The 255,122-nt window shown below is 37.4% G+C and overlaps 7 protein-coding genes and 1 long non-coding RNA gene across 17 annotated transcripts; 1 reads left to right on the plus strand and 7 right to left on the minus strand.

The window, feature by feature from the left end:
* Positions 1–205: 205 nt before the first annotated feature.
* On the minus strand, positions 206–56,349 carry TRIM33 (tripartite motif containing 33). 4 transcript variants are annotated; one of them, XM_032217958.1, is made up of 20 exons: positions 55,397–56,349; positions 38,701–38,819; positions 38,424–38,571; positions 36,196–36,328; positions 33,744–33,860; positions 31,061–31,175; positions 23,189–23,335; positions 21,213–21,330; positions 18,307–18,554; positions 17,914–18,075; positions 17,251–17,451; positions 15,779–15,911; positions 15,272–15,335; positions 13,276–13,435; positions 12,416–12,762; positions 11,151–11,274; positions 7,947–8,021; positions 7,428–7,580; positions 5,515–5,565; positions 206–5,432 (listed from the first exon to the last, which is right to left on the minus strand). In XM_032217958.1, exons 1-20 carry the CDS (start codon positions 55,914–55,916, stop codon positions 5,220–5,222), a joined length of 3,348 nt encoding a protein of 1,115 aa, XP_032073849.1. In that variant the 5' UTR covers positions 55,917–56,349; the 3' UTR covers positions 206–5,219. The 4 variants fall into 4 exon arrangements, with proteins under 4 accessions (XP_032073849.1, XP_032073848.1, XP_032073851.1 ...); XM_032217957.1 differs by having other exon boundaries at positions 17,905–18,075; XM_032217960.1 differs by lacking the exon at positions 5,515–5,565 and having other exon boundaries at positions 55,397–56,348.
* Positions 56,350–65,289: 8,940 nt separating this feature from the next.
* BCAS2 (BCAS2 pre-mRNA processing factor) lies at positions 65,290–74,432 on the minus strand. Its single transcript, XM_032218958.1, has 7 exons — positions 74,194–74,432; positions 74,006–74,098; positions 72,381–72,451; positions 71,720–71,881; positions 70,298–70,348; positions 66,739–66,819; positions 65,290–66,027 (listed from the first exon to the last, which is right to left on the minus strand). The coding sequence occupies exons 1-7, from the start codon at positions 74,284–74,286 to the stop codon at positions 65,901–65,903; spliced, it is 678 nt and encodes a 225-aa protein (XP_032074849.1). The 5' UTR covers positions 74,287–74,432; the 3' UTR covers positions 65,290–65,900.
* A 3,945-nt stretch (positions 74,433–78,377) lies between these two features.
* DENND2C (DENN domain containing 2C) lies at positions 78,378–138,500 on the minus strand. Its single transcript, XM_032218777.1, is given in 30 exon segments — positions 78,378–80,338; positions 82,015–82,101; positions 83,788–84,027; positions 84,296–84,405; positions 85,802–85,839; positions 86,340–86,398; positions 86,401–86,514; positions 87,180–87,302; positions 87,305–87,329; positions 87,593–87,676; positions 87,679–87,735; positions 88,445–88,506; positions 88,509–88,521; positions 90,957–91,026; positions 92,074–92,125; positions 92,128–92,188; positions 94,711–94,898; positions 97,592–97,636; positions 98,812–98,829; positions 98,832–98,907; positions 103,002–103,099; positions 103,102–103,150; positions 103,152–103,172; positions 110,352–110,452; positions 110,455–110,457; positions 110,781–110,929; positions 113,599–114,011; positions 114,013–114,278; positions 114,281–114,558; positions 138,374–138,500. Coding segments are annotated over 29 exon segments (2,772 nt in total). The 5' UTR covers positions 114,399–114,558; positions 138,374–138,500; the 3' UTR covers positions 78,378–80,306.
* A 5,561-nt stretch (positions 138,501–144,061) lies between these two features.
* AMPD1 (adenosine monophosphate deaminase 1) lies at positions 144,062–173,584 on the minus strand. The gene is given in 23 exon segments (XM_032218585.1): positions 144,062–144,367; positions 144,370–144,391; positions 144,729–144,839; positions 144,955–145,128; positions 145,487–145,607; positions 146,067–146,112; positions 146,115–146,229; positions 146,508–146,624; positions 147,747–147,801; positions 148,336–148,495; positions 148,594–148,631; positions 148,633–148,658; positions 148,660–148,731; positions 148,845–148,948; positions 148,951–149,038; positions 149,675–149,804; positions 150,575–150,666; positions 150,669–150,760; positions 152,101–152,160; positions 152,163–152,265; positions 153,678–153,832; positions 156,163–156,363; positions 173,496–173,584. Coding segments are annotated over 22 exon segments (2,202 nt in total). The 5' UTR covers positions 156,350–156,363; positions 173,496–173,584; the 3' UTR covers positions 144,062–144,233.
* Positions 171,171–180,623, minus strand: NRAS (NRAS proto-oncogene, GTPase). Of its 2 annotated transcripts, none has more exons than XM_032218224.1 (6): positions 179,302–180,623; positions 176,730–176,856; positions 176,088–176,266; positions 174,988–175,147; positions 174,383–174,506; positions 171,171–173,721 (listed from the first exon to the last, which is right to left on the minus strand). In XM_032218224.1, the coding sequence occupies exons 1-5, from the start codon at positions 179,361–179,363 to the stop codon at positions 174,387–174,389; spliced, it is 648 nt and encodes a 215-aa protein (XP_032074115.1). In that variant the 5' UTR covers positions 179,364–180,623; the 3' UTR covers positions 171,171–173,721; positions 174,383–174,386. The 2 variants fall into 2 exon arrangements, with proteins under 2 accessions (XP_032074115.1, XP_032074116.1); XM_032218225.1 differs by lacking the exon at positions 179,302–180,623 and adding an exon at positions 179,111–179,285.
* Positions 180,624–180,835: 212 nt separating this feature from the next.
* On the plus strand, positions 180,836–181,500 carry LOC116509758. Its single transcript, XR_004255531.1, has 2 exons — positions 180,836–180,966; positions 181,071–181,500. It is a non-coding gene; the product is annotated as an uncharacterized LOC116509758 (long non-coding RNA).
* A 3,265-nt stretch (positions 181,501–184,765) lies between these two features.
* Positions 184,766–221,642, minus strand: CSDE1 (cold shock domain containing E1). 3 transcript variants are annotated; one of them, XM_032217352.1, is made up of 21 exons: positions 221,535–221,642; positions 216,150–216,538; positions 215,357–215,516; positions 211,246–211,444; positions 210,228–210,337; positions 209,772–209,864; positions 209,282–209,379; positions 205,844–205,925; positions 205,322–205,450; positions 204,764–204,889; positions 204,351–204,563; positions 201,976–202,116; positions 201,719–201,877; positions 199,589–199,696; positions 198,877–199,052; positions 196,143–196,255; positions 192,251–192,370; positions 191,499–191,677; positions 188,379–188,542; positions 186,571–186,703; positions 184,766–185,627 (listed from the first exon to the last, which is right to left on the minus strand). In XM_032217352.1, the coding sequence occupies exons 3-21, from the start codon at positions 215,480–215,482 to the stop codon at positions 185,580–185,582; spliced, it is 2,517 nt and encodes an 838-aa protein (XP_032073243.1). In that variant the 5' UTR covers positions 215,483–215,516; positions 216,150–216,538; positions 221,535–221,642; the 3' UTR covers positions 184,766–185,579. The 3 variants fall into 3 exon arrangements, with proteins under 3 accessions (XP_032073243.1, XP_032073245.1, XP_032073244.1); XM_032217354.1 differs by lacking the exon at positions 215,357–215,516; XM_032217353.1 differs by lacking the exon at positions 209,772–209,864.
* A 6,998-nt stretch (positions 221,643–228,640) lies between these two features.
* SIKE1 (suppressor of IKBKE 1) lies at positions 228,641–238,650 on the minus strand. Of its 4 annotated transcripts, none has more exons than XM_032218488.1 (6): positions 238,545–238,650; positions 235,288–235,452; positions 235,064–235,169; positions 233,305–233,447; positions 231,611–231,724; positions 228,641–229,282 (listed from the first exon to the last, which is right to left on the minus strand). In XM_032218488.1, the coding sequence occupies exons 1-6, from the start codon at positions 238,623–238,625 to the stop codon at positions 229,166–229,168; spliced, it is 726 nt and encodes a 241-aa protein (XP_032074379.1). In that variant the 5' UTR covers positions 238,626–238,650; the 3' UTR covers positions 228,641–229,165. The 4 variants fall into 4 exon arrangements, with proteins under 4 accessions (XP_032074379.1, XP_032074382.1, XP_032074380.1 ...); XM_032218491.1 differs by lacking the exon at positions 238,545–238,650 and adding an exon at positions 235,838–237,050; XM_032218489.1 differs by lacking the exon at positions 238,545–238,650 and adding an exon at positions 235,757–237,050.
* Between the last annotated feature and the right edge of the window lie 16,472 nt (positions 238,651–255,122).

The following is a 255,122-nucleotide window of genomic DNA, read 5'->3' on the forward strand; positions in this document are numbered from 1 at the left end:
AGAGTTAACTATGCAAAAACAATATTGTTTGCACTTCACAGTGGCTAAGCATATATTCATTTGTGAAAACAGACCTTCCAAACACACACAGGCAAAAGTCTGCTATGGAAACAATCACAAGGTAACATAGCAAGGAACAAAGCTAATTTGCAAGTCAAGATCTTCAATTTCATTAAGCAGTGTGGCAACATTCTTATTTTCTGTAAATGTTTCCATTTTTATCATTCATAGTCTCTATATCAATCATAATTAAATGAAATCCACAAATAACTTTCGACATCAGTTCATCTATTTACACTCAGGTACAAAACTGGTGAATAAAACACAGGACAGTTAATATTGTAGAATACAATATTTAAAGTGAAAGGGCACCCTGAATAGAAAGTTGGAAAATGTGTCTTTATAACTGAGAAAACGTTCTCTCTTCAATCTCATTCCTTTTCAGAATAAAACATCATAGTATGTACATTGAGGATTTATTTCTGTATGCATGTTTAAATTGATGTTTAGATGAATTATAACCAACATATAGAGATATTGTAAAAGGCTTGTGTATGTAATATGCTAAATGATAACCCTTATTCTTAAGACACTGTGTAAATATTAGCCAAATTTTCATAATTTTCCCATGCTAACGATTTATCAAATAAAACAGTATCAGTAGGTCAATGGAGTCCTTGAATTTACAAAACAATACTCATTTGAAAAGCTCTTCCTTTTCTAATTTAATAGAAATAACCAAAACAAAGTGGTTTTCAAAACAATGCTTTTTAAAACTGTTCTAATACAATTGCTACACCACATTCCAGAGCACTTAACAAGAAATATTTACAGGTTGCTAAATGTATTAAATAATCATGTAAAGAAAAATGCTTTTATTACACATCAGCCAAAAAACACAGGAACTGAACAATTAGAAACGTTAACTTGTTAAAAAAATTAAATATTATTCAGAGAATACAATACCACAGAAACAGCACTTTTTAAAAAGAATCAGTAAAGTTAACTATGTGCAAAAAGTACCAGTTTTAATTACCAGAAAGAAGGAATACTGGGAATTGAACCCTTTGATTTGTATGTTTACATATAAAATTAAAACAGGCTTTCAATTGCACAAATCTTTATCGACCTCATATATACATGTTTAATGGCATTTTGAATTAACAAACGCCTACATTGGCAGGCCTTTAACATGCATCATTTTCCATTTCAAAATTTATGTTCACACTACGGGAATGCTGAAACGTGTGAGAGATCTATAAAATTCTTTGAATTTGTTTATACAAAGTCACAGATCATTTTAAAAGAAAAGAGCAGCTCCCTACTTGAAAAGAATTGAATAGAAAAGAGAAAGTTGTGTGTTATCATTGTCAAATCAGCTACTAAATTAAGAAATCAAAATAACTTCAATTTTTCAAAACAATTTTGATTAGGATGCATTTTAAAAGTAGATTAGCAGATAGGCGGACACAAAAAGCAACAAATGAGTGGAGTTACTGCACATGCATCACTGAAGCAAAGAGGTGGTGGCCATATCCAAAATCACAATCTTATGAATTACTTTGAAATAGGTCTATGTAAATTGTGGCATATAAAGTTTTTAAAAAAGTACCTCCATTATTTACTGAAACACCTACTTCTTAAAAAAATATGTTAACTTTCCCCAATTTTTAAAATAAAATGCCACACTATAACTGCACACTTTATTTGTTAAAAGCTAGACTTGGGTGATACACATACAAAAACTTTCCTATAAAACCACTCCCAAAGGAAATGGACTCCTGCCATGCTAAACAGGCAACAGACAAAGCAGTTTTATTGCTTTTTTGCTAAGGAGAAGTGGAAAGAGAGAAAGCCTACATCCAGCACGTAACATTTTCAACTTCAAGATAGTGTTGCCATAACTTTCACGTAAATGGGACTGGCTAATAAAACTACATTATACAACAGAATGGCAAATTGGGATGATTCGTTAAAAAATACTACTTTGATGCAGTGGCTTGCAGAAATGTTTATAAAACATTCTGCTCTTCTATCCAGTGTTGAGTACGCTGACAGTCAATGCCACCTCAAATATTATTAATGGGAATTTTTCTCATGAAAAAGGCTATCTACATTTTACAGCATACAGTATCTACTTTAAAAGCTAGGGGCAAAGCCACCCTTTTTGGATAGTAAATCAGCCTTAATAATATATGATAGGACACTTAATTGCCGGCCACAGTTAAGTAAGACCTGAACATACTTAGCTGGTTAAACTAACACTAATCACTAGTAAGTACAAGGCAGGGGACCTGCTGAGGTAATTGAGAAGTCCACAATCAGCACGCTGTACATTTGTTATCCTTCCTGTTTCAAAGTAAGCTGCCTTTTTCTTCTTTGGATTAACTTAAATGTTTGGAATCTATACAACCAGGGAAAGAGTTTTTTGTTTTGTTTTTTAGCAAGAATATTTGAAGTCATAGTTTAAAAAGTCAAATTATACGACAAAATACTTTGGGACTATATCAGATATAAGTTACATTGTAATTTATGAAGCCCAGGTAAATCCAGTTCACATGCAAGGAAAGCCCCATTATTCACTAGAAAGTAGATATATGAGGAACATACTCCAAAATAAACTATGTTTTCAAACCCAATGTAGCTCAATAATTGCACAGATGCCTGTGATATGCCAATCATAGGCTTCTTTTCAGCTGTAAAAGTGACAGAAGTTCTATTGTGATATACTTCTTACCATCACTGGGAAAAGCTCATCAAGACTGCACATCATTTCCAGCTATGAATATATTCTTCAAGAAATGATTCTAGCAATTTATATAGACTTATAGAGTCTATGCAGAATGTTATTATCTACTATGTTTCAGGTAGCAGATAATCAATTTAATTTCTCAAATTATGTTTTTGCAAAAAAGTAAAAAAGGTATTCATATAATTTAATATACTTAAATCTATTACTTTTCCATTGCAGTTTCAGAATGGGAAAGAAACTAAATTAGCTCAATACCAGTTCTCTTTTGCAGAATCTGCATATATTCAATTTAATTAAGAAATAGCTTCATTCATTTTAAATTGAGATATGAAGAACTTCAGTATACACAAGAAGCACTATTTCATCCAACGGTGATTTATCATTTTGTTCTTGCATTTGATGCTTGCAATCACTGCGTAGGTGGACATTTTTTCAGAACTTGTCGGAGAGTAAACACACTGAGAGGGAACATCCTCCCATTCACCCTCATATTTTTAATTGCAAATAAAAAGTGACACTCAAACTAGGCTATGCTGATTACCTGTATGTTAGATCTCTCAAGCTAAGTAATGTCATCTCTACATTTGGAAAAAAAAGGATAATAACACTATATATAGAAAACATTACATAGTCCAGTTAGAATGTTGCCTTTTATATGTGGAAACGACAGCTATGATCATGAAATTTGCTTCCAATCTCTCTGAACTGACTTCTCTAAATTTAATTTGGTCACAATGTAGACTAATATATATTCATAAAACATACAATTTAGAATTGATTTTTTAAATAAAACCTTTTGTGAAAATAAATTCCTGGACTCCTTTCATTTTTAATATACTGTTTATCTAAGAAAGTGAATTAAAGTCATAAATATCTTTAATTACTTTCATGTTAGAGAACCATCCTGTCTGCCTCTTTCAGGGAAAATTGAAGTCAGGCATTGGAATCACTGGGAATACATTGGAAAATAGAAACTATTCAACTCTACTGTATAGATCAATTCTTCATATACTGTGAACTATTGGCCATAATCAATACACTTAATGTCACAGTAAAGCTTATGTTTTGGTTACCTCATTATAGTTTGCCTTTTTGAAACAGGCATAAAAATATTCTATATAAGGGTTTGAAATAGTTTAATACAGACCTACACCAAGCATATAAGGATTTTTACCTGTTTGACATTGAATTACAATAATGCAGATTTTTCTTGTCTTCGAAGAGCTTTGTTATGCACGGATAACTGCATATTATTATTCAACTAGTTACTTGTCTGATATGCTGGTCCATTTTCTAGATTTAAGAATAGACAAGTAACTTAGCCTGAAAGGGCACATTATTTTCTTCAATTTAAGCTGCTTCTGAAGAAAACTGAATAGATCTAACAAAATAATACAGAACTTCAAATTATGAACTGCTTAAGAAACAAAGAGCATATTAAAATCTGTTCTTGATTAGGAACATTAGTAAGAATACATATTAGCTTAAAAACAGTCCAGCAAATGTTGCTGCCTGAAAGAATTTACAGTACCATTATTTACAAATAAGACAGAGTGAATACAGGAAAGTTTACACATTTGGTAGTTGACAAAGGTACTAGTTTGCTGATAGTAGTCTATCAGAAACTGTTAGTAGGGAAGACTGGACAGTCACCAGTTATTAACATCATAGGCTAGTTCTGAAAGTACTAAAATCTATATTTTAGTTGGTTTTGTAGCCAACATCCTGCCTTAAAAGGGAAGAGAAATAGACAAAATACCCCCAAAAAATGTTGCTGAGGTGTATTGTGCATGGGACTTCCATTTAATACCATGAATCCTACTTAAAAACATGAATTGCAACCAAAGTCAATAAAGCACATATGAAGAACTCGCACTCCTGCATTCTCAAATTCAAGATGATTTAATGATGTTATGATACTTCTATACATAATAAAAGACTGCAGAGCCTGGCTATTTGACCCAATGAAGTATGATACTTGCAATATCACTTGGATAAGATGTTGAATATCAAAAAGAAAATCACACAACCAGCAGATCTGGTTACATGAAGAGAAAGGTTGCTTAGAATTTAAACCACAACCCGGTATGAATGTGAAATATGATCTGTCTTGGTCCAATCCTACAGAAATAGTTATTATTAGGTAGTGACAAAAATGCATTGTTCATACAAATGTCATCATATAAAAACTTGTTCCTGAATGAATGTTAATAATCTCAAACGACTGTAAATGAAGGAGTGAAAAAGTAAAATAAAAATCCAGCACAAAAAAAATCCACAAAACACAAGAGCAGTAACAGAGGTTGAAAGCTTTCCCCCCTTAGACAAGAATGTTTCTGTACAAATGTTTTTTGTAATCTAATACTGTCTGAACACTATCAATAAAATGGCCACTAAAGCCACGATAATATCCCAGGAACATTTAAATATGTTTTTCTTTACAATAGTTTGGGTCCATTTAATCAGTTTACTTTATATGCACCGGCCTTTCATCTGATTTTAGACGTTTTCTACGTGGTTGTATAAAATCTTCATCTGAATCATCAGTTATTTCAGCATCATCTTCTTCTTGCTCGAATTCAGGTAAAGGCTGGAAGATCCTGCCTGGGTATATCTCTGTAAGTTTATCTTCAAAGTATAATGCAACTGCTTTCCCTGCCTGTGCTACTTCTGAATCAACCTGCAAAGTAAAAAAGATAGTAACATTCACCAATTGGTAATAAACATCTCTTCAGCAAGTGTGCATGGTCTGAAAAGCTTACCTTCAAATTAATCTCTTGTGTTTCTGCATAAACTTGAACAACTTTCATCATCTAAAAAGGATACCAGAGTCAAAACAAAGGAAATTATAATCCCTTCTAAAGTTATGAGACTGTACAGGAATGGATGATGAAACTCAGCCATGATGGCAATTTATTTCTAAAAACTGTGACACAGAAGTGACACTTCATAAGGTCCCATTGCTAAATTTGGGTATGTGATCTGTTAACAAATGATCAGTTTTGCCAAACTGATACTAAGCACAGAAATCCAAAATTGAGCTGTACAGTAAATAGAATAATTGTGTTATAAATGCTTGGCAGTAATTTCTTCCATCAGGATTCCTTTGTCATTTCTTATCAAGAAAGTGCTATCCCACTACCTTCCAGTTAAGTTCTTCTTGTCATGATCTAAATGTGATAACTGCAGTAAGAAAAAAGGGCAAGTTTCTTTTTTAGTGTGTTCTAACTGCATTTATCTGTCCATGAAAATTTCCTTTCACTGTGAGTGCGTTCATTTTTCTTAAAATTAATTTTATTTTGAAAAATACTTCAGCCTCATCTATTACAATCCAAGTTTAAATTAAAGTTACAACTTCTTAGCGTAATTCAATACTTTAAAAACTTACATTTCTGAGATTTACTATAAGTATTGGAATTTTATATGCAGGTATTAATATTAAACCAGGACAAAGATTATAACCCACTTTAAATGAAACTGAGGTTTTCACATTCTGTCCTATAGAAAATTCAGTATTCTTTTTCAAGAGTCTCTGAGCATACTTAAATAAAACCTCCTAATAATGGAAGATATAATAATGGTTTTAGATAACATAGATAATAAAGACTGGATCCAAATGCTTTATATAGATGTTCTAATTTAAATATGATTAAATGTGGCCAATTTTCGCGGAGTCAAAAAATATCTTAGGTGCCTACTGATTATTTCTTTTCCCATAAACATTGTGTATTAGGTTCACATGCCATATTTTTTATGTTTCAAAAACACCATATTATTTCAGCATTTTTCTATATAGTTGAAATTACCATTAATTATTTGTTTTATTTTAAGAAGGCTTTGTTATCTGAATTGCCTAAACTAGCAAGATAATTTTCAATTAATAAGGAATCTAAGCAGAATGGTTTCCAAACTTTTAAAAGATGCTATTTAAGCAGCCAGAGGGTCGACTTGCTTCAGTGTCCATTTTTAAACAACAGCTATTCAGTTTTCATCAGGCCACGTATTCTACAGCTATTTCCATCACAAAACCTGTTCTATTATAAGTCCTTTAGCGACTGATGGCTCATGCCTCCCTGCCTTTGTTTAAATCCTGCTTTACTGTTTATTTTATTACATGAAAATCTTCATGTAATCTTGATTTAAAATTACTTTTCAAAACTATTTATCATTCACAAAATGCTCTAAATTTAAAGATAATCTATGAGTACATCATGTATTTAATTGTAAAATTATTTATTAATGGCCTATCTTGTTTTCTATTGCTTTCAGTGCTTTTACATATCTACTAAATCATTCACACAAAGAGGATTTCTGCTTTTTTGCTGCTTGGGCTAGGTAACAATGTGCTATTGAAAAGACAATGTCTCCACAAAAAGGAGGCATGAAACAGCTTGTGCAACCTAGCATTTAACTGATTCACTATTAAAATCAGTAAAGAAACCAGAAGACCAAGAATGTCCTCAGGATTCAATTTACATTATCATATCTGTATATAATAAGTGACTGTCTGAGGCTCAATCTGTGCCCAGCCATATCTTTGTACAGGTACATATGGGACACTATTTCCATCCCACACGCAGAATTTGGAAATACTTGTAATTAAAGTCTGTATAAAGACACAGAAGATATTTTTTTAATCCGTCAAAACAGTTCTACATGTTGGAAGTTAACATACTTCATTAAACCTTTCACAGTTCTTGAAGATCAGCCGAACATCTGCCACAAAATCTTCAGGTGTCTGATAATGTTGTGAATGTTTCTTCTGCAGTTTTTTCTTTACTGTAGATAGATCCATTGGTTTCTTTATTATTTTATAGTAGTTTGGTATCTGTTCAGAAAAAAATGCAGTCACATTAGAAGAGAGAAAATTTTAAAAACATACTTTTACAGTAGAATATTTTTCTGTGTGAAGCATTTTCATTTTTAAAATCAGACCCAAACATTTTGAAAGCACATACTAAAAATGCAAAATTGTTATATTATTTTTAAATGTGGAAATTCTCCTTCATAGCTCCATCAACATTGCTGATCCAACAATTTTGTAAATAGATACTTTTTTAAAGTACATAATGTAAAATACCATTCATAACATAATAGCAACTATGACTGTCAAATGTTGATCACCAATTTTAGACTCTTAAAAATAAATATTTACATTCTATCATCTCTAGGTAATGTATATAACATCACTCACCGAGGCTGGAACTGGCTCTTGGAATTCAATACTCAGCTCATGGCAATATAGATAAAGTAGGAGGCGCTCACATTTCTTGTAGAGGAAAAACAAACTCAATTAAAATTATTTCATTCTTAAAAGACTGAATTTTTGTTAATTACTTATGTGCTTATCCTTCAATTTTCAGAAGAATAAAGTTCTCAAAACCTAATTCAGTTTGCAAACAAACTACCAGTATCTAGATTACCTGGAATCAACAGAGATTAGTTCTATATATTTTCATATCCATGCAACTAATTCCTTTTGCCTTCAAAGCTTTGGATCTAAACAAAGTCACAAGGAAGTAACTTTCAGAATTGTAAAGTATTTCAAAAGCTATTTATGATCTGGCATGTCTGTAAATATTATGTGTTACTTCTAAATGTCAAGGCATCATTTCAAGGTAAGAGTCATTGACAAACCTAATTCATGTTTTAAAAAACACTGTGCATATTATCACAATACTGAGCACAACATATTCCATGCATCAATAATAACCTATTTTTCCATTAACCGCTGTTCAATAGCAATAAAACAAATATAAACTAAAATACCAAAATGATAAGGAAAATCCAAATTAAAAGTAATCTTATGAGCGTAATCTGACAAAATAGTCTTTGCTCCCAGTGGAAAGCAGATAAAGCATATCAGCTTTCCTTGCAAAGAATCCTATAACCTCCTTAGAGTCATTCAAAAGGTCAGTACCTCCAATTTCTGCTAAATATACTTCAAAGTCAAATATCTCCCCAAAACTTCATATTGGGAACATTGCCTTCCAATTACCAGAGATACTTATAGTTTTATGGTTCCTAGGAGACAATTCATCCTACACCACACATATCTTGCTACTTTATAACCAGCCCAATTAATTACGCTTAGAAACAGCAGTTTCGATTAAGTATTGAAATAATGGAATAATTTATTTCCTACAATTGGCCATGGTCATTATCACAGTTAAAACCTTCTAAGCACAGCTCAGAATCGCATATAGTCCATGCAAGTTATTAGCCCAAAATATTACAACAACAATAAAGCAATATGTTCAGGCTTGTGGGGGTGGAAAATAATAACTGATTTAAAAGACATGTACGATAACTTTCTTGATCACGCTCTATGCCATTATTTCAAAGCAAATCAAATCATATGCTTATTGCAGTCTGTGGGATTCCTTCTAAGCGTTATCATATCATATTATATGCTTATCATACTGTAACAGAAAAGTAAAAGCACTAGGACATTAAATGACCAAATTTGGCTCAGTTATGATATAGGATAATTCAATGGATAGAACATACAGAAAGAGTTGGAAAAAAAACTATAAGCATAGGTAAAATTTTCCACGAGAATAAGTAAAGGAAGGAGAAAATTCAATGATTAAGAGCAGGGCTGTCAAACTCATGGCCCATGGGCCAGATGCATCGCAAGCTGGCCACATCCACACCCGATTTAGTGAAGGGGAAAAAGTCCTGATACGTCATGTGACGCTGATGTGACAACGTGAGTTTGACACCCCTGAGTAAGAGTAATTAAATGCCAAAGACAAGATTCAGAAGATATTCTGCATAAATGGAATTAAGAAATGGCCTCAAATCTCTAGGAAGATAGAATTATAGTTCTTTTTTAATAATAGTTTTTTAAATGTAAAAAAGCAAAAATGCTATACTACTATACATATCACAGAAAAATGAAAATTCACTGATTTAGATTATTTTAAAATTGTGATTCATTCTTGCTGTAAACAAAGGGATCTCTTGACAGCACTACACATTGGTCAAAGCGGTGAAATTATTGGCTCTCCACTGATTGAAGACTTGTAAAGCTATATCCCAATAGATCCGCTTTGTTATATTGTGAGCCACCCAGTTTGGAGTTAGAGAACACCTAAATCAAATTAATTACATAAATAATCCATATTATCACTAGTCAACAGACACAGAAAACTTCAACTCTCTGTTTCCATTTAGTGGATATCTGAATTCTACAGTCCAGATGCTGTAGCCAAGTGAGAAACAACTAAAATTTCATGGAAAAACAAAAAATAATATGACATTCATCTCTGTTTATGTACAAAATTTTGTTGAATTGCTGAATGCAAACTAAATGGTACAATTTAATAAAAACAGTTTCAAATACACTGAGAATTTGCAAACAGCCAGCTATTTTTTTTAAAAAAATGATATGAATGGAAACTTTAGGATAAATGGCTTGATGTAGTGAGTTCCCATCTCAAATACATATTCCATTATCATTGTAGGGAATTGAGGAAAACAGGGAAACTTGATTGAGAAAAGAACAGTAGACCTTTATTATGTTTCGAAGCTGGGTGTGCATGAAATGCAACATGTCTTACAGTTACAGTGTATGTAGAAAGTCTAAATGTCCTTTCTATTAATATGCCAGGTTTTTTTAATGTAGAAAAAAATCAGACCAAGATAAATCACTTCAAGGTATAAATTTGACAGATTTGGAGCACTTTTGCAAGGAAGAGTGACTTGCAAGATTCCCAAAGCAAGATGTGCCTGATTACTTTTGGTCTTTTACCCCAAAAGTCTAAATGCTGTCATTAAACCAAAAGGCGCTTCAACAAAGCATTAGTTTTTATTGTTTTTTTCCCCCTGCTAAAAGATTTCCATTTGCTTCTCAATATAATTGCACAGCTTGAATCTTATGTTAAAGATGGAAAGAATTCTGAAGTATTTTATCTTAGTCTGGATTTTTTTTACATTCAAAAGCCTGGCATTTTAACAAAGGTGTGTAGACTTTCTATATCCACTGAAGTCTAAAACAAGAAGAAAGTAGATGAAAAGACTTAGGCAGAAACCTCCCTAATTTACATGAGAATTTGAAGGGAAAGGAATGGAGTGGAGTGGAGAGGAGAGGGAGGGGAGGGGAAGAAAAGAGAAGAGAGAGGAACAGAAAGGGAGAGGGAGAGAAGCAGGAAAGCAGGCAGACAGACAGAGAAGCAAGCACAAAAGAATTGCGAGATTATGTTATTATAGACAATATTAATAAAGGTAGTTTTAACTCATAAAGTTGGTTTCTTGATTTGGTTTACATAGTTAGATGACAGTTGCTGACTATGTAAAATAAAATGTAAACTAAATAAAGGAACATATACCACAAGAAAGCCAAGATAATTGGATTAAATTTGAGAACAAGATACCTAAAGCATGAGACACCTACCCTTTGGTCCACAGGACTCAATCCTTGTGCAGTTTTCCCCTTCTTGGTGTGCTGCAAATTATCACAATCATATTCTACCTCAGGTTTGAGAAGATCTCGACAAAAGGTACATATCCATTCTCCACTAGAAAAAAAATCATACAGAAATCTACATAAAATATTATAAATCTTCTAAATATATAAATCCAAATCTCCCATTAATCAAATCATGCATATAATACATGAATGTGTGTGTGTGCATGCTGGTCAGTCTATTCCTGTCACAACCAACAGATCAACATTTGGTTGATCTGAACATAGTGGACACTGCACTTGCAGAAAAAGTGCTATTCAAACAGTTGGAAAAGTAACTTTACAAATAATTCTTACATTTACAACTATCATAGCATCCTTGCAATCGTATGGCCAACATTCAGGCACTTCACAACGAGTGGGTGTTTGCTACTGTCACAGCATCCCATAGTCATAATTGTCATTTAAGCATTTCATAACTGGCTTCCAACAAACAAAAGCTGACAGTACAATTGCAAGTTGATGTCCTATAATGTCTGGCTTAATGACCCATAGTGACTCAACGTGGAAAGTGATGTCATGTGTCCGTCAAGAGTTACATGACGTTTTGCTTATCTTCAGAGTTAATGGTCCCAGTTGTATTTGCCAAGCAAGGACTAGCTGTATTAAAATCAGTTAATGGCCTCGTAAAAAATTTAAAAAAATATAGAAATAAAATGCAAAATGCGTTTAATATTTTTCACTAGAATAACACAAATTCACCTTTCACAGGGTTTTTAGTTAATGTAATGATAAAGAATTACCCTAACGTACTGCAACCTACAATGTTTTAACCAAGTGCCTTGCATATGTATAATTATGAGGACCAACTCTTCCCAAAGCATTTAAGACGGGATGGAATACTTTCTCTTGTGCGCTGTTTAGTATGAAACAAAGCATAATTGCTTCACAGAGATCATAGCTGTAGCAATATCTCATGTTAAATAAGTAACTGCTATATAAGTATAAGTGACTGTATTTATGTATTTAGTATTTATTACACATTTTAGGCCACTTTAAAATAATATTAAAAACCTACCAATACTAATAATCAAAACTCCTAATGCTCCAAGAGCACCTCATTCCAATATAGTAACAACCTGCAGAGGGAACATCACCACCTCAATATTATATTTTTAATATTCAATATTATATCTTAGTACAAATGATCACACCAAACTCTTACAGGATGTAACATAATAATATTTTCATACCTTGGAAAGCTGAGGAGAGTAGGTACATGACATGTCAGATGGAAAACTTTAGGACACTTTTCACAACATAAAAGGTCTCCCCCATTTTGGCACACAGCACACCAGTCTTCATTTGGATCATCATCTTTATTGTTGCCTTCTCCTCCAGCCCTGGCAGACCGGTGCATGAGGCTACGTACTGGAGATTTGCCATTTACAAGACCATGTCCAGACTGTTTACAGCTTTCATTCAATTCTGTTGGTTCAGTTTTTACATGGTTGTCTATACTTCCCAGTGCTTCTAACTCACTTTCCAGATGTAAGCTTGTAGAAAGTGGTGGCGTCAAACTGCTTTCAGGACTGCTAAGCTAAAATAAAGGCACAAGTGTAAAGACTAAGAAACTTTCCCTTGGGTGTGCCCTTCCCCCACCTCATTTATTTTAATAAGCTATTCTAAACATGAGTACCAATAAAGGAGAATATTTATAGCTCAGGGTTGAAATGAGAGGTCCTTAGTGCTCTCTGAGCTTGATTGAATAAATGAATAAGATATAGATCCAGTTCAATATTCTAAGATATGCATCATGCTGCCAAGGTTTAACCATGGTTTATTAAATTAACAATAGTTGGCTAATACTGAGCCAAGCACCTGAGCTTGCTCTTTTCTCTTAGTTTGATTTATGAACCAAAGCAACTTGGTCAAGGACAGGCTCAAGGAAAACAAAACATGGTACTAAAATAGAATTGTTAAATATTTCTAGCACTATAGTAACCTCTATGGAAATAACAGCTACTCTGTAGAAAATAATTAATGTCTTCAATTCTCCTCACTGCTTAGAAATCCTGTGTCAAAATAGTGTAACACAGAAATAGAATCTTACCATGCAGGCACTTCTCCTGCCATCTTCTGTTTTTTCTTGCTTCACAGGTCCTGAAAAACCACACACCTCTTCCTCTGTGCCAGGTTCTTGTTTAACTTTTACATGGTCAGATTTAAAGCTAATATTGTTCTTCTCAACGGTTCTGCCTGATGAGCCACAACTGAAAAGTATACAAGTTATGCAAATTAAACATCCCTCTGATAAAAATTCTGAGAAATAAACATCCCCAAACCTATTAAAATCCTTCCTCCAAAAAGTATGTAAGGAACATAATTATTCAATAATAAGATCAACAGAAGTAACTCTGCAATTAATATTTTTATTTGTTAAATTCTTCATTTTTAATATACTTGTATATATTTTCATTTTTTTAATGTATGAAAGCATGGTGTCTACTTAATATGAAATCAGGCTTGTAGAATCCTAAAAATGACATCTAAAACAACTATTGAGAAAAAAACTCCCCACTTAAACATTCTGCCTGGAATAGTAAAGTTTATTTTCATTTTTTTTTCTGCAAATAACTTTAAATGTTTATTTTAGCAACATAAATGTTCAAAAATAAATTATATCACTGAATCATTCTTTCCATTTGTTTTGTGTTTTAAAGTCAGATTTATTTCAAAAAGTTGTTTAGCTCTTCTTTATGAAGGCATCAAAACCCTGAGGGACCCTAAGCATTTTTTCCACAGTACAAATACAATATAATGTCACGTACAGTATTGTGCTAGTTTCCAATTTAGAAACTGTATATATCTTATTTTATCTTGCTCTTTTAGTTCTTGATAAATCAGGTCTCTCTCTCTCTCTCTCTCTTCCTCCCTCCCTCTCCCCCTCTATCTACCTACCTACTCTCTCTCTCTCCCTACCTACTGTATTTCTCTCCCTCTATCTACCTACTTACCCCCTCTCTCTCTCCCTACTCACCTACTGTATTTCTCTCTCTCTATCCCTCTACCTACCTACTTTTTAAAAAATATTGCCTCTTCAAAACCTTGGTGCGTCTTATACTCCAGTGCATCTTATACTCCAAAAAATATGGTAATTATTTCTGTGACATCTAAATAGAGCATATATTTTCTCTCCTTTCCTTCCTGTCTCTATTCAATTACCTGTTCCCTTCACCTCAACTCTATCCACTTTTTCCCCTTCTTCCATTTCTTATTTCCTTTCCTATTCAATTCCTCGTAACTCATCTCCATCTCTTTACCCGATTCCTTTTTGTGTTTCTGTTGGGAGAGGGAGGTGTTTATACATTTATGCAAGGGGAAGAGACACAGCTGGCACATGAAGTTAAGTGGAAATGTAAATGAAAGGGAAGAGACCTCTTCTCATTCAAAGAACTGTGGCAAACCTTTTTATTTTAGTTCTGCATGCTAGAGAAAAGGCAACAACCCTATTTTCAGGATTCTCTCTTCCATTATGAGTATATATTCAATTTGCAAATGAGCACAGTAAAAACATTAGAGAATGATGTTACTTCTTATACAAGGCAGAAATTAAAAATAATGTATAGTTATGTCTTCTATGTCTTTTAATTCATAGATAAATTGTACAGTCCCACTCTGCCAACGAAAGTGTGTATAGTGAAGGCTATGATTTTCCCAGTTCCTGCTCTTTAGAAGATCAGATCCTGAAGATGAAATTCAAATACTTTGGCCACCTAATGAGAAGGAAGGACTCACTGGAGAAGAGCCTAATGCTGGGAAGCATTGAAGGCAAAAGAAGGAGGGGACGATGGAGAATGAGGTGGCTGGATGGAGTCACTGAAGTAGTTAGTGTGAGCTTAAATGGACTCCAGAGGATGGTAGAGGACAGGAAGGCCTGGAGGAACATTTACTATGGGGTCGCGATGGGTCAGACATGACTTTGCAATTAATAACAGCAAACCTTTGTCTTAAACTGGAATTTATGTTCCTAGTTACGTACTCAATTCTCTGGAAACTTCAACATACATTTAAAATGGAGGTCCTGTTTTTGAAGTCAATTAACTCACCTGCCTCTACTCCCTGTGCTGGATGTACTGGGTGGCCTCACAGGAGTATGAGAATTGGATAAACCTAAGGAAGGAAGGATGAGTTTATTATAATAGCATATCACAGGGAACATTTCTGGCAATGCACAGTTTCAACAGTTCATACTAAACAGTGTTTACATTTTTAAATCCCAGCTATTATGAAGCTTTCCAGCATTCAAACCCTATAGCCTTCTAAATCTAATTCAGCTTCATTCTCTTGAAAACGAAGTTACAAAATTACTTTTGTCTTTTCATATATGTGATATTAGATGAAGGGGGGGGGACTGCCTACTCATGGAAAAAACCTACTTTGATTACATTTAACTAAACAGTCGTAATATAAAAAGTCCATACATTGAAGCAAAAAACATTCAGCCTCTTTGCTGTGCAAGTTACTAGAAAAAGCTGAGTAAAATTTCAAAATAACTATTGGTTGTTTTATATACAAAAATTAAAATGTCTATTGTGATGTCTTTCTCAGCTTACCTGATGAGCCCGGAGATAGTGCTGAGGGTCCAGGAGAGGGATTCATACTGCTTATGGGTTGAGGGGGTAGATGGCTACCTGCGATATATCTACTTAGTAAATTATCTAAGTTACTGGAACCAGCATCTTCTAGCTGAAATTAAAAAAAAAAACACTCTTACAGTGAATTTGCCAAGTCTAAATGTAGTAAGCTAGAAATGACCTCTTGAAACTATCTATATTTTTTTCTGAAGGATATTAAAAAAAATCTAAAGCCAACAATATCCTAGGACAATGATCTGGAAACAAGCAGTAGAACATAGGGTGACTTCATATAGCCACTTTCCACTATTCTTAAAACCATTGGGTTATAATTAACTATTAAAAAATAAGAGATGCCAAGTTCCAGATTTAAGTTAACAGGCTTTTTTACAACACGCCAGAATTTGAATTATATGGCAACCAGCAATTTATTTGTTAAATCTATTTTCCCCTAAGCTGAGAATCATTCTTTTTTCACATTCTTTAAAGCTAGATTTAACATTCTTCCATCTGCACTTCAAGGCAGATATAAAAAAATTTCTATAGCTGAGTGTATTTATCCATGTAAGGACAAGAAAATTGAAACAATCTCACACCCATTAGTAGGTTGTAAATTTTACAGAGACATTCGGTCAATCTGTACCTTTAAATGATAATTACACGGGGAGGCCAGATAAATGTTATAGCAGACAAAAGAACCATATTATTTCCAAGCTGTTAAAAAAGAAATTATAATGTTTCCCCTCCTCCCAGAACAAATTAGCACAATTGACAAATAGAAATAATTTACAAATATGTATTTTCCAATCAAGTCTCTCTTTTAAAATATTCAGGAAACAGCACAGTAGTCACTTTCAATCCAAAATTAATGGAGCAACTAAGAGTGCTGTGCAAGCAGATGTGCATTCATATTCTGGAGGCATCTTTAAGGCTGTGCCTTAGGAGGTTATGGGGGGGGGATGTAAATCAGTGGCAAAAGACTGGGTACATTTTAAAATCATTTATACCAAAGTGATCAAAAAGCCAAATCATCAAAATATAGAGAATACATAGCTTATTTTATTTATTTGTTTATTAAATTTGTATGCCAACCATTTCCCTACAAGGTGACTCTGAGCAGCATTTGCATTTGCCATTTTGACTTTTTTTTACGCGCGCACACACACATACACACACACAAAATCTTCTGTACACATCTTTGATCACGAGAAATATTAACCTTGGACTGTTTAATTTGTGCAATAAATTTCAAGATTGAGTGAAGACTTAAACAAAAATCTTGCCATTCTTACAGTCTCCAGTGCAAAAAGAGACATTCTAATAAAGACATCCTACAGATTGGATTTTATTTTTCTTATACAAATTGTAAACCATTTTACTCCAATGTAAGCTGTTAAATGTTAATTTCAGTAACAATTAACTTTCATTCTTTTTTGATATAATATTATTACCTGTATGGGAGGAATATCTGGCAAGGAAGGTAGATTTTCTGGGTTAGTTACAGATGGAATAAGCTCTATTGCTGCTACAGATGGGCTTGTTGGACCACGATTAGCATTTGCCATGGTGGCTGTTGTAGGACTTGTTGGATTGATAGTATTGTTATGTACTGAAACAACTGGGAAGGGACCTGCATGTCCTGGATTTGAATGCTAAAAAGAGGGGAGAGAAAAAAAAATAGAAATTATTATTAAGTTAGTTACCCAGAAGGGCAATATTCATTTTTCACCTGTTACTTTTAATAAGTCAAAATAATAACAACATTTTCTCATTCATAACTTAATGCTGATGTTTATAGACACAAATTTTCCTTGATCAGAGAACAAGCTCTGATCAATAAATCTGTAAGAGTCAACAATCAAAGCAATAAAAAATGGTGGCAAACTAATAACCGTGAATATTTCATGCCTTATGTTTGAAAACTATGTTTGGGTCTAATTTCAGATTTCTTATAATAAAACTTGAATCTGTTTCCTTAAATAGCAAGAACAGAAATGATCTGTTTAATTTTGAAAGCATTTCCATAACTAAATTATACTGATACTTAAAAAAAAAAAACTGATTCACTTTTCTAAAATGAAAGGCGGGAAACAAAATGTGCACACAGCATATACTTGTCTCTGTAAGTGTGGCTGCATCATAGAATACTGGGGCCCGTTGTGGCGTGGTATCCCTGGGTGACGAGCTGCATTCTGAGCCATTCTCATTTGATGAGCTTGGAAAGCACCGCAATTCATACTCCTCTGCATGGTCTGCATACTTATCAACCGTGGAGGCTACAAAATATAATGAATTTTATAAAACTCTCGCTCTGTAAATGAGGAAAAACACTAGCCACTTTTCCCATGTTTTTCCTCTTCTTCATAAGGGAACAAACTTCATTGCACTGATATTAGAATTAACAAAATGCAGCCCTATATATACTTTAAATGTATGTAAATTCTATGCCTGAAAATGATCTTTTGAGTTTATATGAGTATCTTAATTTAAAGAGTCTGAAGACTTGCCTGCTGCTGAAGCATCTGTGGACCTGCCTGGCGTGCGATTTGCCCTGCAGGCTGCCCCATCCTCATCTGCTGTAACTGCTGGTGTTTTTGTTGCGCAAACACCTGCTGCTGCATGTGCTGGAGCCGAAGCTGTGCAAGATTAATTTGCCCTGGAGGTTTGTTGATATGATTTGTTCCTGGAGGAACTTGTCCCACTACTACATTAGGAGTGTAACCTTGTGTTGGCTTATTTTCAATAACAAGATTACCTAGACAATGGGAGAAAACATGATTAACTACAACGCTTGTACTTTAACTAAGTTTAATAGTGAAATGTTTGTGATTAGTATACATTAGCTTCACATTAAGGGATGAAGCTTTAAAAATACAAAACTAGTGCATTTTTTCAATAGAATATAATACATGTAGCTTGGAGTTGAACTATGCTTTCTGAACCTGGCTATTTGCTTTCAGGTATTTCATTACCCAACTAAGTAACATTATCAAGGTTGATTAATGAAATGTCTGCAAGCAAACAACCAAGCTCAGAGAGCAAAAAGGACTCTGTATTTTTTATTTTAAAGGATTCAAAGTCATATTTTTAATTAATGAATGTATAAGATGTGGATTTTAATGTATCTGCATTATTTACTTTGCTCAAACTAGGGTTAATGGAACAATTTCCTTAAAAAATTAGTGCCTAGTTTCAATATACATGTGATTTTCCATAAACTTTGATGCATAGCTGAGGAAAATGTTTTAACTCTTGTACAACATGTACATTAGATTTTTTTTCACTTAAGTCCTTAAAGATATTTATTATTGGAAAAATTAAAAAGAAAAATATGAATATAATTTTAATTACAATTTCATTAATGCTTGTAGTCACTGTCATAACGTATGGTCTCTGAGTTATCCTCAGGATTATTCAATATTTAAAACCCCTATTTTGAATATAGTTCGATGAACTACTTTCTCTTATTCTTGTTGTTCTGATACATTTTAATTTATGGCTCAATATTTCAATTTGATTACAAATATATCCTTCCTTGCATGTCTTTACAGCAGCTGCATCTTTCCCAGGATTGCCTAGCTGTTCCTTACAGTAGAAGCTAAATCTGATGCATTACACAGCCCTAATAAGTACTAGCTTGTTCTTGTATAAAATAAGAAATATTATTTTCTCTAGAACAGTGGCCATAATTCTTTTTTTTAAATACTCTATTCTTGGTCTGTACTACCAATTAACAGAATGGAAGATTCTGTTCCTTCTGTAAAAATATATTGTTTAAAAATCTGACAATGGTATACAATGTCAGCTCCGTTTTAAAATAACCCAGGCATTGTATTGTTGTCACATGTATTTATCAAAAATTAATATTTATGTCAATAAATATTAAATATTTATGTCAATAAAATAAAATACAGTTTAAACATTTCTGCACCTCTAGGATCTTTTCAAACAGTTTTATATATTTCATTTCCAATACCTTTTCAGTTCCCAATGTATTTTCCCATTCCAAAGGACCATATGATGAACTCTGCACATGTTACAGGGAGTTTGGGTATCTCCCCCTTTCCAGAAGCATCCTCTCACACTACCCTGAAGTTTGGGAACCTCAAAAGTGGCCTCCAACAGAGTAAGAGGTGCTGCTGGTGGAGAAGAACATGGGAAAAACCTGGTGTGGACATGTAAGCCTTTGTACATACCCACAAGGCTGTTTGTAATTTAGAAGTTGACTGTTAGTTCTTGCTTATTAAATCTAAATGTGATCTCAATGGGATGCAAGGGCTATAATAGAAGGCATGTCTGATTTCGCCTGGACTTTTCTTTTCACTAGAAACTACAATGTCTTTATGCCAACAGCCTCATACTTTCGGCTCAATCAACAATTTGTTGAAAGAATTTTACCTTTAAGAGTCTCCACCCCATTACTTCAGAGTTTATATTGCAAAAACAAAGGTTGCAAAGAAAGGAACAATTAAAAAAAATCTTTTTGAAAGAGAGAGCATCTGCTCCTGTAAACCTTGCATTTTATATCTTGTTTGGTGGAAGGGGAGACAAAAAGAAAAATGAAGTTTTTGCCTGTGCCAAGGAAAATAGTTTGGAGTTATTTTGAATCTGATTTTTGATTATTTTTTAGAAAATGAAGATTTTTTTCATTCAAGAACCAATTTTGTTGTATTTAAGTACAATGACAATAAAGATTATTCTTATACTTATTTTTGATACATTTGTATGTGGCCGCATCTGTTAACGTGTCTGTTTCCCAACAATAATTGATATGCTAGAAATTAAAATGAATTGAATCCAAATTACTTTCCTATAATTAAAGACTTGTGTTTTAAATATTTTTAGAAGTAGAAGACAGTGACCATATAATTATGTAATACCCCATACCTCCGTAATTATTTTTTTCAAATAACACTCTCTTCCTCTACGATTGTCATGACCCTTGATACTACTATATATCTCACTTCACAGTGCCTTTCTGTGAAAAACATTGCTACCTATTATTAAGATGGTCAATTACCATATGAACTAATATTTATTCTAAAGGAAAGTATTCTTGTGACAAGAAATGCATGAAAAAAGGCAAGTAAACAGGGTAGGGAAAAAAAATGTGATTGCATTTGTATCGCTAGTTTAAATCCATGCCTACAGTGTAATCCAGTTACACTTCATCATGTGTACATCAACATGATGCACAAAACTTCTGAACATTCTCCTGGAGGAGAGCTTCAATCTCCTGGAGGAGAGCTTCAATCTCAAAGGAGGCCTATTGGTCCCCATACAAACAGCTCCAGTAACAAACCTTATTTTACTGGAAGTCTCTTACACCTATAAGGAACACTATAAAGAACACGCCATTTATACTTAACAGATTTTTACACATTAAATCTGTCAGAAATATAAAATGCTCTACCTAGGTTGACTACGTTCTTTGCCCAAAATGTAGGATCACAATGGAAGCGAATTGCTCCATTAGCAGCTGGAACAGGATCACATCGTGCTTTTAAAATATGTCGCAGCTGGAAAGTGATCTGCAAAGCAAATAATCTCACATTACTGTTATGCAAAGCATAAAAAAGAAATTAAAAGTAAGTTATTTGCAAACAAGTGACATTGAAAAAAATCAGTTTTCGTATCTATATTGTAAGTTAAACTAAATTTATCTATTCTACATGCAACATTTCTTAACAATACCAGTCACATGGGCTCATTTTGGCTAGGGAGCCACAAGCTTAATCAAGATTCAATTTTACTCCAATTATTTTAACATACACTCTGCAAACTAGGATCTCTAAGAATACCTTGTAAACCATCATCCTGCACATATCATTGAGCAGAATCTTCAATCAAAATACCAACACATTCTAGATTAATAAAGGAGAATATCTGTAGTTCAGGGTTGACATGAGGGGTCCTTGGTGATTTCTGAGCTTGGTTATTTTCTTGCGAACGGTTCATTACCCAGACTAGGTAACATCATCAGGGCTAGCGCTCATAATAATGTTGCCTAATTTCGATAATGAAACTCTGCAAGACAACTGTTCTGACCTCGACTTCCCGAGAAAGCATAAATCACAATCTTAGTCCCAAAAACCCTCTTTTATTTATACGGCTATGAATTATGGTCATTCACAGTCCACACGGCTTCACAAACAGTCTGTGAAGATTCTGACCTATGTCTGCTTGAGTTGCCACAGTCTTTCAGGGGAATGTTGATAAGCACCCACCTTATCTCCCTTGGAGTGTTGCCAGAGACCTAATTGCCAAATGCAGAGCAAGGCCTAATTTAGCACAGAGTCAAACAAAACCTTTCAAAGCTTGAACCGACCAAATGAACTAATTGCTCCTGCAAAAGCTCACGTCCCATTCACTCTTCTTTTATGTCTTATGGGAGGGGCCAATTATCTCCAAGTCTTACTCCTGAGTCAACCCTTTTTTTTCTTAATTGTTCTTGCCTTCTGGCAGCTCTGCGCATGCACACACTGGGAACAGGCTGCTGCTTCTGCCTCGCTGCCTCATTACTCCCCAACCTCCTCACTGTCCAACTCTGCTGCCAGCTTTGCTGGCCGCTGGTGGGCCACAACAAGTTTAGAGAGCACCAAGAACCCCTCCCATTCTAGATTCACAGATATATCTTTCTAGCAGGAGATACTGATAAACTTCTCTCCGTTCTGTTGCTCTCTATGCACCTTCAAATCTAATTCAGATAGTGAAGAGAAAGAAAATTGATTGTGCGAGTGTGTATAATTGAATATAATGAACTAACAAGATTTTTTCCTCTGTTCTGAAAACAACTGATACTGACATTTTATGTATATTAGTTTTTATCAGTTTCTTTACTAAAAGTTCCACTACAAAATAAATATTAAAATAAAATATATCATCTGACCAATATACAGTATAGCTACCCTGTATTAATAATCCGGCGTATTAGCACTTAGACTTATACACCATTTCACAGTGCTTTACAGCCTTCTCTAAGCGGTTTAGAGTCAGCATATTGTCCCCAACAATTTCGGTCTTCATTTTACCGATCACAGAAGGATGGAAGGCTAAGTCAACCTTTGAGGCTGGTGATATTAATATTTGAATTGCTTTGGAAATAGGTTACAGATAGAAAACATAATTGCTAGAAAGAGAATATCATCCCATTTCAGCATTTAAAACCTCTAACATCCTGGATGATTTTACAGCTTGGCTTTGATGAACCAAATATATCAACAATTGAAATACAAAGTGTTGTTTTTTTAAAAAAAAATTCATTAGAGGTACTTACCTTCAGGACTTATAGAATAAGAAGAACACAGATTTCCATAATAAAGATTGTTGTTTTATTGCAAGAATATAATTTATAGCCAAACAGCAACTATAAAATCTGATTTTTCTTACCAGTCGCTTGCTATAAAGCAATGCAGTGCTGCTGCCACTTGCAATGGCCCAATTAGTGAAGTTCATCACATGCTTCACTTGCCTTGATAAACCACTGATATCATTCTGTTGTTGTAGTAACTTCATCTGTCTCTCCTTTGTCACAGTCTGAACAGAGAGAATACATACATGTTAAATCAATAAAAAAATACATAAAGACTTTTATCACAATGTTGAGATGTAGCAGGTACTGAGAGATTGTAACTGTTCTAATAATAATACAAAGTTTTTTTAAAAAAGTTGCAACATGGAAATCTATTTATATCACATGCAGTTTAACAATGATGCTTTGCTAAGGCAATATTCCTAAATCAGATTCACCTGCAAGACCAGGTTGCAATTGTAATTCAATAAAAATTGTTGTTTTGTATGCCTTGATGTTATTTATTGTATTTACATCCACTTTCTTTTAAAACCAACCTCAAACTAAACCACTTTCCATAGAAACACTAGCCAAATTTAGATATGCTCAACTCCATCTGTCTTCTGATCATGCAGTTTTCAGTGTTGTCTTTTAATATTTCTATTTCAAAATGATACCTCTTATTATCAAAAATAATGTTATTCAAACATTATTGTGGGTCTCAGAGATTTTAACTTTCTTTAAACAGCAAATCCCACTGTAATGTAACTTCAAAATGATATTTTGTAGAGATCACTAACAAATCAAGTCCATCAGGTAAACTCCCACAGATATAGTGACGTGAGTGAAACAATTAAGCCCCAACTCTAAAATCTGAAAATAATAATATTAAACTTTTATGCAATAAAAGACAGTTGTCAGTTTAATTTTAGTTACAAATACCCAATCTTTCTGATCGCTCATTATCTAATAACTTACAACTTTGCTGTTTTATATTTAAAATGTATATAGTTCTGCCACCTAATAAATGCTCAAAGTATATTGAAGATCAGTACTAAAACATATCATCATTATACCATGAATTTCATTATTGTTTTAGAAAAATGCTTTTTCAGTGCTAAAACTAGCACCACCTGTATTTTGACAGAATACGAATAAATTCTGTATGTGTCAGTTGCTAAGCAATGAATAAAATAAGCATCCTCAAGTGGTTGCAAAATCTTGTTTAAAAATAAGTACAGTAACTGTTTTATAGAATAGGCCCGGGATGGCGAACCTATGGCACGCGTGCCACAGGTGCCACGCGGAGCCATTTGTCAGGGTACGCAAGGCGCTGCCCTGTTAGCTGGCCAGCGCGCATGTGCGCGCTGGCCAGCTGAGTTTACCCTTTTTAAAAGCCATTTTTCACCCTCCCCAGGCTCCAGAGGCTTTATAGGAGCCTGGGGAGGGCAAAAACAGCCTATCCCGCCCCCCCAAGGCCCTCCGGAGGCTTCATGAGCTTCTCTGAAGCCTCCGGAGCGAAAAAAAAAAAAAACGGCCCTATGGGCAAACCGGAAGTTCGGGAACGGACCTCAAGTTTCCTCGGAGGGTCATTTTGAGTGCTCTGAAGGATTTAAGGAAGCCTTCTGAAGGTCCCGGAAGCCTTTGGAGCACTCAAAACGACCCTCCGAGCAAACCGGAAGTGAAGGATTTAGGGACCCTCCAAGCAAACCGGAAGTGACTTGCTCGGAGGGTCATTTTGATTGCTCCGGAGGCTTCAGGAAAGCCTCTTGAAGGTCCCTGAAGCCTCTGGAGGGCCTCCAGGGAGGGGGAGGCTGTTTTTGCCCTCCCCAGGCTCCTATAAAGCCTCTGGAGCCTGGGGAGGGCGAAAAAAGCATGCAAAAAATGGGGGATTACACCTGTAGTGCGCGCATGCACACTGGGGATGTCATGCATTGCATTATGGATGTGGCACAGCTGCACACGACCCCCCTGCGCTCCCCCCACTTTATGGCACGCGAGCCAAAAAAGGTTCGCCATCACTGAAATAGGTTTTATAATGATGTTTCTTAATTAAAACAGAAACTCATGTTAAAATTAAAGGAAGAGTGAGGTACACCACATTTCTGAGAAATGCAATGGTAAGTTACCATGGAACAGAATTATGATTTCTCGTGGAAAGGCTAAGTTATTTTTGTAACATCAAAATCCTACAGTATTTCAAGTCATTCTTCAGAAGCTGGAAGTTTACAATACAGGATAAGTAACATTTTCCACTGTCAGGTCTAAACTAAACAAATCTCATTTTCTGATGAAACTCAAACCCAATGACACTATGTTAAGTACAACAAATCATGACTGTGACGGTTACTCTATCTCTGTCACTAAAAGTATTTATCATTCAGCATAATATTAATCATGCTTTCTTTCTCACCTTATGCTCAATATTTGTTTTCTACAATTATTTTGCTAACAATGTATTCTGATCAATGTATTAAAAGATAATTTATTCAAAATGATCTAGTCTAGCTTCTGATCTTCTCCAAGTATTATGGTTTTGTAATACCTGTAATCCAACACATTATGGTATTAAAGTGAGGGGGGGAATCTAGTACAAAGTAGAAAAATTAATACAATGATTGATGGCCTTCTAGCTTCAACTTTAAAAATTTCTACCGAAATTTTTAGAATAAATTACTGTAGCACTTAACACATTTCTAATATCTAGCTATTCAATATTGTAGATGTTTCAACTAGATGTTTTTTTTGGGGGGGGGGCATGGAATAAGCAGCTTTATTAATATGCTTCTAACTCCCATCAGGCAGTCTGTCCTACACTTAAAACTAAGAGAAGATATGATCAGAAAACATAATCCAAAAAAGGAAAATATTGCCAGTAAGAGAAATGAAATGAATCATATTTCATTCAACACAGGCAAGGATTTTAATATGACTTCGCAAGAAAGAAGCATACCTATTTATAGTCAAGTGGTTTCTGCAACTAGTTCCTTTACTTTGTTTTAGAATAAATGTTTACAATTATATAAACAGTTTTATATAGAAAAAATCAGGTTGCTTACCTGTAACTACGGGTTTTTGAATGCACATTTGTTTATTCAGTTAGGGTTCTATATAAAACTCAAGAAGAAACATTGTATAGTTGTGTATATTTGGCAGGCCCTCATTGAGAAAAGTTAGAAACTGCCAACTGACACTGCCAACATGAAAAGAACAGATTACTACAACTGCAGCTGCATGTAAGCAACCTGATCTTTCCAATGATTTCTGTGTTACATACATGAATGGTCAGCAAGCTGATTTACTAATAGTACAGAGATGGAACATTTTTAAAAGCATTTTTCGTAAGATTAAATCAGGTCAAAGAACTGTTCTGTGGAATTTTATATATAATCAATACACAAGATATAAAGTTTGTCAAGACTGTTATACTGATGTGATTGTCACTAAGAAAGATAGTTTAAAAATCAGCAATGAGAAGTCATTTGAAAGTTCAAGTAGTAATGAAAATTTTGCAAGAATCATTGATAAATTTCAACTACCATATTTTTTGGAGTATAAGACACACCTCTTTCCCACAAAAAAGAGGATGAAAATCTGAGAGAGTCTTATACACTGAATACAGCATTTTTTTGCATCCCGAAACCCTGCCACCTTCACCAAAATGCCCATGCATAGCTTTTAGGAGGCTTTCAAAGTGCTTCTGAGGGTTGGGAAGGGCAGAAATGATTTTAAAAAACGGCCATTTTTTGCTCAATCCCCCCCCCCCCAGCTCCCAGTAGCACTGTATAAGCCTCCTAAAGGCTATTCATGCCTTTTTTGGAAAAAAAAAGTGCCCACTATCATGAAAAACAGACCGTTTTTGGGAGGTTTGCAGAGTGCAAAAACTTTTTTTTTAATTTGCCTCTTCAAAACCTTGATGCGTCTTATACTCCAGTGCGTCTTATACTCTGAAAAATACAGTAAGTCTCAGAACCTGAATTGATGAGGAAAAGTTTCCGAAGTATTTTCATTTAGCTTTTAGGTTAACATGCATAAGAATGTAAAAATCCTACCAATGAGAAGTGTGGTTTGGGTATGATTGCTATTTAACTGAAGACAAACAATTTTTAAAATATGTTATAATAAATATCTTAGCAGGTGGCAACACTTGGCCGATTTTGACTTGAAACCTAAATAGGTCTGGGCTCAGTTAGTTCCTAGATGGAACACTGCCAAGAATTTCAATGCTACATACCAGACTAGGAAGCTAAAAAAATATTCCGGAAACAGGCAGCGGCAAAGCATCTTATTGCCAAGAGAACTGAATGAAATGAATATATCCCTGAAGTCACCAGGAACTGGAACTGACTTAAAGATAACTTTATTTCTAATAAGTAAACAGGACTTCAGCCTTCATAATGAGAGAACATTTGCTTTATAGATTCTTTCAATGTAATAAAAATTATGACATCCTGAAGACTTGACACGATACTTCACTTTTTGGAGAAGAGTGAAATATTGTTAAAGAACTGAACTAGTCAATCATAATAACCCTCTTCTATCACTCCTTTGCACAGTAGATATCTTCCAAAGGAGGAAGAAAGGTACAATTGTCTAAGAAAGGTTTCCAGACAACTTCAAAAATCCAAGAATCAGCAGAAGTATTTGAATGAATCACCGAAAGTGTAAAGCAGACTAAAGACACTATAAGAGGAGGGAAAAAGACATGAAGCCCCTTTGAATTCCAAATGTTTCTATTAAATTGTAGTATATAAAGTGGAAGAATAGAAAATTTTTTAAACACATAGTAAGAAATTTTAAATTTAAATCAATAAACATTTAAATTAAATCAGCTAAATCCAATTGAGTAATTGTTCTTGTTTTGCCTCCCCTCCCCCCAAATGTTGTTTCTGATATGCCTTTCAAAGACCAAATTCAGTCCTAGTCCACAAAATGCCTTGAAGTTCAAAAAGAGATGTCAGAAGAAACAGTAACAACAAGTTAGCATACGATAGCAGTATCTGGCCATAACCCACATTATTATTTATTTATTAAATTTATATGTTGCTGGCTCTGCATTAATTTGTAGCTTAACAGACGTCATGGCCTTACTGTACAAACACCTTAACATAGCACTTTGCTTTCTGGGAATGCTCATTCCCGATTTATTTTCTCTAATAGGAAATGCTGATAGTAGAAAAATAAATGAATCATTAGGGATGTAGTAATTGACATCTCTTCAATTTAATTCCTGCCTTTTTTCAGTCTTTTTTTTAAACTGAGCAAATTCAATAATGAAGGAGTTGAGATCAAATGTTGTAACTATTTCTGTGAATTCAGAAATGGTTTCCCATGTCTTGGAAATCAAAGATATGGATAATAGTGTTTTCCACAACATTTTATGATAGTAGCAGTCTGGAGTCTTTTCTTATATTAGGATCAGCAGCACCCTTAATCTCGATTCATTTATCAATATCATGTTTCCCCCAAAATAAAACATTCCCTGATAATAAGCCCAATCGGGTTTTTCAGCGCATGGGCTAAAATAAGCCTTCCTCTGAAAATAAGACCTAGTGAAGGAGTGGGCGTGCCCAGCCCAGGAGGCAGCCCTTCCTGTCCCTTGTCACCTCATGGAAGCTCGGCATCTTAATTACGGCTGCGGATCAGTTGAGCCAGCAAAGGCCCGGAGCTGCCTCTCATTCTGTCTGCGGAGGCTTCCCAGTGCAATGCTCTGCCACAGCTTCGGAGCAAACCTCTGCCTTCCCTGCTCAGGATTGCAAGGTTGAAGACTTTGGAGGGAGCCTTTTTGGAATGTGTGTCTGTGCAGAGCTCCCCAGGGATAGAATGATTGGCAGGGAAATGAGGGAGGGGAATTTTCCTGCTGATCGAAGCAAGGCCAAGCCTCCAACCTTGCAATCCTCTGCAGGGAAGGCAAAGGCATGCTCTAAAGCTGCAGCAAAGTGTTGCATCAGGAGATCTCTGCAGGTAACATTTCTGAAATGTTACATCTACGCTCATCCCAACAGCAGCCCCAAAGGCAGCAGCCAGCGAGGCAACACAGCTCTGCCTGCGACACCAATAGCATGGGGCGTGCCACAGCCGAGAAGTGTCCCAGCAGCAGCTGGGCCAGCAGGCAGGGTGGGTGAGAAGCTTCCCACCAGCCAGGCACTGAAGCTCCACCACTGCCGCTGGGGTGTGGAGGAGAGAGAGATTGCTGCTTCCATTGCTGCTTCTGGGATCGCTTCTCTCCCTCCTCCCCCTCCATCTCTTTTCCCTCCATTGCTGCCGCCTCCAGTATTTGTGTTGCACCTAGGAAGCCAAGGCATGCTGAGAACTTGGCTCGTTGCAGTCACGGGCAAGCAGACAACATGACGGAGAAAGCGGGGCCAGCAGTAGCACTTTAAAAAAGTAAGACCTCCCCGAAAATAAGCCCAAGTGCTTCTTTTGAAGCCCAAAAGAAAATAAGACCCTGTCTTATTTTCAGGAAAACCCGGTAGACCAGACCAGACTAGACCAGTCCTGTATAAGTTTATTTATTTAATATTTCATAAAAGATAGTAAAGGTATAAATGCCTACACTGACAACCATCACATTCATATCTTAAAGTATTCTCAAACATATGAAGTCTAGATGATTTATTATGATAAACCTATTCAAAAAAACCTCACAAAACAAAGGAATCACCTTTATAACAATCTTTGCCTTGTAAGGGCAATGTATTCTTACAACAGCAGATTTTCTAAGCGTGCCCCTTGAAGTCACAGTCAACACTAAGGATATACATAGAAGATTTTTAAAAATGTAGCATAAATACATGAACCATAATGAAGAAATAAAACTTTATGTTAAGTCTGAGTAAAAACTGAATGAAAAAGAGCTCAGCTCAACTACACTCAAAAAGAGAAAGTAAGAATATGGCAACTGCTGTAGTGGATAGAGCAAAACTACTGCAGTGGATTGAGTGAAGGCATTGGTGGTGTAACTCTTCAGCACTTGCATCAGTGTAGAGTGGCAACCAATAGTTTTAGCTAGCCTGCTCCTGAATAAGGCTCTGCAGACATAGAAACAGGATAGCTAATGAATGAAGACCATTTCCATATTGAGAAAGGGAAACGTCCAAACAACACTAAATAAGAGATTAATATTATGTTTTATTTTATATATCATACTACTGCATTTAATTATGTTTTTTTCTTAAAAAAATAAGTTACAACTGGATAGGTTCATATAATGTTCTTGTCAGATTCCCACAAAGACTATGAGAATCACAACCAACAGAAATTTCTGAGTATGTTGGAACCATAGTTTAGAATTTTTATCTGGGTAGATCTCAAACCTTTTACAATGTCTTCCAACCCCTCCCTCTTTAAAAAAGGGAATTGGGTTTCCTCTTGTCTCTAGCCCTTTTAATGTTTTACTGACAATAGATGCATGTTTATATTCTTTGCATTCCTACTCTCATATTTAGTTTAGTTCACCAAGTTAGCCTGGACTTTTCTGGCTGCTAACTGTGCCCTAACGGTGCTAAGCCAAAACCAATGAAATCAAGCTACCATTTAGATCAAGAGTGATCATTTGCCAGAACACCTTTTGTGGATTTCAGAGCACCTATTCCATTAGATAGGCTAACATTTTCAATCTTGGAGTGGAGACTGAATCTTAAGGGGAAAAACAAATATCTTAAACCTGGTATAGATTGAATTAAACTACTGCATGTTTATACACTACACTAATAAACTAATCCAATTCTAAACTTCTTTGGAGAAACCATAGACTAAATTAAATCAATAAAATTCTCCAGAATTTTGATGAAAATGGATGCTTCTAATCTTCTTCCTATGACCAGATTAAAGTGGAAAGAAATATAAACTGAGTTTGTTGCCACTGACAACAGGGTATATCACGAAAAGAGCTATTAAAAGATTATTTAAATCAAAATAATAATACACATGGATACCCACATTATGTTCACTGTTAAATTTAATTGTACCTCAAGCTGTTGTAAGAGAGATTTTCCCTTTTTATTGATTTCATTAATGAGGGTAAAAATAGCCACTTTGATTTCCTGTTCTACTCGTTTGTTAGTTTCATTTACTTCTTTTACCCTGAAAAGAGAGAAATCTGTCATCAGGCACTTACATTACAATATCTTCAACATCCCCCCGCCCCACGCAAATGAAAATTCAACATAGAAACTGATGCAGATTCATACAAAATATCATTATCTTAAGTAAAGATGGCATTAAAAATTACAACTATTATTTATAATTTTAAGGATCTTTTTACTACACTGTAAAGCATTTTTATGCATTTAAATCTTCTCCTGGGTTTAAAAAAAGGATTTTACATGCTGTCAGTTTTCTGTTGATTTTCTACATTATTAAAAAAACAGTAAAACTTAACTAAAAATCATTTACCACAACTAAAAAATCTCCACATATTTCACCTAGTGACGTGTTCTTACTTTCCTTTCATAAAAATAACTATCCAATTATTGCCATAGCAATCTGATAGAAATTACAATATAGAGTACTGTGGTGATTGCCCTCCTTACTTTACAATGACTGTAAAGTACAAAAAGTACAGTCATAAAAATGTAGTAGTATAATCAGAACAGAGCATCTATTCTATTTAGCCATGCACTGATATTACCTAGTTTGATATCTGCAAGCAAACCATCAAGCTCAGAGATCACGAAGGACCCCATAATCTATTCCCAAACAATATGTACAAAGAGAACAGATCAAAAGGGAAAATTCATACTATCTATTAAAAATATTTCCAAACTTCTTTCAAATTGCTTTTTACTCCATTCTTTGTTTCACAAGATCATGATAATAGATTGCCATAATCTACCTCCCTCAATCCTGGCCAGCATTTCATTCTCTGCTGTTGTTGGAACTGATTCTCTCATGCTTAACTTCAGGACCCTAAGTGTGCATTTAGTCATAAATAATTGTTGCATGTGCATAGGAATTGTTAAAGAGTACTGGGAAGCAACATAAAGATTTGATTTGAAAGAATACAAATCCCTTGGAGGGGATACTTTCCTGAGATATAATCCAATGTAGGAATAGCATCTATCTGCTGATGGTCTCATGTTTGGTTTACTTTGGGAAAAATATATTAAAATAAAGGAAATAGTAAAAAATCTAAAGGTCTACATCAAAAAACAGAAGCCAAGAATGAGAATTGATATGACTAAGTTTTATTAAAAGTAATGCACAAGTTAAATAAACTGCAAACATAGGATTGGATTCTAGAAGAAGAAATGTCATAAAAAACAAAATGTTCTTATTTGGTAAACAAAATTCTGATCTGTAAGTACAAGTTTCTAGCACTCAGAGGATTCAAACCATATGAATCTCAAGTGCATAAATCAATAACAAAAATGTCAGTACTATAACAGAGAGTTCTGTGTTATAGTTTCCCTAAACTGTAGTAACTTAAAATGTGAATTATACATATCCATAAAATTAGAACATCAGAAAATAAAGCTGCTATTATGTGATTGGTTTGCTTCCCCAATCTTCATCTTGCAATAAATACCAGCTAGCTGATTTTGACACTCTGATAAAATTTAAAAAAAAAACAATTCTGAATTCCATTATCTTAATATTCCTTTCTCTGTTTATTCCTTCCCACCATTTGGAGCAGAAGGAAGGTAGTTCTATCAAAACAGAATAGTATGTCAATCATATATGGATATTAATTGATGTGTATCAGTGAGGTAAAATTAGATTACTGAATCACATTGTGTAAAATAGGAATCAAATACAAACAATGGTGCACAATGACTATCTATGGAGATTCTCAATCATTTAAATCATAGTTGCCCCAAAGGTATTTTTTCCAAAAGACAATTGGACTTTCTTGCTTTTTTCTTTGAAAACATTTTGAAGAACTGAAGAATCTTCTTGGATGAGAAATGAAATGTTTTCAAAGAAAAAAACCAAGAAAGTCTAGTTGCTTTTTGAAAAAAGCACACGGTGCTTGTGCAAATTGCAAATAGCCTCACCCTGGCAGAGTATCTCAAAATCATTGCTATAGGAATCTCATGGACCACAATGCTTACACATTGGTTTGTTCTTTCCCACAGGCTGAAGAAAATCTAGATGGATTTTCTATGGCAGACTTTGATCATAAGAAGGTCACTGACAGCCAATTATAACAAACTACAGGAAAGGATAAAGATCAAACAATGTAGGAGGATTTGTATTTAGTATACTATATTTACCAGATGTGTTAAGTATAATACATTTTTAATATTCTTTAATGGCATTTATGGATCTCCTATATACAGATCACTACAAGCTGATGCACCATATTTTCTTTGAGTCAAGAAGCTCTGACAAGTGAGCCAACATTTCTTGACTTCTCTTTTCAATGCCTTACAATGACTTTTAAAATGAGAAAAAACAGTACTAAATTATTTCACCTGAGACTGAAACATCAAAGTAGTTAAATATCCCTAAAAATAAACATTTGTACAATGTTTCTATATGGCCATCTGTGCTTTTTCATGCAGCTGGTATATATATAGAAGTTTCTTTTCCTAGAAACTTGGTTATCACTGTTACCAACTGTTTAAGGAAAACCATCTAATACTGAAATTTTAACAATTCACCCAATTTAAATAAAATATCAGCTCTTTTAATGAAACTGTTACTTACCTATTTTGTACTTGAGTAGCTGCAAAGTTAACATAATTCTTCTTTTCAAGGAGTTTCGCTAAGAGATTCTCGATAGCACCTTTTTGATTCTGAAATGCCTCTTCCAAAAACTGATACCTTCCAAACCAGAAAACACAACACACATACTATGAAAATTCAGAGTATGATTACTTTTTATTAATAAGATGGTAAGTTATCACATATTGTAGATGTATTAAAATAAACCCAGGTTCTTCTGAATTTAGACATTACCAATAAATTTTTATTGTGTATGAACAGATGCATATCTATGTCATCAGAATTATACCCTAGCTCAGGGCTGTCAAACTTGTGCCCCGCAGGCCGGATGAATTACATACTTGCCACACCCATGCCTAGTTTAGCAAGGGGGGGGGGGGATTCCGATACGTTACATGATGACGACATGATGATGCGAATTTGACATCCCTGCCCTAGCTTGTCTCGTGTCTCAAAATAATTATCACCAAGAGACTCTAAATAATGTGAGAACTTTATTGTATTATGGCATTTTGTCAAAACAGCTACTCATATATGAAATCCAGAGGCAGACCTATGAAAATAGTTGTTTTTGCAAACTGATGGTAATCTTGCTTGCTTCCAATGCACATTTAATTGGGAAAGATAGGTAAGAACTCTGAAGGAGACATTGTTTCCTTTTGTCACCAGAACACACACCATACAAATCTGTCTATTGTGCTCATCCAGATTACAATTGGTATACGATAAGCATCAGAACTATTGCCAATAGTCCATCAAAAACATTTTCTCTATTGCTACTTCAAATGTACTATTCTTACTTATTCTAGATAAACTAAATTAAAAACAAATAGTAAAATAGATTACATAATACGATACATATCTATTATTTATACTATGCTAAACCCAGATTGCCAAAGTATCTTAATACATACATTAATACAATATATTATTTTAAAAACAGATGGGAACTAAAGTAATTTAATGTCTTTAACCTTGTTAAATAATAAAGGGGAAAAATAGGAAGATATAACATGGATGTAAACCATTAAAATATTTTCATATACAAACATATAAGAACATATTGTTTTTTATATCTTTAATGCTAGTAACTACCTAACAAAAAATGAGATTCCTAATGATAATTAAGAAAGAAGGAGAGGGAATCATGCTTCCCATATTTTTATGCCTTCTGTTTATTTATACAGACATCAGAGATATAAATGACATAAACTAAGTAAACTGATAAAACTGATACAGATTTCCAAATCTGTAATTCCAACAGAACAGAATTTGCCTTGGTTTTGCACAAGATATTGACACCGTTTCTATTCAAAAATTATACTCTGTCCATTCAACAAAACTGAATTTGCTAGAATTACTACGATATCTGTCTTAAAAACTGTTTTAAAAACAATTATGCTATAATCTAAGTAATGAATTCAAAGAGAAGTTCAACTGTTGTTAAAATATCAACAGTAACTTTGCTGATTCCAATAGCATCTTAGCAAGTAATAATTCAGCATTTATGAAATGTAACTTCTTCCAATTTTCTTAATCAGTTCAAGGATCATACTGGAGCTGCATTTCTGTTATGAATGAGGAAGGTGCCTCAGATGATATGGAAGTGCTCACAAAGCATCTGTCAGCAACAATTAAAACATCTGTGTCTATTCCTGGCATAGTGCTGCTAAACTCCAAAGTTCAGAGTGAATCCGGGAAAATACTATATTTGATTTTAAAAGTTACCACAGATGCATACCTAAATATACTCCAAAATAACATTTCCCCTCAGGATCCAATGTGCTCCATAGACCTAAATCATATAATGAAAATTTTGTAGCTAAACTACTATTAAAATTTGTTGCTATCCTTCTTTTACTCAAATTATTAATGCTGATCTAAAAGAACAACAAAGCAAAAGAAAACTACAAACATCTCTGAATTTCAGTGGTGTAACTTTAAACTATTTATGAAATCCTGATATGTTAAAAATACTTCTGGTTAATTAGGCAATATAGTTTACAAAAAAATATTTTTAGACAAGTGTACTTACAAGAACCAAAAGCACTGGTACTAACTTAGAAGAGACATTTCCTTCCTTCCTCCCACCCACCACCACCATACTGGAGGGAATGTTTCTTTCTAAAATGGCACCTGCTTCAGGTATCATCTAAAATCAAAGAACATTGCTTTACTAATGTACAAACATATATAAAGTTAACAATTAAAAGTCATGACTACCTTGGCAAAGATTTTTTTTATTTAGATGTCTACTTATTTTTAATTGTCACATGACCTAACTATATCAGGATTAGAAACAAAAGGCTGAATTACTACAGGCCTATTTGGCGCAAAAGGAAAGAAGACTTTAAATATAGTAATTATTTGAGGAATATTTTTCAAAATTATCTATATAAGAAAATGTGTATTATAAAGACTCAGATAACTATACCTATGTTCTTTGTGTTCCAGTAACTGACAATCTCTGCACGTCAGCCTGTCACAGGTTTCACAGAAAAGTTTTAACTGTTCTTGTTTGTGCACAGGACAAAAAACAGGACGTTGACCAGATGCTCCAACAGCTTCTGTATTGAAAGAGACAGACTGTCCAAGTCACAAACCAAAATTCCACGGAATCCAATATAACTGGTAATGCAGACCATGAAAGCTAGTTGAAGACTATTGTTTTATTATTATTTCTGTTTATCCTCACTGAAATGCTTCACTGATCGTCAATAAATATTACACAAACCATCTTGTTAAGCTGTTTGCTTCTCTCAAAAAATATACTATCTCTAATTAATATATCTTCAGCAAATCGTACCTAGATTAAGGGGCAGATTAATTGTAATAACCCATGGCTAGCTATTTAATTACTTAGCCAGCCAAAGAAACAAAGGGAGTCTTCACATTTATTTGTATATCCAAGAAAAAGATACGGTGATATTTTTTTGCTGTAAATTGGCCAGCATTATTCACATTTATAAAACTAAACGACCTTGTCTCATCTTATCACTACAACTTTTTTCTTTTCGAGATAGTCCTCAACTTATGACAACTTTGATCACTAAGCAATGCAGTAATTAAAGTATCATCACATGACCCAATTTTATGACCATTTTTACTGTGATTGTTAAGTGAATCATTGTGGTCATTAAGTGAAATACATGATTGTTAAACAAAGTCCAATTCGTCAGAACCCAGCTGGGAAGGTTGCAAATTATGATCACATGACTGCAAGGCACACTGCAACCATCATAAATACAAAGTGGCTACCAAGAGCCCAAATTGTGATCACATGATTACAAGGATGGATAGCAAGTGACTGTTTCCAAGGCCATTATAACTTCAAACTAACATTAAACAGTCATAAACTGAGGAGTACCTGTACCTGTAATTCTTTATCTCTTAAGATCACGGCTTAATCTCAATTGCCATTTCTCAACTCCTGCAGAATGTAAATACAATACCACCCTTTATGTTAAAAGCTCTTTTATACTATTTGTTCACGCTCAAATCATTTTAAAAGTAAATCCTGCATGTTTGAAGTCTGTACATATCTATTTTAAAACATGATGTACCTTGCTAAATATACGTCATTTGTAAGAAAACTACCTTTCATCACCTTATCTTAGAGAAGGAGAGAGAAAGGGAGAGAGGGGGGGGGGAGACAAGAGAGAGAGAGAATTTCATGTAGTTTGTGCTTTATCTCTTGGATTTCAGTGCTGAAGTAGAAGCTAAATAGATTTTTTTTCACAAAGTCTGTTAGGTCAGTAGGTTTTGACACATAAGTGATAACACACTTTTAATCTATCTCATGAATATGTACAACTACTCGGTCTTCTGCTCCCTTTTTTATTCACCTCATCCTGATTTAAATCCTCCATCAGTCAAGGGGTTCCATGCATCTGATAAAGGGAGATGCAGTTCACAAAAGCTTATATCTTTAATAACATTTTTGAGTCAGAAAAAGTGACTGCACTTATCAATCAAGCAGCCCACCATCATGTGATTGCCATTTGCAATGTTTCCTGTGAGCTTCTTCAAAAAGTCAAACTGCTGCCATCTTTTCAGAGGTCCATACCAAATTCCCAGCAGGATTTTCAGCCATAGAGCAGCGAGACCACACTGAGGCTGAAAAAGGCTGAAGAAATTGTCTCTGGGATTGAAAACCCTGCTTGTATTCGGTGTGCTTCTTTTTCAGCCCAAAGCAGGAGGAGTTTCAGCACTTTTCTGAATGAACACTTATGTTGGCCTTAAACGTTAATCTGTTTTAAATTGTTTTAGCTAGCATTACTAGTTTTACCTTTATTTGTCGGGCTATTTCTGACATAGGATTTTGAAATATTTTGTAGATATTGCAAAATGGGGTATTTAAATATAAGAGATAAATATTATTTACTATTTAAAATATTTCTCAAGCACAGCATTGAAAAATTGGCATAAAATATTGATATAAATGAAATTACATATAATGTAAAATGGCAATTTGCACTAGTCTCTCTAAATATTCCAGCTGAATAAAATCATCTACAATATAAACATTCAATAATATTTTTCAGTTGATTACATGCAGGTTCCTCAACCTTTTTACGAAAACGACATCCTGGATTTTCATTATTTTAGGGAAATAACATGCCTCAAAGTATTTCATCATAACTTCTCAATCAATATTTTCACCTGAAGATACATCTTCTTTTTTTCTGATCATATGGTCCTTTGTAAATTTTACACGTTGATGAGCTTCTATACAGGTTTTGCAAAGCCATTCTCCACATTCCACACAGAACCCAACAGCACTAGAATTGTCATCACAACTGGTGCATACCTAGAATCAAGAAAAATGTGATCTTCAAATGTTTACATATTCTGGAAATTACCAAATGCACAGCATATTACCCTACACAGAATGTAAATCAAACTATGTTGCGAAGAGGAAAAGGTGGAAGTGACATACCTGTTCAGTTTTCTCATCAGAGCTGCTTGGTACTTCAGATGTATCTTTGACAAAATAATTATCCACCAAATCTATTTGTCTGCATTCTTGGCGACAAATTGGGCATCTGATCACACCAACTGCAACCAAAAGAGGATATTTCTTATACTTTTCTAGTTTTTATTAAACTGAAGATTGATCATATTTTTCTTTAATATTTTTTCTAAATCTATTAGCAAAGATTGTCCAATGATAAAAATGTCAAAATACTTTCTGATTCAATAGTCTTATATGTTAATAAAGGCCAAATAAAAAATATTTCAATTCCCTGACAAGAACATCTTTTAAAGTACATGTGTAACAAGGCAACTAAATTTTTGGAGTACATCAAGTATTCTCTAATTAGCTCATAATCATTTTCATAAGGTAACCCATATTATAAGACATGGATAGGTAATCTGCAACTTCTGAACTTTATGGGGTTTTGGTTCTCAACATTTCTAGGCTCTGACCATGCGAACTTAGATCTGAACAGCATCAAGTAACTCATCCTTATTGTACAAAAGGAATAACCATTTCTGTTGTAGGGTCACCTTCTGGCAGAGATGGGGGGGGCATAAAGGTTTAATAAATAAATAAAATAAAATAATTAAATTTATTTTTCCCAAAATAACTTTTCAAGCAATACTGCTTGGGTCACTTGCATATTATATACTAGTTGGATACCGTGCTTCGCTACGATCGTGCTTGATAAACTGACACTTAAAGCTTGAAAATGTATGAGTAGTTAAAAAAGGCACTGTATTATTTTGTTAGAGACCGTAAGTTTCTGTTACTGATACAGTTACAACAAATATACTTCTTGTGTTCACGCAACAACTTCTGCAGTTGGGTAACCAGTTCTAGATTAACATCCGGGTAGATTCCACAGCAGATGTCCCTCTCATTATCATCATCACCAACAAAGTATATCTGGAGAAATGAAGGCTGCTGCTGAGGTCCCGCCATGATACTCCATATCCTGTGGTAGACCTGCCCCTGCACTTCAAAAGTTGGCATAAAATTTCCCTCCTTCACCTCTCTGGCTCCAAAAGATGTCATTTGGAAACATCCATTGTACCTCTGGGCAGCAGAAAGTGCTGTGCCATTGGATGCTGATGGGTGATAAGGCTGTGTAAGGGTTCAGGGTAGGGCTCAACCACTGCAGCACAACCCGGGAGTCCCATCCTGCCACTTCAGAACACGACACCAGGCACAGGGTAGTCAAGATCCGAGATCAAACAACCTTCCCTGGAGTAATCAATCTGAGGTTCATATTTAAAACTAGACAAATACTTATTAGTCCAAGGCATTGGATCTGATTTGTGATATCTTTTTACTGTATTTAGCTGCAGTTGCCTGATTAATATAGGGGTTAATAGATGCATACTTTTTTACAGCCTCTCTATTGACTTTGGGATGACTTTGACAATACTTTTTTACTTGTGTTTTTCTAATTGCAAAAAATCTTTTCCTGCATTTTTCCCTCTTTTCTCTTTAACTGGAGTTACAGTAGAAAGAAGAGATTCGTCTGAACTGAGAGGAGGTCAGTGTAAGAAGTGAGTTGGGGCTGGGACACTATGCAGGAGAAGTTCGGTTCACAATCAGTTGACTCAATGGTGTCGGTGAGTGAAACTCATAAAGGAATATCTCTCCTGCCGCCTTGAGTTTGGAAGCAGTTCCATAAGTTGAAGGCACCGACGTTTAGTACTGTAAGGAGCCCCAAACCACTCCTGAGTGAAGGAATGGAACATCTGCCAGTTTGAACTGAGATAACGGAATGTGAGGCAACTGGCAGTTGGAACAGAATGCTTTTCAGGTGGGAAGGGGGAGTAGAATGTCTAACTCCTTAGCATCAGAGTGTGTTAATTACTGTATAAGAAATACTAATGATCTGATAGTCATTTTGAAAAATCCTTTCTTAGCAAGCACCTAGAAGCCAAGAGGAACATTTGCAAAAGCTTGATGGTTTCCAAAGAGTCCATTAACCAGATGTGAGGTTGTCTGTCTGAGGCTGCAGTCTAGACAGAGTTATGTTGTTACTCTACAAGCCACCTTGCTGGGCAGTTACATCTCTGCCAGAAATGTTGCCTTTGTATTGGATCAATAGTGGAATCAGCAAGGCTGATGGTTCTTGGGAATTTCAATTTCACTGCCCTTGGGTGATGTGAGGCATGGTGTTCAGAATTTCATCCACTATGATATGATCCAATAACTGGATCATGTCACAGTGACATGATCCAGCCATGTCACTAATGCCTTGTCTGCGATTCAGGGCAACTGCAACTTGATTTGATACATAATATTACCATCACTTCGCCTCATCAGCATACTAAACTTATAAATTATTCTCACAGTGGCTTCATACAAATGTTAAACAGCAGAAGGGAAATAATAAAACTGAAGGACTGTATTAGTTTCTTTTTGATAAACAAGATCAACATAGAATTCTGCGAGAATTAAAAGCTTTCCCAGCAGGATATAGAATTTGGAACTTTTCTAAAATGATAGAATTGAGGAAAGAGTTTGATCCAGAAGATCAATGAACTAAATATCTTATAACTATATAAGAATGAAAGATGAGATAGTATGTTACTGCATGATCTTGAGGACACAGCTTCTGTAATTTCAAATTAAAATTTTTAAGGAACTGGGTCTCTTTTAAAAACAATTAAGGCTGAAATACATTGACTGTCACCTTACACTTCACACTATACACCTTACAGTACCCACATAATTAACCCCAGTGGAAGTTCATACAAAGTTGAGAAAAGGTTGAGGACAATTAAAAATATTTTATAATAAATCTTCTAATTAAATTCAATGCTAGAAAGAAAACATTGTTCGCATTATAAAACTGCCTGTGGATTAGAAAATAAAATTATACAAAGAGCAATCACGTTAACTATTTTGAAATAGGAAAAAAACAATCATTTTATTGGTAGAGTCAAAAAATAAAAATAAAAATTTCTGAGAATACACAAATTTAATAAACTTGTTTTCAAATATTAAACACCGGAGGACAAGCCAAGGGGATCCTCCCCTGGGGGAAGGAGTTCTCAGGTTGTGGGGGGGAGCGTTCTTCCTGCAAGCCTTGTGGCAGCTGCCTCTGTGATCCATCTAGGAGGTAGGGTTGGGGGGGGATAGATCCACCGCCTGCCTCTTTAACCTCCTTGATAAGCCTCCTTTTGGCCCTTTGCTGCCTCCCCCACCCTTGGCTAATGCCTCTGCAATGGTTTCTCACCTTTATAAGGGCTCCTCAGAGCCTCCGGTGGTGGTGTTGCTGGAGGGCTGAGAGCTGGGCTCCTGCCGGCCTCCTCTGAGCTGCTGGGGGCCGCCATCTTGGACCACGTGGTTTCAAGATGGCCCCCGCTCCAAATTCAAAAGGCTCCTCTTTGCTGGAGCACATGGAAATGGCTTTTGCCTTTTCAGGCTTGCCATGCGGCTGCCGCTGCCACTCTCACCTCCCCCTGCCTCCCGCAGCTCTTTCTGAGCCTTTCCAGCTCTCACCTTGTCCACTGGTGATAGCTGCCAGGACAGGCTTTCCAGGGCGTTGTAACAACCCTCGTGGCTCAACCCCTGAGGGGAGCAGAGGAGCGCTTCTGCTCCTGAGAAGCCTCTGCAGCAAGGGCTGCCTCTAGGAAGCATATGCCCTGTCCTCCTGCTTGCCTGGCAAAGGTCCTCACTGAGTGACTCCGTCTCACTCAGTGGCCAGGGCAGCGTGCCGCCCCAGGGGGCTTGTGGCAGTCTAGTCCTTGCAGGAGGAGGCTGTGTGCGATGTAGGGAGGCAGGATTCGCCGGGTCCAAATTTGTTTTCCTGAATCCTTTGTAAATTACTGGAGGTCCAGAGTGGTGCAATCTTTCCAGTGAGGATGAGTCAAAATATGGGGAAGTCCTGCTGGCCAGGGGGCGTTGCCCAAAGAGCTTATCTGACTCATCCAATCATTAGAGGACAAGGTCAACCCACTCTGGATACTCCTCCCCCCTCACAATGGAGAATTCTTCCTATTAAAAAGGGGAAAAGGAGATGATGGAAAAGTTCCCAAACTGGAAACATTTAAAAAGACTGTGGATCAGCATAGGTTAGATCAGAATTCTGCTTTTTAAAAGAATATCAAAGTGCTTTCATAAAGCTTCACAAAAGTATAAAAAAGAAACCAGACTCTCGTCTGTTTGCTCTGCAACAAGTGATATTCTTAAAAATCATACTGTATGAATTTGAAGAGACTTTAGGTCACCTTCTGTAAACACCTGCAAAACAGGATTTACCATATATACTCGAGTATAAGCCGAGTTTTTCAGCCCACTTTTTGGGCTGAAAAAAGCCGGCTCGGCTTATACTCGAGTCTACAACTGGATCCGGCAGTGCTGTTGCCTGTTGGAGGAGGAGGGGATTCCTTCCTGCGAGACCCCGTCCAGAAAAATGCGGGGAGCGGCATTTGTGGGAACTCCGGCCGCTGCCCACCCGTGGGGAGAGAGGGAAGAGCCCCGAGCGAGCCGCCTCGGTTTGGCAACCAAACCCATCCAGCCTTTTACCTCCCGTCCCCCCGCCCACCCGCTCGCAGCCCCCTCCCCGGGCTGGCGCCAACTCCTCCCCGTGCCCGGCCTCCAGCCGAGGCAAGTCGGTGTCTCTTTAAGCTAGAGAGAGGAGGGGAGGGAAGGCAGGGACCAGCCGGCTGACAATGGGCCGGAGCGGCTGAGTTGGAGCAAATTCCGCGGTGGAGGCGGCGTCCCAGCTCCAGCGGCTCCGAGGCGAGCGGCTTGGCCCTTCCGCTGGGCGCTCGGAGATGAAGGCGCGCTGGCGCTGAGTTGAGCGGCGAGCTTGCCGAGCGCGCGGCTCCGGGAAGCCCCCCTTCTCCTCCCTGCTGGAAGCCGAGCGAGCCCCGCCGCCCACGGACTCCCGCGGCCGCCCCAGGGCTCCGGGAGGCAGGACCCGGAGGCAGCCCAGCCCTGCCGCCGCCCCGCGCCCTCCACCCGCTGCGCGAGAGGGGACCCCGCTTTCCCCTTGCCGGATGCGTCCCTGGCGGAGCTGAGCCATGCGGCGGAGGCTCCCGCTCTGGTTCCGGAGCTTGCTGTGCCTCTGGCCGGTCCTGGTGGGACCCGCGGCAGGTAAGAGGCGCCGTTGAGCGCCTCGTACAATGATTTATGTATGAGGTTTAAGTGACTGAGACACACTCCTGGCTACGCAGCAATGTTATTTCTGACTTAGTATACTATGAAATCCCCCAAATCCTCCCCACTCCAGGGGTAGGATACTATGAAATCCCCCAAATCCTCCCCACTCCAGGGGTAGGATACTATGAAATCCCCCAAATCCTCCCCACTCCAGGGGTAGGATACTATGAAATCCCCCAAATCCTCCCCACTCCAGGGGTAGGATACTATGAAATCCCCCAAATCCTCCCCACTCCAGGGGAAGGATACTATGAAATCCACATTTCCTCCCCACTCCAGGGGAAGGATACTATGAAATCCCCCAAATCCTCCCCACTCCAGGGATAGGATACTATGAAAGCCACATTCCCTCCCCACTACAGGGGTAGGATACTGCAAAATCCCCAATTCCTCCCCACTCCAGGGGAAGGATACTATGAAAGCCACATTCCCTCCCCACTCCAGGGGAGGAAATAAATATTCAAAAACATTATTGGTATCTATTTTTATTTTTGAAATTTACCGGTAGCTGCTGCATTTCCCACCCTAGGCTTATACTCGAGTCAATAACTTTTCCAGCTTTTTGGGGTAAAATTGGGTGCCTCGGCTTATATTCGGGTCGGCTTATACTCGAGTATATACGGTACATTGCAATTCAATATGAAAATTTCACATATTAATTGCCTGATCTTTTCATGGATTTGGCTGCATAAATCCAAGATAGGAGACATTATCATATCTTGCAGCAGCAAATATTAAATGCTAATTTCATAGTGTGAAATGTTCATCTTTTAATGAGGTGCTAATACTGAGAGCTTAAATATTTTATTCACACCATGCCTAACTACACAAATTGCTAACAAGAAACAAAACAAAAAAAATCAGAAAGGTTGAAACAAACAGAAGCAGAAGGGCTAGAAAACAGAGTACTCTCTGAAAATGTTTGCCAAGCTCCTGTGGATTTAATTAACCAATGTATATGTTATTTTTCAGAAATATTTTCAGAGTTGTAATTGTAAATACTACAAATGGGTTGCAACTGACAAATATAGTTATCTTTCACTACAGCAAATGATAACAACTCAATATTATCATCACTAGTTGATCTAATGTAAAAATCTTAGCATCTACCCAGATCTTCCGTAAAAATCTATTACCGCATACCACTAATTAGAGAAAATTGCAGAAAAGGGATCAAAAATCATTTCTCTATAAAATATATCCCACAGTTTTGATTTAGCTTAGTTACAGAAGACACAGTAAAATTACTTACTATGTACTCAAAATAGTACAGTTAACAAATGGTTATATGGGTATATTTCAAAAAGGTCTAGGGAGAAAAATTTATAGCAATTGAAGATGTTAAAATTGAATTCAGTTCAGTCATTGAAAATATTTCAGAAGCTATCTCCTGCAGAATGTAATACATAAAATTCTTACTTCTTCAAGGATGCAGGTTTGAAATTTTGCACCAGGTTAATTAAGATTAGCTTCACAGCTGAAAAGTTTTCTGCTATACAACTAGTGGGATTTTTTTTTTTTTTAAGTTTCCAGTCTGATTTTCTTAGTGGCCAACATCAATATGTAGATATTTTAAAACAAATTTACAAAGTAAATACAAATTATTTTTAAATTATAGCTCACTAGAGCTGGTTATATTTTAAATTAATGTATATTAAACATAGCAAATTAACCAATATGAAGAGTCTAAATTCTACTTCCTATCAATCTATATCTAGTGAACTAAAGCAATAAATAAAGTAATTTATTATTGGAAGCAAGAATAAATTGCTCCCAAGTCACAAGAAATCCAAAATTGTCCTGTCTCAGAAGACAATCCTTTATCAAAAAAAATCCTTGGCATATATAAATCCATCATATATGCTTGAATTATTAAAATGCCCTGGACTGGATTAAGGTTATTCAGGTTCACCGTATTGAAAAGAATTGGTTCCAATAAAACTGACTCACATTAGGTAACAAATATGACATGGACAAAAAGTACATCCAGAAGTACTAGCTGTAATCTTATTGTAAGGTTACATTGGTGGTGAATATCTGTAGCTCGGATGTAGGATGAGGGTGGTAGTTAGTTCTCAAAGCTTGTGGTTTAGTTTCTGAACATTTCGTTACCAGGCTTGGTAACATCTTCAGCGGAATTTAGGGGATGTCAGTATCAGTGTTCAGGTCACATGTTCAGGTCACATGAGGTAAGGGTTTCATGTGGTCAGGAGTGACTTCACCATCACAAGACCTACTGACCAGAAAGCCCTTATAAGCAGAAGAACACCAACACTGACATCCCCTAAATTCCACCTAGCCTGATAACAAAATGTTCGGAAGCCAATCCACATGCTCAGAGAACAAACCTCCACCTTCAAGGTTAATTAACCGACTCTTGCAAGTCTGAAAATACAACCCCCCCTCCACTTTTCCTTTACAATCCAAGAAACTAGGGAGAATCCTTCAGTAGTATTTGCCATGCCTTCATTCCTGTTGCAGACTCAGCTGCCACTTAGTTGAGTGTTATCTGGTCTCAACTCCTTCTGTCTTCCAGGATCATTCCATATAGGATTACATCCTTGTATTTTGTTAAATTTACTTCCTGTTACTATAGTTTTAAGAATAAAACCCTTTTTTATTTTCCCTTGTTTTACTTTTTCCTTTCCTTCCACTTCTATTTATAATGTATCTACTCACAGTATTATTGGGTTTCAGAAAAGGACAAATAATATACTTTCTTTCTTTTTGTTCCTATATATTAGAATTTTCTTCTCTGGTTTTCCATTGTTATTCTAATAAATTATCAATGCTGCTGGACCATTCCTGCATCACTTAAGATACTTAACTGATTAAGTCTCTCAAATGAGCTCAATTAAGATCCACTTTTACTTGATTAGAAACATATATTGTTGAATTTCTTATTCACCTTCACTGTCCTTAAGGCCTGCTAAATGCCTATATCTCAAATATTTTAAATAATTATATCAACCAGTCCTTAATTGCTGGTGATAGCTCAAGCTCTTGATTATTAAAGTCCATGCAGATGTTCCCACTGCCACTATTTCTATAATTTCCTCTCCTTGTTTGCATGTTCCTACTGACTTTTTAAAGCTGAAGAATGTACAAGAAATTTATTAAAACTGCCATCAAAATACTATGAAGAGGAAGGGAGTTGCAAAAAGCAAGAAAGATTTTCTTGAATTGTGCATCTCCCAATTCTGGAATTTAAAATAAAAGCAATGATGCCTTTTGCTCTGCCTGCATGTACTAATTTTTAAAGAATTCTCTGAAATTCATGAATGTTTATCAGCATATTTTCTTTGGTTCTTTGAATTCATTATTAATATTAGTTTTTTGGGGGAGGTAACATTTAAATAATGTAAGGCAGGGATGTCCAAACATGGGAACTTTAAGACGTGTGGACTTCAACTCCCAGAATTCCCCAGCCAGCCTGGAATTCTGGGAGTTGAAGTCCACACATCTTAAAGTTCTCAAGTTTGGACACCTCTGATGTAAGGCAATTTATTACCTTTAAACCTTCTAATTAAAAAAAATCTAGGTAAAATTATATCAAATATACCTTAGTTTTTTTCAGTGAAAATCCTGAAATATTCTGTGTCAAATACTTGTCAGGCTGGGGTTAAAACTAATGTATGATTCTCTTTTCAATTTTGTTCACTTAATATAAGTAAAATCAATATTTAAAATCATATCCTGTGCCCAGTAACTCAGGTCCTGGTCATCTCACACTTGGGATTATTCTGCAGTGTGTTCTACATGAGGCTACTCTTGAAGACCATTCAGAAGTGACGAATGGCACAAGTGTGGCACACCGTCAGATCTTGCATCTCCTAGAATGACCCATGTTACACCAATGTTCAACGAGCTGAACTGGCTCAGTTTTGCTTCCAGGTGCAATTCAAGGTGTTGACTATCACCTTTAAAACCCTACATGGCATGGGTCCATGCCATGCATTGGTCTCGAGGAAACATTTCATTCCAAAGGAAACAGGCCTATCCCACACTTGCCAGCAGAAGGGGCATGCTGTGTGCCGTGCGCTTTGAAACATCTTGCCCCCTCCCCAGTGGAGATCTGCTCACATCCTTCTGATCTTCCATAAGAGCCTGAAGATCTGGCTCTGCCAGTTGGATTTGGGCACCAAAGGGGGACTGTCACTGGAGACCAGTTGATAGTTTACGAAGAGATCCCACCTACCCACCTGCACATCCTGTTTCCTCCATCCCCGTCTTTTAATTGTAATATTTATTGTTATCAGAAGTATTTATTTTTTACGGTTTTATTGTTATAAGCTGTCTAAAGTCACCTTCAGGTAAGAGAGTTGGCAAATAAATCTAACAAAAAAATAAACATCCTCTAAAACATCAGATTTTCCAATTTTATCATACATACATTATTTAATCAACAGTCCAAAACATCTTCCATGCTAGCCTGTTTCCCTTACCATACTACAAATTATTTATTCATTCATATAGCTGCTCATGTCATATACAGGACTCATAGCAGCTTACAATAGAAAGATTAACAGGTAAATTGCATAATATAAAATACAATAATATAAAAATAAAAGCAGCAGAACATCAAGGCTTTCAGGGCAATGCAAAAAACCAGCAGGATGAGGGCTAAACTAATCTTAGGGGGAATAATGTTTCCATAGTAGTGGTGGCCCATATTCCTGCTGGCCAACATTCCTTTGCCAATAGCACTCGGACCATGCCCTCCCTGCCAGACCAGGTAGGTTGAGCAGAAAAAATTGGGAGAGACAGTCCTGTAAGTAGTGCAGTACCAAGTCATTAAGGCCTTCAAAGTGAATATCAACACCTTGAATTTCACCCAGAAGCACACTGAAAGCCAATGCAATTCAAAAAACAATGGTATTATATGTGTCAAATAACCAACACATTAACTGCCATCACATTCTGCACCAGTTAAAGCTTCCAAATGCTTTTCAAGATCACCTTCATTAAGAACATGTTGCAATATAACACACGAGTGACCATGAACAGGGTCCCAGTGAATGAATACCATATTTTTCAGAGTATAACACACACCTTTTTCCCTCAAAAAAGAGGCTGAAAATCTGGGTGCATCTTATACACTGAATACAGCATTTTGGGGTCTCCCAAAACCCCACCCCCTTTGCAAAAATGGCTGTGCATAGCCTTTAGGGGGCTTCCAGAGTACTCCTGGGGCCTGGGGAGGGCAAAAATGAGCAAAAACCAGGCTTTTTGCCCCTCCCCCGCAACCCCCAGGAGCACTCTATAAGCCTCCTAAAGGTATGCATGCCCTTATTTTGACAAAAAATGGGCCCGTTTTTGCAAAAAATTGGCTGTTTTTTGCTTGTTTTTGCTTTCCCCCCCCCCCAGCCCGCAGGAGCACTCTACAAGTCTCCACAAGTCTTTCATGAAAAACAGGCCTTTTGTGGGAGATTTGCAGAGTGCAAAAACTGTTTTGCCTCTTCAAAATCTTGGTGCATCTTATACTCTGGTGCGTCTTATACTCCGAAAAATATGGTAGGTACAAGTCCCTGAAACTCCCCACCACACCACACCCCAATAGTGCAGTATCTAGGGTAGTGCTATCTACCCAGAACCAAAGATATAAGATCTACAGACCCAGGAGGCCCAAATACACAGAACCACCCAGTCTTGCTCAGATTGAGCTGAAATTTATGGCATCCCTTCCACGGCCCAAGACAGAACCTCTGTGGCATCATTTGGGCATCAGGGACGGAAATATAAAGCTGACTATTATCAGCATATAGATAATATTTAACCCCAATCTCTGGACAGCTTTACCCAATGGCTTTATGTAGATGTTAAACAGGAAAGGAGAACGTACCAGGCCCTAAGGCACCTTACAAAGGACTACAGGCTAGACCTCTCTCCCCCATCAATATCTATTGGAAACAACCCTGGAGAAGGAACCCACCACAACTCCCAGAGCTAGCCCAGAAGAATTTCCTGATTTATAGATTGATTTTTCAATACTGTGGTGGTATGAATATTACAGGTTGATGTGCCTAAATACGGGTATTATAGAACATAGAACCAAATCCTTTAGGAGCAATTGGCTATATCAACATTCTTGATATTTTGTACGCAACCTCCTTGTCCTATTTCACATAACCATTTTGCTGATCTTAAATAAATCACTGTATTTTTATTGCTCACTATTTCAATCAAGTAATTTACATTCCAAATGAGATTTAAACTAGTTGTTGATGCTGCCAATTTAGTCTTAATGCCTAATGGGAATACAATTCTTAAACCAATTGACTTTACAAAATTATGAGTTATAATTTTAAAAAACTTTAATGAGTAATGTCTACAAATACCTCAAATATATGGTCTATTTGAATAAATCGTAAAATCCGCTTTACTAGTTATAAGAATGAACAACAGGAATGTATTTGTTTTGATTCATAAATAGTCTGTCTTAAACTAATCTGCAATTTTATATAGCAATAGCAATAGCAGTAGACTTATATACCGCTTCATAGGCCTTTCAGGCCTCTCTAAGCGGTTTACAGAGAGTCAGCATATTGCCCCCAACAATCTGGGTCCTCATTTTACCCACCTCGGAAGGATGGAAGGCTGAGTCAACCCTGAGCCGGTGAGATTTGAACCGCTGACCTGCTGATCTAGCAGTAGCCTGCAGTGCTGCATTTAACCACTGCGCCACCTTGGCTCTATATTACATTATTTTAGTTATAGAATAACCTAAACCAGTGATGGCGAACCTATGACACGCGTGTCAGTGCTGACATGTGTAGCCATTTGGGGTGACACGCACAGGATTTCATGCGATTCATCCTCGGCTCCTGCACGGCCGCCGAGGATGAAAGAATCTGTGCTGGAGGAACGGGGGGGGCGGGACGTGTGATCTCCCCCGCCCACACTCACTTACTGTATCGCCGCCGCCCCTTTCTGAGCGCAGGGGCTGCTGGTAAGGCGTGCGTGCCGTGCGCACACACGTCATCAGCGCGGCGAGGGAGGACCCGCAGGAGAGGAGCGCGGGAACAGTGCGCGCCTCTCTCCAGTCAGGCCGGCACAGAGAGTCTACTCCTGGGACTGTCGGTTACAACCGCACCACACTTATCTCAGTTCACGGCAGGGCTGTGGAGTCTGCTGCTTCCAGCTCCACGTCCTCATCAACATGCCGCTCCGGCCCGCCCCCGCTATGAATATTCATATTCTTCGCCCTCGCGTCACTAGGAATATTCATAGCAGGGGCGGGCTGGAGCGGCATGTTGATGAGGACGTGGAGCTGGAAGCAGCCGACTCCACAGCCCTGGTTCACGGCACCCCAAACAAGTTCAATAATATCAAGGGCAACATACGAAATCGACTGAACAAAGAAGTTACTAAGCAGGTACGTTAAATAATTTGTTTTTGGTTTATTAAATACAATTATATATTGCAATTATACATTTTTGTAGTTTAAACTATAAATTGCGCAAAATTATGTTTTTGTCGAAGTGACACACAACGCGAGTTATGCTCGATTTTTTGCCGATTTTTGACACACCACGCCAAAAAGGTTGCCCATCACTGACCTAAACTATACTTTCATTTTTAAATTTTTTACTTCAAAGAAAAATCTTCTATAACTTTTTCATAGGAAGAACCTGGCATTTTTATTAGTCTTGATATTTCCACAGGAGATCAATATATATAATTCATCCTGCATTCTTCCCAAGAACAACATTATATGCTGGATTGAGAAATAATGGCTGGCCAATTATCATTCAGTGGATTTTAATAGAAGAAAATGAATTTCAGAACCCTAGATAAATTGGTAGACATTCTCATCCTTGAAATATTACTGATTTCAAGATTGAAGATAAAAATTGTCATCTATTATTAAACAATTTATAAACTCGCTCAGCAAACAAGCCTAACCATTAAAACATTAAGCATATAGAAACAGATATGGGAAAAACTAAAACTTATATAGCCTAAAGCAGCCTTTCTCAACTGTAGGTTGCCTGATGTATTGGACTAATTTCAGGTCATTACAGCCTTTGATTATGGTGGCTCAAAATAAAAATAATAGAAATCCAACATAACTGGAGGTCATCAAATTGAAAATGGCTAGCCCTGACAATACAAAGTTATATGGGCCAATGGTTTGATTAAAAATCAAATACATATATAATTATTAGAGTTTATTAGAGTTCTTTTTTTAGACCCAAAGTCAGCCCCTTTCTCTCTAATTGCTTATAAATTAGTCTGTAAGTTATGAGCACGGAAGATTTTTATATTTCCAACTATTATCATTTTTTCTTTTAAAAAAAGGCTCCATTGAGGCAGAAACCATGATAAACATTCAATCTGTTTGACATTTACAAATAATACAAATATTTTGTCAGGAAGTTGAAAAATAGATTAAAACTCACTTTTCAGTATTGTATATTATAACAATTTTCAAAGAGCAGTTTTTCCCCTGTATTTACTCTTGTGACTAACTGCAATATTATACAACTTTCTCATAATGAAAAACATAATTACATTTGAACATAATGACAAATAAAAGACAATATTCATAGTTCAAACAGTGTAGAGAGAAACTGGATTACATACAAAATAATTATGTATTATAACCTATATTCTAATACTATGTCCAAAACAGCTTATTAAATCTCAATATTTTCAGCATGTAAGCAAAACACACCCAAATGCTTCATGTAAAGAAGATTAGCTATATATATTCTTCACAAAGCATGCAAACATGGTCATCAATCTAAAGTGCAATGAATCCTAATCTTACTATTGAAATCTGTCTAAATAGTTCTAGGAATTTCCATCAATTTTCAAGAGTACATGAATTCATAGAAAAATAAAAACATTAAAAATGTCATCAAGTTAACAAAAACAATTTTCAAGACATTATTAAGGCACCCAATTAAGTCTATTTGAGGCAGAATGTAAAATTATATTAAATGAAAAGGACTAGATAAGAAAATGAGGCTACAGTCCCAAGGCCACAAGATTGGATGACTCCCCCCAAAAGTCAGCAACAAGTTTCTGATCTTGGAGAAGGGAACTGAACATCAGAATTAGCCTCCATTGTTACCCTTTCTGAAATCAAACTTGGAAGCCTCTAACACTGAAGCTTGATTGAAGGCAGGTTTCAGAAAATTAATTTGGCAGATGCAAATAAGCTGCTTTCTTTTGTGTATTGATTTATCACATTTGTCTAGCCTCTCATTCACCAAAGGTGATTCTGATTGGAGAACAACAATCAGATAACAAAAAGGAAAAAAGCAAATAAGGCAAAATATAAGGATAGTGATCACTTCCCCTTTCCAGCTTGGATCATTGGAAAGCTCTGAGTTGCCACTAAGACTGCCATTTCCATCCCTCAAAAGTCCAGTCCAGTTTACATACTACCTCTCATTAGGACAGGTAACAGCCTTATTACGTCACTCTATCTTCCAGCTACAATGTAGAGATAATACAGATTATTTAATTTATATGAGTATTTGTAAATTAATATTATATATTATATAATTAGTTGATAATTATTTTGTTAAGAACTTGTACCAGTATCATTTTGACAGAGAATAACATCAGAGATTTTGAATCATCTCAGAAAGCTCTAAATTCATTTTTGTAAATTCCTTTTATTTTCTGGGGGAAAATTGTAAATATGAAATTAGAAAAACCAGAGGTATAGCATTAAAAGTATGGATTATCTAAGCATCATAGGCAGTTCATGGATGCCAGTGCAATGAGGTTTTTTCCTCAGGTAGAATTTTTTAAAAAATTATAGCAATTCATGGAAACTATATATTTATTAAATTTATGTATGTGTACACATCATCACAAGTGATGTTCATTTATTTGTTCATTTTTTGTGGCTGACCATCTCAATCAATGACTTAGCTGAAAGAAAATAATACTAAATTCCAGTCACAAAAAATTCAGAGAGTACAATAATTTCTTTTGACCTACATTATAATTTAATATATTTCCCAAATGATACTGCTTTCATAAAGAAGATTTGAAAAAAAATTCATGGGGGGAGAGGTGTCACCACTTTTAATGTGGTGTCTGATACTTGATATCCACCCAATTTAAGAATATTATGCATAATTCTCTGAAAATCTATTTAATGTATATCTTCCAAAGTTTTAAAAAAAATGTTCATGTCAAACACACTTCAGAGAATCTGGATTGAGGAAAAAGTATCTTAGAGTGAAATTCCCAAAGAGAAAAAGCCAGCAATATTAGAGAAAGTCTAGAAGCATTTGACATGCATTTCATTTATTCTCAATAATACCGACAAGAACAAAACACTATCCACTATTATTTTCAGGGCAAGGTGAGCATCATTGATTTGCTAAAGCTTCCAGTATCTGTAATATAGATATTAACTACTAAAAGGCAGACAAAAAGTGCTGGACAATCCTTAAAATGTATTTTGTTTTTCTTAAATACTGCTAGCCAGGGAAATGCAAAGATCTGAAGAGGGAGGGAGGGAGGGAGGGAATATTTGAATTTGATCTCCAAAAGGTACTATGAGTGTCTATGGAACACTTTAGAGAAAAGAGGGAGGGAGGAGTCTGTTAGAGTGGAATGCTGGAAACAGTTATAATTTGTCAGTTAGGATTAGACATGATAGGATTCTTAAATTAAGAAGAAAACACCCTCAATTGATACCTAAATGTTTACTCTTATCATACAAAATATTATCGCACTCTCAACAATACAGTATTACTCATACAAAGTACTAGACAAATTTGGGTAGAAGTGCTCAAATAAACATACATTTCTGAGTTCAGAATGATTTAATTCTAAGTGTAACTTCTTTTGCAACAGGTGCAAATTAACAAACTCCACATTATTAATATAACTAAATGCAAATGAACTAATAAAAACAAGTTCTTCAAAGCCCAGTGTCTACTGATACACTATATTGTGTTCTGAAGGTGACTGAAGATAAGGAAATAAGACTTAACAGATTTGTAGTTTGTAGTTTGGGTCTTTGTTTTATATTCACCAATTAGTAAAATTACCGACATTTATCTGTAGAAAGCCACATGGTTTAAATACCCACCTGGAAGCAATGTAATCTAATATGGTCTCGCTGCAATTGACCACTTAGACACAGAAGAGATTCTCCCAAGGTCAGGCTTGATGCTGTATATAGCAACAAATGCACCAAATTCTACACAAAAGATCTGCTCCGGACCAATTCCATTTTAACAGCATCACCACTGTTCAACCTTAATGTACGCACCTATATTGCCCTTGACACAAGCCTCCGATCAGGCAAGTCAGTCCTGGGATTTCTTTTCTAACCCATCCTATATCGCTGCATCATACGGGGTTATTGATCTGGCCAAAATGGTGCCAGTTTAAGTCACAAGCCCATTAATATCCCACTCCCCTCCATTCATTCCCCTTGCTCGGCAGCCCCTTCTTCCCTTAGGCAGGCGCACACCTTTAGCAGGGCTGCTTCGCTAGTCAAGACTTCTGTCACCGGCACACTCACCCTGCTGGATATCCCCGTTGGCACCGCCGGGCACCGGCACCGTGAGTTGGCGCTCGGGCTCCGGCAAGCAGCGGCGGCAAAAGGAATGAAGGCAAGGCAACAGCTTCGGTTCGGCCTCCCGGCTTTGCAGGCTCTGCGCGCACACTGCGCAGGTGTCTAGAAGCGACAGCGGGCCCGGCGCAGCGCTGGACAGAGCGGGGGGAGCGGGGCTGGGGCCCAGAGGCGCCGGGATAGAAGTGGAGCTCGGGCCTACGCTTACCACAACCGGCGCCGCGGCCTCCGCCTCCCCTGGGCCCTTGTCCGCCGCCGCAGCCAGGATCGCCGCGGCAGGGCTTTCCCTTTCTTCGAGCTGGATAGGGGCCGGAGAAGACGGGGATGCGATTGCCGCCGCGGAGGTGACAACAACAGCCGACGCCGCAGCGGCAGGTTCGGGACCACCCCCCGTCGGCCCGGCCTCTCCAGCCCCCTCCCCGCCGCCACCGCCGCCGCCTCCTCCTCCTCCTCCTTTGTTTTCCGCCATATTTCCTCCTTTGAACCCGACTCCCCGCTTTGCTCACGCATCGGATGGCGCATGCGTCCGCACGCACGCCATCAGGTTGCGCGCGCGCCTCCGACCCTCTTCTGGAGCTGGGACTGCAGAGATTGAGGGGGCGGGGGAGGGGGCGAGGGGAGAGCGAGCGTGCGCGTTCTAAGAGTGGGAGGGAAAGGTGGAGGTGGTTAGCAACCTTTACAATGTAATAAAGCGAACGGAATGAATGCAGAAGGGAGCGCAGGCGCGCAATGCTTGGGGGGGGACCTGTAAAGCAACAGCGCATGCGCATCAGTGTCTTATACGTGGATGTCTAAGATAATTTTTGGCGGCTGGAAACTGGAAGGAAATTAGAGTCATGTGATATTGTTTAAAGTATCCAAGTTGAACGTCTGTGTGGATTCTCAATCGTCCAAGTGATAGTTGTCCCAAATATGCTTTTCCAAAAGGCAACCTACTGTAGGGAGTTAAAACCCACTCCTCTCCTAGAAAAAAATGAAATATCTTGGGAATTATTGAAAAGGCAGAATATTATATTTCCCTGAATAAAAAAATGGAGAAACGTGTTTTTAGACAGGAAACAGACTTACTCTTAATAGCCCCCACCTTTGACAATTGGCCATTAAAGGCCTGAGCCAGTTTATGCTACATAACAAAGATCTTCAGCTTCAGGGTGATGGGATTAAGGCATGATAGTATTAGCCCTTTAGGCATCTCACCATAGGGCACCTAGTAAAAAGCAATGCTCAAAGAAATTTGGACTCAAAGCACAGCCTACAGAGTTGATCCTCCATGGCCCCATGGGAGTCTGACAATCAATCAGAATACAAGCTCAAGTTCAAAGCCCAGAGAGGGCATAAAACCAACGACTTTTTTTCTTCACTCAACATCTTGAAGCATGTGATCACCTTTTCTGCTCAGGAACTCAAGCCATGTGATCCTGTTCACCATTAAATCATCTTTCCAAGCAGCCTCCATGTTTCCAGTGTCTTTTTCCACACACGAAACTGAACCCAGAAGGACATTTCTTGCAACACTACGATGAAAAAACAATAATTTGCTTCTAAAGGACTTGATTTTCACACATGTCTGATGCCAGACTAGGTGCAATGACAGCGATGCTGCACTTTTAATAATTGTTAATACATTATTAATGTTAATTCTTTAATAATTTGAGCAGGTGTATTTGCATGACAACTTCTGTGCATCTGAATTTGTGTGCACAAGTTTCAAAAGGAATTTGCTGCTACAGCATCCTGTTGGGCCAGGTTTGGTGTATTGCACATTCGAGCTGGCATAATTTATTCTGAAATAAGGCTGGAGTTTTAGTATCAGATTGGGGAACATTCTCTGAGCAACAAAGAGCTTGTTTTAAAAAGAAGCTTCGGATATCATGATAGTGTGAATCAAGCCCTTTTGTGAACCATTAAAAGAGCAATATATTGTAGAAAGTTAGCACACACCCTCTCCTAGGAAAATGAGATGTTTTAGGAAATAGTAAAAGGACAGACTATTTCCCCTAAAAGGGAAGCAGAAACTCACCCCCCACCTTTGTCAATGGGCCATTAAGGCCTGAGCCAGTCTATTCTACATAACAAAGATCTACCTCCTTCATGGAGAGCCATAGTAGGAATTGCCCAAAGCCCTTTCATTACATCATTTTCCACGCTTGGGACTCGGGACAGTTTACAGAGTTGCCCCTATATGGGGCCATGGGAGTCTGACAACCAATCAGAATACAAGCTCAAATTCAAAAGCCCAGAAAGGGTGTAAAACCAGGCCACTCTCAGCATATCTTCCCTTTTTTTCCCCCAGGACCTCAAACCATGTGGTCCTGTCCACCATCAATAAACCTTCTTTCCAAACAACTTCCATGAATGCAGTGTCTTTTTCCCCACTTGGAACTCAACCAGAGGTGGGTTGCTCCCAATTCGGCCCAGATCGGGCGAACCAGTAGTGCGGCAGCAGGAGGCTCTGCCCAATCACCTGGATGCTTCTGTGCTTGTAGATTATGACAGATATGATCAAGAAGGCCTTTGCATCAGCTCTCTTGGGTATAAGTTGCACTGCTTGATTTGGGAGACCCTCCAGTCACTCATGTCCTCAGATACTCAATCTCTACATAGTGCTGCCTTTGAAAATTGACTCAAAAGTTTCAGTGCAGCAGTATAGGCAATAATAGGCATGCATCTAGTGTGATCATAAGGAAAAAATTTTTAATATCTGAGGCTTGGAGTGTAGGCAAATGACATTTCTTATTTGTGGCAACTTTTACTTTATTGAATTGTCTTCCTGCAAAAGTATGTGTATCTTGTTAATATTCCATAAGCAAATCAAGGGTGTGTTTTTTTCAGCAAGTTTTTATAATGATAAGCTATTTGAGGAATAGGGGATCAAAGATTAGAAATTTCTTCTCTCATTTAGACTGTTGTAACATGTTGTGCATGAGGCTGTTCTTGAAGACCACCTAGAAATTACAGCTGATCTAAAATACATCAGCTCAATCAGTGATGAACAATAGTTTGCCAAGGTACTAATATTACTTCAAAAGTTGCACTTATTACAGATTGACCTCTGATTGCAATTCAAATCTGATTGTCACCTTTAATTCCCTATATAGCTTATCACCTGGTTATCTGTAAGGTTTTCTCCATACAGTGGATTCTGCCTTTTTATAACAACTGGAAGGGAAACACTTTACAAGTCCCTGCTCTTCCCTTGCCTCCTTTTTTTCCTGCAACATCTCTTCAGATCAAATATTCTGATATGATGTACTGATCCCACCTACAGGAAAATGTCATTACTTGGTTATTGCTTGTTCTTGGTTGAAAAGTAATCAATTATACTTTCTTGTGGTTTAGTCTTTTAATTCTACTACTGCATTTAAGAATACTGTATATATCATGTGGTTGTATTTGCAGTTGAAGTGGCATCTAAGCCAAGTAAAATGAATAAATTAATCTAAGCCACCATCTCCTGATGAATGCAGTATTGCAGGCTAATTCTGCTGACTACCAGGAGTTCAAGCCTTACCGGCTCAAGGTTGACTAAGCCTTCCATCCTATTGTGTTAGGTAAAATGAGGACCCAGATTGTTGGGGGCAATATGCTGACTCTTTAAATTTCTGTACTTAGAGAAGGTTGTAAAGCACTGTGAACCTGTATATAAGTCTAAGTGCTATTGCTATGTCAAGTATCTAGAGACATGATCCTATTATTTCCCTCGTAATACTGCCTGAAAATACCAGGTAAGTTCACAGTGAAACAGTATATATGTAGACAGATTGCTAAATGAGGTATTTCATATATGATACACCTTTGTTGAATGAAATGCACTGGTTGTCAATTAGTTACCAAACCAGATTCAAAGTTTTGGTTTCGACACAAAAGTCTGTAAACAGCCTGAGAACTGGATATTATCAGATCACTTTTGCCATTATAGATCTGGTCCATCACTGATATCATCAGGGCAGGTTGTGCTGCACATACTATACTGATGATTGCTGAATGCCACCTGGCAAATGTTCATAGAGAGATAATTCTTTTTGGTGGCATCCACACCTTAGAATGCTCTGTCCCTGAAATCCAGTGCCTGATGTCTTTGGTCAGTTTTTCATAATATGACTATTAGAAGAATGTACATCCTTTAAATGAGTTTATTTTATTGAATATTATTTTTATGTTTCCGTATAAGAAGCAATATGAAAGTATATAAATATATTTCTAAATTAATAAATAAATTCTAAATTAAATAAATAAATTAAATAAATATATTTCTAAATTAAAGTATATAAATATATTTCTAAATATATTTATATTGCTATAAGTGGGACCTCTTTAAGTACTAAAAATTATACACATATACTGTTTTCTGGAACCATGTGTGATAAAGTTAAGCATGCAGATGTCAGCTATTTCATTAATATAATCTATTCATATAATATCTTGGAACCGAACAGAAGATTCACAAACAGCTTTCAAGATTAAAACATCAATCCAATTGAACGCAAGAAGTAGCATAATGAAATAATAAACTTCCATAGCTATTTATAGCATCCACTATCATGAAAAGCGCAAGCAAAAACATGATGATTGAGTCAACATGTTTTCTGCCTGTTTCCAGAAATTTTCAAAATCAGTTGTAGAACACAGTGGAATTAATGTGGGTGTTAGAAAGAAAACAGTAATTGGAGAGAGGCTGCTTAAAATGGTGATATTGTGCAGTTGTACATCTGTCTAAGAGAATATGTAGATTCTTAATATGAAAATTAGTTAGGAGAGAACAAGCTGGAGAAATTTAGTTTTTATCTAAGCTACATAGTTAAATTGTTGGGATTATTTTTATACTCATAAAGATGTTATTTCCAATATTACCTCATCCAATCCTCATAATTGTTTGATAATGCATTTAAACTGAGATTGAAAATGATACTTCCCCTGTTAGAGGTACAAGATACCAGGTACAATTCAAATCTATGATGAATTTATAACAATCTAGTATCAAATTTTCTTTATATTCTTACATAGAAATGATGTGAAGGTTTTGGATAAAGGTATAAACTAATTCTGAAAATCAAAAATAACTTCAGTAGTTTTGGAAAAATTAAAGTATCTTGGATTCTGATTTCTCAGTCTCAGATTATTGCTTTTGTAGGTTCCAGCAACAACAGTTTGTGTCTTAGATTATTTTGTACACTCAGCAATAGCAATAGCAATAGCAGTAGACTTATATACCGCTTCATAGGCCTTTCAGGCCTCTCTAAGCGGTTTACAGAGAGTCAGCATATTGCCCCCAACAATCTGGGTCCTCATTTTACCCACCTCGGAAGGATGGAAGGCTGAGTCAACCCTGAGCCGGTGAGATTTGAACCGCTGACCTGCTGATCTAGCAGTAGCCTTAGCAAACTAAGACTTGTTCTTTTGTACATTGTATGAAACCAATTTTTGGCTAAGTTCAAATTTTATTTTTTTTATTTTTAAATTTTATTTATCAATTTTATATGCCACTCATTTTGTAGTTCAAGGCAACTCAGAGCGGCATACAGCATAATAGCAATAGCAGTTGGATTTATATACCGCGTCATAGGGCTTTCAGCCCTCTCTAAGTGGTTTACAGAGTCAGCATATCACCCACACAGTCTGGGTCCTCATTTCACCCACCTCGGAAGGATGGAAGGCTGAGTCAACCTTGAGCCGGTAAGATTAGAACCGCTGAACTGCAGATAACAGTCAGCTGAAGTGGCCTGCAGTACTGCACCCTAACCACTGCGCCACCTTGGCTCTAATAAAGCATATGGATCAGTGGTCATTTTTTTTTACTACTGGCTTAGTGGGTATGGTGTGGCTTGGTGGGCGTGGCTTGGTAGGCATGGCAGGGGAAGGATACTGTAAAATTTCCATTCCCTCCCCACTCCAGTGGAAGGTTACTGCAAAATCCCCATTTTGTCCCTATCAGCTGGGAGGCAGAGAATAGATGACGGTGGGGCCAGTCTGAAGTGGTATTTACCGATTCTCCAAACTAAAAATTTCCGCTACCAGTTCTCCAGAAAAGGTCAGAACCTGCTGAATGCCACCTCTGCTGTAATTATAATTATAAACTTAAAAACAGATTAAAATTACAAAAAATTAAAAGAAACTTTAAAACCACATGACATGCTATGGGAATGGGAATGTGAAAAATGGGAATGTGGAAAGAGCAAAGTGAATGCCATGCTTACTTTCTCTCTAAACAAAATTCCTTTTATAAAGTCTCAAAGTTTTAAAACTCACTTGAGGCTTCTTTTTGTTTGAAAATGACTCCAGAAACACAATGGTTACTCTGGTTTGTAAATTCTAGCCATCAGAGTAAGGTTGGCATAATTAGAGACAGATTTTAAGAGGTCTAAAATTTATTAGTAACAAAATAATGCAATGAAAATATGTTGTTTGTTGAGTAATAAACTCTGTATAATCTGGTGAGGTAAGTGAGAAAAAAGAAAAATTGCTTAGAAGTGTTAATGATCCTTACTTAAAATTCAAATCAGATTTCTGTCCCTAATAGTACTAAGCAGAATTAGTTTCCCATGATTAATACTCCATCTTCTTTGTTTATTTCCCAAAGTTCAGCTATTTCCTTCTCATTGACTCTGCTTATATTCACAAACTGACTGAAGGGTGGATTCTTATGCAATTGACCAAAAAAGTTGACTTCAGCAAAGGACTATTACTACAGTTTAGATTTTTTCCTTGCCACATAACCATTATAGTAGGTACTGATGAATCAATATGAAATGCTTGCATATACCTCTGTTCGTCTTTTGGGTATTGTTTAAATCAGTATAGTAGAAATTATTTTGCACTATCCTCTCTTACCTACCTCCTCACTGTAGTAAAGATAGTCCTCAACTTACAATCACAGTTGGGATCAGAATTCCTGTTTCTAAGCAAGATGGTCGTTAAGTGTTTCACGCCTGATTTTACAATGTTTTCGCCATGGTGGTTAATCGCACAGTTGTTAAATAAATCATATAGTCGTTAAGCAAATCCTGCTTCCCACATTGATTTCGCTTGTTGGAAGCTGGGTAGAAAGGTTGCAGATGACATTCACATGAGCCAGGATGTTGCAACCATTGTAAATATGTCAGTTGTCGAGCACTTGAATTTTGATCATGTGATTCTGGGAATGCAGCAACAGTACAAAGACCAGTTGCAAGTAACTTTTTTTAGTGCCATTGTAACATCAAACTGCCACTAAACAAATGCTTGTAAGCATTCTAGAACGTCACTTGTCCTCAATGTATACCTTTTCTCACTATGCCTCCCAATACAGATGTGATTCTCAAATGTTTTGTAGACCTCTGATGGTCTCTGTAGATCGACAAAGTGGTGTACTCAACCTTCCGGCAGTCAGTTGGCCAGTTCATAACCCTCTGCACCACTTCCTCCCTCCGCTCTAATAAAAAACAGATATTCTTTTCCCCCCCTAAAAAGATAAATAATGAACATCTTTCCTCTTCAATAGCTAATAAATGCTGGTTCAGATTTACAGCTCCCCATGATGTCTTACCTAGAAATAAAATGTTACATTGATCAAAAGCTTATTTCTGACATTATCAATTGTGGACCAGGCTTAAGATACATTTCTTTACTATTTATATTAAGACATTTAAAAACTGTCCTGCAGGTTGAGGCATCAGCCACTTTGTTCATAATAGTTTCCAGCCAAGACAAATGGACAGGGTTGGAAAATTAGAGGGAACTTTGAAAATGACCAAAAATACTACTATTTTATTGTTGATAAAAGGAAAGCAGTCATTCATTATTGATTCTATATCAACTTCTGGGCAATTTTTAAAAATAATGTCAGTAAATGAAATATAGTCTTTTCTGACTTTACAATCTGAAATTCAACTTTCTATAATCTTGCAATATATTGTCTGCCAGGTGGGATTGTCTGAGATTGCTGCAGAAGGGAATTCCAAAAGCTTTTCCAGAAATATTTCAACAAAAGGTGGAAGGCGGCAACAAAAACAGCTAACATCCCCCACCTCAACCTTTACTGATGATAAGGCAAGGCATTTAGTCTAACGGTGCAAAGGAACTCCCTTGAATGAGAAACAGACAGGGCCTCTTGACCACTGTAGCAACCATGGACTTGATCCAAATTATTTATGGTGCAACTCACATAAGATTGGATAATGGTGTCCCCAATGTTCCTCCTGGTTGTTAAAAACCTCCTGGAAGTGCCTTGAGTGATTGGGTCCAAGTAACCCGTCTGTGGAAGGGATGATACTTGCATTGAAGAAGGCAGTGGGGCACTCCCTTTTCAAGAAGGGATAGGGAGAATTGGCATGGGATGAACCAGAAGTTTTTGGAAGTTTCATTGAAAACTTTACCTGTGATGCTTTTTCCTAATTATACTGCATTTATTCACCATTCATATTTTCTAACAAAGCTTAAGACACATTTGGAATCCAGGGACGTAATTGGTAATAAACCAATATTGTCACACCTCACTATGCAGTATGGTAGCATTTATTTCCGGACTTAATCCTGATTTTCCAATTTTGTGCTAAATGGCACGTGCACAAACATCTGCAACTTATGCCCTGCTTGCAGAAGCATGGCTGAGGTTTGGATTGTGGAAGCATTAGCCTTAAGAAAGTGAAATCCAGATCCCCTGCTGACGCAGGCAGTGCTGATGGAGAATTAAAATTCCTCAAGCTCTTAAGAAAGCCCTGGAAAAGGAACTGTGAAAAGATGGCTTGTCACTAGTTAGGTGATTAAGCTACTAATGTAGCTAAGTGGATTTTAATAGATGAAAAAAATACAGCATCAGCAAGATCCTAGAAGCAAGGACAAAAATGAACTAGAATGAACATTTTCCCAGGTACCATTTTTTTTATTTTCCCATTTTGCTTTCTCCATCTCTCAAGATTTTCCTACTTTTTAATTGACCACTATAATTGGGAATATTTTTCATCAATCAATACGTCTTCTTTTATTCCACTTATCTTTTCTTCTTGCCTAAATTCTGATTGCTTCTTATGTAAGAGCGCTGAAGAAATAATTCCTTCTGTAGTACCCTGTGCTCCATCTCTTAGTCAGAAGAATGAAGGGGATAAAGAAAATTCATAAAGATAAACTGCCATAAGAGAAATAAGTGCTTTGACATAGGCGTTTGTTCCACTTCCAGTTTGAAAACAATATTACTACTCATATTTAGTAAACAAACAGGCACTGTACTGCTGCAGAAGCTGCAAATGAATCCCAACTGACCATAGCTCTAAAAAGAAAACTACAAAGAATGACTGGGGACAATATATTATGGCAGTATATTATGACTCTAAAGCAAGAAATTACCACACGCATATGTAGTTATCTTGGATACTTTTTCCTACAGATAACTATAATGTTATGAGTGAAATCTTGATTTGCCACAAGATTCACCTGCATTCATTAAGCACAACATAATTGCACACAATCTTCTGAAAAATTCACCTTCTGGCACCATTTCTATATTTTTCAGTCCTAAAATTACCTGGAAGCATGTTACCATTATCAATAATTCACCATTAATATTACTATGCTAGGAAATGTCTCAATTTTTAAGTCTGTGGGGAATATTTACTAAATCGAAATTTGTTATGTCAATTTGCATCATTTCCATAACTATATAAATAACATGAAGTTATTTGCAAAATGTTAATTTAAAAGACCACTTGCTATCTGATAAGTCTATTTTAATGTATATCAGTTATGTAAATATATAACCGATATGAATAATATCATTTGTAGTGAAACCCAAACTTTGATTTTCATTAGTCCATTAAATAGAGTCCAAACACAAAATGCGTTCATTGCATCTGAAGTCTGCAAAACCAAGCTCTATTAAACCAATAGTTTTATTTATATTTCAAATATGAAACTGTATTTCAAATTAAATAACCAATGTCCCACATCTCCTAAGCGTACATAAAAAACCCATTACACCATTTTCACTAATCCAATATATTGTCTTGACACATAGAACAAAGGTATTTGCTGCCACCATGCATATTTGTATTTAATACAGACATAATCTATTTTTTGCCTAAGAGCAAATATAAGTATATTATTCCATCTTTTAGATCTTGCTAACCACTTTGTGGCATTTGAAAGTATTTTGACATTCACTGAAAACATAAATTTTGCCACAGGATTTTTCAACTAAAATGCTTTGTTCTTGGTAGACAATTTACATTGGTATTTTTTATTTTTGTATTCCTTAAAAAAATAGAATCCTTCATAAAAATAAATCCCTCAATGCTAAAAATCTGAACAATTAATAAACCTTCTGAAGAGGTTTGCACTTTGCAATCAGTTTATTAAGCTAAAGTTCATGAATCTATTAACACAGGTGATGGCTTCTATATCATTATATACATAGAGAAATCATCTTCACTAATGCACAAGCTTCAGGCAATGTTGTATTAGCAACAATAGACTAAAGTAAGCCTCAGAAGTCTTGCTGGATGTTTTCTTTATTTGCCTCTCCATGTTGCTGCTTAATTTGAGAAATTTCATTTTCCAACTGCACAATAGTTCGTTCAATCTCATAATTTTTACTGACAAGGGACACCCATCTAGAAAAATAGAAAGAAAGAAAAATTGTTTTTCCCGTTTTATTGCTAAAAGAAAGAATATTCATTTTGGGGCGTGCAATACTATATTGTCAATAAAATAGAAAGATAGCAAAGAAGTGCAAAATAACATATTAGTTAGTAGAATGTGCTTAACACAAACAGAACTTCACCTGAGATGACAGAAATAACATGGCTGCTGACGGGAGGAAAATATAGATAATAAGGGACAATGTGAAAAGGCAACAGCCTTAACACTACACAGAATTGTTAATACATAGAAACAGGGATTTACGATCTGGTTCTTACAATAACTTATGTTTGCTTAACTACGTTGACTAATTGTTGACCTAGTCCTAATTGCCAAGATTTACAAGTGATGCTAAACCATAAGCTATGTTTAACAAATTACAATGGCTGGATAATCAATGGAACCAAATAAACTACGCAATTTCATGGCATGCCACACATCAAGTTATTTTGTTACATTTAAGCTCCAATAATCTGCTCCATATTGAATTTAAAAAAAAAATTATTCCTCCCCCCCCCCCCAATATGAGGAAATGAATATTGAGAGAAAAAATCTTGCAATTGCTGACTTCTATTTCTACATATGGAAATATTTTATAAAACCCAGTTACATTTTAAAAGATTAATTCAGTAGTTCTGAAGAAATTAAAAGTAGGTGAAATAATAGTGAGAAAAACTACTCACGTGGATTCCATTTCACGAAGTTTAGCACCAGCTGTGAGTTGCATGTTCTTCCGCTGCCAATTAAGGTCTTGGATGTGTTTTCTGGAAGAAAGAAAATGGCATAATGAATTATACAGTAATTTATTCTGCAGCCCAATACCTTGAGATAATAATCCTTAGAGTTATAAACACTTATAACACAGGTCTTTAAAATGACATCATAAAAATGAAACAGCTCACTGGATACACTTGGAGCATCTCACAATGCTCACAGTGAGAAAAGCAGGATAGTTTTAGATTCTAGATGTATTAACCAGAATGGCATGTCAATCATTCTTGACTATCATTGTGTAGATATGCCTCTGAATTGCAACATAATGAAGAACCCAATGCAGAAAACCTAAGATTTATTTTAATTTTATATAAATTATTTTAAATATTTATAAATTCTATTTATTATTTATATCCTAATAAATGAAAGTATTTCCCATCAACTTTAAATACATTGCAAACAAACTGCTTTTTTACCATCACAGCAGAGTCATATTTTTGGACTGAATGAGTGCTGTTAGTAGGTGACATTTAGTATATTGTAATGGTTGGAGGTTTGCTGGTTTTGGTTGAGTTGTGGTGGAGCCTTTTGAGATCGTCACCAAAGCAGAGAGAACAGGATTGATTTGCTGTCTGACCTGTAAGACTTATATCTTATGCGGCCTGAAACAGAGTTGTTTGGAGGGACAGACCGCCATTTGCTTTGTTTGGAGTTGGAAAGCTAGTCATAGGGGATTGGAGCCAGCAGCAATGGTGGCTGAATCGAAGTCGTTGCTGGCAACTGGATTGCCCACTGCCAAGTCTACAGATTGATTGCTTTGTGAGGTACTTGGCAGAGGCTGTTCACACCTGTGGCACATGTGCCATAGGTTTGCCATCACAGATCTAGGGTCTAACTCTAGCCATTTCTGAGGGCATGCAAGGCGTTGCCGTCAGCTCCAGCATGCATTGGCCAGCTGATTTTCGGCCTTGATTTTCTGCCATTTTTCTTGGAATGGACTTCCGGTTTGCGCGTTGGGCTGTTTTTCGCCCTCCGGAGGCTTTAGGGAAGCATCCTAAAGTCTCCAGAGGGCGAAAAACAACCCAATAGGCAACCCGGAAGACTGTTCCCAAACTTCCAGTTTGCGTGTTAGGCCGTTTTTCGCCCTCTCCAGACTTCTAGAAAGCCATGCTCGCATGTGCGGGGCAGCGGGGTATGTGTGTGTGTCACACACGCATAGGCAGGGGGCAAAGCACGGGGGATTAAATTATGGGGGTGGGCGGGCAAGCACGCGCAATAACATGCGCACATACTTTTGGCACCCAAGGCAAAAAATGTTCGCCATCACTGGTCTAACTCATAATAGTGATAATACACCTGACCTGGTTTTTCTGTCAGATCAGTGACAGTGTTATGCATAGGCAGAATTTGTGGTTGAAGGGGGTGGGTTTTGTGTGCTTATAAGTGGGGGACTTTAAGCCAGTTGAACCTTGGAGATCCTAGTTCACTCACTTCAGTGTTAGATCCCTCTCTCCTGGATTGCTAAGACTGTGCATGACAGGACACGATTGGATTGTGATTAATTAGAAAGCCAGTGGTTCTACTGCTTTTTAAGTATGTAGTGGTGTGTCCATTGTTCGCGCACGTGGCAAGAAAATACCGCGCAGCCGTTTCTAACTGCCGCGCAGTGATTTCTGTCATTTCTATCAGTCACCCCGTGTTCAGCAAAGCAAACGCGGGGAAGTCCTTTGCAGGCGGCTAGAACTGGTCGCCCGCAAAGGACCTCCCCAGACTTTTTTTGATGAGCACGGAGCGAGTGACAGTGGTTTGCGCCGGCCAAAGCTCCTGTCAGCACCCCCGCCCTTGGCAGTGGTGCCTCTCCCTCCACGCAGAGCATCTGAGCTGGGCCCCGCGTTATCCCTCCCCCTTCCTCCTCCGCCGTGCTTTTGAGGAGCCATGAGGCCGCGGGAACTAGTAGGAAGGCGGCAGAGGGGGCGGGAGCAGGAAAAAAAGACCTCATGGCTTCTCAAAAGCACAGTGGAGGCAGCGGCAGGGGTAACCCAAAGCTCAGCTGAGGTGCTCCGAGGGGAGGCACCGCCACCGCTGCCATGGGTGGGGGCACCTGCGGGAGCTTTGGCTGCTTCACCTTGGCTGGAGCGCTGGGCAGAAAATGTGTTGGTGATGTTGGAGGAGGCGGTGGCGGCGGCAGCAGCAGTTATTCTAGTGGCGGCGGGGGCTCGTTGGCATCTTCAGCGGCAGCCCTGCCCCCTGTGAAAAAAACCGAAAATGGAGCAGATCCACGCAGATGACATCGCCGCAATATGACTGGAAGAGGAATTCTGGGAGTTGAAGTCCACAAATCTTAAAGCTGTCAGGTTTGAAGACCCCTGAGATTTTTTTCCCTAAAGGGTTAGGGGTGCAAGGATCTTGTAACAACAGCTTTAAGACTTGCATGCTTCAAATGCCAGACTTTCTGAGCCAACATTTTGTTTGCTAAGCAGGAGAGTTGTTAAGTGATACTGATATTATATAACACTTTTAATTAAGTGGGTACCTTGAATAAACATAACTTTTGAGTTTCAAATAATACTGATTTCGTTGTTGTCTTAGGTGACATCTGTGAAAAAAATTCAGGTGCTCAGGCACAAAAATATGCCGCTCAAACACTATACTTTTCTGCTCACACTGAAAAAAAATTAGAGGGAACATTGGGTGTGTCCCCTCAAGAGGCCTTCACTGAATCCAACTAATATGGACGTATTTCATCCAGTTTCCAATCTTCCCTTTTTATGGAAGGTTGTGGAGAGTGGTCGCATGACAACTTCAAGGGACTATGGATGAAGATGATTATCTGGACCTTTTTCAGTCAGGATTCAGGATAGGGTTTAGGACTGACACTTTATTGATAGTGTTCATGGATGATCTCTGGTGGAACAAAATGGATAGTGCATCCATGGGTAGTGCATCCGAAGGAGAAATCAGCCAAGGAAAAAAAGTGAATCGTGATCAAAGGTTCTACTGTAGTTTCTATCCATCCATCCAGCAGGTTAGGCAATGCTATGAATCCTACCAGCCAGGAAATGATGGCTGGCAGGGACCAGAAGACATGCTTTGTCTGCTCTGGTTCCTGTCCTTTGGAAGATCCTTCCTTCAAAGCCAGAATGGCCCTGAATCAGTTTGTTTTTAAAAAAACCCTACTACGTGCCCACCCCAGGACTCATAATGTGTTAAGGGTGCTGTTTCTTGATTATACTGATAACTACTATGACAATTTTGTCAGATGTTGTGTACATTTTTGTATTTTTAATTGTTTTACTGCCCAAAGTCACTAGGGTAATATGGGCAAAATCCCTCCACGCAGCTATAGAAAATAAGTAAATAAATTGTTTTCATATAAATATGTATTCCTTATATAAATGAAAGTCTGGTGGAATCTGTAGCCAAGAAAAATTTCGCTCAACTTAAACTAATTTACCAATAAGGATAAAAATGATGCAAACAAACTCCACAACCTTATTTCTTCTGACTGAAAGCAAAAGCAGCTCTTACCTTAAACTTTGCAGCTCTTTCTGTGCCTGTTCAATCATGTGGACTAAATGCCTAATTAGCAGACAAAAATACAAGTTCATTATATCATTCAAATATAAAAAGGGAAAATAACGAATTATTATTTCACAATAATTCAAACTACCAGATTTGGTCATCTGAAGATGGCACCAAAAGGAAAGCGATCTACTATGGAAATAGTAGTATTATGGTAAGGTCCCTGCTATATGGAACAGCACAGGCCCTTTTGCAAATACAAACGTATGTTGTTTAAGTAAAGTAGTAGGTTTTGCTACACTGGACACACTGGATATATTTACCACTGCAATGGTAAAAATGCTTATCAAGAAGTTCGCAGTTCCAACAAAGGTGTCTATGGGTACATTGGAAGTCTTAGTGTCATACTGGGGACTCATTTTTATTAAAACTGAACATTCAGTATTTATAATTTAAACTATATTACCTGGATAAAATAAACAAACAGAGCTTATGTTAATTTAGTTCCCAAATCTCTTTTATATTTACTGCTGTTAATCTTGCCATCTTTTAAACCCGATACTAAAAATTTTATTAACGTGGTAAAACACCTGACCTAGAAAAGGAAATTAGAAAACATATTTTGCATATTATGCCTGCTGTATGGTACAAAGAAATGCGTACAGTCAGTCATAGACCTACAGCAGTCCATTTAGTCACTATTGGAAATTATAATGGCACTGGAAAAATGACTTACGACTGTTTTTCACACTTATGAACATTGCAGCATCTCCATGGCAACTGACTCATGTTTATGGTGGTTGCAATATCCTGGGATCATGTGTTCCCCTTCTGCAACCTTCTGGCAAGCAAAATCAATGGGGAAGCCAGTTTCAATCATGTTACTAATTTAACAACTGCAGTGCTTCCCTTAACAAGTGTGCAAGAAAATGGGGCAAAACTCACTTATCAAATGTCTCCCTTAGCCACATAAATTCTGGGCTAAATTAAGATCATAAGTCAAGGATAACTTGTATTAGGTTTCACCCACAACAGAAAATTTGTGTTTCCCTTTCCATCAGTAAGCAAATAGCAGAATAGATAATCCTCATTTGGTGATCAAAATTTGGACGAAACAATACAACCTTATTTCATTTTACCTTTACTTTACTGTTCTGAAAAGATCATAAATTTGAGATTTTACTTAAAAGATACATAAAGTCATTGCCCCTGTTAACTGCACAAGGTCACTAAAAGAGGCAGTCACTAAACAAGAACTACCTGTAGCTAAGTGGTGGCTGCATATCAGTCTTAATTTACCAATTAAGTCTCTTGACAGCATTCTTTTATTACCCAAAAAAATGAAGGTCTCCAAAATGGAAACAAAATACCAAGTCTTGCAGATAACCCCTTTCAAAGAATGACTAAGGTGTATAACAAACAGCTTACTCATTATATACTTTCCAGCCATTGCAGCCATACTGAGACATCAGCTCCAAATTTTCAATTCGAACTGCTTGATGTTCCAGTTGAGCCATTGAGTTATTAACACATTCCTGCCATGCTGTAATATCATTCTTCTGCCCAGAGGAGGGTGCAGGTAACTCATATCTATAAGGAAAATGAGAGGAAAAAGCATTGCATCTCATTAGAGTATGTGATATATAACCCATTATTTTTAAGATTTAAACTTATAAATGTATCAATTTTGTAAGAGTAGAGTAGAATTGAATTGAATAACAGAGTTGGAAGGGATCTAATCTAACCCTCTGCTCAGGCAGGAAATCCTAGTTAAATATAATTTAAATACCTGAAGATTCCAGGGCTTATACCAGCAAAAGTAATGACCCACTGTCTGTTTTTTCCCCCAAGGTCAATATTTGTAAAATACATGTCCATTTCCTCTCATATATTGATGATTTGTAACTCCCAAAGCAATTATCTTAATTAGATGAAAATATTATTGACTACTGCCTAGTTCTTGCATGTCATAATGAGGCAGGAAGTAACATATTAGCTTTTAATAATTCAAAACATACCCTAAAATTTTAGTTCTACACTATGCCCTAGCATAGATGCAGACCTTGTATGTACATATAGCTAGCCTTACCTTTTCATGCTCAGTAATTCTATGGGCTGTCGAGCTGCTAGGCGTTCAAACTCATTTCTCATTATTTCAGTCTATGAATCAAATTAAAGACAAATTAGTTATATCCCAAAAAGCAGGTGGTGAAAGATTATAATTAATGAATCATGCAACAGCTATACATGTATACTAGTCTTACCCCATCTGATTATCTTTTAGAGGTTTTGGATTATAAAATTTACCACCTCTTGGGCAGTAAGTACATTGATCATCATATTCAGAAATAGAGATTTGTGGAATTATTTTTCCTGAATTAGAGCTGGAGGAGGATGTCATTTATACACTTATCTCTGCAACCAAAGTTTTACATTTAATGCTGAGTGAATTATCCATTCATAGCTAACCAGATGAATATAAACCAAACAGCAATACTACTAGAATACTAATACTACTAGAAATATCCTAAAATTAAGAACCCTTTATTTCTTTCCTGTGAAAGAAATGTTAATTTGCCAATGTGCACGTCACAAATTATTGGCCTAAAGTGTATTATTTGAACTGGAAAATATAATTTTTAGCAAGAGACAAAACTTCTGATGAATAAATGCAGATTATAATCCGCTGCAATTTGCCAGAGAGTAAATTTTATGGGAGAAAGTAGAATTTACACCATTACTATCAGTTTTTTGAGCCAAAAGTCCATTTCAGATATATGAAACATACTTTTGGTTATTCTAGAATCTAGTCTATGAAAGTGATACTGCAATTGTGAATAAATGTGGCAGTTCCAAAGCTTTTTTAAAAAAAAAATCTGAAATGGCTAAAGTGATTCAGACTCCCTGCACATATTCTAGGCTACAGTTTAACATTGCATATGGATCTCTTATGGGGATTTTTTGTAAGATGTTTAGAAATTAGAAGCATGAAATTTCTGCAGCACAATCTTGATGATGTCAGGATCATTCCACCCCATTCCATCTGGTCCATTCTATTGCTAAAGGATTTTTTCTTTTTAAAGCACTACAGACGTTGCACACAGAACACACCCACACAAATAAGGAGAAACTTTGAAAACTGCCCTTTGTATTTGCAACAGATGAAAGGTAATATTACATTTCTTCTACTCGTAACCATTTCTACAGAGTATATTATGTTTGCAGAAAGTACTATTGTCCCTTTCTTACCCAAACTTTTTTGATCATCATGCCTACAAAATCGGTTTTTATCAGAAATTCTTGCAAAGAAAGAAAGAAAGAAAGAAAGAAAGAAAGAATGAAAGAATGAAAGAAAGAATGCATGAATGAATGGTGGGCAAGGTCAGAACTACTCCTATTTCTAAACAGCAAACCTGCATCAGGGAAAGTGTCAATAAGCACAAGTCAACCAAACAGATTTCACTCCCCTCCAGTATCTTCTGTGCGCTCGTGTTCGGGAACGTTTAAAATTTAGGCTCTTAAATGGTTTCAAGAAGAGGCCTTTCCTCAATTTAACGTCCCGTGATGGGCTGGACTCCCACTCCCATAATCCATGCGTAACTCTGCTGGGCCCTCATTACAATTCCTGAACGACGGGAGCGGCGGGGTCTACAGAAAGGGCGGACCGGCTTCAATCGGCGGCCTGATCCCAGGCGAAAGACGGGTGGCGCTCACCTCGAAAGTGCTGTAGTCCGGCGTAGGCAGGTAGCTCAGATAGTTCTTGGTGGGTCTATAGCGCCGCGTCTCCTCCTCCACCAGCGCCGCGGCCTAAGAGAAAAGCGGACAGCGACTCGCTTAGCTCCTCCCACAGGCGCAACGGATCCCCAGCCCGCCTCTCGCCTTTCCCGAAACGCCACTCTTACCGCTTCCCGGACGCCCGGCGCTTCGTAGCCTTGGTCGAAGTAGGGCAGCGCATCGACAGCCACTTCGCCCGCCACTAAGCCCGGGCCGGCCATACCGGACCTCGCGCGAGCCCTTTCCGCTTCTCAGTTGCCCCGCGACAAAGCTCCACCTAGGCCTCTCCTCCTCTTACAGCGCCTGCGCGGATGTAACACTTCAGCCACCTAAATTTTACTCTCAGCATGGCTGGCTGAAGAATTCTGGGAGTTGAAGTCTTAGAGTTACCAAGACGCTAAAAATCCTCCGGCCAATCGGTACCTTCGCATCGCTACGGATAGCACGGAGCTGCTCGATCGCCCCTCCCTACCTCATGCTGTTCAGATGATTGGATTTCAGGTCCTGCAGTTGCGCACTACTGTAGTTTGGCAAAAGTGTATTCGGGGAGTTACTGTACAACGCGTCTGAAAAACATAACACTGAATAAGGAGCTTGAAGAAGCACGTATCTTACTTTGCACACTTCCAGGATGGGCTATAGATCTTGGATTCGTCCCAAATGTAGACGAAATGTACATTACGTACTCTATTGCCAAAAAAAAAGACATTCCTTAATGAGCTAATGTCAAAATTATCGTGTCCCTTGTCATTTATAGCAATGTTTTTCAAACTTGGCAACTTTAAGATATATGGACCAACTCCCAGGATTCATCAGCCAGCTTGAAAAAGAAAACGGAAAAGGTGGGGGAGCAAGGGTATTAGGAATTAAATTGGCTTAACATGTTTTGCATTCAATTTATGGCTTGCCCTGTACTTAAATAAGAATGTTTTGATCTATGTCTTAAGCCATTAAAGTGCCAAAAGCCTCCGAGCTGCCCCCCTGGTTGTTGTTTTACAAATCAAAAGGCTGCCTCCTATTTAGAAACTTGCCATCATAGTATTATTCTATATACGTACTATAATTACTACTGTAGAATAATATAAACAATGTTACTATTAATGTAAAATAATACTATGGGTCCTAAGTAACACTATGGTATGAACCCTTGTATGATCTTGCCTTTTCAATATTGAGAATGTAAAATATTAATTTTACAATCGCCTGAATTATCCCTCCCCAATCTTGTTGCACTGCCTCATCATATGAAGGAAATGTTCCTCACAGAAATGAGTAATATAGAAAGTAAGTCAGGGGTATATGCCAAGAGTGTGTCTCAGCATGGTCACCCAAGATATGAAGGTGCCCATCTAAAGCAAGCGGGTACCTATATAGAACAGCAGTGGCATAGGAAAATGCTGGAGGCAGATGATCATTTTAGTGACAACAGCAAAGTCAGCAATACCTACTGTGCAGGAGAAGGCAATGGTAAACTATTCATGTATTTTTTTAATCAAGAAAACCACATGGATAGAAAATATAAAATGATTGTGCCAGATGATGGTCCCTTCAGGTCAGATGACACTCAGCATGCCTCTAAGGAAATGCTGAGGAATAAGAAAAAAGAGCATGTTTCATTCATTATATTTATTTGTATTCCATCTTTATTATTTTTATAAATAACTTAAGAAGGTAAACATACCTAATACTCCTTCCTTCTATTTTACCCACAACAACAAGGTATTTGAGTTGATCATATCAAGTTGTGGAATGCACCTAGAAAAATGGGAATCCCAGAATATCACACTGTTCTTTTGTAAAACTACATGCAGATCAGGAAGCCATAGTATGGACAGAACATGGTGAAGCAGATTGATTCCAGGTTGGCAAGGAAGTGAGATAAGGTTGTATACTCTCTCATTATTTATTTGACTGTATGCTGAATATAACGGGAAACAGGATTGGAAAAGGACGAACGTGGCTTTAAAACTGGAGGAAACATCAATAATCTGTACAGCACTACTCTAATTGGCAAAAAGTCAGAGCCCCATGAGAAAAATGGAACTAAAATTACGGTAAATAAAGAAATCATGACAATAGGTACAGCAACCAGACTTACAATACACAGTAAAGATATTGAAGTAAATAGTTAAGGTAGAAAGTACAAATAGTAAAGAAACATTCAATCAATAAGTATACCATAGACTAGCACTTGGTAGAGTAGTCGTGAAGTAAGTCTTGGAAAGGTTATTCAAGATCTGATTGTCATGTCTATATAAAAAAGAGCAGTAGCAAAGTGGATGTACAGTAACTATGGATACACCACTGAAAGGCTCAAATGACCAAACTGAAGACAAATCCTCCTGGAGAAGATGTATAAAGAGTCAATTCTGACTTGATGGCATGTCATTTATCTTCAATCACTGGCAGCAATACTATACAGACTAGTCCATGAAATAAACTCCCAGCCAAGGCGGCTAAAATTACTTTTACTGAGATTGGCTATAACAGCATTATCTTGCAAGTCTAATTACACTGTACGCCCACTTCTTATAATTCAGTAAACGGGAGAAGTAACAGCCTGTGCCACTTCTGAATGTTATCTGGATATTCTAGACTTAAAAAGAAAATGCCCTAGCTCCTTTTGTCTAGGCAATAGCATCTGAACATCTCCATCAAAATCATCTTCCTTGCTCTCTACAATTATCTTGAATTATGTCCATAAATTTACAGCAAGTTTTAACTACCAATATGTTGGTTTAATGCATTTCTGTCAAGTAATAGTACTGATGATAGGTCACATTCTGCAATCTGTAGCTATCAAAGATCATTAAAAAAAACTTTAAAATACATACATTCAACTTATAGTGAAGCCATTGTCTTACAGCTTGGTTTTATGGGTTGAGCAAGAAGTGAAGAAAAACTATACTATACAGTGGCCACACAACTCCAACAGCTAAAAAAAACCCCAAGGATTCATCAAAACACAAAAATAGTTCATTTTATTCCCAAAAGGTTTTGATTTCTTATAGTTTCATCTTTGTATATACAGTTTTGGTTTCTTCTATACAGCATAAATTAAGGCTTTATAAAGAATGAGCAAAACAAACATGTGACAAGGAAGAAGAATGACTGCTGAGAAGTACCCAGAGTCTCAAAGAACATCTCTGCGGCTAGATTAACCCAATCATTTCTCAAAAGTGGGCATGTTTTCTTCCTGTTCTTCTGAATACTGTAAAAGCGTAGTTTAAGTGCTGAAGTATATTCCAAAAAGCAATGTTTAACTTCTGCTATTCAAATAACAGGGAGGGTGCTACATATTCCGAAACCAGATTCTGAAATCTCCAAAGCAAAGCAACTAATTCAGATTCTGTTCTTTGTGCTTGGGATTTGCTTGTGTCACTGTTATATGTATATTGTGCTTCTGATATATTCCAATATAATTTCCCGCAACTGTTGCCTTCCATATAAATAGGACTGCAAGATTGATCATAGTGACTGAATTCTGAATCCCAACATATGTAGGCAATGCTGTGGAGGAGGAAAGTTGATCCCATCCAGGGACTGATCCACTTTTCTTCCCTGTCCAGTACAAAGATGGGCTGCGTATAATTTTTTTTCTGTATGTCTGTGGAGGAATGGAAAACATCATCCTCAGTTCACATTTAGGCTTCTGGGAAGGCAACCATCATCTGATGTAAAAAGTGGCATTTCACCCTCTCTTCTGGCACAAGCAAGACAATTGCATTTCATTCCATCTTACACGCCTTTCTGTTCCAGTTGCTGTGACAGATATGCCATCCCCCACCCTCCCCTTAGAGGTTGTTTTATATTGGCATGTATGCAATGACAGGATGTAGCTTGATCTTTTTATACAGCAGCCCAATAGTGCAATAGTAAATGCTGGACATTTTTCTCTTTTTATTTTAACAGATTCAGCAGTTTTTCCTTGTAGCCCAAAAGACAGGAATTGTGGTGATGCATGTTCAGCCATCGGATGGTGAAATGCTTGACACTTCTTGGTTTCCTTTTGTTTTAACTGGGTGAAACTGACAAAAGTTCTGCCAAGTTTTCCTTTTTAGTTCTAGTGACAGGAAGAAATCCAATCTTTTTTGACTTTTTTTTCCAGTCCTCAAAATAGAATGGAAAGCAACTAGCACCCATTATCATGGCATAGGCAGATAGTAATTATCAATTACTCAGAAGAGGAATTATCAATCATAGATCATGTTAATCACAGCCCAAGTAGAATACCTGATAATCAATATGACCATAATAAAGAAACAGATTGAAATCCAGAAACAGATTTTTTAAACGGCTTCATTTTCAGGCTGTTTATTTTGGGAGACAAGCAGCTGAAGACTGCAGAAAAGCCCTCAGTAAGAACCACATGAGTATCAACCTGCAATCTCACCAGATTCCAAAAAAAATTGTTCTGAATTTACTTACATTGGGTGGGTTATTGACTTTGGCCAAATGAAAATAAAAAGGACATTTCCTAGGCTTTTCAATAAATTGTCTAATTCCTCATGGAGAATCAGCAAGTCAAACTTTTGCCTATTCTTTCAAAGTTGGACAGTGATCATATTCTCTAAGTAGAACTCGAGTTCATGATAAAAGTTCACCAGTTTTTTCATATTATCTTTCTGTGTATTTACTGAACTTCCTTCTTAGACAGATCTACTTTACATGCTGCAAGGGAATAAAAGACTCAGTAACTGTTTGCCATTAAAAGCAGCATTATTTTTTTTATAAGAGGCAAGCCACACATTTGTTTTATCCAAAGGTCAATTTAACCACACAGCAAAGAAACAGCCCAGTACTTCAGCATTCTGCACTTCAAAGAAAAATCCCCTTTCACTTGGGATATTTTTGCTCACAGGCAACATAACATAGTCTAAAACTTTTCGTTATTGTAAACATGTGGCAACATTTTACTGGACAGGAGCCATTAGCTACAATATACTTTGCAAGGGATCTGCAGATGAATGTAACTAATCACGAGACAGCTGTAAGTCTGTATCATAGTAAATCATGATTTAACCATTGCTTATTATATAAATGATAGTTGGATGAGTATTCATTAAGCCAATAACCATGATCTAAAGCCACAGTAACTGGATTCACCCAACACAAACTGCATTTTGGAATAGATCAATGGGTGAATCTAGACTTTCTGTCATATTTGATTAATGTTATGTAAATCCAATATTTAGGTAATAAATCCTAAAAAGATTATATCAAATGCTAGGCATCTCCAGGAATGGCTAATAAGAAAATTCAATATTTATTGAAAGCAGTTGACAAATTCAACATTAAATGAAGAAGCATATTGTTGATGAAATTTAGCCATGGGAAAAGAGTAGAATGATGCTTCAAGGGAAGAATAATTTGTTATTCCAGTTTTTATTGCAAAATAGAGTGCATGAAAGGAATCGTCTGTCCCTTTACATCAGTTCTGCAGCAAATTAGTCTATTTCAATGTCAGTATCTTGACTTTGAAAAATATTCATACTCCTATTGGGAAAACATTCTTCTCCTGACAAGAAAACAATACTTTAGCATGAGGTATTTCCTCTGTCATATATGAGATGGACTTGTAATTAGACAGTGTGTACATTCACAACAATCAAGACGAACATAGAAAACAGTCTTCTTGTTTTGCTTCCAAAAGTGAGGAAAAAAGCTTTACACTGCAATAATCTATCCAAACAATAGTTAACATGATTGATCAAGCCAATAGAATATCTGATGTGATGGTGTTAGAGTCAAGGAGAGATTATAACCTCCAACCAGCTTTAGGAAAGGCTTTCTTGTGCAAAGAATTTATTCAAGGAAATATTGCATAGCCATTTTGTTGGATTCCTGGTTCTTTCCTAGTTTCTTCTTCTTTTTAAAAAATACCAGCTGAATCCTTGAGATTGCTTTGAGCTGAAGCATTGGATTGCTTTGAGCATATTTTTAATAACATAAGGAAAAAGGAACAATCTTTTTTGGCCATGCAGTATAAATAAGGATATTGTTTCTGCTGTTATTTTTTCTGTATAAATCATCTGTAAACAGAAGTTCATTTTTTGCTCCAACCAGACCAAGAAGAACAGAGATTGAGCATGCTGTTCATATTTGGTGCTCATTTTTCCAGTCATCTGAAGTTCTTCATGTGGAACCTGAAGAATCTAATAGAATACCACATCGACACAGCCATCTCATTATGGCTTGCCCGGATCATAAAATAAAGCTTAGCAATTCTACATTTGTCTTTTCACTTCTTTTGTAGAAACTTCATTTTATTACCTAAAATAAAACAGGAGATTAAAAGAAAGGTTGATATATTACCATGTCGAAGACAATTACAAATAAAATAAATAGAACAGGTTTGTCTCTCTGAATCAAAATTCACAGTGGCTAATTTTGACTTGTGGAATTTTAAGATTGGATTTTTCACAACAGAAGAATTTGTCTCAGGGAATGATAAAGGGAATACAATATTTTAAAAGTATCTCCCAACACACTCAAAATTGAAATACATTTTTGAGGCTCTCCAGATCCCCCTATAAATGAGATGCAGAAAGTACTAAGTAGGTTTTTAGTAGTAACACCTCAATTATACCGTGTTTCTCAATAGAAGAGAAGAGAATATATGAAGTTTTCTACAAAAAAATTGCCTGATTGAATGCAAATGTTTTCAGCTCTTGAAATCTTAAGCTTCTTGAGCACATAACTGCAGTGTTCTGTTTTGAGTGATAGTGAGGAAGGGATGATGATTGCAATTTACAATTTACATTTCAATATACCAAAAACAGCCCTTTCAGCCTTGGTCTTAGCATTCTAAATACTGTGCATTCATGCATGTAATTTTTAGAATTAATTGGAGCAAGTTCAGACAAATTACCTACTATACTTAACAACAAACACTGCTGCCTAGATTACAGTCAAATGTGTGTGTGGGGGGGGGGGGGACCCAAGACAGAGATAGAAGGATGGTTGAAGAAATACCAAAGACTTGCAGAAGTACAAGAACAACAGGAAGGAGGGAGTGAAGCTATCCTGATTGAGCCTTCTCAACACTTGTGGTGCTTAGAGAGGAATATGACTGCCTCCGACTTTGACCAGGAGGACTGCTATTAGAAGCTGCTTTAAATACCGTTTGTTTAGGTCCCAGTATTAATTTCTAATGCAATGCTCTACATTTTCACTAGGCAAAAATAGCCATCTACCAGTTCAGGTAACTGACTATGTAACTGTTAACTGAATAACTGTTAACGGAAGCAGTTAACACGATGGTTCACTGACTTCATATTGCAAAATCAATTTCTTAATTAAGTGCCAAAAAGGGCATTGGGGACCCTAAGATTTTAAAATCAAAGATGAGGTTAATATATTGTGCTAAACCACAACTAAGATTACAAATGTTGACTTAAAAAGATTTTGGAAACTGAGCAACATGAGTGGTTTATAGACTATCTTGCCACATGAGGCCAATTAAGTGTAATAATCAAGAGAGTAGTGTGGCTTAAAGGTTAAGGTATTGGACTGACATCAGGAAGATCCAGGTTCAAGTCCACCTTCAGCCACAGAAACTCACTGGATGACTTGGGTCACCTCTCTCAACTCAATCTACAACAGAACTTTTGCAAACACAATAGGTGGGCATGCCATGCACTGCCTTGGCCTCCTGAGAAAAAGTAGATTATCAGGGTAAATAATAAATAACATAGCTCAGCATACATGTAAGCTTCAATTAAAATGTAAGAAGCAAAAGTTAAATCGTAAGAGACTCCTCAACTACATCACTAAATTTCTGTTTGGATATTAAGATAAAGATTTTTATGTTAAACAAAGTTAGAAAGTCACACCATAAAAATCATTCTAGCTGTCAGTACCATTTTAGAAATCAAAGTAATATTATCAAGGTCAGAGTGGATCACAAACAACTAGATTAGCCAAGAACAAATCTGAGGATGACTCACCCAGACTACGAAGGATTTTGTTCATTCCACTTGGCTCAGACTCTGGAATGGTCTCCAAGTATTCCAAGGCACGAACTTCAAACAAGCCTTGAAAAAGAGAGCAACATTTCAATAGATGCTTTTGCTATAGAAAGCACCCTTATTTTTTATTTCTATATTTTAAAAGTTGAGCTCTGAAGAAGCAAAAATATATTTAGAAAATCAGAAGGTTATGTAGAGGATGCATGAAACTCACGAGTAGAAAATCAATTCTCCAGCATCAAAATTAAGTGAAATATGCAATGTATAACTCATTACAGAAATTCGCATATGTGCTGGCACACACACACACACACACACACACAAGTTATACATTTTGCATGGATTAATGGAGAGATGTACACCACTCCATGTTTGGAGGTGGAGTTTTACAATTATTTCTCAAAGAAAAACAAGGTTGATTTTTTTTCTTCTTTTGCTCAACTATGAAAGCAAATGTTGAAGTCAGGAAAGACCTCACGAAAGACACAATTTCTTAAGGGTTCTTTCTCTCAGATTCTGAAATAGCTGTAAGTCAAGGATAGCAACTTGAAACCTTCCAGATGTTAATCTGTAACTCCCATGCAACAGGGCCAAAAGCTGCTTATTCAGCACCATCTGGAAAGAATTTTAGTTCAGCAATATCTGGATGATCATAGTTCCCACACCTTTCAAAAATGAAGGGAAAGAGTTCCATCTGTTCATTGAACTTGCAATTCTTTTTTCTTGTTCATTAATAAACTAATGGATATATTTAAAGATATATAGATTTAATTTGGAATATGTTTAAATTTTACTCCTTTTCAATGTAACAAAAAGCATATGGCAACACCTGACTAATTTAAAAAAAACTACATAGAGCCAAAGCTAGGTAGCAGTAGGATGGGATAACCCTAGGAAATCCCAGAGTTGTCATCTAGACTAGAAAATGAGGGGGGGGGACCCAGAAGGCAATGGCAATCCACTTCCCTCCTATTAGCACAAAAACTGTCAGGCTTGGAAGTCATCTTTATATTGGGCCTCAAACCTGCCACTTATTCAAACACATTATTCTGTTGGAAATTGGGAGGGGAGATTGTATGGAGCATGTGAGATATATAGCCAAAATAACAAGGTCATTTTGTTCCTGCACCTGGACTAATGTGGATGGGAGGGAATCTTCCTTCGTGACAGTGGCTGATTGGGCCATGTAATGGACATGTGGGTGCTGGGGCAGGGTCTTGAACTTTCAACTGGATGGGGAAAACCTGGAAGCTTTCAGATTCGGGTTTTCCCAGATGTGCCAACATGGCTTCTTTGAATTTTGAGGAATCGCTAGCCTCGGATTCTTATTTGATGGAGGATGTTATTTGGAAGCCTGACAAAAACAACATGAATGTGTTGATGTAATCACCAAGAGTGAAGCTCAAGTTAAGTATGACTTTACCTTCTAGATATTTTTTAAGTTGTGGCAAAGGCTGGAACTTTGAAAACAGACATTTCTAGTGCAACTAGCAGAATCTTTTAAAAGCAAGAGGTATTTGTCCTTATTAAACTATTAAATTATTCTGGTCTTCTATGTCTAATTATAAAAATGCTTTGGTTTATGGGAGCAATAAACATTCAGTTTCCAGGCTAAAAATTTACTAAAATTCAAAACAACGAATGGTTTGAGGACATCAATATCTTCAACTTCCCAGCAGAAAAGTAGTAGATACCTGTAGAGACAATGTCATCCTGAATTGGTACTATTTTTGTTCTACACCAACAACTCACCTTTTACCCCACTTTTCCGTAGCTCTCGGTCCTGGATGAAACCAGCAAACATTTGTGTCTCCATGAAGATATCTAGGAAATTACGCACACTACGGGACGTATGGGACTTCCGGAAGGGCTCCCGCTGGAATACTCTTTCTCCTTTCTCGGTGACATGCATGTGCAAAGAATAGTGCCCCACGATTTCCACAAAAAAGCGCACAAAAGCCTCTGATAATAGAGAATCCAGTGTCACATCACCTACAGAAAGAAATGCCACATTACACAGCTAATCCAGGAATTAATGTAATGAAGAAGCAGCTATTGGTGTGCAAGGTCATTTATTTTTTTAAATTGAAGATGTAAGTATATGTTTAAAAGTTACAGTGCTTGGGGGGGTGGGGGGACAAACATTATCTGGACTTCATTCTTGTTATTTTTCCACCCCAATATGGATTCACTCAGAGCAGAAACACATCTATTCGTCTAAGCAAGGTTAGAGGCAGAATTATTTTTCAATCAATGTCACCTTGTGTGTAGCAGCGTTCCTGAAACAAGATTTCATTCCTTTCTTCTAAGATCTGTACAAGTGCAGCCTGAAGTTTGTGAGGTAGAATTTCATCCTCATCTGAAATCTTTGAAATAAAATAGTGGAGGAGACAGAGCAAAGATAATGGGGTGAACATGGTGTCCTCAGAACTAAACAAAATGCTGTATTAAGCATCAGTACCTACAACTCTATGAAATGTCTTCAGTGTCAGTGTAGATGCATGATTAGGCCACATATTATAAAGTGCAAACAAAATTAGCCACATATAAATTGATTTGCAACAGGGTCTATAATATAAATTGCCAGTATAAAAATGTGGAAGTTGACAACATAATACTTTCTGTATTAGAAATTGCAAGCACCGATGCTAAAATTAACAAAGGGTTCAGACCATCAGCTAAAACAACGCAACTCAACATCTTTTTAACTTCTGCTTTGCAGAATAAGACAATGAGCAATTAGTCAGTACTTGCTTGTCTTGCAAAAGCAGCACTTTGGTCAACAGCAGACAATGGTCACCCGCAAGTACATCATCATGACAGATTATTTTAAAGAACAAAAAACTGAAAGGAAACAAAAAAACCACATGTGTCTAGACAATGAAGGGAAGTAGAGGAGAAGAAGTCTATTAGAGGTTCTCCTAAGTGCCATCCTCTATGATATACAGCATGTTGGATTGGCCTTCGTATGATATGATTATTGGATTCTGATTATAAGGATGAACCTTCCTTTCTGTGCCCAAAGTCCAGTTGCCTTTTGAAAAGGCACCTTTGGGATGAACCTTGTTATTTATTGGTGGCACATTGCAGCATAGGGTTGGAGTTGATAACAGTATAATGTGAGTGGAAAAGCTTACATAAATTTACACTTGTGTTATGATTTAATTTAGCTCTTCTATTGCTATATAAGTTAAATAAAATATTAAAACTAAGCCTGGCATTTATCATAATGACATGTTCACACAGTTAAACTGTTGTGGGAATGAGTTTATACACTGCCACCCATCCCTACCACCAGTAGCAGAAACCTAGAAGATCTGCATGGTGGTTTTACATCAATCAAAACAAGATGTACTGTATTGTTCTCAACTGTATTCTAAACTATCCATATTTAAAAATAAACCACAGTTCAGGACATAACCTAGCCAGTTTGCTTTAGTTAAACTTTTCTTGTAATTCAAACTGCAATGTAGAAATAGTGATAAAATGTAAAGACTTCTTTGGAGCTGAGCTCCCGACGACTATCGGGGCACATCTATACAGTTTTTCTTGACAACAGATTTGTCATTTCCTTCTTCTGGGATTCCCTTCCCCCCCCTAATTTTCCAGTCTAACTTAACAGCTCTAGCAGTTTTCTCACCAAATATTAACCAGGACAAATCATTCTTAGCTTTTTGGGGTTGAGCCAAATACTGTCAATGCAGCTTGATACTGTTATTTCCCTTGGCAAAGCAAAGACTAGTAGGACCTATTATTTATTCACCTTTGCAGAAATTTATCGGCACACAGATCAACGATCAGTACCTAAGAAAAGGAAGAGTCTACAATTAATGCAAATCTTTAGTTGCTTCAAGCATCCCCTTGCTCCCTTTTCAATTGCATGAAATGTTCAGAGCTGACCACAGGGCTTCTCTTTTGTATTACATTTCTGCAGTTCTCATTAACTATTAACAATTTGGAATGCAACAAGTTTACTATTTCATAGCATTAATTTAAATTCAGTCCCTCTGAAGAAATAAGGGAAAGCTCTTACAGCCTTATAACTGGCCATATAAAGCTACCTGAACCCTCAACAGAGGAAAGCAAGTGTTTCAAAATTCTGCTTTAATTAGTTATGGGGATAGCCTTTAGACAATTACCAGCCTCACATTTAAAAAGGCAAAACAGCACATTATCAATGTGTGTCTTTGGCCTCAAAGATGAATTACTATGTTTTTAAAAGAAGTTATACAGTCATTACCATAGCCTTTAGCAGCTGTACAGCATAGTAAGAATGCTCTGCATTCTGATTTCACTGATCTCACCTCTTCTATAGGCAGGTCCTGGAGATGTGTTAAGGAGCAGGAGAGGATGCCAATGAGGAAGGAGTAGGTGAACAAACAATATCTATCATGGAGGCTGGCAGGACAGGGATGTAAGTGTGTTGCCAGGTAAATGGGTAGAGGGTTGCAACCACAGCATGGCCACATTTGGACAATGGTACTAGATGGAAAGAACATGAAATGAAAATTGTATCAGTAAACAAAATATCAGTGTCTGAACCCTCAAGAGATGGTTATATGAAGAAGCTAAAAAGTAATGTATGAAGTGGTTTCTACATAAGAAAAAGGAACAGAAATGGCTCATTTAAAACAAGAGAAGTGCAAAATTGAATGCTGTCCCCACATAAAGATGTTTTTTTTTAAAAAGTTTATTTATATGCTGCCCTTTTCCCTGGGGGGACTGTTTTGAATGATACAAGGCAGCATACCCCAGAGAAGGCCTAGAATTCTCCTAATCCTGCTAGTGCGCCGAAGGCAAACTATTTTAAACAGAAGAGCAGTCACATAGGTGTCACCAACATTAGGAAATATAAAGTTCCTGGAAGGCAGTTCTATGTATTTCTTCCAAAGGTGAAGTCTATACCAGATTTCCAGACAGCATTTAATTCTGGTTCCATGTGCATTAAATATTCTATCCAAATACATGTTAGGGTAGATTGACATATTTTTTCCTCTTGAAAAAAATATTCTTTGTACACTCTCCCCACTCAAATGAAATGTGTTACCCTGTTTTTGGGCTAAGATGTTTTCCTGTCCATTTTTGTCCAGCCTACATACCATTGCATAACAAAAAACACAAGTTTATAGTAGCATGAAGGAGTCACCTTAGATTGTCAGCAACAAAGATCACCCTTCTTTCTAGCAGAAGAGAAGCACAAACTTGGATCAAATTAGAGACACTGAGGCACTTTAAGAGACATTCAAAATCTATGTGTTCTAATCGGAATCCTGTGGGCGGCAAAGCTCAATCACCTAAAAGCAAAGAAATGAAAAGAACCATGGATGAGAAATTGCATTATTTTATTGTACTTGCTTTGGTGGATGGCTAGAAGAGATACACAAACCAGACAATAGAACCCACTGTAAAGATTGAAAGCCTTCAGATTGCTTCATTCCCTTCTATGGGAAACAGAAGTAATGGAATTAATTACTTCTACTGGATGATGAAATAAGCCTATCAGATCGCCACAACTACAGGGGCCTTCATTGGATGAAAATTATGTCTCATCTTTTACCTCATTGCCAGCTCCAGGCAGGAAGCTCTTCACAGTGATGGTACGCCCAGGAGCAGGGAATGGTGCTTCCATAACACTGCGCAATGAATGGTGTGAACTAGGGCAGGGGACATCTCACGCCTCTTCTCCACTTCATCTAATATCTGCATAAAAAGAAATTTCTGTTACCTGTCTGATTCCTTTTAAGACACTGGAAAGAGGACTGAATAATATTTTATATCTTTCATGTATATCAGGTTATGTGCACGCAAATGTGCATGTGCGCCTTCAAGTCAGTGCAGGTTGAACTTTTTTTGAAAATGGTCTCGCCCAGTGATGGCTAATCTTTTTGTCGTCACATGCTGAAAACACACCGTACGCGTGCCGCACTGCACCATAATGCAATGTGCATGTGACCACCTCCCTGTGCCCCACCCCCCTGCGCATGCATAAGTGATCCTCCCCTACTTCCCCCCGCTTCTGCGCAATGTACACATGACCCCCCTGCTCTCCCCCCCTTCCCCCATGCATGCATGCACGACCCCCCCCCTGCACCGGTTTGGGCCTAGTAGGCCTCCCTCCAGCCTCCTGCAGCAAAAACGGGTTCTGGATGCATGCATGCATGACCCCTGCCCAGCATGTGTGTGACCCCCCTCCTTCCCCGGCATGCATGTGTACACACACACACATCCTGCACATGGACTCTGTTCCCATCCTGCTCCCGGGGCAAATTACTTGCAAGAACATTGGATCCTCTAGAGAATGGTTGCCATGCCTTTTCAATGCAACCAGTTTTGTACTAAAAAGAAGTGTAATTCCCATAGATATTTGCTATTGCAAAGCAAGCAGCAATTTGAATGCAAAGTTCCTCACCTTAGAAAAAAGGTTGAAGCAGCCTAGACGGCTAACCATGCAGTAGACCTCAGGTAGCCGCTTCCTTTTCCTTCTGGCTAAAAAGCAATAGAAAGAAAGAGGTTACTCAAGTCTCCCAGTGTGACTTTCCTATTTTCTTTTTTCTACTTGACACACTAGTCTCATTAACTGCTTGAGTGACCCTTTGCTATTTTTGTCTTTTCATCTAAATTGGCTCATTTATCTATGGCACCAGAGCACATTGCAAATTATCTATTAATAAGATGGCTAACAAATGATTACTGTTTACCAGCTCCTGCACAACGGAGATAAATACAAATTGCTGAACATTTCTATTTGTTTTATTATCATCCATAGCAAGAAAGCATCTGGATCCAGATTCCTTCAGGTACAACTCCCAACAGATAGTAAAGACTGCAGAAAGAATAATTACAACCAGCCTGCCTTCCATAGAAGACCTGTCTATTGTGTGGGATCAGAAGGAGGGCTGAGAAGATATTTGCAAGACCCCTCACATCCTGGACTTAAACTGTTTCAACTCTTCCTCTTAGGATGGCACTACATTGCGGGTCAAAACAACTAGACTCAAGGACAGTGTTAACCCTCACGACAGCAAACTGCTGAACTTCTAATTCTCACTATTCTATCTAATGTATATGTATATTTACCCATGTAGTACGGCTGTAGTATTATCACTTATCCTTCTTATTAGTTTCTTTACTCCACCCTTTCATTAGTATTGTTACTGTGATGATTATTAGTCTGTTGTTTGCATGTACACCGAGAGCTTCTGCACCAGAGACAAATTACTTGCGTGTCTAATCACTCTTGAACAATAACATTTTCTGCTCTGTTCTCTTTTTAAAAAATAATAATACGAAAGTCCCAATATCAACTAAGCATACGGAGGCTTTATAATGTATGTTTCACTAATATAATCAGTCCTTAGACTAGCACCTTCCATAGATGCTTGACTTTCTCTGATATGTAAGCTTCTGCATTACAGGTTTTCAAAGTGCATTTTCCTTAAATAAGCTCTTCTTTAAATAAAAGCTATCACCGGTTGCATTCAGTTTCCATTAGAGTGTTTTTGTCTTCTGATTCCTTTTAGAAATTTTTGACTGTGGAAAAGACAAATGTTGGCAGATTTTGATGTTGCTCCACTGCAAAATGTTGGGACAGCGGGATACCTACATTCATTCCCAAGGCAAGACTTGACATGTTTATCTACCGAGCAAGTCAAATATTGATGTTTGATTGGGTTAAAGGTATCATACCAGTTGTTTTGAGAAAAACTCCTTTTGTAATTTTATTAATGGTGGGTTTTTTTTATTGCGGATGGTGTTCAAGGGATGCTCCAGTAGTTTTGGGATTATACCCAAGGCACCTACCTATTACTATTGATACTACCTTTGCTTGCTTTTGCCATCGTCATTCTATTTCTATTTGCAGGTCTTTGTATCTTGTTATCTTTTCCAGTTCTTTCTCTTCTATTCTGCTATCTCCAGGTATGGTCACATCCACCATCCAGACTTCTTGTCTTTCTAGGACAATGTATGGGCAGGTGCCTGTCTGTTTAATTCTTAAGTCCCAAAGCACTTTAGCTTCCTCATGTTCTATTATTCTATTCTTGTCTATTTTATGGTCCCACCAATTGCTTCTGTGAATACTTTATTTTGTATTATAAATCTGCTAGCCTCTGTTTTGTATTTCTGATTCTGGATGTTTTTCAGAACTGGTGCATTAGCTATTCTTATTGGACTTGATGTGTAATAACAGATCATTATTTTCTTATATTCTACAAATATATCTCTGTATATTTGCAATGGGGTAAACACCTTTTCTTCCAGTAGGTCTGCAACCGATGGCCCTGATTACTCAGCCAACAGTCCTGAGTCCTATTTTTCACCTGATGTCCAGCAGTGGTGGGATTCCAGTGGTGGTTTTGTGGGCATGGCTTGGTGGGCATGGCAGAGGAAGGATACTGTAAAACCTCCATTCCCTCCCCACTCCAGGGGAAGGATACTGCAAAATCCCCATTTCCTCCCGATCAGCTGGGACTCCAGAGGCAGAGAATAGATGGGGGCAGGGCCAGTCAGAGGTGGTATTTACCAGTTCTCCGAACTACTCAAAATTTCCGCTACCGGTTCTCCAGAATTGGTCAAAACCTGCTGAATACCACCTCTGCTGTGTATCTATGTATGTCTCTGCTAAATGTGTTGAATGTGTTCCCCTCAGCTGAGTTTGCTATTCTACTAAAATAATGTTGAATGCTATTATTAGTGAAATAATATTGTGTTTTCTGTAATTTACATTCTCACAATATTATGGCAGAGACATTCTTCATCCGGCTCTCCTGATGAGGACATATCCAGTATGGTTGAACCTCTGGCATAGCTCTCATAATCCTCAGAGCACACAAACCACACAAACTGTCATGTCAAGGTAGTGCCTCACTGGGAAGGGATGTGTGTCAATATTAGTATTCTTATTAATATAGGGGATTACTCACCAAGAGCCTTTTGCAATATCCAAACCAACGGCTGCCATCCTCACCAGTTAGCACAAAGGAAAAGGTTTCACTGAACAACACACATATAACTGCTTGTTAGTTTTATTAAGGAAACACTTGCAAAAGCTATTATATCACAAAACGTATTTCTCCAATCAACCTCTATATAGTTTTTTTTTTCAGAGCTCCAGAAAGTTTACAAGAGATATGTTATCCCAAGTTCTCCACCCTGCCACAAATAACCATAATTGGCAGCTTAGAAATGTTCACTTCACCACAGTGTAAGTATGATGAGAATGCTAGGATCAGCAACATCTAGGCCATTGTGGCACTGTATTAGAAGGCAGAAAATAACAAGCACACAAGAAGATGGATTTTATTTATTTTAAATGGCATAATATCTTATGTTGTTTAGCTACCCTACAACTGAATAAGAGAGAAGGTAATATCCTTATGAAAGAGAGAGAGTGGGGCAGATTCAGTACCAATTTCTTTACCATGTCTCATGTTTGACTTTGCTTTTATTGAAACAATAAATACATTTCAATAAAACAATTGTAATTCAAACAAAACAAAATAAAGCAAATTGGGACAATCATAGTATCAAGGAGAAAGAGAAGAGAAAGAAAGAGGAGGAAGGAAGGAAGGAAGGAAGGAGGGAAGGAAGGAAGGGAGGAAAGAAAGAAAAATAAAGAGACAGAGAGAAAGAAAAAAGAAAGAGAAAGAAAAAAGAAAGAAAAGAAAAGAAAGAGAAAGGGAAAGAAAAAGAAAGAAAAGAAAAAAAAAAAAGAAAGAAGAAAGAAAGAAAGAAGAAAAAAAAGAAAGAAAGAAAGAAAGAAAGAAAGAGGGAGAAAAGGAAGAAACTCAGACATTTTGGAAATTCATATTTAAGGCTGTGGTTTAAACATTTTGATGAAAACATCAGGAAAGTTTTTGTTAATGTAGCGAAGTAATGGAGACCAGATTAAAATTAAATTGTGCTTATACTGCAATAGTTTCTAAATTTTGTAAAGTATGGTCACTAAACCAACAATATGATTAATCACCAAAAAATGGTAAGTGATTCTCCTATATGCCTCAAAACTCTGACCAAAGTGAGTAAGGCATTAGGCATCACCACTTACCTCTTGTTTCTAAGGTTGGACACCAATCTTTAGGATCAGGGAAAAAAATCTGGGAATGACCTTTAGTCTTTCTTCAGTGTCCTTAGATTGACGAAAAGGATGGTCAGACTGCAAATAGAAAAAAAATTGCCAGGCTGTCAAACAAATAAAAACCAGGCTAATATTTTCCTCTGTGCAGATTGACCTAAATTAGATGCAGAGACAGTGACTGTGTTTCAACGGTATCTGGAAGCTGAGGGAAGCAATTTATCCAAGACACCCACCAAGTTTTTAAATTAAACATATGATTTAGATAATAAAAATGGAATGCTGCCATCTGCTAGACAAACCATCTGCCTGTAGAATTATTTTGAAAAAGGTTTCTGTGCATCACACAGGCCCTACATGCATTTGGGGGGGGGGGGGGATAGCAGCTGTTACAATTCAGTTGGAAATTTGTCTGATGTGCCAGATCTACTGGACTATCATTTTATGAATGGGCAACCCACCTGAAGCAATCATTTTGTGAATCTATTCCAAATATAACTATCAATACATTCTGATTCTTGAATGATATAAAGCCTCGACTTTTTTTTTTTTTTTTGCCTCCTGACTATTCATTCTAGTTCAATGATTCTCAGTCAGTCATCCAGGTCATGGTTGTCTCAAATATTTTTTTTTCATCTGTCCTTGGCTGGGATGGTGGGGGTAGGGGAATGGAAGATCTCCTGTTAGAACTAATCCTTTCATTTCTTCCACCAGCATAATCACCACCCTTCAGACAGAACTAATGAAGCTTTTGAATGAGAAGAGAAATGATTTTTTCTTCCCCAAGGGTTGAAAAAACCCTTTTGAAAAAAGCACCTTTGACACTACTTTTCAATATGTGTGTGTGTTTTTTAAAGCAGACCTTTCTAAAAGATACAAGTTTCAGATAGTTCTTAGTTTTACAGCATTATTCCTTTGGACGTTTTCCTTCACTACATGGTCTTTCAAGCAAGTGATTGGCAGACTATTTGGAACATAATTATTTTGGGAGCTGGTTGAAGTCTGTAATAATGGTGCTCATGTTATATAATCACTGCCCCATAATTACTAGAGTAAAGTTTCTTGCTAGATCCCGGTCTGAAAGACCCTTCTGTGAAAATCTTGTTAACAAACTACAAAGCATTTCCTAGGCAGAAGACAAATGGGCTGGCAAAACACCATCCTGCATTTTGTCAACAGTGGACATAAAGAGTACAGCAACCATGTGATCTTGTGAATCATTGCTCACTACATTTCTGAGCCAGTTCTGTTTTGGTATCAATAGCCATTTGTATTAAATCAGCATACATTTTGGAATTACTCTTGTTCATTTGTTTTTCATTCCTCATCTGAGTTCTACTACTAGCCACACCAGCACAAGAAACAAGTGTATGTCCCCCCCCCCAAAAAAAACCAAGGTGCAAACCATTTGCAGTCTACCAGATCTGCAGAGGGAATGAGCCCTTCCCCCTCCCACACTAACCACATTGGTGTCACATGTATATTGATGGCTGCGTTTTTTTTCAAAAGAAATGATGGTTGGAGAAGAGGAACAGATACAGGAAATTCTACCCTCGACCATTGTTCCTTTTTCCCAAATAATTCCTTCCTCAAACTTCTTCCCCCAATTCACTGGATTCCAAATATATATCCAAGGATGCAAATGTGCATGTAGAAGGTTTAATCTAAAGACCTTGGATTGTTATCAGATTTTAGAATGATGCCTTCAGAAATTGTTACCAAATGTAATTCAGAAAGTAATAGAAGACAGAGATAATGACTTGTATCATCAGAGAATTATCAAGTTAACTCTATGGGTTCAGATAATTTTAAATGTAAATGAAGGGTTCTGTCTTGTTTCCCTCCTCTTCCACACCTCCCACACCCCCACTAACCATTACTCTTTGGAACCTAGCTGCTAGCATCCTATTCAAAGGACAAATTCACCACTTAGGCTCAAAAAAAACTGTGCACCTCCGCAGTTCACTGTAAGCCCCATAAAATTATTCTATGAAATCATACTCTTTTGCATGAGGCTGAGATCATACAGAGCAGATGGTGAAAACATGCAATGAAATATGGTTAATGCATAAGACAGTATGTCACTTTTCTGGTGATTGTAGCAGAGATAATACTGCTGTGGACAAAAACCCAACCACTCTATAAACATTCTACCTCACCTAAACCTGTGTTTCCCAGCTTCCAGATGTGCAGATTTCACTTCCCACAGTTCCCAGCAAGTCATGGTAATTGAAATCTACAGATCTGGAAGTTGGGCAGGTTGGGAAACACTGATCTATACTTATACACAGTCAAGGCAGACAGAGCACTAATTTACTTATTTCTTAAGAGTCTGAATTGAGAAAGACTGAGGGACCTCTCATTGGGAATCCATGAGCAGCTAAATCCATAACATATTCTGCAACGTGGCATTTTGAGCATCCAGAAACAGAGTCTGAATCAGTGAAAGTACAGCTCAGCAAAGGCACAGTGCTCATCTTGGGTTTGCTTTGTCAGTACTTGGGTTCAATGTTAACAGGAGTGAAGGTTCCATTCCACTTAGCCAACCAAAAGCACCTGCATTTAATTTTGTGGAGCATGGATAGAAGTAAACAGACACCAACCTTACATGGAAACTGTTGTATAACCTGTGGGGTATATGTTGCCTCTGATGGCTTCTTCTGCAGAGATACCACAACGAACAACTCAAAGAGCTGCTGCTCCTGGAACTCAATGAGATCTCGTTCCAATGTTTGGTAGTGTGGGTTTCGTTTGGACTGAGCCTGGACCTGCAGAAGGCGCTTATGGCGACCTAGAGGGGGAGAAAAGCAGTTCTTCAATTGTCCAATCTTGCATCTTGGAATGGGGAAATAGTTTCCATTCATTGTAGGGGGGAGGAGGCTGCAAAAATGGCTCTGCAGTTTCCCTATGGCTCAACAGCCAGTCAGTTTTTAGAGCTGCGTCCACAGCATAACTAAAAGTAATAGCTATGTTGCTGGAATAACAGTATTCCCATAAGCAAAATAAAATGTGGGTAGCAATAACACCCTAACCGTCCAATAAAAAACATACAAATAAACTCCTATCTAAATTAACAAGCCATAAAACCTAACTTCCAAATGGGCCTCTTGATGTCTATCATGGTAAACTAACAGAAAGCCATTCATTCTAAATGCACATAATGCTTTAAGAAGCACTGCGAAAGTTATGAAAATTGCAGTGGTGCAAACTACGTGAACACCAAATAAATAGCCACATGTCAATTGTCTCCCTCTCTCTAGAGAAAATGCTGATCTGACCACCTTCATGAAACTCTTGAAGGAAGGAAGTGACGGTTTTGCTTGGCACTATGCCTTTATTATTACCAGGGAATTGCTGTGTTAAGCTATATGCAAAGCTTAATTCTGACAATTTCCAGGCATGGTGAACAGGAAATGCTGGTGTGTCCAGGGCCATTGGTGCCAATTAGGACAGATGAGTCACGATGCAGAGCCAGTTTGGAGCCTGCTGCTCTAGTTGTTCTTCCTCCAGTGTTTACATGCAAGGGCCGAGCGTTATATTAATTTCACTCCAGTTACTCCTTTTTCCCAGCGAAGGGCGTTTCATAATATTGAAGAGACAGACAGAGACATGACTGGCTTCTTTAGCTTCAGTGAAAGAAAAAAAAAAGTTCTCAAGAGGCAACCCTGGAAAGGATCAAAAGGGAAAACGCTTGACCCGGAAGCAGATGATTATTATGTGCCAGGTTGTTTTCAATTCATTATTATTATGTTTATGCCATTATAAAATAAAGAGGGCCTCTAATTACAGCCCAATGAAACAGCATGGTTCTTGCCAGGTAATCCTTTCCTTCCTGGCAGTTTATTTTCGTTTACCTTAACAAAAGACACAACTATCCTAAGAACTTGTTGCCTATCCATTTTTTACATGCTTTCTCTTTACATGCTAGGTCCAAATCTGCACTCGAGAATCTCTTCTCTTAGGGAACTGAAGAATGGCTTTAAAATGTTTCCCATCAAATTTCCTTGGTTATCTCATAAATCTTTGTATCTTACAATTTTATCTAAACCTAATACATTAGGGTATATTAGTGCCTCCATGGTTGACAGCCAGACTGGTATTTTACTGTAATGATTCTTCTTCTCTAATTTGGTGTCTCTGAAAATAGGCATGTATTTTATTTTTTTCCCCTCCCAAACAAATGTGTGCCATCCTAATTGTAAATCATACCCCTCTATTATCAACATCCTTTTATTTGTTAGGTTTATCCAATCTTTTATCCATGTTGATGCTGCCGCTTAATAATATAACTCCCGGTCTGGCAGTCCAAAACCACCTTTGGTTCTACTATCTTGTAATAATTTTAGTTTTATTTGTTATTTTTTTCCCTAGCCAAATAAATTTTGTTACTTTGTTTAATTCTTCAAAAAAATTCTTTCCTAATTTTAAAAACTTTCCCATCAAAGAAGATCTCTTAGCATTTTATTGTTTTTTTAGTATAGTTTAATTATTTATTTAATAGATTTATACTCTGCCAATGTTGTACATAATCTTAAGGCAGTCTATTTAATACTCCTTCATCCTATTTTTCCACAACGATGTTGTGAGGTAAATTGGGTTGAAAGATAGTGACTGGCCCAAGGCCACCAGGAAGTTTGCAGAACCAGGATCCACTGCTCCTAGTCCAAATCCTTCATTATTACACTTCATATGCCCTTCAGGGGTTAAAATGTGTTCTAAATGAAAATACTACTAAATTACTACAATTACTACTACTGCTATTAGATATATGCAAAGCAACCATAATCCTTTGCTATTGACATACATAAATAATAATTTGCTGTTACATTACAGCTAAAAATTAAGAATGATAAACAGGCTATCTTTCAAGAAAGCCTTTCTCCTGACTGATTTCCTTCTCAAAGCAACTGTCATTAAATTCCTGAGGGACCCCAGAAGATCATAGCTTTAAAGTGATTAAAAGTGCCGTGGTGGCACAGTGGTTAGAATGCAGTACTGCAAGCTACTTCTGCTGACTGCCAGCTGCTTGCAATTTGGCAGTTCGAAACACCAGTCTCAAGGTTTACTCAGCCTTCCATACTTCCTTCCATCCTTCTGAGGTGGGTAAAATGAGGACCCAGATTGTTGGGGGCAATATGCTGACTCTGTAAACTGCTCAGAGAGGGCTGTAAAGCACTGTGAAGTGGTTATAAGTCTAAGTGATATTGCTATTATCCTGAGTTCTAAACCCATCTATTCCTCCTCTAAATCATCCCAGTTCTTAATGGATTTCTAAAATGGAGGCTTACATGCCTTTAAATGATCATAATGCATCCATTCTGTCCAGCAAATAGTAACCATTACAATTCTTCAAATAGATCTCTGTCCCAAAGTACTTCATTGACTTGGTAGAATTTGCATAGAACATAGACATTCTCAACAGTTATCTGCAAGGTATAATTATGTCACTTGACCTGTCTTAGGCCCAGTGATTCACTCACTCACTTTTTGGCAGATTCTCTGGTTCACTCTCATATCCACTGGTTTCACCTGAAATGACAAAAAGTTTCCCTCATATTTTGCCAACTGGGTAGAACTGGAAATGTTGGAAGCAATCTGACAGAGCAACAATCAATTACGTTCCTATGCCTCTGAAATTTGGGAACAACTGTACGAAATAGTAAAGCCATCTATTCAAAAGCATACCTACATAGGTGTCAGGTGTTAAATAAAGCAAGTCAAGCTCATTATACAATTCTGTGCGTCAACTTCTCATTATGCAATGCAAAGGACTGAGGGAAGATGCATCACCATCAATTGTTTAACATTACTAGGCAAGTAGGCATCATTGATTTGCAAAATGTAGATTACACAAACAGCCGTTGGCTCTAGTTTATATTTCAGCACATGTGAAAGAAGAAAGTCATCTAAAACAGGAAGGACTATTGATAAGATATATACACCCACACAAAATACTACAATCTTGCTCTTCTCGTTTTAGCAACAAAAATTCTATACCGTCCTAAAGGGGGCAACAGGATAAAAAAGAGAAATCACAGATCACAATATTTTCTCAAGGAATTCTCAGAATTAACATAATTAAATCCAGGTTACTGAAAGGTTTTTCCAATAGGACTGGTCCGCCCCCCACCCATGCCAGCAAAGGAGGAATGCTGAGGCCAGGGTTTTTCAGCTGGCAGGATCTAAAAAGAAATTTATCTGCTGTCACTCTTGCCCTTTGGAACCTCTTTTTCCCCTGTAGTGAGGTTGGCTCCAACCCTCCTGACCTTCTGCAAAAATTTAAGACCTGGCTCTGCCAGTTGGCTTGGGGCTCCAGTGGGAGAACATCATAGTGGAGGTGGTTGATTGATTAACATGAATTCCACTTCCCCCCCACCCTCAGCCCTTCCCATCTTTCAGTTAGGGTAGAATTTTTATATTTTCATAGTATTTTATTTTGTATAGGTTTTATATAGTTTTATTTTTTTAATATTGTTAAGACACCCAGAGTTTCCTGTGTAGAGATGGATGGCCAAAAAATAAATAACAAAATGGTAAATAAAATAATAAAATTAAATAAAATAATAAAATTAAATAAATATAAAATTAAATAAAATAATAAAATTAAATAAAATAATAAAATTAAGTAAAATAACTTAATAAAATAAAAATAAACAAATAAATAAATAATGACCAGCAAAACTGCATTAGTCCAGAATTTATACCTCTAGCTGGAGAAAGTCTTTTCCAGTTTGTACCACCAACTTCACACGTTTCTTTCCTCGTCTGGAATCAAAGATCTCTTGTATCTTCAACACAAGCTGAAACCCAATAAGAAAGAAATCATCAAGAGGAATGATAAATTTCAGAAAAGAAACAACTGCATTTTATACACGGGATAGTATTAGAAATCGCACTCAAACTTATATACTGCTTGACAGTGCTTTATAGTCCTTTCTAAGCAGTTACAGAGTCAGTTTTATTGCCCCCAACAATTTGGGTCCTCATTTTACCCACCTCGGAAGGATGGAAGGCTGAGTCAACCTTGAGCCTGGTGGGATTGAACTGCCAAATTGCAGGCAGCTGGCAGGCAGCAGAAGTAGCCTGCAGTACTGCACTCTAACCACTGTGCTACCATGGTTACAACTACAGAATTAGCAGAGCTATATAAAACTGACGGAAACACAAATGCTCGAACAGAAAAGATTACTGTCATCTGCATAGTGCTAGTAATGTAGAATGATCTTTATTCTGAATACAAAAATATTCTAATCCATGATGAAAGCTAAATTGAACAAAACATGGATGCAAATAGGTTTACTGTGGTGAATACAGTGTCTCCAAGCATTACAGGGTTTTGGTTTGGTTTTTTTTGGGGGGGGGTGGGTGCTTTTTTGAACTAAAGATGCCATTGTGCTCTTCATCATTTTCTTGCAAACATTATGAAAGTTATTTTCCACTAGATTTTCTCCCAAGATTTTTATTGTGTGTTAATATATTTTTATTGTTTTATATCACAAATTCCTTTCTATATTGAACTGTGTGTTTTTCTTTAACATGTTAAATATAAACATCATCATGATCATTATAATCTGTACATATAGACATATATGCAATAATATCAATCATTATTGAAAAGTATACTACCTTCAAATTATAGTATCAATTATATAACCATCAAATATTTACTAATCATTTTTTTCTCATGTAGTCCATATTTCACATAAATCCACTCATCTACTCTCTGTGATTTTTTGTTAACTTCTTATCTAGATAAGAGGCTAGAACTGCCGGGCATTCTCCCATTTCCCAACCAGGACCAATCCTGCTAGCTTCTGTGATCAGCCAAAATTAGCTAGGTACTGCCATTTGCCCAGAGAAAAGGTAAAAAAACAAACTGTTAAACCATAATTGTATAATTCTTAAGTCCACATTTTCTTGGATAGTTGGTTTCTACCATTTCCAGAGAAACAGCCACATATTCAACTGTGGTAGTGGTAGCTGCCCAACCCATCAAGTATCATGTGGTGTCAAGTGTCTCAGGCCATAGGCAGAAGAAAGAAAGATCTTCGCCACAGCATGTCTAGTGCGAACTTGCTGACGATCTCAGCTCCTGCTCAACTACTTGCTATTTTAGACAATGCATGCAGGCCAAGTTCACTCTTGCCCGGCTTCAAGAATGTATTCAGCATTCCAAAGCAAAGGCAACAGGGTGGGGTCCAGTTATTCCCTTCACCGCAAGTCATATAGAAAGACAGAAGACATTTAGCAGGTAAACTGATCTTAATTCCAACTCTTTTCTTAACTATAGCAACCTAAGTAGAGTAAAAAGGAAAAAGAAGATTTCAGAGATCTAGTCTGCTGCTCAGGGCAAAGGCAATACAAGGAAAAGTCTGCACCAGAGGTGGTATTCAGCAGGTTCTGACCAGTTCTGGAGAACAGGCAGCGGAAATTTTGAGTAGTTTGGAAAACTGGTAAATACTACCTCTGATTGCCCCACCCCCATCAGTCCCAGCTCATCAGGAGGAAATGGGGATTTTGGAATAACCTTCCCCAGGAATGGGGAGGGAATGGAGATTTTACAGTATCCTTCCCATGCCACGCCCACCAAGCCACGCCCACCAAGCCATGTCACACCCACAGAACCAATAGGAAAAAATCTTGAATCCCACCACTGGTCTGCACCTACGCAAGAAATTCTGCAGGTCTTAGACTCTTTCCTTCAGCTTTTTTTTCCATTCCTCCCAAATTTTCCCAGTCTAGGTTTAAATGATTGGCTTAAGCACTTCTTCACATTTTGGATATCAACGTGAAAAAATGAAATGGACTGAAAAAGTATGGTACCATGTAAAAGAATATCAGGGAGCTGCAACTCATGCTTTCAGGAATACATGTACGTGACAGAGACTTTGGAAATGTGCTTCCCAAGCACAGTTTTAAGCTGACTCTTGGAAAGTCTGGTGCCTGTAATATTTGTAATGGCTTCAAGAATGACTAGAAAATGCTGAGAGCTGAAAGCATGATATCAAGGTGCTGGAGGAATACATTATTTTCCATGCTGGAATTGCTAAGAATGTTTGGATTACTTGGGCATTCTTCCAGCAATCATGGCCAAGTCCTATGAGTTCAGGATGAGAGAATAACATGCACTTCCTCTCTCAGTAAATTACTCTCACATTTCTGAATGTGGTGGGAATATCATTTGTTTGAGGAATACTGCTCACATGGGACTTTTTAATCACCCTGTGTGTCTCAATTAATCATATTTGTATGCTCCACACAATATTGATATGCAATACTTAGAAAGAGAGCAAATTTGACCTGCGTATGTGCTGGCTTTCCTTCTATCCACCTATTCTCTCTATCATAATGGAAATAAATTCTAACTAACAATGTGACTCTTTTTGCCTTCTGGCTTTGAGTAAACATGATGTCTGATCTGCAGTTCTTTTCCTTTGCAATATTTCATGGATTGTGAGATTCCTTAGGAGACAATGCAGATGTAGATCATTAAAATTACTAAGATTGATTTTAAAAACTATTGTAAAGGATTCCAATTTCTTCAATGAACAGGCAGTATTTATTATTTATTATTATTTACAGTAGTTATAGACTGACCCAAATCTATACAACTCTAAATGATAACTGATGCTTTTCAGTTTTTGTATATTCACTTTACTTGCACATCTCTGCTAATCATTCATCCAGAAGCACATCAGGAAATTACACTGAAATTTTATATAGCAGCCTTATCTTTAAGGAGCTGTTCAACAGCTTTGAAGTACAGAACAATTGAAAGTTAAATCCTGAATCAGGAGTAAGCAACCCCAGGGAAGAAGTCCAGGCAAAATAAAATGAACTCAAGGTCACTTTAAGGCTAAGCAGTCTAAGTCAGGAACTCATCCTCCTGTTTTTAATAGGAGGGTGTGTTCCTGAGTTACTCCTGGTGTAAGTGGGAACTTAACTGTGCATTAACTACATATTGCCCAATATTGCCAGTGACATCTTCTTGGCAAACCTGCATGGTGATCTAAATATAGCGGGACAGGATGTCAAGATAGCTTTTTAAAGATATAATTTCAGTTATTTTCCTATTCAGGTTTTTTATGTAATATTGTATACCAAATATTTATTTTATTAGGATTATTTGATTTCGGATTGAAACATTTGAAATAACAATCCACTATTTGCAAGACCTTCTGGATATAGTGTGACAGCAGTTCCCAAGCTCCCATGTAGTGTGATGGCAACTACCAAAATTCAGCTAGCTGAACGATGGCCAGACAGAGAATTCTAAGAATTGCCAACTCACACAACTGGGAGCACCCAATCAAAAAGATCAGGTGTAGTTATGTCTCTATTAAATTTATACATCCACCCTTCTCACGCTTGTGACTCTGGCTGTCAAGTACGATTAATATAGTTAAGAACTATAATAACACTGATCATCTGATATTACCAACTCTCACATTTAAATGATGTAATACAGACAATCATTTTTCATTAAAAATGATAGGAATGATCCAGTGGTGGGATTCATTTTTTTTATACCAATTATGTGGCGTGGCTTGGTGGGCATCGGCACATGGCAGGGAAGGATACTGTAAAATCTCCATTACCTCCCCCCTCCAGGGAAAGGTTTACTGCAAAACCCGCATTTCTTCCCGATCATCTGGGACTTGGGAGGCAGAGAATAGATAGGGGGTGGGGCCAGTCAGACGTGGTATTACTGGTTCTTCCGAACTACTCAAATTTCCGCTACGAGTTCTCCATAAACTGGTCAGAACCTGCTGAGTACCATCTCTGGAATGACCCAACCAAAGGCTGTGGTACAGAGGAGATAGGGAGATGAAATGGCAACAGAAACTGGTATTTTCCCAGCAACTAATTATATAATATTTTGGCTCAGTCCTACCCGGGGAAGATTTTTTCTCTTCCTGCTTCCAGCATCTCCTGCTTTGAAGAATTTCCATTCGGTCAACGTAACAGGTAGTGTTGAATCTTTCGGCAACTTCCACGCAAACAGATCCGTGTGTTCTTTATCTCCAACGTTTTACGGTGGAAAGAAGTGCGGCTTGTGGAGAAGCTAAAGAAATGTGAAAGAAGGATAAAAGAATGCTAATGTTTTACAAAGAAAGCAATTCCCACTGAACTTGATACAAACAGATGTAAACTCAAAAACAATACACCCTACCACGCGAAAGGGTGTCTTGGTTTTTAGAAGAGTGAAATCAGCAAGGTCTAAAAGTTTGGTGGCCCAAGCGCTCTGCCAGCGAAAATGGGCTCCCCAGCTCCTTTACCGGCTGCGATGGCCTTCTACAACTCTCTGCCAGTGAAAACCGAGCCCCAGGAGGGCCACATGCATCCCTCACAAACTCAGTTTTCAGCTGCGATGGCTTCCTGCACCCCTCTGCCAGGGAAAACGACACTCGGGAGGGTAACACGTAGCCCTCCAGAGCTCTGTTTTCACTGGCAGAAGCACTGCAGGCCGCTCCTTCTTTGTTTCCAGGGCAGACCCGCAGGCCATATCTAAGCACCCCGTGGGCCAGATCCAGCCCCTGGCCTTGAGTTTGACACCCCTGCTGTAGGGAATCAATGTATAGTAACAATGAGACTAATAGATATGAGAGCTCTTCGTTTGAACTGTGCAGTGCGGGAAAAAGTGAATCCTCCTCTCGTCCCTGCCCTTGTAAACAGTCCCACTCTTCCCTTTCCCCATGAATTCTAATTAGAATTAAAAGAGAGAAAGAAAAGAAATGTAGCTTTCAGGAATGAATTAATCATTTCCATCATGGCCATCACCACTGGACCAGATTATAAATCACAGAGTAATTTAGGATTGTTCAAAATAAGAATCCCATAGAGGTAACAATTCCTTGCAGTTTTTTCTTTCTAGCTTTTTCATGTAAAAAGAGATATTACTGTGGAACATACAGTAGACAACTAGAGTCAAATGTATCAGTTCAACCTCAGAAGATAGAGGTATGTAGTGACGTCAGCATGACGAGGCCTGATTAATATTTGGATGGGAAATTATCAGAATTCCAGTTTCTGTTGACTAGATTAAAAAGTTTAACAAAACTTGCACAGATACAATCTTTCAAGAGGTGGACCTGAAGATTGCATCTGTGCAAAAAAAAAATTAACTTTTTATATAGGCTAAACATAAAAATTAAATTAAAAAGAGCAAATGAGGAATACACAATCAGATTTTAATATAAGCAACATATAAAGTATGTCTATAGGAAGACATAATCTCTACAGTACTGCACAGGAAGATCTATTCTATAGGAAGATATAAGAGACTAAAGAAAAATTAAACTGGAAAAAAAATCCAAACTTTCACAGGAAAAACCCCCAAAATTTCAACAGAGGAAAAATACAGGCTGATTTTAGCACAAGCAATCATCAAAAGAAGGTGGACCATATTGCCTTAAACAACAAGGAGGCCTTATGTCACCAAATTTCAACATCAGGCAAGAAAGGGCCGAAACAATATATTAATCAAAAATGTCAACAAAGAATACAAGAATAACCAGAAAAGGAAATGAGGAATCTATTTATGAGGAACCAAAACATCATCAGAAAATTTATAGTTAATGTTGGGCCATTCAAGAATAATAAAAAAAGAGATTTCATAGATTTTCACTTCAAAACAAAGTAGTACAGAAATATTTTAAGTGCATAAATATCAAAATCTTTTACAAGTAATATTACAGATTGACAGGAATATCTCAGGGCTGGGTTCTGGCAGTCACTACTGCAGTTTGCTCATGGCTGTGCTGCGTGCACACACACATGCTTGCTGTACGCTGTGTGAGCATGCTCAGTGCAATAAAAATTGCTCTGCGCATGCACAAAAGCAAAAAACAAGATGGTGGCGCCCATAGCGATGTCGGGAGAACCGATTCGGGGGTGTGGAAGGCCTGGGTCACTGCCGTTCCAGCAACGCAGACCGCAAACACTACTGGTTTGGCTGAATCGGTCCGAACTGGTAGGAACCCACCTCTGGAATATCTGTAAAACAAAATACTGTATATTCAGGAACTAATTCTACAAGAGAATGAGACACGACAGGCAACAGATCTGATGTTAATAAGAAAGTACCAGATACAGATGAAATATCTACTGAACCATTTAAAGCTAAAGACAAAGCGACAGTTGAAGTTCAAATAAATCCATGTCAACAAATATGGAAACAACACAAGTGCAGATTAGAAAGCAGCACTAATAGTAACAAATTATTGAGCCAACTTCATCAAGTCTTGCTTAAGAGTTCACCATTAAAATACATGGAGAGAGATTTACATTGGCTTACCTGAAGGGTTCTTTTCTGTGCAGTACGGGAGAGTCCAAGCAATGGGTTAAATTAGTCTGGTTGCCCTGGGACTGAGGAATCTTTTTTCCTTGACCACGCTTCCTGGTGCCTCGTGACACCAAATCTTTGACGATCTTTGGATCCAGTGAAGGTAGTAAATTTGTTGATGAATAGCGAAGAGTTCAATGGTAATTGATGGTACCGAATCCCTGGGCACAATAACCCAGGGTGGGTTGGACTCCCTGTAGTGCACAGAAAAGGACCCTTCAGGTAAGCCAATGGTCATTTTCCTGTGCACTGCTTTGAGAGTCCAAGCAATGCGACATACCCAAGTTACATGTCACTAGGGCAGGAAGAAGATCTGTCGTGGAAACAACCCCTTGGAAAACCCGCCTGCTGAACGATGCTTCGGCTGATGCAAACATGTCCAGTTTATAGGGTCTGACAAAAGGGATAGAGAGGACCACATAGCTCTGCAGCTGTCATCTATGGTAGCCTGGGTTGCCCAGACCACAGTGATGGCGGTGCTACTGATAGAATGAGCAGTGAAGTTCCGAGGAACAGTCCTGGACTGATGTTCACAAGCAGCTGAAATGCATGCTCTCAGCCACCCTGCCAATGGTGGCAAGAGGTCACCTCTTACCCATGGACCCCGGCTAGAATGACAGGAATAGGGCCTCCGATCTGCGGAATTCTGCTGTTCATTATATGTATTTTCACAGAGCCCGTCTCACATCTAGCATGTGCCAGGACACGTCCCTTGAATGCCTGGGATGCGGGCAAAAGTTCAGTAATATGATCTCTTGCATCCTATGGAACCAGGTGTTGATCTTTGGGATGAATGCAGGGTCCAGGCGTAGACCCTATCAGGATGAACGATACAAAGGTCCTCGCGGACCGATAGGGCTGCCAGCTCGGAAATGCGCCTTGCAGATGTTATTGCGACAAGGAAAACTGTTTTGAGAGTTAGGTGTCGGAGGGAAACAGTGCTCAGCGGCTCGAAGGGAGCTGAAGTGAGAACTTGGAGGACCACGGATAGTTGCCAAGTTGGGTATCGGTGGACCACTGGAGGGCGTAAATTGGAAGCACCCTTGAGGAAGCACCTAACCCTCGGGATCCTGCTGAGGGTCTGGGCTGAGCCCATCAACCAAATGGTGGATAAGGCAGCTACCTGGCGATGGAGGGTGTTAGGAGTGAGTCCCTTGTGAGGCCCCCCTGAAGAAAGTTCAATACACGGGAAACCAGTGCTGTGACTGGATCAATTTGGAGGTTGTTGCACCACTTGCAAAGCTGGACCCGTGGAATTGTAAATCCTGGTCGTTGAAGGACATCTGGACTCCCAGATGGTACAATCACCTCCTCCGACAGGCCGTCCCTCCTCAGGAGGTCCCCCTCAAGTGACAGATGGCCAACTGAAGCCACTGGGGGTCCGGATGTACAATGGCCCCCTGGCTGAGGAAGACCTTGCCCTGGGGAATTCGCCACAGGCTGGACACCAACAAGCTGACAAGATTGGCGTACCAGGACCTCCGAGACCCGTGAGGTGCAACCAACAGTACCTCCGCCCTCTCCGCGATGATTTTACGGATCACTTGTGGTAGCAGGGGTAGTGGCGGGAAGGCATATAATAGCTCCTAGGGCCACCAGCAGTGGAGAGCATCCGTCCTCTCCACCTCCGGCGAGTGAAAGCAAGAGAAGAACTGCTAGAGTTGCATGTTCTCAAGGGTGGCAAATAGGTCAACCGTTCGGAGTGCCGAATCTGCAAGACATCTGGCGAAAGAGGACCGGGTGTAATCGTCACTCTGCATTGTCTATGATGGTCCTGCTCAACCAGTCTGCCTGGGTGTGTCCACCCCGAGATGTGATTGGAGTGGAGGGACTCGAGGTGATGCTCTGCCTATCTGCCCAGGGTCTCTGCCTCCGCCATGAGCTTTCTGTATCTTGGGCCCCCCTTGGCGGTTTATGTGGCTTTGGCAGCCACATTGTCCATCATCAAGAATACGTGTTGGTGTAGAATGTCCTGTTGGAAATGACGTAGAGCGAGTCTTGCTACCCGCAGCTCTAGGAAGTTGCTCTAGGAAGTTGATGTTGCAAGCCGCTTCGGCTGGTGACCACTTGTCCTGAGTTTAACCTATTGCTTGGATTCTCCAAGCAGTGCACAGGAAACTTATGGAGATAATGCCAGAATGTAGAATATGTTAACATTAATAGACAAGCATTTAAATAGAGAAATAATTATTTTACGTCACTTTTTGTAACATAACTCTGAGCAGTGAACAATAAAACTGTCCACAAAATACAGATGACACAGGTGGAAACTGCAAAGTCGGGGGGGGGGGGAACCTTCCTAGCCAAAAACAAAAAAGACCCACCCCTCATTCACCCCAAGGGCAGGGGGAAGACTAAGTTTTAAACACAGACAAGTTGGGAGGTCAAATGCATCTTGAGATGGCTGAGGTGATTCCAAACAGGTGCTGTTACAGACAGGGCACACTTCCTTGGTCCCACCAGATGGCACTGCTTAATAGGGGGAACCTGGGGGATGCCCACTCTGCCCAATCATACCAGTTTTTGTTTCAGAAAAATAACAGAAGAATTAACAGAAATAATAAACAAAAGGAACTTCCTGATGAGCAAGAAGCTGCTCTAGAATGTAATAGAGGAAAACACAGTAGTTCAGAATAAGTAAAACTTATGTAAACAATAAGTTTACATATTTTCCCCATATCTGTATAATTTACAAAGTAACATACATTAGGAATAGCTGGGTGAAACATGCATGTATGTATGTATATATGTATGTTTGCATGTACAATAGCTCTACCCATTGAGGAGCACAACCAGTTAATCTTTATATAGGTTTATGCTCCAGAGTTTAAATTCAAGGCTTTTTTCCTTCTGCAGCAGTTTTTCCATTGCTAATCTGTCCTGTAAAAATAGGACAATTGTATTATATTGTATATTAAAAGTACCATAGACTGTAGTCAATCAGTCTTAGATTAAATAAAGGCTGATTGCTCTCTTTAGGGCAGGAAGCAAAAGCGAGAGAACATTGGACATGTGAGGCAAGTGAATGATGGATTTAAAAAGTTTTTATGCTTGGCAGGTTGAAAGAAGAAGACACAGGTTAGATTGAGGGACAAGATCAAACAAGCTACAGAAATGTTCCAGGGAGAATTACACGTTATTATTCCACATAGGGCAGGATGGTTCATGTCACTCCGAAGTAAAACCAACTTGATTACGCCTAAAAAGTAACTAAATCACACAAAGAAACAAAAACAACAATCAGCTTGGGGTTAACCTTGTAAGCTGCCTGGAGTTCCCAAGAGTGAGTTAGGCCATGTAATTTTTAAATAAATAAATAATCCAAAAAAATTGATTTAAATTATGTACATGAAAAAAATGGATTAGTATTGGCGTTAGGGTAGGCAGTTGCATAAGAACAATTTATACTCCCATGTCTGCCTTCTTTGAGCAAAATAGTTTTTGCCTTAAAAACTATTGCCTTAGTTCTTTCTTTTAAATGGTAGCTGTCAGTACTTCATTAAATACCTATAAATTAACACATGGCTCATTCCTTTTTCAGAACAGTATAGAACAAGTGTGTCAAACTCAATCGCGTCACATGATGTATCGTGACATATCACAACTTTTTTGCATTTGCAGACCCAGGGTGGGCGTGGCCTGCGTGTGACGCATCGAGCCCAGTTTGACAGGCCTGGTATAGAAAAATAGACACTAACAATAGTATCTGTTATAATTTCATCTGCCAGGGAAACATCTCCTTTTCCCCCAAACCATCAGGGATAGGCAATCTACTCCCATCCTCCAGTTCACTACAGGTAGTCCTCGACTTATGACCACAATTGAGCCCAGAATTTATGTTGCTAAGTGAGACATTTGTTAGGTGAGTTTTGCCCCATTTTACGACTTTCTTGCCACAATTGTTAAGTGAGTTATTGCAGTTGTTAAGTTAGTAACACGGTTGTTAAGTGAATCTAGTTTATCCATTGTCTTTGCTTGTCAGGTCACAAAAGGTGATCACATGATCTCGGACATTGCAACTGTCATAAACGTGAGACAGTTACCAACAGTTTGAATTATAATCACGTGACCATGGGGAGGCTAAAATGGCCGTAAGGGTGAGAAATAGTCATGTCACTTTTGTCAATAATCTTGTAATTTTGAACGGTCACTAAATGAATTATTGTAAGTCGAGGACTACCTGTACTAAGTACAAAAGTTAATTGGGATGGAAGATTTTGGAGCTATTATTATAAGTATCTTTGGTAAGTAGGTAGGTAAGCGATATTCTGATTTTGGCAGCCATCTAAAAAAGCACATAACAGCTAATTCTTTAAAGGTTACTAAACTACAAAACTTATCACCCAGTCAGTATGGCTAATAGTAAGAAATATTTGAAGATTTAATTAAGCAACAGGAGCTACATAAGCATTGGTAGGGAAGAAAAAAGAAACGGTTGGTCAGTTAAACAAATGGCATGCTACACTAACATCCACATGAATCCATTCCTAAAAGGAAAACCTATGCCCAAACACAACTGTACAAATACTATACAATTTTCTCTTTTTATTCCTTTTTTTTTGTTTGGTTTGGTTTGGTTCTGCGCATGGGAGGGCAAAGTATCCTCTTCAGATTAAATAGAGACCAAGCAAAGTTCAATCAGCTTCATGGGCATCCATTCTCTAAAAGTGAGTTTACATACCTCTATGTTCTTCAAGGAACAACTGCAATGTGATGATTCACATGGGAATAAAGACGAGGCAAAACAAAGAGGCACCTACTTATTTATAATCACAGAGCAATGTAGACAAATAACTTCATTTTGTTCAGATTTCTGCACGATAATGCCTAATCCCTGTGTAGCACAGGCACGAAGTCCAATATTTAACTAGAGAGGACAATTGCTAAGTGTGAATTCACCTTGGGTGGCTTGAAGGTATTTCGGGGAGGAGGCAGCTTCCAATTAGATGGGATCCTCCACAAAGGCTTCACTTTAATGTCCTCATAGGGATTCTCTTTGCAGGATCTAGAAAAAAGAATTATTTTGAAGCAGGGCATGGGTAGACAAACCAACCACATCCATTTCCCAATTACTATTTTTTCATAGGCACAAACTGGCATCAAGTTATTACCCAGCGAGTAACAAATAGAGGAATCAAAGGAAATCCCCAAATGACTGTCTTTAATTTCTAGCTTCCCAGTGGAGGAACTATGTGTATCAGATATCCATGAATATATCAGCACAGGAGATCAAATATGTATTCCAGAATTCTCTAGAACTGAACTGTAGCAGCAACTTTTCTTTCAAAGGCTGTTTCTTGTTTCTTTTAGATAGATCTGAAATCTTACCAATAATATCCTCATAGAGGTTGTCCTCTGACTGCGTGCAATAGAGACAGACACGTGTAGTGCCATTTAGTTCTTCGTGAAGCTTTTGGTACTCGATGGCTGCTAGTCTGTTTCGATAACTTTGGATGTCCTCAAATTCAAAGGACTTTCTATAAATAAGAAAAGGATAGGTTATCACACATCTTAGATGCAGAACCAAGCATAGCTTACCTCCTAGCTTTTTTTAAAGTGAGCTACCTAGGAATGGATGCATTTTAAAAATACTGTATACATACATACATGTATGTATGTATGTATGTATGTATGTATGTATGTATGTTTGTTTGTTCTTGGATTGTTTTAGAAAATAAAATTATGTGCACAATTTTGGAAAACCTGTCTTTCTCAATCTTCCATCAGCAATGTAGAGTGAAAGGGGTGAAAGAGCCATTAATGATAATTTGACTTGATACTAAAGCACAGTTTATTTAACCAACCCACACCTGAAAGTGTTTCAGTTACATACTGTAAACCATGTAGTTTGCAAACCACAAAATTTGGAGAGTCACAATACTTTAACATACATTGAATTTTAATTGGTTTTATATTTATCCTTCATAGGAAAAAGAAGAGAACTTAGATACTACAGTAGCTCTCTTGAATCTGATGTCCCCTAGATTTTGTTAGACAATCAAATAATAGTACCACCAGCAATATTATAAGTGTGTTAGGTCTATATTCCATATCATTTGAATGCAGGACTGAAACAGCAAAACTGAAATGATAGGACCAAACCCATAGTACCTTCTCTCCAAGACAACACATGAGGGAATCTGAAAACCAGAATTTGTTTCCTGTAAATAATAATGAATGGGAGATCTATTCTATGTACAACCACTGGTTATACTCAGCTACTTTATGTCTCCATGAGTCTACAGGGTAGTTCTCAACTGGTTGTTTTACAACAGTTTAGAGTTATGATGATCTTGAAACCTGTGCTTTATGGCCTGTAAAGTACTTCTGGCTATTGTAAAATGGTGCTCCCCATAATAAAGTGACTACATTTTGGGTGCTTGGTAAATGAATTGCCACTATGACGGTTGCAGCACCCTGCAGACACATGACTGCAATTTGTAACACTTTTTGCCAGTTTGTGGCGGGTTTTGTTAGTTTCTGGCAAAAAAGGTCCGTTCAGAAGAATGGTTTCACTTAACGAATGTGATGTTCATTTCACAGCCATATGATTGTCTGACAATGTGAAAAATGTCAAAAACCTGTGGTTAGTCATATGTGCACCTGGACTTATAACCAAAATGATTTATGACCAGATTTCCAGTCTTAATTTGATTGTAAACTGAGAGCTATCTGTTTTTATATTTAATATAATGTAATTCAATTGATTTAATTTCATTATATTATGACAGATTAAGGTAAAGCAGAAGGACGATAGAGATAAGCCTAGAGTTATTCTCATTGCTATACTTGTAACTGGGTGGTTTGTCTTTTTTTTGGTGGTTGATGACTTGCAAAAAAGGAAAGGTGGAATCAGTCAATCTCTTTGCGTATTACACACTGTATATGCATAACCAAGACAGCAATGAGGGCAACAGATACAGGATATTCCACTTTAAAAGAAATTTCTGCACCAGGATAATCCACATCATGTATTAATGCTGAATCAGACATATGTAAATGTGTTTATCTTTCAAACACAGTCATATCAGGGATGGCCTAGCCATTTTTAGTCTAGGTTTATGATCACATAGCTTCTTCTTACAGAGCAACAAATGCAATGTTTTCATTTTCAAGGCTGAAATTCTATTTTAATGTAACACTTTGCATGCCAAAGATCAAAAAATAAAGGCACATCCTATAAAGCACCTACCAGGATGAATGTTAGGGCACAGTTTTGCAACTACTGAAAAAAATTAACATTTTATTCATTCATGTGCTTCACTCCAATGAACAAAATTATGTAATTAAAAGGAAGCAATTTTCTAAAAGGAAAAATGTTTTGTTTTCTCAAGAATTATGCAAGCTTCCTCATTAATGTTTATATGAGGAAAAAATGACCCAAAGTAGATGTTGTACTGATTTACTGATTATGTGCGCTATCAAGTCAGCGTTGATTCTTAGCAATAAAATAATGATGATGATAATTCAGTGACACAGGACAGTTTGCAAACTGCTAAAATCATTTAAGAACAAGTAAAAATATAAGAAACACAAAACAAATAATTAAACATGGCAGAGAAAACAAACCCAAAAGGGAACAAGGCAAAGGAAGAAAAATGCCAAAAATCACTATGCCAAAGTGCTGGGCAAAGAGCCACTTCTCCAGGGTCCTTCAAAATGGCAATAGAGTGGGGGGGAGTCAAAAACTCTTTGGGGAGGGCTCATTCCAGAGGGTGGGCACTGCAATAGAGAAGGCAGACTTCTGGGGTCCAGAAAGATGACATTGTTTAATCAATAAGACCAGCAACATCCCAACGCAGCCAGATCAAACCAACTGGACAGATACAATGGGTGGTTCCTCAAGTAACCAGAATTTTTGCCATGTAGCCCTTATAGGTAGTGACCAACACCTTCAATCGTACCTGGAAGCAAATTGGCAACCAGTGTAGCTCGTGAAGCAGAAGTGTTCCACTTCCACATGGGCATTCCAAGGGTGTTCACACTGCTATATTCTGGTTACTTCAAGGGCAACCCCATATAGAGCACTACATACATAGATTTTCTCCAGAAATGACTTACTGCTCCAGAACATAGCAGTCTTCGTAACTGCTTGTGACAAACAGAGCAAATTAGATTCATTAGAAGAGGTCAAGCTGCAACCCACCTCTTAGATCTGCCTCGGATTCCTCTGCTGCCTGTTCTGTGGTCAGACTCATGGGAGGCAGTTGCAGGATAGCTCCCATTGCACAGCTGTTCCAGTGGCTTCTTATTGCTGTGGTATCCATTGGTCAAGTTTACCTGGTCCTTCTCAGAATGGTAACGGAAAGTCCTCTGTGGTTTGGGCACTGGGTTGATGGCTGGCTGACTTTCCTGACCTTCCACATCAAAATATATTGTCTCCAGGTTCTTTGCTAGAGCTATGTTCAGCTCCTTCTCTGTTGAACCACAGCTTTCCCGTTTCCTTTTTAAGTCCAGTGCAACAGAAGCTTCTACATCACAAGGAAGAGTTTCCATTTGTTTCCATAGGCCCCGTGAAGTGTAGAAATTCCCAGGAGGCAGTCTCTCCCGTGGCCATTCCTGTAGCATCTGCTGCTTCAGGTAAACTGTCACTAGAAAGTTGCTCCACTGAATGGTTTCTGGAAATCTCTTGGAAGTGATGGTCGTCATTGTCCTCCTCTTCCTCCTCAGTTACAGAGCCAAGATTAGAGTTTTCCCAGAAATCTAAACCTAAACGCTGAACATTGGCTTCTATACTCTTGTCAGTAGGAGCTGATGGCTTTTCCTTGCTGTTGAGGCCATATCTGACCCCAAAATCCTTCAGTTTTTGCCTTTCTTCTAGGCAGACCCCTTTGTCCGACCTTCCCACTGAGAAATCTTTTGCTTTATGTTCCGGCAGTGGCTACGGGACAATGTTTGCACAGCCGTACGGGAAAAACTGGTATCTACACTCCCTGTGGGGTGCATGGCAGGCAAGCTAAACTCACAAGAGCCCCATCACAGCATGCTGCCTTTTGATATATTAGGTTAGAGAATTTCCAAAACTCAAACTCTTTTTCGCTAATTATATCCAGTTTGTGGAATGATCCAACTTTTGCAGAAAGAAGAAGGGTATCCTCATGCTATACTGTAGAAAAAGAGACAACAACATTTATCTAAAGGACTAGAAGACCCAATTAGATAATTTCACAATAAATTATTTTCCATAAGACTCACTTATTAAAAACAAACTAAAAATTATTCTGATCTTCTCTCCTTATACTGCAGAGCAGCAAACTTAGATTTGCAACTTATTCACTGATAAAAAATGTGTGACCTTTTCCTTACTTTTTACTACTCTTAGTGAGAGCTAGTTTGGTGTAGTGGTTAGAGCATCAGACCATTATCTAGGAGATCCTACCTTAGGCACAAAGCCAGCTGAGTGACCTTGGGAGATTGACTCTTTCTCAGCCCTAGAAAAGAGGCAATGGCAAATTGCTTCTTAAGAACCTTGCCAAGAAAACTGCAGGGACTTGTCCAGGTAGACTCTGAGAATTGAACACAATGGAATGGATACACACACAGACACACACACACACACACACACACACACACGACAGAAGTTGCAAGTAATAAAAGCATTTTAGCAACTGAATTTGTATGATGTACACTCATCTGATTCACAAAGATACATTTCATTAGATATTCTTAACCTGTTCTATATTTATGACACCATTAAAACAGTGCTAAAAGCAAAAGAAGCCCAATGCTGTCATGTCTGTGTGAGAATTGGCTTTATATCAACCTACAAACTCGCTCCCAAATCTAGAAATTTTGCACCTGGATGAAGTCAAGAATATAGGTAAGAAAATCTGATCTAGAGAAGTGAGCTCAGCCACAACTGAATGGCTCATTTGGCCCATACACTGAAAGTTCCTTGCCTGTAGAGCTGAATATCAAATTGCAGCAAATTTGAGAACAAAGTAAAAGGTAGAACCTCTGCTGCTGCTGCTGCTGCTGCTGCTGCTGCTGCTGCTACTACTACTACTACTACTACTACTGTCTTGGACATTCAAACAGTAGTTGCAGAAAGATTACTCAAAACGCTCCAACAGCACAAGTCATAGGATTGGAAGCTTATAGCTATTAGATTTGAAGTTGATAGAGATCTGCATTAATCTCAGGGTGATGTCTAGTTCTTGCAAACTGGGCTCTTCCCAGTATCAGCCAGATCTCCAAACTAATTTATGGCCTCGAGGTATGGCTCTGAATAAAGAATGAGACAAGTACCAGTGGAAAAGCTTTACTGTTTCACTGTGCAATTTCTCCCACCTATGCTGATCAGCTGTTAGTCTGGCTCTCTTTGAATTCACCCACACAAAACTTTGTGCAAAGTGAGGAGTGAGACTGACAGACGGCTAAACCCATCAACCTACCTAACTTGTCTCCTGCCCTGCTCCAGCCCTATTTTACATAAAGGAAAATGATTGATGGATTCTCTTCCAGCAGTCAGTAATGCTTTGCGGCAGGAAAGCAGATGTTAGGCTGATATTGTTTTCTACTGCTTATCAAAGGCTGTTTGATAATATTTTATGCAGCAAAAGTTTTTTGTTACACAAAACCAATATGAGATATTGGCACAAATAACTACAATCACATAGTGCCCTTGCACTCTGACACATTCCAAAGCGCCATTTGGAACTAAATCCGAAGCACTAGTTGGTTCCAGAATTTACCCATTTTATGGTTTGCTACATGACTGTCAAAAGTCATTGCCACCACTCTTTCTACTTGCTGAGATCCCAAGCTGCTATAACCGAAGAGGGAAATGCAGGAGAATTGTACTAAAATTAAGAAAACCCTTCACTTTTGGAGTTTTCAGAAGATAAAAGATAGCCAGAGTTTTCTTTGACAAAGTCCAGCTCTGTGAAAGCTTCAATCCCAAATTACGCTTATTTTTTCCCTTTTATTTATTTTAATCCCTGCAAATCTTAACATACCCATATTTTTCAAAATATAAAACGTATTTTTTTCCCTCAAAAAAGAGGCTGAAAATCTGGGTGTGTCTTATACACTGAATACAGCATTTTTTTGCCTCCCGAAACCCCACCCCCTTCACCAAAATGGCCATGCAGAGCCTGTAGAAGGCTTTCAGAGAGCTCCTGGGGGCAGGGAAGGCAGAAATGAGTGAAAAATGGGCTGGTGTTTTGCTCAATTTTGCCCCCCCCCCCAGCCCCCAGGAGTACTCTATACACCTCCTAAAGGCTATACATGCGATTTTTTTTTTTGACAAAAAAACGGGCCTGTTTTTGTGAAAAACGGGCCAGTTTTGGGAGATTTGCAGAGTGCAAAACCTTTTTTTTTAATTTGCCTCTTCAAAATCTTGGTGCATCTTATACTCCGTTGAGTCTTATACTCCGAAAAATACGGTACTTATTTTGTTCCTTGATGCTCTCCTTCAAATAGATAAAAGTGCCCTACTTGTTTTGGCTCTTGGTGACATCACTGCATACATCCTCTGCAGTCTTTAGAGGACCAAAAATGGTGCTGAAGGTAGCCCTTGCATGCAAAAATTTGCCAACACCAGATATAGATGGATACTGAGATGAGGCTTCCAAATGGAAAAACCTGTATAGATGGCATTAATCTAACTCTTATTTGACATATATGATCCTCAGTGATAGAAAATAATGTCAAATTAGTAAAGAATTATTCGACCTCTAGCCCACAAAGACACCCCAGGTCTGCCCTAAATATTACTGCCATAATCCATAGAGACCCTTCACAATTTCAGAATGCTCATCCTGGCACCACAAGGCATTTCTCATTCTCTAAGACAGTTCTTTTCCAATGAACAGTTCAGACTCTCTTCTCTAGCATTAAGAATTAGAATAAGAATTAAGTATAATTAAACCGGTCTGGAAACAACATGGATAGGAATCTAATCTACCCTGTTCTACATTCCTTTTTTCTATATTCCTCCTGTCTTGATATAGAGCAGCAACAAGGCCGTTCTTCAGAATAGGAGACTGGTATCAAGGGCTAATGATTTTCAAAAGATCCATGGCAATTTTGGAAATCAAAGAAGGATACAGTAGTGTAATGTCCAGGGGTAGAAATCACCTCACAAAATGTGAACAATTTCTAACTCACAATGCAGGATTCTCACACAAAGAGGAAAAGAAAGTATTGTTGCTTGTATGATTCAGATCTTTATGGTGATTCTTTCCCTCAGTGCTTCCCTGTCATTTCTCTTTTCAACGCCAGACTAACTCCTACTTCAACCCACATATTTAGCTAATCCTGGGAATCTTTTTGAGGCTTTTTTGATGAACCTTGCAGAGCAGGTGTCATATGATTGTTACATCCACTAAGAGACTGATTCCGCTCACATAACTTCGTTAACTGAACTATGGTTTAAACAACTCTGTTTCTAAGCTAGTACAACATACTGAACTACAAATTAATCACACAAAGATTGCTCATAAGACACTATAGACTAAACATGTGGCTCTGTTTGTTGTAAAATCCATCCATATGTACCATATTTTTCAGACTATAAGATGCACAGGTGTATAAGACGCACCAGGATTTCGAAGAGGTAAGTAAGAAAAAATATGTTTGTCCTCCCCAACCCACAGGAGCACTCTGCAGGCTTCAGCACAGCTGGGGGAAGGCAAAAATGCTCCCATTTTTGAGAAAAATGGGCGGAAAATGGGCCATTTTTTGCAAAAATGGGATGTAGGGGCAGGGCTTCGGGAGGTCAAAAATGGCTGCATTAGGTGTATAAGACGCACCAACATTTCCATGCCCTTTTAGGGGGGAAAGGTGCATCTTATACTCTGAAAAATATGGTAAATGTAAACCCAGGCAATCGGGTTAACTCAATATCCTATTGCAGTGATGGCGAACCTATGGCACGTGTGCCACAGGTGGCACATGGAGCCATTTGTCAGGGCACGTGAGGCGCTGCCCTGCCAGGTGGCCAGCATGCATGCGCGCACTGACCAGCTGAGTGCTCCATTTTTAAAAGCCATTTTTCGCCCTCCCCAGGCTCCAGAAGCTTTATAGGAGCCTGGGGAGGCGAAAAGAGCCTCCCCCATCCCCGCGGAGGCCCTCCAGAGGCTTCATGAGGTTCCCTGAAGCCTCTGGAGCGCAAAAAAAACGGTCCTACGGGCAAACCGGAAGTTTGGGAACGGTCTTCCGGTTTGCTTGGAGGGTCATTTTGACTGCTCCGGAGGCTTCAGGGAACCCTCCTGAAGGTCCCGAAGCCTCCGGAGGGCTTCCAGGGGGGACAGAGGAGGCTGTTTTCACCCTCCCCTGGCTCCTATAAAGCCTCTGGAGCCAGGGAAGGGCGAAAAAAAACATGCAAAAAGGGGGGGAGAGCTTGTAGTGTGCACATGCACACTGGTGGGGTTGCGCATTGCATTATGGGTGTGGCATATCCACACACAACCCCCCTGTGCTCCCCCCACTTATGGCACGTGAGCCAAAAAAGGTTTGCCATCGCTGCCCTATTGGTTAAGATGTAGTAGGAATAGATCATGAAATAACCACATGAAGTAGAAGGTGATGGCAAACCACTGCTGAAAAACCTTGCCAAGAAAACTGGTGCAGGTGGTCTCTGAGAATCTTCCAGTCAATATTTTTTTTAAAAAAATGATGTGAGCAGGACATGCTTACAAAATCATGGAAGGGTGGACTTTTGAACACTGGTATTTAAAAAAAGAACTATTGTAGAATCTTCTACTTTGGAAAAAATATACTACTGCTGAAGTTTTTGTTTAAACATGAGGAAATAGCATGCACCCAAATGTAAGACAGTCTAAACAAAAATAAAGCTTTATTATATACTTCTGTAAAATGCCGGAGGTCAACTTTTGGTTCTTATTCCCTTTTCAAGTGGATCCCTTCTACATTTTCTCCTGACCGAATGACATTCTTTGAATATTGGGTGCAGGCAATATTAACCCAAATCAATCTAAAGGCATATCTTGTTTTTAAAGGAAGACCAAATGTACAATTTTCACTACAGCGGGGTAGCAGAGACTCTGCCTGGATATTCACTTCCTCCCAAAAAGATATTTCTCTATTTTTCAAAGCAAAATTCTCTACATATCTTTAGTATGTTGCTCTTGAAATCTGATAAAGTTTTCAAATATGATCATATCCTAATCTATCTCAGGAGAAATACTGGCTATTCTCGTTCAAGGCACAACCCTTCATGAGCCTCCACACCCAATAGAAAGAATAGAATACTACTATTTTAACTTGTACAGGCTTGCAAACCAGGTATCTGTATCTGTCATTAAAATAGGTGACTTTTGTCCTGATAAGATCTACTATCTGTTCTGGTAAGGCACCTAGTGGACAGAAAATCTGCCAGTCTTCAGTGGAGAGTTGTGACTATGACTAGCAAGCTGTGTCTGCCCAAAACCCTGACAGAAAAGCCCCATGGAATGACAGTTATCATAGACCCCTGTTTAATTTCCTCATCCCCAACTTCTTTATATATCAAAAATAGAATCAAAAGCCATCCTCCTGTAACCTAGATGCTGTAACTGGAATCTGGATTAAAGAGTTACAGGATACCAGCCAGGGGTGGGATTCAAAAATTTTAGCAACTGGTTCTCTGCTCGGATGCTGGGTGGACGTGGCCATGGCGGACGTGGCCTACTCAGGCTTCTGCACCATGGCAGGGGGAGGCTTTTCGCCCTCCCCAAGCTCTGGAGGCTTTCTTTGAGCATCCAGGAGGGCGAAAACGGCCTCCCACTGGGCTCCAGAGGCCAGAAACGGTCCATTTCCAGACTTCCATAAGGCCTGTTTTTCACCCTCCTAGAGCCTCCATGCGGGCCCTGCACTTACCTGGCATCCAAAACAAGCCACATGGAGACTCCTGGGAGGGGAAGAGCTGAGGTCGCAGCCAGTCCTTGCAACTACTGGTTTGGGAAACCAGATGTAAAATTAGCATCCGGTTTACCTGAACCAGTCCGAACCGGCTGAATCCCACCCTGATACCAGCTGGCCACATTCAAACTGCCAGAATAACTGCTTCTCTAACAGCATTTAAATTCTCCAATTAGAGAGGCAGAAGGTCTAACTGAAATCACCCTCAACAGAACTGACTTAACCATTACAAACAGAAGCAGTCTTATAAAAGTTTTAGGAAACCTTTAACATTCAGTGACCTTATAAAGTAGGATGAACAATCCACAAACGTCACAAACCTAAGTGTGACTGTCTCAAAACAAGCAGGGCAAAAGTGATTTCAATCGGTTTTTGTAAGCACGAAAAAGTTTAAGGGGAAAAACTGGCACTTATTTCTTTCATTAATCTGTCAGAATCATTTTTCTTTAAAGCTTTTCATGGGCAACAGGCAAACTTCCAAAATCAGACAAAACAATCTGATTTGATTTGATTCCCAGTGATAGTATGATGACCTACACTTTCCTAGGCTCCTTGGAACTGAGTTACCCCACAATTATTTACTCTTCAGAATTTGGATCATCAAATCAAAACACTATCAATAGTCACCTTATTCCTTAATATATATATATATATATATATATATATATATATATATATATATATATATATATATATATATATATATATATATATATATATATAAGATTTTTACAACCCCTGGTAAGCCCCAATTATGGGAGGAAGCTAACTGCTTCCATCATCTGTCAATCAGCTCGTCACAAGAGTCCATCATGACAGAAACCCAACATTTTTACTGTTGCCTTTGTTATATTTGTATAAATAAAAAAACCACATATATATATATATTATATATCCCTCCCTCCTTCCCTCCCCTCTCTCTCCCCCCCTCCCCTCCCTCTCTCTTTACATACATACATACATACATACATACATACATACATATCTCTGAAGAAAGCAAAATGGAACAAATGAAGACAGATATTGAACCTCTCTTTGGCTACCAGCAAGTGGCTCAGCGGCTAAGACACTGAGCTTGTCGATCAGAAAGTTTGACAGTTCGAATCCCTAGTGCCATGTAACGGAGTGAGCTCCTGTTATTTGTTCCAACTTCTGCCAACCTAGCAGTTCAAAAGCAAGTAAAAATACAAGTAGAAAAATAGGAACCACCTTTGGTGGGAAGGTAACAGCATTCAATGCACCTTTAGCGCTTACTCATGCCGGCCACATGACCATGGAGACGTCTTCGGACAGCGTTGGCTCTTCTGCTTTGAAATGGAGATGAGTACCACCCCCTAGAATCGGGAATTACTAGCATGTATGTGTGAGGAGAACCTTTACCTTTAAGTAGCATTTTTGCAAGAACAGCTAGATCACAATGTGCATTAAATCTCAGACTTTAGAAATAATTTATTGTATTTCACCTATTTACAATTTCTTAAATTGTCTTTATGCCCTCCCAATTTCATTTTTAAAAATTAATCAATAGTTGCTACTAAAGAATACAGGTAGTCCTCAACTTATGACCACAACTTGAGTCCAAAATTTACAACTCCGTTACATGGCACTAGGGATTGTAACAACTTTTGTTCAGTGAGTTTTGCCTCATTTTACAACCTTTCTTGCCACTGTTGTTAAGGAATCACTGCAGTTGTAAAATTAGTAACTCGGTTGTTAAGTGAATCTACTGCCCCCACTGACTTATCAGAAGGTCACAAAGGGTGATCATGTGACACTGCAACTGTCATAAATATGAGTCAGTTGCCAAGCATTTTAATTTGGATCACATGACCATTGAGATGCTGCAACTGTCATAAATGTGAAAAGGGGTCATAAGTCACTTTTTTCACTGCTGTTGTAACTTTGAATGGTCACTAAATGAACTGTTGTAAGTTGAGGACTACCTGTAATATGGTAATAATTTGTTAACTGAACTCATTTAGTTTACATGAATTTATATAATACACTAAACAGTAAACTGCAATTGCTGAAATTGCTCAACATGCTGAACTACAAGTAAGCCAGTCACATTTGTCCCTAACATATTATTATGCACAAAGGCTCCCCATCACATTATCTGATGATTAAAATTGTCCCAACCACATTCATTATAAACTTTCTCACCTGTTCTTGCTCTGCTCCCATAACATCCTTAATTAAGCCTTGTTTAACTATGGTTTACCAAATTAAAAAAACAGCTGGCTGGTTTCTTCCCACACATTAACAAATAAATCACATTGGGCTGGATGCACATAAGATATTATAACAAAGTGTTGATTTCTAAGCATGTGTGTGAGCCCCGTCTCTCCATTCTTCCCTCCCTCTGGATTTTTTTTGAAAAGACCATTGGCTTCCAGTCTTGAGATATCTTAATACAGTGTTTCTCAACCTGGGAAACACGAAGATGTGTGGACATCAACTCCCAGAATTCCAAGCAAAGCTGCCCAGGGAATTCTGGGAATTGAAGTCCGCACATCTTTAAGCTGCCAAGGTTGAGAAATACTCTCTAAATACATTAAACACACATTTATTCTATGGTGCTGCAACAAGCAAATTTCCTACTTTTTGAAATTTGGTTGGCTATTGGGCATCAGTAATAAGAAAAAAGACATGTTAAAAAAAATATCCGGAGACTGTTCCAGAGATGGATTTCTATTTATTTTTAAAATTCCCCTTGCAGCATTGCCAGGATTGGAAAGAGAGCACCTTCCCTGATCTCTTTTGCCGAAGAGAAGGCTATTGGAAAGTGTTAATACCACGTGACGGGCATTTTTTTCCAATCTCTTTCCAACACTGCAAGCCAAACACATTTTAAATGTTTTCCATTCCAAATTCCCAATGGGGATTAATTTAATTTCCTGAAGCCAGGAGTTCCAAAACTATAGAATTGCCAGATGATTGAATATCACTGCTCCCCTCATTGCTGAGGTCAAGCCCACCCAGAGAAAGTATTTTTGCCTGCATAAACGAGGGCTGCTGCAATACAAAAGTATCGACCATCACAGTACATACAAATTGCCTCATGGGATTTGATTGTATCTGAAGAAGCCTGCTGAGTTAATAGATTGCTTGCTTGTGACCAGGTGAGATTCCTAAGTCCCTGTTGATATTCCCCATCCAAATACAGCCGGGGTCTTCTTAAATATTTGAGATAAGAAACGTTTTCCTACCATTTGAGATACATCAATGAAAACAAAGTTACATGTTTCGATACTCCCTTCACAAATTCAATTCCACAGGGAGATCCTATGTATCAAATTCAAAATATTTATATCAACCTGTCAGAATGGCTGGTTGGGGAATTCTGGGAATTGTAGTCCACACCTCTTAAAGTTGCTAAGGTTGAAAAACAGTTTTATTTAAAGCAACTCTGAATTTGAAGGGCCCTCCAAAGGCATTTGTTGTCCTTGTATAAAGATCAACAGATTGCATTAAAATCTAATCCCCTGCATCCTTTAGCATCCTCAATCTCCAGCCTCCTGCACCAGTGGAAGAGTCAAGGTACGAAAAAAAGGGAATTAAAGGTGATATCACACCTCTGGGAGTTGCCTGATGCTTCTTGAACAATTAAATATAGAGTATAAAATGAAGACAACTCATCTATCTTACCAGGCCGCTTGCCATAGAAATGTATCCTTTCAGTATTAGTCAGCAAGGAATTGAAAGAGGTCACCAACAGCATTAAGATCAATTACTTTTTAGAAATATATTCAGGAAGGTTTTATACCATCAAATTATTTATATGATCAAGGGAAGCAACTGCTTTTAAAACTTGTGTCTATTTCCCTAAAGGATTTTGCCCCTACATTTTAATTAGTCCAGAACTGACGTTAAGCAGGAATTGAGTAATGCATGGATATGGATTGACAAGAATTTGCACAATAGTAGTAGACTCCTTTCAACCAATGCAATAAAAACCATTTGAAAGTTATTTGTACCTTCTTCCCAATGTATGGTTAGATTACACAGCTTGCCTTCAGAAGTTGTGGTGCTTCATCACTGGAGGATTTTAAGACAAGACTGGATAACCATCTGTCTGAAATGGTATAGGGTCTCCTGCTTGAGCAGAGGATGGACTAAAAGATCTCCAAGGTCTCTTCTAGCTCTATTCTGATTGATATTTGCTCTGAGGCCATTCATTGGAGAGCATTCAAGAAACAAGTCTTCCAGCAAAGCAATAGCTTTCCTGTTTAGAGATGGTTGATGCCAAGTCTTATCAGCTTTTCAGTTTAATTTAAGATCCCCCTATCTACTCAGGCTTTGTATTAAATGCTGCTATTTAGTGTGTTTTCCCTTATTGGTCTAGGGTTTTTAAAAATAATTTTACATGGTTTTATTAGTTTGTATAGCCGCACATAACTTCAGAATTATTTGTATAATTTATAAATAAATAAATACTCAATTCTAGTGTGACTTAGTGAAAAATTCTCAAAGTGGGAGGTGGTATCAATCTAGAAGAGCATTCTGCTGAAACATATGCTGCCAATGTGGAATCCTATCCAAAAGATGGATGAGTCAAAAAGCAAAAATGCTGGCTCCAGCTGTTTCCAAATCATGAAACACTTCTGCCAGCACAGGCAAGAATGAGAATCATCAAAAAGATTTTCTGAGACGATTCTTTAAAAGCTGCAAGTGACAAGAACTGCTAAACAAATAAATAGCCTAAATTGCAAGTGAGATTAAACACTCATTCTTTAAAACCGTGCATCAATTCATCCTGGGCTATGATACCCCTTCAATTAATGGGATAGGGAATAGGAATAGATTTCTTCTTGTTGTCATCTATTTTTCTGCAGAAGGTTCCTCTCAGACACAGGAAGAAGCATATCTGCTTATAGTAAAAAGACAATGAAACTAGTTCAAACAGAATTCATCTTTTGGAAACCTCAGCTATTAATCCAGCTGATGTTTTAGTTTTCCGTTTGAATCCCCTAAAACCAAATCTATACACACAAAGGTCATGCTGTGCACAGAAGATCACCTGACCAAGTTACCTTTTAAAATAGAACTGTGCAAATGCTTTAAGAGGCACTTCAGAGTGCACAGAAATGGGTAAAAGCATATCTTTCTGAATTGTTAAATTAACCACATTTTTTTCCAGACTTGTGAAGCTGCTTCAGATGTTGTTCCTAACTATCTCTGCATGCACATTCTTTTCAGTCTGCTGAAAGGACGTAAAGTAATGGTGTACACACACGTGCATGCAGAAATAGTTGGGTGCATCAGTTTAAAAAATGCTTTTCACAGGCCCCTACATGTTCTGAAATATTTCTTCCGAAGGATTATCCAGCCGAAGTTATATGCTGACATGGAACTAATATTGTTTCAGAACAAGGAACTGGCTGGATGAAGACTGTGTTGTGCTAAGGAAACCAAAGAAGCAATCAGGTATAAAACTTAGCGTTGTAGCAATGCAAGCAAAAACACATCCATGTTTCTATTTCTTAAGCTTTTTAACACCAGAAAAAACTGATGGGGAAACACAGCAACCATTTCCTCTACTCTCAATAAAGAGAACTGGTCTTAAAAAAACCAAACCAAACCAAAATAACAACCCAACCTAGTACAACTGTGTACAAAAATGTGGGATATCTTTATTTTGGCTGATTTACATTTATTCTAACTTGAACTGGTGCTTTCAGTCTCTGAATCTATTGTATTTGTGTTACAAAGCATTCCACTTAATAATAGTTCAGGAGTATTTTCCTAGGGTTACCAAGTGTCAAAGAAAATATTCTAGACAGTATGTTCTTTGGGACTTAGAAAGCCAACTCAAACTTCTTGGGCAATTAGATTAGGTGGAGCTTCTTCACAGCAGAGAAGAAACTTGAGAGTAGGGCAGGAGATCCATCCAGCATTGAGGCCCACAGTATGCCTAGAGAAAATTCAGTGACATAGATTTTCAGCCAACAGTAAGCGCCCCAATAGGATGTCCTAGCTTGAGGCAGAACTAAACCCTTGGATCCAATGTCTTCCTGCTTTCCCATGAGCCTCTAGGATTGGTTTTGTGCCTTAACCTCCCTCAGATTAGGGTAAGCATATTTTTCCCTCTGGTGATAGGAATAGGAAAGGATTTGAAGAAAAATCTGTGAGGGAGAAAGTGAAATTGTTCCTTATTGTCAACTCTGGCTAACATTAGAGTTGACAATGGTGTAGTTAATGTACTTTTGAACAAAATGGATTATTTGCCATTTCTCTTTGCCCCGCCCTCTATAAATGCTGGTTAATTTGGGGTTTCTCTATGTAGTACTCATATCTTAAGAAAAGACTGGTCTGTTTTTCTATTATTCCAGACTACAAGGTACAAAATGAGAGATTTAAGTTGCAAGAAGGCATATTCCAATTAAATGATAGCAGAAACGTCCTAATTCTAACAGTAGCTTAACAGTGCCAATGACTTTAAGGCTGGTTTTTCTTCGCTGGTTGACTTGAAGAAGTGACTGGATACACATTTCTTAAAGGTAAAGTAAAGGTTTTCCTCGCACATATGTGCTAGTCATTCCCGACTCTAGGGGACAGTGCTCATCTTCCTTTCAAAGCCGAAGAACCAGCACTATCTGAAGACATCTGGATTCCTGCACCAAGCTGGGAGTTAGACTTAATAATCACTTTTAACTCTGATTCGGTTATGTCCTCCCTGGTTACATGTATGCTTTCTGCACAGTATCAAAAAGGAATAGTCAAGGCAACAGTTACTTGCATAATTTGGGAATAAAAAAAATACACAGCAAGGAAATCAGATGATGAAATGAAGATCTATTATTAGAATTCAAATCTCTAGATATACTTTTCGAAACTATCTGACATGAAGAGGCAACAGGTATCAGATCATGGCAATTGATAACCTTCTCTTCACATGCCATTTTTTAAGTGTAAATCTACCCCACCAGTTATTTGGCCCAATGGCAGATATGTAGGTCCTCAAAATAGCAAGGAGAAAGGAAGGTGATACTTTTAATAAAACAAGTTTCTAATAAAAGATGCAAGAATTCCACACCAACTACTTCCCATAAGATCTGAAATGCCCCTCCCAAAATAGGAAAGTACATGAAAGCTTGGATTTCCACAACTGTGAGACTAAAATGAAGCTGGCTAAATGAAGCTTGTTCAAACTGTTGTAAAAATTCAGTGATTTATAAACAACAGTTGTAGTAATTATGCAAATTCAAAAAAATGAGATAACCAAGTAAAAAACATGGCTGAAATAAGAACACATCCAAATTTTTCTTCTCTCCCTAATTCACTCAGAAAATTCTCAGTGGTGGATACTACCAATCTGTTGATATACTGTATTGAAAGGGTGGATATACTATAACTATATTTTCAGCATATTGACTGTGGGAAAGAAGGTAGAACATGTCAAGGGTTCTCTAATCTATACTATCTTGAGAATTAAAGCAAAGAAATCTAGGAGACATTTCAATAGCAACTTCATCGTAATGTCAAATTAGCTATGGGCATGCAGAGAATTTTCAGTGATGACTCCTTCATGTAGATAATATGCCAGAGGGAATAAGAAGTTTATCTAAAATATCATTTACTATAAGTAAATACACAGTCCCTTAGAAACACCCTGTTTCACTCATCTCCAGAAAAGGTGTGGAGCAGGAAGAGTGATTCATCTAGGACATAACATTAGGCAGGAGCTAGTTTCGGCTCCAATCCCACTGTTCCTCCCCCAGAATTCATCACCCTTCAAACCCCTATTCTGTCATGTAGCTGACATCAACTACTATCGACCCATAACCAAGGATTTGCCTGCTTCGGAGGCACAAAATTGTCCCAGTAACACCATTTCCCCTGAAATACTGCAACATTTTCCCTGAAGAAAATGGACAGCACATCTCACATTTATTTTCCTCCCATGTTTTCCTCCTTGCTCAGAACAAGTTGAAAGAAGAAAAATCAATTGTACCAGCATCCTGAGAAAATCAATGAAATAAGTACTTAACTTTGTTCTCCAGTGTAATAGTTTCATAACAAGGCTCTTACTGTTTTTCCTATTGGCTACTCTCCATTCTTCACCAACCTATTGCCCTATGGAAAGGATTCCAACATGCTACAATGCCCTTTCTAATGCCCTTTTTTTAAAAAAAAAAAAATCAGCACAACTTCTTAGCAGCATTCCTAATGCAATGGCTGCACAGGGTTTCTTTGGTAGCAGCCAAAAGGAAATGAAAGAAAAGAACTATGGAGTTTCAACGGCATTCAAAGAGACATTGCATAGTTAATTCATTGACCCTGAAAACAAGTCTAACAAGGTATAGACTGTATTCATACAACACAGAGAAATGAATATTAGCTAATTATTTTTAATCTATTGTGTTATATCAATCTGCAATGATTCTCATGCATCATGTGAATCCAAAAACTGAACTAAATAGACCATGGGTAAGTATGCTTTACAGCTGAATACTGTACAGTACTGGATTTCAGCAAATGCTTTGAGTCATACCATGGTGTAGTGATTATGTTCAGGCAATACAGTAACCCATGATCACGGAATTAACTACTGTAGTTGCCTGAGTCAGCACCTGGACCTCAAAAACTAACTACATTTTTTGCATATTAAACTGAGCTGCAACTAGTCAACCACATTTCAACCCTACATATTGTACAAATTCAGCCACAGAATCAGTCATAATAAAACTATACTCTTCAAAACTCTTTTGCACAATTATCAGGTACAGGAGTCGTTCAATTCATTCATTCATTCATTCATTCATTCATTCATTCATTCATTCTCTGACCATATAATTTTATGCAACAGAGAACAAAACAATTATGATTATGTAAAATAATTTGCTGTTCATGGTGATTATCTAGGACAGGGGTATCAAACTCAATTTCATTGAGAGCCGCATCAGGGTTGTGTTTGACCTTGGGGGCTGGGGTGGGTGTGATCACGTTGGTGTGCCAGCTCGACATCACTCATGTCGGGGTGCCTTTGGTGGCCTGAACGCTCTGCCAGTGAAAACGGGCTCCCAAACTTCATTTCTGGCTGCAACGGCCTCCTGCAACCCTCTGCCAGCGAAAATGGAGCCCAGGAGTGCTGTACGCAGCTCTTGCAAGGTCTGTTTTCAGCTGTGATGGCTTCCTGCAACTCCTCTGCCAGGGAAACGAAGCTCGGGAGGCTGCATGTGGCCCTTCCAAGGTCTGTTTTCCCTGGCAGAGACACTGCAGACCAATCTTTTGCTGTTTCCAGGGCGGCCCCATGGACCAGATCTAAGCACCACACAGGCCAGATCCAACCCCCGGGCCTTAAGTTTGATATCTCTGATCTAGAAACTGTGGCAAGCAAGGAAAAAGGAGGAGGAGATTTGAGTTAGCAAAATCTTCCAAAAGCTTGATCCATGTGCTTCAGACTGCATTATCATCTTTTGCTTCTTTCTCCCCAAAATATGGTACCTTCAACATTTGAATGATGTCAGCAAATGCTTAAGGTTTTCTTAGGATGTAGTAATAAGAAAAACCTGACTGTTAGGAAAAGAGTAGCAAATTCAAGGCCACTGTGAGAGAGAGAGACACTCCTAGGTGAGAAAATTGCAACCAGCTGTGACCAAAACAAAATTAATTTCCCTTCAGAGTTCACAGAACAACTGCACCAGTAGCAGCACACCAAATCTGATCAGGATTCTATTACAAAACCTTGGGCAAGAAGCACTCCCGCTGAAAAAAACAACAGCTTAGATACCATTAATTTGTGATCAGCAGTAAAGTCTATGTGGTTACCGGCTCACATCTCTCTGCTACAGGAACTAAAAACTTAAAAGTAGATCACTAGCTTAGAAGCAGGAGTCTCTGGCTAAGCCTAGGACAGGATGGACACTTGCCTGCAACTTCTAGGGGACCGGAAAAAAGACCTAAGTGCCCTTAGCACTGGCTCACTGGGGGCATTCTAACATTTCCTCAATTGCAGGACAAAGCCAAGGGCTTTTTGTTAGAAACAGTGTGCCTCATGGGTAACCATGGCACCAATTGTGAAATAGCCCACAGAGTTTCCCTGCAGCAGTTGGCTCTATCACAGAGCCGGCAACAAAAATAAACTGAGCAATGGGTACTATCTCTGTAATATAAGGCTTCCTGGAAAATGCGCTCCATCATATAGCAAGCAGAGAAATAGCAAATCAGGCACACACACAAAAAAGTGGGATGCAGAAAAGGCTAATTTAGGAAGCAACCCAAAAGTACTGCAGAAAAGCAAAGCCCTGAAAAATCAGTCCATGGTTATGTTTACACAGCAGAGTGCATCACAAACTAGCCAACTGCAGTTCAGCTTAGACTGCTCTAAGAACCCACCCATGTCATCAGCTGAAGGGTCAGGCTCCATGCAAACACAGACTGACTGCATTGACACACTGCATAGAACCATATTTTATTGAACAAACCACAATGCCTGAGGATGCACCGCATGTGAGGAATAACTCACCACTGACACACAACAATCCCTGGGTCCACAACAAATGAAACAAACAACATAACTAAACACAATGTGTAAACCAAATTACAACAGCGCTAGTCTCCCCCACAGCTATTCAAATAAATACCTACAGAAAACCTTGTTTCTGACCAGCAGTCAAAGATGTAACAGAGTGCCACTGCGTTTTTCCTTGGGCATTCTGCAATGAGAGAGGACGACCATGTCAGGCAACTTCCCTGCTTCTCTGCACTGTGATGTGAACATGACTATCCAGCAACCCTGGTAGCCAACACCCTTTGCCTCCTATTTGGAGGCCAGGGCAAATGCAGGCTAAAATTCTGGCAAAGAGCCCAGAGATTCACAGCTGACACAAAGCAGCAGAGGAAACAATTTCTTGCATTCTACATAAATATAGACTGGTAGGGCTGGGTTTCCTGGGGAGCATACAGCACAATAGATTTGGGGTAGACAACCGGTGCCCTCTAAATACTTTGATCCTCACAACTCCTGACACAAGACCTTCTGATTAGAGCCTTTCATGGACCAAAATAACTGGAAGGCATCAGGTTGCAAAGCCCTGTACAACGGAAGCAGTTTACACATCTTGCATCTTACGCAGCTTTGGGTGTCAATTGTACATGCTCTGGCTTGTCATTTGTCTAAGCACTAGAATGTAGGGCTACCACAGTCTCCCACAAAACTGAAAAGGGCCTTTCTTAAAATTATTTTACACATCATACACAAGTCACGTGTATCCTTTCCAATGTAAATAATTACAGGTAGTCTTCAAATTATGGGATCAGATTTCCACTGCTAAGCAAGGTGGTTGTTAAGTATTTTATGACCCTTTTTTGCCATGGTTGTTAAGCAAATCATTGCACTCAAGTGAATCATGCAGCTGTTAAGCGAATCTTTCCCCCACTGTCTTGTCAGAAGCTGGCTAGGAAGGTCACAATAGCAATTACATGGCTGTTGGATACGGCAACTGTCATAAATACATCTTGTTTGCCAAGTGCCTGAATTTTAATCAGGTGACTGTGGTTATACTGTGATGGTGATAAGTGTGAGGACAGTTGTTTTCCAATGACATAACTGTGAATGGTTGCTATACAAATGGTTATATGTCGATGTCTATTTGTAAATAAATCAGATTGTAATTGAATATCATCTTGATTTTACCTAATAATTCAATCCAAACTTTTTCATACAATCTGCAAGTACTGTACACAATGCAATAATGTTTATTCATAAAATAAAAACTAGGGGTTTTGCTTATTTCTTTGTCTGCACACAAAGGTGAAAGGCAAACATTAGCTTCCATTAATGCGGAGGGCCATCTGATAAATTACACTTTTAAGCAATATCAGCTGTTTGGCCAGAAAGGGAGAATGCAAGTCAACCATCAACAGGTAGTCCTTGCTTAATAACAATTTGTTCAGCTACTGTTCAAAATTGCATTGCTGAATGAAGAGACTTAAACCTATACCCAAAGTTATGGCCATTGCGGTGCCCACACAGTCACGTGATGAAAATTTGGGCACTTGGCAGTCTTCTCCCCCCATTATAACTGACCACAACTATTCACAATCTTTCTTTCTCTCTTCACTAGACAACTACTCCCTCCTCCAAACTTGGAAGGCCTCAACCGGTTACAGGGCCCAGCAGTGCAAGTAAATTGCTCCACCTACCTTTACGTTTTTCTGCAGCTGATGATGGGCACATCCACTCAATGTGAAGCATGCCTTTCCTATAAAGGTTGAATCACGCCTTTCTGCAGGCTAGTACCATTTGCACAATTTTAAGAAGGAGCCCCCCAAGAATAGCACCAGGTCTCATGATTATTTGGAAGGCTATAAAGAACCTCTTTCTAGCTTTCTGAATGATTGTGTTCACTAGCTTTCTAGAACAAATGAAAACAAATGAAATTGTTCAGGAGACTAGCTGGCACCAAAGCACTCGTGTGCTCTGCTTAATGAACTATGCAATCATTTAATGACCACAATTGGGAGAGCTGGAATTGCAGTTGTAGAACAAAACAGTTACTTACTGATCGCTTTATCCATGACCTGGTCAATTGCAGTCATAATTCAAGGGCTACCTGGAGGTGGTGATAGATTAATATGTTCTAGAAGAAGGATATATGGACAAGCTCTCATGGTTCAGAATTTTCTGGAGGTAAGGCTTTGCATTTACTGCATTCCCCCATGGATGTACATATTAATTGTAACGGAAAATATATACGGTACTTATTTATTTTACTTTTACCACACTCTAACAACTCTTAATACCTTAAAGGTAAAAGTAAAGGTTCCCCTCGCACATATGTACTAGTTGTTCCCAACTCTAGGGGCAGTGCTCATCTCTGTTTCAAAGCCGAAGATGTCTCTGTGGTCATGTGGCCAGCATGACTAAATGCCAAAGGCACACGGAACGCTGTTATCTTCCCACCAAAGGTGATCCCGTTTTTCTACTTGCATTTTTACATGCTTTCGAACTGCTAGGTTGGCAGAAGCTGAGACAAGTAATGGGACCTCACTCCATTATGCAGCACTAGGGATTCAAACTGCTGAACTGCTGACCTTTCTGATCTAAAACTCAGTGCCTTAGCCACTGAGGCCCTTAACACCTTACAAGCTATCTAAACAAAAATTAAAATATATACAATACAGTTAAAACCAATCAATCTAATTGTAACAATTGTGTGGATAACCACTAAGAACCCCACATAACAACATAATGATACAAAAACAACAGCAAGAACAAAAAACAGAAAGCAATAAGGTATCAGGCATAAACTGAAGGAAAGGCCCTCAAAATCAACTCAGCTTCTAAACGTTTTCAGAACTTCAAAAAGAGGAGCCAGCCTGATCTCCATCATCAGGAAGATGTTCCCAAGAACTGGTGCTTCTAGAAAGGAGTGCCATCAAACCTCAGACAGCCCTTCCACATTGTTCAGAAATGTGGGATTACAAAAAGTTGATGCGTACGAATTCTACTTATTACCCAGTTAAGATTTTGTCATCAATTGCTCTATATGTGTTGTATTACTTTACAGGAAGACCATCAAAGCCAAAATACCAATTTAGCTCTGTGAGGTAGACTAACTACAACATAACTATGAATATTCTATCTTATTGTATGGTTACATTAACAGAATCTTGCAAAACAAGATTTTCCCATTGTCTTCCTTTTACTTTCCGGAAAACTAGGGAAGGTCCCTTCCTAAATGTTTCTCATGCCTCCTCTTCTGTGAGCTGAGACATCTTTACATGCCCGTTATCCAGTTTGTGGCTCTTCCTCCTGCCTCCCAAGATCATTCTCACACACACCATTTCAACCACTGCAGCCCTATTGAAAAAGTTTCCGGAGTTCTCCATGTAAATCTTCAAATTGGTATACAGGATACAGTGCAGGAAACAGGACTGAAAAGGCCACACTTCTCAGAAAGATTTGCCAAAGTGGAAAAAAATAGAGAAAATGCAAGATTACAAGTCCTTTCATTGCAGTATCACAGATAGTCAAGAAGTGAAGCACAGTTAATGGGAGCAACTGGTAAACCCGATATACCGCACTGTGAAAACATACATAAAGAATGTCGAGGATAAATCTTTTCACACACATATCAAATAGATAACTTATCTTAAATATTCTTTTAACAAACCAAATAAATGCTTGCACAATTTTTTCTTCTATTCAATCATGTCCAATTTTTGGAGATTGCCTGTACAATAAATACCCTGCAGTTTTCTTGGCAATGTTTTTCAGAAGTGGTTTGCCATTGCCTCCTTCCTAGGGCTGAGTGAGAGGGACTAACCAAAGGTCACCAGGTTGGTTTTGTGCCTAAGGCAGCACTAACACTCACAGATTCCAAGTTTCTAGTGGATGCTTTAACCACTACACCAAACTGGCCCTCTAGATTCTACATTTAATTATAATTCATGATAACTAGAAGGTCACTGAATATTAATGCAGAAAACTAATCAACAACAACTCATAAGTCATCACTGTCTGGGCTCATACAATAATTGTAATCAGCAAACAAGATTATGACTTCATACAATGTGGGAATCTGGTCCTTATACATACATTAGAATACTTAACTTTGTTCTCCAGTTGTAATAGTTTCACAACAAGGCTCTTACTGTTTTTCCTCTTGGCTACTTTCCATTCATCACCAACCTATTGCCCTATGGAAAGGATTCCAACATGCTACAATGCATTTCTAATTTTTGATTTTTTTAAAAATCAGCACAACGTCTTAGGAAGATTCCTAAGATATGAATCTGGTCCATATACAATACATACATTAGAGGGATTAATCTTAAAAATCTATTATGTAGCATATTATTATATAATATCTCTGAAATATCAAATTCTGTGGAATTCAGAATTCAGTAATATTCACTAAGTATGACTTACACTTTGTCAATGATTGAAGAGTTTCCGTAGAAAACTCTTTTATTTTTTTTTTTAGCACTGATGATGTTACCTACTTGGTAATGAAACAACCAAGCTCAGAGAGCACCAAGGACCACTCTTATTCTTCCATTCTTAAAACTCCTCTACTTAAGAACTATAACCTTTCTCTCTTCTTAAGGAACTTTAAAAAGGAGAAATTATAGCCACACAACTGGAAAATGCAGTTAATTGTAAAAGTGAAACCAAGTGGCTGTTCAGGCACGTTTTTATAGAAAAAAAACAGCTTGAGATTCATCTCCTTGGATGATAAAAAATTATAACTCAGTGAGAGTAGCAAACCAGCTATACAGGTATCACCCACCACACAAACACATATTGCTAAAGTGAAGGATGTTTCAAAGGCAATTTCAGAAGCATGCAGAGACACAAAGATTTCACACATACTATCAAATCATCAGGTTAGAATGGCAATATGTATTAGTTTCAGGCATCCACAGAGAACTGTTTCACTATCCACTGACTCCCTCAAAGAGGGACAGAATCTCACTATTCTTAATGATTCCCCCAAACAATTAAAGTTTAACCCCAAATTTGTCTTAGTTTGATTCTCATGCAAATAATGGACACAATAGGTGGAAGTAAGGATAAAATCTGTGTTGGCTTAGAGCTCCTGATTGTTACAACATGGTTAGATGTTATACACTGAACTTAATTAAAAATATTTTTCTGAAAAAAAAATGCACCAATCCAAACCATTTCAATGCCAACAAAGATGAAGAAATTTTCTCCCCAATCCAAATTTTATTATTACTTTAATAGCCAGATATAGCAGAAAAATCTTTATTTTTTTATTTAAAAAAATCAAGAAACAACATTCTTGTAACAAACAGAGATCAAGTCCAAGAAAGTGCTTCTTCTGTTATTTGAGCTTCCCTTTTTAACAGGACAATACAGAAAGGAATAATTCCTTGTATTTATCTTTCTTTTAAACTGCAGAACAAAAGATAGATTGGGATCTACTCATAATTTTTTGAGCAATTTGCAGTAGATGAGCAATGATTTGTGGCTCTTGTTTACTAAGCAAAGAAACGATACATTATTACTTATCCCCATAAATTTTACATCAACTAATCAAATTTTATGTTATAGGAAAAAATTGAGAAGTCTGTCCAGTGCTGACAATTAAAACAAAATGTGTAGTCATATAAATTTATAACAGGTTCTAATGGGTGAATATTAGTGTTATATGAAATATAGCATAAGTTATATTTCGTAAACTTTTAAGTCTGCTAATGCTTGCATTAGGATACAAAGCCAAAATTAGGTTCTTAACTTTCTTGTCAGCAACTTCAGGAACCTGACAATTCAATACAATTACAGTCCCTTTTGATCCCACATAGGCTGTTATGGCATTATTCAAAATTCCTTAGCCAACATTTTCCCTTGTTTCTCTACTAGGAAAAGCAGCATTGTCCTTCTCTCCTAAATATAATAAAAGGTCACAGAACACATTACACCATTTCCTGGTAGTGCTGTGAAACTGCTTCAAAACATTGTAGGGGGAAAATTCAACTAAGCAGACCCTTTGACTCTTCTCCAACACAAACCTTTGGAGTTTGCAAACACAGTTCTTAAAGCATACAGTGTTGTCCTTACCTTTCTCCAGAAAGTTGTCACTCACCTTCTGTTAATTCAGAGTGGCATATATTTCCCAAAAGTTATCAACACATTTATTTCAGGCAATATTTTTGCAACCTGAATACTTCTATTCTGAGTTTTAGCTTTGTGCACTAGATTTCCTACTTACCATTTAAATCCAGATATGTGTTTGAAATCCTAACCTTCGAGATTCAAATATCCGTACAGACCCAATGATAGATTTTTAAAAAGTGCAATATTTTGGTAAACTCAGGAACAGGTTTGAAGAACAGACTGCTTTGACAGCAACAAGATGTTGTGGCCACTGAATCTTATTTCATTGACAGCATGTGTGAGCAGCTGCCTTCCTAGTTCAGGACTGTATCAGAAGTAAGAAGGCACACATGATGAATTCAAGTACTTCTTGAATTCATACCCGTGTACAGTCTACAATCACCTCCAGTCCACCACCATCACCCCACCAAATTATTCTTTACATAAATAAAGATTGTTAGGGTCAGCAAGCTTCCCATACAATACTCAACACAAAACAAATAAGCACAAAACTCCAAAATTGCTCCTGGCTGTGATGGACAGTCAAATCAATCATTCAACATCATTTTCTTATTTGACAGAGAACAGGTAATACTTGAAGCCTGAGCCAATGCTATTAACTGTCACTACAACAGGATAAAAAGAGTCCTACTGAATCAAAACCAAGCCTATGGGACCAAAAACCCATTCATTCTAGTAGCAACTAGAAGCCAGTTGGAAATCAACAAGCAGAATCCTGAGATTAGCTGCCCACTGCTTTCCTTGAGAAATTGGCATTGCCATTGCCACCTCATGGAGGATAAATGTAGTTACCACAACTATTGGTGAGTAGAAGCTTTCTTTTGGGTGAATTATCTTAACCTTTTCATTTGACATTTCCATGAGTGGCCATCACCCCCATCTTGTGGATGGAATTCATTCATTTAACTATGAGTTCTGGGAAGAATTACTTTCTCAGGTGGACTAATTAGCAACTGTCTCATTATAAAGCATCAACCAAGGCATCCTATCACGCAGGTTATTATTTAAGAGGAACTACAGGAAAAACAAACTGCCTCAACCTTCAACAATATTCCACCCATCCACCAGCTATTCTATGGGCACCAGTTTACCATTCTCTTTTTCTCGTTTTGGAAGTTACGCGTGCTCAAGCGGGGATCTGCCATTCCCGGCCTTCTTCAGGACTGAGGTTCGAAGAAGTTTCTCCTCGTTTCTCCTAATGAGAGATCCCAACGGGAAAAGGACGGGATCAAATAAACTCTCTCTCCGCAAACAACTGAGGGTCACTCGGGCTTGAGCGTCGCAGGAGCGAGCGCAGCACCGTCGTCCAAAGCAGAGCCTGGATCTCAAGCCACGAGAAGCATCGGTCAAATGCCCCGCCAGCCTCTGAAGAAGGCAGAAAGTCCTCCCTCCGAGTCAGGCAAACAACCCCTCAAGTTAAACAGGAAACTCAATGGCAGGAGAATCCCCATGTTTCCCCACTCACCGGCTTTCATTGTATTCTTCCTGCTGCTCCCACTGAAATCCCTTTCGGGCTCCTGCAACCCGCCGCCGCCGCCGCCAGTGACAACTTCGCAAGAACCTAGCAGAGCCGCTCTCCGAAGTTGACACATTTGGGCAGGGCCCTATTGGCTTGCTGCCTCCGTCGCTCCGACGCCAAGCCCCGCCCTTCTTCGCCTGCTCTCCCCCACCCCCTCTTCTCTACTTTTTTTCCCCTCCGCTTCAAATACACGTGGGTGCTACTTTGGATGGTTGCGGCTGGTTTTGCCGGGCGCTTCTGACCATGTGCTACACCCAGCCCTTCACCCACGGGCGGCCGGGAAGGAAGAATGTCTGGCAACAGATGGCTGAGCTGTGCCGTCAGAGCTCCCTTCGGCAAATAGCAAATGAACCAACGAAACTCGAGGCGCCTTCCCAAGCAAAATAAATTAGACTTGTTGTCGTGCCGCGACTTTGACTGGTCTTCAGATTCCGCCTGTAACTTCTACAACTACAGAACCCGTTTATATGCTGGCCGTCTTGGATGTGCGCGGGTCGCGTCACGTGGATAACACAAACGTTCAGACCGTTGCACCCTCGCGTGTGCAGATGCTGCCGTTTTTTCTTTATGGATAACTGAGCAACCCCTAGTTTGCAGCAGCGGGCCCAAGCCGATTACTTTGAAATGAATACCTTGGGCTCGTCCAGACCTGCGTTCACTGATGAGTGTAAAAACTCTATCAAAAAAGGATACTAAGGTGTGAAGCAATATGAAGTTGTATTTGGTGGAGCTGCTTTTTTTAACTCCTGGAGGATCCTATTTGAATGCCACTAGCTAACTTTACAGAATTCCTGAATAGTTTTGATTCTGTAGATTCCCTAACAGCCAAACTGTGTCACAACTTTCAATTGTGAGGTCAGTGTGTTGTATATGACTAGAACAAACATAAAGTCAAGAATTGGGTCAATTCTTGGAGGGAGAAGCTGTATTGTTTCTAGGATCAATCGCCTGGGAATACTAGTTGCTGGATCACCAGCAAGAGAGTCTTTCTGCCTCCATGTCAGGCTTGTGTAGCTCTCAGTGATTGCCCACTATGGGGATCAAAGTCTTTTAGAGAGACCTTTGGCCTAATCCAGCCTAAATATTTTCCTTTCCTCCTGTTTTCAGGAGATACTCAAATTGCCCTTCTTACTGATATATCTCTCTGTCTGATGACACCTTTCACAGCTGGAGAGGATCCCTGAAGGCTTGACACTGGTGAGATGGTAGATAAATGCAATGAAGAAAGAACCTGTAACATCCCAAGTCTTCTTTTAAAAAGGAACAAAACTGCGTGTTTTTTTTTTCAAAGTCATGATTATCTCAGAGGAAGAAGACAACAATACTAAGCTCTTTATGGTTCTTCAAAATATTACTTTATCCCAAACCGGATGGAACTCGTAAGGCAGAAGACAAAATGAATGTTTGCATTTGTTACCAAAGCTGAATTTCTCTATGTAATGCTGCCACTGGAGTTTTTTTCCTTATACCCACAGAAGACACACCCTGCAGAATCACCAACTGAGCACTTATCCTCAGATGCTGTAATGGCACAGTGCCCACCCACCCACTGCAACTTAGGAGAAGCAAGCACTTTACCATTGCAGCTGCAAAGCTGTGAGAGACTTGGGTCTGGCAAATCCTTTCACACCTTCTCACATTCACACCTTAGAACTATAGCGATGTAGTGTCATTTCTTTCAGATCAGCACACGGAGAAACAGTTAAAACAAATGGCTGCAAGCTGTTGTTTACACTTGAACATTAAGAAAGGAGAATGGTTATTTAGAGCAAGGATGTGAGATGTTGCGGCATAGTGCAAAACACCCACTAATTTACGAGATCTTCCTGAGCTATCACTAAATTTCAATAGAATTCTGCAAAAATGAAAAATTACAAAGTTCTGGGGACAGAAACGGAAACTTCAGGTCAGGGGTCAGTTGGTACGGCTATTCTGTTCAATAACCAGGGTAAATCTGAGAGAGAAGTGATGTACTCAGTATACTGGGCTCTGTTGAAAGGGATAGAACATATACAAATTGGTTATACTGATAATGATGATATTTATTAGAAAATATCCTGTATCTCTATCATCATAGAAATACATTTCAAATGAATAAGTGCTGATTCCCCCTCCCCCAGGTATACAAACTAGTAAAAGTTTCTGAATAGTCCCAATGTTTTTAGTATTTTCCCCCAATAATTGAATACAATTGTTGTGCCAGTTTTGTTTTAGCTTGAGGCTAACTCTTATCATTATCCAGATAGTAAATTATGAATAGAATATGCAGATAGAGTGGACTTGATTGGTGATGATCATGCTAGCAGGACTTTGCTGCCTTCCTAGATTCCTGAATTGCATGTCTCATGAACTTGAAAACCGATCTGTGTAATATGGACACAATTTAAGGAATAGTCAAGTGTTCACTGCAATACAATATATATAGATAAGGGTCTAGATTCAGTATTGTGATCATGAGCTATGCAGGATTAGTATACAACTAATGTTCAATTGTTTTGTCCTTGGACTCTATATTAAAATTAAACTTGCTTTATTATATACTAGGAGCTCAAGTCGTTTTTCCAAACTTAATAAAATGACACTAATTACAACCAAACTTTGAAATCATAACAGTAATGATGAAAACATAAAAATCTCTTCCTTGACATCCAGGGAATTAAAAGTTTCCTTCCCTGAAGTTGTCTTGTTTTACACTTATCAGTACTGTATGGGTTTTTAAAATCTATCAATATTATTGGGGTTTATGTGTATATGTGTAAAGATTATAATTTGTATTTTATTTATTTAAATTTAGTTGCCACTCAATTGGAGTGGCATATCTCCAAAGTCCAGATATCATCCAACATCAACAAGTGTTTTGAATCTTTGTAACAGGATTCTGTTGAGAGCTAGTTTGGTATAGTGGTTAAGGCATCAGTCTAGAAACTGGAAAATTGTGAATTTGAGTCCCACCTTAGGCACAAAACTATCTTGAGCTAGTCAGTCTTTCAATCCTAGAAAAACAATGGCAAACCATTCTAAAAAACCTTGCTTGGAAAACTACAGGAACTTGTCCGAGTTGGCGCAGTGGTTAGGGTGCAGTACTGCAGGCCACTTCAGCTGACTGTTATCTGCAGTTCAGCGGTTCTAATCTCACCGGCTCAAGGTTGACTCAGCCTTCCATCCTTCTGAGGTGGGTGAAATGAGGACCCAGACTGTGGGGGTGATATGCTGACTCTGTAAACCGCTTAGAGAGGGCTGAAAGCCCTATGAAGCGGTATATAAGTCTAACTGCTATTGCTATTGCTATTGTCCAGACACTCACTGAGAATTGTACACAGTTGAACAGAAGAAGAAAAAATAGTAGATGGCGACAGACCTACTGTAGTATAATGGGATAACTATGAAGTGATATTAATGATAAAAGGAACTGGTGGTGAAAAGCATTCAAGACTTTCGTTATCGTAATGCCTAACATAGCAATTGCTGTATTAAGCAGCTCCATACGCATGACACTGTATGCTAATCCTTTATGAATGATTATCCAAATCAGGTACACTTTTCTGTCTTGTTAAATTAGTTGATCTTCATAATGCCAGATGTCTTCCGTGTTTATGAAATATCAGCAGTTATATTGATGTGGTCCAAGTTGCCTCAGTTTCAACTCAATTAAGTATTCAGAATTTTGAAACAAAACGGAAAATGCCTGCATATCTGAGGTTGTGGTACTTGACTGATTTTATTTTTGCCTAATCACATAGAATTGAACCTTGCAGATTAGAATATAATTTGAAAGAGGCTGGCTGTCGGAAAATTAAAACCGGAAATTTAAATGAATCGATATGAAAGAACAGACTGTGGATACCTGCTTCAAAATTGCTATTTCCCAACAGGGTAAATATCTTACTTATATAGCTGCTCTTACACCTGCATATTCTCTCTTGGCCCTAGGAAGGCGGCAAGCTACACCTGCAAAAGGTTGCCAGAAAATACATGGATTTGCTGCCAGAAATTAAGTCTGAGTTTAAAATGAAAGACCTCCAGCTCTTCGTTGCTGACATCTCTTGGTCATCCAGATTTTACTGCCCGGCAGGTAGCCTTGCAAACGATGCCAGGTGTATCACGATTAATAGATCTAAGTGGACAGATTCATGATCTGGAAGGGGAAAAGACCTGTGGGAGAACCTATTGGGGGGAGAAATCTCTCATAAGGATATCTGGTTAAGAATAGATTTGGATGAATTAAAATGACTTTAATACTAAATCTTCTCAGCAGCATGAAGAGGCTATGTTGGAGGGCCAGAACAACTCAGAGACCAAAGGTTTCTTGTTCTTTTTTAGAGCCAAGATTGTACTTTGTGTCTACTGTATATTTACACATTTTCTTATGTCAGTTCTAAACTAAAAGGCCTCTAGCATGGTTTCAAGTAACTACTATATTCTTCTTTAACCCTTCTATCCAAAGAACAACTTTCTATTAGGAGAGCTGTGAATATAGACCCAGGAATCCAAGGCAGTTTGCCTGCTGGTGTTGATGACAAGTATGCAGAAGGCAGCTGAACAAAAGAAAGATCTAACTGTCTGATTAGAGCTGGAAGTTGCATGATCTTCCTTCTCCAGACAGAGTTTTACTACTGCAATAAAATAATCTTTGTTGAATGTTTTCACTCAAGATTGTATTCTGCTTGGTAATGGCCAGTTTTTACAAAAGAGAGCAAAATTACATCACTGAATATATAACACAAAGTATGTTGAGACTTGTGCAAATTTCAGGGGGGGGGGGGAATCTTGCCAAGAAAACTGCAGGAACTAATCCAGGCAGTTGTCAAGAGTCAAAAAATATTGAAAGGTGCAAAAAACAAAAAGATCTGAGAGGAGGGAAGGAATGAAAATTGATTGTGGGGAGAGATTGAAGTGCTTGAGTCCATTGTAATCTGCACAAGGGTATAGCAGGCTGGAATCCTGGACAGGAGCAATCCTGGGGGAGACAGAAGCTCTTGTTCAAATTTTTGCACCAAATCTTGAAGGAGTGTCACTTTTTGTGCAAGAGCGTATCCCTATTTGTTCTAACATTTGTGGGATTGGTGACCTTGAGATTTTAATGATTGAAATGAAATGTTAGTTCAATTTGGGATTCATTCTGGTAGGGTAATGAGCACAATGTACCATCAGATACTCTGTGACTTTCATGGTGCTCAAATCTTCCAAAAACAAGATAGTGATCTGTTCTGTCCCCCCATTTAAAAGAAAGGCATGGGGATACCTAGGCCCAGACACTGTGTGTCAATTGTGTGTGAATTCAACAAAGTATACTTAATTCACCTTGATGGTGTTTTGGAAGGCCTTAAAGACCTGCCTAATTTCCCCAAGTCTTGGGCTAAGATGATTTGGAGCCCTTTGCCTTGCTGTATATTAAGTATGTCTTCTGTTTGTTCTACCATATTCACCATCTTGTTTTCCCTCTTTCTAGTGTGCTTCTTGTTATATACAGTATGTTATTGTTCTTGTTATATTGTTTTTATTCTTTACGTTAGTATATATGGCAGTATAATGGCTTAACAAAATGTTTGTACTCAGAGGTAATAGGATTTTTCATCCGGATGTTAGAAAAAACTGACATTTGTAGAACAAAGAAGTGCAACAGTACAAAAAGGCTTAGGAAACATGCTGTATTTCTTTTCTTGTTTTGAAACTATAATGTAAGCTGAAATAATATGGTCAGAGCTATCTCTCCTGCCCATAACTGACTAATGTTAAATAGCAATGTTATTTTTCTGGCTCCAGCCGGCTCCATGGTTCCAACAGTTGATATACCAGATGCTCCAACTTAGTCAGGTGATTTCAGCCCCTCAGCCATAAGATCAAGCTCATAGCACAATGTTTCATAGCGGTAGGCCATCCGGATCTGCGCCACATTGGTCTTGGAGATGTTATTACCCTGTGGCCCATCTTCATGATAGTCTTGCCCAAAATATGAAGCTTTTCCTGTCAAAGGGATGCACTGGGTTACACATGTATTCCAATCACTTTTTCCCTAATTCCTCTAATTAAAAAAAGGAGCTTTTTTTTCTCCCTTTGATCAACCTTGTCATATTCTCAGGTATACAGCAATCTTATATACTCCTTTGAGATTTTCTAGTAAGCCTCATGGAAAGCCAGCTTGGTCCCAAAGGCAGCTGGATAACCTTGGACCAGTCACTTTCTCTCAACTCTAGGAAAGAGGCAATATCAAACCACTTCTGAAAACCTTGCCAAGAAAACAGCAGGACCTTCCCAGGCACTCTCCAAGAATCAGATACAATTGAATGAAGAAGTATCATACCTCATGAGATAGGCCACACTGCAGGACACTGTTGCGTGCAATCTCACACATATCACAGGTGCTCAGCTTGAAGACTTGAGCAGCAATTGCATATTCTTCCATCAGAGGCTCCTGAGGAATAAAAAAAGTGCTGAAAGGACAAATGCCAAACATGCAGCTATCCCTCTTGCCCACTTCCCATCTATTTTTATAAACAAATATCCATGGAAAGGAATTGGCTTCCTACCTTGGTGTAGTGGAATTGCATGGGGTCATCAGTGGAGAGAGATACCATCAGTCCCTTCTGATGGAAATCAAGAAGTGGGTTTTTGGCATACTCTAGGAAGAGACTGTTGTTGCTGAGTGGGGACATGGCAATTGGGATTTGGGTTAAGAAGTAGAGATACTGCAGCACAGGACTCTGGGGAAAAATACAGTAGAACTGAATTAGTACAGTCGAATTGATTTCTAATTTCTTGTCTGAGAGGATATGGGTTTCAGGTTTGTTCTAAGAGAATAATGTTTCTATCCTTACTTTATTCATTACTTGTCGTTCAGCACTTGGAAACATAAATTTTCCAATCATTTCAGTTATATTCCCTCTTAGAAATATATGATGGGATCTGAATACTAGAAACATCTAAACATTTAAGGAAGTCAGCTAGACCATGTTTTTAAACCAAAGATGCAATTTTGGTGTATTACTATGCAGGAAAATCATATAAGCATCTAAAAGGATGGCTTATATCTGCTTTCCTCTTCTGAATGCTACAACTCACCTTCATCAGGTTCAAGCCATGAGAAATATTATCTGCAGTCATGAAGGCAGCCAGGAGGTGGGTAAGAGAACCAGCTTCTCCACAGTGGGGACGGAATAGGAAGGTATTCATACCACGCTTCCTGGAAATAATAAGACAGCCTTTATGCATACTGTACATCTTAGGTTAATTAGGATAGATAGGAGGATCCAGCTAAGACTTTATTGGATACTAACACACACACACACACACACACTGATGTCCTTCCATTTCAAAGCTTAGTGACAGGGCAGCAGAATGCAATTGGACATCTAAATTTCAGAATAATTCAACAGTCTTGACGTTATCTACATTTGTTTGTTCTTTCTTCTGTAGTGGATTTGGAATGAAGACTCTTAAGAACTGGATTTGATGAAGGGATCTGATCGATTCAAATGCATTCTTGAAAGACACTAAACAATAATACATTTAACAGAATTAGTGGAAGATTATCAGAATTATCAACTTAAGGACATTGCTTGACTAAAGAATTAGTAAAGGGAATTTGAGTATCAAAACATAAATCAAAGGCTGATCCTTTGCAAGTTAAGCCAGAACTCACCGTCGAAGATGATTCAGCACCAGAATGTTGGCATACATATAATACAATAATATGTATAGGATGGATTCTTTTCATGGTTCCACTCCTCAGGCTTGGGACTCTTGGTAGAAAACATGTGCCCACTATGTTTGGACTCATCATCTACACTATCAAAACCTGTAACCTGCAAATAATAAGAAAACATTGTACAAGATGGCCATTTTCATCCAGGATGCTAAAATCTCATAGTGGTGTAATATTGTTATTCTTAGGGCCAAGACCCCCAATTTGATGAGTTGTGAACTTGCTTTAGTTAAGGATGTGCTGCCTGAGATTCAAACTTTTGATATAACACTATTCCTGGGCTCAGGCATGCAGTTTCAAAAAAGCATGCCCAGTTTCCAACCATGGAATTAGGACCCTGTTCTTTGTTCTGGGCTTTCCATAGCAGGAAGTACTCACATAACGTAGGAAAACGCTCAGTTCCTTATTGTCTTGGGGATTGATTGTTGCTTGAAACACAGGCAGGAAAATGTTCTCCAGCATCTTCCCAAAGTTTTGGTAGAAAGTTCTTTGCCCCTAAAACCATCACTGAGGGAAGAGATAGAAAAGAGAATCAATTCAGCACAGCAGAAGCAAATGGGCTGAAAGACAATGTATAGTGAGGAGCAAAAACCTGCTGCCTCACGAAAGTCTGGATGTATCCCTGCCCCCACAAGCTTTCTCCAAAAGGCATTGTTTTTATTACAGATTGTGTTAGATGCCACCAGATTCAACAGAAAATTATACTCTGCAGTTACAATAAAAACATAAAAACAATAAACACAAGCATATAAAAATGGTAAACACTGTATATCACAGTGACCATTAATTCCTTAATGGCTTCCCCAGAAGGGACTAGGGCTGTGATGGCAATCTATAATCCACCGAGTGCCCAATCTGCATGTGCGCATGCCCAAACTAAAAGGTACACATGCACAAATGTGCATGCATGCATAGACATGGCGCATCTGCAGCAGAGCCCAAAGACCTGCTGGGCGGCAGGAGGCAGGGCATCCTAACACTGGCAGCGTGACAGAGGTAGGCTCTTTTTCTTTTGTGAGCGTCTGTTTCCATCGTTTGCAGGGAAACAGAAACTCAGGAAGAACGACACGGAGATCTGACCTGGGGAATGGCGCGCATGCCATCAAAGAGGGCTCTGTGTGCACTCTGGCACGCTTGCCATAGGTTCGCTATCACGGACTAGTGTGACTAGGTTAGGGCGTGAGATTTGTATTATGGGGGTTTAGACTTAGTTTTTTGGAGGGAGCTTGGGTTAGGGGTATGGTTGTCTGAACACTTCAATTATCGCTCTATTTTTTTTCTTTTTTAAAACTGCAAAGCTGCCAGAGTCATTCTGAGTAAAGCAACCTCTAAATGTAATCCTCTTCCTCCTTCTCCCATGTTGTCATAATCGTCACCATAATTGCCATCTACTTTGAAGATGGAGAGGTGCTTACAACATGGTTGCAACATAACAAATATTGCTTGCAAGTCCCAGCCTCTTTTACTTCTCCTAAGTGACTATTAGAAGGTGACTATTAAAGATATTGGTAATAGCCTAGAAAACTAAAAAAAAAAATGAATTAGATTCAAGGCTACAGCCTTGGAGTAACAGTCAAGATTTTCCATCTCATACTTTCCCTTAGTTATGAGAAATACATTGGGATCTAGAGTTTCCTTGGCATCCTGAGAATTGGCAATAACCAGCAAGCAGCTGTCAGGTTTCGCATACAGCTGAGCAGTAAATCTTTGCTCTCCAGACACTGAAGTCCTTATTCAGAATTGATTACTTGGTACAAGTCTTTCAGATCTGATCCTTCTTGATCTAGTCTCATTATTTCAAACAAGATGAAGCCATACATACCCACGATTTCTCCTGGTATAATGGAAACCAAAAGCCTTATATACATGTGCCAGAATTCAAATTTATTTTCACCTCCAGATCTTCTAAGTCCAACAGATACTTGACTGACCTATTAAGGGTCATGAAAAATTCCTGATATATAATAGTTCTATCATTCTAGCTGGGAATGTTGTCCCACCAGTTCTTTCTTGTACGGGAAGAAGCAAGGGCATGAAAAAGCCCTCAGAAAGGGTGAGGAAAAAAGATAGCAGAATTAAACCCAGGAAAATCAGATAATGTGTACTGTATGTGCGTGTATTACATTTTAACTTTATTTTCTGTTTCTTCTTCTAAGCTGCTTTGGAATTGGCTTAAAATTCATTCAGGAACTCAATAGTGACTTACTAAATTCTGGGTACCTGGATCATCCATCTCATATTGGGCGAATATACACGATGTTTGGTGAACCATTTAGGCTAATTTGGGCCATTCTTTGGTGAGCATCCATAGATGGAAAGTCGTGGTTCTGCATATTGGTAGTTGGCATCCTCTAGATCAGAGCCAACTTCCTGATAAATCAGAATTAACAGATAAATCAATCTGCTTCCAGTAGAGTTCTTCATGCTCAAATCAGACTCAAAAATATATGTATATATATCATACTATCTAACCTAATGATGGTAGCAAAATACTCGCCACGATGACTTTTCAGTCTTCAGGTAGAGATCAACGCAATTCACTAGCCCCTACGGGGTTATACTGGCATTGAACTTATCAAAGCGTGTGGAAGGTCTGGCGGCCCTGCAGCAATAAAGGAATAGTCGGGCACAAAGCCAAAAATGCTGAATTAACATAAGATTTGCACCAGTTGTATGATTTGCCCTTAGCAAGTAATAGAAATAGAGAGAACTTACTGCATGCACATCAAGTGAATCACCAGTCAGATCAGAGGGGTGAAGATTGAGCTTCTCAAAGAGCTGCCTCAGTGTCAGTGTTTCATCCTTGGATTTGTATACCACCTTTCAGCATCTATCCGGTATGACTTCTTAATAAATCGTAATAGATGCTTTTGATTCATGCAAGCTGCAGCATGGATATGTGTATCTACCTGTTAGAGAAGCCAAAGGTCAGTTGGAAGAATATGGTGGTTACTGTTGGGAATCCCTCCCCCAGCACCCATCATAAAAAAGATATATGATTAGATCAGCCTACTCTTTTCTGGTGCATCTCAGTTATAAAACTACAACCACCCAGAATTCTTAGTAAATGATAATAAGGGAGCCCTTCAATTCTGTGCAATTAAAATCACACCAATTCCATTTAGAAAATTGATGTGTAAAAAATAGACTATGTGCAACAAATGAAATAATTTGACACTTAGTTTAGCACATCCTACCTTCCTTATTTTTGAAAGAGGATTTTGAAAGAATGGAAGAGGAAGAGGTAGACTTTTAGAAGCAGGAAAGAAATGAATCTCGGGGATCAGAGCTTTTGATCTGTGTTTTTGCAAGCAGGAATAAGCAATACTGTCTTTGATGGGTAACCATTTTGCTCATTTGTTCACCCATGTATGTTTCCAAAAATCGTGCAAAAATGAGATGATTGATATGTCTGAAATAATTTCTGTAACTTCCATATTTAAGTGCAAATGTAACAATGTAAAAGTCATTGTGAGGAATCTCTCCAACTCTTTATTTTACATTATGCTTTCTGATAAGGAGATAATGTATAGCCAATCTCTCACCTTCCGACAATTATAGAAGTCCCGATGGGGATTGTTTTTCAGCTCCTTCAATTCTTCCATCTCATTTAACATCTCATGTACATTGACTTGGAGGGAGAGGAAACGAAGTCTTCGGTGGGTATAGGTTTTACTGCAACAGTCATAAAAGAGACCACATATTTGCTCATAAGTGTCCCATAGAGTTAGGAAAAAACCATAGATGTAAGAGTAAGAAAGCGTTTACCAGCATCACCACCATCTGCCAGGCAGGATGGTTCCCACTATTATAAGCTTAATAAAAGACAGCTTAATGAAGCTCACATTTAAAATTGAACAGAGATAGTCGGCTCATACTTGTTATCAAGTAGGACAACTTGGCTCTTGTTTCCTGTGTCTACAGGAAGACACTTCTATTATACAATGCTGCATCAGCTATAGATCCAAATAGGGCATTGACTGTGAAATTCTGGGAATTGGAGGTTACACGTCTTAAACTTCCAGGGCTGAAAAAACACTAAACACTGATATAGGAAATTGGTGGTGGTGGTTAACCATTACTTCTTTATTGTATAAACTCCACTTTTGGGAGATTTTGCACTTAGCATTCCTTAAGATGGGCTCAGTTTCTATGTCAATGATCCATACCACAAGTAGCATTGTGGGAAAGACTATTTTTGGTGGAGCTTTCAGAGCTCCCTGATCATGACTGTGAAATTAACAGCACAGCTTCCTAGTCTTTTCAGAAGGGAAATACAAGGAAACCAAGCAATTCTATTGAAAACTCTTTAAACCTACGAAGTTATCTTTTCTCTCTGATATGTATTATGGCTCCATCTACTTGCAATACTCAGTACCCCCCAAGAAGGTTAAAGCTGCTTTTCTCCACCTCAATGTCAACAGTTCCTGCTTCAAGACACTTACACAGGCCCCTTTGCTATAAGGGCAAGTAGGAAGTTCATGTCATCAACAAAGACCTCCAGGTAGGAAGGACAGGTCCATGGCTCACCCCTGGCCAGCAGCATTTTTTGTCAGCATAGACATATACCACCCCTTCCTCATTTCTGTATGGTAGTCAGTTCTCGGGAAGATTATCAGATCGCCAAAGAGCTTCAATCCTTCACTGGTGAAGTGAACATCTAAAATCAAGCAAAGAAACACTCACGTGAGGCATGCAAATAAATTCTACAAATCTGTGGAATCATTAGAAAATAACTTGATATTGGGGGGGGGGAGTTCCTCCCCACACACCCCGAGTGATGCTTCCTTGGTTGCCACAGGTAAGAACTTTTGCTGTGGTTCTTCTTTTTACCTTCTTTAATTTTGGTTATCTGACCAAAAGACTTCTCCTACATTGCTCCTGTTTTCTCTTTATGTTTCTTGCAGAACTATTCATATTACATGCTCGCAGTTGTTCCTATTAAATTATATTACCGCAAAAAAAATCTACCACATACTAACAACGCCCGTATTTGTTCTAACCTCCCCCTTCTCCCTCCCTCCCTCCCTCCCTCCCCTCTCTCTCTCTCTCTCTCTCTCTCTCACACCACACACACAGACACACACACACACACACACACACACACACCACGTAAACAATGAGGTTGGAATAGGTTTGCTGAGTGTTTGCATTTAATTCTGGGCCTGAGTTTGTCAATACCTGTATTGTGACTATTCGAAAAGTAAAGGGAGAAGGAGATTAAACTCCGTTATCATTCAGGAAACTTTTGTATGTTTTTCTAGTGCTGTGGACATTCAAAGTTTTGTCAGTTTGCTTACACAAGAAACTTGTAAGAGAAATTCTGTCCAAACAATTAAAGTTGAATTACATGCAATTGGTAGGGAACATTTCAGTTCAGGGTATACCACTTCTTTTCATGTACTATAGAAGGATATAGCTTCAATCCTCAATATCATCAGTATATAGAATAATGAGATATCAGCATTTCCCCTTTGCATTAACAATAAACCCAGGGCTGCCTTAGCAGGTCTCTGACCATCTGCCTACCTAAGATAGCAAAGTTAGGCATGCTTTACAGAAGATATTTGCTCAGTCAAAGATGACATGAGAATCAGACTTTGGTAATTCCCTCAGGAAAATTCCTCTCTTCCACTTTTGTAATTGATAGACTGGTCACACAGGGCCTGGCAGAAAGCACATCTCACTAAGACAGTGACACAAGACACAAATATCTGCATCTTTAGTGCTCAATCTTTGCAGTAATAGATTTTTTGTTAGTATTGAGGATCAGATTCCATAATCACTTGGTATTTCTGCTTTGGAAACACTTGTAGGGGAAACTGACTGGGCTCCCTCAAGAATTGTTCATCCTAATGGCAACTCAGTTTATCGTGCATGAACAGCCCAAGTAGCCTTCTTTTCAAGCATAGCTATATTTTCTATGTACTCTCAGCAAAGCTTGCCAATAAGAAGTTTATTCATAAGTTACCTGGCCACATCTCTTCATTGGGCTTCCATACTTCATTTTCAATTGTGCGTAAGAACTGGAAGGAGTCTTAGGGAATCGCTGATAAGATTTCATCATATTCTTTTCTCGGATGCATACGGCACGATACAGACCCTGGCAGACTAATTCAAAGTCCTCCACAGATACCTACAATGTAACATATCTTAAGATTCCTAATTCCCGATAGTTCATAATCATAAGAGCATAAAACACAAGAATGGCTGAAAACTACATAGTCTTTTATGGGATCTATATGCATTGTGCTATTGAAGTAATAACTGTAAGGATGGAGTAGATCCAATAAGATCATTTGGTAAGTCTTATCATGGAAAAAGAGAGAGAGAGAGAGGGAGGGAGGGAGGGAGGGAGGGGAGAGAGAGAAAGAGAGAAAGTTGGAGAGAGAGATTGTGTGTGTCTCCCATTACTTAGCAACCTGTAAGTCCTTACAAACCTTAATAGGGACAACCACTCTGCCAAATTTGGAGTCACCCAGTGGGTGGAACACAGAAAATATGAGGTATTAAAGAGAAGGAGAGATTCTAACAAAGTTTTAAGGAGGTGAATTGTTTTGCTTTTAATCTTGAAGCCTGGCTTTGAGATTATTATATTCATAATGAAAAGGAGGCAATATGTCTTGCAAATAAATATTATAGCAGCAGCCATCTTCTGCAATGAACCATCATCTGAGACAGCAATCAAAGGAAATCAAAAGATGTGATAAGATGCCAAAAGAAGCACTTCTAAGCATCTAAATGATTTTTCATTTTTATTTCTTTTGATTCACTAAATCTCTTTTATGACAAATTTGTCTTGGATTCAGATTATGTCATTCATAATACAGTTGTTGCTGATAATTAAAGTAAATAGAATTTATCATTAAAAAAGTCTTAGCATTTTTTCTCCCCACTCCATTTCTGGATTATATCCTTTGAGACTCAGAATATAGAATAAGGATTGGCAACAAGCAACAGTAAGATACTCAGGATTTTGTTATGTTATTGTAGACTGCAGTCTCTCCATTAGTCAGAGATGGTATAGTTTCAATTATACTTTCAAATATTTTATAGTTATATTATATGCTTGGGACAAAACTTTATCTCAGGATATACATTGGCCTCATACAGTCGTTCCTATGTCACAGGTTCCTATTCTGTCCATACCATTCTGCAGCTCTATTGCTAGTGTACCGGTATTGACATAAGACAAAGTGTTTGATGCATATTTGAAAATATGTATTTCCCCATATGTACTTTGTGTAAATCAATAATAAGCAAGATTTCTTATTTGCAAGATCTATTTTGCAATAGGGGCGTATAACACTTAACTTTTCCTTTGTTTGTCATTTTTGCTAGACAGTAATAGTCCTCTTATTATACTCTATGATTCTGCTTGCTGTATAAGATAGTACAGTAAAATGTTACCAATAGAAATAGGTTTTACACAATTCCAGTTGAAAAGTCATCAATGATACAGTCACATCTGTAACCATCTGAATGGTGGAAAGAAGTGACCAAAAGATGGCTAAGACAGGACAAAGCTCAGGATCTTTAGCTACTGACCCCTGCAGCATAATCCCCTGTGATCTGCACACGCTGAAATTTGGGTACATCTTCATACATAGCAGTAGTAGAGATGACCTCATCTAAAGTGGACAGTTTGTTGAAGAGGTGCAGCATAGGAACAACCAATGCAATGGTTTTCAGCCGCAAAAGCTCTTATTCCTGGAGGACAGTAAAAGGAATGGAACACAAGCTCAACTCTGTTCATATTTTGGCAACAGTTTAGTTCAGCTCATGATATATTTACCATATACTGTATATCATCCCTTGTTCTGTACATTTGCAGTATGTTCAATTGTGTAGAGTAGAGGAATATGAATTGATCAGTATGCATAGCCTTTAAATGGATCTAGGATGTTTTGGATTTTGTTTGCATCTTCAGTCATTCTTCCTATCCATTCATTCATTCATTAGATTTTTTTCACTGCCTCAATCTAGCAGGGCTCTAAACAATTCAAATATTAACACTATAACAACAATATCTAGTTAATAACTGTATTTTTAGATCCTCAGACCTACAGGCCAATGTTAAAGAACCAGGTCTTCCAGAAAGCTGGATCTTAACAAATCTCAGAAAGGCCATGGGAATACAAACTAACCTTACCTCTGAAGACAGGCTGTTCCAGAGAATGTAGTGGAAATACATACAGGACTATCTAAACATTTTGATAATATCTAACCCTGATGTCTCTCTAGCACCGTGATGGTGAACCTATGGCACATGTGCCACAGATGACACATGGAGCCATTTGTTAGGTCACATGAGGTGTTGCCCTGTCAGCTCCAGCACGCATGTGAGATGCTGGCCGGCTGAATTTGGCCTTCTTTTAAGGCTGTTTTTTGCCCTCCGGAGGCTTCCTCGGGAAAGGACTTCCCATTTGCTCGAAGAGCCAAGTCCAAATCCCTCCAGAAATCCTTAATAAAAGTAACAAATATAGTTTCCCATCCTATATCCAGACCTGAATCCTGATATCATGGATACAAATAATCCATTTCTTCCACAATATGTTAATGGCTGCCACACTACTATTTCAAATATCTTTCCACATAATATATTTATTTATTTATTTATTAGGCAAAGGTAAAGGCTCCCCTTGCACATATGTGCTAGTCATTCCCGACTAAAGGGGGCGATGCTTTGGCGTTTCAAAGCCAAAGAGCAAGCACTATCCGAAGATGTCTCGTGGTCATGTGGCTGGCATGACTAAACACTGAAGGTATACAGAGTACTGTTACCTTCCCACTAAGGTGGTTCCTATTTTTCTGCTTGCATTTTTTATGTGCTTTCGAACTGCTAGATTGGCAGAAGCTGGGACAAGTAATGGGAGCTCACTCTGTTACGTGGAGCTAGGGATTCGAACTGCTGAACTGCCAACCTTCTGATTGATAAGCTCAACATCTGAGCCACTGAGTCACCGCGTCCTTACTTTATTATAAATTTTTATTATAAATAATATAAAAAATATTTATTACATTTAAAATAAAGATATAGGATTGTCTTTCAATTTTAGTTTTAAGGCCCTTTCTCCCTTGAGAAAGGCAAATGAGTATCTCTTCCCAGGCTATTGGCACTTCCCAATTGATCATAGTCATGATCCTCTCTCTTATTACTTTAAGAGAAGGAGGTCAAGTCCACATGTGGCAGAGTTAACTCACAAAAAATCCAAGTCCAATTATTTGAGGTCTACAGCTCAAAAACTGCATTTTTCATTCATTATAAAATATAAGGCAAATCTATCATTCCTGTAATTCCAGCTAACTATCTATCTTATTTTGAAAGCCTTTACTTTTCAAAGTCAACCAGACAGAAATATCCTGCAGTTAGTATATTAGGCTACACATTTTGAACGAAGACTTCTCTGTCACATTTGCATTAGTGACAGCCTTATATAGTGACCATAATGTAAACCCTCATAGTCTTGAAAGTCTTTTCCAAGCAGGAATCCACTTTGCTTATCCGACGAGTATGTAAGTGTATCTATATAACATGCATTTATTAATAAGGGTAACATAAAACCCACATAATTCTTCTTCAGTCATCTTTTATGATTGGTGATTTCCAAGCTTTCCTGGCTGGTGAAATATTGGAATGGTGAGTATAGTGTTGCTGAACTTCCCTATTGATACAGGACAGGAAGAGATAGATGAAATGTTATTTACCCATTTGCTTAGCAGCCCACTCTAGTCTTCTTGGTAGGATGCTCCCTAATAGATCTTTGCTTCCCTTTGTTCCTCTCTTATTTAGATGTTAAATGTCCACCCTTTCAAACAAAACTCTGCCTTTATTTTTCTTTTGTAAAAAACATACATGGATTTTACATGGATTTTATGGAGTTAGATATAAAGTTGCTACAGTTTCGTGTCCGTTTCTCTCTTAACTAATTAGGTAGGGTTCAAAAACATGATAGGTATGGAGAAAGATGGCTATAGGCTGGCACTGGCACCGTAGTAGAGGCCTTAGCCTTATAATGTCACTTATCCAAACTTTCAGAAGAGATGGCCAATACTCACTCTTTATCAGAAACACTTGTGTTCTCCTGCTTGATCATGTGGTCTTGCATTTCGTGATGTGAGATGGGACAGATATCTGCCACATCAAAAGGAGAGATTTCATGGCGTTCTCCTTCATCCTTCACCTCTGAGGCAAAGACCATCTCTGCAAAGGAGCGCATGGCATCGTCTGTTTCTGTGGGAGAAAGGCACAGATCCACTAGATCCAACAGAAAGGTCCGTATTAACTTTGTATACATCCTGAGAAGAGATCAACCTCTCAAGTTGTAGTACTAAGAAAAAAGTATGGAAGTAGTGACCCATCTGGAAAAAATGTATTGGTTATAAGGAGAACACGGCAAAAGAAGGCTGCCATAATCTGTGGGATATAATGTTGCTAGTGTTACAGAGTCCATGTTTGCTTGGCCCTCACACTAAGAAATGGAGGTATGGGAAGCATTTCAAATGGGACCCTTCTTAGTTCCTTGGAAAGTAAAGACAAGGAGGGAGAGATTTATTTTCAGACTTGCAAGATTCTGTTAATATAACCGTTATAGTAGATTTTGAACAGTCACTAAATGTCGCAGTCGTTACCTGTACATAAAGCATTACAAAGAAAAGTTGCATTTCTCTTTTATTGATTATAGTTGATGAGATGGAGTGATATGGGAGCAGGTGGGGAGAAAACTGCTGAAACAGACAGTGATTAAGAAATAAAAACAAGAGGGAATTAAAAGATCAAATGCAAAAAATTGAAATAATTCCAACAATGCCATCTCCTGGCTATGTAGGGTAGATTCATGGTGAAAAAAAACACTCTTAGAAGAGATGAATCAATCTTATTTAAAAAAATATAATGTACTGTAACTCTTCCTTTTTTAGCTTTAAGATTAAAATGCAATATTCAGCATAGAAGATAAATTATAGAATTTCCTGTATTATTTATTTATATTTATTTATTTATATCCTGCCTTTATTATTTTACAAATAACTCACGATGGCAAACACACCTTCCTCCTATTTTCCCCATGACAACAATCCTCTCTCAGATGGGCTGAGAGAGGGTGACTGGCCCAAAGTTACCCAGCTGGCTTTCCTGGGTAAGCAAGTCTCCCGGTTTTTTAGCCTGGTACCACTTATGTCAGTAATGGCAAACCTTTTCGGCACCGAGTGCTGAAAAGGTCATGCGAAATGTTGCACATGCACACTCGTCAGGGCTCAGAAAAGCCAAACTTCCAGGTTCTAGAGCATATGCGTGCCCGAAAATCAGGTGGCTGGTGCGCATGCACAAGTGGGTTTTGGCACTGCTGCAAAGGGATCATGCTCTGGAAAAGCCAAACTTCCTGGTTCTGGCATGCATACACATCCGAAAATCAGCTGGCTGACATGCATGCACACACTGATTTTTGGGCCTCCCACATATGCAAAGGACAGCTTCTTGTCATGAGTGCCAGAAACCCAGAAGCCAAATAGGCAAAGGCTGCGCGTGCCGAGCAACAAGGCTTCATGTGTCACTTTGGGCACACGTGCCATAGGTTTGCCATCACGGACTTATGTCATTTGAGAAATTAGCCAAAAAAGAAACATCTAAAAGAAAATATAATATAAAGTTTCTCAATCTTGGCAATTTAAGATGTATGAATTCAACTCTCATAAGTTCCCAGTCAGCATACTTGGGAACAAATTATTATACAGTAAGACTTCAATTTTCAACCTGTATTGAATGACCATTTGTAGTAATGATAGCCTCAAAAAAGGTGTTTAATTGCCCATAATGCACTTCAGGTTCATACCACCACTACCCCCTGGTCACATTACTGCATTTTAGGCCCTTGGCAGCCTGTTCATACTTATGCCTACTTGTCAAGCACCCCATGATCATGCGATTGCCATTTGCAATCTTTATTGTCTACTTTCTAGAATGAAAGGTTGTAAGCTGAGAGGACAGAGGGAAAGTCTGTCCAGCCACCCAGGGGCTCTCAGGTAGCTCCAGAGGATACCATGCCTAAAGCTGTCATGGCCCTGGGAGTTTTTCAGCGTATTCCCCACCTACCCATGCATGGGAGCCTGTACATGGTTCCAGGACCTACCAGCAACACACAAAGCAGCCAGGCTTTGGTTATCTTTGGCCATGACCTTAGCCAGGAGACCTTAGCCAGTTCCAGAATCCAGCAGCATACAATTTCCTTTCTGTTTTTCTGCAGCTTCTGAGAGGCATGAATAGGCAATACAAGGGTGGCCTTCCTGCAAGACTATTCTGCAAGTGGGTACTATTCTTCCATATTAAAACAAAGCCTCCTAAAGGGCTGAGACTGAAGCCTCCAGGTCCCCAGCAACTTCATGCATGCTGGTAGAGCCTGGAGTGGGCTGAGAACTCCCATTTGTGACTGGGTGGGAAACAGGCTGATCCCTTCTGGCCTGCATCATGTTTCCATGTGTCAGTGAGCCCTGGACCTCCCCCTGAGACTTCGCTTAACAACTGCAATTGGTTTGAGCCAGGACTCATAGATTGCAGTCATTGAGCTAAGTGGTTGTATGATCTTCACTTAATTACTGAGATTGTGGAACCAACTGCCTGTGTTCTAAAAAAAACTGTATCTTCATAAACATAGCTGGAGATCTGACTGAAGGCTGACATAAAATAATTCCATATATTGCACAAATACATTAAAAATGACTTTTAGCACAGCATATCACATCAAACGGAAATAAAGTACTTAATGCAACTTCCTGATTGTACATTTTTTCCTATGACTATGAAAATAGACATCCCTGAAACAATTGTTCTTTTCCAGTTACCTGGATTTCTCCAGTTTTTTGAAAACTGCAATTCATTCTTCAGAAGTTGATGCGATAGGGAAGGGGGGGGGGGGAACAACAGGTGTTTTTTACAGGCCTGTCTCCGTGAGCTTCTGCCAAATTCTACCAGCACAGGGAAGGGCCTGAACTGTGTACATTCATAAAGCCATATCTCAAACACAGGGAGATGTACAGTATTATAGCCTGTGGTCTGCATTCACAACACATACAAATCAGGGGTGGGTTCTAGCCGGCATTACTGCCGGTTCACTTGCAGTTCAATGGAAATTGTTCTGTGCATGCAAGAACTCAAACAAAAGATGGTGGCGGGACAGTGGTGACCGGGGAAATGGTTCAGGGGCATAGCCAGCCTGGGTTGCTGACGGTTCTGCAACCCAGGCCGGCATACACTATTGGTTCGGCCGAACTGGGCCAAACTGGTAGGAACCCACCTCTGATACAAATGATTGCCAATGTATTGCACAACAATAAACTACGACTAATATTACCATTTTACAGTAGAGGTCAAGTAATAATCAGATGGGTACCTGATCTGTTGATAGGAATTGGAAGAAGTAAGGATGTGATAATGCTTTGGAAAGAGATGGGCAGATGAAATAAGCAAGATAAGCATAAAATGTCATGATGATTAAGAGGTATGCTGTGGATGAGGTTAGTGACAGCTGTGTGCAATGCCAGTGACACTGTATATTGGAAATGGGCTAGAAAGAATGAAGCCCTCTCAACTTGAGGACACAGACTAGAAGATGGTAAGAGGAACAGTCCTGTTCTGGATTCTTACCTCTGCTTAGAGCTTTCTTTCCATGTAGAGTTACCAGCTGATGATACAGACAGTTGAAAAGAGAACAAATGTATGGGTATCAGGGAAGTCTCACTAACTTTTTAGCTTCCTTGGCATCCATGTTAAAAATTACAGCAAAAATGCAAAAAGAAAAGTACCTAAGTCTACATGTGTATGAAATTAGTTTTTCCAGCATCAAAAGACTGATTTTTTCAATTGCATTTCCCCCAACCAATCGTTATTTTCAATACCATATGATGGCAAAAACATAACATTGTCCACCATGCAGTTTTCAAATTTCACAATAGAAACATATGATGAATCATGTGATCAACGGACTGCATGGTCATGGATTTAAAGGGGCTGAACTGAAGGTAATTGCTGGAATCAGGAAATAAATTAAAGAATGTAAATGAAAGCTGATGACGCTATTAACAGATGAGAAAAGGAAAGTAGTATTTTGAATGGCTACTGTTGTGAAAAATGTCCCTAAACCCCACAAATAAGACAATGAAAAAGCCGAGCAAGATTTATTTTAAGCTTTTGCCTGCCAAGCAGAAGACATGAAGACAAAAAGGGCCTTCCTTTGCCCGGACATCTGGTAACCCAATTTTGTTGTTGCCACAGCCACATTCTACAAAGACAGAGAAGCCCTCTTCTCCTTGCAGCACCAAATCCTTGCATATAGTGATGCTGAACAGAGTGACTTATATTTAGCTCTGTACCCAGCAGTAGCCAGCTATCTAGACAGTTTTCTCACCAGGACAAATTGTGCCAGTGATGCAATTGAAAAAAGAGATTATGACCAAACGTCAAACTTTTGGTGTGTATTTACAAGCGTTGCAGCATCCTGGAGTCATGTGATTGCCATTTACAACCTTCTCTGATGGTTCTGACAAGCAAAGTAATGGGGGAAGCTGGAATAGCTTAATAAAAATGTGATTCACTTAACAACCATGGCTAAAAGATTGTAAAATTGGATTTGATTCACTTAACAACCTCATTGCTTAGCGATGGAAGTTCCAGACTCTATTGTGGTTATATGTCAAGGACTACCTGTATTTCAAATATTGACTCCTTGACAATACTCATGTTTCTTCAATACATTTCAGAATGAACATTTGAGAGATGTCTCATTCTGCATGTACAGTTGTAATTTTCAGTAGACAAATATCCGAAAAGCTGTGGCTTAAGCTTTCTGCATATTTTTTATGAACTGTTCAACAGGGAGAAAGAAAGAATATTAAGTGAATGAAGGCAAATAAATGTGTCCCATGATAATGTTGCAGATTCTAATCTGGGTTGGTGACCAGGACCAATGGTTTAGTCTTCGGCTCCGGCACATTCTGGTGAGATGGAATGTCAGTTCCCTGAGGATGGGCTCCAGCATGAGTCTGAAGCTTGGAAGACTAAACTCTGGTCCTGGTCACTGACCCAGAGTGGATCCTGCATTAACAAAGTGTCGAGGGACATTGACTCCACAAGGGACATTGACTCCACAAGAAAAATTTAAATGTTTCTCAAAGATTCAGTCTGGGCATGCATAAATCTGAGAGTCACATCACCAACAGTACTTTCCAACATTCTTCCAATATATATCAAAGGTGTGGCTTAATCTTTACATATTCATAAATATGCACAGACCCTAAGACATCAATCCAAAGCTCTTACACCGAGCTGAATCTCTGCCTTCAAAGATAAGGTGCAGAGAAAACCAATGAAGTGGATATGAATATTTTCTTAGTAAAATTAGAAATGTGCACAGTTCACATATACTGTATTTCCATATACTACATGCTCTGTAAACAAGTTAGTAAATTTGCAATGTCTATTAATTCTTTGAGAGAATGTTAATATTTAATAATCGCCTCTAAACAAAACAGTTATTCTTAACAAATAGTGGTATATTTATTATCTCTCTCTCTGTTCCCCCGCCATTCTTTTTCTCAGCTTCCTAACCAGAGGTGGGTTGCCAATTTTTCTATTATTGGTTTGGGCGCGCTCATGCACGCTTGTCACACTTCTGTGCATGCGCAGAAGCTTCTGGGCGGGGTGGGCAGAGCCTCCTGCCACTGCTATTACTGGTTCGCCAATCCGGGCCGAACCAGGAGCAACCCACCTCTGTTCCTAGCTGCACTGAGTTCCAGGTTCATAATAGCTTTCTGAGTAAACTCCTGTAATTCTAGTTGGCATCGGTTGACACATTTAATTTGCCCTCAGTTTACCACCTTATCCACTACCTTACCAGTTTCTGCTCAGGAATGGAGTGGAGTAGGTTTTGCTGAACTGAGTTTACAGTATCTTCCACCTGTTTCACACCTTAGGTATAACAACTACTTGCTTTCTATTCTACCAAAGAACTCATTTGGAGGAAAAATTAAAAGGCTTACCAACTCCTCATTCAAATTCTTTTTACCCCAGTACGATACTTAGTTTAAAAAAAAAATAGAAAATAGCTTTTATAGATACAAGGTAATGTAAATAAATTGAAATCAAGTCTACCTATCAACCTACTGAGTATAGACCTACCTGGAACTTTCACGTGCGGCATTTTCCTACTACCTCAGTAAAGTTTTTCAGGAACTTTGGTTTTCAGGAGTTTTGGAATAGGCAAGTGGAAGAGTGAAGGTTCGCAGCCAGCCAGCATTCATTTTATTATTTATCTGTGCTCTGTAACCCAACTCCTCTCTCTAAAGGAATGAACAAGTAAGCAATGGACTATTTAAAGCTGCAGTCAAACTAACTTTTCACTGCAACCAATGATGCTGTGGACTTATAAATCATCACAAATAAAATACTATGGATGGCATCCTATGTAGGGCTCTGGCTGGTATCAATGGGTCCTCATTTTTCTCCTTAACATTAGCTCTCTCTCTTTTTAGAGGAGTGCACTAATCTGAATGTGTGCCTGACTATCTTGGCTATGTACCCCCATTTAGCAATTTTTGAACCAAACAATAAGATATATTATAAAACCCACACACATACATATATTATACATATATATATATATAATTATGAAAGCATTTTTGCATATACGTAATGTGTTTTATTTTATTATGCGTTTGACAGATTCACAAAGTATGCTTGCTCAAATGTTCAGTATGAACCAATGGTGGGATTCAGCCAGTTCACACCTATTCGGGAGAACCAGTTGTTAACTTTCTAAGCAGTTCAGAGAAACGATTGTTGGAAGAATCTACTTTTGTTTTTCTCCACTTTACAGGGCTAATCCTGTAAGGAAGGCAGGAAGGAAACATTCTGGTGTTGTTTCTAGCCTCATCTTTATTGCCCTGCTTACAGAAACTGCCTCTCCGGTTAACCCTTATTACCTTGTAACAGCTAAGGCGAAGTGCCCATCAACCTGAGTGATGTTGAGTTAGCCACATTCACCCGGTCACATGACTACTGAGCCATGCCTACCCAGCTGGTCATTAGGGCAGAGAACTGGCTGTTAAATTACTTGAATCCCACCACTGGTATGAACTACAGTATTAAAAACCATAATTAATAACCTCAGCCTTCTTTCCTCATAAACAAACAAAAAATAATAATCAGGAAGAAGAATTGATGCTCAACAGCTAGACATTGCATTAAAAAAGGTTCTGCTTCCAGCCACAGTCACCCCATATGAAAGAAAATCTAAGCTATAAAAAAGGCTGGGTTCATGCATTAGTCTAAGCTGTAATGATGTCTGGTGGGTTTTGATTTAAGATATTTTGTGAACCAATTCAACTGTAGTTTATTCAACAGACCATGGCTCAGCTGCCAGTACACATATCTTGAAGGTTTGTGTTCCAAAGGTCTTGTGCCATATAATGAGACCTGCACAATTTGATGTCTACTTTAGCTGACAAATAGCTAAATGTTATGTTTATCTGCTATTGCTACTTTTTGTTTCTTTCTTTTTTTGCAGTAAGAACAGAAGTATTATTAGCCCCTGATGGAAGAGCATAGACCTAGCCGGTCACTGCCCACAATTCAGAGAGTGTTTCTGACTCTTGACAACTTAACAGGTCTGGACACTGACTCCCAGAATTCCTCAGGCAGCACTTTTTCAAGGGACTGAAAAAAATTAAAAGCATTATCTAAATTCTAAATCTGTCACCTAAAAAGGATACTTTTTTCCCTCTGAAAGGATATCCTGTCAGAATATGTGTAGGAGACTCCCCCCTCCCCAATAGTTTATTTTATTGCTTGTCTTGAAGGAGAAGATAAAGATCCTATCATAGGATGTCTGTTTCTTGTTAACCAAATTTTACCTTAGCATTGATTACAGATCAGCATTCTCTATTGTACAATAATAATAATAATGGCCAATTAATTAAATGCAAAGAAAATGAAGCCTACGAATACTTAGGCATTCTGCAGTTGGATAACATCAAGCATGAAGAAGTAAAAACTATTGTCAGGCGAGAGTACACCAACAGAGTTAGGAAAATTTTGAAATCTAAATTGAATGGTGGAAATACAATCAAGGCCATAAATACCTGGGCAGTACCAGTTATAAGATACACAGCTGGTATAGTTAATTGGACACAAGCTGATTTGGACCTTTTGGACCGAAAAACCAGGAAACTAATGATAATGCACTACAGTTTACATCCACGTGGTGATACTGATAGACTATATCTGACCCGAAAATCAGGTGGCAGAGGATTATTACAAGTGAAGCAAACAGTTGAAGAAGAAAAACATGCATTGGCTGATTATTTAAAAGAAAGTCAAGAACATCTATTAATCGAAGTAAAGAACAAAAATCTACTGAAGGCCCAACAGACACAACAAGAATACAGAAAACATGTGATAAAATCAAGAATGGAGAGTTGGCAGAACAAAGCACTGCATGGCCAGTTCTGAAAAAAATAAAAGATAAAGTGGACAGTGAACAAACTTGGTTATGGTTAACAACAGGTACATTAAAGAAAGAAACAGAGTCACTAATCCTGGCTGCGCAAGAACAAGCTATCCGCACAAATGCCATTAAGGCCAAAATCGAAAAATCCTCTGATGATGCCAAATGCAGACTTTGCAAAGAAGCTGATGAAACTGTTGATCACATACTCAGCTGCTGTAAAAAAATCGTGCAGACTGATTATAAATTGCGGCACAATTCAGTAGCACAATGATCCATTGGAATTTGTGCAAAATTATAATATTAAAACAGCACCAAACTGGTGGGAACATCAGCCTGAAAAGTCACCGAAAATCAGATGGTCAAGATCTTGTGGATTTCCGTATACAAACCGACAAAATACTGGCGCATAATACACCAGACATCACACTGGTTGAGAAAAATAAGGTCACAATCATAGACATCGCAATACCAGGTGATAGCAGGGTCGCCGAGAAGGAACATGAAAAAAATCGCAAGATACCAGGACTTAAAAATCGAAATTCAACGACTATGGCACAAACCAGCAGTGATAATTCCAGTGGTAATTGGCACACTGGGTGCTATTCCAAAAGCACTGGAATTACATTTAAAACAGTTAAAATTGACAAAATCACCATCAGTCAAATGCAAAAGCCGCAATGCTTGGATCTGCACGCATATACGAAAATACGTTACGACGTCCTAGGCCCTGGGTGGGGCCCGACTAGTAACCAATGCCAAATCCGGCGAAACAACTGGCCGCTGTGATACAATTGTATAATAATAATAATAATAATAATAATAATAATAATAATAATAATAGTACAATTGTATAATAATAAACAACATTCTGATTCTACAAAAAAACACCCTACTTGGAACAGCTTATATCCTCCGACATTACCTTAACAGTTCCTAGGTTCTTGGTTAGAACTCGAGCTGTTGAGCTACCAACCAGCCCCAAAGGCTGTGAATCTCACCAAAGATTAACCACATAATAATAATAATAATAATAATAATAATAATAATAATGTTAATTTAAAGGCTGTAGGTCAGGTCAGATAGGAAACATTGCTCTCCTTATCAAGATCTTCTCAATCTGTGCTCTCCCAGCATGTCCTACCTGAGAATATTGCCTCAGGGGTCTCACCACAATATATGCAGATAAGATTTAGGGTTTAGATGATCCGCAGAAATACTTTTTACTCCATAAAATCTCTTTCACATCAGCTACAATTGAATATAGAAATCACAAGTTACTGTTCTCTCAAAGACACTAATTATTTGTTGGAATATTTCCTCAAATATTCTTCCATTTTGAAATGCAATTGGAACACTACATCCTAGTGTTCAGGACAAGCTCAATATGTTAATTTACTGAATCCCTGCAGTCCAGTCCCACATATCATCCTTGGGAAGACCTCCCCAGCTTTCTCAATCCGTTTTCAGAAAACTATCTGCCCTCTATAGCTGGCGGTAAAACTACATTTGCTTCTAATATTTCTGCAGTTAATGTCAAAGGTATTAAAACTACATCTGAAACCAAGAATGACCTTCAGGCTTTACAGTAACACTAATTCCCTTTTGAGCTCTTGTGACCTCTTTTATTCAAGTAGAGTAGGGTCATCAGAAAAAGAACAGAAAATATGTGGAGAAATATTTTGGAAGTTGTGGCCTTGTGATAGAGAACTACAAAGATACAATATTCCCCTTGTTATTTATACAGCCCTAGCCTTATTGTCATTTTAAGAAAGCATGTGGCTTTTCCAACAAGCTTTGAATGATTTAGGACTTTGCACTGACACTGATTTTTTATTCTTGATTGTATTCTGTATTTCCCTCCAACATGTAATATATATTGCTTAGTATCTTTGCTGGGTTTTTTGTCACTGCTTTAATATTCGTTGCTTAATCTCATTTGAATGATTGAGACAACTTATAAATTGAATTTATTAGATAGCAGCAATTCCTCAATCTACATCTCTGTGGCCTAGAACACACATGTAATCCACATATGTTCTGCGAATTCAGTTACTGTGATTTACAAATCATATTAAACTTTTGTTAATTGATCAACCACAGTGGAGGTGGTTGATCGATTAATAACTGATCCCACCTCTCCCCATCCTGCTCCTGCCCTCCCCATCTTTTAATTGCGTCAGTGTTTGATTTTTTGTACTTTTTTTAAATTTAGATTTTACCTTTTATGATTATAAGATGACCAGAGCTACCTTAATTTTACAAATAAAGAAATATTTGCAAATCCATTCCTACTCCCACATCATTCAAAGGATGTTCATCCCAAATTGTCAGTCATCCAGGACATGGTTGTGTTTTTTCTGCAGGCAACTGGACTTTTTTCTTTGAAGATGTTTCATTTCTTTTCACAATTTGGGATGAATATTCTTTGAATGTTGTGGGAGTAGGAATGGATTTCCAGAGAAAAAAATTGCAGACTACAGGAACCAGGAGTACTACTCAGGTAACCCTGAGGACATGGATTACTTCCAAGTGCTTCAAGAATATGTGTATGTGTGTGCATATGTACATGTACATAGATGTCTTTAAAGAAAAAACAAGAAAGTCCAGTTGCCTACAGAAAATAAATACTGTATTTTTCAGACTATAAAATACTCCAGATTATAAGATGCCTCTGCCTCCCAGCAATTTGCCCCCTTGCAGCAAACAGTCTGATCAGCCTGATTTAGCACAAGCAGCTGATTAGTAGTTGGATCTGCGTCCCGGAATACCACCTATCAGTTGTTCCAGGTGCAGGGATCGCTGCCACCCATCGCCGGTCGCCCTTTACCACTATCGCCACCCTCCGTGCCCCTTTTTCGGCCTCCGCATGTCCCGTTTTTGGCCTCCACGTACCCCATTTTCGACCAGTTCCAGGTTCCCTGGAACAGTGATTGGTGGTATTCCAGAGGCAGATCCAACAGCCAATCAGCTGCTCTTGCTAAATCAGACTGTGTTGAAGCTCACCAGGCTGTTCACTGCAAGGAGGCAACATTTGATCTATAAGACACACAGACATTTCCACCCACTTTTTTGGGTGGGGGAAGTGCATCTTATAGATTGAAAAATACAGTAAATACTAGGCCTTTTTTGATAAAGTTGTATAAGTATCCATTTTGTTGGAAGATGCATAGCAGTCAGATTTCTTTGTCTGTTCTTGGTTACTACAGTTGTTTCCGTTCATCTGAATACTATTCTTACACAGCTCCTTTTGTGGGAGTTTGGGTTGTTACTTTAATAGTGGAACACTCAGTGTTACTATTCACTTAGTGTGAGTAGTTTTTTAGTTAGTAAGCAGTTTTTTGATATTAGTGCTTCCAATGGTACACTCATTTCCATTGTAACTGAAGCCCTTTGTCTTGCTGCTGGCTGTCATCTTATACCTTCCACTTTTTTCAACATGAAAGCTGGATGGATAACCTGGGTCAATCGCTCTCTCTCAGCCCAAATCATTTCACAGGATGTTTTTTGTGGGAGGAGGAAGGAGTATTAAATAGCCACACTTGGAATACTACATCCAGTTTTGGTCGCCACGGTGTAGAAAAGATGTGGAGACTCTAGAAAGAGTGCAGAGAAGAGCAACAAAGATGATTAGGGGACTGGAGGCTAAAACATATGAAGAACGGTTGCAGGAACTTGGTATGTCTAGTTTAATGAAAAGAAGGACTAGGGGAGACATGATAGCAGTGTTCCAGTATCTCAGGGGCTGCCACAAAGAAGAGGGAGTCAAACTATTTTCTAAGGCACCTGAGGGCAGAACAAGAAGCAATAGGTGAAAACTAATCAAGGACAGAAGCAACTTAGAACTAAGGAAAAGTTTCCTGACAGTTAGTACAATTAAGCAGTGGAACAACTTGCCTCCAGAAGTTGTGAATGCCCAAACACTGGAAGTTTTTAAGATGTTGGATATCCATTTGTCTGAAGTGCTGTAGGGTTTCTTGCCTAAGCAGGGGGTTGGACTAGAAGACCTTCAAGGTCCCTTCCAACTCTGTTATTCTAGCATACTGTGGTTCTTGACCTGCATATAACTTTCTCATGTGGTCAATGAGTTGTTCTGAAATTTCCATTAATTTTTTAAGGAAGAAGAATCTGAAATTCACCTATACTACAAAATGTAATTTAGAAAAGGAAAAAAAATAGAATAAGTGGAACATGTTTTTTCTTTTTTGACAAAAATGTAGATTTCTGACATTCTACAATACCAACAAAATATTTTTTAAGTTTCTAAACATTTAGCTAAAGGTCTGTGACTGACCACAAGACTTGGGATGCTTTATGGAACAATTTAAGGATCTGACCAGGCTAAAATGTACTGTAATTATTCAATGATCTCCAGGTGTTTTGAAGGTGGATCAGCCATTTGAGAAGGATTCACCTTGTAATAGTTACAGGTTCTGGTAATTATGAATTATCCATATTTCACGATAAAAAGTAGGGGATGTTGTTTCTGACCCAATTACTGAACAAACACGCTAAAGAAATATTTATATATATTTAGGGGGAAAAACAGTGTTTGCTTAAACACATTCAAAATGATTACATTACAATGGAATTAGACTTAGTGCTTTGACAATATGTCAACCTTTAACATTTAGTGGTCTGGAAATCCAGAGAGTAAGTTCATGAAATACCATACAATGGAAGCATGGCCCTTTTTTAAAAATCCACACAGCATCTATTGTCCCATATTAACTGTGGTATTCAGCTATATGAGACCTAAAAATAAGCGTAATTAAAAGTGAAATCAGGTGTTACAGAAAATATTACAGCATTCTTAAAATAAGTCACTTTGTTATCCAAATAAATATAAATTGAGAGAATATCAGCTCCAGAAGTTAAGAATTATTTTTAGCTGCCTCTGAATTATCAGAATTTTGACTTCAATGTTTTATCAATGATGATCTTCAGTAATATAAACAGCATCCTGCCATTCATTCTTGTTTTGTCCATGGAAAATAAAGCCTAACTATGTCTAGGTGCTATCATATATTATGATAGATGAGTAAGGTAGTAGCAATACACAATGATATTTTATGCACACATAAAAAAGATTGAATTTTTAAAGTCTCTCTAGTGAAGTTTGACTCCTGATGGCTATATGGCAATAGTATGAAAGTGGGTGAAAGGGGAATGGTTGGTTAGATTTTTTGTCTAAATAGTCTTGTGATACTAATTCCATTCAACCCTGCTTAAGCTTTTCTAAAATCAGCCAAAATTGGCAAATTGCTGTCACTTGCTGTGGTTGGGAATTTCTAATTGTACATATATTTCCAGGAATTCAAATTTATTAGGCAACAAAGGCACTTTTGTTTTCAAACAGTCCAAATGTATCTTACCAAAGTTTAGAGATCAATATAGGTTTTTTTTAAAAAAATCACAGACAGCAGGTAACACAAGAAATTGACCATAAGATTCAGTGGATCAATTACATTTTCATATCGGCCCAAATATTTCTGAAACACTGAAACATTAAACAAGACAATCCATACATGGCACAGCAGGCAACTTACAGATATCATTTATCCTGTGAAGGAAACAGTTTCCTTTAAAAAGGACCAATATTTTGTCTAGGTTTGCATATTATTTATCCTGCTATATCCTTTTAGTAATGGAAAATGTTTAAAAATATTAAGCAGATTAAACACTGTAATCTGGTTTTCTGTTCAACAGTCCAGTAAAACTAATATGTATGGCACCTACAACAAATTATTAGTGTAATTTTAACATCATTATTACAGTTAGAAGAAAACAAGGACCTTTCACTGGAAGCCCAGCTTGCAATATTTTTTTTCATATCTAAGTTTTAATGTTATGAGCAGAGCAAACAAAAAAACTAACTTGTTTTGGAAAAGGCTTCTGCAGATTTACATGAATCAGTGAGATTATTTTCTAAAATAACAACAAAGATATTCCTGATCAGCTGAGGAACATGGTTGTAAAAGTTATTTTAAAACACTACTTTTTAAATCTGCAACCAACAGACACTATCAGCATGTACCATACTCTTATTCAAGACTATGCATTTATTTTAGTTATACATCTGTTCATGATAATTTGTGAGCAACAATTCTATATAAATAATCTGTGTGCTTGCTTTCTTAAATTTCATAATATAGATAGTCCTCAATTTACAACCATTCATTTAGTGACTGGTTGTAAGTGACTGTTCAAAGTTACACTGGAACTGAAAAAAGTGACTTTATGACTCTCTTAACTGCCTTGCTTAGCAATAGAAATTTTGGGCTCAATTGTGGCTATAAGTCAAGGACTATGCGTACATGAGATTTAGGCTTCATATTTGTCACTGCTGTGTTTTTTCAAATGTTCTCCACTGAATTCATTTTTTACTTAGCACTAAAGAAAAAGACAAACAGTGATCTGGAGAAGATAGACGACCACTCATGAATAATGTATTGTTGTGGCCCAGGTTAGCCACTACAACATCATCTGCCTATAATACAAATGTATGGTAAGTGGAGGAAATTTCAAGAATTAAAGAAGACAAGAATTACAAATGTTACCAACTTTTAATTAAATGTTTTTTTACACACTGAAGCAAACTGGTGCTTGTAAATTGCTTCCGTCACCCAAATTAGCTGATTTTACCTACTTCATTCTACAAACTGCTTCTTAATTAACCTATGTCTCACTCGTGATGAAACATCATTTAATACAAGTGAACCTCAGATGGAAAAATTACCAATATATTACTATGTGCTTCTCAGATTCATTGACAAACATGCAGAACACTGAGCCAAAAATGACATTTTATATTCAGGCTCCTGTAATTACAATTTCCAAACTGCAAATGCTAATCAAGAAGTGTGATTTCTCAATAATTCTTTTAAGCCCAACAATTTGTTGTACTTCTACTTAGGCAGTCCCATGTTCTGCAGTAGTACTCCTGTAATTTACACGACTTACAGAAATTAAGCAAAACTCCTATCTTCACCAGTAAATATGTCATATATCTACCACAGAACAAAGGAATAACACTAAAAAAAAACCTGAATGCTATGTAGCATTGAGCAACATGCAAAGGGACTTTAAACAGTATCAATTTATTGCTAAGATGGCATGAGTTTCTCCAGAAAATGAGCTCTGTTTTGCTTAGCAATAGCAATAGCAGTTAGACTTATATACCGCTTCATAGGGCTTTCAGCCCTCTCTAAGCCGTTTACAGAGTCAGCATATTGCCCCCACAGTCTGGGTCCTCATTGGGTCCTTATGCTTGGTTTAATATTAACACATTAGCCAGCAGTAAAGCATATCAACACGTTATTGTTTGGTTCTATGTAATGCTGTATGAAATTAGCTTCAGATCAAGTATACCTGAAATGATCCATTAAGTTATATATTTAGGAAATAATATGCCAACTTTCTTACTTGGTGATTAGACAGTTTGGATTAAGTTGGATAGTGGTTTTCTATCCAACTTAGAATTTATGCAGTAAAATGGCAATATTGTAAACCAGTAAACCACTTAATGACCACAAACTCATTTCTGTGCTTCAATAAACATAACCACATCAATCAGATATGTAAAACAATCACACAGACAGCTTTTATATCACCTAACACCATTTTAAGCATCTACTTTCAGTGAAGGCAGTTCACTTGAAAGTGAGATGATACATATACAAGGGATTCAGGACCAGATTTTGGATACGTCATATAAATAGCAATCCAAATCAACTACTGTTCAGCATTAGAGAGAGGAAAACTCACAACTCCTTTTCTTTCATGATAGAGGCATGGAGGCTATTGAGGAATCCAGCTCCATATTTTGTAAGAATAAATGTACAGTATTGGTTTAATCCTACTATTAAGCAGCAGGAAAATTAAATTCACCCTCTACTCCTCTAGTTCCATTTTGCCCTAGCTCTTCACCTCTAGTTTCACTGCACAGCAGTAGCCTGGAGAGAGCTTTCAAAACAAATAATGCCAATGAAGTTGATTCCCTAAATACATTTCTTCACTAGTAAGCCTAAGGACACTGTGCTTTGCAAAGGTATCAAAGGAGTAAATAAGTTTAACTAAAAATAGAAGTGCAGAAATAGCTGGGATAAAACAGATTTTTTTTTCTACACAAACTTCACACAGCCATGTATTATGACTGATAATGGAGTAACAGCTGTTGACAGTATCCACAGCTAATAAGTGGTCCTGATGAAAACACCAGTACCTTCAAGCACAAGATAAATGGAATGTATTATATTTAAAACCGGAAAATAGCAATTGACTGCTGTTTCCTCTGGAGAATCTTAATCTCAAAGTGCTTTTCAACCAATGATGTGAGGAACTCTGACAACAAAGCGCAAGGCTAGTAATTATCTTCTGTTCCATATACAGTTCATTGGACAGCCCAACTAAAAGGATAAGACAATAAAGTCAAGCATAGATAACACTGGGTTAACACAGACCAATGAACTGAGTCAGCTTTAAACATTCAGGATGGGTCAGCTAGGAACCAGAGTTGCAACCAGCATGATAAGGCTTAAGGTCTAGCTTGCCTTTGTAAAGAGGCACTTGATAATCCAATAATTTTACTTTTGTTATAAAAAGGCCAGAATTAAAGAGGTTAGACTACATGTGATTAACCTAATGTACAATAGGAATATTTAAGTACATAGTATAGGAAATATTATCCTGGTTTAAAATGGTGTACAGGAAATCAAACATAATGTTACCATACAATGCTATGCAATGGCTTTTTCGGAACAGCATGATCACAATTCATTCCAGCCTTCTTTCCAGAAAATGAGATGTTATTTCTTTCAAGGCACTTGGCCTTTATAGTTCCTATATAATAAGTTTCTCTGTTTGAACCTACCCAGAAAAGAAAATGAAATATCCCACACAAAACATATGAGATTTTCTTTGCATGCTCAACTGAGCAAAGAGGTAGATGTTCAGAAACAGTATCTTCTGGTGCTGATAGAATGTTTTAGCATTGATCAATTGGAAACTTGCATGATACTGGCCAAGGCATCGTCATGAAATGCAACACAGTGGAATTAAGATTCAACTTTGAACTTGGATGGATGATTCAAAGGCAGCTGAAATAGATAAATGTCTTTGGTTAGTTCTGTTCTATTAGAAATAAAATATTATTAGCACAGATTTGTCTCAGAATGTCGCTCCAAAATACAAGAAGACCTACACATTTAATTGATTTCCAGACACTGAATTGGTGCAAGACAATATAAAGTACAGGCAACTGAATTTCCAGAGGCCAGTAGGTTTACAAGCACACATGTCTTATCATCAGGAGTATTCTATCCAAACTGCTAGAACTTTCGTGTTTATAAAATATAATGCAGAGACTTGGTACCAATTGCATCAACTTCACTTGATCTGCAACATAATAAAGCAACATTCTCTACCAGTAATGATGAAAGTACCAAGTACTTTTTGCTAAATCCTTTAATGTAAATGAGCTTTGTAGAGGCATATCCAGGGTCTTATCAGTTTGACAACAGAAAAAGATATACAATACATTTCAAATTGTCTTCAAAATATCTAATAGTTCAAAAATGTTATATCATACCTCAGTGTTTCTCAATGTTGGTGACTTTAAGATTTGCAGACTTCAACTCCCAGAATCTGCTGGTTGTGGAATTCTGAAGCTGAAGTCCACAGATCTTAAAGTTACCACAGTTGAGAAATACTGCTGTACCATATTTGTCAAACATAAGCCATCAACTAATCTAATCCTACCTCATCACATCACAAGACATGACAACCCCATGCAGCCTTGATTCCCATCTTCATTACTGTTGAGCCTTTTCATTCGATACTGACGGATTTCTCTAACCAATGTATAAAAAGCATCTTCAACACCCTGAAAAGTTGAGAAACATATGGTAGTAAGCAAGTAAATTATTTCCTATACTTTATTTTCTCATATTCATCCTGAAAAACTCTGTGCTGAATTTAAAGTTCTTAATTAAAGAATCTGCCTTTATTTTTAAAGAACTAGGATTTTGCATCCCAAACATAAACTGTTTCTTACACAGCTATTCACAATTAAAAGTAAAGAAAACCTAAATGCATAAGAACTTATTAAGTAAAATAAAATATTTAGGGAAATGGACTGCACTTCTTCAAAATTCAGCTACTATATTAGTAATTAACATAAATATGCAAACAGGACTAGACAGTGTGGCTCTTAGAAATTAAAAACTGAAATAGCCTACAAGATGGCTACTCCTACCCATAGCTTTTAATGTTATGTCTTCCTTTTCAATCAGATTTATCCATATACCTAACAACTCCTCTAGCTATTTTCTTAAGATACGAGCAGAAATACAAGAATTCATTACCTGTCTTGTTTTGGCAGATGTCTCAATGAATGGAATGCCATAGCTCTTTGCTACTTCGTGAGCCTGTTTGGTGTCTACTGTTCTTGTTGGTAAATCACATTTGTTTCCCACTAATACCATTGGTACATCTTCTGAATCTTTCACTCTTTTAATTTGCTCTCTAGGGAAAGATACAATAGGAAAAAAGAAAATGAATCTTTCTTGGGAAAGATATGATGGGATATGTTGATGTGAGAGTGAACAAATACTTTATGTGCTTTTTTCTGACACTGTTTCTGCTGTCACTGATGAACAGCCCAATCAAGATTAAATTGATACCTGCCTCTGACTAATGAAAAGACTTGCAATCCTGAGGGAATTATTCTGCCAAATGAATACCCTCTGTTGAGGGAATTAAATCTAATATTATATTGCATTATTTTTTCAATAAAAGGGGATAGAAATAAAATCAAATGTACTTGCTACTATGCTAGTAAAACACTGAGGTTGAAAAGATATCCTTATGATTAACTTCATATATAAATATTTTCTAATCCAACCCCTATTCTAAACCGGGCTGCACAAACAATGGGCAAGTGCATGCACGAAGCTCCACTTGCACAAGTGGCGGGAAAGCGCACGTGCATGCTCCACTCAGGGTGAAATAGAGCTTTGAATGTGAGCACTCTCTGCTCAAGCGCCTTCCACTTACATGAGTGGAACTTTGTGCATGAACACAAGTGGCTACCGCTTACAAGTGGAGTTTCATGCGTGCAGCTTGCACACAAAGCTCCATTAGCACCAGCGGAGCATGTACAGGCCCACTTGTACCAATGCAGCTGTGCACACGTATGTGCGCTTACCACTCACATGCCCCCACCTATGCCAGGTCACCAAGGTTGGGGACATAATCCATTCAGGAACCAGATGTTCTTAATCTACCATAACTAATATCCACTACATTTTCAAAGTTGCATTTGGCACCGATATTCAATATTAAGTAAAATATCTCAGCAGTCACTAATCATTGCCTGACTAATCATCTTGCTTTTAAAACTATGATGGCTAGTTGACAATGTACCACTCGATCTTATCTCTTGTCACTGATAAGGAGAACTTACCTGTAAAGATTTATATCTGCAAATGATTTGCTGTTGTTAATGGCAAACACACAAAGAAAGCCTTCCCCAGTTCTCATATATTGGTCCCTCATGGCACTATATTCTTCCTGTCCTGCTGTATCCAGGATGTCTAGCAAACAAGTCTCTCCATCAATAACAACTTGTTTGCGGTAAGAATCCTTTGGAAAATCAATGCAGTTTCAAAAGTAAATATGCAATCATTCAATATTAATGAGCAAAACTATTCTTGAAATTATAAAAGGGTAGAGAGCCATAATATCTTAAATTTAAAAAATTCAGTAATCTAATTAAACATCATATTCATATTTAATTTCCCCCCATTATGTTTTATTTTACATCACTTCAGCTTCTTTTGGCTTATAACATCAAAACCTAATATGGCTCTCTGTTTGATTGTTCATCCTTACTTTGATCCTACAATATATTCTGCTGCATGCTTCCTTAACAAGTCTCTTCCAATTAATTTTTCAAGGCAGTGAAAATAAATATCAGAGACCAGTGATTGACAGCAAAAAGTGATAAAACAAAATGTTTAAGTACCAAGGACAGCTTCCATAAACAGAATGAAAAGGAAATAAACACATTTAGTATGCTAAGATGTTAATACTCTCAAAGCCTTACCTCAATAGTAGGATCATATTCATCTACGAAGTGATTCTGAATAAGCTGGATGGTCAGGGCACTTTTCCCAACACCCCCAGCTCCTACTACCACCAGTTTGTACTCAGTCATTGCCTTCCTCAGGAACCTGTTGGTAACACAAATATATATTATTCTATGTACAAATCACCCTCCATTAAAATAGCCCATGTAACAAGAATGTATACTGCCTTGAAAGAGGCAGAAAAGAAGTGGCATATAAATTTGATAAATAAAATATACTTCAATGTTACATTTAAAAAAAAAGTAATTAGGAACAATACAATTAGGAAAATAAAACACAATTGACTTATCCCATCATATTAGTAACAATGACCACTTTATCACAAGTATAAACAATTTTAGCAATCATCACCTTCTCTTAAAATACAACAAAAATCTCATCTCAGCTCTTATTTTCTTAATCTCTTATCTTTGCAATTTGTATTATTCTCTCTCTTTCTCTTAATTGGCACTGGCACATTTCCTGGATAGACTAGACTAAAAAAAGGATTAATCTACATATCCAGATCTTCCATTCTTTTAGGACAAATATGGAAAATACGCAGTCTACAGGCTGTATTGTAGCACCCCCAAATTATCTCATCAAGATTCAATGCAAAATGATTTATTTACAGGGATGCAAGATTTTTGTTTTATAGAATCATGCAGAAGAATGGAAGCAAAAAGCTTCAATCAAAAAGAAAAACAAAGAAAAATAAGGATCACATTGTTAAGGGATTGTCCATTTCTAATGTGGATGTTTAAAAGTTTAGAATGCAGAACAGTATTCCTCAGGACTACATGGCACAAGTTTCATGAAGAAGTTAGAAGTACCTTGTCACTTCCTGGGCAGATCCTGCAAAGCAGGATTTTAAAAAAATTGTGTCCCAAATGCCAAACTTGAATCAATTCAAGGGATGGTCAATATCAAAAGCTGCTTTTGATATTATGACACATACTTCCTATAGGTCTCCTGGCAAACCTATTAGGATAACCATTTCAGCAGTAAATCCAGGGCTGTGATCTTATCCCATTTCCTCAAGATGTTCCAGAGTTCTCCAAATGGGGGCAGCACTTGTCCTAAATTTCTGGGACAGCTTCTTTTTGTTTATGCATGTATATACTACCACCTTATTCAAGATTTTGGGACTTTCTCTCTTCATCAAAGTCATCCATCTACTCAATCCAATCAATCCCATCTTCCCTAACCAGGTATTACCACATGAAGATCTATCTATCTATCTATCTATCTATCATCTATCTATCTATCTATCTATCTATCTATCTATCTATCTATCTATCTATCTATCTATCTATCTATCTATCTATCTATCTATCTATCTATCTATCTATCTATCTATCTATCTCCTCTCTCTCTCTCACCTAGCACTAGTATAATGTCTTAACTTCAGATCCGAAGTCCAGGAAAATAAATTATCCTCTGTCTACCCAAGCTAATCAGACTGTCATTAACTATACCAAGTTACTTTTACATAAAACTCTCAATCAAAACAAATTTGCTTTTAAAACTGCATTTGCAAAATTTTAATATGCATCCGAGGGAAAATATTTTTGTCATTTGATGTAACCTAAACACAGAAAGCTAACATGAACAATTGATCTGAACCCAATTCTTAACCGTAAGAGATACCAAATACGTTGCTAGCCTTCCTACTAAATAAGTATGTAAATGAGTAGCGTACTTTGTATTGAACCTAAGATATTATAACATAACGTCTACACCGCCCATCTCACCAAAGTGACTCTGGGCAGTATACACATATTAGATTGCACTGATGGCAAAAGGATTCAAATTCATATTCTGCAAAGAAAGAAATTTTTTCAGCAGCCTTGTGTAAATTATCAATCTCATATACATTGTAGGATTGTCACCCAGACAGGAAATCCCGTTTCCTTAATAAGACAAGGAACGTTAAAAGGTAAACCGTATTTTACCTTGGGGCTGTCTATCAACCTAGCCACAATGGCTTGTAAAACCACAGCTTATTATTGAGAATCATGTCAGCTACAGTTTGCTCTATAAACCATAGTTAATGAAGGCTGATGCCGTGGTGTGAACTAAACAGAGCACCAGCCAGCCTTACCGACCAGCTCCTGGTAGCTGCTAAGGCTACACTAAGCCCTTAAGGTCCCAGTCAAGGAATAATGACCCTCGCAGGACCACCACCACCCCTTCCGCTTGCCCCACCCTCCCCAGGAAGCTGAATTGAACGTCCTGCCCTTAGAGGAAGGAAAGGCTCTCCTGAAGGGGCGTCAAGCCCATCGGGCACCGTCGAGGACAGGGAGACGGGATTCGAGCGGGAGCAACTGACACACCCAACTCTGGGGATAGCAAATACCTTCCAAGGCAGCGCCTCTCAACAGCGGGTGGGGATCGACGAGAGACCGCGGTCTCTCCTTAGCGGGGTGCGCCGTTTCCACGCTTTCTCCCACCCCAGACTTGGAGAGAAAGGACTTCAAAGAGAGGACCCTCCCTCCTTCCACCCTCCCTGCCCAACGGCTGGCAAGTTAAGTATGAACCTCCACTTACTTCACTTCCAGGCTTCGCGGTCGCTGGAACGCCCTTCCGACGTAGCACAGCGATGACGTCATCAATCGGCGCCGGACGTCTCGGAAGAGAGCTGTGCTTGGAGAATGCTGGAGTCTGGCTTTGGTTTTATAAAGGCAGCATCGTCGCCTGTGGTCTGAAGCAATTCACTGACTATACGAAGGCTTAGGACTCGCTATCCAAACTGGAGAAGTTAGGGGTATATTCCTGAGAACAGGCTTAGAAAAAAAGTTTTTCTGGTCTCCGGTTAAAGGTTCCCCTGTTGTCTTCCAAGAACTTATGGCACAGTTCCCCAGGCTGCTCCACGTGCCTGGCTAGAATGCCTAATTGGCCGGAACATCACATTTGGAGGTACAATGCAAAGATTATGGAGTCATCTTACTGTGGATCAGTCCGTTGCCCATGAAACTGAATTCAATAAAGTCCGAGGAGTGAGTTCTGAGTGTGTAAATGCACCGCACGTACATCGGAGCTCATGGGATTTTGGCAATAGCGTGTTCGTTTGCCGGATAGTGTTACAGTTCTTAGGTTGTAAAGAAAAGTGTGATGATGCCTGAGTTAAAACTAGGCATTGCTTGTGCTTGTAGTATACTGGCCGAAAGGTGGTGAAATTGACTCGTAATATTTCCTTTTCTTTAGCAGGGAATATTCCATATAGCAGACAGGTACAACTAAGGCCAGTAGTCTAGGCTATGCAGTATGTTATGCAATGAAGGCTATTGGCAACCCATCTGGTGAAGATTATGACACATGGAAAATTGAACCGTGGAATCTGAAAAGATGAAATGGTAGAGAAAGAATGAGCAAATGAGATGAAAAATGGATCAATTCTGTGCTTAGGAAACCACAAGACAAGAGTATACTATGGTATGATCTTGTAATCCTGCCCTATTTATTCAATCCATATGCAGAATATATATTGAATCTGGATTGAAAGATCAGTATAATTTTAAAATTTGAAAAACATCAATAACCTGCTTTATTCTAATGACAATGGTCTGGTCTCTAAAAATGCTAATGATCTGCTCAAATTATAATAAAAGTCAAGGAGCACAGTGAAAAGTGGGGCTAAGACTAGATGCAAGAAAATGAATGTCTGCAGCAACCAGCCTTAGAATTAGCAATGAGGATACTAAAGTGGTGGATAGCATCTCTTTTTGGGGATAAGCTATTAACACTTAAGGATCTATCAGTCATGAAATACACTACAGTCTATTCCTTGGTAGCATAGCAATGAATTCGTGCAAAGATACTTTATAGCTGTGTCTATAGCTACAAAGACCAGAATGGTTTCCCTATGACACTCTAGAACAGTGTTTTTCAACCTTTTTTGTGCAAAGGCACACTTTTTTCATGAAAAAAATCACGAGGCACACCACCATTAGAAAATGTTTTAAAAAATTAACTCTGTGCCTATATTGACTATATATAAAGTGTTTTTTCCATGGCACACCTTACACTATGTCACGGCACACTAGTGTGCCGCGGCACAGTGGTTGAAAAACACTGCTCTAGAAGTTGGGCTTTCAACAAGAGAATAATTATTGATACTTTTGAACAGTAGAAAATACTCCTGAGAACAGCATGGATAGCTAAGAAAACAAATCAAGGAGTATCAAATATATCAACCCGTAAGGCACAAATGGGGTTATTCTTTGGACTTATTGGACTTAATCTTTGTAAATGTCAACGACCATAAGGCAGTGACCGTTGCATTGTGAAGGCCAGGGGCAGGACCTCACGGATTACAGGTTATTCTTTGGAGTCATTATTCAAAGACTTACCTCTCTCGGGAAATTCATAATATTGGGAAAGGTGGCAAGAAAGAGAGGACAACCGGGAGGATGGATGGACTCAGTTACAAGTAGCAATGGGTGCACCATTTGAAGCCCTGAAGGACCAGGCTGTTGACATGATCCTTTTGGAGAATATCTATATGGTTACTAAGAATCAGCATCAACTTGATGGCACTTTAAGTAAATCAAATCAATGGGAATGTTGAAGATGAAACTGAAATAAATGATTTCAGTACTAATCTTTCTTGTACCAATAATGAAAAAGAACTCATAAATATTAAAAATTGTGATGCTGTAATTGAAGATAATGGAATAGTTGTGAAGTTTATTTAATGTATGTGTAAAAACTTTATCCTATACCGTGATTTGAAAAAAGTGTTTTTTTGCACTAAAAGAAAGATGGTATCAGCCCCCAAACCAAGAAAGACATATGATTATTCCAAGCAATTCCTTTATTGTTCCACACCTAGACAGAATCTTGCCAAACTGCAGCACTCCATTATTGACATCAGGCGATATCAGAACTATTATAGAGGAGCTGACTTCATCCTCATTCTCACCAAATATATGGACTGAGTGGTCTTAATCCTCTGGACTGAACCTTAATAATCTTGTAATATCCATACTACTACATTCCATCACAATTAGGGTATATATATAAAAGGATATATGTAAAAATTATAGCTGGATTTGTTTGTTATATATGTTACATTGAAAGGGGACAAAAGGACAATGATCAATATTTGGGAAGATGAATGTTGCTTTATTTTGCGTAGTATGCAGTTTAGGGGCTTTTCCCCCTTCAGGTCATGGAGAAATGTGTGACAGTGTGTATAACACTAGCGAGGCTTGAATTTCAGAATGTTTTTGAGCCAAGGTGGCGCAGTGGTTAAATGCAGCACTGCAGGCTACTGCTAGATCAGCAGGTCAGCGGTTCAAATCTCACCGGCTCAGGGTTGACTCAGCCTTCCATCCTTCCGAGGTGGGTAAAATGAGGACCCAGATTGTTGGGGGCAATATGCTGACTCTCTGTAAACCGCTTAGAGGCCTGAAAGGCCTATGAAGCGGTATATAAGTCTACTGCTATTGCTATTGCTAATTCAACAGTGAATAGGGAGGAAGACAAAGGTGTGCTTTGTTGGTTGTGTACGGGTAGTCTTTGTGGAAGGACCACTTATTTAGCAACCAGTTATAGCAGTGCTGAATGAGATTTAGGATTGGTCCTCACGCTTGCCACCATTGCCGGATCCTTGCAGTTGCGTGTTCATAATCCAGGTGCTTGGCAACCTGCTTGCAATTACATTGCAGCATTCCAGGTATGTGATTACCATTTGCAGCCCTCACTGCCTGTTTCCGACAAGAAAGATCAACAGGGAAGCTGGCAAGAAGTTCCAAATGGTGATTGTGATATTGCAGCTAAAAACCATGTGTCAATGTCAGCAACTGGAACTACCAGAATTGCTGGAATCAGTGTGGTCACATGACATCATATTTTATGACTGCATTGTTTAATGATAGTTTCAAGTTCCAATTAACTGTTGCTTGACCAGAGACTACCTTTAATACACTTATCACTAAATATGTAACAAATGCTTGTACTGGGATTAGAGATGTGTTGATTGGGGATGTAAATGTGCATGTATTTTCACATGTAGACGGTGCTGTAGTAGTCCTTGACTTACAAGAGTTTGTTTAGTAACCATTCAGTTACAACAGCACTGAAAATAGTGACTTATGACTGTTTTTCACACGACCATTGCAGCATTTCCATGGTCACGTGATCAAAATTTAGATGTTTGACAACTAGCATGTATATATGATGGTTGCAGTGTCCTGTGGTCATGTAACCACATTTTGTGATCTTCTGACAAACAAAGTCAATGGGGAAGCCAGGCTCATTTAACACTTATTACTAACAACTGCAGTGATTCACTTAATAGCTGTGGCAAAAAAGGTTGTAAAACCGATAAAATTCATTTAACAAATGCCTTGCTTATCAACAGAAATTTGGGGTCCAATTGTGGTTGTAAGTCGAGGACTAATTATATTGTTGACTGAAAATCTGAATGATTTTCACCAAATGCTTGGATTTTTCAATGTAAAATAAATGACATAATGTAATATGTCATGTGTTGTTATTCATCTAAGGTTGCATTTACTTACTAAGAATTGCTAAGCCCCAAATGATTTTTACTACGTCCTGATACATAAGACCATAGAACTCAAAGAGGGTATACTTTTGTATATATACCTTTATAGGTGACAGGCAAAACTGTATTCTCCCTATTACATTGGCCTGTCTCACCTGGCAGAGAGATGATGTTACAGACCCTTTCAGTTAAAGACTTTCAACTGGTAGGGTCTAGGAAGAGAACCTACTCTGCTTTCTCCCCTACCCTTTGGAATTTTCTCCAAGGTGACGTGGGCCTCTATTCTCCTGGCCTTTTGAAAGTATCTGAAGACTTGACTCTGCCAACTCAATTGGGTTTCTCAGAGAAGCACACAATCTTAGTCAGCACTTTTCCCCTCACCTTTTAAACTTTATTTTTTCTGTTTTAGCTGCCTCCTAGTGGGATATATTGTTTTAACTGTACATTGCTCAGGATCATTCTGTGAGATGGGCAGTTTCTAAATTTGATGTATAAAATAAATAAATTCCTGTTCCTGCACACTTTAAAAGTATCTTTCGGGAACTGAATCAAAAGCACAATCCTATTAAATTGGCTTCAGGCCAGATCCAGAATTATTTTGATTTAGGATAAACAACATCTTCCAACTGAATTATTGAATTCAATATTTAATGCTAACATCATCAAGCCAGAAACTTGGATTATAGATAGGTCAAAAGTTCAAATAATGTATATTTGGTTTAGGGTGAATTGTAAATTGATACCAAGACATGTTTAATGCGACCCAATATTCAGTTAATCGGATGTTAGTGCATGTGCAAATATAGTTGGGATTTTAAGACCAGTTAATCTTCATGTGTGCAAAATGGAGAAAAGGAATACTATCTGAGGATAATATTACAAGTTTTTAAAAAAGGTTTTTTTCAAGTTATACTGCCTGGTCATAAAAATGGGGGAAGTCTTGTTTTTTATTCAGGATCTAGAATGTCTTCTGAAAACACAGAAATTGGCCAAACAGGAAAGTGGGTGGGAGATGTTTATGAAGAAGTTACAAGACAGAGGCAAATTTTCAAAATCAGTAAAACTTTATTCTATTTCCATTCTTTGCCATTAACAGAAAAATTGGAGAAAGCAATGTTTGTTTTACAAAGATAATGCATCTCCCAGAGAAGAAAAACCCTAAATTGAGAATAGAGGTAACATGGAAAAACACAGTACTGCCCTCTATTCAAAGTAAATAACTCCTGATCTTTTTGGTTAAAGTAATACTTAGACCAATCATTCAGTTTGCTTGCTTGATAAAGTGTGGCTGAGGGGGGGGGGGGAGGGATTGGGGATTGGGGGGCCTGGAAGGAAGGGAGGGGGAAAAAAAGCACACAGACATCAACTATTTCACCTTGATGAAAGTCTCAATACAGCTATGGAAAGCCTAAGTATTCTTTTACAGTACACTGGGTGTTGGCTGCAAAAAAAATGTATTCACTTCAGGCACAAATTTTTATTTTTATTTTTAAATCAGTAAAATAAACCGGGTTTAGGAGCTGCAGTGTTGTAAGCAGCAAATTGTGCATTGTTTTAAATATCTTTAAGTTACCACACTGATGGCACACTTTATCCTTATGAAATTCTGCACTATGCATGCTAATTGCAGTTAATTAGAAAAAAACCTAGTAGTCTACTTTGGAAAATAAGTTCAATGAGATCTAAGAGATAATTTTGCTTGCTAAATGGATCTGAATTTAAATGAGACATTAAAAAACATTTGGCCATCAAATAAATGTCTGAGTACTCATATAGGATTCTATATAATATGGTTAGTATATCTATCCTCATATGAGCTTCAAAACTGAATGAAAATGACGAGAAAATCAGCCTTCCTTGCCTTGGAGAGGACAAAATAATCGACACCAAAGGCATAGTAATACCTTGGCAAAATTGAATTAAAGAAAATATATGCATGTTGTGTCTATATATATATATAGATATATATAGATATATTTCTTTTCAGTGCAGAATTTCATAAGGTCTTCCCGAATAGAACTGTCTATAATATTTACTTAAAGAGGCAAAGTAGATTTGCAGTTACCAGTTGCTTTAAATGCACCATTCAAAAAGCTTCTAAAATGTGTTAATATAAGGCGCCACCTTAGGTTCTCCAGGATGCAACTGTGCATATTTTAAAACTGTTTCATAAATTTATTTTTAAACATAACATGAGGAAGGTGTTAAAACTGGTGTAATAGCTCCTTAGATTTTGGAAGGGATGAATACAAGGATATTCAGTACCCTTCACCAGACCCCACCCTTATTCTAATATTAGTTGCTTTGAGACCAGTTAGTCGATAACACCAGCTTGACGAATCTTTCTCTCTGTACCAAATCCCTGTAAATGGCAAAATATATCATGAGTTTAAATTGGATGTTGAAATAACAGTGAAAGTAAAGACAGCTATAGGCATCACATATATTCATTTTGCTACTGAGCTCACATTTTTCCCTTTTTGCTCTTATTTGTGTTTATGCTATCTTCTAAAATGCCTCAACGCATTTGTGGACCTGATATTTTCTACAATTAAGCAAAAATGAATATAGAATGTTCCACACATTCCTGTTTGCAGGTCCTACTTTGTGTATTATTTTTTGCTGTAAAAAATGTCATGAGTAATTGCCTTTTTAATAACCTCTGAGGTGCCCAAATATACATTTCCAGGGAAAAAATAATTAGTTTTTTCCTAAAAATAAAGCTAAACAAATAAAAAAAATTAAAACCATTGCAAAGTTCTGACTAAAACCTGATTTGTCTATTAGGGGCAAATAAACACTGGTTGAGAAGTAGTAACTTATATCTCTAGTAGAAAAACTTTGTATGGTCATTTGTGGATATACGCAGAAAGATTGTACTGAGCTTTATTTGAAACCTAGAGCTTATAGCACTTTTTACTAGGAACAGCCTCTTCCAATATACAGTTAATTGTAGTTCACACCAGACCTTAACTCCTAAAACTAATAGGCTAGCAAGGGACCCAAAGGAATACTGAGGTCATTTGACACTAAAGCAAAGGGGGGGTGAAGAGAACAGGTCATGTGATTCACGCATATATGAGTAGTATTAAATATTAAACGATTATAAGAATTGTAGTTTAAAATGTTAATAAGTTGTCTATTCCTACCCAATGCATATGTTCGTCCATTTCAAATAGGAAGTGTAAGAAATTCATAAATTCATTATACCATTCCAATGATGTCGCCATCAGAAATAAAGTCATTCTGTCATAAAAGCTGAAATTCCAATATTATGAAATATGGGCAAATTTCCTGTAACATACCTTTGTATTATCCGGTCCCCTTGGCTGACGAAGCACAGTTAGACGAGGAGCACTGGCATCATCCAAAGTAATGCTCTTTAAACGATTAACAAGTCTGTCAGGGCGTGGAGCAGCTACAGCCTTAGCACCTTCACTGTTAATAGAAACCAACCAAATCAATGGGGGGGGGGGGGGACAAAAACTAATACATAAAAATACTATGGCTTTTGGTTTCTTCTATAAAATCCTAAATGATTACTAAGTTGAGTAATACAATGAAAGTCAGAATATTTTATGTCTACAAAAAAATGTCAAATGTAAGCTCTAGTACAGAGCAAATCAAAGAAATGTCAAATTGTTCTGATGATTCTAATAGAACCACTTTTGCAATAAACATAATTGAACTGCCACCATGTTTAAAACCTCAATGACAGCCCAATAAATATGTAAGAAAACAATTAATTTTTTAAAAAGAGACTAATCAGAAAATGTGTTCTGTCCAAATGCTTCATAAGGCTATAGCCTTATTCTTAGTATAAGTCCAAACATCAGATCTGCTAACTCCTGATTTCTGGAATTTGTCTCACACTTCAGCCACTAAAATTATATTTCAGACAAAATGTATGGAGAAGTGTAGGCAAAACTACGGATAGAAAAGTTATGGTTACACAAAGAGTAACCTACTCAGATATGTGAATGTAAAAAAGCATGTTTTACAGGTGACTGATGCATCAATGATTAACATGGAAAAATAGGGAATTCATAGAAGGTATATACATAATATAATAATAATAATTCATATTTTCAGAAAACATTTACAAAACAAAATAAGCCTCTGCACGAATTGAACAAGGAGACCCACCAAACAGTTTCCAACAATGTGTTTATGCTATTAATTTCTGAGAATGTAAATAAAATACTGAGAAGATAAATAAAATGGGTTTCCCAACCCCTCCGGGCCATGGATTGGTACTGGTCCATGGCCTGTTAGAAACTGGCCACATAGCTGGAGGAGAGCGGCAGGGGAGCAAACTAAACCAAAATCATCCCCATCCTGGTCTGTGGAAAAATTATCTTCTACAAAAATCAGTCCCTGGTATCAAAAAGGTTGGGGACCACTGAAATAAAAAAACTCACAAATACGTTTTAAAATGATATTTAGAAGTACCAGAGACAAATTCCTTATGTGTCACACACAAATAAAGTTCAATTCAAATTGCTTATCTAATATAAATAAATAAAGCAATGACTGAAAAGAAATGGTTAGATTGCGTAATCTAAACTGGTCATTTGAAGTAATGAGAAGTGGGAAATTATAAACTCTGCCCTGATACCAAGGAGAAAAATCTGATAGCATCTGTGGGAACTAATGAATAGTCAATTATGACACTATTTTGCAAGGTAACAATTTTGTCAATGGGTACACTAGGAATTTTGAAAGAATGATGTATTAGTAGACTTTTCAAAACAGAGATTTATAATCAAGTAGAAGGCAGGATGCTTTCCTATATACGTTTTCAAAAGATATGATGCTTTCTTGAAACATCATAACAATCAGTGAAGGTTTCAAGTTATATTTATTTATCAACGAATAAATGAATTAAACAGAATATACTTTTTGTAAGCAAAAAACATGCACCAATGCTGGTACCAATTAATTCATTAGCTGTTCATTTCTTGCAGCATTATATCAATTAATTCACCAAACTGATATAATGCTGCAAGAAATGAACAGCTAATGAAATATTTTTGTAATATTCCTGAGCTCAGGATTGCTTAATTTATTTCTGTGAAAAGAACAATACTGCTAATGATTGGCAGTTTCTTACCTAACACGCCACACATTACAGGCACTGCATTTCCCTGTGCGTTGATTGAGAATGACTGAAAACTCTACTTCATCACCAGCCTGCAATTCCACTCCATCCTGAACTTCTTTCACATGAAAAAAGAGTTTTTTGCTGTCACCCACTTCATAGTTTATGAAACCAAACTGAAAGAGGAAAGGAAATTATCTTGTTAATTGAACAACGTAAGCAATGTTTTCTACAGATGTTCCCATACCCTTTATATTGCCAATTTTGTTTTTCTGCTACCACACATTTTCTAAGACATTTAGTAAAGGGCTTTCTACCATAACAATTTCATACTTCCACCCAAATAATTTTTTAAAAAAATCTAGCTACTTTATTTAGTTCAAAGACAAATATGACCTCTAAAATTTGTCCGTGCTTCCATATATTCAGAATAACATTAATGTGAATATCATAGAAGTAAGTTTTAGGTTTCTAGGTGATATATTCCAGAAACTGGAGACTATTCAAGTGAAATCTGGTATTAAAACACCTTTAGAACAAATTATCTCTTCTAACTAGAAGGCTCCCAGTTGGACACAGCTGGTGTATGCTACCATAATTCCTTCTCTAGCTTCCAGCACAACAAATCTGACTGACCAACCTAATTTCCAATCTTCCAAATGTTTTTTCTTCTCTCCTTTTATTCTCCTCCTCAGCTGCCACCATAGCTATCTCCCCAATATGAACTATCTACCAGCATGACATCAATCCGAAATACTCACCAGCACCTTCCCTTTCCATCCCTTTCATCATTTAATGCTCTGTTTTATTCTCACGCCTTTAAGCCAGTTTTGCCATAATACCATACTTCAATCTTAGCCCACAACATAACAGTTTCATTTTACTAATAAACCTGTGGTTCAGTTCCAACATGTGCTCTCAAAAAACAGCACTTTCATATACAGAACATTCTGCATAAACTTAAAACCATATTTTCCTAGTTAAGGGTTTCTTAAATCGAACAGTATAGTTTAGGTTGAAGAAGAGATACTTTGTTGCTACTATTATTAAAGTATTATGGATAGAAATATGGAAGAATAATCCGTAAAATTTCTAACCAAGTTATGCCAATTAAACTGGAGAAAATGATAGCTAACCCATTGGAAGAAGTTGGTCTACATCCCAAACCAAAAGAAGGACTTAACGGAAGTGTTGTACAGCACTTCCATGCTTAATGTAAAATGCATTAATGTAATAGTACTTAGAACCACCCAATACAGATTTAGAGCCCAAAGCGGAAAGGGAGATCTAGATGCTCAAGCTGGTTTTAGAAAAACTTTAGCAAGGGAGATATTAATTGCTGATGCACAGCAGAGACCCCAAGAATACCCACCCCTAAAAAAACCAATATGTGCTTTATTGATTTTTTTTTAAAAAGGTCTTTGTTCATATCGACCATGACTAGTTGTGCATTGACTTTAGGACTTGAGGGGGGGGGTTGGCACATTGAAGATGGCTCTGCGAAAATTAGAGCCGATTACCACAGCACAATGAAGGAGCAACAAGCAGACCAGTTCTTTGATAATTCTTACTTGAATTAATATCCACAAGTGCTCCAGGCAACTGCTTCTTGTAAGTAAACCACAAAAATTACTAAAATTAATAAGGGAAGGGGAAGTTGCTTCTTTGTATGTTAAAATTCTTTTTCATTGCTATATTGTATTTTCTTTTCTATATCTTTTTCTTTCCTTAGTTTGCATTACTTTTTACTGCTATAATTGCAATCTTTAATAAAATTACTATCTGGAAAAAAAAGAAAAAAAATGAATCCTGGATAATTTATTGTCTTTATGCAAAATCTATGCACAGGACAGAAAGCAACTATTTGGATGTGACATTATGCATAGGTCAGCAAAAGAGTGCGGCTAGGTTGTATACGATCTCTATTTATTCAACCTAATTCCTGAAAATATACTGAGGGAAGCTGAATTGGTGGAAAAGAAATATGACTTTAAAACTGCAGGAAGAAACATCAATAATCTGTACTATGCTGAGTACACTATTCTAATAACTAAAAATGCAAATGACAGTATCAATACTGAAGAGTTAAATAGTGCCTGCTTTTTAGAATCAACTAACAACAGTAAAGGAATCAGAACTCATGAAATGCTCCACAGTATTTGGTAGAATAAAAATGAAGCCTTGGAAAACATATTCAGATACCAGAATATGCCTTAAATATGCATTGAAAAGTTCAGAATCATATAAGTAATGGTTTTCCTTCGGATACTCTTTGGAAGTAAAAGTTGCATTTTGAAGAAGCAAATTGGTTTTTTAGTTTGAACGGTGGGGGGTCACAGAAATCTTTTAAAAATACCATGAACAGCCAAGAAAGCAAAACAAAAAAATGGATCATAGAACAAATCAATCCAGAGTTCTTATTAAAGGCAGTGCTCTTAACTTAAGGCAGTTATTCAGGGAGTTTTGCCCCATTTTACAACTTTTTTTTGCCACAGTTGTTAAATGGATCACTGAAGATTTGCAGTCCAGTTAAGTGAATCATAAAGTCCTTCCAATTACGGTGCTATAATTTGGCAGACTATGGGCCAAGGGGTGGCTCTACAGTGTCTGCTTTCTTCGTGGTACTTGTGCAAAAAAAAGGAGGGAATACACCTTTTTCAGACTAACAATGAAGATAAAAAGGTGCATTCCACTTTCACATAAAGACATTTAGACATTACCTGTCTAAAGTTTGGCAGGTAGTATCCTCATAAAAGGAGAAACTACATCTGACAATGCCATCTAATTGTGGCAATTAGATGCCAAAGTAATCTATAAGTATTTTTAGAAATTAAAATGACAACTAGCAGATAGCACTTAAATATGCTAGGTAACACTGGCCTCAGCAAGGGATAAAATACCTTAAAAATAATTCACTTAAACAAGTAACTTTTGAATAATAAGAGTTTGGCTTTAATTTGATTATAGGGAGAAAAATCAACACCAACTAGCACTGATGTTATCTACTTGAGTAATGAAATATTGTTAAATGCTGAGCTATATATATTATCTTTGGAATATATGCATCAAATTGGAATTTTACTGTGTTATATACAAACAACACAAGCTATGCATGAAGAATTATCTTCTTACCTGATCTTTCACACATTCTACAGTGGCTCTACGGAAAGCTGTTATGTTGCAAGCCATTGTTTGCCCATTCTGACCGAAGACACAAAGCTGGAATTTCACGGTCTCTCCTTTCTGCAGACAGTCCCCTTTATTTGCCACGCCAACAATTCCAAAAGGATAGACCTCACCTTTCATTTCTCCTAGAACACACAAAACGAAAGATGTGCTTTCATTTTTTTAAAAAGTACTAGCTAATACAGAGACTCCTCAATTTGCAACCACAATTGAGCCCAAAATTTCTGTTGCTAAGTGAGACAGTTGTTTAGTGAATTTTGCTCCATTTTACATCCTTTCTTGCCACAGTTGTTAAGTGATTCACTGCAGTTGTTAAGTTAGTAACACAGTTACTATCTGGGTTCCCCATTGACTTTGCATGTCAGAAAATTGCAAAAGGTGATCACGTGACCCAGGACACTGAAACTGTCATTAATAGGAGTCAGTTTCCAAGCACCTGCATTTTGATCAGGTGATCATGAAGGTGCTGCAACAGTGAAAGTGTAAAAAGTGATGTCACTACAGTCCTGTTGTAACTTCAAACAGTCACTAAACGAACTGTTGTAAGTTGAGACCTGTATTCTAAATAAATACTAAATTCTGTGAATTTATACTGCTACAGAATAGCATGCAAATCCTATTAGAGCTAATGAATAGTTACCTAATACGTACCAAGAATAACATTAAAGGTACAGTGAGGATACCTTTAATTTACTTACCATCTTCCATGACTTCAATCATTCCTTGGTATTCCAATTGGTTAGGATCTACACTCCTGAGAGGGCGAATAACTTTACCCGTGTAACAAGTTGGGTCAGCTTCATCTGTGATGCCATTTACTGCAATAAAAGATCAATGATGCCATTTACTGCAATAAAATTACCAAGTTTGGCAAAACAATGTGTCTAATTTGTAGAAACTACATTGTTTTAACTTACTGAGATAATGAAACAACTCAGAAAACCACTGAAATCTATGCTGAATGTGCTTATTAGTACTTTCCTTCAAGAGTAGGGCCCACTTTTGTTTGTTTGATTGATTGATTTTCTGATGCAACAGAAATTGACTGGCTGACCTGCTTGTTAAATAGCTATGTATGTATATAATCACTAAAACGAGTTGCGGTTGGAACCAAATATATTACACTACAGAGAATCCATTATGAAGAAACTGCTTATTAAAATTCAAGGGATAAAAATATCCAATTTTCTCACAATACCAGAGCCTTGGGTTATACTAAAAAGTTGAATAATTCAGGGAAAATTCAGGACATACTATAGTAAAACATATTAATTTAAAAAAATACAACACATAAATAAATTGCATATAGTTACTGTAGAGAACTTGATCAGGTATGATGTACATACTGATGCCCATTTCAAAGCAACTTTTAAACTTTGGATTTGAAGTGCAATACATCTCTAATTTTCATTTTCTCATATATATATAAAATACCCACCCACACATACAGGGCGGGGCATAACCTTTTCCTAGGGGGTCACAGCAACACTTGTAATAACAACACAAATAATTCATACACCATTCGAAAGCCCATCAAAAACTGAGTTTATTGACATGATTTAATAGTCAGTATGACCACCATTAGCCCTTCGAACAGCATTCAAACGAGGTGGATAAGAACACAACAAATCTTCAAACAGTTCCGTTCGATTTTCCAGATTTTTCAACACAGTTTCCAAATTCATTCTCAAAGTTTCAACCGAATATCGATTTTGACCTTGCTCCTGAATCATCAGAGCTTCCACTTCATCCTTAATTATGGCCCCAATGTTCTCTGCCGGATTGAGATCTGGCGAATTTCCCTGCCAGACGTCATTCGTTTTCCACGAATTTGAAGGATTTCTTGGGCCACTTTTCGGTTTCCTTTTCGTTGTTTGCGACTGCCAGTTGCAATGATGGCTTTGCTTTCTTGGGACAGTTGCAGAGGACGCCCTTCTCCAAATTTTGTGAAACATTCTTGGGCTGTTTTGTTCCAATTATCAGTAACCCAATCCGGATGACGTTTCAATTTGTTTGCAATCCATTTTCGATTGATAAACGTCGCTCCAGCATCGCGAGCCTCTCAAAAGGCAATGCATTTTATTCTGTCAATGATCCTTTGTTCTTCCGAATCGAATTTTCCAGCCATTCTTAAAGCAAATTTAACATTTAATAGCTCATTCAATTCAGTTTTTTATGGGCTTTAAAATGAGGTGTCGCGGAAGTTGTAAACTGCTGTCGATCTTGCTGTGACCCCCTAGGAAAAGGTTATGCCCCGCCCTGTACTATATGAATTATCCTAAGCAAAGAGGTTCCTCCCAATCTCCAAGCAAGTTGATCTCTAGCTTACTGTAATGGAAAATCAGAAGTTTGCAGCTAGAATGGTTTGGAAAGGTATAGTTCACCATTTCATCCAGAAATCTTCATCCTCCTAATAGCAATAGCAGACTTATATACCACTTCACAGCCCTCTCTAAGCTGTTTATAGTCAGTATATTGCCCCCCCCAACAATCTGGGTCCTCATTTTATCGACCTCAAAATGATGGAAGGCTGAGTCTTTAGAGCTCGCTATAAAGGTACAATTTCTTTTGGGTCTGATGAGAGGAGAGGTGATATAAATATTAAATAATTTTTACTTAACCACAATAACAAGGAAATGTTAATGGATGTTTAATGATATATATGTTTGTGTTATACTAGTAAAAGCAAATTGGATATAAGCTTTAAACTGTGAGTTGGGGAAAAAAGGGAGGGGGAATGCTTAGATATCTTACTAACTGAATTTGTTTCAGAATATGTCATAAGGGTGTAATGTTATTGGAGGTTTATTGAAACTGCGAATGAATGTCAGTAGGTGGTCTTTAAATACAAAGATTTTAGATAAAAACATGTTTAAATAATTGTAATTAAATGAGAATTGTGGTACAGTGATAGTAAAATACATAAATTTTCTTTTTTGATCTAAAATGTACAATTCAATTTGAATGAAGTATATGTAAGGATTGTGGAAGTGTGGGCAGCTGGAAAATGAAGTCTTTTGCCAAAAGCACCAAAAACTGGTTCAATGACCGTGGGATTACTGTGCTTGATTGGCCTCTCCATTCTTCCTCCATACTCTGGGTCCTTGGTTTCCAAATAAGATGCAAAAGTTGCTCTCATCAGAAAAGAGGACTTTGGACCACTGAGCAACAGGACTTTGCACCTCTGTGCTTCATTAAGACCAGGGTCAACGCAGCCATCTACCAGGAGATTTTGGAGCACTTCATCCTTCCTTCTGCAGATGAGTTTTATGGGGATGCTGACTTCATTTTCCAGCTGCCCACACTGCCAAAAGCACCAAAATCTGGTTCAATGACTGTGGGATTATTGTGCTTGATTGGACAGCAAACTCATCTGACCTGAACCCCATAGAGAATCTATGGGGCATTGCCAAGAGAAAGATGAGAGACATGAAACCGAATAATGCAGAAGAGCTGAAGGCCGCTATTGAAGCATCCTGGTCTTCCATAACACCTCAGCAGTGCCACAGGATGATAACTTCCATGCCACACTGCATTGAGGCAGTAATTGCTGCAAAAGGAGCCCAAACCAAGTACTGAGTACATATGCATGCTTATACTTTTCAGAGGTCCAATATTGTTCTATGTACAATCCTTGTTTTAGTGATTGCATGTAATAACCTAATTTTCTGAGATGGTGGATTTGGGGGTTTTATGAGCTGTACGCCATAATCATCACAATTATGACAAATCACAGCTTGAACTATCTTGCATATAATGAGTCTTATCTCATATATTAGTTTCACCTTCTAAGTTGCATTACTGAAATAAATGAACTTTTGCACAATATTCTAATTTTTCGAGTTTCACCTGTACTATTAACAAAGTATATTAAGAAATATCTGAATCTTCAAGGGTCTCCTTCTCTCCATGGGCATATTCTAGTTTCAAATGGAGTGCCCTCTAATACTGCTGGTATAAGACTGATATGTGTCAAGATTAGGCTTCTTCAAGTTTGGGAAAAGCAATTTAAGTATCTGGCAGGTGTGGAAAAGGTGCAAGAGCTACTTAAAATACATATTTAAGAAGAGGCATCAGATCTGACTGAATAGCCATGACTTTAAGGTGTTGCTTGATTGCCTCTACTTCAGGCCCATTTCATAGCAAATGGATCTAAATGAAAGAAAAATCTAAAACTTTGTTTCTTATGCATCACCTTGGCCCATGATGAAAGAAAGTTATCAGAAAGAACCTGCTTAGATCTACTGAGGAGTAAAATAGTTTACTATGTAAAGATATCTATCTAGGTATTGGATTTGATCTTATTGATAGCATCCTCATAACAAAGGACTGCATTTGAAATCCAACAAGGATTCAAATATTTTTTTATATCCTGTTTTAGATTATTGCAGCTGTAACACGTAAAGAGCTATATTGAGAAACATGGTTTAATTGATTCTATCTTCTCCTGGATTATCTAAGTCACTAGCATGTAATAAAGTTATACTAAGAAAAAGACATCCATAAAACTGTCATTATTAAGTATCTTTTTCCTTACCCCTCCAGGACTACTGCTTGTTTAAAACAAACAACAAAAAGAGGGTACTTCACCTGCATGTGTCTTGTTCACTTTCTCTGCACTGACTTTGTTTCCTTTGCCTTTTGATAAGCTATATTCAACCATGTCTCCAAGTTCCAAGCTATCGATATCACCACAGAATTCACTGAAAACAATCACACAAAAATCTTGAATATGCAAAAATATGATCTAAAATGTTACCTCAAAATGTAAATAGTGCATTTATTTATTGGCAGCTCATCTTACCTCAGGGTAACTCAGAATTCAAGAAATTAGTTATAGTATATCCTCTTTGTTAATATTATTCAAATGAAGATCAAGTATTTGTATATTGAAATAAATTGAAAAATTCACAAATATCAATGGGGTGTGCTTTTTCACATGATTATGCATATCACATGAAAATTCAACATGAAAACAATTTTTGTATTATTTTCTCTTGCTACAATGTTTTCATTAATCAATTAACCTTTTTACAGAACTAAGCTAATACATCAAATACTAGGGCATCACAAAGCTTCAAATTTGAAGGGGAAACCATTCCTAAAAGTATAAAAGGATCATAAAGCAACTAACAGAAACTCCATAACGCTGTATGTTTTTCAAGGACTATGCAGCTTCCCTCCATAAGGCAGAGCGATCCTATGAAAATAGATGTTTGGTTCATAGAGTTGTTAGGTGTTACATGCACACTCCAAAATATATCTATCTCTTCAAATCTAAAGGTATGTACAGTCACTCCACATAGCACTTTATAGTTACTGTACTAATGGGAATTTTATTAAATAAAATACTGGTACTTTGTGTTTTTTTTAATTGCTTCACAAGAAAAAATTCTTTCTTAATACCACTGAGTAGTTTGTTGAGGGTGGAGACAGCAAAAACAAATTCAAGTTTTTATTTTGACTTCCGCACAATGAGTTAGTATTAAGCTTCTATCAGAATAATACAATGTATAACATACTTTCCCTTAAGCTCTCAGAGAAAGACATATAGATAGAAATATATATACATGCTATATCTCATTAGATAGGCAGAAAAAGCATGCTGCAGGTACCATTAGCTAGGAACCTGCATTTGGTCAGTCCTGAGATATGCTTTCTGTGCCATGGTACCTGCATTATGGAGTACTGTTTCCCTAGAAATTAGATTAACTCCATCCCTTTTGACATTCTGGAAGATCCAAGCTCTGGTTATGTTATCAGGCCTGAAGGATCCAGGGAATTAAGAGACTGACTCTGTTGCTGATTTCTTTACTATTATCCCCTCCTCACTTAGGGTTTGCATATTTTTACAATATTTATTTTTAAAGTGTTTTTATATCTTTTTATACAGGATTTATCCGGTCGTTGTTTGCCACCCTTTGGTGAGATTGGTGGATATATAAATGATAAATAAATAAGTAAATAAATAAATATTTCTCCATGTATGAGGTTTTACATGACATCCATCAGATTTCTATATATTACATGGTATATATATCCTGAGTGATTTTTTTAAATTTACAGACTACCAGGAAAGAGTATCTAACTGATATTTGTCTATATTAGGAATCAGTCGCATCAATGTTCAATTGTTATGCACACTTGAAAAATCCGCATATGGGATGAAACCAGACACACATATTACCTCCTCGTTTTAAGCTTCTGTTTCACAACAGAATGCACATATGCAGGTATTTTGAATCAATATTCCAAACCAATATTAGCATTAGGAAAAACAAAATAGGAGGGTTGTTTTTTATTTAATTTATTTTATTTAAATTTAGGAAATTTATATTGCTGCCTATTCGCAATGCCAATCCAAGGCGGCTTACAATAATATTTTTTAAAAAAAACATCATATAAAAAACAATAAAAATAATAAAAGAGAGAATCATATAATAAAATTAATAAATAATATAATAAAATAAAATAACCCGCCACTCCACACCCTGGTGATAACACACGAACCATTTAATGGGCTCCATCCCGTTCTGCGTTCCCTAGGCCTGCTGACAAAACCAGGTCCTAATCGCCTTCCAGAAGAGTCTTAGAGTGGGGGCCATTATAAACTTGGAGGGGAATGATGTTCCAGAGAGGGAGCCACCATGGAGAAGGCCCTTCTTCTGGGTCCCATCAAGTGTATCCTCCTCCTGTGGGGAGGAGATCCCAACAGGGGGTGCAAAGCAATATTCCAGGGTGTGTGAAAACTTGGGTTTAGAAATTTCAAAACTATAGTGTATATGTATAACTCAAACCAGGTATTTACTTTTGTAAGGGGTGTGAGAATACATCAGATGTAATATTGTAATATTCCTTGCCTCCCCGCTCTGGTAGATCAGGTAGATGTGACCCGCAAGAGACAGTCTTTCAGATAACCGGGTCCCAAGCCATGAAGGGCTTGAAAGGTGGCAACTAGCACCTTGAATTTTCACTAAAAAAGAAACGAACCACTGCATAAAGCAGCAACGATTTTGGATACATCATCTGTGGCTAAATTTGTGGGTAATCCCATGAATAATCCAATGAGTATAAATCATCGGGCATTATATTAGTGAATATTCATTTTATATATAACTGATAAACGTTTTGTCATCAAATCCTACTGCATTGTTTCCCTAATATGTGCATTTTCCTTTCAAATGTTATATGCTTTTCAAAAGAAATATTGTAGTTTTTTTAAAAAAACAATAGTCTTATAAAGAGATTCTTTGCGGTTATGTTAGAGATGCCACAAAGACTCCATTTTCACATAATGTAGTCAGTCTTTACTAATATCACTTGCCTGTAATGAAAGAAGATCTCCTTATCGTGATTGGCTGTTTCAATAAATCCAAAGTTATCCTTGAGAGTTGCAACATATCCCAAAAGTCTTTTTGAACTATAATTTCTACCAAGCAGTCGAACAGAAGTAGCTGTTTGCAACCCAGTTCTTTTTACTTCACAGACTGTAAATTCAACCTGTACAAAAAATATACTATTAACAATAATGTTTTCTGAAAGGGTTAGACAGGTTACATGTATTTTAGGGGTAATGTATCTCTATATATTTCCTGCCTTCTGAAATAAGATGGCATATGGTCCTATTAGATCTTTCCTGACTATTCCCAACTTAAGCTTTCTTTTTATTTTATTATTAAAGTATCAACAAGGAAGGAGAAGTTAAAGGAGGCTACTTCTTACTTTAATGCTTTCAAAAAAAGAGAGGTGTTTTTATACTGACCAACTTTTACAATTTAATTTTTATTAAAGAATCTCATATAATTTGAAGATATTAGTAAAATCTATTTTTATCTACATTTAATATACACATATATGGGTATCATATATCTAAAATTATATCTTATAATTTCAACTATTATGTGAAAATCATAAGAACCTAGGATTGCCAATATTTTAAATATATGCAATTAAAATAGCCTTGATTAATCATTAGCAATAGTTGTAAAGAACAAATTACTAGAAAATATTACAATAATTACTTATGAATATATTACCTTATCTCCTATCTGAGGAGTTGTAGATCCTTCCACATCTTTAGCCTGATAGGGAATAGTCAGCTTTTCACCACAATCATCATAAGCAATTACTCCCTCTTCAGGTTCCTAAAAGGAGAAGCAAGAATGTCAGAAGTATTGTTCTTCAATTCATCCACTTAGCCAGTCTAATAACACAAATGTAGTTTAATGGCGTAACTATTCAGTGCCAAGACAAAAAATGTAATTCAGGATTTTATATGATCTTCTTTTTGTAACAAGTATGGTATCTTTACTGCTAACAAGAATATGCTAACATTGAAAATGTATTATACATTTAGCCTTATCATCCAGCTCATTCAAAAAGTCTGCTTTGAAGAAATATATTATTGGTTTTCTTTGATAAAATAGAACCTTATTAAATTAAAACAAAAACATTACATAAACAATTGCAATGAAAATAAAATCTTACTCCAAATGATGAACTGAAACATTTTTACGTACAGAATTCTAAACTAGTCAGTTTATCTTAAAAAATTTCCAACATAGGAACATCCCTAAAATCTGCATAACAATTCAATACAACACTATGTCATATTGGATGAAAAAATTTAGCCCTAAAATACCTGATACAAATTTAAAGTATAGAAATAATTTGTATTACTTAGTTTTGTGCATTCGTTGTTTATTAGACCTTCAATTTTTGGATAAGGAATGATTTGCCATTAAATCTTTTTTACCTTGACCTAAATGGAATTAACTACTAAAAACTTTCTCAAAGAGCTTTACCATGTTTTTGATCTTGTGCTGTAATATTGCTATAAGGTGTATCCAGTGGTGGGATGCAAGCGGTACGTCCTGGTACGGGCGTAACGAAGCTAGCCCGGAGCACCGGATACCGTTCCGGTATGGTGCTCCGGAGGGCCCCCCCACCGTCCTTACCGGTGTTTAAAGGCTTCAGCACTTCCGTGCAGGTGCATAGCACGTATAGCGCCTGCGTGACACTCCACGGAACAGCTGGGGCATTGCAGAGGCACTAAAACGCATGCATGTGCTGCACATGTCCATGACACCACCGGCCCCGTTCCAACCATACCGGTTGGAACGGGATTTGAAACCCACCACTGGGTGTATCTACCAAGTAAACTAACCATGAAAAATCCACTGGAAAAAAGGAAAATTATCAAATGAAAAATGGGTTTATTTATTTAAATTAAAAACATCATTATGGCTGAGGTAAAACCATCCTGAAATTCTGAGGCTGAAATTAAGAATACTGTTCCACTTTGCTCTTGTCTCAATTCTCTGTGGCAACATGTTTAAACAAGTATTACTGATACATTAATTATAATAAAAGTCTGTAGAGATCCTCAGTCATGCTTGTCCAAAAGGTGCTTCCCCTCCCCCCTTTTTAAGGAGGCAACCGGACTTTCTTGTTTTTTCTTTTGAAGATGTTTCGCTTCTTCAGCTCTGACTGGATAGTGGGGAATGGAAGGATTTATATTCCTTGCAGACAGCTGGACATTTGCATCCTTTTAGAGGGTCTTAAGAACCACGAGCACTCAGGTGACCCTGAGGACACAGATAAACCTCCTAGTGCTTTAATGACCCTCTAAAAGGATGCAAATGACCAGCTGTCTGCAAGGAATATAAATCTTTCCATTTCCCACTATCCGGTCAGAGCTGAAGAAGCTTCATGGAAGAGAAGCAAAATGTCTTCAAAAAAACAACAAGAAAGTCCATTTGCCCCTTGGAGGCAAAAAAAAAGGGGGGGGAGAAAGCACCTTTGGGACATTAATTATGATACTGCAGAGTAATTTATTTATACAACAACACAAACTATGCATTTAAGCTTATTTTATTTGGTTTATTAATTTGGAAGGAGGGAAGAATTCTGATCTGATTTGAAATTTCACCACCACCAATCAAGCCATTTACTAGATGTAATATGCATTTATAATGAGCATAATTTCTATGTATGTATACCAGAAAGCTACAATGAACAAAAAGCATTAGACTACTAGATTTGTGGTAATAGTGGAGACAATATCATCAAATATGCATAATTCTATGCATACAGGATAAAACACATTTTTTTTCTGAAAGGCAATTATACAGATTTGAAAAAGGGGAGAAATAAAACAGAGTTACCTTTTCTTTGCCTTTATTTGGACTAGTGGATTTGACAGAAGTGGCTTCTTTTTCTATAGTGCCAATAAAACGATGATCTGATTGGGTATGGAATGAAACTGTGCCCTTCGGTAGTTTTTTAATCCTTATAGCATGATTTCTTTGAGCAGACAGCATATCCTAAATGGAAAAAGCAAGTTATTACCGAAAGAAGCAAAGCTTTCTAAAGCTTCCTAAATTTAATGTCCCAAATTCTACATAATTATGATTCTACTTACAGGAACAACAGTAAATTCCACTTCATCTGAAATGTGGAGCTGGTTACCATCTAAAATTTCACTGAAGTGAAAGAACATGCGGGCATCTCTATCAACACATTTAATGAAACCAAAGCCATCCCTCATTGCAGCAATCACACCCTATAAAAGCAAGAGATATTGGTTATATTCATTTCTAAGAATTCTTAGAGGATATCTATACAATACAGGACTAATATCAATTCATACTGAAAGTGAAGCAAAGAGACAATTTAGTTAAACAGCTAGGATAAAAACTGGGACATAAACAAGCCTGTACTTTTAGTTATGCAAGCTTAGGCTTAAGGCTATCAACACTATTATGTCCCTAAGTCCAGTTGCCCCCTGAAAAAAAGGAGGGGGAAGTACCTTTAGGACATTAATTATGATACTGTAGAGTATCTTTTGTATCCTTATTTAGCTCCTAATTTAAGCATTTAAATTATTTATATATATTCTTGTTGTCAATAACAGCCTCTAACACCGTATTTATTTCTAAGAATGTCTCTGGAGCCTAGAGGAATTCTTAGGAAATAAAATTGATTGGTGACTGTATCCTAGCTCTTTGTTATGAAGCATACACAGCTAACTAGAAAGGATAATGAACAAATTAGGACGATCATGCCCTAGGACAGGACAGGGGTGGACAATTAATTTTCCCAAGGAAACACGTGAGAACCGGGGCACAAAGTTGTGGAGGGATGCCACCGCCCTACCATCCCCGACCGACACTGCCACAGGCCAGACAGTGACAGCAAAAAAAACCTAGGGACAAACGTGGACCATAAAATGCTCATGTCAGTCCCTAGGCATATGAAGATTTTTATCATTGCTGTTTCTATATATCATGATTTCAAAAGAAAGCCAGTTTTATTATCCCAATAATAGATCTAAGCTGAGACTAGAAGGACTTTGCTTAAACACTTAACCAGAATGTGGTACATAAAAGTATAAAAGCAGACTTCTCAATTTGAAACTAATCTTATAACCTGTACACTATATCAACTCTCCAGTAGCCACACATGTATAGTATAAATGTTCAATTCAACCCAAACTATAGACGTTTTCTAATTACACTGCTTCTAATATAGAACCCAGTTAAGATAGTGAAATAAATAGGCAGGAATGCACCCATGCAAATAAGAAAGAAAAAATACATATAGTCATAGTCATAGTCACTTTATTTGTATGCCGCCCTTTTCCCTGGGGGGACTCAGGGCGGCTCACAGTTCAAAAGGGGGGGGGGGAAGGACAAACAATTTACAACATAAAGACACTACATCATTTAAGACAGTGTTTTTCAACCACTGTGCCGCGGCACACTAGTGTGCCGTGACATAGTGTAAAGTGTGCCGTGGGAAAATTACTTTACATATAGTCAATATAGGCACAGAGTTAAATTTTTTTAACATTTTCTAATGGTGGTGTGCCTCGTGATTTTTTTCATGAAAAAAGTGTGCCTTTGCACAAAAAAGGTTGAAAAACACTGATTTAAGAACACAACAGTCATACAATTCGAGTGGGGTTAGAGTCTTTAACCCCAGGCCAGCCGGGACAGCCAGATTTTAAGGGCGGCGCGGAAGGTCTGGAGGGTGGTGAGGGTCCGAATCTCCACTGGGAGTTCGTTCCAGAGGGTCGGAGCAGCCACCGAGAAGGCTCTCCTCTGGGTAGTTGCCAGTCTACACTGGCTGGCTGATGGAATTCGGAGGAGGCCTAATCTATGCGATCTTATCAGTCTAGTGGAGGTAATTGGCAGTAGGCGGTCTCTCAAGTACCCAGATCCAATACCATGAAGGGCATGGTATCTCACACGTACAGGAAACCATTATGGAGGGAGGAAAAGCCATTAAAAGAACAAAGACATGTAATAGAATGCTTATTATTCTAAATGGATGCAAAGTAAAACATATTTTATAGCAAAGCTTTAATTTTCAGTTTAGACACATAAACTCCTTGGTGCTCTCTGAGCTTGGTTGTTGTAGATGTTTCATTACCCAAATTAGGTATCATCAACGCTACTGATGATATTACCTAGTTTATATAATGAAATGTCTGCAAGAAAACAACCTCAGAGAGCAACATGGACCCCCTCATTTCAACCCTGAGCTTCTCTCTTTTATTGGTACATATAAACTCCATGTTTCAATTTTCTATAACTTCTGCTTAAGTGCACAGCACTGCCTCCTAAAATATTTCCCTAGGAAAAAAAGTACCCTGAACTGAGATAAGATGCTGATCCCATCACTATAAGAAATTTGGCACCATGATACAATCCTAGTAATACAAAACCCACATAACTAAAAGGTATTATGCATTACATTTCCAGCTTCATTCTGCCACATTTCTTAAGTGCTTACCATTTCTCTAGCCTCATTAGTGACTTGAAAAGTATTAGGAAGAACTTCAATATTAGTGGCTCGTTCCAATTTGTCACGCCGATCTGTTGAAATGTTGAATTTAACGTGGTCACCTTCCAAAAGTGTCACCTTTGATTTTGTATCTTTGTCTCCAAAGGGAAGTTCTTTAGGAATCACAAAATCAACTTTTATGCGTCCAGGTAATGGGTCATTCTAATTATAACACATAAGAAATTGAGATAATGCTAATTGTACTCAATCTACATTTTCAATTATTCAATTTTTAAAAATATTTTACCACATAGCAAGCATAATTCACTAGATCACTATTACCACATTTATCAGTCCCTAATGACACAGTTAGAGCTACAGCAGTTTGAAAAAAACAGGAAAAATTTAAAAGCATTTGTTACCTGATTTTTGTTGGGTACTTTTGGAATTACTTTTGTTACAGTTCCCTCAAAGTGTTCAATGCTAATATCTTCAAAAATAACAGTTCCTTGAGGCAAAAGCCTTACATCAGTTGCAACTTCTTTACCCTATTAAAAGAACATTATTTATTTATTTATTTATTTTCCTGCCTTTATTATTTTTATAAATACTCAAAGTGGTGAACATATCTAATACTCTTTCCTCCTATTTTCCCTACTACCACAAGAACCCTGTGAAGTGGGTTGGGCTGAGTGATTAGTTGAGAGACACAATCAATTTTCATGCCTAAGGCAGTACTAAAACTCAAAGCCTCTGCTCTGTCTCCTGGCTTCTAGCCTTGTGGCTTAACCATTACATTTAACTGTCTCTCACTGAGATCATTGGGGAGAAGAAGATCAACCTCATGCAAAGCGTATAAAGTCTAGCAAAGGACAAATGTGTATGTGTGTGTAAATAAATAAAACCAATTAATTGTACTAAATTTAATCTTCAATTGTATTAGGTTTAATATAATTTAAATATATGAAATTTACTCTTACATTTCTGTCTTTGATTGTGAACTCCACATCATCACCAGGCTGTAAGGCTTCCAGGTCACCTTTAAATTCACTATAGTGAAAGAATATCTCCTTTACAACATCACCTCTCTCAATGAATCCAAAGGCTTCCTAAGGGAAGGGAATATCACAATTATTTAGCCAAAATGCCTTCAAACATTCATTAAGTTACTTGATAGAACTAGCCACTACAGGTAGCCCTCAAGTTATGACCATTCATTTAACAACTATTCAAAGTTATGATAGCGATGAAAAAAATACTAATGCACATATGATTGTCAATGTCCCTGGGATTATGTGATCAAAATTTGCTTGATAGCTATGGCAAAAAAGATTGTAAAATCAGGCACAATTCATTTAAAGACCAGATCACTTAGTGACAGTTTTGGTCCCAATTGTAGCTATTAGTTACTGTAGTAATCAAAGAGAAAACGAGTTTTAAAAAGATTCACAGCTTTAATTAATTCTATTACATGTAACTAAACTTAGTAAAGCATTCCTTACCTTCATGGCACAAACTACTCCTTGACATCGAGCTTGTTTCTTTTTCAAAAGCATAATATTCCGAGCACTTACAGCACCAGTACTAGGAAGAAAATAAATTAAGATTATATAAAGATAAATACAACTCACTTATCTTACCAACTATAGAGAATCTTCTTTAATTTTCTATGCAAAATCCACATTTAGAGACATACCTCATTATAACATAATTTTGAAAAGGAAATCCAGCTTTTAATCAAAATCTTTATCTTAAAGATCAATTATGAAATAACCTCTCATATAGTATGGTTAAGAAAAGCTTTCTAAATTTAAAATAAAAATTCTTACATTTTGGAAGGTTTGGGAGGGGACAGCACAAAATATTGTTTTATTCTCAGTTTGTGAATCCATTAGAACTAACCACTGATTTTAATGCTCTTAATGCTGTAAACCACCCAGAATCACTTCAAAATGAGATGAGCGGCAAATAACTAAAATAAGTACAAAATCTGCAATATTGTTCTGTGATATAGGTGCGATCTGAGCCTCATCTATATGCCACTAATAGATCCTGATTAAACAAGCAACAAACAATACAATGTACTTTGCAGTACTAACAGCTGTTAAATCAATTCCACATTTGTCTTGAAGACATTTTGGCCATATCACTTCAACTCACTGATATGAACTACTTCCTACAGGGTATGCTACAATACTTCAACTGAGTTAATGTCAGGACTTTGACTTAGCTATTCTAAAAATACGAAATTGTTTCTGCTTAGCCATTTTGTCCTGTATTTGCTTTTGTGTCTATAATTGCTGTTATGGTGCCATGACTCACATTTGTTTAAGCTACAGCTCAGGCAAGTACTTTGCAGATGGAAACTTCAGACATTCTTCTGTAGAATTTTCTGGTGCCACCCGGAACATATTGTTCCTTCAAGGACAGAGAAATGTCTAAATCTTGATGCTGCAAATCATTTATCAGTCAGGATAAAATTCTTTTGTTAGAATGCAGTACAGGTAGACCTCACTTAACAAGCACAATTTGGATTAGCAATTCTATCATTGAGACATCACATGATGGCAACTTGTGATTTTTCTGCCAGCTCCTCCTTTGACTCTGCTTGTTGGAAGCCAGCTGTGAAGCACACACAAGATGATTATGTGAACACAGGAAATGCCCGTCGACGGAAAAGAATCTGGATGTAGATCACATGACCATAGGGACACTGCAAAGTTTTACTTGCAAGGGCCTGTTGTAAAGTTACCTTTTCAGTGTTGTAACTTTCAATAGTTGCTAAACAAGGCAATTGTTAAGCAGGACTACCTGTATTTCATTCCCCCCCCCAACATATTTCTCATTAGTAGTTAAAAGTTCCAGTGTTTAAACAGCCTGCAGGATCATCCTGATAATTGCTGGCAAATATGAGATAAACAGCAATGTGTCTTCTAAAGATAAATTGCTTCTTTCTTGGTTTCCTCTTATGCACACCACTCTTGTTCAATATTTTCCTTATAGAAGATTCATAAACATTGATATCTGAATGGCCTGCAATTCCTCTGCTGTCACCTTGAGGTTCTCTGTGCTTTTCTAAAGTACTGCATGTCCTGGTCTTATAATGACTTGGATAGTCACTCATATAAGGGTAATAATGGTATTGCACTTTTTCCATTTGTATAATATCTGCTTAACTATTGTCTGATAGAAGGCAAAGTGTTTGATAATAATTCTGTAATCCATTCCAGATTCATGAGCACTGATTTCCCCTTTTTTCTTGAGAAGTCTCTTCTGACTGGACTGGAGAGCGGTCTCTGATGATGGCAACCTGTGTCAGGAACAGCAGACTTCAATGATGCCAAAGAGCATGTATGTTAATGATTGGAGGGGACTAAACTGCTACATAAACATCATCTCATTGATTAGAATTTCTACAACCTACTCCATTAAGACTTAGTTATTCTAGGGCAGCAACCATCTTTTGCATAGGAGCCCAAAGCCATGACATTGCGATCTCATTCTAATAGCTTGCTCTAGCCAGCACCAGGCAGGGGACTTGTGCCATCCACATTTAGGCAGCTAGTGAAACGATTATCATATGCCTGCCTGAAGAGATTATGAGTGCTTAGAAGAGCAGCCAAATTGACAATTGTTCTCTCCCTTTCTCTCATAGGCTGGATGGATATATTTGCTTTTGGAACTATGGGCTGCATGATTTTGGAGAGCAGGTTATCTTCTGGCCCATAGGCTAAATTGCTGACTCCTATCTAAGGTTTCATATATCTTTTCTAACAACAAATGTTGGCTCAGTATTTTCAATACAAATATGACATATAATACACAGTTCGGGATACTATTTCTTTACTCAGCTTCTCTTCATTCATAAACATGAAGTTCTAATCACAAGATTATACCATGTTTCCATGAAAATACGACCTGTCCTGAAACTAAAGCCTTTTTCATGTGGACAAAAATATAAACCCACCAGCAGCGGGTACTCTAGGAGTGCGCTGTATGGTTGTGGGCCGGCTGCTGGACAGAGAGTCTTACAGCAGCCGGCCTACAACCATACAGCACACTCCTAGAGCGGCCGCTGCTGGAAGACTCAGCAACCAAGTTTTGGAGTTTGGAAGCCAGAGAAGTAGTTATGCTCGGAGTGCAGCGGCGGCACCCTGGCTCTGCAGGGAGAGTTGGGCCAGGGCATGGTGAGGCTGGGAGGCATGCTTGCTGGGGGCAGAACAGGCACTCACGCAACCCCCTTCTCCAGCCGTGCAGAGCTCCATGCACTGACCTAGGGAGTATCCCTAATGTGCCAAGCCGCGGGAGCTGGGGAGCAGGCAGAGCACCACGTGTCTTGGCACCTTAGGGATACCCCCTAGGTCAGTGAATGGTGCTCTGCCCAGCTGGAGAGGGGGTTTGCCAGGCGGTTCCTCGTGAGCATGATCACCTCATGGCTGCTTTGCCCGAGGCTGTGCATGGCTCTTCGGGAGCCCGCTCGCAAGGGAGCAGCTGCCCGGCAACCCCAAAACAATAAGCCCTCCCGCCATAATAAGCCCAAGGCAATATTTCGTGAGGCAAAAGAAAATAAGACACTGTCTTATTTTCGGGGAAACACGGTAGATAGTTCTAGAAGATTCACAAACTTTCTCTCACAACTGAGCCTTGGAACAAACCAGTCATTTCCTATGATTGGAAAACTTAGAACAAACTAAAAGATAACATATTGATAAAACTTTGTTTGAAAAATATATTCTTAGTTCGCATCTAATGAAACAAAAACTATAGGCCCTGATTGACATTATCTAAGATTACCCTTGAAACAGACAATAAATTGCCAAGATATACAGTACTATATCCAAAAGAATGTTTCAAAGTTTGTTAACCATGTTTCAAATAAAAATGTTTTAAAAAAGAAATCATTCCAGCTAAAAATGATTTAGTACAAGTTATCCACTTACTGTTTATTTGTATCAATAATAAAGTTAATTTTGTCTCCAGTTTCCAATTGAACATTTCCTTCAACATCTTCTGGGGTGTAAGTTAAGTAGAAGACTTCCTGTAAATTATAATTTGATTGCATGAACAGTTTGCTATCACATTTAAAGTGAGACAAAATATAATCTCCAGGTTAGTTTAAACATGAATTTTGGAATTTAGGAAGTGGTCAGAAATTTACAATATTATAGAATTTTATAATAAATAAATTGCAACAATGAAGTTGTTTGCTAATAATATTTTAACTGACCTTTTATTTTATCTGTATTTTGAAAATATTTCATAATTATAAGCAGTATGCTAAACTTTATGCATTTATATATCAAAAGATTAATAAGCAATTTAAACTTTTTAAAGCAAATACATATTTAACTGTCTATTTTGGTAAGTACTTTAGTTTAAACTACACTGGAGGATCAGTGAAACATTTTTTAGTAAATACATAATTTTTACCCCATTACGTTCGTAGCATACACTCCCTGTTGGACTCTGACCCGGGGCAGCTGGAGACTTACTCTCTAAGTTGTGAGGAACAGCACACACAACCTACCAGTCAAAAAAAAAATCCATTGCTAATTATTTCTAGAGGCACCATTATGCATCAGATTTCTATAACACACTCAGGGATGCATTTAACAGGTAACCCATAACAGTATGCCATGCTGCAAAGCTTTTATCTTACAGTACTTTTATCAACTGTAAGAATTGTTCCTGGTTAGGTAAAATTCTTAATTTTTATGTGCTTACCAAAAGGAGGAAAAAAAAGTATATTTGAAAAAAATATTTTAATGCAACTAAGGAGAGGCATGCTACATTTAATTCTATTCTTTTTTGTTTGACCACAGCAGCTGAAAATGGCATGCATATTAAAAAGAAAAACAACCCCGCTCCCTAAGAATAGGCACTAACTTGTCCATTTATTCGTTCTTCAGGTAAGGTCTCAGTTTTTATCTTCACCAGTTTAATTGCAATCGGCTTTCCAGTTCTCCGGTCAGAAGATACTTCAAATTCAACATCATCTGTAAACAAATGATATTTATTAATTTATAGGCTTCAATTTAGTGGTAAAAGCATGTCAAGATAACTTCTAAATCAATAAAACACACAATTTCAAAAAGCAGTAACAATAAAAAAATTACTCTAATTTGAATATTTAATAGGAACTAAAATCACATAATAAAATAAGGCTTCATAGGTTCATTTACACTTAGTTAATATGAAAAGGAAATGTGATTTTTAAATAACATCTTATACTCTATTTGTTTTAACCATCTAATTCCATGGGATTTGTTTCATGTTGTTATGTACCAAAACATGTTGCATAATTTAAACAAAAAGAAAAAAGAAAAATAGCAGATACCTCATAGCTCAAATTCCACTATTCTCAACACATCCCATATTATGCATTCTAATACAATGCAAAATCCAGAATCAAAGGCTAAAACCTGTGTTGCAAATGCACATATATGTCCAGAAATTCCAGCAGTTTCTTCCTAGCTACATACCGTAGATGACGTGCCCTATCCTCCCCAAATACATACAAGATCAAGGCATATTTAAGTTGTTCCTAAAAAATGTTACTTGTGCTTTCAAGTTGCTTGATTTATACTTTGTCTTCTGAATCCTAATAACTGTTTCTTGAATGTGCACAGTGAAAGATACTAATATGCAATAACTAGTTGTCATCTTCTCACTTTCTAAACTTTCTAGAATGTTCTCTCCAACATGCAGTATGAAAAATAACTTTTTAGAAGAAAGTTCTTTCATATGATTAATCTGATCCCATTATTAACGTTTGAACTGAAATTTGATTTTACTTCTCATTATCTGATGGTTCAGCCACTACTGTTTACAGTAGCAGATATGTCTCTAGAAGAAATTAACCTTCTCACATACAAGAACAACTGTCTACTAGTTAATTAATTACCTCCTACTTTGAGCTCCTGTAGATTGCCATTATACTGTGAACTATGGAAGAACAGTCTAGCTTGCCGTTCTGAACACTGAATGAATCCATAGGAGGCCAGCAGTTTTTCAATAACCCCAGTTTCGCGCAATCCTGAAGAAGTACCATTGGGGTACCCGTTGTGTCCATTGTTATGGAGAAGGTTTGGATCAAAGCTCATCTGGAATTAAAAAGAAATGTGTGAATTCCTCTAAGGATATTCTCTTTTCCAGTTTATACTGTTATTTGTTAATTCAGGATAAATATACTGTAATAGCCAATGCGTAAACATTACAAAATAGGCATGTAGGCTTCTAGCAATTTGAACAGATTTTGTGTGACACTTTTCTATACCACATTGAAGTAATAACTTTGTACTGAAGGTTATTATGCTATTCTATTTCACATTACACACATAATATTAAAACAGATTTGAAGTTACCCATTAGCATCATTTGACTTTGCTAATGGAGGTAACCAAGAAAGCAAAGCCATAAAAAAACTAACAAATGCAATTTTAAGACATTTTCCAAATTAAATTAGTATCATAGCAATTTATTCTCGGAACATAGCTAGCAGCTTAATATTTATTAAATTTCAACACTAATTGCTATGTTCACTGAATTTAATACCTTTCCATCCATGGAGATTTTTAAACCCATAGAACATAAAAGAAAGATTGGCATTTTAAGTTCTCATCAACATGTTAAAATATTTTTTATTAAGTCACACTTTCAAAAAAACTACAATCTGTTTAGCTATCAAGTTAAATTAAGTCCAAAAAGAGGTTAGTATAAGAAGCTCCCTGTAAATATTTACAGAAACTATCTCATGCAAGTCAGAGTTCAAGGCAAAGCAATGCCAAAATCATGCATACTGTTCCTCTGTATTTTATGGAGTTTCCTGTGTATCTGTTTAAGAAAACAAACTAACATTCCTATAACCATAAGGAGCTATTAAGTATTCAAAATTGTAAACGTAAGTAGCTTTGAAATCTACTTTTGATGAATAGTCAATTACTCATTAAACTGAGACTGAGCAAACTGTTTAGGTTTTTAAAAAGTATTTCGTTTAAAGGAGGGTTATCTTTATAGACAATGCTATGAATTAATTTGGCATGCAGTTGCTGCAGATGCAAAGATCCTGCTAAACAGAATTATTTAAGAATAAAGCCCTTCAGAAGCATAGAACTTTCTGATTAAGTGTACCTTGGGAGAATTAAAACAAATATTAGATTTTTTTAAGTCAAATAGTGCAGAAACTGGTGATGTGAAATGCTATTGTCCACAAATAAGAATAGAAAGCCCCCATATATATGTAAAATTACTAATTAAACTAAAAACCAAAAATGTATTTGTTACAATTCAAGAATAGCATCATAAGATGCAACCTTTTCCTATGGAAGTCATTACGTGTTTATAATTTTTGCACCATCCTACTGCATATAAATATAATCAAACAGATTTAAGCCATTTGGCCATTTCAGAGATGGTGTGATTTTTGTAGAGGTTAATCTGCTGAATTAAAAAAAAACCCTGATATTTGACAAATGGTCCCGTTTAACCCAGAACACCATGAGCTGGATTAAACTCCATACCACCTCCAGAATGACATGATTGACATCATCTAGAGGAGAAAAACAATAATAATTTTTGCATATGCTTAGGACAGAAGTCTGTTCATTTTGTTCACATCTGTAAGCCAATACAATATTTTTTAGCACCTTTGAAAGCATATAATGAAAATACAATCAATGTATCTATAAGAAAACCAGGCTTTCATCAAGTTTCTAAAACAGATACAGGAAAGCAAAATTTGAGAACTCAGCAAGTTTGCCCATTGGTATAGATGAATTATACTCCTTAACCTGTTGAGGAGATTTAATACCAGTGAGGTTAGAAGTGAGAACATATGCAGAGAAGAGTTAAATGCTAAGGATTCCCATGCTGAGATGGCATGTCTGCCAATAGATGCCCTGACTTACAGATCTCTGATAAAGAGGGGTCCTCTTCGGTTTTTTAGACCCGGATGAAGTAGATGAAGAAAAAGGTAAAGGATGAGAAGGAAGGGGAGCTGCAGGAGGGGGGAGAGGATCTGATGACACAGTATAATGGTTCTCCATCTCATACAGCTGTGATAACATAGTACACAGTATAACTAGTCAATAATTAGTACATCTTTAGCAATATCCAATAACTATTAAATCCATGTTTCAAGAGACTTAGCTGGAAATCAAAAGCAGTCAATTTAGATATCCTTATTGTTCTGGAATTAGTGTAAATGTATGACCAAGCTCTATTTCCAGGTCAGTAATTTCTTTCCAACAATATTCTAGTTTGTTTGTATTTTCAAAAATCCAACATATTTCACTGGGAAGAAATATATGCAAGCGGTGGATTGAGCTAAAAGCTGTACCACTTCAAATATCCTTGCACTATGGCAGATAATATACTTATCTATTTTTTTCTCCTTTTCGATTTCAAAGGGAGAGCATAACTCTGAATTTGAGAACTGTTATTAATTTTACTGGGCTACAAAAAAAACTAAACAAAAACAAATACATTATGCAAATTGCATTTGTGGCTGAATTTTTTCAACTGAGTAAAAGTCCCAAAGACTTCAGTAAACTATAAAAAGTATAACTGAAACTATAATTTATTATTTAAAATTAAGATACTAGTCTATATAGTCTCTATATAGAGACTGCCATTCCCATTTTCTCAATCCTTAATTTAGGGGACAAATTATAGACGAACCTGAATATCAGTTACAAGCACCTTAAAATTTGGTTAATTGAATTTAGTCTTAGGAAGAATGGCAAGTTAACAGAAAATCATAGTTCTTCAGCAGCTTAAATATACACATATTAAGCAAATATCAATTGAATTGTACATAGATTAATTCAAGTGACAATGCTGTATTACTTATTTATGGCATACATACTACTGAATGTATTATAGTGCTAATATTAAATCATACAAATGTGTTGGTCATCTGTTTGTATGCCAAAATCCATGAAATAAGACATTTCTACATACATATGCAACATAAATTTAAAAAGTTTAGGTCAGTAAATAAGGCAAAGGCCTATAGCCTAGAATGATCCTTGTATTAAAACTATGAAGCTGCCGTTCACCAAAGCAGACCATTGTCCATATCTAGCTAGCCCAGTGCTATATCTTTTGACTGAGAACAGCATCTATGGTCCTGAGCAAAGGTCTTTCCAAATCTTTCTGCTATATATGTTTTTAACCAGGAGATATAAGAGATTAAACAAAAGCATTTTCATGTGCTCTACCACTGAACTAAGGTTTTCACCTCCCCCAGGTCTGAAAGTTCAGTTTTAACTGTTCTCAACTATTTGTAAATAAGCTACTAAGAAAGGTGTTTCATACACTTCAGGATCATGACTATCTTATACTTTATTAAATAAAATGCAAGCCTTCAGAAATGTTAAGACAGTTCCCTCTCCAATGTCTTGATACACCAAACATAAGAACCAAAATGCACCTCTTAGATGAAGGCTATCATATTAAAACACCACTCCACTAAATTTCATTACTGGCTAATTTTAAAAAGCATGTTGGAGAACCACATAATTTCTGTACTTGTAAAGGACCATAATACAAAAGGATTAAATAATTAACAAATATATTTGTTAAGAGGTGAAACTCTTATACAAGCAAATTTGATATGTGTGGGCACTGCCTATTTTCAACTGGATACTTTCAAATTTTGAATCTGCATAGGATGTGGACGTCTATGTTCCAGGGTAGCTTTGTCTTTTAAACAGCTGGAGAGGTAACCAATTGCCCTCAAACAGGAATTAGGCCTGGCACAATGACCAATGAAAAGAATGATTGGGAATGAGGAGTGAGTGTGAAATGATTCCAAACTGAAGCTAAGGACATTTTAGTCTGCTCATGACTCTGGCATGATTAAAAGAAAGCTCAGAGGTCATAAAATGAGCAGTGTTTTTGCTATCTGCAAATTGGCCACACTTTTTCTTTTGCTCAAAGGTTGTTATATCACACCATCTGAGCTAATTTGGCTTTACCCTTAAGAATATTGCTAGTATGGCAAAAGAACTTACTGATTGGCCATAAGGTGATAAATTCAGTCCGACTGGAGATGCATTGCCCAGGTTGGCACTAACGTATGCAGTAGGGGGAGAAGACGGCATGGAAAATTCAACAAATTCTTTCCAGGTGCTTGCCATATTTTTACGCCTGTTTCAACTTAATTTTATAATGCTGCATATAACAAAATCAAACAAGACAACCTTGTCAATGTATATCTGCCACTCTATCCAGTGTCATAAAAAAGCTGCCATTGTGGCAGCTTCCTAGAATATTATACAGGAAGGGATTGATGTGCTAGTTAAGAAAGCATTAGGTTTTTTTGTTTTGTTTTTAGAGGGGTTCTGAAATGAACAACACAAGCTGGTTGCTAATTGAACTCATGATTACTATTAATGAGTTATATTTACAGTATAAAATTCAAATTTAGCCTACCAGCTTATGAAATGGAGACTCACTGACCGATACCAGTAACTGGGAGAAGGATATGGAGAAAGTTTGAGATCCAGATTTATAGCATTAGAGTAAACTGATTTCAAAAGCGAGAAACTGGAAAATAGTAGCAGAAAGCTTAATGAAAGTTACAACAAGACTGCATTCCATGGTTAGCAACAAATAGAACGAAATGGCAATTTTAAAGAATTTCAATAATTTTAAAAGACTAGCATCATAGCTAAATGTTAGATCTGCTTTGATATTTTGACCAATGAAGACAAGATTTAAGCAAAATGATTATTTAACTCATTTTATATTGCACTTTTAATTTCAAATAAATATATCACTGTTCAACACAGTACATGGACCAACCTCGCAGTGATATTCTAATATTGCACTTTCAGTAGTATTTGCCGATTCTTCGTTTCAGCACACGTTTCAAAGTTTGAAGATTGCTATTGTTAAAAAAAAAAGAAATAGCAAGAGACAAGTGATCTATCAAGCTAATAAAGAATAACTGGTGCTGCACTGGGCAATTTCAGCACAGTACTGCAGAAAACAAAGACTACTAGCAGCGTTGGGACGTGCTCTTTTGAAGCTGTTGAGTAGGCACAAACTTCTTGTTTCAGATCAAGTGTTGTGTCTTCAGTGTAAAGTTTACTCTTCTTTGGTCTTGTTGTTACGATGTAATGTGTTCCTTTCCTGATCTGAACTTGAAGCAGCAGTTTCAGGTGGTAAATTCTATTCTGTTACACTTCATACTGGAGAGGAAAAAGGATAAACAAGTTTATTATGATATACATTTTAGATATTTTCTGTACCCCATATGATCCCACCTCTGAAAAGAAAAGTTCCTCACAAGAATTCCAGACATTACTAGTGTTTAACCAAACTTCAAGGAATTCAATGAAAAAACAAGTGTTGCCAATGCACTGAATACAAAACCAATTAAACAAAAACATATTTTACTGATTTGTACACATTTCCACCAAGAAACTAAAGGCATATTGCTCTCTCAAGTCTTATTTTAAACTCATGCCAGCAGATTAGGCAAATATAAAATGACTGATCCAAGTCACATGCTAAGTTTCATGACTGAATTGGAATTTAATTTATGTCTTGCTAATTCTCATCTATCACACTAATCAAGATATTTCACTATTTATGGCTCACAGTTTTTATAATGTCTTGTTTTGGACCTTGTGGTTGGTTCATCAAGGCCTTATAAATATCAATATAAAATGCAACTTCTGAAAAGATTGAAATTGAACCCCGTCTTATAACATGGAATGGCTTGGGATATTTAGGGAAATGTAGGTAGTAGCTCTAATGAAGAAACCTCAAGTTCTGTATATAAATATACTACATTCAAGACATACATTTTGAATATTGTAAACAGCTACTGAGATGGTCTTTAGAAAGTTTAGAAATGTTTACAAAAAAAGGGACATTGGGGCACGCTAGGATACTTGGTTATAAGAGTAAGAGGAGAAAAAACAGTCAGAATTGCAAGATTACTGGTTAATAATAGCATATCCCAATAAAGATTAGCTCTAGTCTTGTGGAATCTGTTTTCTACAACCTCAAAGGGTTGCTGCATATAGAGAGAGAGGAAGAGTCATGGGGAGAAAAGTTATCTTCAAAGACAAACACAGGGGTAACTGGAGTGAATGGAAGCTGCCAGAACCTGAGTATTAAGAAATGCAGGTGTTTATGGTTTACCTCTTAAGGTTAATATTCAGTTTTCTTATATTTACATTCTTAAACCAAAACTCAATTACTTTCTTTGAAATATTTTGAGATTTCAGCTTCATTTCTATCACAGTCATGTTTTAAATAAATTATTTCTTAATCACAATAAAAGTTTGGTATTTTTCTGAAATTATTTTCCTTACTAATATAAATTTTTGTATTCACAAAATTAATTTATGCAATAGCAATATTTCTGTACTTATAAAATTAATTAAAGCTTTATCTGTGTTTCATGTTTAGGTAGCTGGACAAGTTATTGGTCTTCCAGCTATCCTAGTTTTTCTTTCTATGAAACAGGTATCTTCTGTTCAAATGTGTATAGTGATAGTAGTTTTGTGACAAATAAAAAACTTTATGGTGACATCCTTCACATATTCTAAATTCCAACTGCACAAAAAGACCAGAGATACCTAATTCTTTAAAAAAGAAATATATTTTCTTCTGAGAAAAACAGTTGAACGAAAATGCTGATGTTCAGTCTGCAATATACTATTATTGGCTATTATAGATACTATAAAATATGACAAAAACATAACTAAGTAGCAACCAAATACAAGTATCTTTTAACCTAATCCCTGTACTTAATATAGTTAAATAAAGTTTATCACCAATACATTTAATTATTAAAATGTTTTCCTAAAATAGTTTTTATGCTATGATTCTATATTCAGGGGCAATGGTGTTACAGATAATTTTATTCTCAAATTCTATGTCCCAGAAAAAGAATATTTTAAAAGAGGCAGTTCTTCAGAAATGGTTTACAAATTTTGTCTTCCAGGCAAGTATGTTTTTCTTATACTGTATAAGAAAAAGGCAGGATGCAGGATAGGATCAATTATGTTTAATGTTGAAGGAGTTTTCCAAGCAACCAACAATCTCTGGGTATGTAATATAGAATGCTGTTAAGGAACAACTGAGTCATTTAGCCAAAGGAAAAGGTAAAATATTTAAAATTATAATCTGGAGACAGAAATAACCAGAAACAAATGCTAGGGAACAGGAGAGAAGAAAAGAGGAATGACTCCTCCAGTTTTAAAACATCATTATATCTTTTTCTATCAGCTCTACTTATTCCACTTTATTTTGGGTGGAAAATAACATTTCCAATTGGAAGTGTTTTCATATACTACTGAAGAAATGCCAGCACAGTATGCTTTAAAAACAATCCCAATAATTAAAACTGAAAAGTACCCATCTTCATATTTTATTTATCCCACCTTTATTTTTTAACTAACTCAAGGTAGGAAAATATACACAATATTCCTACCTCCTATTTTCCCCATAGAAACAACCTTGTGAGGTGGGCTGGGCTGAAAGTGATTGGCCCAAAGTCACACAGCAGGCTTCCATGCCTAAAATACAACTAGAACTCAGTTTCCTGCTTTTTAAGCCAGCACCTTAATCACTACATCAAGATTGCTTAAACATAGGAATAGGAACTTTGAAGTTTCATTAAAAAGATCTGCCTAGCAGCAGATCTATGTAGAAAAAGATGAAATCTCAAAGGTGCTTTTTTCAGAATGTGGAATATGCACACTTATTTGGGAAAAAATTATAGTAAGTGGTTCTTATTTCAATAGTATTCCTAGAATCAGAATATCCTTTCTGCAGAATACAAAAAGCGTAATCTCCTATATATTTACTAAATATGTTTATCTATGCCTAAATTCACTAGGGTTTGCCTCTAAGAAATATGACAATATAAATATAATTATTTCCAAAACTTTCTACATTCGATGATCGAATCCAATATTTTATCAAAGCTGCAAAACCTTAGAAGAGCTTTCGTGAAATTAGCTTGTGCCTCTATTTTAAATTCTTTACTTTTCAACTCAGCAGCTATAAATATTCCTCCTGATGGTAAACACCCAGTGCAGTTGCCAAGCTTTCATTCAATTCAGTGGTCTCTAATACATCATGTGATGTTGAAAGATTAGCACAAGTCAGCCAGAGGAAACAGAAAGTTCAGACTTTTCCCCTTCTGAATATTTATTTGATTCTGACACATGGATACTGTTTTTATATCTAGCTGCATAAGTGAATTAAATAATAGTAACCCTTATTGCTGATATGAAAAAGTTTTTCTGGGCATAGTAAGACAAATATATATAGCTTAAATTACTTTAAAAATATTTTTGAAAATATCTTTTCATTTGTAGTCAACACATGCTATTTAATATTCCTTTATATAAATGAATTAATATGAAGAAAAGTCTGTTTCGCCTAGAATAATTAGGAATTAAATATAACTTTATTAAAGACAGACAGCAAAAGCAAAATGCTGTAATGACTATCCTATACTTATTTGGAGTTAACTCCCACAGAATTCAGTAAGGATTACATTGGAATAATCACGCATGGCATTGTGCAATAAGGGTGTAACCATGGCCCACTAAATTCAGCTAGATTTGTTTTTAAATTTAGCTGCATAGGAATGACCTGTAATTAGATTACATGACTTTGAAAACAGGGCATTAGATTCTTTTCTCACTAGAAAAACCAGCAGAATTGGAGCCTCTGGCTTGGAAACAAAGTGAACTCAAATAAATTAACTGAACAAAAATGGAGAAAAATCTATTGTTTCAAATGGCAGCAAATTTCAACTTGTTCTTAGAAACAATTTTCTGTGTCAGCAATATATTTAGCACTTTTGAAAAAAGTATATGGCAATGAAGTCTCAATAATTTGCTCTAAAATTAAAATCTTCTTGGAATGAGGCTGGTGGCTTCCACCCAGCTGGTGTTCTGGATAAAGCCTTGGTTGTTCTCTCAGGCCTTGAGCTAAGATGGTTGAAGCCCCCTACTCTGTTAAAATTTGGGCGTCTGCTGGTTTTGTCATCTTATTGCTTTTATAGTTTGGTTTTCGTTATATTGTTTCTTACTATATTGCTTTTATCCTGTTTGTTGCATCCTGAGCCACTCAGACACGAATTGAATAAAACAAATGATTGCTCATTTTGTAAGTGACCAGTGTCCTATTGTATTAGAAGCATTCAAATGGAAATCTAAGACTTTGGAGGAAAATAGTTTCAACATTTTCATTAAAGAAAATAAGGGAAACGTGAGTTACCACCCCATTTCCTCCTGTAGATTTACAAAGACGTTTCAGCCACAGCATGCAGTCTTTAGGCAGCAAGATGGTGGCTCCTGCTACTGAGGGGCGATAACACTAGGCTTTATATCCGAATAGGATGAGTGCAAAAGCCTTACTCCCAGCAATTACATTACTACTGAAAAACGTGAGTGGAATCTAGAAATGCACGCTCCGCTGCTGGCTACATAGTAGCTACTACCCCAACTGGAGATAATTCCCTCAAGTATCTGAGGCGTGTCCACTATTAGCTCCCCTCCCCGAACAAGATTTTTTTTGGGGGGGAGGGGAAGAGAGAGAGAAGGAAAATGGCGGCCGCTCCCCCTCACACAAAGGAAGACTGACCGCCCCTTCCCCTCCCCACGTCCGCACGCTGCATGCTGGGAGAGGTAGTCTGCACGGCTAGCCTCGCTCCGTAGACTGTAAAATACCAAGAACTCCATCCCCCAACAGGCCTAGTAGCCTAATCTTTCAGAGGCATCACGATGGGAATTGGAGTGTTTTTCAACGCCGCTGCCGCCGCTCCCCTAAACTCAATCCCCCATCGGCCCCTGCGGGGGAGAAAAAGAGGCAAAACGCGTCGCGCACACTGGGAAGCGTAGTAATGTCGAGCCTTGGCCCCATTGGTTTTCCGTCTCTCTCTCGGCCCTGCCTAAGGGCAAACCGAGGGGTTGGTGAAGAGAGCGGGCTTGTCTCGGCAACGTTCCTTCCCCCCCCCCACTCCCGCTCCCTCTTGCTGTCAAATCGGAAGGCTCTCGGTGGGTGGGGGAGGGGTCCACCCGCACTAGACCGTTGGTCCCAGGGACTGTGACAGGAGACGTTCCAAGCCACTCCAAGCTCCCCGTCTGTCCTCCACGAAGCCGCGACGCAGGACAAGAAAGGCCATTAGTCTTCCTCTCGGAGAACCTCACTTACCCCAACAGCTCAGCGCCCCCGCTCCAGCGCCGCCATGAGCAGCACGGCACAGCACGTAGGAATAAATCCCGGCTTCTCGCGAGACTCGCGAGGGGGGGGAGCAGGGTCGATTCACGCATGCGCAGGAATCCAGGACAGGAAAAGTGGCAGGGGGAACGAAGCGCAGAGGGTTCGAGTAAGTAGGGACATACGGCGCATGCGTGCAGGAGAAGCGCTGTTCTTGGGGAAGTTTTAATGCCCGGTGGTTCACTGAGCATCTATTGCTAAGCCGAAAATGGCAGATTACCATTTCTTCTCCCCCGCTCTGATACTTGACGCTCCGTTTTTTTTTAGACTGTTGCCTATGAGACAACTGAAGAGATTAAGAAACTTGGAGGCGGGTGGGGGTTGCAGTTCCTATTTCTAGCCGTCACGCGTCTATTAAAAGACCCCAAAACTAGGAGAGAAACCTGTCAGTCCCATTTCCTCTTTTTTTTTGTTCATTCCTCTGTATTATACATAAGTTTTGTTCATCCCAAAACCTAATTACAGGAGGTATGTTTTACGTGTTGTCCCTGGAAAGAGATTTAGTGCAAGAATAATATCACCACCACTGGTGCACAGCACAGTAGATGATGCATGATTCAGGGATCATATAAATTACAGAGTATATTTGGGGGTTTTTTGGTACCCCTCCAAGCATGATTGCTGAAAACATAGTACAATTTCCTGATGCTTTAAATTGGGAAATAAGAGGGCAAATACTGCATTGGAATCAAAATAATTATATCCTCCATCCATCCACCCACCCACCAAATCCCTGCATATGATACATCTTTTCCATTTTGTAGCCCACATAGTCTTCAAAACTCTTAAACAGGATTAGGAAGTATGGTTCCAATCACTAAAAGCCTCCCTGCATTTGGTTTAAGCAAATATGTGAAATCTGTCTTAAACCCCATTTTATTTCAGTAGCATTTGAAATTTGAAGAGTTATCCTGAACTCCAACACTTATTTATCTCACTTTTACTGCTGTGTGTCAGAAAGCAGATATTCCTGGTTAAATTGTATCACCCCTTGATGTATTAATACAATTAGTCAAAGTCACAATATACTGAGTCACAAAGCAACAGACTATCTTTTGAACTAGTGTGTTACACTATCATATGCAAACATGGTTTTACTATATGATTTGGGGATGACAGTGAACAGTTTGAAAAACATTGTTCACAAAGATCATTAAAAGAAGTATCAATGAAGGAGCAGTTTCTCGTCTTTTAGGAAACTGCAACTTGTTAGAAACCTGCTATTTTTTTGTGAGGGTTTGAAAGGACTGAAGAAATATTCAGCTTCATATGCACAATTCTTGTATTTAGGATCTGTAAGTTTTGAAAATGCTAGTTGTATACATGTGAGAAGTGCCTTTTGTTCTTCAGCCTTAGTTGGCAAAATGTATTAGATAAACCTTGCAATACAGGTGCAATTAATAGCTACGTTAGGCAAATTGTCCCAGGGCTTAACTGCAAGGATCAGTTGGTAGTTACTCAATTCTTTGGAAATCTCTAGACATAAAGGCAACAAATTTAGAAAATGTTGGCTAAATTCACACATGTTAAGCCAAATTGTGGTTTGTTTTTGGCTTAATGTACCTATAGTGAATCTATGTAGTGATTAAGACATTGGATTTGTGCTAGGGAGACTTGATTAAGCCAGTAACACTCTATTTGGGGGATAAAACTGGAGAACAGTCCCATATGCTGAGACTGAAGAGGAAAAGCAACCAATCAATGAAAAAAAGTTGGGTTATAAATTATGGCAAAGAGAGCCCAGTGCCAATGGCTCCATCACAAAAGTAAGTTTGGCACTTAGGAAGTAGAATTTTTGGTGCTACTCTACCTTTTTCTTTTTACCCAAGTTTTTTTTAACTAAGCATCCAGGAGGCATAATACAAGTATTTTGCATCCTAGGACTCCCACCATCCCGATGGATTTTGTAATCTAGGTTAAAGTTTTGATCTGCTATTAGATACCCCATGCAGGGGTGTGAAACTGATGGCCATCCCAGCAAAGGCAAAATGTCACGATGTTTATGTGACATCAACATGACGCAGTGAGTTTGACACCCGTGCCATAGTGGTAACTGCTTAAACTCTATTCAGATGATATATTTGCAAGCAGAATTGAAGTCATGAATAAGAGTAAGGAGTCTTTCCCACTTCTCAGTTTTCCTGACAGTGGAACTACTGTGTGAATATAGTAGGAATTGCTGCAGCAGGAATTCCAGCTCAAAAGAAAGCCTTCATACAAAGATTCCAGGCTGCAGACAATTGCTTTATATCTGCATTCAATTGTTCATACAAATGTTATCCCCTGAAAAGTTTCAAAATGTTATCACCTGAAAAGTTTCTTAATATAGCTGTGAATAGTTCTGAAAGTATGTCTAACCTATTTCAATTCTTAAAATGTATGTACATTATTTGGTGAATTGTGAAAAAACAGGCTGCTTAGAAAAAAATGCTATCTCTGCTACCTTCCTTTCTTATTTGAGTTTTCTCTCAGCTTAGAAGAGCAGAGTTGTCAATAAACATAAAACTTTGAAATAGGTGTGGGAGAATAGAGTAGATGTCTGTTTTAGAAGCTCTTCAGCCATTGGCAAACAGAAAAACTCAAATAAAAGATTTTTTTTTCTTTCAAAGGGAGTGGATGGTCCAAAGGAAAAAAAATGTAGAAACACAGAGTAGTGTAACTATGTTGATGTGAATACTGTGAGCCAAACCACCACCACCCCCCAAAAAACCACAAAACTGATTTGTGTGATCAAGAACAAAGTAATAATCCATGATAACAACTGATGAGTTTCACATCAGAAAGTTTCATGAACTACAAAAGGGAAATTACTATCAGGCTTCATATTAATAAAAGCAAAACTAAAATCTTCAAGAATTGATATTTGCCAGCAATTCTTATTTATGCTAAGAAAGTGAGGTATTTCTTCATAGCATTATAATATGAACTCATCATTCAGAAATGAAGTGCCAGTATATTAAATATTATCAAAAAGCTTCACCTGTGGGGAAAAAAACCCAGGCTCTAGCAGGAAAACTAGTAGTTACAGCTTTTGGGAGGCAGATGGAGTCCCTGGATTTCTTTGAACCTGGTACCACTACACTACAATGTTCAAAAGATTGAAACAAGGATTAAATAGAGCTTGGAAGCACAGAAGGAAATTTTGCTGCACTCAAGAGGCAGCTGTGATTTTTGGTGTCTTATCCCATCTGCCGTTTAGCCCCATATACTTCCATCTTTTCTCAAAATGAAGCAATAATCTCAGAGGCATGTATTTCACTCAGATGAAGAGGTGGAATGGAGTGTTAAGATTTGATTAAAGAAAAAAAGTAAGTTCATTTGTGATGACTTTAAAAAAAAATGTCCCACTTTGCAGGCATGTGATTATTGGAAAATAAATACAGCTAACAAAATAGTCAATACCAAGGTTTTTTCTGCTTTCTTTAAAGTATCTATTTAAACTATAGTTACAGAAGAGCAGGTATAATTTTTCACTCAGCCCTTGTATCAGATAAAGTTCTTCCTGAGCTGTTAAAAGGCACAGGCTACTTTTATAAAGTGCCATTTTTGAGCTTCTGTCCACTTCAAAGTAGTGGCATCACAAGGCATTTGGTGTCATAACAAACTCAGTGCATCGAACCCCTTCAACTTATTGTGGGACCCCTGATATTCTATGGATCATAGTTTTAAGAAACACTTTATTTTAGCGTGATATGCAAATCCAGCTCCAGCGTCCCAAGGGGCTTTTTCAAGAGGCAACTGGACTTTCTGTTTTTTCTTTGAAGACATTTTGCTTCTCATCCAAGAAGCTTACATACATACATAAATTACTTACACACATACATACCATACATACATCACTTACCCCACAATAATACATGAGCAAACAATAGATACAAACTCAAGATAAGGCCCTCCAAACTCAATTGCAGAAAATACAACTTTAGCAACAGAATGGTCAATACCTGGAATGCATTACCTGACTCTCTTGTTACATCCCCAAACCCCCATAATTTTAACCTAAGGCTGCCTACTGTTGACCTCACTCCATTCCTGAGAGATCTGTAAAGGGCATGCATAAGTGCACCAGCGTGCCTAATCCTTGTCCTACTGTCTCCATTTATTCGTACCCATTTACTGTGTTCATATTTATGTTTATACTTATACCTGTTATCTTTTACATGTTTGACAAACTAAGAAAAAAAATAAGCTTCTTCAGCTCTGACTGGATGGTGGGGAATAGAAGGATTTATATTCCTTGCAGATAGCTAGTCATTTCATAATGACCAATTGTCTGCAAGGAGTATAAATCCTTCCATTCCCCACCATCCAGTCGGAGTTGAAGAAATTTCTTGGATGAGAAGCAAAACATCTTCAAAGAAAAACCAGAAAATCCAGCTGCCACTTGAAAAAGCACCTTTGGAACAACCATGACTGAGATGACTGAGAATCTCCATAGACATCCAACTCCAATGGTTTATTTGTTGTTCAGTGCTTCATACAAATGAGAGAAAATTGAGCTAAACAAGTAAATTGTGGCAAAGTTACCAGCAATATGTGCACTGTGAGCTATAGTCAATATCATATGGGAGATTACTTCTAGATTTGACACTAGGAAATAAAATCATGAAGTAAATAAAATTAACCAAATCGGAATATTGCATCATATTTTACTTACAGCTCTAATAATCACCAAAGAGCAACCAAACATGTATATGACAAACTTAAACATAATTCTAACATCATATTCATTTTTAGAAATGTCAGTGGAAAAACTGAGATGGCAGATAATATAATAGGAAGCTAACATCCAATAAATGATTTTTTTGATTGGCCGTATCTCCATGGTAATTTTTTTATAAGTAGGCAATCACCCATTATAGCCATTTGCTTTCAAAACCCATTCAGAAGTGATTGTCCTCTTCTTCATCATCAGGCTTCTCTTATCCCCATTGCCTCCATCCTATCTAGATTCATTATTTTATTTTTCTAGATCAAGCCAAAAAATCAATACTATAACTGTGTTCCGAGACTTAACATGCAACGAGGAGCCACCCTTTCCACAAGCTTCATAGGATTATCTCCCCAAATTCAAAAGCCATTGCTTCTGCTTAATCTTTAGGATAGGTTTTCTATACATTATGGTCTGTTACCATAAGAAAAGCAGAAAATAAACATGAGTCCATAACCAAATACATAACGATGTATTTTGGGTCTGAGCCATTATGATAATTGTAAAACAGGCAACCATAATGTGTGTCATTGACTGATTTTTCTACTTTATGACATACAGTTTTATTCTAGGAGTAGCCTAGTTACTGCAAAGTAATGCTTAGGTGCATGTTTATAAAAATGTAGGCAAACCTGCTTCTTGGGTGGCAGGAAGGATGCAGCTGGTTGCTGACAGGATGTGAAGAAAATAATTTGATACATAATATAAGGCAACAATAAATTTATTAGTGGCCATGTGAAAGAATAATGTTTCTGCTCTAAATTACAATATGGCTTGTTTCTTTTTGGCTTAGTAAATAAAGCAGGGTTAAAACAGTTCATGAATCTAGAATACTTTTATACTTGCAAGTAGAATTTACAAGTTGATCACATTATTTGAGAAGTGTTCTGTTGGTTCTCAATTCAGAGTCAACATATCATTTTCAGAAATGTGAAGCTATATCATTTCTTTATTAAACTTAATTTACAAACTGAGAATACAGAATATAATTCTAATGTCCAAGGATTTGACCAGAAAATATTGATATCAAATTTAAAATATGTTCAAAAACATCAAAGAAGAGAGAACCTATGGCCCTTTTCATGTTGAAAAGCTGCAGTTTTAATATTCCTAATTACCAGCCATGATAGCTGGGGCTGTATAACAATGTCTAAATTGCAAATTGCTCCTCATTCTCTGCCATAAATAATTATCTGTACAAAAAAGCCTTAGCACACAATACTGCCTCAAAACATTTATTTCAAGAAAATAATGAGCCAATATACATATTTAATAAAAACAAGAGGTAAAGATAATATTTTTAATTTAATGAATATAATAGGCTGATAAGATGGTAAACAATAGTACAGCACCTCTGTAGGTAATTAAATTTACATCCTACAGGATAGTTACAAAATAATCCAAAGCCTATACAAAGACTGGGCAAATTGCAGCTCATTACAAGATCTTGTTGATTCTGAAGACAGCACCAAAGGCATATATTTAAGGCATAACACTGCAAAGATATTGAGTTTGTTCAGCTGATTGCATTATGCAAATAGGGCCCACATTTTAAGAATTTTTTTATCTGCCCAGCTTTTAAAATAAAATTTTAAATGTGAAAACTTGAAAATACCCCCAAATGAATTTGATCAATTAGCCTATCACTCCTTTCCACCAAAGGTATGGGGCCAAGAAGGAAACCAGCAAAATGACATAAATTGACTATATAGTTATATTTCTAAAAATTAGTTGAACCAGGACAGCAAGAATAAATGTGCGCAATACTGATACAAACCATAGATTCTGTTTTATCATCAGACAATGGATACCCAAGAAATGTTAAAAGAGACATTTCTAATGTGAACACTTTAAAACAATATTAACAAATATTAGGTATATTTATCTTCAATCACCAATCTTTCAAGAAAAATAATTTTTAAAATATTAGCAGGTGCTTGCAAAAAAGTAAACTCATCTTTTACAGGAATAATATGTATGACATATTTGTGCAAATGCCTATACACTTTATAATTTTTATAGGATATATCAGAGACTTGTTTCCACACATCTTTCCCTCCTGTCATCCATGCACAGTGGCTTAATGTGGCTATAAGAAATTAGAGGCAGATTCCTTGATTAAGTAGATATTGACAAAGACAGAAAAAGAATTAATGAGGTTATGCCCCATAATGGATTATTATACTCATTAAACGTTCTAGTTAGGCAGAAATACCAGACTTTGTTATAACCCACAGAGACATCTCCTATGTGAAATTGTCATAGGCATGAGGACTCAAAGAACACTTTGGCATTGTGTGTTACTTTTGGTATTTATTTCATTTATTACATTTCTATGCTAAATTTTAACTCCCCTACAAGGTGACACTGGATGACTTTGTTTATATTAAAAAAATAGGTAATATGACAGTTTATTTTTAAATGATACAATAAATGCAGCACCAAAAACAATGCTAGAAGCAGAAATTCTAGCATTAAGAATAGGAGTGCCTAAGCTTTGTATAACAGTGCATCTTAAATATATTTAAGAACTGAATTCCATTGCAATTTAAGTCATGTTAAAAGACTTGACTTTAATGTTATTTGCTCAAGTTAAGATGATCCTTGTTGTATCCTACTGAGATTTCTAAAATCATGGGTAACCTAAAGGAAACATTTATTTCACTCTTCTGTATGATTAAGCAAAACAAATCTTAATCAAGGAAGGGGACATTGCAACATCCCCACCCCCAAGCACAGAACTTACAATATAATAACAGGCTTGGAATGGTTTCCAAGAGTAGACTAAAGAGAATTAAAGGAAAGCTCAGAGAGAAAGCATACTCATTCCTGCAGTAGTTTCCAATTTCCAGGATCAACTGTTCAAGGACTGAGGTTTTGTAGCTTGAGTTGTAACATCAAGTAATTCTTGCCTCACTTCGACAGATTCTTTACTGATTGATAATAATTTTCGCAACTCTTTATTTTCAAGCTAGAAATTAAAAATAATGTGTGATCTGTTAGTGACAGAGACAATATATTCATTCAGTGCCATAAAAATGTAATTTTGGGGACATCCATAATTACTTCCCATATCTTTCCATGCCGCTTTTAAAAAGATTTATCATCAGATAAATGTCCAACACTTCCTATGAGCGCCATGGCCAACATTGCTAGCTTGTTAGCTAGCAAGACAGCTTTGTAAGGTGAATTTTACCGTTGAATGCTGGATCCAAGTCAATGTAATCTTTCTGGAACAAAGGATTGTTGCGCTCACTCTGTGATTCCAGATAGCTGCTCCTCATAAGTACATCACCAAAACTCTCACTTTTTATGATAAGGTTCTGAATGGAGTAGCTGAGAATCAGGATTCACATCAAGCTTAAGCTCTCAAAGCAATCATTATGGGCACTAAGCTGGAGAGAACCTTATATCTTAATCACTTTTTTTGATTTAAAAAAATGCATATTGTAGAGATTAAGATTCTTCAGACTTGCAAGGTTTTTCATCAGGTGATAATTGTGTAAATTTAATTTTAAAAGTTTTCTATATGAGTTGGGTATATGGATTTTGGAGAATTAATAATGGATTAAGGGGCTAAAGGAATTTGAAACAATACTTTTGAATTATTTAGAACATACTTTCTCATAGGGAAGTGAACATTTTGCATGACAAGGAAATCTTGAAGGGTAGACCCCAGAGCTACAGGAGAAAGAAAACAGAGCAGAAATCCTTAATGCAAAATTTTGAATACCTTTCAGTTAAACTTTTGGACAGAATGGATCAGATGGTTGATAAGATTGATGGAGCATGTCCTAATGAAGTTGTAAAACAAGAACAAGCTGCAGTGGCTTTTTATTAAATTAATTTGGAGAGGGACATTTGAATGTAATACAAATGTATATGATGGAGACTTATTGTCTAGAGGAGATGAAAAGACATTAGGAAACTGATTTGGATAATTATTTTCTTCAGTATATACAAGAGAGCTCTACCAAGATTGGTAAGGACTTTTAAGAAATAACAAAAGAATACATTTTACTTATGGGTGTAAGAAAAATCTATTAAAGGATTTTTGCTTTGAAACACAGATGAGCAGCAAATTCCCTACAGAATTCTTTTTTTTGGGGGGGGGGGTGTCAAAGAATATTTTTTAAAAACAGGAAAGTTTTATAAGTTTGTCTCCTTTGATCAGAGTTAAAAGAAGAAAATAGTTATATCTGGTTGATCTTACTGGATTTTTATTGACAAAGATTGATTGCACATTGATTGATGTGCAGATTGATTGATGTGCAGATTGATTGATGCAGTATTTTCAATTTCTTCTCCTTATATAGGAGATGAACTATGAAGAGATGAGAGATTATGTTTTATTTAAAGATCATGATAAGCTATTGAAATTGTTTTTACCTGCTGGAAGGAAGGGGAAAGTTACTTCTTTTTTTCTTTCTGGATTATTTAATTATATAATACAACTTAGTTAAAAGTCATTATTTAAAATGTTGCATGATTCCAGCTTTGTGAAACTCTGATTTCAAAGCTCTCCAAAGGACCTGAAGGTAGGACAAGAAGTAATGGATGGAATCTAATCAAGGAGAGAACCAACCTATAACTAAGGAGAGATTTTCTGACAGAACAATAATCAGTGGAATGACTTGCTTCCACAAGTTTTGGATGCTCCAGCACTGGAGGTTTTAGACATCCATTTGTCTAAAATGATATAGGATTTCCTGCTTGAGCAGGGGGTTGGACTAGAGTGCCGAAAAGAAAGCACTGTGTGCTTCATGCATGTGTGAGCGCTTTGTGCAGATGTGCATGCTCGTCTGGGACACGACCAGGAAGAGGAGCTGCCCACCCCAGGGGGTATATGCACACTGGAAAATAAACCTCTGGTTTCTTGCACGCACATGCGCGCCAGACAGCAAGTCTTTTGGCTACTGCCATGCATGCGCACGGGCCAATCAGACCAGCTCTTCTGGTTTCCGGCATTGCCGCACACGCAAAGACCAGCTGACTGGCATGTATGCATGCGCACCAGAAACCCGGAAGAGAAACAGGTGGTAGCGCAGGTGCTAGACAACATGGCTCCGTGTGCCACTTCAGGCACGCATGCCATAGGTTCGCCATCACGTGACTAGAAGATATCCAAGGTCCTTCAAACTTTTGTTATTCATTTTGTACAACTATGAAGCTACTTCAGTCTAGTGTATGTAACAACATTTATAGGTAACAATCAATGCTCTTTTAAATTTGGATGCTGAAAAATCACAAATATCTTCCTTTTCAACAATTCCACACTTCACAGTTGTTCAGCACTTACCTCTAACTGTGCTAGCTTTTCTTGTATTTTATAATACTGATCACTGTCAACATTAACTGCTTTTCTCATAACCTCTCCCATTTCACAGATTATGTCAATCTGACTCTCAATCTCCTGCAGGTAGATTGCAAAACAAAATTATTCTCAATTAAAAGCACATAAAAACAGATATTCATCACTATTGAAAATTTAAAATACTATTGTAATGAAGAAAGAAAAATAATGCTTGGCTGTAGGAATTCTCTTTAATTAAACTTGTCTTTGTCAACAAGGGGGAATATCTGATGTAACTAGGCTTCAATAAACCTTTTCACTAGACTGAGTTGTTGAAATCTTTCAATTATAAAAACATGCTTAAGTTGATGCAATTCATTAGAGATAGTAAAACTAAAGCCACAGACAAGCAATATACTTTAAACGATAATCAGTCCAATATAAGATTGGAAAAAATATCTATAATGAGACATGTCTATCCAAGTCAAGAAAACTTTTAATGAATGACTCTGTTGAATTCTAAAGGGCTAATTTTAAATTGGGCCTTTATACTATATTTTTACCGTATATTTCACTTTTTTAATATACAGTACCATGACAGGTTTATGTCTTGGAACCACTTAAAAAGGAACCAATTATTGCCATCATATACTTTTTAAATAATGCTGTTATTCCGTAACTCTGTTAAGATATATTTTAATTTTCTGAAAAATAGCTTTAACACAGACCCTACTATTATTTAGTAAGAAACATATTATTTTGCTCTGAAATATATTTAATATGTGCTATGCTTATAAAATGTAATCATCATCCAGTCTCGCCATGCAGTATCAACATACTCAGTTTTCATTTGAGAGGTCAGAGACCTATTTTTCCTCATTGCAACTTATACTTATTGCACATACCGCATCAACCCTCACCTTTTTTGTAATGCATGCATGATATTTATACCCTCTTAGCAAGGACATTTGGTTCAGGATATAGTACTGCTACTGACAGGGTGCTCCAATTACTAATACAATCACAGCATTGACTATGTAATCTTACATAAAGCACATTTATATTACACAAGCTATTCTTGTTACCTCTCATTAGCTCCATGACTATTATTTTACACACCAGTTTAGGAACAAACTGGAAAACAGGAAGACTTTGGATCCAGCAGATGGATACCCTCTCTTGTATATCTACTTTGCTGGTCATGTTTTTCCATTCCCAAAAAATTCAAATAACCTGTAGTATATGGAATGCCTTCTGAACAGTCATAGGTTTATAGCCACCTACTTTGAGGCAGAATGTAATGGAATTTTGTAGGTTTTTTGTGGCATAAAAATAATTAATTTAACCAGCCATGCATTTATAGTTATTTGCTTTATAAGAACTCTTAGGTTTCTTTATGGCTCAGCTGCAATGCTTTCTCCTAGAAAGAAAAGGCACTTCTGAGATACTCCAGAGAAGAGACTCTTGAGGAAAAAGCGAGAGTCAAAAACAGAGCAAAGGTGGGTTTCAAATCCTGGCACTACCGGTTTGCTAGTGCTCATGTGCAACACATGCACAGAAGCGTCCAGGCAGGTGGGCAGAGCCTCCCACCGCCACTACTACAACCAGGAGAAATCCACCTCTGGAACAGAGCACACATCCAAGCAACTCTCCTAAATTTATTTCTACTTTTTTTTAGATAGAACATAGTAATTTCTTACCGCAGACTGAGTTTGATGTACTTGCAAAATCGATTGAGAATCCATATCTTTTCTTTTCATCATGAGCTGCAGCATATGTTTTCTGTATTTGCTCATAATAAGTTCCAGTGCATCTTGATGTTCTTCCAAGGAGATCCATAGCTCTGAGAAAAAAAGTGTAATTCCATGCTATAACTATATTAGTAGTACAAATATTGGTCCCTACTACCGTGTTTCCCTGAAAATAAGACAGGGTCTTATTTTCTTTTGACACACACACACACACACACACACACACCCAAATGTTGCTTGGGCGTTATTATCGGGGGGGGGGGGCTTATTGGTTTGGGGTTGCTGGATGGCTGCTCTCTTGGAGCGGGCGCCCAAAGAGCCAGACACAGCCTCAGGGGCAAACGGCTATGTTGCACTGTCGCAGCAGCGCAACAAAGCCGCCATGAGGTGACCATGCTCATGAGCAGCTGCCCGGCAACCCCCCTTTCTAGCCAGGCAGAGTGCCACTCACTGACCCAGCAATATCCCAAAGGTGCTAAGCCGCGTGGCGCTCTTCCAACAGCCAGCCCACAACCATAGAGCATAGTCCCAGAGCAGCCACTGCAGGAAGACTCAGCAGTTGATCTCCAGAGTTTGGAAGCTGGTTATGCTCGTAGCATGGAGGCAGTGGCAGCAGCAGGGCCGTGACAGCGGCAGCACCCTGGCCCGGCCCTGCAGGGAGAGCTGAGCATAGTGAGACTGGGAGGCACATGAGCTGGAGGCAGAACAACTGCTCGCGTAACCTCTCTTTCCAGCCGGGCAGAGCGCTGCGTGGCTTAGCGCTCTGCCCGGCTGGAAAGGGGCATTGCCAGGCGGATGCTTATGAGAGCAGCTGCCCTGCAACCCCCCACTGCAGCTGGACACAGCGCCACCCACCAACCTAGCAGTATCCCAAAGGCATCAAGCAATGTGAGTGCCTTTGCCCCCCCCCCCCCCGGGCTCCTGTGGCTTTGCACCTTCAGGATATCACTAGGTTGGTGAGTGGCGCTCTGCCTGGCAGGGGGGAGAGTTGTCCAGGGAGCTTATTATTGGGGGAGGGTGTATATTTTTGCCCACAGGAAAAATCTGGCATGGCCTTATTATCAGGACATGTTGTAATTTCGGGGAAACACGGTATTTGTTTGGTTATACTTCCATTTCAAATTCTTTCCCCGATGGCAGATCAGAGAAAGAAACTAGATTTCTTTGATCAATGCACACTCTGGATTAGTATTTTATAATCAAGCAAATTTGGTTTATAATCTAATCCTACACATTAATTTAGGGGCAAATTTCTGTTTTTCACTGAAGCTTATTGTTATGTAAATGTGTGGCAGACTATCTGTCACTTATTTATATAACATAACAGTTCATCAGTAACGTTACAATATATTTTTCAAATAAGTTGCAGATTGAATATAATTTGAACAAAATTTGGGAGGTATTTTTTTGTCTTGGTATCCTTATACAGCCAGCATATAATGCAATGAAGAATACTAATAATAAAATGATTTTGAGCTGATATTTTTACCATATGGTTTGTTGCACGAATAAGTAATAATAAACTGAAACAGTGGTTCAAATTATACCCACTTTATCAAAGTTATTTATCCCAGATCTCATATACTTCCAAGCCTCAGAACATTCCTAAGATATTCTAAATTAAGCTCCAAAGTAAAGCCCTCAATTAAATCATTACTTCTATAAAAATCATTCTAGCTCACAACTACTTCATTAGAACAATGCTCACCTCTATTTTCTTGTTGCAGATCTCTGATCTGAGTGTTTTCCTGAGATAAGAGAATGTGAGGTTTGTATTTAGAGAGATCCTTTAGCTCAGCTGCATCTTCTTGATACTTGTAAAAGAAAAAAATGTTTTGTATGAGCCAGAAAACTTGTATAACGCAACACATCCATTAACCCCCCCCCCCCGCACTGCCAGTCCATTTGTGCCATTAATAAATCTGCACTCACCTTGTGTGAAAGAGTTGAACCAGCTTCTTTCATGGCTACTACTTTATTATGCAACATAGTGGACTGATCAATGAGAGTCTCAGCAGCATTATCATGATCTTTCAGCCTTTCCAGCAATGTCTTGGCATCTGTCAAGATCTTTTCTATTGTGCAGGCCATTTTTTTCTGAGAAGACAGGAGAGAGAGTCCAGATTCCAAGCTGACAGGATGTAACAATTGGGTGATGGGAGGGTAAAGAAATGTACAAATACCTGACCAGCATTTGCTAAGAGATCTCGGCTCGCGTCAGGTTGGAGAACAAGCCGAAATAAGAAAGTGGGAAGATCGCGCCACCGTGACCCCAATTCAAGGCTTTCGGTTCAGCTATTAGTAACCACTCAGGAAAACAGCGATGCCTAATCTTTGGTCTGTACCATCCTAAGAGCGGAGGGGGGAGAGACGAAGGAAAGGGATATTCCCCACCGCTCACCTGGAAATCCCGAGGAACCGCGTTACACCCTCCTTCCCCGCGATATCTCTTCCTCGCGCGCATACACACAAACACACACACCTGTGTGGCGGCCCCCACTTGGCCATGCAATACTGGACCTTAGCCGAAGGAACGAGGAATGGATAATAAGAGAACCGCTAGAGGGCGCAGAGGTCACGGGCTCCGAGTCGCTCAACCGTCGTCGCTTCCGGTGTAACGTTCGGCTTCGGAAACTAAGGACGTCACGGTTTTCCCAGGGCACTTCCGCTCCCCAGTGAAGCGGGTGAAGGGGAGGCGAGAAGGCGAGGCAAGAACCTGGGATTAATCTACGCGCGCAGGCTGGGCGTTCATCTGGCGTACCTTGCATTTGTTAGTGGGGTGGTAGTGATGCGGGAGGTTAGTTGTCTATACAGCAACACAATATAGTATAGTAGTATAGTATAGCCTTTATTGTCATTGTACTTCATGTATACAACGAAATTGGTTGTATACATGGTGTACAATGTACAACATCTCCAAAGTCGTTGAAGAGCCCCCAAAGTAGCAGCCCCTCTAACGGATTTCTAAAGCAGACAAGCATTTGAGCCGAGTAGAAACAAGTAAATTTTCCCCTTGGCAGCCTAATCAAGAGCAGAGTTAAAATAATTATTTAACTGGTTAAAACTGCTGCCTCGTTCCCTGATTAAACCCAAATGTTCTCGCAGGCCACTCTTGGCACATATGAACACCGAAGAAGTGGATTTCAATAAAAAATGTTTAACTTTCAGGTAAATAAACAGAAATATAGTTGTGTTTGAGAAGCTTTAAATTTATATGATGAATTTGTCTGCAATATTCTTTTGTATTTTACCATCTTCTTTACCCCAAGTATGTAATGAGCAAAATACTAAATTGAATCTCCTTTCAGATAACTTTATTAACTGCATTTATGAACCACCGTTATCCCAAATGATTATCAGTAGCTTACAAGATAAAATACATAATACACAAGATACAATAAATGCATAAATAAAACATCTGAAAACTAAACTAAAACTAAAATGATAATCTAACCAAAAATGGAATTGCAGCCCAAATGTGATCCAGAAGAGCTTGGTTCAAATTGTTTTTGGAAGGCAATCAATGCCGCCCAACTGACATGCTGATCTAAAGTTTAGTGCCACCACCCCAAAAAGAAGCTATTTCAGCCTTAGTCCCTTAACCTCAGAAGTCTTGCATAATTAATGTCAATGCTTTTTTTTAAAAAGTATTGCTTTTTAAAATAACAACAGAAAACATACATAAAAGACATACGTAATAAAATACATATTTAAAATTAATTAGCTTAAAATTAGTGAAAAAATACAGCAGAAAAAGCAAAATATAAAGCATATGTCATTACAGTAAAAAGTTCAATTCTATACATAATTATCTAATGCAAATATTTTGAGCAAATATGGCCATATCTTTCCAATATTGCAGTAACAAATTTTAGTCATAGGGCACACAGAATCCATTGACAGCATTTAGCTGCATGAACTAGGTACATAATTCAAGAGAATATTATCCTCTGGAAATTTTAACTCTTGTCATAGAGTCACAATTATATAGTCCACTATTTTCTCCCAAAACTTAAGTATAAGAACATGTATTTTAAAGAAACATTGTCATTCATATATTTCAAACAAAATACTGTTCCAGACAATACTTTTTATATAGGTTTATTGGAGTCCAATAAATTCCAAATTTTATTTTTTGTTGTGTAAGTTGTAGTTTAAGGTACATTGACACTTTTGCTATAGAAATTAAGACATTCTCAAATTGTCCAGGTAATATAGGAACTTCTAATCCTATATTTTTGAATCCCTCATTTTTTAATTTTTGTATATCAAGCTGATTTATTTATAAGAATTATCTAATACAACTAATAGTTTTTTTAGTTTTAAAAAAATAACTATTGTTGTAATATCTCAGGTGTCTCACAAGCTGAAAATGCTGCTGATACAAACAACATTAACAAATGTTTTACATCTGATAAATCATATTTGTATCTTAGCATGGCGTAAAAAATTTATCACCATCCTCTTCAATTGGTCCAAAGTCAATATCTCTGCTTTCATTCAATTTTTCCTTCACATCATTTCCCCCAATTTTTAATATTGGATTTCCTTATAAAGTCAATTTAGCATGGGAAGAGGGACCAAATCTCTTTTTATTAGATATTACATTCAGTAGCTTTTTAACTGATATATTGTTTGGAAAGATACTAGAGTTCTATTATATTTAGATCCTATATTATCCATTCAATCAAAGGTGGTATGTATATATGTATGTACCTACCTACCTACCTACCTACCTACACACACACACACAGAGAGAGAGAGAGAGAGAGTCAATGCTTTAAGCTACAAAATATCTAAGAAATCCTATCTCACAATTAAATGTTTCAGGATAATGGCCCAGAATATACATTTTCAAAAAACCTGATCCAAAAATCCAAATCAATTAATTACATTTTTTTATAAAAAGCAAATAGTATTGACGGTAATGAAATAAAAATTTATCCAGAAATTGTATTTTTATGTTCTTTCTAAGCAATAAATCATAATGACTAAATGCAACCTGCAATACTGTCATATATTTAAAATAGCAACAACAATAAAAAAATATTTCAACTAAGTATCAGAGTAATAGTATAGTTAGACAGAATAATAAAAGTTGAAGGCCCTTAAAACCAAACAAAGAAGGAAGGAGAATCCCACATTTTGGGTGCTATTCCAAAAAACACATGCTCCATGCTTTTACCAACCTTATCTGTCTCAGTAGCTGGCCAGTTAGAAGTCCTGTTTGTCAAATCGAATAAAAAAACAGACTGATGACACACACTCATTCTAATGTTTTTAGAGTGCTTTGGTCTGGAATGTTCACACACACACACACACACCTCCACCTTGTGGAGTTGAAGACCACAACACTTCGTTTATTATTAGAAAAAAAATACTCCTGATCCCTGAGCTACTAGCTTTATGTTTGTATCCTTGTACTTTCTGACGCTGTGTTGATTTGTTTTCCCTCTATAACATTAATGCAGTGCATAGATTATTAAAACTTTGTATATTAATTTGTTGAGTAAAATCAACTAAAAGTTTCTTCTAAATAAATGTATACAAGACTGCAAAAATACTACAGAAAAAGTAGTCTAGTGTAATGTCTAGGTGTCTTGCTTGAGTTACATATGCTACAAATGCTAAGCATATATATTGCTACCGGGAAATATCATCAAAGAGTCATTTTAAAGGAAAATATTTGCTAGACTCAATGTTTGTATAATAGCAATTGGTTTAAAAAGGTGCTAAACAATTTGCCTCTGTTAAAGTAAACCACTTTGCTTGCTTATTTTCCATCGTTTCTCTCTTAAAACATGTGACCTAAAGACTAGGAACATATATTAAATTATGATATACTTAACCATAGTTTATAGAATAAAAACAATTAGTTTAGTTTGTGCAGAATACTAACTATAAACAACATCTTACAAACCACTAAGGTTCGATTCATACAGTACACATTAGGTCAAAAATTAAGCACATTTTATTATGATTCAGCACCATGTATGAACCTGAGTAAAATTTACTTAAATATTGAAGTACAAGGGTTACAAATCACAATCATCCAGCTATTGCTTTGCATACATTTGAGAGTTTTATTAAACACTGAGGCTTACACATAAGTAAACTGACATATACTAAATCTATTAAGTCAGTCAGTAACAAGTAACATTGCATTAAGATATGATTTGTTTCATCATAGTTGTTGAATAAGGTAACAGTTTTTTGCTTATACAATATACTAAGCCATACACCATGGTTTATAATCTACAATAGCTGGATTATTTGCACATAATTCTAAATTAAAACCAAGCAAACCACAAAGATTTTAGCAGCTGGAGGGTAAGCAATTAAATGAATCTGCCAATACACATTTGCAAAATTGTACTCTGTACCTCCCTTTTAATGGGGTCTTACTTCCCCACCACAATTTATATTAGAGTGGCCTGTTCATGGAAGGAAGGAATTTGATGATGTAAGGAATGCTGTTTTTAAACCATTACGATGCCAAGAAACAAAAATTTGGCAAATTAAACATTTCTGTAAACAAAGGTTTATAAACAGATCCCATTGCACTATGTTCTCATTTGCTGTTGCATCTGAGGAGCTGATATGGCAAGTATTTTGCAAAAAAAAAAAAAAAAGGCCTGAAATCTCTCCATTGCTTTGATGGTGAAAGATTGTGTACAATTATTCAGGTTTTTTTAATACCATGGGGGGGGGGAAATTAGTCTAAACAATCAAATATTTCTCAGAAAACAATCTGAGGGGCATCCCCCCCATTAAATATAAAAGCATTGCTTTGTTCTCTTGAAAATATGAATAAAAATATTTCCAATTTTGATTGCAGCTTGTTCGTCTCAATTTCTTTGCTGAGTTTTTTGTGACTTTGTGCAGGAACACTTTTGAGCTGGTTCTGTATTTAAATGCAAATGCATGTCATGGATTGTAGAAGGATCACTGAAGAATGTGACGGAGACTGAAACAGTCATCTCTACTCAAAAGGCAGAATATATAAACTATCCTTGGTCTACATTCTTATTTTATATAACTTAAACATGGCTTATTCAACTCAGTTTGCTGGGTTCTTGTGTACACTAATGACTAGGTGGACACCCTGCTAGGATAAAAGCTGATTAGCTAGTTCGTTGGCTCAGTGTGTGAAGTTAGCACTGCTAAAGGACTAGCCCATTTGAATTTTGAATTTTATTTAACAATGTAATATGTCTTCTTCCCAGAAAAGCATTATCTCAAATCATTCAAGTTTTTATATATGCTCTTCTTCATTTTTGTAACAAATCAACAATTCTAGTATTAGTTGTTTTACTTAACCATATTTCGCTGACTAAATTATTTGGGATTACAGTATTTAGCCCAAATCACATTGTAGATTAGTATGTTGTATGACTTTTGTCACTGGGAGACATTTCTCAGTTAATTTCATAACTGAATGGAGAGTTCAATACAGCTGAAGACTCAATTAACTCAACCAGCATTATGAATCTTTGGTTCTGCAATTCCCACTTGCAGCAGTCAGTATGGCCAATGGGAGCAACAGTAAAATCTTCAAATGCCTGATTATCTACCCGATCTAATCATTACAGCATGTGTGTGCCTTTGAAAAATGGACTTACATGTATTCATGCTCTAACTTGCGAGATTTCAAACTTTTTCAGAAACCTATTAATAAAAACCACTGAGCCCCTGATAGAGAAGCAGTGGGGATAGAAAAAGACTTCACTCAAATGAACTTTTTTGAAAGACTTTGCTTTTAAAATCCTATCGTTCTTGGAAAACCCTAGGGAATTCATGAGACATAATTTAAAACAGCTTTCCTAACTCTCAACATTAGTTGAATTATACCGATTCACTGTTCTTACGGTAGGTACTGTAAATAGCTGGATTGCTGTATTTGCATGGCATGTCGACTGCTCTCCTTGACCTGATAGGCCCTGGTTATCTATTTAAATACCATCTGAAATAGTGTTTAATGAATTCCAGGCTGAGATTTGTCAATATGTCTTCTTATCTAATATTCTTATTTGTTCCTCTTCATAGCAGACCTTTCTATTCCATTTGAAACACATTCATTCCAGACATTCTGTAATGGGGACTGGAAACTTTGTTACTTATTTGCTAAGAGAAGATACTGTTACTGATTTGATGTCCTTGAAGCTTAATCCGACTTTGTTCATGGACTGCTTTTTTCTTTATTTGTAATTACTCAAAACTATTTGACTTTTAAAATAGTATGACTAAACCTTGAATCAAAAATTGCTGCAACTTTAGACTACAGTGGTATCCTTCAAGCTAATTCTTAACACAATTTTGTAGAATTTGGTAGCATACCATACTTAAAAATAGTATGGAAATTTGTTTATTATTTTATTCCTCACATTTCTACATCGGCCATCCCACCTAAATGAATCAATTAGAAATTAAATTGTTCATGACTAATTTAAGTCCCCAAGTCCCACTGATTTCAATTGGTATATTCTAAATTGGGTAAAACATGTGTTATTAAAACATAAATAATTGGACAAGTTAGAGTCAAATTAATTGCACAATAATGTAAATCAGCACCAAATCCATTTGGCTTAGCAAAATATGTGAACCTAATAAAATACAGGTAGTTTTCAGTTAATTGACATCAGTTAATTGGAAAATATAGACTATATATATATATATATATACACACACACACATACATACATACACACACACACACACGTGTGTGTGTGTATGTGTGTGTGTGTATCATAAAAACTAACACAAATCAACAAAGAATAAATGAAACAAAAAGAGAAAGAAAAAAGTACAGAAATGAAAAGAAATGGAAGGAAGCTTCCAATTTCCTTTGCAGCAAATATGACTACCAAATTATGCCTTACTGTAGATTTACAAAAAAGCCCTAATTTTTCTATTACTATTAGAATATTCTATTTGTTCGCAAAGTGCACATGAAGTGAACACAGGAACCCACTCCTGATGCTTTCTCTTCTCTAATCAAGGCAGTCAATTGAGACATTTTCAGCAAGTTCCATCATTTTCAGCAACCATTTTTCTATTGTGGGTTGGGAACCAAAATTTCTGTCACTAAGTGATACCATTGTAAAGTGTGATGTCATGTGACATCCCAGCAGTCCTGTTGCTATTGTCAAGCAATTACTATGGGGTATTAAAGAGGTTACAGCTTCCAACAAGCAAATAGTTTGAGAGGGGAAAATATTTTCAAAATAACCATGGCATTATTATGGGGAAGAATCAGTTGTAGTTGTTGGTATTTTGATGTTTCAGTCGTAGCCATAATATATTGCAATTGAAAAAAATAGACGAAGATGGTTTATTTATACAAAATAAAAAGCTGCATCTTGAAAAAGACATACAGACTCCTTCAATGATGAGCGTTTACTAAGCATTGTAAGATTCAAAAATATATTGTGAGATTGATGTATATTCTTTTCATTCTTCAGATGTAATACTTTCCATACATACATCCATACATTTCCTGGCACTTTTTGAGAAATCTTTGTATACAGAAATCATAGCATACATCCAGAAGTTTGCCCATATCAAACTAACCCATATCCATGAGCCAATTTAAATAAGTTACTATGAAGAAAAAAAATAGGTATTTCATGCATACTGCTTTATTCTGTCTTTTCCTTATCATACTGGCCTTGTGTAAACCAAAGGGAATGTAGAAAGTTGACTTCTCCAAGTTTTCTCTGTTTAAATCCAGTTCGATTAAATCCTTATGGAAGTGTACAAAGTGAAAAATGAGGTTATGAGAGGTTAATGCTTTAATGCTTTTAATAACTTTTAGCCACATGGCTGTGTTATGTCAAATAAAGCACAAAGCTGTCCCAAGAAGAAAAATACAGATAGGAACAAGCTAATGCTTCTTCCAAAAGGGCAAAACTACTATATGTTGGGGGGAAATATGTAACCTGGTAATGAACTAAACACAATAAACATCTTGCCTCTACGTTTGTTATACCACACATAAAATGGTATGGCAGGCAATAGAATAGTTGCTCATCAGCCTCACTGGTTCAGATGTTAGAATTAATTCATATAATTGCTTCTACTTCATTATAAAATTAACAATGTACTTATTACATTGTATTTAGAGTGATCTCAATTTCAAAACCATGTCTGATTTTGACATACTTTGTTTTTCATACTGGTGTGTCATGTATTGATTGTTTTTAATGAACTAAACCAAATAAGCATCAGTATTTGATGTTTTGTTTAGTCAGTTTCCCTTTATATATTCGTATGATTCACATGAAGCTCTATTAAGATTCTGTGGTAAAGGTAACAAAACTCAGAAACTCAAAAGGATGAATACTTCAAAAAGCTGTTTTTATTATATGTATGTATGTATATGTGTGTGTGTAGAGAGATTGATTGCTCTGTCATTCCAATTTTGAGATTCTTTCTACAAAGAAATAGCAAATTATACTGTAATTACTGGTCCTACTTCTGCATTGCTTTTGAATAGAATGCAAGGGCCATAGTGCCCTAAATAGTGTGGTCAGTAGTAAAAATAAATGTAATTTTATTGGATTGCATTGGCATTTAACTAAAATTAGATATAGATATCTACATAGATACTCATCAAACTATTCATTCTTGGTGTAGTGCATGCAAGACTATGACAAGTTAAATTTGAATTAAATTTACAAAACAAAGAATCAGATTTATTGTCCATGCTTTCATGAACAACTGTCAGGAAGGAAATTACGAATCTGGTAGTACCACTTTCAATATATCTACTTCTGAGTAGACATGCACAGAATTGCACTAGAATGTGCAACCTGTAAATATTTTTAAAAGCTTTAAAAAATCAAATATTCATTCCACTGAAGTTCATTTTTCCAGCTCATTTAGAGTAGGGTGACTTTTCAGATGTTCCTGAGTTCAACATCTAGCATCTCTAACTAATGGTACTTCTACCGATTTATAAATATTGTAAGAGGAAGGATAGAATTTGCTTTAAGCATTACTTGCTTAATCATTATTCAAGCTTTTACATAGATCTCAAAGTTCAGTAAGCCTGTTCTGATTGTGACACAAATACTGGCAACCATGCATTGATAGAACAGGCATACATGCCCATATAAAAGTGAATAGCTTTTGGAATGTGTGGTTTTATTGAGGTTTGATGGTACTTGCTTTCTTTCCAAATTATGCTTAAGGTAGCAGCTTTTGAATGATGTTTCAGATTTCCTTTTCAAATCTAGAGGTACAAAAGAACAAAGTCTTTTTCCTAAGCTTAAGTTTAAACAGAAAAACAGTATATTACATTTCTTTAAAATGCCATTGCATAATAGTTAAATATTACAATCACAGTATGTACACCCACTGTTTGTCTACTGTTTACTTTTGCACAGGTAGAATCTGAAGAGACAGTAAAAATGATAAATTAGTTCACTCTGTAACTTCAGAAGTTTAGAAGCTATTATTTCTTAGAGTTTCCTGTAGCAGCTAAGGAATTTTCCAATGGACCACTCAACTAAGAGGTTCTCAGTACTCGTATGTCCATTATGACTAAACTCCCCCACAGGGCTATAAATAATAACTTGTTTTATTTAGTATAAATTTAGTGCATTGTGTAAATCATGCTAACTGAGTCTTAGTCAACAAATCAAGTTTTAGAAAATGAAAACTTGGCTCAATGTATGAATCCAGTATATATGTTTTAGCCTGGGCAGTTTGAACATTTTATGTTAGCTGGAACATTGGAGTTTTGAGAGAATGTTCAAATCAGTCAAATGAAATGCTTGCCATGTGGCCAATCACAAGTACTTACGTAGCTACCAGAATACAAACAAAACTTTGATCTCTGATCCCCCCCCTCCAATTTTATTTTCTTAGAATGCTTTGGAAGTCTCTGTGAGAAAGACATTGGAAAGCCAATATTTTCCTCTGTAGCATGTTACCCTCCTGTTTTTAAATCTAAAAAAAGTAAAATAGAAAACTTATCAGAATGCTAAGAAACATTTCTGGCAAATTATTACAGACCAGGTTTTAGTCTTTTTTATTGATGTTAAATCATTGTATATAACTAAATTAAATATTATTTCAGTGTCTTTTCCTCTCAAATGTATTTATGAGTTACAAAGACAATTGTTCTAATCTATTTTTTAATAAAATGCTGACAAAATTATAATGTTACAGTAAATTGTGAGTATCCATCTACACAGCCTTTACATAAAACAGGCATGAAACTCGGTAAATATTTCAAGTACTTTTGGAAAAAGTTAGTAAGAGCTAAGAATCCTCTCTAACTCCATGCCAAAAAGAAAAAAAAAGGAGGGGGTGTAACCCCCAACTTGTCTGTTTCCATTTTAGAAGTATCCCTTGTTCAATTCCCATCATCTCTAGTCTTCTTCAATCTGCCCGGATGATCCCCATCCTTCCAGAATAGTTTTATTGGTGGGAATATTTTCTACTGGCTGACTAACAGCATTGAATACAACTCTGAATGTTTTACAGTTTTAGAATCAGCAGTGTTGCATCTGTTTACAATGGAGCACATTTTTATCTGCTGTGCACTCTAAGGAAGTGCAGACATTCACCCACAAATGATTAGGAAAATCTGTTTCTTTAATTTTTGGCTCAAGTGAACAGAACCTTCTACATTTTGGTATCATGTGTTTCAACACTTGCTGCAGCACTGGAACAAACATTCACAATTCCAACAAGCCAAAGTCAAGTGGTTAAACCAATGTAACTTAATTATTTACCACTGTTGTATTCTGATAGTCCACTATAACAGGAGGACTGTATAATGTAAGAAGGAACACAAATTCTCTGTCTCATAGTTATTAAATATTGACCAAATGACCTTGTAATGAGACAAGAATTTCAGTAAAACAAATGGATCATAATGACCAACTTTACACTGAAGTCAGAGCACTGGTTCTTTAATTCAATTATCTGGGTTCACATACCACACATTCTTAATACGGTTTGCTTGTTTGGGCTCAGCATATTTGCCATTTACCCACTTACATTGCACAACTCCCTTTCAGGTCAATTAGCATAAGGCTAAACACAGAAAAGAGATGAAAAAAGAAATTAAAAGAAAAGAGATAAAAGAAAGAAAACCCCTCTGTAAGTTATTATGTCCCTACGTAGCTTCCTATCCTGAAAAATGATCTCTGCTTCCCCAATGTCTGCATATTACTTCATAGTAAAGGTAAAGATTCCCCTTGCACATATGTGCTAGTCATTCCTGACTCTAGGGGGTAGGGCTCATCTCCATTTCAAAGCCAAAGAGCCAGCACTGTCCAAAGATGTTTCAGTGGTCACGTGGCTGGCAGGGCTAAACGTTGAAGGTGCACGCTGTTACCTTCCCATCAAAGGTGGTTCCTATTTTTCTACTTGTATTTTTACATGCTTTTGAACTGCTAGGTTGATAGAAGCTGGGACAAGTAATGGGAGCTCACTCCATTACTTCATACATTAGTTCATCATATTACTTCATACATTGACTTTAAGCCTTTAACCAGCTTGCCAGGTTTTTTGGACTATTTTGTAGTTTATAGTTGATAAGGGGAAGACCACAAATTATTTGGTCTTTCCCTTATCAATTCATGTCTTTTAGCCATCTGATATTCCTTCCTTCCATAAGGACAATCACTTCAAATTGTTTCTTTTGTACTAGTCATTCTTACACTTAATCCACATTGAATTGGCCTCAATTTATTCTAACTAACCCTGATAGGCATGCTAACTTTTGCTTCCATATAACAAAAGGGGCAAAAATATTCTTTTATTTATAGTAATAGAATTGGAAGGGATCTTGGAGGTGTTCTAGTGCAACCCTATACCATTTCAGACAAATGGTTGTCCAATCTCTTCTTTAAAAATTCTAGTATTGGAACAGCCACAACTTCTGGAGGCAAGTAGTTCCATTGATTAATTGTTCTAACTATCAGGAAATTTCCCTTAGTTCTAGCTTTGTTATCTCCTTGACTAATTTCCATCCATTGCTTTTTGTCCTGCCTTCAGGTGCTTCCCTCTTCTTTTTGGCAACCCCTTAGATATTAAAACACTGCTATCATGTCACCCCTAGTCCTTTCCCCCCAGTAAATTATACATTTACTTCATCTCCCCTCCCCACACGTTCTCCCTACATCTCCTCCCAATTAAAATCCTAGATCTGTCCAGCCATTTGCTGCATTTGATGGAGAATAGCTCATAAAAACTTTTGCCTTTTAATACAATTTGTTAGTTAGAAAAGTTGATACCAAGCTCCTTCAAATTTTTGGCTGCTACAGACAACATAGCTTTCCTCCTTCAAAGTTTCTATTAGTAATTCAAGTACTAACTGTAATGAAAAAATCAATGGAGCAATCTATACAATATGAATAAATCCTATCCTGATTTTTTAAATGTTTTAATACATTTTATGCTGCTCCAATCAACTTTCTTTCTGATTCTCAGAAAGAAGTAGATGTCAATCTTGGCATTTCACAGGGATGTTTGGGTCACATTATTGATGATCTTTTAATATCAGAAGGCTAGTGCAAAATGGATTCTTTGCATGTTGACAGCATTTGAAATATGTCAACCATTGCTGTCATACCATCAAAATGAAGATGGGGAATTTTTTCACGGCATTGTGACAACTGACAAAACATTGGGTCATGCTCATCAGTCTATGCAACATCATCACAAAGTTTCACTTACACTGCAATACTTAAAATTTGAAACAACAATTAAGTAGAGGTTGGTAACATAGGAAGGACTTTTTGCTACCTGACAATACTAATCATCACAATTTAACCACCCAGGCAATTGTGAAGTTGGATCTCACTGTCTAAACCTAATTACCATAAAGTGCAGACTTGGGACGATAATGCTTCCACTTTTTGTCAAACTGCTAATTCTCAAAAGACCAACACTCTAAAATTTAGTATAGGCATATACTGTATAAATAAGAAAATACGGTTTTTGAAATAGTCTGAATGGTGCATTTAACTGACTATTTAGCAATTAAATTTTCATTTAATATGAACAGCAATTTGCTTTTATAATACACCTTATACTGTATCTTAAATATATGGGACAATCTAACGTCTTTTTAAAAATAAAATATGGTTTACATGTATGATGTATGTTTTCATTTTTATAATCATAAGATGGAAAAGGTCATAATTCTTACCATATATCTGTTAATAATTGAAACTGATAACTTAACTGATAATTCCTACTGTGGCCATCTATTCACTTCTTAGGAATCCCAAACATAGGAGAATCTATTGCCCCACCTATGCCCCACCAATGATCAGAGACATATCATTAGGAAATCCTTGCTTATGTTTAATCAATCCCTCCTTTCTGAAGCCCCCGTGCTTGAGATACATTAATGATATATATTCATCATCTGGATACATGAATCTATTACCAAATCCCATCATGAGTTCAACAGTTTCTACTCCACAATGAATCTCAGCCTCAACTTACCTATGCAACAAGTCCACTTCCTTAATGTCACCGTAAATAAGCCATGTTATAAAGGAAACTATAGATAGCTGGGAATAACTAGATTCCAAATGCTTCCAGTTTCCACTTAGAATGAATTACCAAATCTATCATCTACAGTCAGGTTGTATCCTATAATTGCATTTGTTCTAACCCACTTAACAGAGAAGCTTAACTGATATAATTAAACCAGGCATTCAGAAAAATGAACTAGTCACCACACAAGATCAATAAGCAAATCAATAGAGTCAAATCAATTCTCAGGGAGAAACTATTAAACTGACTACAAAAATAGAACACCATTAGTCGTCATTTACAGCTATAACACAAACTATTCAAATACATTATTAATAAGCCACTATCTATACTGGAAAATGACACTTTACTTTCTGTGGGTATAGTGGACTCATATTTTTTGAATATAACTACCCGATCTGAAGCAGAGTCTCATTAACAATAAGAAGCAACAAAACAATTATCCTATGAGAATTAGATCTTTCAACCAAGTAGATATCTACTCTGTTCCCACACCTACCCCAGCTGATTTCTTCACATGCTTTTCCTCTAATATGGTATACTTTATACCATTATTAGTCACCACGCAAGGCATTGTTTTGTAATGTTCAAAACTACCATCTTTGTAGAAACAAAATTTTAACAGTACCACTGAGCAAGAGTTTGCTGAACTATATTGAAAGGTTTCAGGCAATCTCAAAAAGTCTGAACAAACAAAATGATCTGTAAAAAACACATTACAGTTGTTAATTGATAAAATACAGGCACTCAGTCTTGTATGTAACCTGCATTGTCACAATTAAAGTTTTACATAAGTCTAGCCACTCTATGTACCATGAAATTTTATAACATCATAATTTGTTAGTTAGAAATCTATGCTACTAGATTCCTTCTGATTCCCCATCCCTTCCCCTTGGACTTTTTATTTAGTGTTACCTTGGATTCCAATCTATGGAGGAACAGAGAACAGATTTATACCATCATCCATTTGGCAACCACTCAAATATTTTAAGATGGTAAATGAGGTTTTCTTACAGGCCGATTTCTATTCATTTCACCAGTTAATTGTTATTTATTGTTAAAAATATACTTGTTTAAATTTATCCAGTTCTGACTCTTTGATGATATAAACTGGGCTGGATTTTGATAACTTTCTGGGTGTGGAGCCCAGTGGTCTTACAATCCCAAGGAGGAGTCTTAGAGTGAATAATGAGCAGAATAAATAGTCTAGCACCTCCATTTGAAATTCATCCCAGATGCAAGGAAAGTGAAGAGAAAGTCTTTTAAGGAAGTATATGTGAGCTTTGGACTCATCTTATTTTTATAGTTAAATAATTTATAGTTAAAAGTTGAAACATCAGTCTTTTGCATGGGGGGGGGGAGTGGGAGGAAAAGGGACAATGTGATTGCCCAAATTACTCTTTTAAATGATAGATTACAGCTGGATTCTTGGAGGGTTAGCCAAGACCAATAGATTAGGATATGATTTAATTTTTTTGAAAGAAATATTTGTAATGAAAAATAACAACAAAACGACCACCAGTAATCAGTCTCCAGTAGCTGTGGAAAAGCTGCTACTTTGCTGAGATTGTGCCCTGGGTTTAAATGTTTGACAAGAGCTTTATAAATGAGCAGGAGAGGTGGTTTATGTTTCATTAATGAGGCTGATAGTGGTTAATTACCAAAGTGGCTGTAAACAATCCACTACCAGATCAGGCAAGAAGGGTCAGTTACGCAGAGAAAAAATCCAGCTGGACTGAAAGAGTTCTCATTAACTCTTTAAATACGAAATCTAAGAGCATATTTCTATTGCCTATTATTGAAAGAATTCAGTAAGTTGGTGAGTTCAGCCATCAGAGTCTTTTCTAGAAAGGAAGAAAACTAACATTTAGTATACTAAGCAAGGAAAGAAAATCTGTGAAAAATCAGTCAAAACTAGCCCTGATGATATTACCTAGTTTGGATAATGAGATGTCTGCAAGAAAACAACGAAGCTCAGAAAGCAGCAAAGAGGCCTCATATCAAATCTTTAAGATGAGGTGGCCTGGAATTTAAACAACCCTTTTGCAGAGAGATTGATTGATTTATGAACTAACTAAATTATTTTGAATTGAGATCTCAGCCCATTAAATTTCTATTCTGCTGTTTTTCTCCCATGTGTCACATTTCCATGCTACACTGTGAAAATGAGCAATAAATTCAGTGCCACTAATCAAAATATTTCTCTTTCATTGTACTTCATTAACATAAATTCAAAGTATCACATACATAAAAAATAAAAACTGAAACAAAAATAATAAAACACTCAACTTTAAAACAATTGCTAAAATAAAAGAGCTTTGAGAGCCTCTTTAAAACAGGGAAAGGTATTTTATTATTTAGGCACCTCCACTGAAAAGGCAACTTCTCTTGTACTCAAGAAGATCCCCAGAACTAAATGCAGGTATTATGAAAATTCATAATGGAAAAGAAGAAATGGTTAGGTCTCTATTTTGAAGTTGAAAAGAAAACACTATTTTCTTAACCTAGAAAGAAGTTTCAAGTCACCAAAAGAACGGTTACAGAGGACAATAAAAAACAATCACGTATAGGTAGTCCTCAACATATGATCATAACTGAGCCCAAAATTTTATATTGCTAAGTGAGAAATTTGTTAAGTGAGTTTTGCACCATTTTACAACTTTTCTTTGTTAAATGAATCACTGAAGTTGCTGACTTAGTAACGCGGTTGTTAAGTGAATCTGATTTCTTCATTGACTTTGCTTGTCAGAAGGTTGCAAAAGATAATCAGATGACCCCGGAATATTGCAAGTGTCATAAATCTAAATCAGTTGTCAAGCATCCAAATTTAAATCACATGACCATAGGGATGCTGCAATGGTCATAAATGTAAAAAATGGTCATAAGTTACTTTCTTCAGAGCCATTGTAACTTCAAACAGTCACTTAGTGAACTGTTGTAAGTTGAGGACTATCTGTATCTGACTTCTTCAGAAAAAAAGGAGTTCAAAGAAATAGAAACTGTGTAGCTAAACAGTTATGAATGTTGAGATTTCAGATGGCTGTCATTTAGTCTCATGTTACCTAAAACAAGAAGATGCTTACTACGGTAGTACAATGTCTTATAATTGTACATGTCTATCTATCTGGGAAAGGGAAATTAGAGAGGTTGCAAATTTATTTTTGCCCATTTTCTATAGCTTGTGGAGATTCTTTTCAAGAAATCTTACTTGGAACTTTAAACAAACAAATAAGTAGATATTCAAATTGTTTTTGCCCTAAATTAGAAAATACACACCTCTAATAGAATCAACTTAATACATAGTTCTACTCTTAAAAAGAGCTTCCCATCTCCATCTAGATGTAGAATATAAAGAGTCTAAAGTTTGAATAGATATTAGGAGATGAAGGCTAGTGTATAACTTATTGAAACACTCTTAAACTACAATATATCTGATGGTTGAAATTAATCTTGTCACATACTCATATTTCAATTGTTTTATGCAAATTTAGGAAAACACCACATTTGTGAATTCTGTTAATATGGTTAAATTAGCATTGTTTTACTTCCTCAATTTTCTGGGCTTACACTATATACTGAACCATAAACTAGCCACCGGGGCTCAATTTGTGTAGCATGCCAGGACAAAATGTGACTAAATAGCTTGCAATATGGTGTGTCATGCAAAAACCTTAAGGTCAATCCATTAGGTCATATAATTGTACCCTAGTGCAATTATTCCACAAATTCCCTCTCTATAGGAATGCTCTTTAGAGTGGGGCAATACTGTTGCTCTTATTCCCTTAACAGCTGGCTTCAGAGCAAAAGAGATTATGATAACTTCCGAAAAGAAAAAGATACCATTTCAAAGTGAAACCCCCAAGTTGAAAAAAAATCATTTTTCTTAATTTACAAAAAAAGCACCCTCACAATTCCTTTATAATTTACTACTTCTATATAATGTTGAATTATGGAATTTCAAGCACTTTGGTAAGGGTATAGGTAATAAAATACTGTTGAGTTTAGTGGACCTTCCTCCTAAGATTATAAAATACAATCTCGGTTATCATTATTTTAAGTCATATGTTTAGTACAAAATACATGAAGTTCCTAGTTTTCAATTGTTTTGCTATTATTTTTTCCATTCATTCTGTTTACAATATCATTATTGAAAAATATCAGAATCAGATGGAGTATAGGTAAAATATTCTATAGTTCAAGAAACATAAATAAACCTAAAGGAAGGAAAAAAAAATGGTTAAAGTTACCTTGAAAGATGTAGTCTATTTTATTCAGGGTAGAGGAAAATGTGGTGACTTTACAGTTTGTAACAATATGAAATAAGTTGGAGCCATGGTCCCTAGCCTTGGTGATCCCCTGGGTTAGAGAATTATGCAAAACAAATCACAGAATATTTTCATTCCTGCCCCTCTTTAAACAATCCTAAACTTTAGCAAACACCTCAATTTAATCATGTCATAAAGTCTCAGCTCCAGATTATCTATGCTGGATAAGATTTAACTTGGTACACTATTGTTATTCTTTTGCAATTATTAAAGAATGAAATAGGAAAACAATCTAATTTAACAAATATTTGAAAATCTTCCATTATAACAAATGATATACACACAGACTTACAAACAAAACTAATAAAGTTATTGCACTGTTGATTGTTAAAAAAATTCACATAGAGGAATTTGAAAGTAATTTTGTAAGTAATAAAACTCCATTTTACTTCTATTTATCTGTAAAATGTTTGGACATTTCCGCATGCATGTAACATTCCTCTTTTTACCAAATGTGTATATTAAAGCCCTTTTTTCCAAGTATGTACCAAAATAATTCACATTGCGTCCTAAAGTGTCCTGAAATCGCTGTAATATCAACCTGACTTGTCTTTTTCTCAGACTGTTGACAAATATTAAGAAATACCAATCCCAGTGGATGCTCACAAAGATTCAATCTTTTTTATAGATACAGGAGGTTTGTGACATTTCTATGACAGTGACTTTTAAAATACATGTATTGAACTTGAGTATATGATGCGTGCTCACAGCATTAACACTGCAATAAATTTCTGTTCTGTTCTCTATCAGAGTTGTTGTAGGAGAAGAGTCATGATGCCACAGTACATGATCAAAAACAAAACCAATAGTGGCTTACTTTTCACATCCAGCTGCTCCACTGACTACAGTACAGCTAAGCTGTATACAGAGATTAATTTGAAGAAACAGGAATCACTTGCAGAGATGACCTTACCTTGAGACAAACTGTGATGGGTGTGAGGAATGCCACTAGGATCCGGATTATGAAATACTGTTTCTGCTGGGGGTGTTTATCTATTCTCTATATTGAGATACACACACTTCTGCCCATCACCTTTGACTCTGTATCATCTTATCTTAGAAGTTCTGCAACCTTGATAAGCCTATATTACTTCATCTCTCTATGCCTCCTGGAAGTCCATGAAAAATCTTACTGTTCAGAGAGATACTGTAAATATGAATATGGTGATCCTTTTAAAGTATTTGACCCCAAAACATTAAAATTATAAAGTTTTAAAACAACTTTTTACTGTTAACTGTTTAAAACAACAGTTTAAATGGGAGCCACAAAAATAAGTTGACAAGCTGACCATCTTGATACAATACAATACAATAGCAGAGTTAGAAGGACTTTGGAGGTCTTCTAGTCCAGTGGTCCCCAACCCCCGGTCCGTGGACCGGTGCCGGGCCGTGGAGTACCTGGCACCGGGCCGCGCAGCGGCCGGGGGCCATGATCGCTGCAGCGGCCGGGGGCCATGATCGCTGCAGTGCAAAGGCTCCTGGGCCGTGCGCAAAAGCTCCTGGGCCGTGCGCAAAGGCTCCAGGGAAGAGAGCCCCGCACTGGTACGCACGTGATATATAAACAATCAATGTGTCATCGCGAACAACGCCCCCCCCACCCCTGCGCGCGCTCAGCGGGCCACGGTAAATTATCAAAGGCTGACTGGTCCACGGCGATAAAAAGGTTGGGGACCACTGTTCTAGTCCATTCCCCTGCCTAGGCCAGAAACCCTATACCGTTGCAGACAAATGGCTATTCAACATCTTCTTAAAGACATACACTGTTGGGGCATTCACAACTTCTGGAGGCAAGCTGTTCCACTGATTAATTGTTCTGTCAGGAAATGTCTCCTCAGTTCTAAATTGCTTCTCTTCTTGATTAGTTTCCACCCATTGCTTCTTGTTCTACCCTCAGGTGCCTTAGAGAATAGTATGACT

This window comes from Thamnophis elegans, chromosome 5, assembly GCF_009769535.1.
Source record: "Thamnophis elegans isolate rThaEle1 chromosome 5, rThaEle1.pri, whole genome shotgun sequence".
NCBI classification, from domain to species: domain Eukaryota; kingdom Metazoa; phylum Chordata; class Lepidosauria; order Squamata; family Colubridae; genus Thamnophis; species Thamnophis elegans.

What these genes read in the sequence shown, in the direction of transcription:
- TRIM33 (XM_032217957.1), bottom strand. Translation starts at nt 55,916, where the DNA reads ATGGCGGAAAACAAAGGAGGAGGAGGAGGAGGCGGCGGCGGTGGCGGC. An exon ending in CTGATGAGAAAACTGAACAG is followed by an intron (nt 38,572 to 38,700) that starts GTATGTCACTTC and finishes TCTTGATTCTAG; the next exon opens with GTATGCACCAGTTGTGATGA. An exon ending in AAAGAACGTAGTCAACCTAG is followed by an intron (nt 18,555 to 21,212) that starts GTAGAGCATTTT and finishes CCCATTGTCTAG; the next exon opens with GTAATCTTGTTATTGAAAAT.
- BCAS2 (XM_032218958.1), bottom strand. Translation starts at nt 74,286, where the DNA reads ATGGCCGGCCCGGGCTTAGTGGCGGGCGAAGTGGCTGTCGATGCGCTG. An exon ending in CGCCGGGCGTCCGGGAAGCG is followed by an intron (nt 74,099 to 74,193) that starts GTAAGAGTGGCG and finishes CTTTTCTCTTAG; the next exon opens with GCCGCGGCGCTGGTGGAGGA. An exon ending in CGGACTACAGCACTTTCGAG is followed by an intron (nt 72,452 to 74,005) that starts GTGAGCGCCACC and finishes TTTGATTCATAG; the next exon opens with ACTGAAATAATGAGAAATGA.
- NRAS (XM_032218224.1), bottom strand. Translation starts at nt 179,363, where the DNA reads ATGACGTCATCGCTGTGCTACGTCGGAAGGGCGTTCCAGCGACCGCGA. An exon ending in AATATGATCCTACTATTGAG is followed by an intron (nt 176,267 to 176,729) that starts GTAAGGCTTTGA and finishes GATTTTCCAAAG; the next exon opens with GATTCTTACCGCAAACAAGT. An exon ending in GCAGATATAAATCTTTACAG is followed by an intron (nt 175,148 to 176,087) that starts GTAAGTTCTCCT and finishes ATCTTTCCCTAG; the next exon opens with AGAGCAAATTAAAAGAGTGA.
- CSDE1 (XM_032217352.1), bottom strand. Translation starts at nt 215,482, where the DNA reads ATGGCAAGCACCTGGAAAGAATTTGTTGAATTTTCCATGCCGTCTTCT. An exon ending in TATCACCTTATGGCCAATCA is followed by an intron (nt 211,445 to 215,356) that starts GTAAGTTCTTTT and finishes TTTTAATTCCAG; the next exon opens with ATGAGCTTTGATCCAAACCT. An exon ending in TCACAATCAAAGACAGAAAT is followed by an intron (nt 204,890 to 205,321) that starts GTAAGAGTAAAT and finishes TTCTTTTAATAG; the next exon opens with GGTAAAGAAGTTGCAACTGA.
- SIKE1 (XM_032218488.1), bottom strand. Translation starts at nt 238,625, where the DNA reads ATGAGTGTGTGTCATCAGTCTGTTTTTTTATTCGATTTGACAAACAGG. An exon ending in CAGCTACTGAGACAGATAAG is followed by an intron (nt 235,453 to 238,544) that starts GTTGGTAAAAGC and finishes CTGTCTTCTCAG; the next exon opens with AAAAAAATGGCCTGCACAAT. An exon ending in TCTGCAACAAGAAAATAGAG is followed by an intron (nt 233,448 to 235,063) that starts GTGAGCATTGTT and finishes TTTTTTTCTCAG; the next exon opens with AGCTATGGATCTCCTTGGAA.